At 43.5% G+C, this 288,358-nt stretch overlaps 1 protein-coding gene across 1 annotated transcript; it reads right to left on the minus strand.

Moving 5' to 3' along the window:
- Nucleotides 1–120,522: 120,522 nt before the first annotated feature.
- LOC143795583 (uncharacterized) lies at nt 120,523–220,820 on the minus strand. Its single transcript, XM_077281015.1, has 5 exons — nt 220,683–220,820; nt 122,314–122,385; nt 122,001–122,214; nt 121,748–121,907; nt 120,523–121,636 (listed from the first exon to the last, which is right to left on the minus strand). Exons 1-5 carry the CDS (start codon nt 220,818–220,820, stop codon nt 120,619–120,621), a joined length of 1,602 nt encoding a protein of 533 aa, XP_077137130.1. The 3' UTR covers nt 120,523–120,618.
- Nucleotides 220,821–288,358: the final 67,538 nt, after the last annotated feature.

A 288,358-nucleotide genomic window follows, 5' to 3' on the forward strand; every position in this document is an offset into this window, starting at 1 on the left:
TCTTTGCATTATTTTGCTTTTGTAATTTGAGTCAAAATAAAAGAACAAAACAGAAGCATTCTTAAATCTAAATGCCAAATGAAATGAATTAATAGGCTGCCAGAACTGTAATATCAATTTTGTGATACCACAGAGGCTAGATTGAGCTGCTTGATAGAGATATAAACATACAAACAAACACAGATTTCTCTGAAATACAACTTAAATTTATTTTAGAATTATCATGCTCATCTGTAATTTATCACATCCAGAAATTGTACCCCAAGCTACAATACATCATTATTAATATGTTCATAACCAGCAATGAACGAGCAGCATCAGGGGGATGGTAGTGCCATGGATGTGCCTCATATTATATGGTTTAAATTACTGTTGATTGAAGCTGCAAATTAAAATGTTGATGATGAATAGAGAAGCATAGATTTGCAAGATAGAGATTAAGCCAAGTAATAACTTTTGGATACAGGTCCATATTTTCCACTACTGAATGTTACATCTAACTTTGATCTTAACATTGCTCAGTGTGAGATATTACATTCATTTTTTATACCAGGGAAGATATAAGCCAAAGCTCTAGGGCAAAAGTCTTATGAGAAAAAACTCTGAAAAAGCAACCTATTTACAATGCAACAGGGGAGACTGAGCATTTTGCATGAATTTATTGCACACAGCTTTCAAGTATCTGTTAAAGGCTGACTGCTGTGATCCTGACTGTCTCTTCTTGTTCATAATAGGTGATACTATGAAATTTATGCCTGCGTGAGGAAGGTGTAAAACCAAAAATGGTCATCACCTCAATGTCTCATTTCAAAATCAGTCCAAGAAATCTCATGAGAAAAACAGCAATTCAATAGGAAGTTATGGGTGTGTATGCTCTGGGGTAACTACCTGTGATTGTTCTTTGAAAGAAAGATCTTGATCCCGAAACACAGTGTCTGCAAAATGAGATTCTGGTTGGGCTTTTATCCCAAGTCATGTGACAAGGCTCGTTAAAGGGTCAACATTGATTGTTAGGATTGCTACTTACAATAGGTGGTAGTAGAGTTCTAGTTCTCATCCTCTCTGAAGAGACAATTTGCATATTTCCCAGAGGAGCATTGCAGCTTTAAGTCTCCTCACCTCGACATGCTTAACATGTCACTCTCCACAAGGAGAAAAGATCCCGGTCAGACGCCTCTGACTCAGCCAAACAAAATCTCCACTTTGCACTGACGAGGGGCAGTAATTTAAGGTGTGTCAAATAAAATGGTTTTTATAGTTTTTTTCTTAACAGAGATCATTGTGCAGTAAAAATTACCTGTCAATATGTAGGTCAGTTAAATATGTAAGTCAGTACAATTATGGTGATACCAAATTTGCATGTTTTTTTACATTCTCATTGTTGAAAAAAAGCTTTGTAGTGTTTACGTACAGGTTGATTAATTTGGAAGTAAGTGATTCAAACTGCTATGTTTTTTCATTTTCTAGTATTTTTTTTTTTTTTTTTACCTTTTTTATTTTCCCGATGGGATATGCAATCATTTGATCAGTTGTTCTGCATGCTGGTACACAGAGAAAAGAAAGAGAGGTTGAGGCACTTTCTAATGTGATTCTGAATATGTAACAAGGTAAACTGATGAAGTCATAGTTGCCCTCTCACTAGGGTGAGTACAACACCATAAAAAGTTTATAAAATGGATCCTCACTGTCCATCTGTCCCTCGAAATAAATAAATCCAGGTCCACAAAGGAGAAAAACAAGGATAAAGTTATCTAACACTGCAAACTTCTCAATGGGTGCCATGTGGAAAGGATCATAAGAAGGATTAAGTCATCATCATTCAGGTAGGTACGAAAAAAAACTTTATTGTAGGTATTGCAATGTGCTTTGATTCCAACATCAGGAACTTTCTTCAGACCTATGTACATTGTTTCATGTTCTAAAGTATAAACACAGTACGCACAAAATTAACAGAAGTAAAAGGGTTTGAACTTTTAAAACAGTTCTTTCCTACTAAGTAATTTTTATTTATCATTTTATAGCGCCATTATTTCCACTGAAATCATAATGGCTGTCCTCACTGGAGTTCACAATCTAAATTCAGTTTGTATTTGCAGTGTGGGAGGAGTCTGGAGTACCCGGAGAAAACCCACACAAACAGGGGGAGAATATACAAACTCCTTGCAGATGTTGTACTTGTTGGGGTTCAAACCCACGATCCAAGAGCTGCAAAGCTATAGTGCTAACCACTGAGCCACAGTGCTGGCAATCATTAACAGTCATGGTACAGAGTTTACTTGGGATAATATTTTTCATGTTATGGGTACTGTAACTTTTAAACAGAAATGTTTTAGGTATTTTTACGCCTTCAATATTCATTTCCCTTGAAGCAAAGTGATGTAATTTCCTTGTTTTAAAATATAGTTCAGGCTCCTTTAGTTCCAGTAGTTATGTACCTATTTATGTATTTATTAAATATAGTTGAAAAAAGGGATTTAGACATCAAACCCCTATAAGAATAAAAAACAGTAGTGTCATGATCCAGATCAGGTTTTGAGACCTGCTTTCCCCTTTTCCCGGTCTGATCATGTCAGGGTTTAACTTTTCTCAGCCTCAGTCTGGTCTCAGATTTGCTATTTATCCTTGCTGTGTCCTGCAGACCATGTCAGTTATAGTTTTTGCCTAGTACTGCTGTAGCTAACTCTGATTGCTTTGATTTGTCCAGCTGCATTGCTGCCTGAACCCGTGTCTCTGTTTTCCCCTATTCCTGTCTTGACTCTGCATTTCCCATTAGTGTGATGACTCCCCGGTTTGACTTGGCTGGTATCCCGACCAGCTTTTGCCTTCTATCTTTTGGCTTATCTGCTCCTGACCGTTACAGACTCTCTGGGATGACTCTGCGTTTAGATGTCAGTTCAGGAAGGGATTGACAGATCACCTGAAGGATGCTCTGGCTCTCCATCCACCACCCAGCTCATTGGAGGAGGCTATAACTCATGCTATCCGTATGGATCGGAGGCTGCAGGAGAGAGTTGTTACACATCAAGAGGTTCCATTGCTCCCTGCTAATCCTGTTGTTTTCCTACCATCTGAACCTATAGTTTTTGCCTAGTGCTGCTGTAGCTGACTCTGATTGCTCTAATTTGTCCAGCTGCGTTGCTCTGTGAACCTGTGTCTCTGTTTTCCCCTATTCCTGTCTTGACTCCGTGTTTCCCATTAGTGTGCTGACTCCCTTTTTTTGACTTGGCTTGTATCCCGACCAGCTTCTGTCTTCTGTCTTTTGGCTTATCCGCTCCTGACCATTATTGACTCTCTGGCTTGTCTCTGACCATGAGTTTGCTTATTCCTTTGGTACTGTGTTACAGTCTAGGTTTTGATCCAGCTTGTTTCACTTTCTGCTGCCACCTGTAGTAGCTTCACTGCTGCACTGCAGGCCTGCCCTGTATAGGTGCAGTACTGCTTCCACTCTACTGCCATCTAGTGGAACCTGCATTGTAGCAGCGTGCCAAGTTGGGGACTAAAAACTGGGGTCCACTTTTAAACAAATTCCATCTCATATTTTATTACTGCATGTAAAGCTGGATGTTCATCAAAAGGTTATTTTTGCCCATGTCAATTAACATTTTAATTTCAATGTATTGTAAAAGCTTATTTTGATATTGAATTGACCCTTATTTCTTCAAGCCTCACTATACACCTCCATGCTATCCTTAGTTATCTCTATAGCTATATGAATTTGTTTGAAATATAATAATCTGAAAAGTAAGTAAAACACTAGACATAGAGGGCACCATCTAACTAATATTTAAAGATGCTCAACCCGCAACATGTCAATACAATACAGTAAACCAAAAAGAAAGAGACATGCAAAACTGCAGGGATCATCCAAAAGTAATAAATTTTATTATAGTCCTTAAACCACACCACTCACAGTTAAAAACATTTAAAAATACATAAAACGCAACAAAAGTCTACCCAAGAGGATAATGGGAAGACAGATCTATAAACACAGGTGCGGACCCTTTTATAAATGTACCTCCATACTTGTAATATAGCAAATTAATCTCCCTGAAGCATATATAATAAGACTAGATTGGTACCCAATATATGAGCATAGAAAATTCACTAGCTGAAATAGTGTATACAAAATATCATGTCTCTAGCCACTCAAACTACCAGTAAAATGCTCATACCATGAGAGTGGTCAGGGAGGCTGAAATGAAGAGAACAGGGACCGGATCCTGCGTGGTCAACCCAACGCGTGTCGTCACCACTGTGACTTCATCAGGGGTAAGAATAGACTATTCTTACCCCTGATGAAGTCACAGTGGTGACGACACCACTCTCATGGTATGAGCATGTCCACTAGGAATTCATGTTTATTTTCTACCAGAAGTAGTATTCGCTAGTAGATCTTTAATATTGCCTTCACAGCCAGTTTACCATAACTTTTCATGATTTTCTTTATATTTAGCTATGGCATTTTACTGGTAGTTTGAGTGGCTAGAGACATGATATTTTGTATACACTATTTCAGCTAGTGAATTTTCTATGCTCATATATTGGGTACCAATCTAGTCTTATTATATATGCTTCAGGGAGATTAATTTGCTATATTACAAGTATGGAGGTACATTTATAAAAGGGTCCGCACCTGTGTTTATAGATCTGTCTTCCCATTATCCTCTTGGGTAGACTTTTGTTGCGTTTTATGTATTTTTAAATGTTTTTAACTGTGAGTGGTGTGGTTTAAGGACTATAATAAAATTTATTACTTTTGGATGATCCCTGCAGTTTTGCATGTCTCTTTCTTTTTGGTTTACTGAAAAGTAAGTAAACAACATAGGATAAATATCAGTAGATGAACAGAACCGTTGTCTATGGCATATTCAAATGAATACTTGTTTTGCATCTTCAGTAATTAATCCACATGGAATTTACCGACTAGATTGTCTGGAACAAGAGAGGAGAACTAGAAGTAATATGAGCCAAGCTGCACACATTGGACTTGGGATTCTAATTGAAATTCAAATGAATTCTTGCGCTGACCTTTGCTGTCTCATATTTTTTTTATCGACAGTTTACAAGGCCTTTCTGCCAAGCGGGTCATGTTTAAGTTTAAACAAAATACTCTTGTAGGTGTTAGATGTGAGTTAATGATTACACTGAAAACATTCTAATTAGGTTCTGTTCTTACATTTTGCCCATTGGGGGCTTTGACTGTTGTCACAGAAAGTATTTTTCAAAAAAATAATTGCTCTCAGATCCTTTTATTGATCTTTTCCACATATGATCATCAGGAAAACACTGCATAACACCACACTGCATTTAGAACTCATAGTGTTCACACACTTAAAATAACCAACCCCTAATAAGATTATTCTACTTGGTATTTTATTTTTTATTTCAGTCTTTGATTTGCCCCAACACAATAACCGTAAGGTATCGTTTGGTGACAATTGTGTTATATATGCATATTAAGTGCTAAAAGAAGCCTTGAAGATGTTTGACGTGCAAAATCAAAATGTTAATCTCTATCAGAGTCCGAATAATCTTTTCCTGTTTATCTTATATAAGCAGATTCGAAACAGAAATGTGCATGATATATGGGAACATCTCATCCAGAGCTTTCATGGTTATTAGAGTGACCTTTTGATGAGCATGAGATTTATCCTGTCTCCATCTTCACTATAGCTGATATTCTGATGTAAATCCCAATTCAGTTGGTAGAGGTTAAAGCACAAAAAAAATCTTTGGGTGAGAAGTTTTCACCTATTCTATTCTATAATAGTTCATGTGAGTCCTATTTGAACCCAAATTGCTAATTTATAACTATGTAATAATTCACGGTTAATTTATCGATTTTACTTTCTGAACAACTCTCTAAATCTGTTGGCCCTCACTGAAACCTGGATCCAGGACTCTGACACTGTCTCCCCGCTGTCATTTCTCATGGTGGCTTACAATTCTCCCATTCCCCGAGACCCACAAACAGACCTGGTGGTGGAGTCGGCATACTCCTGTCCCCACAATGCACGTTCCAGGTCATCCCCCCAGTTCCATCACTCTCATTCCCTTCTTTTGAGGTCCACACCATCAGGCTCTTTCGTCCCCTCTCCCTCAGAGTAGTGGTCATATACCGGCCCCCAGGCTCACCCACCCACTTCCTGCACTTCTCAGCCTGGCTGCCGCACTTCATGTCCTCAGAACTTCCAACCCTTATCCTGGGAGACTTCAACATCCCCATTAACAGCCCCACTTCCACATCTGCATCCCAGCTTCTATCATTAACCACTTCTCTAGGCCTCTCACAGCTCTCAACCTCTGAAACACACAAAGACGGTAATACTCTGGACCTGGTCTTTGTTCAGCTCTGTCCAATCTCCTACCTAGATAACTCACTGCTTCCCCTCTCTGACCACAACATTCTATCCTTCACACTCACAATTCCTCCCCCACCCCAGCACTCTCCTACCTACAACAAATTCAGAAATCTACATGCCATTAACTGTTGTGAATTTGCTTTTTGCTCCCTCTAGTGGTTACTAGTTTTTTTGACTCTGGTTTTTCTGTCATTCCTTTTATCCGCACCTGGGTCGTTAGTTAGGGGTGTTGCTATATAAGCTCCCTGGACCTTCAGTTCAATGCCTGGCAACGTAGTTATCAGAGCTAGTCTGCTGTGCTCTTGTCTACTGATCCTGGTTCCAGTTATATCAGCTAAGTCTGCCTTTTGCTTTTTGCTATTTGTTTTGGTTTTGTATTTTTGTCCAGCTTGTTCCAAATCTGTATCCTGACCTTTGCTGTAAGCTCTAGGGGGCTGGTGTTCTCCCCCCGGACCGTTAGACGGTTCGGGGGTTCTTGAATTTCCAGTGTGGATTTTGATAGGGTTTTTGTTGACCATATAAGTTACCTTTCTTTATTCTGCTATCAGTAAGCGGGCCTCTCTGTGCTAAACCTGGTTCATTTCTGTGTTTGTCATTTCCTCTTACCTCACCGTCATTATTTGTGGGGGGCTTCTATCCAGCTTTGGGGTCCCCTTCTCTGGAGGCAAGAAAGGTCTTTGTTTTCCTCTACTAGGGGTAGCTAGATTCTCCGGCTGGCGCGTGTCATCTAGAATCAACGTAGGAATGATCCCCGGCTACTTCTAGTGTTGGCGTTAGGAGTAGATATATGGTCAACCCAGTTACCACTGCCCTATGAGCTGGATTTTTGTATTCTGCAGACTTCCACGTTCCTCTGAGACCCTCGCCATTGGGGTCATAACAATTAACCCTCATACACTTTCAGACTCCCTACACTCATCATTGTCCCCAATCTCTTCTTTTTCATGTCCTGATCTGGCTGTACATCACTACAACGACACTCTTAGAAGCACCCTTGAACAAGTAGCTCCCCTCACCCTCAAAACCTCCAAACACAGAGTGAAACAGTCCTGGCTCACATCGCAAACCCGATTTCTCTAGCGATGCTCTAGGAGTGCTGAACGCTTATGGAGGAAAACACGCACACCAGAAGACTTCACACACTTCAAATTTATGTTAAGAACCTATAACTCCGCCCTTCACCTCGCCAAACAGACCTACTACACCACCCTGATCTCCTCACTATCCAGCAACCCCAAGAAACTTTTTAACACCTTTCACTCCCTCCTCAGGCCAAAAGCACAAGATCCTATCACATACATTTGTGCTGATGACCTGGCCTCTCACTTTATAAAGAAAATAGACAATATCCGTCAGGAAATCCTCTCCCAGACACCAAGTGCAATGACTCCCATTACTCCCTGCATCTCCCCTGGCTCAGTCTCCACATTCGATCCCATCACAGAAGAAGAAGTCTCCAAGCTCCTCTCCTCTTCTCATCCAACTACATGCACTACCGACCCCATTCCCTCACACCTCCTCCAGTCTCTCTCTCCAGTTGTCAAAACTCACCTAACCACAATCTTTAATCTCTCCCTCTCCTCTGGCATTTTCCCCGCCTCCTTCAAACACTCTATCATTACTCCATTACTAAAAAAAACCACCCTCGACCCATCCTGCACAAACAACTACAGACTGGTCTCCAATCTCCCCTTCATCTCTAAACTCTTGGAGCGCCTGATCTACTCCCACCTTACCCATTACCTCTCCACTCATTCCCTCCTAGACCCTTCACAGTCTGGTTTCCACCCCCTACATTCGACAGAAACTGCACTCATCAAGGTGACCAATGACATTCTGACAGCAAAATGTAATGGTGACCACTCTCTGCTCATTCTTCTTGACCTTTCTGCAGCTTTTGACACTGTTGACCACCCTCTCCTACTCTCTAGGCTCCAGTCACTAGGCATTAAGGACACTGCTCTCTCCTGGTTCTCCTCCTATCTTTCTGACCGCTCCTTCAGTGTTCTGTTCTCTGGTTCCACTTCATCTCCTCTTCCTCTCACTGTCGGGGTATCCCAGGGCTCAGTCCTTGGCCCCCTTCTCTTCTCCCTCTACACAGCCCCAATTGGACAGACCATCAGCAGATTTGGCTTTCAGTACCATCTTTATGCTGATGACACACAACTATACACGTCATCCCCTGACCTTACCCCCGCTGTACTACAGAACGCCACTGATTGTCTGTCCGCAGTCTCCAACATCATGTCCGCTCTCTATCTGAAACTCAACCTCTCCAAAACTGAACTTCTTCTGCTCCCGCCTTCTACTAACCTCCCCAAATCTGACATTTCCCTCTCCGTGGGTGGCACCATAATAACACCCCGGCAGCAGGCACACTGTCTGGGTGTTTTGTTTGACTCCGATCTCTCCTTCGCATCCCATATACAATCTCTTGCCCGCTCGTGCCGCTTACACCTAAAGAACATCTCTAGAATCCGCCCTTTTCTTACCATTGAGACAACAAAAACCCTCACTGTCGCCCTGATCCACTCCCGCCTGGACTACTGCAATGCTCTATTAAATGGCCTCCCCCTTAATCGACTTTCCCCTCTCCAGTCCATCCTTAATGCAGCAGCCAGGGTTGTCCATCTGGCTAATCGTTACTCAGATGCATTCGCTCTTCGCCAGTCATTACACTGGCTGCCCATTCATTACAGGATACAATTCAAAGTTCTTGTTCTCACCCACAAAGCTCTCCACAGTGCGGCACCCCCATACATCTCCACCCTCATTTCGGTCTATCGGCCTAACCGACCTCTGCCCTCTGCAAATGGCTTTCGACTAACCTCGGCATTAATCCGTACCTCCCACTCCCGACTCCAAGACTTCTCCCGTGCTGCGCCAATCCTCTGGAATGCTCTACCACAAGATATCAGGACGATCCACAACTTGCATAGTTTTAGGCGCTCCTCAAAACACATTTGTTCAGAGCTGCCTACCACATTAACTAATCAAGGTCATTTTATGTTTGTGTGTGTGTGTGTGTAGCCCTTTCACTATCTCCATCTATCCCCCACCCCCTGAAGATGGCTGGACCATCATTGTAAATACATCATTGTAAATACACACCTGTACTTTGTATCTCCCCCACCTCATTGTAGATTGTAAGCTCTCACGAGCAGGGTCGTCTTGTTTTGCTTTATTATTGTATTGCTAACATTGTTACCTATGATTGTTGTTTGAAACTGTTAAACTGTAAAGCGCTGCGGAATATGTTGCCGCTATATAAATAAAAATTATTATTATTATTATTATTACATTCAATCCCAAAGGTTATCACACATTTACTGTATAGACTTCCTCTTGCTGATTTGTACAATGAGCTCTTTTTATGTTAATTTGTACATTTAAGTCATGCAGAAGTATTAAATTAAATGTAACCAAATTGTAAGTTGGTTTTAGGTTGCGGCCGCAAGATAATTAATGTTGTTTATTCCAGTATTAATTTAGTTTGGAGGTTCATAGACCCATTTATTACAAAACTGCATTATTTCTACATTTTTTCAATAGCCAAAATGCTCATTATGCAAGTAAGCAAAATATATATAAAGATAGACTACAGAAGTTGGAAAAAATTTTCATTTTTGGTGGTATGTTGACAAACAAAGCATCATCAGTTAAGGTCTATAGCATGTTGACAGCTGCAGGAAAGCCAAAGGGGAATTTACATTCTTCCTCGCTTTTTTTCTCCAGTCTCTGACAGCTCCTTACATCTGGAACAATTTGGCTGGTACCAGTTCAATAAAGTAAGAAATTGTAGATAATGCATTATAATAATGCAATTTTATAACGTTTTAACCCAATATTGCCTGAATAGACTGTTCCTGTGTGCCTTAGCAGCTTTGTAAGTACAACCACAACCCACATATGGATAAAAGCAAGGTGAGACACCAGACAGGATTTGTATATAAAAACGCCTTTATTAATTACAATCGGCAAACACATGTATATTTAAAACACATATAAAAAATACACAGATGGACCGAAATAATTTATACAAAAATATAATATATAGAAAAAATGGCTGACCTCACCCGTAATGCCTATCAAATAGAGGGTGTGACTCCCACCCCATATATAAATCTAAAAGCCATATTATATATAAAAACCGATGCAAAAAGAATAAGACTGCGTGAGAAAAGAAAAATAAAGTATATGAGCACCCCTTTTATAATAGTGCTTCTAGTGATTCACTAATGTGCATACCACGCCACATGGACCAGAAGGTGCAAAATACAAAAGATGTATAGTAAAATTAAAAATAACATCAATATATCGTGCAAACACTAATATACACTCCACGTTTGAAAATTCATGTGTAACAAAATATTTAAAGTATAAAATCCATTTACAAAGCAATCCAAAAAGTAAAAAAGTATGTAAAACCACAGATTCCTCATATAAGAAGGTGCAAGAAGTGCAATATTGCCACAAGGAGAACCTAAATTGCACGGTATAATGCTATATATAATTTATATGGCAAAAAACTGTATGAAAAAAATTATTATTGACCCTATATTGGGTCAAAAGCTTACTAGAAGGTCACTCAGGATCGCATGAGGCAACAAATTACCACCGCGGTCCGAGCAATCACCTTGTAATAGCGGTGGAGGGAGCACACTATACCTCAAATAATGAATCAAATCAGCAAGGTCAGCCCGGTCCTCATGTGAACGCGCCCCGACGCGCGTTTCGGATATTGATCCTTCGTCAGGGGGGTGGCTATTGGGGCGCAGAAGCGCTCAATATATAGTGTCCCTTTGACTGGCGCCTCGGCCCGGGTGTAGGCGGCGCATGCGCGGTCCCTTCGTTCCGGCACTTCCGCCGTCCACGTCATGCCGCCGGACGTACGGGGGCGGAGTACCCGACGTCACCATAGCAGCAGAGACGCAGAACGGCCAAGTCCCAGCCCGCCGACCGCGCATGCGCACCACCAGGGGCCGTGTCCAGATCAATAGAGTATCCAGCCGGATAAGCAGGCATTGAAGGTGACCATCGCTAGATAGCATAATAATACCTGCTACACAATTTGTCCCAACCCAGAAAGATAAAATTGGAACGTCTATCTATTTAAGGGTAAATCGACTGGATGCTTATAGTATAATATATAATTACAAAAACCATCTCTATGTATAAGAAAATATTTTACAAAAAACCTAATTTCATATAAACAGATCAGGACAAGAGGAACAGAAGAATAAACATTCTAATAGTAATTATCCCTGATTAACATTAAATATGCCAGATGTGCTGCCAGAAATACAATATATACAATCAATACATTAAATGTGCTTGCCAGAGTACCAAATGGCTATAAATAAGCAACTACAATGATGCATAACATTACATATATCACTGTCTAATTAGATCAAATAAATTTTTGTCTCCGTAGCTCCATCCAGCAATCCAAACTCCGGACCATCTCCATAGGGCAACGAACACCGCACAGAACAGCGCTCCCCAACAGCAAAAAGCAAAGGTAAATATGTAATCAGGAGCATAAATCACTATAGAAAAATAAAAAGTATACATAGTTAAAACACAAAATAAAAAATATATCAAAATAAAAACATAGTACATGTTAAAAGGACACCAAGTACAACAGTTATTATTATGATTCAAATTGTATGCATATATACATAATAATTATATACACATACACACTACAACTATTATATGCATATACTTATGTATAAAAAAACAATAGCCAATAATAAAATAAGCTAAAAATATAAAATATACATAAAATCTGATGGTATTACTTAAAGGTACGGGACAAAACTCAGGTTTTCATTCAATCCCTTTGGTGTGACCGTATCCAGCAACCAGATCCACCTGGTCTCAAGTTTTGCAAGTGGTATACCAACTTCCCCACCACGTTCGTTCAATGTGATGGTGTCTATTCCCATAAATTTTAAGCCAGAGGGATCACTATTATGATGGATTTTAAAATGCTTTGGCAGAGTCTTCAGCTCTGATATATCCTCAGCCTTCTCAGCAGCCATTATACCCCGTACATGTTCGCGGATACGTACCTTAAATTGCCTCGTGGTCATCCCCACATAAATTAATGAACATGGACAGACCGCATAGTAAATTACCGCTTTAGTGGCACATGTAATAGCATGTTTAATTTTAAAAGTACACGTTCCACTGGAATTGGTAAATGTTTCCGCCCGTACTACATTTGGACAGGCCACGCACTTGCCACATGCCTTACAACCATTTCTCCGTACACCCCTGTCCAGAAACGTTGGGACACTTGGATTAGAGTCATAATGACTCTTCACCAAATGATCACCCAAGTTCCTGGACCTACGATATGTGAGGTTTGGACCCTCCCCCACATATTGAGACACAATAGGGTCAGATTGTAATATGCTCCAAGACTTTGAGAGTATTGATCTCATCATTGCAGATTGGCCGTTGTATTGGGTGATAAATCTCACCTTCTGATTATGTTTTTGTGGCCGATTCCCATATAGGGCCTGATGACGTGTCGTGTTCTTGGCTCTATTATAGCCCCTCTTAATGGAGCGTCGACTATAGCCACGCTCCATAAATCTTTCCTTTAATATTACAGATTGTTCCTCAAAGTCAGCATCGTTGGAACATATTCTCCGCAGTCGCAGGAATTGGCCTATTGGAATAGCATTGACCATTGGGGGGGGGTGAGATGAAGTGGCATGTAGCACAGAGTTGACCGCTGTACTTTTGCGGAAAATGTTTGTAGAGAGACAGTTGTCCGTGTCCCTTTTCACTTGTACATCCAAGAATTCCATCTCGTCAGCATGGACCTTATACGTCAGATGTAAATTACGTGAGTTGCAGTTCAGCCGTCCCATAAATTCATGTAATGTATCAGCCGGACCCTGCCATATGAAAAATATATCATCGATGAACCGCACCCACAAAGGGATGCGGTCCACCGAAGGTACTAGTCCTGACATAAAAATGTCCCTCTCCCACAGCCCCAGGAATAAATTTGCATACGAAGGTGCAAATGAGGCACCCATTGCGGTACCCTGGAGCTGTAGGTAGAGGGACCCCTTGAACAGGAAAAAATTATGGGACAACGAAAATTCGAGCAGCCGAACCACAAACTCCCTCATTGACTCAGGTAAGGCCGAAGACTCCATATAATATCTAACTGCCTGAACCCCCTCAGCATGGCGAATATTGGTGTAGAGACTCTCCACGTCGCAAGACACCAGGAGAGTCCCCACACCAATATGTAGTCCATCAATCTTTTTAAGAAAGTCATTAGTATCCTTTATGTGAGAGGGAAGTTCAGTCACCACCGGCTGTAGTTTGGAGTCTATAAATCTATTGATTTTCTCCAGATAGTTCCCACAGCCGGAAATTATCGGCCTCCCGGGTGGTTTGGACTGATTCTTGTGTACCTTCGGTAATAGATATAAAGTAGGTATTGTTGGTTCAGGTACACGCAGGGCTCCAAATAATTCCTTAGTAATAATATTGGATTCAAGTGCTGTCTTAAGGATTAATCCAAGTTGATCTTGGAACTTGGTAAGTGGATTAAAAGTCATTTTTTTATAGCACACATTATCACCCAACTGTCGGAAAGCCTCACTCTCGTATAGTATTTTTGGCCATATCACGACATTCCCCCCCTTGTCGGCGGGTTTGAACACTACATCACTCAAATTTTGTAAACCACGGAGGGCAACAACCTCCTCATTACTCAAATTTTCATCATTAGGAAAACGTGGTATGCGATCAAATTCTTTACTCACCGTTTTCACAAACACATCAATAGTTGGACATGCCGACAGGGGGGGAAACTTGCTCCCTCCACCGCTATTACAAGGTGATTGCTCGGACCGCGGTGGTAATTTGTTGCCTCATGCGATCCTGAGTGACCTTCTAGTAAGCTTTTGACCCAATATAGGGTCAATAATAATTTTTTTCATACAGTTTTTTGCCATATAAATTATATATAGCATTATACCGTGCAATTTAGGTTCTCCTTGTGGCAATATTGCACTTCTTGCACCTTCTTATATGAGGAATCTGTGGTTTTACATACTTTTTTACTTTTTGGATTGCTTTGTAAATGGATTTTATACTTTAAATATTTTGTTACACATGAATTTTCAAACGTGGAGTGTATATTAGTGTTTGCACGATATATTGATGTTATTTTTAATTTTACTATACATCTTTTGTATTTTGCACCTTCTGGTCCATGTGGCGTGGTATGCACATTAGTGAATCACTAGAAGCACTATTATAAAAGGGGTGCTCATATACTTTATTTTTCTTTTCTCACGCAGTCTTATTCTTTTTGCATCGGTTTTTATATATAATATGGCTTTTAGATTTATATATGGGGTGGGAGTCACACCCTCTATTTGATAGGCATTACGGGTGAGGTCAGCCATTTTTTCTATATATTATATTTTTGTATAAATTATTTCGGTCCATCTGTGTATTTTTTATATGTGTTTTAAATATACATGTGTTTGCCGATTGTAATTAATAAAGGCGTTTTTATATACAAATCCTGTCTGGTGTCTCACCTTGCTTTTATCCATATGTGGGTTGTGGTTGTACTTACTCGTTCACCAGTGGGTCTCCACTAATTCTCCACAGCGCACTGACTGTTCCTATAGTGAAATGTATGCTTGATATGAAATATTGTCATATTTACTGTATATATAGATGAATGTCATTTTGCTCTGTGGATCTGCCTAAACTTAGCAGCTTTGTGTAGACTGCCCTAAAAGCATGTTTCTGTGTGTGATACCAGCGTTGTGTAGAGTGCCCTAACAGCCTGTTGCTCTGTGTCATAAAAGCATCATGGTCTAAGGTAAAAAAAAAACTATTGTTCTGTGCCCAGAATTTGAATGGGGGCCCGAACATGCCTTGTTTCATCTGTGTGACAGTGCGGGAAATACTGGCTCTGATCGGTGGTAAGTTTGTTACCGCCAATCAGAGTGCTGCAGTTCCCATGCTGTCGCACAGATGACAGCATGTGAGCTAGCAGCTGTAACTGGTGGTAAAAAGATTACTATTCTCATCATGGAATGTCTGGTCTCGCTGATAGCAGTGAGAGCAGGCGTGCAATGATGAGAGTATTCACCAGCCAGCACCTGTGCAATAAATAAATAGAAGAAAAAACAGCATGGGACCTCTCTATTTTTGCTAACCAGCACAGGTAAAGCTGCAGCCCCCAGCTGCCAGCTTTATATTGACTGGCTAACAAAAATAGGGGCTTCCCACTACATTTTTTTTAAATTATTTAAATAAATAATTTTAAAAAGCAGTGTGCGGTCCCCTCCATGTTTGACAACTATCCAAGCTAAATGAGACAGCTGGGGCTGATATTCTCAGACTGGGAAAAGGGCATGGATTTTGGCTCTTCCCAGCCTAATAATAGCAACCCACAGCTGCCCCAGAAAAGACACATCTATTAGATGCGTCAATTCTGGCACTTTGCCTAGCTCTTCCCACTTGCCCTGATGGGGAGGAAAGTGGGGTAATATTTGTGGGGTTGATGTCAGCTTTGTAATATCAGCTGACATCAAGCCCACAGGCTTCTGTAAGACATCCCCATTACTAAACCCATAGTCTAAATGTAATAAATACATACACAAGTGCTTTAATTGAATTAAAAACACAGACTCCTTTATTTTAAAGAAACACTCCACACCCCCTTTCACCTATTTATTATTGTAAAATTAAAAATAATAAAACAGCAAATTCCTAACCAGTCCAATGGTAATCCATTTATTATTAGATGGAGTGGCCGGGAGTGGTGTGTGGATTATGGGAAAGGGAAGGGGTGAAAATTAATTTTCCATTTACAGTGGGTACGGAAAGCATTCAGACCCCTTTAAAGTTTTCACTCTTTGTTTCATTGCAGCAATTTGGCAAATTCAAAAAAGTTCATTTTTTATTATTAATGTACACTCTGCACCCCATCTTGAATAAAAAAACAGAAATGTAATAATTTTTGCAAATTTATTAAAAAAGAAAAACTGAAACTGCCCAAGTCCTATTTCAGGATACTATTAGTATACTACACACAAATCACCTGACAGATTCTCTTTAAGTCAATACGTGGGCTTAGTGGTTCTTCCCGAGCATATGGCATGAGCTGCTCGGGCCACCAAAATCAGTTGTTGACTGCAGTACTGTTGACATGATGTCAGTGCTGCAGAAAATAACAGACACCGGGATGAATGGAAAATACTCAACATTGGACCCAAGAAGAGTGAGTAAAGACTTGTTAGTTGGTATGTTTTAAAACAAACTTCTCCTGTGGTCAGAGGTTTTCCAAAATCGGGAAACCCTTTTAAAGGGCAGAAGGGTCTTCAGGCTTGTACAAACTTCAAGACCTTGGTTGCAACTGATACCACTGCACATGTATAACTATGCCCCTATTAATCCTGAACAAGTGAAGGGTTTTTCTATTAATTTACTACAACTATGACCAGTGACCACTAATACATGATACGGATTTCTGTGTGAATCCATGTCATCCTATACTTCCAAAATTATATAGCTTATATACATGTTTAGAAATACTTCTGTCAGATAAATCATGTTTGTTATTTCCCTGAGAATCACAGTTTCTGCGTTCATGTCTAGCTTACAGGGATGCATTTTATAAATGCCAGAACTGTTTTACCTCATTTATGCTTTTTACAAATAGAAACAATATGGCAGAGACAGTTCTGGCAACTTGCTAATGCATTATATTAGGAGTGCTACTGCCTTAAGTCAAGTATGCTTTTCTGCCTCATGGGGATCAGAGATCCATCAGATTTCATTTCATTTCCTAAAAAGACAGTATTTTACCAATCATACACCGCAAGTATTACCTCTATGACAACATGCAAAATATATTTGTCAAGGGCAAATTATCTTTTTCTATATAGAATAAACAATAGCAATTCCATATATAATAGTTACAGAGAAATAATATACATATAAAGAAATACCCGGGAGTTGTCAGCTTACATTTATTTAGACTATTTATTGATAAAATTTGCCCACAACATTTAAGGTGAACTGGATCTATTTAAAGGGGTTCTCCAAGAATGTAATAAAATGGCCCCTGTCACAAAATTCACATGGCAGTCAGTTCTAGTCATGTGTCAAGATAGACAGCAGTCTGAAGAAACACTGTTCTTATGCCTCAACTAACAGAGGATCTATACACCATGTTCCAAATTATTATGCAAATGACATTTTTCCTAAATGGTCGGTGCAAATGACAGTCAGTCTAATAAAAGTCATCACCCGTTAGAGTATACATTGAATTTTATTGAAGAAACCTCACAATGATAACAGTATAATCTCAAAAATGAATAAAACCTCAAAATGCACTGTTCCAAATTATTGGGCACTGTAGAATTTCTAAACATTTGATATGTTTTAAAGAACTGAAAATTCTCATTTGTGGAATTTACAGCATTAGAAGGTCACATTCACTGAACAAAAAAGCTGTTTAACTCCAAAACATCCTAACAGGTCAAGTTACATGTTAACAGGAACCCTTCTTTGATACCACCTTCACAATTCTTGCATCCATTGAACTTGTGAGTTTTTGGAGAGTTTCTGCTTGTATTTCTTTGCATGAAGTCAGAGTAGCCTCCCAGAGCTGCTGTTTGATATGAACGGCCTCCCACCCTCATAGATCTCTTGCTTGATGATACTCCAAAGGTTCTCAATAGGGTTGAGGTCAGGGGAAGATGGTGGCCACACCATGTGTTTATCTCCTTTTATGCCCATAGCAGCCAATGACTCAGAGGTATTCTTTGCAGCATGAGATGGTGGCTTGTCATGCATGAAGATGATTTTGCTCCTGAAGGCACATTTCTGCTTTTTATACCATGGAAGAAAGTTGTCAGTCAGAAACTCTATATACTTTGCAGAGGTTATTTTCACACCTTCAGGAACCCAGGGCCACCATCAGGGCATTACTACCCTTACTTGTGTAAGGGGCCCGTGAGCAGAGGCAAGGAGAGAGGGCCCGGACTGACTGAGACACACTGGCAGCATGTTTGACACACTTCGGGCCCCACCTCTTTTCCTCCTGATAACCGGGCCCCAGGGGTGGCACTATCTATATGATCCTTGTACATGTAATAATGTATCTTTAGTATATGTTGTATGTAATGTATAGTGTACAGTATATATATGATCCTTGTATCTGTAGTACAGTTATATGAAAAAGTTTGGGCACCCCTATTAATCTTAAGCTTAATGTTTTATAAAAATTGTTTTTTTTGCAACAGCTATTTCAGTTTCATATATCTAATAACTGTTGGACACAGTAATGTTTCTACCTTGAAATGAGGTTTATTGTACTAACAGAAAATGTGCAATCTGCATTCAAACAAAATTTGACAGGTGCATAAGTATATATAACTGTATATAGTGTATGCAATGTATAGTGTAAATTATGGGTATGTGCACACGTTGCAGATTTGACTGTGGAATTTTCTGTGCAGATTCTGCATTTCTTGGAAGAAAACGCAGATCAGAATCTGCGCATTTTTTGTGCGGATTTGCTGCGGATTTTATGTGTTTTTACCCCTGCGGATTTCTATTATGGAATGGGTGCAGAAATGCAGCAGATCTGCACAAAGAACTGACATGGTCCTTTTTTGAATCTGCTGCATTTTCCGTGCGGAATTTTCTGCACCATTAGCACAGCATTTTTTTCCCCATTGATTTACGTTGTACTGTAAATCACTTGCGGATCTGCAGCGTTTCTGCTGCAGAAAAAAAGCACTGCTCTGCAGGAAATCTGCAACGTGTGCACATAGCCTATATGTATTTTCCTGATGATAAATAAGTGTGTGAGCCTATACTGCCTATGGTTCTAGTGTATGTATGATCCAGCCTGAAGTCACATTTAACCCTTCCTGGCAGATCCCCATTGGACCCCTGGTGTAATAGACCCCCCTGATAAAGGATCCCCTGCAGGGTGCTGGTATACAGGTCCGTCTCAAAAAATTAGCATATAGTGTTAAATTTCATTATTTACCATAATGTAATGATTACAATTAAACTTTCATATATTATAGATTCATTATCCACCAACTGAAATTTGTCAGGTCTTTTATTGTTTTAATACTGATGATTTTGGCCAACAACTCCTGATAACTAGTGTTGAGCATTCCGATACCGCAAGTATCGGGTATCGGCCGATACTTGCGGGTATCGGAATTCCGATACCGAGATCCGATACTTTTGTGGTATCGGGTATCGGTATCGAAACAACATTAATGTAAAAATGTGTAAAAGAGAGAATTAAAATAAAAAATATTGCTATACTCACCTCTCCGACGCAGCCTGCACCTTACCGAGGGAAGCGGCAGCGTTCTTTGTTTAAAATTCACGCTTTTCTTTCCTTACGTGAAGTCCCGGCTTGTGATTGGTCGCATGCCGCCCATGTGGCGGCGACGCAACCAATCACAGCAAGCCGTGACGTAATTTCAGGTCATTCAGTATTTTAAAATTACGCTCCGGCTTTGTGATTGGTTGCGTCGCAGTCACATGGGCGACGCAACCAATCACAGCAAGCCGTGACGTAATTTCAGGTCCTTAAGGATTTTAAACTTATGTCCCGGCTTTGTGATTGGTTGCGTCGCAGTCACATGGGCGCCGCAACCAATCACAAGCCGGGACTTTTTAAAATTTTTAAAATGCGCGCGTGTCCAGCCTCCCGGCTTGTGATTGGTTGACCGCGCCGCAACCAATCACAAGCCGGGACGTCACGGGAGGCTGGACACGCGCCCATTTTAAAATGCGCGCGTGTCCAGCCTCCCGGCTTGTGATTGGTTGACCGCGCCGCAACCAATCACAAGCCGGGACGTCACGGGAGGCTGGACACGCGCCCATTTTAAAATGCGCGCGTGTCCAGCCTCCCGTGACGTCACGGCTTGTGATTGGTTGCGGCGCCCATGTGACTGCGACGCAACCAATCACAAAGCCGGGACGTAATTTTAAAATCCTTAAGGACCTGAAATTACGTCACGGCTTGCTGTGATTGGTTGCGTCGCCCATGTGACTGCGACGCAACCAATCACAAAGCCGGAGCGTAATTTTAAAATACTGAATGACCTGAAATTACGTCACGGCTTGCTGTGATTGGTTGCGTCGCCGCCACATGGGCGGCATGCGACCAATCACAAGCCGGGACTTCACGTAAGGAAAGAAAAGCGCGAATTTTAAACAAAGAACGCTGCCGCTTCCCTCGGTAAGGTGCAGGCTGCGTCGGAGAGGTGAGTATAGCAATATTTTTTATTTTAATTCTTTCTTTTACACATTAATATGGATCCCAGGGCCTGAAGGAGAGTTTCCTCTCCTTCAGACCCTGGGAACCATCAGGAATACCGTCCGATACTTGAGTCCCATTGACTTGTATCGGTATCGGATTGGATCCGATACTTTGCCGGTATCGGCCGATACTTTCCGATACCGATACTTTCAAGTATCGGACGGTATCGCTCAACACTACGGTGATAACCCAAAAAACCTGTCTCAATAAATTAGCATATTTCAACCGTCCAATCAAATAAAAGTGTTTTTTAATAACAAACAAAAAAACCATCAAATAATAATGTTCAGTTATGCACTCAATACTTGGTCGGGAATCCTTTGGCAGAAATGACTGCTTCAATGTGGCGTGGCATGGAGGCAATCAGCCTGTGACACTGCTGAGATGTTATGGAGGCCCAGGATGCTTCAATAGCGGCCTTAAGCTCATCCAGAGTGTTGGGTCTTGCGTCTCTCAACTTTCTCTTCACAATATCCCACAGATTCTCTATGGGGTTCAGGTCAGGAGAGTTGGCAGGCCAATTGAGCACAGTAATACCATGGTCAGTAAACCATTTACCAGTGGTTTTGGCACTGTGAGCAGGTGCCAGGAAGCATGAAGTGCTCCAAAATCTCCTGATAGCTAGCTGCATTGACCCTGCCCTTGATGAAACACAGTGGACCAACACCAGCAGCTGACATGGCACCCCACACCATCACTGACTGGGTACTTGACACTGGACTTCAGGCATTTTGGCATTTCCTTCTCCCCAGTCTTCCTCCAGACTCTGGCACCTTGATTTCCGAATGACATGCAAAATTTGCTTTCATCAGAAAAAAGTACTTGGGACCACTTAGCAACAGTCCAGTGCTGCTTCTCTGTAGCCCAGGTCAGGTGCTTCTGCCGCTGTTTATGGTTCAAAAGTGGCTTTACCTGGGGAATGCGGCACCTATAGCCCATTTCCTGCACACGCCTGTGCACGGTGGCTCTGGATGTTTCCACACCAGACTCAGTCCACTGCTTCCTCAGGTTCCCCAAGGTCTGGAATCGGTCCTTCTCCACAATCTTCCTCAGGGTCCGGTCACCTCTTCTCGTTGTACAGCGTTTTCTGCCACATTGTTTCCTTCCAACAGACTTACCATTGAGGTGCCTTGATACAGCACTCTGGGAACAGCCTATTTGTTGAGAAATTTCTTTCTGGGTCTTACCCTCTTGCTTGAGGGTGTCAATGATGGCCTTCTTGACATCTGTCAGGTCGCTAGTCTTACCCATGATGGGGGTTTTGAGTAATGAACCAGGCAGGGAGTTTTTAAAAGCCTCAGGTATCTTTTGCATGTGTTTAGAGTTAATTAGTTGATTCAGAAGATTAGGGTAATAGGTCGTTTAGAGAACCTTTTCTTGATATGCTAATTTATTGAGACAGGTTTTTTGGGTTATCAGGAGTTGTAGGCCAAAATCATCAGTACTAAAACAATAAAAGACCTGACAAATTTCAGTTGGTGGATAATGAATCTATAATATATGAAAGTTTAATTGTAATCATTACATTATGGTAAATAATGAAATTTAACACTATATGCTAATTTTTTGAGAAGGACCTGTATGTGGTGCTATCAGTGTAGAGCGACTGTAGAGCGGCCATCTGCAGATGAGCGCTGCGCTCTGTACCCTAATGCCAGCACACAACGTGTGTATGTTCATGAATTATCGAACTCAAAGGCCGGCGTCACACTCAGCGTATGAAAAGACGATCCGTTTTTTACGGCCGTAATAGGCAGAAATGTTCCCAAAATAGTGATCCGTATGTCATCCGTAGGCAGGGTGTGGCAGCGTATTTTGCGCATGGCATCCTCCGTATGTAATCCGTATGGCATCCGTACTGCGATATTTTCTCGCAGGCTTGCAAAACCGACATCTAATGGATTTATGTGCTCAAATGTTTGTTAAAACATATATACAGTATATATATATATATATATATATATATATATATATATATATATATATATGTCATTGAGACACACATATATATATCGCGGTGGGAAAAATTCCCACGCTCGAGTTCATATGAGGACATCCAGCAGGGGGCGCATCACCGCAACTCAAGGTAACTACAGGACATTCCCCTGCTTTCCATTCATTCCCCGGGGTTTTACAGACAGGAGCGACTGCATTAGCACAGCTCCTGGCTGTAAAATGATTTAACCCCTTCAGATGGATTTACATCGTGGGACTGACAGAATGACGGAAGGTATAGGATATTGTTGATTTTTTATGTTACCTTTTTTACAGGATGAGGATCTTCAGGTGGATTACCAGTATAATAAAATATTACAACACCCTGTGTCTTTATTTCATTAAAGTACTTTGTAATAATGTGTGTGTGTTTTATTAACCATTTCATACTACTGGATTAATAATGGACAGGTGTCATAATTGACGCCTCTCCATTATTAATCTGGCTTAATGTCACCTTACAATAGCAAGGTGACATTAACCCTTCATTACCCCATATCCCACCGCTACACGGGAGTGGGAAGAGAGTGGCCAAGTGCCAGAATAGGCGCATCTTACAGATGTGCCTTTTCTGGGGTGGCTGGGGGCAGATGTTTGTAGCCAGGGGGGGCCAATAAGCATGGACCCTCTCTACGCTATTAATATCTGCCCTCAGTCACCGGCTTTACCACTCTGGCGGAGAAAATTGCGCGGGAGCCGACGCCAATTTTTTCCGCGATTTAATCCTTTATTTTACAAGCTACAGCGCCCAAATTTTGCACATACACACTACTAACATTAGTAGTGTGGAATATGCAAAAAAAAAAGGATATGAGATGGTTTACTGTATGTAAACCATGTCTCATATCATGTCGGGTTTGTGAAGGAGAAAGAAAAAGCCGGCAATTGAATTACCAGCTTTTCTATAGAACACCGCTGCGTATTTCTCGCAGGTCACACTGCTGGTCCATGTGTAATCCGTATTTTTCTCGCCCCCATAGACTTTCATTGGCGATTTTTTTGCGCAATACGGTGACAAACGCAGCATGCTGCGATTTTCTACGGCCGTACAAGACCGTATAATACGGATCAGTAAAATACGGCAGATAGGAGCTGGGACATAGAGAATCATTGTACCGTATGCAATCCGTATTTTCTGCACCTCTCATACGTCCATAAAACTCGCTAGTGTGACGCCGTCCAAACAGTCTCATCTTTAACCCCTTAACCCCTGGAGCTTTTTTCGTTTTTTCGCTCCACTTGTTTCCAGAGCCATACATTTTTTATTTTTCCATCAATATGGCCATGTGAGGGCTTATTTTTTGTTAGACGAGTTGTACATTTGAACGATACCATTGATTTTACCATGTCATGTAACAGAAAACAGGAAAAAAATTCCAAGTGCGATGAAATTGCAAAAAAAAGTGCAATCCCACACTTCTTTTTTGTTTGGCTTTTTTACTACGTTCACTAAATGCTAAAACTGACCTACCATTATGATTTCCCAGGTCATTACAAGTTCATAGACACCGAACATGTCTAGGTTCTTTTGATCGCCTGATATTACATTTTAATCAATGTCGCACAAACCAAAAAAACGTAATTCTGGCGGTTTGATTTTTTTTCTCGCTACGCCGTTTGGCGATCAAGTTAATCCTTTTTTTATTGATAGATCGGGCAATTCTGAACACGCCGATACCAAATGTGTGTAGGTTTAATTTTTTTCATTGTTTTATTTTGATTGGGGCAAAAGGGGGGTGATTTAAACTTTTATATTTTTTTTATTTTTTTTGTATTTTTAAACACTTTTTTTTTATTTTGGCATACTTCAATAGTCTCCATGGGAGGCTAGAAGCATCCACTACTCCATCGCCTCAGCTACATAGAGGTGATGCACAGATCACCTCTATGTAGCTGAATTACAGAATTGCTATGAGCGCCGACCACAGGGTGACACTCATAGCAATCCGCCATCAACAACCATAGAGGTCTTCAGAAGACCTCTGGTTGTTATGGCAACGCACCGATGACCCCCGATCACGTAACGGGGGTCAGCGGTGCGCGTATTTCCGGCAGCGCTTGTTAAATGTCGCAGTCAGAGTTTGACAGTGGCATTTAACTAGTTAATGGGTGCGGGCAGATCATGATTCTGCTCGCGCCCATTGTAGGCACATGCCAGCTGTTGAAAACAGCTGACATGTCACGGCTTTGAGGCGGGCTTAGCACCGGAGCCCACCTCAAAGTGGCGGATACTGCCAGCTGACATACTATTCCGTCAGCTGGCAGAAAGGGGTTAATAACACACCTCATCTATAATGCGTGAGTAGACGTCATATACCGGTACACTGTATGTATATAAGTGAGCATTTTACAGTAGTTGCAGAATATTTTTCTCTTGCGTTGTGCGTTCTTTTAAAAAATTGCAGCGTGTCAATTCTTCCAGGGTTTTTGCTGCATTTCTTTTACCTTTTTAGATGAATGCATCAAAAATGCACATAATGTGCACAGCATTTTTCCTGCCATCACTGCATTTTTCTTAGCAGAAAACTGGCATCCAAAAAAGCAGTGTGTGAACAAGTTCAGAGCACAGGCGGGATCCAGTGTTTCTGCATTCTCATGTTTATCATTATGGTCATTATATAATGGATGGAATAGTCCACGCAGTAAAACCGCGGTTATGTCACTATATGTAGGTGTAGAGATGAGTGCGGTCAGGGTCCGCAGAGATTATCATGTCAGTTTTATATGGTTGCTGAGGTCTCTTTTTATCTTTTCACAAACTATTACATGTCTGACCCAACACCACACGAGAGCCCTGGGGAGAGCGAGTGCCGACACCATGGGAATGACGCCACACAGTAGGTGAGTATAGTCTTTATTATTTTAGTGGGGCAGAACATTAACATCAAGAATGGGTTGTCCTAGTAGTGGACACTTTAATATATAATGCCTGTGGACCCTTTGTTGTGCACTTCCTCTGTTGTTACTCCTGGAAATGTGCGTATAGCACCTGGCCTAAGCAGACACAACTACCTGATCTTACCTATAGGGTTACAGCTGCTGTACAAAGCAATTTACTGTGTGCCATGCAATTCTTAGAACTGCAGCTTTCACTCGATGGGTTAAATTAATCAGTCGCATTGCAAAATTTGTATCCCAGGCCTAACTGACAACTAGGGATCAACTAGGGATATATTTAGTGAAGACTGCAGAAAGGTCCTTATTACCTCTCCCAAGAACAGGCTGATCAGTGCTGTAGACTCTTGTAAAGTCCTGAGCGTAAAAATCCTCTGCTGACTGCCTGCACAGAGCTGCTATCTGAGCACCATATAGCCACTTTATGGGGGTAGAATTGGTTATATTAGTGTATACATATCTCTGGCTAAAGTACAGGTGAATGTCTTTATATCTTGACCATGTAATTAGAAAGTTCCCTGTCCCATCAGGGATATTTATGGCATATTGATGGGATATATAATCTATGTTACATACATAAATGTCCCACCAGGGTCATTCAGAAATTTTCGCAGTTCCTATAGAAATGAATGGAGATAGTGGCACATGATTTGTCATCTTCCTTTTCTGGAAGCCACCGCTGGGTCTCAATTTTTTACGTTCAACGGTAGAACATTAATCTGACATACACTATGTGGTAGATCCTTTTAGTTCGTCATTATTATCTGTTCACTATATGGTGGTAATATTTTGTCTGATCATGGTGTGGTGGTGTTTGTCCCTTGTATGTGGTATTATTTGTTCACTATGTGATGGTAATATGTGGTCCGGCCATGGTGTGGTGGTACTTGTTCCTTGTGCATGGTATTATTCAGTCACTACATGGTGGTGAGATGATGTCCGGCCATAGTGTGGTGGTATTTGTTCCTTGTATGTGGTATTATTTGTTCACTATGTGATGGTAATTGGAGATAGGCGAATTTGCTCGGGTTCCCTCTTATTCAGCAAGCTGCAAAAGAGAACCTTTTATAGTGTAAAAAAAATATTCAGATGTGTAAAAAAAAAAAATTCCTAACTAAAGAAAAAAAAAATATTGTTCCCATAAATAAATGTCTTTATCTAAATAAAAAAACACAATAAAAGTACACATATTTAGTATCGCCGCGTCCGTAATGACCCGACCTTTAAAACTGTCCTACTTGTTAACCCCTTCAGTGAACACCATAAAAAAAAAAAGAGGCAAAAAAACGCTTTTATTATCATACCACCAAACAAAAAGTGGAAAAAGTGGAATAACACCCAATCAAAAATACAGAAATAAATAACCATGGTACCACTGAAAATGTCATCTTGTCCCTCAAAAAACGAGCCGCCATACAGCATCATCAAAGAAAAAATAAAGTTATAGTCCTCAGAATAAAGCGATGCAAAAATAATTATTTTTTATATAAAATAGTTTTTATCATATAAAAGCGCCAAAACATAAAAAAGATGTAAATGAGGTATCGCTGTAATCGTACTGTTCTGAAGAATAAAACTGCTTTATCAATTTTACGATACGCAGAACGGTATAAACCCCCCCCCCCCAAAGAAATTCATGAATAGCTGGTTTTTGGTCATTCTGCCTCACAAAAATAGGAATAAAAAGCGATCAAAAAATGTCACATGCCCAAAAATGGTACCAATAAAAACGTCAACTCGTCTCACAAAAAACAAGACCTCAAAAGACTCTGTGGACCAAAGTATGGAAAAATTATAGCTCTCAAAATGTGGAGACTCAAAAACTATTTTTTGCAATAAAAAGCGTCTTTAAGTGTGTGAAAGCTGCCTATCATAAAAATCCACTAAAAAACCCACTATAAAAGTAACTCAAACCCCCCTACATCACCCCCTTAGTTAGGGAAATTTCCATTTTTTCACAAATAAAAACAGGTAATATCAAAGAAATTTTGCTACTATCATGAAGTACAATATGTCATGAGAAAACAATGTCAGAATCATCAGGATCAGTTGAAGTGTTCCAGAGTTATAACCTCATAAAGGGACAGTGGTCAGAATTGTAAAAATTGGCCCATCATTAACGTGCAAACCACCCTTGGGGGTAAAGGGGTTAAAGGGCCCCTACCAGCTGTTTCCCCATGATCCCAGCCCAAAACATGACTCCTCCACCTCCTTGCTGACGTCGCAGCCTTGTTGGGACATGGTGGCCATCCACCAACCTTTCACTACTCCATCCATCTGGACCATCCAGGGTTGCTCGACACGACTGTTTGAAAATTAGTCTTCATGTATGTCTGGGCCCACTGCAACCGTTCCTGCTTGTGAACACTGTTTAGGGGTGGATCATTCTCAAGGGGACCAGATCCTCAATTCCAGTCCCATATTGTAAATGTATCTTCACAAATACTATACATTATCATACAATGTTCATTCTAGAATTACCATTCCATAAATCTTGCTACACAAAGCGCTTCCAACGCGCTTCTTCTTTCAGGCAGGAAAAAAAAGCTTCACAAACACAGCAAAATATTGATGTTTATAAAATGCTATTAAAAAAATTATATAAATTAACCTGTGGTGTGTTCCTCGAACAGTATTTTCACTGTAAGAGAAAAATTACAGTGAAAGTATAATACAGTGAACAGTTTACTTACAGTGATCAATAAATGGCTAAAAACATGGCATGATTTTTTTCTGCATTAAACCCCAAAAAATGTTAATAGAAATGTAATACTTACATATGTTTTGGCCAAATGACACTTAATGAAAAATTAAAGCTTGACTCTCAAAAATACGAGACATTATATAGTGACGCTTACATAAAAAAAAGTTGTGGCTTTTACAACTATGAATAAATTAACAAAAAAGTCACAGGAAAAGAGCAGAGTAAGCAGAATAATAGCTCTGTTACTGGAACGTTGCTACAGTGTTGAGACAATAAATCCTAAACATTTACTGTTTACGAAAACGGTATAATCTATTGTAAGCCTTATCAGGAATACACTCAGTAAGTATTATGGTAATTCCTTCAAAGTTACAATCTTATGATAAAGCAGCATGACAAGGGACTATGTTTTTGTATATCTTTGCATGTATAACTGATGAATCTGAAATTAAGGAAAGAGAGCGCACATAGGGCAATAAAAGTGATAATTTGGATGACAATATGCGGTAGGTGCACTCACCTTTAACGGTTGTGAAAGGTCAGAACCCCTTGTAGGATATGAGAGGAAACAGTGGTCGCTGCAGACTCCCGTGGATACCAATGTCACAAAGAAGGAAGAAGAAGACAGGGTTTCTCAATGTATCCACGCTGACCACACAACAATGGAAATGTTCTTAAAAGCTTTATTGTTCTGACGCGTTTTGTGGCAATCTGCCACTTCCTCAGGGCCAAACATTTACAGTATCTATTTATAACAGTGGTTTTATACAAAACCTCCATGGCATCACAATTACAAACAAACAGACATCACTTCCTGTGAAAACGCTCCCTCCAATGTCAGAATGTCGTACAACAGTTACAATTACTTTATTTGAAAATCTAAACTCTAGTGAAACACACTATCCACCTAAACAATCAGTCTTTAATTCAAAAGGAATATATATATATATATATATATATCTACTATATAATTGTCTAAGGGTCACTTCCGTCTGTCTGTCTGTCCTGTCTGTCTGTCTGTCACGGATATTCATTGGTCGCGGCCTCTGTCTGTCATGAAAATCCAAGTCGCTGATTGGTCGTGGCAAAACGGCCATGACCAATCAGCGACGGGCACAGTCCGGCAGCAAAATGGCCGCTCCTTCCTTCCTGCAGTCAGTGCCCGCTCCATACTTCCCTCCGCTCAGCGCTCACACAGGGTTAATGGCACCGCGTCATGCCGCAGGTAACGCACTCACTTACCGCTGCTATTAACCCTGTGTGACCAACTTTTTACTATTGATGCTGCCTATGCGGCATCAATAGTAAAAAGATCTAATGTTAAAAATAATTTAAAAAAATAAAAAATAGTTATATACTCACCGTCCGTTGGCCCCTCGGATCAGGAACCGGCCTTTCCCGCTCCTCGCGACACCCCAGTGACCACTCCATGCATTGCGTTCTCGCGAGATGATGACGTAGCAGTCTCGCGAGACCGCTACGTCATCATGTCGCGAGACCGCAATGCACTCTTGGGACCGGAGCGCGCGAGGAGCATCGGTAAACGCTTCGCCTGGCTCCGGGGCCAGGTGAGTATATAACTATTTTTTATATTAATTCTTTTTTTTAACAGGGATATGATGCCCACATTGCTATATACTGCGTGGGCTGTGCAATGTACTACGTGGGCTGTGCAATGTACTACGTGGGCTGTGCAATATACTGCGTGGGCTGTGCTATATACTACATGGGCTGTGCAATATACTACGTGGGCTGTGTTATACACTACGTGGCCTGTGTTATAGACTACGTGGGCTGTGTTATACACTATGTGGGCTGTGTTATATACTGCGTGCGCAGGCTGTTATATACTACGTGAACTGTGTTATGCTACGTGGGCTGTTATAAACTGTGTGGCTGAGTTATATGCTACGTGGGCTGTTATACACTCCGTGGGCTGTGCTATATACTACGTGGCTGTGCTATATACTCCATGGGCTGTTATATACTATGTGGCTGTGCTATATACTCCGTGGGCTGTGCTATATACTCCGTGGGCTGTGCTATATACTACGTGGCTGTGCTATATACTATGTACGTGGCTGTGCTATATACTACGTGGCTGTGCTATATACTATGTGGCTGTGCAATATACTACGTGGCTGTGCAATATACTACGCGATTGTGCAATATACTACGTGGCTGTGCTATTTACTACGTGACTGTGCAATATAATACGTGGCTGTGCTATTTACTACGTGGGCTGTTATATACTACATGGCCGGCCGCTAACAGTCAGCGACAGGCGCAGTCCGGCCGCGAATTGGCTCAGGATTTGAACCATGCGTCGCTAATTGGTCACGGCCGGCCGAATCCTGTGTATTCATTGTATTATTCTAAAATATTCATAAATAAACAACATACATATTCTAGAATACCCGATGCGTTAGAATCGGGCTACCATCTACTATGTATATATATATATATATATATATATATATATAACAATGATCACTATATATTAAAACGTTTTTTGAAAACATAGAGTTAGCTAGAATCAAACTCACAAGTTTTAGGTGAGCCAGAACCCTCTCCACTTGTTGGGAATAGTTGGGGTTTTATACAAAACCTTAATGACTTCACAAGCAAAACAAACATCACTTCCTGCAAAAACACCCCTTCCAATGTCAAGATGTCACACAACAGTCACAATATCTTTATATCAAAATATAACCTATGATAAAACACATTAAACCTCTAAACAGTCCATCTTTAATTCAATGTATAAAGCCTATAATCAATATATATTTAGATTTTATGAAACTAAAATGGCTGGACTTGAACCCATAGGTTTTAGGCAAGACAGAATACCAAAGACTTCCCATTACCATTATACTGAATCTCCATTTCTGGGGAATGGATGTGTGATTGGGAAATCCGTCGGGCCACTAGGGGCAAGAAACCATGAAGAATGGCTTATCAAAAAAGATCTACCAACTCATTAAGACCTTTTGGATGAATGGTATCTAGTTTGTATATCCAAAACACTTCTCTCTTATTTAGACACTGTATTCTATTTGGGGTATCCGCTGGTACATGATCTATCGGTGTAACTCGTATTGGGGCTTTGTTCCCGTGTTTTTCAAAGCCATATCGAGACAAGCCATGTTTCAGATACACCTTCGAGATATTGTGTCTATGTGAGTTCATCGTTAGATGTAGAGGCTGTGTAGTGCTCCCCACATATTGCTTCCCACAGCAACAATCAATTAGGTAAATCACAAAGCTGGATTGGCATGTTAACTTAAAAGTAATGTCATATACTCTATCACTATCACTATTTGAGTAAAAAGTATTCACATTATCACTAATCCAAAGGCAACATAAGCATTTTTTGTTTTTACATTTGAAGGAACCTATTAGAGGCTTCTGTGAGGTGCTGATTCCTGCATAAGGGGCTTTTTTTTTATCTCCCCCATCCCTAATTCTACTGGGGGTTAAAATATTTTTTAGGGATGGCACCCTCCTAAAGGTAACCACTGGTCTAGTTGGTAATACTTTCTGACAGGCCGGGTCATTTAGTAGAATCTTCCAATGCTTCGGTATTGTGTTCCTAATAGTGCTATTTTGGGAAGAAATGGTTGTGATTGAATTAGTGGTATAAAATTCATCTGTAGATTTTTAATTTACTGTCCCATGTATTAAACTACTTTGTGAAATTCTCTTTGCCTCTGAGTATGCTTTTTTTATTAGTTTTTTGGGGTATTCACACTCTAAAAATCTCTCTCTTAGACATTTGCTTTGTTCCTTATAATTTTTTAATAAGGTAAAATGTTTTCTTATTCGTTGATACTGATTTTTTGGTACATTTGTCATCCATTTGTTGTAATGGTTACTTTTGTAGTGTACATAGCTGTTGACATCAACTTTTTTGAAAAAATTCTTTGGCATTATTTTACCTTAACCATCATGTTTTATCGTTAGATCCAAAAAGTTGATCTCCATCTTACTAATCTCAGGTGTTAGTTCAATTCCCCAATTGTTGCACATGATGAATTCCAGGAACTCAGATACTGTGCTCCTATGGTTATTATAAATTGTAAAAATATTGTCTATAAAACGCTTATAGACAATAATCTCATCCCTGAATGTATTATTGAAAACATGCCAGGACTCGAAGGTGGCCATGAATAAATTTGCATACGTAGGTGCCACCCTCGAGCCCATGGCCATGCCCCGTTTCTGATGGTAAACCTTCCCCTCAAACGTAAAGTAATTGTTATTCAAAATGAAGGACATGCCTCTCATGATGAAATCCTTTTGAATTTCCGGGATCCTATCGTCAGCAGGTAATTCCTACAAAGTTACAATCTTATGATAAAGCAGCATGACAAGGAACAATGTTTGTGTATATCCTTGCATGTATAACTGATGCTTATTAGAAGCTGCAAAGTCCTCTGTATGGACTGCAAGCCACATGGCATTTTAACAAATAGACAACAAAGTTTGAGTCACACTGTAAAACAGTGAAATGTTGAACATTTCACCAATAACATTACTTTGAAGTTGGCACATTTGTGCTCAAACAACACTTGCACCAAGGTGTATTACAACAAATTATTCCAATCAATTTGGGTAAGCTTAATATAATATTGCTGGGCGCTAAATTCCGTCTCTCCTGAAGATAATATTTGGCTGTATTAGAAGGTGGTGTTTAAGATGAGGATCATCAGTTAAAATGTACCATCTTTAGCCAGGATGTTTTTGATCAATAATAATATTTTTTTTTATAGCGTCAATATATTTTGTGCTACTTTACAATTCAAAGAGTACATGTACAGACAATATCAGGCCTTACAGATCAATCAATAAGAATTGTTAGGTGGTGTTAAAATTATTTACGGTACATTGCGATGTTTGGTCACCCAGTAGAGTTTGTTCTTTTAGTTGAATATAGTCATTTTGAGCGAATTTGTGCACTCTGTGGATTAATAATTTAATTAGAGCAGAAAGGTACCTCTTTTCCTTGAACTTCTGTTTCAGAGACCTGCATTGTGAGAAGAAGTTAATTTTGGTAGTTCATTTTTTGCACAACCTTCAAAATTGCTCGAAGGGCATGTTATCTACTATGTAATACCATCACGGAGGCATCTGATTGTCTCCAAACTTATACTGCAGGAGGATAACATACCTAAATAAATGCCAAAAGTCATTAAAAACTGTCTTTGGTGAAAAGAAGAGCAAGAAGTCCTAGAAGTGATGATATAGCCCCCATAGATCAAAGATCTCAACATCTTCTAGTCTATCTGGGATTACATGAAGAGACCAAAGGAATTTCCCTAGCCTACATCCATGAAAGATCTGTGATTAGTTGTCCAACATGTTTGAAACCACCTCCTTGCTGATTGTGTGCAAGTGAACTTAGAAAAAATTGATGCCTTGATACGGTTTTGTAGGCAAAGGGTGGTCAGAGAAAATAGCGGTTTAATTTAGATTTCATTTTTGTACCGTATTTTCTGGTGTATAAGACGACTGGGCGTATAAGACAACCCCCAACTTTTCCATATAAAATATGGAATTTGGGATATGCCCGCTGTATAAGACGGGGGTCATCTTATACGCCCAGTCATCTTATACGGCGTGTGGTTCCCAGGGTCTGAAGGAGAGGAGACTCTCCTTCAGGCCCTGGGATCCATATTCATGTTAAAAATAAAGAATACAAATAAAAAATATGTATATACTCACCCCTCCGAGAAGCCTGGCTGTCACCGCTGCAAGCGTCTGCCTCCGTTCCTAAGAATTGCAGAGCATGAAGGACCCTCGATGACGTCGCAGTCCTGTGATTGGTCCGTGACCGCTCATGTGACCGGTCACCTGACCGTGACGTCATCGAAGGTCCTTCACGCTCTGCAATTCTTAGGAACGGAGGCAGACGCTTGCAGCGGTGACAGCCAGGCTTCTCGGAGGGGTGAGTATATCCATATTTTTTATTTTTATTCTTTATTTTTTACATGAATATGGATCCCAGGGCCTGAAGGAGAGTTTCCTCTCCTTCAGACCCTGGGAACATCCAGGATCGCTCCCTGCACATGCCGTACCTGGCGTATAAGACGACCCCCGACTTTTGGGACAATTTTTAGGGGTTAAAAAGTCGTCTTATACACTGGAAAATACGGTACATTCACTACAAAAACTTATCAAAATAAACTATTAACACTTCTATTTTTTAAAGGATTCTTACAGTACTTTGCACTTTTTTTCCACATCTTACTAAAACTTTGTACAGTAATGTATATATCTTTTATATGTAAGAATTTTATCAAACTAGTAATGTTGTGATTGAATAAAAATGCTCTCAAAATCTCCAATGAATAACTACATGAAGTTGGGTTTAAATCGTGTACCTATTGCAGTGCCGCATTTCTGTAAGTAAAGTTGAGATTTGAACTCAAAGAGCTTATGAGTTACAAAGAATCCCATGGAAGACAAATAGTTTTTTTGCTTTTTTGCCATATCGGTATCTCAATCACAATTTTTTTAATAAATTCATTGCAGAGATATAAAAAACAAACCTCACTTTACTCACAGTCTCAGTGGTCCAACAGTGAGTCTGCACTGCTACTCATGATGTCTAGTCTTGACGGCAGAGATGATGACACCTAACCAGAGTGGCAGCCAATCATTGAGCTCATTTGCTCTGAGCAAGGCACACCATCTATACGGGTAGACATATTGAGATCAACAATTGACTTCTGCGCTGTCGAAATGAAGTCAGCCAATATTAGATACTGAGAGCAGTGGCAGAAACCCAATGGTGGACCTGGGAATGGGGTGCAAGGCATGTTTTTTTTAAAAACTAACTGCATCTGGGGACAAGGATATTTCAAAAGAGGACAAACCCTTTAAGATAGGATCTGAGAGCACTAACATATTTTTGTAACAGATTATAAATATATTAGAAAAAGGTGCTGGTCTGAGAATTCTTAAATGAAGTTTACATACATATGTATACATTTTGGAGAATTGGTAGTATAAAGGCAATTAAGGATTTTTTTTCTGGTCTGGAATTTTCTCTCTTTTTTTAGAAAATACTTTGTCCATATATGCTGTTTGGATTAAAGAGGGATATTCTGCTTCAAATGTCATTTAGGGATCATGATCTAATTGACATAAATAGGTCTTGTCAGATAAAATTTGGAAGGATTGGGCAAAATAGGCATCTCTGTCATGTATAACAACCTCTCCTCTTCTGACAGCTCTCTTAATAATACTTGTTTTTCTCCAATTTTTTTAAAAGCGTCTCTCTCACTTTTGGTAAGATTGAAATTCAAGCCAGTGTGATCTATGTATGATGCTTTACATTAGTATGTGCTGCCAAGTCACAAATTGCTTTGTCCTGTTTACTTTTACCCCTATTGCATTCTGAAAAAGTTGGTTAACCCCTTCATGACCGGAGGTATTTTCTTTTTTGTGTTTTCATTTTTTTGCTCCCCCTCTTCCCAGAGCCATAACTTTTTCATTTTTAGGTCAATATGGCCATGTGAGGGCTTGTTTTTTGCAGGATGAGTTGTACTTTTGAACAACACCATTGGTTTTAAAATATCATGTACTGCAAAACAGGAAAACAATTCCAAGTGCGGTGAAATTGCAAAAAAAAAAGTACAATTCAACAATTGTTTTTTGTTTTTCCCTTTATACTATGTTCACTAAATGCTAAAACTGACCTGCCATTATGATTCTCCAGGTCATTAAGACTTCATAGACACCAAACATGTCTAAGTTATTTTTTATCTTAGGCTAAGATCACATTTGCGTTGGGCAGAGCTGCGGAGGGCTGCATACTTCCTCCGTTAAGCCCCACCCACTGCCGCACCTCTTCCTTTCAGCTCCGCCTATGTCTGCATGCGTCCTGCATACCTATCTTTAACATTGGGTACACAGGCCATGCGGATGTATGCGGATGCATCTGCATGCGTTGTTTTGACGTGGCGCCGAACTGCATTGAACGCAACATGTCCTGCCCGGTCCCCTGACTAATTTAACAGTATAAATTGGGATTTCTGCATTCTGATTTTTTTGCCCCTTTGAAGAGTGCAGTTTAATCCTGCAGCATTGCATATGCAAATAAGGCAGGCCTATTCTTGTAGGGCATCGCTTCCTCCAGATTAGTCCTGTATGGGATCTTAAAATCAATCCTCCCTGGGCATAATTTGAACAGTCCTGCTAGTGTTTTTGGATTGTATTCCTTAAGCAATAGTACATCTGATCTCATCCATAATTTCGTCAAAGAATTAATAATTAAACTATTTTCTACATATTCTCACAAGGTTACATATATTGAATGCTCGTAAACTTTCTTGACTGCAGTAAACTGCTGTCATACTGAAGGACAAAGAGTTGATGCTCAATTAGGTTAAAAAAAAGCTCTTCTCTGTAAACCTCAATTACCTGTGATGCCTTATGACATTCAGTATTTACAAAGTATAATTACACAATAGTGTCTGACATTTAACGTCTATGGATAATTTAAAAGACTTTTACTTCAATGGGGCTGCTCATGAGCAACAGTAATCACTTCAATTAGCTTGGCACCATTACAATGTAACAAGACCATTTGTCTGCCTATTAGAGCTAGCCAAGCTCTTCAAGTGTGTTAATTTAGCAGTCATTGCTAATTTCTGGGCTTAGGAGAATTTGTATAGGAAAAATATATCCTTGTTAACCAGAATGGGAGTTTCATTTCTGTAGGTACTAACTATTCTTAGTACATTTTGAGCAGAAATATATTCAAAATAAATCAATCTGCGCACTTAATCCTATATTTCTTTCAATTAAAGGTCTAGGTAGTAAATAATTAGACTATTTCAAAAGGAGATTTGTTAGTTGTTCATTGAAAAAAATGCCTTTCCACATTAAATAATATCTAAAAATTGCTACATCTGTAAATGATCATGCCAAGTGAAATTTACCAATTACAGGGATTCTCTCATTAGAAACAACGCATTATAACATGTGCCCAATCCTCTGTGATTGGCTCATTCCCAGTACACACAGCCAACAGACGACTTTTCCATGGGTAGCCTCAGTCAACTAGCATTTGGCCTGATGAAAAAATGTAGTATTGCATAGTGTACCCACTTCTAGTATTACAAGTGAGTAGAGATAAGCGAATATTTCAATGCTGGGTTTGGATTACGATTGCTGATTTTGCAATATTTGAATATTTATTAGTAGAATATTCGCTAAACATAACCGAACTCCTTTCAAGTCAACGGGAGGCAAAAACAAAGGCATACGCAACACCTTCTAAAGGGGCGAAATGCTGCCAAAACACATAAAATTAAGAGCAGACACCAGGAAAGTGGCCTCAATTCACCCACAGTAAAAATTGTAGCATTTAAACCGGTCACAGAAGAAGTAATCAGGCTCCTTGCATCTTCTCGTCCTACCACTTGCACCAGTAAATCCATTCTGTCATATCTCCTCCAGTCCCTTTCCCTTGCTGTCACCTCTCACCTAACAAAAATATGCAACCTCTCTCTCTTTTCCGTTATTTTTCCCTCATTTAAGCATGCCATCATACATCCATTACTCAAAAAACCATCCTTCGACTAAAACTGTGCCGCTAACTATAGACCAGTCTCTAATCTTCCCTTCATCTCTAAACTCCTGGAATGCCTGGTTCACTCCCATTTTATCCACTATCTCTCAGATAACTCTCTTCTTGACCTCTACAATCCAGTTTCTGCTCTTTACACTCTACTGAAACTGCCCTCACTAAAGTCTCTAATGATCTGCTAACAGCTAAATCTAATGGTCACTATTCCATGCTAATTCTTTTGGATCTCTCTTGCAGCATTTGACACTGTGGATCATCAGCTCCTCCTCACTATGCCCCACTCCAATGGCCTCAAGGACACAGTTCTCTCCTGGTTCTCCTCCTATCTCTCTGACCCCTCGTTCACTGTATCTTTTACTGGCTCCTGCTCATCTCATCTTCCCCTTACTGTTGGGGTTCCTCAAGGATCAGTTCTAGGCCCCCTCTTCTTCTCTTTGTATACTGTCCCCATTGGACAAACAATCAGTAGATTTGATTTCCAGTACCATCTCTATGCTGATGGCACCCAATTATACACTTTTCCTGATATCATGCCCGCCTTTTTAGAAAACACCATTGTCTTACCGCTGTCTCTAACATCATGTCCTCCCTCTATCTGAAACTGAACCTGTCAAAAACTGAACTCCTTGTGTTTCCTCCCTCTACTAACCTATCTTTGCCCGACATTGCCATTTCCATGTGTGGTTCCACCATTACTCCCCAGCAAGATGCCCACTATCTTGGGGTCATACTTGATTCCGAGCTTTCATTCACCCCCCACATCCGATCACTGGCTCGCTCTTTTTATCTGCACCTCAAAAACATTTCTAGAATTTGACCCTTTCTTAGTTTCAACTCTGCAAAAATTCTCACTGCTTCTCTTATTCATTCTCATCTGGACTATTGTAACTCTCTTCTAATCGGTCTCCCTCTCACCAAATTCTCCCCTCTCCAATCTGTCTTGAATGCTGCCGCCAGGATCATATTCCTCACCAGTCGTTATACCGATGACTCTACTTTGTGCCAGTCATTACACTGGTTACCCATCCACTCCAGAGTCTAGTACAAACTTATTACCCTCACCCACAAAGCACTCCATGGATCAGAACCACCCTACATCTCCTCCCTTGTCTGAGCCTACCACCCTACCCGTGCCCTCCATTCTGCTAATGACCTGAGGTTAACTGTTGTGAATTCCGTTCTCGGGCTCCCTCCTGTGGCCGTGAATGGTACTTTGGTGAGTTCTGTCCTTGGACACCCTCTGGTGGCTTTGAGTGGAACTGCTGATCTTTGAGGTTGGCTTTCTCAGCTGCCCTCGTTTATTGCTTCTGCTCGCTTCCCTATTTAACTCTGCCCAGGTCGTTAGTCCATGCCAGCTGTCAATGTCTCAGTACTGGTTCAGATCTCTCTTGGAGTTCTCAGATGACCTGACTACTCCAGCAGAAGCTAAGTCCTTGCTAATCATTTGCTGTTCATTGGTTTTTTGAATATATTTTTCAGTACATGTTATGCTTCAGTCCAGCCTGCTATTATGATATTTCCTTGCTAGCTGGAAGCTCTGGGGGTGCAGAGCTGCACCTCCACACCGTGAGTCGGTGTGGAGGTCTTTTTGCACACTCTGCGTGGTTTTTGTAGTTTTTTATACTGACCGCATAGTTCCCTTTCCTATCCTCTGTCTTTCTAGAGAAGATTCGGCCTCCTTTGCTAAAATCTGTTTCATTCCTGTGTTTGTCACTTCCCTCTTAACTCACAGTTAATATTTGTGGGGGGCTACCTTGCTTTGGGGAATTTCTCTGAGGCAAGGTTGGCTATTATTTCTATCTTTAGGGGTAGTTAGCTCTAAGAGGCATCTAGGGAGAGTTAGGTAGGCTCCACGGCTATTTCTAGTGTGTGTGATAGGATTAGGGATTGCGGTCAGTAGAGTTACCACTCCCTCAGAGCTTGTCCCAGGTTTTCTGTTTTAACCATCAGGTCACTTCGGGTGCTCCTAACCACCAGGTCATAACAGTACAGCTGGCCACAAAGTGTTAATGCATCTCAAAAAAGGGATAAGAGAAGTTCTGAGTCAATTTTTTTTTCTTTGCAGCCTGTTTTGTCTTTCTTTTCCCCTTAACCTCTGGGTGGTTCAGGACTCAGGTGTAGATATGGATATTCAAGGTTTGTCCTCTTGTGTGGATCAACTCACTGCTAGGGTACAGAGTATTCAAGATTATGTAGTTCAGAATCCGATGTTAGAGACTAGAATTCCAATTCCTGATTTGTTTTCTGGGGATAGATCTAAATTTTTGAATTTCAAAAATAATTGCAGACTGTTTCTTGCTCTGAAACCCCGCTCCTCTGGTGATCCCATTCAGCAAGTAAAGATTATTATTTCTTTGTTGCGTGGTGACCCGCAAGACTGGGCATGCTCCCTTGAGCCAGGAAATCCTGCATTGCTTAATGTGGATGCATTTTTTCTAGCGCTTGGATTGCTTTATGACGAACCTATTTCTGTGGATCAGGCAGAAAAGATCTTGCTGACTCTATGTCAGGGTCAGGATGAGGCAGAAGTATATTGCCAGAAGTTTAGAAAGTGGTCTGTGCTTACTCAATGGATTGAGTGTGCCCTGGCAGCAATTTTCAGAAAGGGTCTTTCTGAAGCCCTTAAGGATGTTATGGTGGGGTTCGCCACGCCTGCTGGTCTGAATGAGTCAATGTCTTTGGCCATTCAGGTTGATTGGCGTTTGCGCGAGCACAAAGTTGTGCACCATTTGGCAGTGTCCTCTGAGCGGAGGCCTGAGCCTATGCAATGTGATAGGACTTTGACCAGAGCTGAACGGCAAGAACACAGACGTCAGAATGGGCTGTGTTTTTACTGTGGTGACTCCTCTCATGCTATCTCTGATACGCACTAAGAGGTTCGCTAGGTCTGTCACCATTAGTACTTTGCAGCCTAAATTTCTCTTACCTGTTACCCTGATTTGCTCACTGTCATCCTACTCTGTTATGGCATTTGTGGATTCAGGCGCTGCCCTGAACTTGATGGACTTGGAGTTTGCCAGGCGCTGTGGTTTTTCCTTGGAGCCTTTGCAGAGGCCTATTCCCTTAAGGGCGATTGATGCTACGCCATTGGCCAAGAATAAACCTCAGTACTGGACTCAGCTGACCATGTACATGGCTTCCACACATCAGGAAAATATCCGCTTTTTGGTGTTGCATAATTTGCATGATGTTGTCGTGTTGGGTTTGCCATGGTTACAGGTTCATAATCCAGTATTGGATTGGAAATAAATGTCTGTGTCTAGTTGGGGTTGTCAAGGGATACATGGTGATGTTCCTTTGATGTCAATTTCTTCTTCCACTCCTTCTGAAGTCCCTGAGTTTTTGTCGGATTACCAGGATGTATTTGATGAGCCCAAGTCCAGTGCCCTACCTCCTCATAGGGACTGTGATTGCGCTATTAATTTGATTCCTGGTAGTAAGTTCCCTAAGGGCCGACTGTTCAATTTATCTGTGCCAGAACATGCCGCTATGCGGAGTTATGTAAAGGAGTCCTTGGAGAAAGGGCATATTCGCCCGTCTTCATCGCCGTTGGGAGCAGGGTTCTTTTTTGTGGCCAAGAAGGATGGCTCCTTGATGAAGCCATGTGCTTTCTTTTCTAGAAAGTTTTCGCCTGCCGAGCGTAATTATGATGTCGGCAATCGGGAGTTGTTGGCTATGAAGTGGGCATTTGAGGAGTGGCGACATTGGCTTGAGGGAGCCAAACATCGCGTGGTGGTCCTGACTGATCACAAGAATCTGACTTACCTCGAGTCCGCCAAGCGGTTGAACCCTAGACAGGCTCGATGGTCACTGTTTTTCTCCCGTTTCGATTTTGTGGTCTCATACCTTCCGGGATCTAAGAATGTGAAGGCTGATGCCCTTTCTAGGAGTTTTTTACCTGATTCTCCGGGAGTCCCTGAGCCGGCTGGTATTCTTAAAGAGGGGGTGATTCTGTCTGCCATCTCCCCTGATTTGCGGCGGGTGCTGCAGGAGTTTCAGGCTGATAGACCTGACCGCTGCCCAGTGGAGAAACTGTTTGTCCCTGATAGATGGACTAGTAGGGTTATTTCTGAGGTTCATTGTTCAGTGTTGGCTGGTCATCCTGGGATTTTTGGTACCAGAGATTTGGTTGCCAGGTCCTTTTGGTGGCCTTCCTTGTCACGGGATGTGCGTTCTTTTGTGCAGTCCTGTGGGACTTGTGCTCGGGCCAAACCTTGCTGTTCTCGTGCCAGTGGGTTGCTTTTGCCTTTGCCTGTCCCGAAGAGGCCCTGGACACATATTTCCATGGATTTTATTTCTGATCTTCCTGTCTCTCAAAGGATGTCTGTCATCTGGGTGGTTTGTGATCGGTTTTCTAAGATGGTCCATTTGGTACCCTTGCCTAAATTGCCTTCCTCCTCTGATTTGGTTCCGTTATTTTTTCAGCATGTGGTTCGTTTGCATGGCATTCCGGAGAACATTGTGTCGGACAGAGGTTCCCAATTTGTTTCTAGGTTTTGGCGGTCCTTTTGTGCTAAGATGGGCATTGATTTGTCTTTTTCTTCAGCGTTCCATCCTCAGACAAATGGCCAAACCGAACGAACCAATCAGACCTTGGAAACCTATCTGAGATGCTTTGTTTCTGCTGATCAGGATGATTGGGTGACCTTCTTGCCATTGGCCGAGTTCGCCCTTAATAATCGGGCTAGTTCTGCTAGTTTGGTTTCGCCTTTTTTTTGTAATTCTGGTTTTCATCCTCGTTTTTCTTCAGGGCAGGTTGAGTCTTCTGACTGTCCTGGTGTGGATTCTGTGGTGGACAGGTTGCAACAAATTTGGACTCAAGTGGTGGACAATTTGACGTTGTCTCAGGAGAAGGCACAACGTTTTGCTAACCGCTGTCGCTGTGTTGGTCCCCGACTTCGTGTTGGGGATTTGGTTTGGTTGTCTTCTCGTTATGTTCCTATGAAGGTTTCTTCTCCTAAGTTCAAGCCTCGTTTCATTGGTCCTTATAAGATTTCTGAAATTATCAATCCTGTGTCGTTTCGTTTGTCCCTTCCAACTTCTTTTGCCATCCATAATGTGTTCCATAGGTCGTTGTTGCGGAGATATGTGGCGCCTATGGTTCCTTCCGTTGATCCTCCTGCTCCGGTGTTGGTTGAGAGGGAGTTGGAGTATGTGGTGAAGATTTTAGATTCTCGTATTTCGAGATGGAAGCTGCAGAACCTGGTTAAATGGAAGGGCTATGGTCAGGAGGATAATTCCTGGGTTGTTGCCTCCGATGTCCATGCTGCCGATTTGGTTCATGCCTTTCATTTGGCTCGTCCTGATCGGCCTGAGGGCTCTGGTGAGGGTTCGGTGACCCCTCCTCAAGGGGGGGTACTGTTGTGAATTCCGTTCTCGGGCTCCCTCCTGTGGCCGTGAATGGTACTTTGGTGAGTTCTGTCCTTGGACACCCTCTGGTGGCTTTGAGTGGAACTGCTGATCTTTGAGGTTGGCTTTCTCAGCTGCCCTCGTTTATTGCTTCTGCTCGCTTCCCTATTTAACTCTGCCCAGGTCGTTAGTCCATGCCAGCTGTCAATGTCTCAGTACTGGTTCAGATCTCTCTTGGAGTTCTCAGATGACCTGACTACTCCAGCAGAAGCTAAATCCTTGCTAATCATTTGCTGTTCATTGGTTTTTTGAATATATTTTTCAGTACATGTTATGCTTCAGTCCAGCCTGCTATTATGATATTTCCTTGCTAGCTGGAAGCTCTGGGGGTGCAGAGCTGCACCTCCACACCGTGAGTCGGTGTGGAGGTCTTTTTGCACACTCTGCGTGGTTTTTGTAGTTTTTTATACTGACCGCATAGTTCCCTTTCCTATCCTCTGTCTTTCTAGAGAAGATTCGGCCTCCTTTGCTAAAATCTGTTTCATTCCTGTGTTTGTCACTTCCCTCTTAACTCACAGTTAATATTTGTGGGGGGCTACCTTGCTTTGGGGAATTTCTCTGAGGCAAGGTTGGCTATTATTTCTATCTTTAGGGGTAGTTAGCTCTTAGGCTGTGAAGAGGCGTCTAGGGAGAGTTAGGTACGCTCCACGGCTATTTCTAGCGTGTGTGATAGGATTAGGGATTGCGGTCAGTAGAGTTACCACTCCCTCAGAGCTTGTCCCAGGTTTTCTGTTTTAACCATCAGGTCACTTCGGGTGCTCCTAACCACCAGGTCATAACAGTTAACATCCTCAATAATCAGAACCTCCCACTCCCATCTCCAAGACTTTTCGCGTGCTGCCCCAATTCTTTGGAATGCACTACCCAGGTTAATATGATTAATCCCCAATCCCCACAGTTCTAAGAGTGCCCTAAAACACATTTGTTCAGACTGGCCTACCACCTCAACGCATTAACCTAACTATCTCTGTGTTGCTCATTCAAAATTGTTACCATAACCAGGCTCCTGGTATCTTGTTCTCACATGCTTTATGCATTTAATAGCACTCTGTGTCTGTACTGTAACATACTGTACTTAGGCTGATAATCGGTTCATGCAGCATTACATGAACACCTGGTTCTTACACTATGGCTGGTCCGAACAACGAAAGCAATTGTTACCATCCACCTTTCTTGTCTCCCGTTTTTCCTCATAGATTGTAAGCTTGCGAGCAGGGCCCTCATTCCTCTTGGTATCTGTTTTGATCTATGTGTTTATTGTTATGCGCAAGTGCCACGGCCATGAGCAGGCAGGGGGCCCACTCGCTGTTGGGGATGCTGGTGCGCTATAGTGCCGGCCCCCGCGAGTGGACCCCCCGCCTGCTCCAGTCCCCAGCACTTGCGATACTTACCTCTCCCAGTTCCAGTGCTGCAGCGTCTTCCATCCTCTGACTGTGATGTTCAGGTCAGAGGGCGTGATGACGTCACCAGTGCCCTCTGCCTGAGCAGTCGCATCACAGAGAGCAGGAAGACGCAGACGAGGAGTCCAGAGCAGAGCAGCGTCAAGCAACGAGAGGTGAGTATTTCATTTCTTTTTTTATATTTGGAGCAATATATGGGGACCATCAGAAGGGGCCCATATATGGAGCATTATATGGTGCTAATTCTATATGGAGTATCTTATGGGGCCAATAATATAGGGAGCATCTTATGAAGCCAATTCTATGGGGAGCATTATATGGGGCCAATTTAATATGGAGCCAATTTAATATGGAGCATCTTATGGGGCCAATTCAATATGGAGCAGTATATGGGGACAATTACATATGGAGCAGTATATGGGGCCAATAATATATGAAGCATATTGTGGGACTAATTATATATGGAGCATTTTATATGGCCAATTATATATGGAGCATTATATGGGGCCCATTATACAAGGAGCATCTTATGGGGCAAATTATTTTTGGAGCATTATATGGGGCCCATTCTGTATGGAGCAATATATTGGATTCAGTATACTGTATAGGGCCAATCATATACCGTATGGAGCATTATATGAGGCCCATTATATATGGAGCAATAGATGGGGCCCATCATATACTGTATGGAGAATTATATGTGTCTCACTATACTGTATGGAGCCTTATATGGGGTCAATTCCGTATGGAACAATATATGCTGCTCATTCTGTATGGAGCACTCTGTGGTGACCATTATACTGTATGGAGCATTATATGAGGCTCATTATTCTGTATGGAGCATAATATTGGGCTCATTATTGTGTTTGGTGCAATATATGGGGCTCATTATTCTGTATAGAGGACTATGTGGTGCCAATTATACTGTATGGAGCACTATATGGGGCCATTATACTGTATAGGGCAATATATGGGGCTCATTATTCTGTTTGGAGCAATATATGGGGCTCATTATTCTGTATAGAGGACTATACTGTCCGGTTTCTGAGCCAATGTAGAATGTACAATAGATATCACTCATGTAATTTAAGTAGTAAGTGAAATCTTTGGCATTGTACTATACCTATATTTCTCTGCCGTATCGGTGCATTATGAATTGTGGTATGTGTTAAAGGGGCCCACCAGGACTCTATCGCCCAGGGCCCATGAAAACCTGGAGCCGGCCCTGGTTATGCTGTAATGTCTATTGTCTGTACAAGTCCCCTCTAAATTGTAAAGTGCTGCGGAATATGTTGGCTCTATAGAAATAAAATTATTGTTATTATATTATAGCATTGCACAGCAGCAATCAGCCGTGCATGAGGTATCGGGTTCTGAGCAAGCATTTACAGCTTTGAATTGAACTTCAAAGTAAGAAGAGGTGGTTTAGGGATCGGTGTAGTACTACTGTTCTGGGAGCCCTGATACCACATGCAACAGCTCAACTTGCTTTCATGCTCAGCCATTCTCAGGTGGCACAAACATCATTTTTGTAGACTACTATTGTCAGAAAAATCTAAGGATATTAACATGACTAGTTGACTCAAAGGAAGTGGAGGCCTGACGGTCTCAAAGACCTACTGCTACAGGAAACACACATGAAGGAGACCCAACCAGGAGTCTACAAATTTACAAAAAGTAGTGGCAGACACCAACAAAGTGGCATCAATTTCACCACAGTAGAAATAATAATAGGGACCGACACCTCTTACACTACAGCCGACCGAGCACGTGGACACTGTAAGGGTATGTGTCCACGTTCAGGATTGCATCAGGATTTGGTCAGGATTTTTCATCAGTATTTGTAAGCCAAAACCAGGACTGGAACAATTAGAGGAAAAGTATAACAGAAACATATGCACCACTTTTGCATTTATCACCCACTCCTGGTTTTGGCTTACAAATACTGATGAAAAATCCTGACCAAATCCTGATGCAATCCTGAACGTGGACACATACCCTAATGGTTAATGTGGTGGGACCAGTGTGCCGTATTCCTCGGAAAGCCTGGAGGCTCATAACTAGGTGGCCTACCAAATCGCAACCCGGTTAAGTGGCAGCAGTTGAAAGGAGGGACAATAAGGTGGCATCAGGTGCTACTCCAGGGCTGACCTAAAGAAAAACAGAAAACTGAGCTGGAGTATGACTTGAAAACATGCATGATGTAAGCACATGTTCACACTGGCCATGGAAACAAACAAAACCAAAGAAAAAAACAATATGTGCATATACCCTCATGAAAATATATAAGTAAAAAAGCAAGTGCATTAAATTAATAGAGAGTACTTAGTAAACACTGTTTTTGATCAAAAAAAGCATAAAGCTGTCCCACCATGGCAAAAATTTTCCATGATAAGGGTTGGCAATTCCGAGGACATGAAGTGTGGCAGCAAGGCAGAAAAGTGGTCAAGGAAGTGAGTGGGTAAGCCTGGGGGATGGTATATGGCTGCTAATCGGAGGGAGAAGGGATGGAAGACCCTGATGGTGTGAACCTCCAAAGAAGAAAGGCATAAAATGGGTATATATTTTCAACTTATTTAAAAAACAGGATTGTTGGTGGCAGCAAGGAGCATGGGTTTATCGTGGAGTTAGCAATGATCGTACGGCGGGACATACACATATTCCATGCTCACTATTATTTTTCAGATAACTAATTATTGTGAATAGCCTGTGGCCTCCTCGGATGATTCGTCGCTCAATCCTGTCATTGTCTGGATGATAGGGGCCAGCTGAGAGCTATTCGCTACAAAGATCACAGTGCTTGTTTCTGTATGACTCACGGCCTGTGATCTCTGTGATTATTGCATGGGCATCCCAATTTGTTGGCCACAGCAATGCAGCCTTTCCGCCTTATGGATACAGATGGTTTCCAAAAGCTGAAGACCATCGCAGTCCCCCCCAGTACCAGTTGCCCAGTCACCATTACTTCTTTAAGAAAGATATGCCTGCGCTACAACAACAAGTCGCAGACAACATCACCCGTTCCCTGAAAAATTCTGTCTGCTGGGGTACATTTCAACAATGACACTTGGATGAGCAAGCATGGACAGGGGAGTTACATCTTGCTGACTGGGCACTGGGTAAATGGAGGCTCTGGGGGCAGTCGAGAAAGGGGCAGCTCCACAAGTCTTGCAATCCCCAGGCTTGCAGAGCCTTTGGGGATGGAGAACTAAACCACTACACACCATAAGATGGATATACATATTAGTCCTTACCACGAACCTAAATACCTATAGGTCACACTCCGTACATACCATTTCAACACAGAACCAATTAAGGAACAAGGAGCGTATATATAAAAAAATCACTGAAATTTATTCAAAAATTTAAAATATTGAACAAGTATATTCTGGATGCCTCAAGCCAAGCTAGAAGATCAGCACAAGCTAATACACAAAAAATCCTAAACTATTCAACAATCTTCATATGGAAAAGAAACCAGACAACCAAAATGTATAATGGATTTACTCCTATCTCATATATAGTGCTAGTCCTATACTAGTTGTTCTGCCCATATCAAGAGTGCACCTAATTAGACTCTAAAGTGCATAGTGCTTTTTCTATTGCCTACAAGTGCATATCTTAGTGAATACCTGGATGGCGTGTCAGCTCAGCTGTATCTTACCCCGACATGCGTTTCACCTATTCTTCTTCCAGGGGCGTGTGATATAAGATAAATAACTAAACTACTAGACAACAGGGGTTGGAGAACTAAACTACTAAACAGCTACGATTTACAAAACAAAAAGCACTTGGAGTGAATAGTCCATGAGAAAATGTACTTAAAATATATTTAACTTTATTAAATTACAAAAAAGGCACAAAGTAGACAAAATTGTATCATGACTAAAGCGTTTTTACAAAGAGGGATCAAATAACAAAAATGTGGGTCTTACAGAAAAAAATATATGTACAGAGGAGGGTACAGCATTCATTGCAACATTACATATATAAAAGTGCTAGTGCTGCAGTAAACAGGTGCGCTATCTAACTGACCTGGTTTAGTAATAATATTCAAGTCCAGATTAAACAGGATGAAAAAAGTGCCATGTGCTAATATAGTGCCATGCTTCTATCTTTTTCAAACATGTAATGATGCTTTTACCCATTAGTCCCTCCTTAAGACACGCCATATGGCCCCCGAAGAAGCCATCGCGAAACGCGTGTTGGGGCTACATGTGGCATGTCTTAAGGAGGGACTATATTAGCACATGGCACTTTTTTCATCCTGTTTAATCTGGAGTTGAATATTATTACTAAACCATGTCAGTTAGATAGAGTACCTGTTTACTGCAGCACTTTTATATATGTAACTAGATAGTGGCCCGATTCTAACGCATCGGGTATTCTAGAATATGCATGCCCACGTAGTATATTGCCCAGTGATGTAGTATATTGCCCAGAGACATAGTATATTGCCCAGTGACGTAGTATATTGCCCAATGACGTAGTATATTGCCCAATGATGTAGTATATTGCGCAGCCACATAGTATATTGCCCAGTGACGTAGTGTATTGCCCAGTGATGTAGTATATTGCCCATTTACGTAGTATATTGCCCAGCCACGTAGTATACAGCACAGAGCTACGTAGTATATTGCACAGCGACGTAGTATACAGCACAGAGCCATGTAGTATATTGCCCAGCCACGTAGTATATTGCGCAGCCACGTATGTCACAGGTTAAAAAATAAAAAATAAACATATACTCACCTTCCGAGGGGCCCCTTGTAGTTCTGTCACCTGTGTTCAGTTCAGGCGGCAGCTTCCGGTCCGAGGGTGTGACGACGTCGCGGTCACATAATCGTGACTTCACGGCAGGTCCTTCTCGCGCAAGGCTGCGGAAGGTGAGTATATAATGATTTGTTATTTTTTTAAATTATTTTTAAGATTAGATGTTTTTACTATTGAGGCTGCATAGGCAGCCTCAATAGTAAAAACTTGGTCACACAGGGTTAATAGCGGCGGTAACGGAGTGAGTTACCCGCGGCATAACGCGGTCCGTTACTGATGGCATTAACCCTGTGTGAGCCGTGACTGCGGGGAGTATGGAGCGGGCGCCGGGCACTGACTGCAGGTGGAGTAGGGAGGGACTAATCGGACTGTGCCCGTTGCTGATTGGTCGCGGCAGCCATGACAGGCAGCTGACGAGACCAATCAGCGAATGAATATCCGTGACGGAAGTTGCCGACAGAAAGACGGAAGTACCCCTTAGACAATTATATATACAGTATAGATGTTGCAATGAATGCTGTACCCATCTCTGTACACATATATTTTTTTTTTCTGTAAGACACACATTTTTGTTATTTGATCCTTCTTTGTAAAAACACTTTTGTCATATTACAATTTTATCTACTTTGTGCCTTTTTTGTAATTTAATAAAGTTAAATACTTTTTAAGTGCATTTTCTCTTGGACTATTCACTCCAGGTGCTTTTTGTTTTGTATATCGAATAGGAGTGTCCACATGGGAATTACCCAAGTTCCAGTAACTCAGGCAAGGGACTATAGTTTGGATGTTACAGTGATGCATTCTGCTCTGATTTTTCTGTTTCCTAAACAGCTACGATTGGAGAACTAAACTACTACACACCATCAGATGGATAAGTACACTAATAGACAGCAGGGGTTGAAGAACAAAACTACTAAACAGCTATGATTGTAGAATGAAACAAATACACACCAGAACATGGAGAACTAAACTAATAGACAGCAGAGGTTAGAGAACTAAACTACTAAACAGCTTGGGTTGGAGAACTAAACTAGTACACACCAGGGGATGGAGAACTAAAGCACTAGACACCAAGGTGTCATTAGACACCAAGTCTTGGAATCCCCAGGGCTTGCAGAACAAAGCTCTGTATCTAACAATTCATCCAGTGCTTCTGCCTCCTCCACTTCCTCTAGGGCCTCCACCTGCACCCTCAACCTCTGCCTTAATGAAACACATATTCCAACACTGCAGAGAGAATTTCCCCCACCTCCGTACTGCGCAGTCAGGGCTCACCGCAATCAGGCAATGTTTAAATTGATATGCCTTGGAGGTTGCAATCATATAGATCAAAAGTTATGGACAAGTATCCATGCCAAGTTTGAGCACAGGCTATCTACACTCAAACTGGAGCCAGGGAAGGCCGTGTGCGATAACAGTGCAAACCTGGTGGTCGCCCTACACCAGGCCAACCTCACATGCATTGCATGGCTCGCATCCTCAAACTGATGGCAACTAAGATGGTTAGCGCTGATGGTGCAGTAACCAGTATCACCATTACTGTCATCTACGTGATGGAACCACACTTTAAAAAGTCTGGGTGAGGAGGTGGTGGTTGTTTTGGGAGAAGAGGAGGAAACAGGAGGATGCCTTAAGGGTTAATAATATCTATAAGTTCTGGTCTGTTTTCTCACAGGCAGTTGCAATGGGAGGAACAAATGGAGAATGACTAGGAAAAGGACGTGAAGGAAGAGGTGATGGACGCGCAACAGTTAGGAGATGAAGACGATAATGATGGAGGAAGAAATCTTCAGTGTTATCCCGCCACCAACACATTGTAGACCTGGACCTCATGAAAAAGACCGACCCATGACCGTCTTCTTGCAGCACTACCTGCAACATAATTGTTAAGGGAAGTTATGATTCGAAATAGTGCTGACTACTGGGTTGCCAGTCTGTTTGATCCACAATAAAAAAGTAAATTTTGCCAGTTGCTTCTCGCCCTGGAAAGGGACACACCCATGCTGCAGTATCAAAACATGCTTGAAGACAATCGTGACAGTGGTTTTCCCCAAGACAGCAGTGAGGCACACAGTGTGCATCGCAGTGATAGGCTTCCTACAATAGGAACATTGAGTGGTCCACACAAAAACATTAGCAGTCTTGCAATCACTGGAGTCCTGTGTAACAACCCCACCAAGGACAGCATCTGCAAATTGTTATATGTTTTCCCCGTGTTTGGTACTTATTTTTCTACCCACACTCCAAAGACATACAAATGCTAAATTTAGATTGTGAGTCCCAATTATGACAGTGCCAGTACCAACCAGAAGTGTTCACATGTCCAAAAATTAGTGGCAGAGAACAACAAGTCACCACAGTAGAAATAGTATAAGGCTATGTTCACACAGCAGTATTTTGGTCAGAATTTTACATCAGTCTTTGTAAGGCAAAACCAGGCATGGGTGATGAATACAGAAGTAGTGGAATGTTTCTATTATACTTTTCCTCTGATTGTTCCTTTCCTGATTTTGACTTACAAATACTGATGTAAAATACTGACTAAATTTTGAACATGTGAATGTGGCCCAATAGAGACCGACACGTCTTCCACTACAGCCAATCCAGCAGATGGACACCCAAGCAGGACTGGTCACATTTCCACAAATTACTGTTAACATCTACAGCAGCAGCAGCATGCACAGAAGCCCCACTAAAGATAGCACAGACTGCAAATATGCGAGAACAAAACTAAAAACTACAACATTCAGTAACAGAAGTTGTCAAGTGTCTTTGGATAGGATGTGATGTTGTGCACTAGTGCTTTCACAAACATTACCACCTTCCCCACATACCCCTTGAACACTGAGCCTAACTCCCCTTCCACCACAACCTCAATTTGTATCAATCATGTTGCTCAGATAGTGTGCTAGGAGCACAGTATTAGCAACTAAAATTTAGATTTTTTACTCTGCACCACCTCTGCACACAGTTGAATTTCAGCACCACTAAATGAGAAGGTGAAATAATGCATGCTGAATTGCATTAGTCACAGATTAAAGAATTGCTTCATTGTGGATGCGGCCTGTATAACATAGACCAAATGCTTCAAACAATTTCAAAATGAGATCTCCACTACTCTATGACGTTAGTAACAGAAGAAATTATTTTTTTGTGTGGATGAGGCCTGTGTAACATAGACTAGATGCTGCAAACAATTTCAAACTGAGATCTCCCCTACTGTATGACAGTAACAAGATATTTTGTGTGTGTGTATTGATGAGGCCTGTATAACATAAACTTGATGCTCCATGTGAAACAAAGTGAGATCTCCACTATTGTATGACATTAGTAACAGAAGAAAAAATTGCTCCATTGTGGATGAGGGCTTCATGACAAAGAAGATATTCTTTAAACAATTTAAAAATTAAAGCTTCCCTATTGGTTGACGTTAGTAACAGAAGAAATTATTTTTTTGTGTGTGGATGAGGCCTGTATAACATTAGATTATATGATCCAAGCAATTTCAAACTGAGATCTCCCATACTGTATGATGTTAGTAACAGAAGAAAGAATTGTTTCAGTGTTAATCAGGGCTGTATGACAAAAAAGATATGCTCCAAACAATTTCAAAATGAGATCTCCCCAACTGTATCATGTTAGTAACAGAAAAAAATATGGTTTTAGTGTGATGAGGCCTGTATAATCTATGATAGGCTCAGAACAATTTCAAAGTCGGATCTCAGCTGCATTGTAATGTAATGTGCAACAGAACAACTTCAAAGCCACTAAATGACAAGGTGGGATATGGTGGGCTGTATCACGTTTAGCAACAGAAAAATGTATTATTTTAATGTGCATGATCTCTGCAGACAGCTTTATTTCACTGCCACAAATTACAATGTGTGATACATAGGGCTGTATCATGTTTTGCAACAGAAAAACCTTTTTTTCATCTGCATGAGCTCTGCAGACAGGTTCATTTCACAGCAACAAAATTGCAACGTGGGATATGGCAGGTTGTATCACGTTTAGCAACAAATTTTATATTTTTCATGTGCATTCGGTCTCCAGACAGCTTAATAGCACCGCCACAAAATTACATTGTGGGATATGGCAGGCTGTATCACGTTTTGCAACAGAAAAACAATTTTTTAATGTGCGTGAGGTCTGCAGACAGCTTCATATCACCGTCACAAATATACAACACAGGCGGGCTGTACCACATTTTGCAACATAATTTTTTTTTCTATGTCCAGGACCAGGAGCTATGCACACAGTGGAATTTCACTAATACTAAATAACAAGGTGAGATATGGTATGGTGAATCACGGTAGCAACTGCTGAAAAAACAAAAAAACAAGTTTTCATGCACAGCAGCTCAAATCACAGAACAATGTCACCCAGGGCCGGACTGGGACTAAAATTCAGCTCTGGCATTTGAAGTTACACAGGCCTACTTGTCACATGGTGACTGTGTAATATCTTTGTACACTTGTAGGTTACAAGAAGTAAGGGGAGTGTAACACGACTTTATCACATATAATCACAGCTGTATCCAGCATTACAGCTCAGTCCTATTTATTGCTTTTAGTTGCAGTAGCAAGAAAAGCTGCTACTTTACCTACATAACTGGATCTCGTAGATAATGAAGGGATTGAGACGACCAAAGGCTATGGAACCTCATTCTGATGCTCCATAAACTTTGCCTACAGCCACTTTTGGTTCCGCTGCGCAGCACAAGACCTGGTGACTCTGAAGAGCGGTCTTGCACTGAGTTCGGCGACTGTGAAGAGCGGTATTGTTACTACCGTCACCGCTCTTCAGAGTCGCTGGATCTCGCCAGGTCTGGGCTAGTAGTGGGGGTGTCTGATAGACACCTCTCCATTACTTACACCAGGGATTGATAGCAGCTGACATTACACAGCTGACATCAACCCTAAAAATCATTACACATACTAGAATTAAATGCTCTGGCGGCTTGGAAAAGCAGTAGAGTTAGCGCTATTCCCAGGCGCCGGGCGCTAACTACAACTGTCATCATCCTTGCCTTGTCTCCCTGCAAATCATTTCTGCTGTATTTACATGCACTGATCTCAGGCCACTAAGCAAGTGTGATCGACAATACTGAAGTCGTTCACTTGTTTCCCAGCCTCTTTACACCAACTTAGAAAGAATGAAGGGAACAGAACAATCACAATTAGATCAATCTGTCCCCATACAGTATCATGTTATCAGCAGCACATCTACAGTTTACATCGGCGATGTGCTGCTGAGAACAAGGATTTCTGTTCCCACATAAACAATCCACTCGATGAATAGGCAGCATTTTGCTTGTTTAGTATAATACACCCCATAGTCCTTCATATATTATAATGTGCACCTCAGTCCTCCATATAGTATAATACACTCCTCAGTCCTCCATATAGTATAATACACTCCTCAGTCCTTCATATAGTATAATACACTCCTCAGTCCTCCATATAGTATAATACACTCCTCATAGTCCTTCATATAGTATAACACACTCCTCAGTCCTCCATATGGTATAATACACTCCACAGTCCTCCATATAGTGGAATACACTCCTCAGTCTTCCATGTAGTATAATACAGTCCTCAGTCCTCCATAAAGAAATACACTCCTCAGTCCTCCATATAGTAGAATATACTCCTCCATATAGTATAATACACTCCTCATAGTCCTTCATGTAGTATAATACACTCCTCAGTCCTCCATATAATATAATACACTACTCAGTCCTCCATATAGTATAATACACTCCTCAGTCCTCCATATAGTATATTACACTCCTCATAGTCCTCCATATATTAAAATACACTGCAATTCCTCCATATAGTATAATACACTCCTCAATCCTCCATATAGTATAATGTACTGCCAAAGTCCTCCATATAGTATAATACACTCCTCAGTCCTCCAAATAGTATAATACATTCCTCATAGTGCTCCATATAGTATAATGCCCCGCCATTGTTATCCATGTAGTACAATTCACTGCCCATAGTATAATGCACCCCATAGTTCTTCATATAGTACAATGTATTCCCCATAGTCCTCGATACAGTATAATGCAGCCCACATCTAGTATAATGATGCCACCCCAGAGTATAATGCAGCCACCCCATAGAATATATTGTAGCCCCCAGAGTATAATGTAACTCCCAGAGAATATAATGCAGCCCCCTCATATAGTATAATGCAGCCCCTTCATAGAATATAATACAGCACCCCATAGAATGTAATACAGCCCACCTCCCCAGAGAATATAATACAGCCCCCATAGAATACAATGCAGCCCCCATAGAATGTAATACAGCCCCTCATAGAATGTAATACAGCCCCTTATAGAATGTAATACAGCCCCCCATAGAATGTAATACAGCCCTCCCCATAGAATGTAATAAAAAAAACCATAGAATGTAATGCAGCCAGCCCCCATAGAATGTAATGCAGCCAGCCCCCATAGAATGTAATGCAGCCAGCCCCCCATAGAATGTAATGCAGCCATCCACCCATAGAATGTAATGCAGCCAGCCCCACATAGAATGTAATGCAGACAGCCCCCCATAGAATGTAATGCAGCCAGCCCCAATAGAATGTAATGCAGCCAGCCCCATAGAATGTAATGCAGCCAGCCCCCATAGAATGTAATACAGCACAGCCCCCATAGAATGTAATACAGCACAGCCCCCATAGAATGTAATACAGCACAGCCCCCATAGAATACAATGCAGCCAGCCCCAAAGAATGTAATGCAGCCAGCCCCCATAGAATGTAATGCAGCCAGCCCCCCACAGAATGTAATGCAGCCAGCCCCCACAGAATGTAATGCAGTCAGCCCCAATAGAATGTAATAAATCCCCCCCATAGAATGTAATACAGCACAGCCCCCATAGAATGTAATACAGCCCCCCCAATAGCCCCACAATCCAGTTATCACTCATTGATATATTTAAATAAAAACCACTCTCCTCACCTCTCCTCATGCCCTGCGCTGCTCCCGGCTCCGGTCTCAGCAGCTGCAGTCTGCCTGCCCAACACACAGCAGGTACGCGATGATATGATGTCATCACGCACCCACAGTGTCAGAGGCAGAGCGGAGAATGATGGGAGAGGGAGCAAAAACATACGCTCTCTCCTCCATCATTGCAATCAACTGTACCGGTGTCATAGATGCCGGTAGAGATGAATACGGCGGTGCTGGCGGGGGGTGAGTCGACGCTGGGGGTAGTCGACGCTGGCGAGCGGCCCACTACTGCCACCGGCCCTTCTGGAATTTGCCAGAAGTGCCCGATGGCCAGTCCGGTCCTGATGTCACCACAACATGAAGTGACAAGGTGGGATATGAAATGCTCTTTCACATTTAGCTAGTGAAAAAAATAATATTTAGAACACTATACTCGTGCATGGAGCACAATAGAAGCAGAGCACAACACACTTGTTGAAATGTGCCCTGCTAGCTTTGTCTGTGGACCTCAGTAATGACACAAAAAAATAAAAGCTGCTGGATGGTCAAGTTCACAGCCACACAGGACACTAGCTGGCTAAACTATCTGACTAATAAACTAGCTAACTACCTAAAATCTAGCAGCTAACAGTGCCAACATCAGGAGTAGCCTCTCTGCGCTGTTACAATGTCAAAATGGCATTAAAACAAGATAGCTCTTTATATGGAGAGGAACATGTGATTTCAGGGGCCAACAACACAAGCCGTTGTGTCGGGACATTGTGGATGTTTCCCGCACCCTGAATGACTAGCCGCAATGTGCACACATAAAGTTAGAGGAAAATAATAATGTTTACAAGCACGCCGTTCCTCTGAGCTCTGCAAACCCCCTACCCTCATCAAACAAGTGCCCCAAGCTCATCATACAGCACGATTGTGGTGGCCAAAGTGTTGAAAATACTTTAGTGGCAATGAAAATACTTTCCTGCACTTTTTACCAAATGTGTCGGATTTTTTCCAATTTTATAAAATTTTGCTCATCAATGGAGAAATTAACTACATACCCCAGAAAATGTCTGCCACAAATTATGATCCCCAGAGTGCTTGCCAAGGATACCCAGAGAGTATGGGCATTAGCCTGGACTGTGCATTGGATATCCAGCTCTGGAAACAGGGCAGGAAAAGCTGGTGCTCTATTTGCCCTGTGGATTAAGAGGTATACAATGTTAGGCTATGTTCACATGTCCAGTAATCATCGGTTAGAACTGATCCGGCAGCAATCTATTGCCAAAAAAGTTGTGCAGACACAACTTTTTTGTCATTATACTAAAAAAACTCTTTCAACTGGATCCATTCTTTTTAACATTGAAGTCTATGGGAAATGGATTTGTTAAATAGTCATCTATTTTCTTTCATTGGAAACTGATCCGGTAAGCAAAAAAACAGATCCTTTTCAAATGAAAGAAAAACGGATGATTATTTATCGGATCTATTTTCCATAGGCGTCAATGTTACAAAAACGCATCCAGTTTAAATATTTTTTTTTGTCAGGACAAAACAGTTGAGTCTACACATCTCATTTACCAATGGATTGCTGCTGGATCCATTGTAATGGATGATTAATGGACATGTGAGCATAGCCTAAGAGGGGAATAAGCAATTGCATAGCTACATGTGGTGTAATAAACTATTATAAGACAGATAACATTTTTACTTGGTGTTACCCCTTCTGCACTACGTATGCTTATGATAGTACCATATCCTCAGACTTCATGCATGTATTGGGTCATCCTGGAGATCAAGACTGTTTAGTAGAGGAAGTGATTTTAACAAATTATAATTAAAACTCACACTATATATAAAGAGGCTATGTGGGGGCTCATATTCTATATAGGGGGGCTATGTGGGTACTCATACTGTATATAGTATTGCATCATTGCTTTACTCACTGCTATTCTGACAGGCATGTAATAGTTTACCAGGATTAATCTTTTTATATACCCTTTGGTTTTGGACACAGTCCTAAACAATTTGTCATCACACTATCATTTCATCCTTTTGTTATGACAATATTTCTAATTTTTACTATTTTATGTATACTGACTGTTCAATAAACGTTTGCTATTATTATAATATAAGTTGTAGGGTTCTGTTTATTGTCAGTTTTTCTGTCTTTATGGACCCTTGGAATATATGAGGACCTTTTTTGTATTGTGCTGTGCTTTTTCACAGATTACGCGCCCACTATGGACTTCCGGGAAAGGGATTCTACCTGCCTTTCTCATATTGATCAAGTTTTTAAAGGGGAGTCATGGAAAACAAAGATAGTGATGATGATTTTAATAATTTAGTTTACATTTTTGATAAAGGAAATATTAAAGATCTGGTGGAATAAACCATGACTAGAGAATTATGTAGGCTAAAAGCATGATACCTTGACGCTTGAGAAATAAGTTGTTACCGACCTTTCACATTGAAGACAGAACTTTTTGGGCTAAATGGGAAAAAGTGTTCAATGTTTTGTTCATGGTCCATGATTAAGATTCTGGTTGGACTTAACAAAAGCAACTTGGACACCCTTGCAGGTGAGATAAACAACACACAGAAAAAATTAATAAAACACTGACCCCTAATCAGCTTGAAGTATTCAAAGAGGATATGGAACAACAATTTAAGTCTCGGGAAAATGATATACAGGATATGAAATCAAAACCATTTAAGAGAGATTTACTTAACTACTAGACACCAAGAGACTATAGATGTCATATGCATCAAAAGAAAGTACAGAATTTGTCAGGGACTACCTCTATTGTCTTCAGTTTCCTCTGATGAAGGATCTATTGATACCACATCAGGGCCACATTCGTGGGCCATTATCCATATAATCAAAAGGGTGGAAAACAAAGGCTCTAAGGCTTTGATGAAAATACCATCAGACTACAAGTAATCAATTTATTTGATATTTCCGTTTCCACAGCACAAGTTGAGGTCCTAAGCCTTGGACTTACTTTTTCTCCATCTACTGGATTTGATCTCTTTACAGCTTTGATTTTTCCTATTGGTTCATTTTGGTCACTGTGATAGACCCTATCACAGTGATCAAAATAAAAAAAAATGTAAATAAATCCCCCTTTATCACCCCCTTAGTTAAGGAAAAATAATAAAATAAAGAAAATGTATTTAATTCCATTTTCCAATAAGGGTTACAGTTGGGCTAAAGTTAGTTGGGATAAAGTTAAGTTAGGGTAAGGGTTAGGGATAAAGTTAGGTTAGGGTTGGGGCTAAAGTTAGGGTTAGGGTTGGGGCTAAAGATAGGGTTAGAGTTGGAATTAGGGTTGGGATAAGGGTTTGGATTAGGGTTAGGGTTGAGATTAGGATTAGGCTTGGGATTAGGGTTAGGTTTGGGATTAGGGTTACGGTTAGGGTTGGAATTAGGGTTAGGTTTGTAGCTAGGGTTGGGATTAGGGTTAGGGGTGTGTTGGGGTTAGGGTTTTGATTAGAGTTATGGTTAGGGTTGGGATCAAGGTTAGGGGTGTGTTGGGGTGAGGGTTGTGATTAGGGTTATGGCTTGGGTTGGGATTAGGGTTAGGGGTGTGTTGGGGTTAGGGTTGTGATTAAGGTCATGGTTAGGGTTAGGGGTGTGTTGGGGTTAGGGTTGTGATTAGGATTATGGTTAGGGTTGGGATTAGGGTTAGGGTTGTGCTGGGATTAGAGTTGGAGATAGAATTGGGGGGTTTCCACTGTTTAGGTACATCAGGAGGTCTCCAAGCGTAACATAGCTCCACCATTGACTCCAGACAATTTTGCGTTCAAAAAGTCAAATGGTGCTCCCTCCCTTCTGAGCTCTGCCATGCACCCAAACAGTTGTTTACTTCCACATATGGGGCATCAGCGTACTCAGTACAAATTGGACAACAACTTTTCGGGTGCAATTTCTCCGGTTACCCTTGGTAAAATAAAAAATTGGGGGCTAAAAAATCATTTTGTGAAAAAAAAATATTTTTTATTTTCATGGCTCTGTATTATGAAATTCTGTGAAGCACTTGGGTGTTCAAAGTGCTCATCACACATCTAGATAAGCTCCTTTTGGGGTCTAGTTTCCAAAATGGGGTTTCTACTGTTTAGGCACATCAAGGGCTCTGCAAACGCAATATGATACCCGCCGACCATTCCATCAAAGTCTGCATTACAAAACATCACTACTTCCCTTCCGAGCCCGGACGTGTGCCCAAACAGTGGCACCCCCCATATATGGTACATCAGCATACTCAGGACCAATTGGACAACAACTTTTGAGGGCCAATTTCTCCTGTTATTCTTCATAAAATAAAAAATTGTGGGCTGAAAAATAATTTTTGGAGGAAAAAAATATTTTTCATTTTCATGGCTCTGCGTTATTCTGTGAAGCACTTGGGGGTTCAAAGGGCTCACCAGCCATCTAGATAAGCTCCTTTGGGGGTCTAGTTTCCAATATGGGTTCACTTGTGGGAGATTTCTACTGTTTAGGCACATCAAGGGCTCTGCAAGCATAACATGATGCCAGCAGACAATTCCATCAAAGTCTGCATTCCAAAACATCACTACTTCCCTTCCGAACCCCAACGTGTGCCCAAACAGTAGTTTTCTCCCACATATGGGGCATCAATATACTCAGGACAAATTGGACAACAACTTTTGGGGTCCAATTTCTCCTGTTACCCTTGGAAAAATAAAAAATAGGGGGCTAAAAAATGATTTTTGTGGAAAAAAAATGATTTTTTATTTTCATGGCTCCTCATTATAAACTTCTGTGAAGCACTTGGGCATTCAAAGTGCTCACCACACATCTAGATAAGATCCTTGGAGGGTCTGGTTTCCAAAATGGGGTCACTTGTTCGGGGTTTCTACTGTTTAGGCACATCAGGGGCTCTCCAAAGGCAACATTGCATCTGATCTCAATTCCAGCTAATTCTGCATTGAAAAAGTCAAATGGCGTGCCTTCCATTCCGAGCTCTGCCGTGCGCCCAAACAGCGGTTTACCGCCACATGTGGGGCATCGGGGTACTCAGGACAAATTGTACAACATCATCTATGGTCTAATTTCCTCTGTTACCCTTATGAAAATAAAAATGTGGGGGCAAAAATATCATTTTTATGGAAAAAATAAGATTTTTTTTATTTTCACGGCTCTACATTATAAACTTCTGTGAAGCACTTGGGAGTTAAAAGTGCTCACCACACATCTAGATAAGTTCCTTAAAGGGTCTAGTTTCCAAAATGGTGTTACTTGTGGTGGGTTTCTACTGTTTAGGCACACCAGGGGCTCTCCAAATGGAACATGGCGTCCAATCTCAATTCCAGCCAATTCTGCATTGAAATAGTCAAACGGCGCTCCTTCACTTCCAAGCTCTGCCGCGCGCCCAAACAATGGTTTACCCCCACATATGGGGTATCAGCATTTTCAGAAGAAATTGCACAGCAAATTTTGTGGTTAATTTTCTCTTTATACACTTGTGAAAATTAAAAAAAAATGGTTCTGAAGTAAAATGTTTGTAAAAAAAAGTTAAATGTTACTTTTTTCCTTCCACATTGCTTCAGTTCCTATTAAGCACATAAAGGTTTAAAAAACTTCTTGAATGTGGTTTTGAGCACCTTGAGGGGTGTAGTTTTTAGAATGTTGTCACTTTTAGGTATTTTCTGTCATGTACACCACTCAAAGTGACTTTAAATGTGAGATGGTCCCTTAAAAAATGGTTTTGTAAATTTTGTTGTAAAAATGAGAAATCTCTGGTCAACTTTTAACCCTTATAACGTCCTAACAAAAAGAAAAAATTGTTTCCAAAATTGTGCTGATGTAAAGTAGACATGTGGGAAATGTTATTTATTAACTATTTTGTGTGACATATCTCTCTCTGGGCATAAAAATTCAAAGTTTGAAAATTGCAAAATTTTACAAATTTTCATCATATTTTCGTTTTTTTCATAAATAAACACAAGTAATAGCAAATAAATTTACCACTAACATGAAGTACAATATGCCACAAAAAAAAAACAGTCTCAGAATCAGCGGGATCCGTTAAAGCATTCCAGTTATACCCTCATAAAGTGACAGTGGTCAGAATTGTAAAAATTGGCCTGGTCATTAAGCTGCAAATTGGCTCCGTCACTAAGGGGTTAACTTTGAGAAACATTGTTTCCTTACTGCTGTTCTAAGAGACATGTAATCATTTGCATAAATAAAGTGTCCCAGATGTAAGAATCGGAGATTCTGGCCATTCCCTGGTTCCAGCCATGCTCTCTCCTTCCATGTGTCTTTTGGTTTCCTTTGGGATAGCTTTACTTTGATTGCCAGCAGGTAGTTTCACTGGTTGCGTAGGCTATTTATCTCAATGGCTGCTCCTTTGTCCCCCTAGCTACATTGCAACTTACTCTGCGATTTTTTCATCTGGGATACTTTATTTCTGATATTAATAATTAGATTTATATACAATTTTTGTCTCTTCTGTACTCCTTTTTTTCTTTTGTGGCATTTTCGTATAATATGTCCATCATTCAGTTTGCCATTTTTTGGGAGCTGTCGTGATCTACCATCTCGGGTATAGAGTTTGCGACAGTATGATTACTAAACCCAGTGAAGGACTTTATTACTAATGTATTGGATACATTTTTTTCATATGTCTGCACACTGGTGGTTATCCAAACATGGTTTACAGTTTTTTGCAATCTGGGGGCAATATATTTGATTCTACAGTTTTGTTCTGACTTCTGGGTTATGTACAGACCAGTCCTGGTTGTTATATTATTGCAGATTGTATGCATATCATATTGTCATGAGCAAATTTGGTTGGACCTCATATGGTTTTTAATTGTTTTTATATGTATGTCTTTTGTGGTTAAAATAAACATTTTGTATGATTTTACTGCATATACCTTCTTCTAATTGTAATCCCTGACAATTTGTCACCACACTATCTTTTCATCCTTTTGCTATGACATTGTTTCCCATTTTTACTATTTTATGTATGTTGATTGTTCAATAAAGTTTTGCTATTAATATATGTTGTAGACCCTTGGAATATATGAGGGCTTTTTTATTTATTGCATATAGAGGGCTTTGTGGGGGGCTCATACTATATCTAGAGAGGCTATGAAGGTGATCACACTGTATATAGAGGTGCTTTGTGTGGACTCATACTATATATATAGGGGCTATGTGGGAGCTCATACTGTATGTAGAGGGCTGTATGTGGGCTCATGAAATATTGGGGAGCTGTGTATAGGCTCATACAGTATATGGTGGAGCTGTGTGTGGGCTCATACAGTATATAGGGGGATGTAAATATTTTAAATTTTGCTCAAAATTAAGTAAAAAAAATAATACTAATAAATAATAATAATGAATTGTAACATTTTTATAGCAGTCACTGTCTCTCATGTGGCCCCTTGGGAAAATGAATTGCCAACTCCTAGTTTAAAGAGCCAACCTTATCACGTGAGCCCTTAAAAACACTTTTAGGACTCACTAGTAAAACCCCTATCCACATATCACTGCCAAGGAAAATCTTTCATTATCTTTTATAGAGAGATATTTTCAGTCCATGAAAAATTATCTATTAAAAATTCTAAACTAGAAAATATGATTTATTATTTTATTAGATCAGATGTATTAAATCAAATAACATACTTCCTTTAAAGGAAAAAGGAAAAATACATTTGTAAGCTTGATTTTTCATCGAGATCATTGTCCATTTACTCATATGGTATATAAGCAAGTTAATTTACAACAGTAATGATCATTTCTGGATATTGTAATCCAATACTTAATGATATTTTGAACTATTCACAGTATCAAATTCATACATAAATGTAGAGGCGTAAGACACTTTGTAATTATAGACTATTGTATAGACTGTTGTAAATCAGTAAATAGGCAGCGTGCATCCATTTTGCAAGGTAATGTAATTTAATCATGAAAGTTGTCGTCAAGCCATTAAAAGAGTACTAAAAGACCACAAATGCACCTTTTACAAAATATAATATTTCATTTTTATGAGAATCAAACCAAATTCAATTCCTTTGACTCTAACATAATCTATGAACTATATACTCTTTTTATATCAAGTGAAGAAAATTGAGTTTGGAATCTTTCCCATTATCAGTGAAACAAGTTTTCCATGTAAAGACTTACAGGACACTGAACGCCTTAGATTATTCCATAGACTCGGTTCATTTTAAAGAACTGTTAAGTCTTCTGACTTTTGTTACATTATATATCATATTTTTGGGGGTTATAAGATGCACTCTTTTCCCCAAAATTTGGGAGGGAAATGGGGGGTGTCCTATAATAGAGCAGAGTCCCAACAGGCAGGGTCACTGCTGCAGGAAGCTGTTGGCGGCGGCAGTGGGATGATGCTGCTGGACCTGGGCTGGGAGGAGGGGGTGTTCAGCGGTACTAGGTTGCAGTGGACTCCAGGCTTGCAGAAAATGTGGCGGAGTCCCTGAACTTCCCATCATTTTCACCTTGGTGGACTTCGGGAAAATGGCGTTCGGGGGCGGCGCATAAGCTCGACTACCGAGAACTTAAGTGCCGAGATCTCAATCTAAGCATGAGTCTCATCTGGCGACCATTTTCCTGAAGTCCACCACAATTAAAATGTCCCTCTCCTACCACCGCCAGCTTCCTGAAGCAACCCTGCCTTCTGGGACCCTGCTTCACCGCAGCTGCCCACCCAGGTAAGTTACAGTACAGGTGGACTATAAGACGATCCTTCATTTCATTAAAAAAAAAATTCTATTTTCTTCCCCAAAATTTGGAGTTCGTTTTATGGTCCGGTGCGTCTAATAGTCAGCAAAATACAGTAATTCCCTATAAGAAAAAAAATAGCCTAAAACATCTTTTTAAAAACTTTTCATTGTGTTGTTCTTCTTTTAGTCATCCTGGAAATATATGAATAAATTAGATCTTTCTCTGGTTAATAAAGTATTTCAAGACACAATTTGAAACATTCAGCAATTAGTGGAGAATATTAAATTGTTTACAGACACATCCTATTGATAAAAAGAAATGGTAAAACCTAGTTATCACAATGCAGTCTTATTTTTGCGCACACCTAATGATGTTGATGATTACATACCAGCACTCCTAATGTGAACACTTGCACGTTGCAAAACTGCATCATATAGATCAAAAAGAACACAGAAGCACATGTGCATGAATCTAGGCCATGTGAAAATACAGACAAATATTCAATATGGATTATACTTCTCAAAAATATTCTTTCGCAAATTTTTTTAAAAATTTTTTTTTTCATAAAACTTACAGTAATAGATGAAATGAAGATTCTTAGCGCATAAATTGGCCAGTTCATGTGTGCCAATGAACCATGGCAAGGTGATCTCCCTCTGATGGGTCCTACTCTACCGTACATGCCACTTTTGGGCCACCAGCCTACAACTATGGACAAAACATGTCACTCTAGGGCTAAGCCTACAATTTATAGGCAGGTAGAGCTGATTACGGCCACCTGCAAGGTCAATGGGAGGAGTGCAAGATCAGCCTGGAGGCAGCCAGCATCCAGTGACTAAATAGAGAGAAAAAACAACCAGCACTCCTAATGTGAACACGTGCACGCTGCAAAACTGCATCATTTAGATAAAAAAGAGCACAGCAGCAGCACATACTAGTGATGAGCGAATATACTCGTTATTCGAGATTTCCCGAGCACGCTCGGGTGTCCTCCGAGTATTTTTTGGTGCTCGGAAATTTAGTTTTTATTGCCGCAGCTGAATGATTTACATCTGTTAGCCAGCATAAGTACATGTGGGGATTCCCTAGCAACCAGGCAACCCCCACATGTACTTATGCTAGCTAAGAGATGTAAATCATTCAGCTGTGGAAATAAAAACTAAATCTCCGATCACTAAAAAATACTCGAAGGACACCCGAGCATGCTCGGGAAATCTCAAGTAACGAGTATATTCGCTCATCACTATTACATACAGATTATGCTACTTTAATATTCTAGACAAGTAATGTTGATATCCTATATTAATACATGTTATGGTAGATGATGCTGTTAAAGGAAAAATCATCTGCAGGATATTGGTCCTATATTGCTTTATCCACCACAGATCTCCTGATGAACCTTGACCAAGAGGGAAACGTGTCGAGTTGAGATAAGAAACCCATGGGAAGCATTATCATCTAAAGATGAGCAATATGGCTATATTCAAATAGAGAATGAAGACAACGCCTCATACGTTGGTGAAAAATCGCAGTTCCTTTATTCTGCCCTCTGGAGGATCATCATGGTAATGAAAATGCTGAAGATCGATTGGTGGAGCGGTACCAGCCTCCTTATGTGACATGTATGTGTTTTGAGCATAAAGATTAATTTACAGGAGTCTGATGAACGATCTGGGTGGCCGTCTGTGGTACTATACTGATGCTCTCAAGATCCCTGATGAGTTGGGATGTTTTTAAGTGTATTAAGTATATTGTTGACATGTTATTGTTATTACTTGTTGGTGATTGGTTATGGAGTGGTTTTGGAGACTATTTAAATGGGGTTATTGTGATATGTGCTGTGCTTGAAAAAGATCATGTAGATCGAAACGACGCCGCAGAGGGCAGAATAAAGAAACTGCGATTTTTCACCAACGTATGAGGTGCTGTCTTCATTCTCTATTTGATGTTTGGATATTTTCCGGGAAGGACTCTCTGGAATTGACGTGCAACTCTCTTGTGGGTAATAGTTCCCTTTATTTGCTGTGATGTGCTGTGAATTGTTTATTCTTTGAGTAATATGGCTATGTCTCTTTGTTATATATACTGGTTTCTAACCATCAACTATCATATATGAGATCATATCAGTATTTTTTGCATGATTATATGTACAAAAGTGATTGATTAGCCTTACTCATATTGCTCCTGTGTGAGCAAGTTATGGGATGCAGGGAGGCACAAGAGGCAGAGCAAGGGTTTAAAGACTTTAGTTGAACGGCGGGATACTCCATGCAGGGATATAAACAGTTTAAATGGGGAAATAGGTGATTATATGCAGGGTTAAAGAACAGTGAATATAACAACAGCAGTTCTCTTGGTTAACTTATCGTGCGGATTGGTCCTCAGGTCATGGAGGTTGCCGGGCCAAAGATGGTGCCCACAATGGCGGGCACGATGCTGGTCTGTTGAGGTCCTATGGGTAACGAGGATCCATCTTCTGGCAGCAGCAGTTGGTCTCCGATATCTTCCACTGAGCCCCTAGTCCATATACTGATGCAGTCAAGAATGTATGGACCTCAACACTGTCTGGGTCCAACATAGACCGATGGACATACACGGGGGAATCAGGGCGCAGCTTACGGTCCCACACGGAGTCTCTCTTAGGCAGAACGTGGGCGGTACTCATGGGCCTGGTTTGTGGTGACCAACGGGCGTACTGCACATCTATCCACCCAGACTCGTCTAGTGGCAGCAAGGATGCTCGGGCACAGGCGTGCTTTGCATCAGTGCTCGAGGGGCAGAGCACTCACTTCTCCCTACTGCACGCTGTCTACTCCTGCCAAGACTGACTGCTACCGCTCGTGCTGTGGCTGCAGCCACTTAGCCACACCTCCTGCTTTCAGATGCAAAGGTTTGTCTGGTCTCTTAAGTTTTCCCCTGAACAACAGAGGAGACAGCCCCGACAGTTTCAGGCCCAGCACAATACAGGTCCCCATGGCCCAGTCCTTCTTCTTACACTCCCCCTCTCCTTTTGCTCACCATTCCATGGGCGATAGTGTTGTGAATTCTGCTCTTGGGCTCCCTCCAGTGGTTGTAAGTGGTAGCGCTGCTGTCTCTGAATCGCAGCATTTATCAGGTGTGTTCACTTTTTGCAATTTTGACTGGGCAATTTAGTCTTGCTTCACCCTTTAGTCAGTGCCAGTTGTCCATTGTTCCTGGAGGATTCACATCCCTGCCTGGTCTCTTCTGCTTTGCAGTTCATTTCAACAAAGATAAGTTCTGGCCTTGATTTTTGCTGTCCACATGCTGTGGCCTTATTGTTCAATTCTTTTCCATGTTTTTGTCTTGTCCAGCTTGGTCTGTATAAGGATTTGTTTAGCCAAGCTGGTATCTCTGGAGATGCAGATATACCCTCCATATCTTTAGTTAGCTGTGGAGATTTTGTATTTTCTGTGGTGGATATTTTCTAGTGTTTTAATACTGACCGCATAGTACTCTGTCCTATCCTTTCTATTTAGCTAGAAATGGCCTCCTTTGCTAAATTCTCATTTCAGTCTGTGTATGTTTTTTCCCTCTCCTCTCACAGTCAATATTTGTAGGGGGCTGTCTATCCTTTGTTGATTTTCTCTGAGGCAAGATAGTTTTCCCTTTTCTATCTCTAGGGGTAATTAGTCCTCCAGCTGTGTCGAGATGTCTAGGGAGCGCTAGGTACATTCCACGGCTACTTCTAGTTGTGGTGTTAAGTTCAGGGTCTGCGGTCAGTACAGGTACCACCTTCTCCACAGTACGTCTCATGCTGCTCTTAGGCCACCAGATCATAACAGTACAACTGGCCAACAATGAGTTAACCGCATCTCAGAAGAAGGGAAGGAAAGTGCTGAGCCATTTTTTTTCTGTAGTCTGTTGTGTTTTTTTTTTTCTTCCCTCTTTGCCTCTTGCTGGCTCAGGAGTTCGGCGCTGGTATGGATGTTCAGGGATTGGCTTCTCGTGTGGATCAACTTGTGCTAGAGTACAGGGTATTTCCAATTATATAGTTCAGACTCCGGTTTTAGAGCCTAGAATTCCAACTCCTGATTTGTTTTTTGGGGATAGGTCCAAATTTCTGAGCTTTAAAAATAACTGTAAACTGTTTTTTGCTCTGAAACCCCGTTCCTCTGGTGATCCCATCCAGCAGGTTAAAATTGTTATATCTCTGCTGCGTGGTGACCCCCAGGATTGGGCATTTGCCCTGGAACCTGGGAATCTGGCGTTGTTTAATGTAGACACCTTTTTTCAGGCGCTTGGGTTATTGTATGACGAACCTAATTCAGTGGATCATGCTGAGAAGACCTTGTTGGCCCTGTCTCAGGGTCAAGAAGCGGCAGAATCATATTGCCAGAAGTTTAGAAAATGGTCTGTACTGACTAAATGGAATGAGGATGCCTTGGTGGCAATCTTCAGAAAGGGTCTTTCTGAATCCGTTAAAGATGTTATGGTGGGGTTCCCCACGCCTGCTGGTCTGAGTGATTCTATGTCTCTGGCCATTCAGATTGATCGGCGCTTGCGCGAGCGCAGAGTTGTGCACACTATGGCATTGTCTTCCGAGCGGAGTCCTGAGCCTATGCAGTGTGATAGGATTGTGTCTAGAGCTGAACGACAAGGATTCAGACGTCAGAATAGGTTGTGTTTTTACTGCGGCGATTCTGCTCATGTTATTTCTGATTGTCCTAAGCATACCAAGAGAATCGCTAGTTCTGTTACCATCAGTACTGTACAACCTAAATTTCTGTTATCTGTGACCCTGATCTGCTCATTATCGTCATTTTCTGTCATGGCATTTGTGGATTCAGGCGCCGCTCTAAACTTAATGGACTTAGAAGTTGCCAGACGTTGTGGTTTCCCCTTGCAGCCTTTGCAGAGTCCTATTCCTTTGAGGGGCATTGATGCTACACTGTTGGCTAAAAATAAACCTCAGTTTTGGACACAGCTGACCATGTGCATGGCGCCAGCCCATCAGGAAGATTGTCGTTTTCTGGTGTTGCATAATTTGCATGATGCTATTGTGCTGGGTTTCCCATGGTTACAGGTGCATAATCCGGTGTTAGATTGGAAATCTATGTCTGTGACTAGTTGGGGTTGTCAGGGGGTTCATGGTGACGTTCCTTTGATGTCAATTGCCTCCTCCCCCTCTTCTGAAATTCCTGAGTTTTTGTCAGATTTCCAGGATGTATTCAATGAGCCCAAGTCCAGTTCCCTTCCACCGCATAGGGACTGTGATTGTGCTATTGACTTGATTCCAGGCTGTAGGTTCCCTAAGGGCCGACTTTTCAACCTGTCTGTGCCAGAACATACCGCCATGCGGAGCTATGTTAAGGAGTCCTTGGAGAAGGGGCATATTCGGCCATCTTCTTCACCATTGGGAGCAGGGTTTTTTTTTGTTGCCAAAAAAGATGGCTCCTTGAGACCCTGTATTGATTATCGCCTCTTGAATAAGATCACGGTCAAATTCCAATACCCTTTGCCTTTGCTTTCTGATCTGTTTGCTAGGATTAAGGGGGCTAGTTGGTTTACTAAGATTGACCTTCGAGGGGCATATAATCTTGTTCGTATTAAGCAGGGTGACGAATGGAAAACTGCGTTTAATATGCCCGAAGGTCATTTTGAATACCTTGTGATGCCATTCAGACTCTCTAATGCTCCATCTGTGTTTCAGTCCTTCATGCATGATATATTTCGGAATTATCTTGATAAATTCATGATTGTATATTTGGATGATATTTTGATTTTTTCAGATGATTGGGAGTCTCATGTGAAACAAGTCAGGATGGTATTTCAGATCCTTCGTGATAATGCCTTGTTTGTGAAGGGGTCTAAGTGCCTCTTTGGAATACAGAAGATTTCTTTTTTGGGCTTCATTTTTTCTCCCTCATCTATAGAAATGGATCCGGTTAAGGTTCAGGCCATTCATGATTGGATCCAGCCCACATCCGTGAAGAGCCTTCAGAAATTTTTGGGCTTTGCTAATTTTTATCGCCGTTTCATTGCCAAGTTCTCCAGTGTGGTTAAACCCCTGACCGATTTGACGAAGAAAGGCGCTGATGTGACGAATTGGCCCTCTGCGTCTGTTTCTGCCTTTCAGGAGCTTAAACGCCGATTTACTTCTGCCCCTGTGTTGCATCAGCCAGATGTTTCTCTTCCTTTTCAGGTTGAGGTTGACGCTTCTGAGATTGGGGCAGGGGCCGTTTTGTCTCAGAGGAATTCTGATGGTTCCTTGATGAAACCGTGTGCCTTCTTTTCTCGAAAGTTTTCGCCTGCGGAACGCAATTATGATGTCGGCAATCGTGAGTTGTTGGCTATGAAGTGGGCATTTGAGGAGTGGCGACATTGGCTTGAGGGGGCCAAGCACCGTATTGTGGTCTTGACCGATCATAAGAATCTGATTTACCTCGAGTCTGCCAAACGGCTGAATCCTAGACAGGCCCGATGGTCCCTGTTTTTCTCCCGTTTTGATTTTGTGGGCTCGTATCTTCCGGGTTCTAAGAATGTTAAGGCTGATGCCCTCTCTAGGAGCTTTTTGCCTGATTCTCCTGGGGTCCTTGAGCCGGTCGGCATTCTGAAGGAAGGGGTGATTCTTTCTGCCATCTCCCCTGATTTACGACGGGTTCTTCAGGAATTTCAGGATGATAAACCTGACCGCTGTCCAGTGGGGAAACTGTTTGTTCCTGACAGATGGACTAGTAAAGTGATTTCGGAGGTCCATTGTTCTGTGTTGGCTGGTCATCCTGGGATTTTTTGGAACAGAGATTTGGTTGTTAGGTCCTTTTGGTGGCCTTCTTTGTCACGGGATGTGCGTTCTTTTGTGCAGTCCTGTGGGACTTGTGCGCGGGCCAAGCCTTGCTGTTCCCGCGCTAGTGGGTTGCTTTTGCCTTTGCCGGTCCCTGAGAGGCCTTAGACGCATATTTCTATGGATTTTATTTCGGATCTTCCGGTTTCCCAGAGGATGTTGGTTATCTGGGTGGTTTGTGACCGGTTTTCTAAGATGGTTCATTTGGTACCTTTGCCTAAGTTGCCTTCCTCTTCTGATTTGGTTCCATTGTTTTTTCAGCATGTGGTTCGTTTGCATGGCATTCCAGAGAATATTGTTTGCCCTTAATAATCGGGCTAGTTCGGCTACTTTGGTTTCGCCTTTTTTTTGTAATTTTGGTTTTCATCCTCGTTTTTCTTCTGGGCAGGTTGAGCCTTCTGACTGTCCTGGTGTGGATTCTGTGGTTGACAGGTTGCAGCAGATTTGGGCTCATGTGGTGGACAATTTGGTGTTGTCTCAGGAGGAGGCTCAACGTTTTGCTAACCGTCGTCGGTAGGGTTGAGCGAAACGGGTCGATCATTTTCAAAAGTCGCCGACTTTTGGCTAAGTCGGCGTCTCATGAAACCCGATCCGACCCCTGTGCTTGTCGGCCATGCGGTACGCGACTTTCGCGCCAAAGTCGCGTTTCAATGACGCGAAAAGCGCCATTTCTCAGCCAATGAAGGTGAACGCAGAGTGTGGGCAGCGTGATGACATAGATCCTGGTCCCCACCATCTTAGAGAAGGGCATTGCAGTGATTGGCTTGCTGTCTGCGGCGTCACAGGGGCTATAAAGGGGCGTTCCCGCCGACCGCCATCTTACTGCTGCTGATCTGAGCTTAGGGACAGGTTGCTGCCGCTTCGTCAGAAGCAGGGAGAGCGTTAGGCAGGGTCCACTAACCACCAAACCGCTTGTGCTGCAGCGATTTCCACTGTCCAACACCACCTTCGGTGTGCAGGGACTGTGGAAGCTATTTTTTTTTTTTTTTCCCCTCAGCGCTGTAGCTCATTGGGCTGCCCTAGAAGGCTCCGTGATAGCTGTATTGCTGTGTGTACGCCACTGTGGAAACCAACTGCTTTTTTCAAAGCACATATCCTCTTGTTCCTTCCTTTCTGCACAGCTATCTTTTTTGTTTGTCCACACTTTTTATTTAATTTGTGCATCAGTCCACTCCTATTGCTGCCTGCCATACCTGGCTTACATTACTGCAGGGAGATAGTAATTGTAGGACAGTTTTTTTTTTTGTTTTGTTTTTTTTTGTGGGAGATTAAGATTGGCATTTCTGCTACAGTGCCATCCCTGTGTGTGCCATCTCTCACTGAGTGGGCCATAGAAAGCCTATTTATTTTTTCCGTGATTTGTGTTCTAAAATCTACCTCAACACAAAAACACTACATCAATCAGTGGGAGAAAAATATTGGCCTCAGTCAGGGCTTGTGTGCCACTGCTGTGTGTGCTATCTCTCATTCAGTGGGCTATAGCAAGCCTATTTTTTTTTTTTTTTTTTTAATATTATTTGGTTTCTAAAGTCTCCCTGAAAAAAAAAAAAAAACCTAAAAAAACAGTGGGAGAGTAATATTGCCCTTTCAGCTTGTGTGCCAGTCTTGACTCCTGGGTGTGCCACCTCTCTCCCTCTCATTCAGTGGGCCATAGAAAGCCTATTTATTTTTTTTAAAATATTATTGGGTTTCTAAAGTCTCCCTTAAAAAACAAAAAATACATAAAAAAACAGTGGGAGAGTAATATTGCCCTTTCAGCTTGTGTGCCAGTCTTGACTCCTGGGTGTGCCACCTCTCTCCCTTTCATTCAGTGGGCCATAGAAAGCCTATTTATTTTTTCCGTGATTTGTGTTCTAAATTCTACCTCAACACAAAAACACTACATCAATCAGTGGGAGAAAAATATTGGCCTCAGTCAGGGCTTGTGTGCCACTGCTGTGTGTGCTATCTCTCATTCAGTGGGCTATAGCAAGCCTATTTTTTTTTTTTTTTTTTTAATATTATTTGGTTTCTAAAGTCTCCCTGAAAAAAAAAAAAAAACCTAAAAAAAACAGTGGGAGAGTAATATTGCCCTTTCAGCTTGTGTGCCAGTCTTGACTCCTGGGTGTGCCACCTCTCTCCCTCTCATTCAGTGGGCCATAGAAAGCCTATTTATTTATTTTTTTAAATATTATTGGGTTTCTAAAGTCTCCCTTAAAAAACAAAAAATACATAAAAAAACAGTGGGAGAGTAATATTGCCCTTTCAGCTTGTGTGCCAGTCTTGACTCCTGGGTGTGCCACCTCTCTCCCTTTCATTCAGTGGGCCATAGAAAGCCTATTTATTTTTTCCGTGATTTGTGTTCTAAATTCTACCTCAACACAAAAACACTACATCAATCAGTGGGAGAAAAATATTGGCCTCAGTCAGGGCTTGTGTGCCACTGCTGTGTGTGCTATCTCTCATTCAGTGGGCTATAGCAAGCCTATTTTTTTTTTTTTTTTTTTAATATTATTTGGTTTCTAAAGTCTCCCTGAAAAAAAAAAAAAAACCTAAAAAAACAGTGGGAGAGTAATATTGCCCTTTCAGCTTGTGTGCCAGTCTTGACTCCTGGGTGTGCCACCTCTCTCCCTCTCATTCAGTGGGCCATAGAAAGCCTATTTATTTTTTTTTTTAAATATTATTGGGTTTCTAAAGTCTCCCTTAAAAAACAAAAAATACATAAAAAAACAGTGGGAGAGTAATATTGCCCTTTCAGCTTGTGTGCCAGTCTTGACTCCTGGGTGTGCCACCTCTCTCCCTTTCATTCAGTGGGCCATAGAAAGCCTATTTATTTATTTTTTTAAATATTATTGGGTTTCTAAAGTCTCCCTTAAAAAACAAAAAATACATAAAAAAACAGTGGGAGAGTAATATTGCCCTTTCAGCTTGTGTGCCAGTCTTGACTCCTGGGTGTGCCACCTCTCTCTCTCATTCAGTGGGCCATAGAAAGGCTATTTTTTTTTTTGGTTTTTTTAATATTATTTGGTTTCTAAAGTCTCCCTGAAAAAAAAAAAAAAAAACATAAAAAAACAGTGGGAGAGTAATATTGCCCTTTCAGCTTGTGTGCCAGTCTTGACTCCTGGGTGTGCCACCTCTCTCCCTCTCATTCAGTGGGCCATAGAAAGCCTATTTTTTTTTTTTTTTTAAATATTATTGGGTTTCTAAAGTCTCCCTTAAAAAACAAAAAATACATAAAAAAACAGTGGGAGAGTAATATTGCCCTTTCAGCTTGTGTGCCAGTCTTGACTCCTGGGTGTGCCACCTCTCTCTCTCATTTAGTGGGCCATAGAAAGGCTATTTTTTTTTTTGGTTTTTTTAATATTATTTGGTTTCTAAAGTCTCCCTGAAAAAAAAAAAAAAAACATAAAAAAACAGTGGGAGAGTAATATTGCCCTTTCAGCTTGTGTGCCAGTCTTGACTCCTGGGTGTGCCACCTCTCTCTCTCATTCAGTGGGCTATAGAAAGCCTATTTTTTTTTTTTTTTTTTTTAATATTATTTGGTTTCTAAAGTCTCCCTGAAATAAAAAAAAAACTTAAAAAAACAGTGGGAGAGTAATATTGCCCTTTCAGCTTGTGCGCCAGTCTTGACTCCTGGGTGTGACACCTCTCTCTCTCTAATTGTGGGCCATAGAAAGCCTTTTTTTTTTTTTTTTTTTTTATATTATTTGGTTTCTAAAGTCTCCCTGAGAAAAAAAAAAAAAAAAATTAGGTGGGAGATTAATATTGACATTAGTGCTTGAGTGACAGTCCTGCGTGTGTGTCATCTCTGTGATTTTGTGCCACAGAAAACAGAGTGTGTAACATTGTGCCTGATTTTCCTTGTGGTCTCACCAACCTGTTAAGGGATATTGAAATCATACTGAAGTTATAGCTCACCGTGTAAGTTGTTTGACAGCAACAAATAAAGTTACTTTGGTTAAGATTTTAAAACAATGAGGAAGTCTGGTGCAAGAGGTCGTCGTGGGCGTTCATTGTCAGCTGGTAATGATGGTAGTGGTAGTGGAGCATCAGGTGGTCGTGGGGATAAAAATATTCCACCTAAGTCTGGAGCTGTGGAGCCAGTTTCATCGTCAGGCTACACAAGGCCTCGAACGCTCTCTTTTCTGGGAGTAGGAAAACCGCTTTTAAAGGCGGAGCAGCAACAGCAAGTTTTGGCTTACATTGCAGACTCAGCCTCTAGCTCTTTTGCCTCCTCTTCCGAAACTGGTAAATGTAAAAGCAGCGCGTCGCTTGTGGATGTTCACGGTCAGGGACAAGTCGCTTCCTTGTCCTCCTCAGCAAAAACTACAACAAGAGAGAAGGATGCAGCAGGCGACACAACGGGTCACTCCATGGAGCTCTTTACACATACCGTCCCTGGCTTAGAAAGTGAAACATTTAACAGGCCATGCCCATTACAAGTATATTCTGACATGGAGTGCACTGATGCACAGCCACAGCCAGAGTACTATGCTGCTCCTTTGACTCAGACCACCACATTGCCCTCTCAGGGTACAGATCCACAATCAGACCCTGATGAGACTATGTTGCCCCGCCACGAACGCTATACCACCGACCGACACAGTGACACAGACGAAGTTGCACACGAGCTCGAAGAGGAGGTAATAGATGACTCAGTTATTGACCCCGATTGGCAGCCATTGGGGGAACAGGGTGCAGGCGGCAGTAGTTCAGAAGCGGAGGTGGAGGAGGGGCCGCAGCAGGCATCAACATCGCAACAGGTTCCATCTGCCGGGCCCGTATCTGGCCCAAAACGCGTGTCAAAGCCAAAACCTGTTGGAGCACAGCGTTGCCATCCGGTTAAAGCTCAGTCTGCAATCCCTGAAAAGGGATCCGAGTCTAGGAAGAGTGCAGTCTGGCATTTTTTTAAACAACATCCAACTGATCAGCGCAAAGTCATCTGTCAAAAATGTTCAACTAGCTTAAGCAGAGGTCAGAATCTGAAAAGTCTAAATACTAGTTGCATGCATAGACACTTAACCACCATGCATTTTCAAGCCTGGACTAACTACCAAACGTCCCTCAAGGTTGTAGCACCCTCGGCCAATGAAGCTAGTCAGCAACGCAACATCCCTTCCGTCACTGTAAGGCCACCATTTTCCGCACCACCGGCAGTATCTGTGTAGGTTTCTTTGCCAGCCAAAAGCAGTCAGGGTCAGGGAATCACCAGTTTTGTAGGAGGAAATATTGCATCTAGGGCACCGGCGGAAACAATACCGTCTCCAACCGTCTCACAGTCTGCCATGTACACCGGCACACCCGAAAGTTCCACGATCTCCAGCTCTCCAGTCCAGCTCACCCTACATGAGACTCTGGTTAGAAAAAGGAAGTACTTATCCTCGCATCCGCGTACACAGGGTTTTAACGCCCACATAGCTAGACTAATCTCGTTAGAGATGATGCCCTACCGGTTAGTTGAAAGCGAAGCTTTCAAAGCCCTGATGGAGTACGCTGAACCACGATACGAGCTACCCAGTCGACACTTTTTTTCCAGAAAAGCCATCCCAGCCCTGCACCAGCATGTTAAACAGCGCATCGTCCATGCACTCAGGCAATCTGTGAGTACAAAGGTGCACCTGACTACAGATGCATGGACCAGTAGGCATGGCCAGGGACGTTATGTGTCCATCACGGCACACTGGGTGAATGTGGTGGATGCAGGGTCCACAGGCGACATCAATTTAGGGACAGTTGTGCCTAGCCCACGGTCTAGGAAACAGTTGGCTGTAGGCGTTCGCACCCCCTCCTCCTCCTCCTCCTCGTCCTCCTGCAGAAGCTACAGCTCTTCCACAGAACGCAGTCTGCCAACCACTCCATCGGCAGATGACACTGTTGCACACCAGTTGTCCCATTATGGGCCAGCTACTGCCAAGCGTCAGCAGGCTGTATTGGCTATGAAGTGCTTGGGCGACAACAGACACACCGCGGAAGTTCTGTCCGAGTTCTTGCAACAAGAAACACAGTCGTGGCTGGGCACAGTAGATCTTGAGGCAGGCAAGGTAGTGAGTGATAACGGAAGGAATTTCATGGCTGCCATCTCCCTTTCCCAACTGAAACACATTCCTTGCCTGGCTCACACCTTAAACCTGGTGGTGCAGTGCTTATTGAAAACTTATCCTGGGTTCTCCGACCTGCTCCTCAAAGTGCGTGCACTTTGCTCACATATCCGACGTTCGCCTGTACACGCCAGCCGTATGCAGACCTATCAGCGGTCTTTGAACCTTCCCCAGCATCGCCTAATCATAGATGTTGCAACAAGGTGGAACTCAACACTGCACATGCTTCAGAGACTGTGCGAACAGAGGCGTGCTGTTATTTATTTGTGGGAGGATACACGGGCAGGCAGTAGGATGGCAGACATGGAGTTGTCAGGTGTGCAGTGGTCTAAGATACAAGACATGTGTCAAGTCCTTCAGTGTTTTGAGGAATGCACACGGCTGGTTAGTGCAGACAACGCCGTAATAAGCATGAGCATCCCCCTAATGCGTCTGCTGATGCAAAGTTTGACGCACATAAAGGAGCAGGCGTCTGCACCAGAGGAAGAGGAAAGCCTTGATGACAGTCAGCCATTGTCTGGTCAGGGCAGTGTACAGGACGAGGTAGCGGGCGAAGAGGAGGTGGAGGACGAGGAGGATGATGGGGATGAGTATATTTTTAATGCCGAACCTTTCCCGGGGGCACAGGAAATTGGTTGCGTGTCACGGCCGGGTTCTGGTTTTTTGAGGGACACAAGTGACGTAGATTTGCCTGCAACTGCCCCTCAACCAATCACAACCGGAGATTTGACAACTGGAACTTTGGCCCACATGGCGGATTATGCCTTACGTATCCTAAAAAGGGACACACGCATTACGAAAATGATGAACGATGACGATTACTGGTTGGCCTGCCTCCTTGATCCACGCTATAAAGGCAAATTGCAAAATATTATGCCACATGAGAACTTGGAACTAATATTAGCAACCAAACAATCAACTCTTGTTGACCGTTTGCTTCAGGCATTCCCAGCACACAGCGCACGTGATCGTTCTCACACGAGCTCCAGGGGGCAGCAGACTAGGAGTGTTAGGGGTGCACACATCAGAAGTGGCGTTGGACAGAGGGGTTTTCTGACCAGGTTGTGGAGTGATTTTGCTATGACCGCAGACAGGACAGGTACTGCTGCATCAATTGAAAGTGACAGGAGACAACATTTGTCAAGTATGGTTACTAACTATTTTTCATCCCTTATCGATGTTCTCCCTCAACCGTCATTCCCATTTGATTACTGGGCCTCCAAATTAGACACCTGGCCAGAATTGGCAGAATATGCATTGCAGGAGCTTGCTTGCCCGGCAGCAAGTGTCCTATCAGAAAGAGTATTCAGTGCTGCAGGTTCAATATTAACCGAAAAAAGGACTCGTCTGGCTACCCAAAATGTTGACGATCTAACATTCATTAAAATGAACCACAACTGGATTTCGAAATCTTTTGCCCCACCTTGCCCGGCCGACACCTAGCTTTCCTATGAAAAGCTCTTGCCTGTGAATTACTTTTCTAATGTCTAATTTGCTGCAGCTGATTGTACAGCATATGACATGTTTACACCTCCCTAAATGGCAAAACTCCCCACACGGGGCCGTGGTATCGCGACTTGGCGCAAGCACCCGTGAGACTGCTGTTTGTCTGAAGAGGTGGGTGTGCTCGCTTTTGGTTGACGGCATTGCTACTGGGTCCCTCATAGTACAATGTAGTGTCTCTGGCGGTGGTGGTGCGCACCCAACGTCAGACACACCGTTGTAACATGAGGGGCCCTGGGGCGGTCCCGCCGGCCTCAAGAGAGTTCCCCCCTACCCCAGCTCAAAATGTGCTCTACCACGTCCAAAATTATGTCGCACAGCTCCACCAATCTTTAGTCTATTCGCTGACATCATTCAATGTCTGGCACTGACAATACAAATTTGTAGACATCTATGATGCAACTTAAAGTAGTCTGTGTCTGTGTCCTATATTGGCACCATTAAATAGTTACTGCCAAATTACTATGTCAGAAACTCAGTAGATGAGCCCACCCCTGTACCTAAGTATGCCACCTTTTTTTTTGTTGTGGTTGTTTTGCGAGACATTAACATCTATTTATAATTTGGGAGTACTGGGACAGACACTCCTTGCACTACTCCTCCACTCACCACCAAGCTGCCTGTGTATCCATGTAACCGCTGTAAAGCTGCCATGAGCCTATTGTTTGTTATTTTAGGCCTTTGAAGCCTGTCTGCGGTCCCTCCTTCCACTAGTCCTCCACTGACCAGACCACTGCTGCCCGTGTACCCCTGGAACCAATTATAAAGTGCCTACAGCCAGCCCATTTTCTTATGTTAGGCCTTTGAAGCCTGTCTGCGGTCCCTACTTTAAATACTCCTCCACTGACCACCAAGCTGCCTGCCCGTGTATCCATGTAACCGCTGTAAAACTGCCATGAGCCTATTGTTTGTTATGTTAGGCCTTTGATAGCCTGTCTGCGGTCCCTACTTTAAATACTCCTCCACTCACCACCAAGCTGCCTGCCCGTGTATCCATGTAACCGCTGTAAAACTGCCATAAGCCTATTGTTTGTTATTTTAGGCCTTTGATAGCCTGTCTGCGGTCCCTACTTTAAATACTCCTCCACTGACCAGACCACTGCTGCCCGTGTACCCCTGGAACCAATTATAAAGTGCCTACAGCCAGCCCATTTTCTTATGTTAGGCCTTTGAAGCCTGTCTGCGGTCCCTACTTTAAATACTCCTCCACTGACCACCAAGCTGCCTGCCCGTGTATCCATGTAACCGCTGTAAAACTGCCATGAGCCTATTGTTTGTTATTTTAGGCCTTTGAAGCCTGTCTGCGGTCCCTCCTTCCACTAGTCCTCCACTGACCAGACCACTGCTGCCCGTGTACCCCTGGAACCAATTATTAAGTGCCTACAGCCAGCCCATTTTCTTATGTTAGGCCTTTGAAGCCTGTCTGCGGTCCCTACTTTAAATACTCCTCCACTGACCACCAAGCTGCCTGCCCGTGTATCCATGTAACCGCTGTAAAACTGCCATGAGCCTATTGTTTGTTATGTTAGGCCTTTGATAGCCTGTCTGCGGTCCCTACTTTAAATACTCCTCCACTGACCACCAAGCTGCCTGCCCGTGTATCCATGTAACCGCTGTAAAACTGCCATGAGCCTATTGTTTGTTATTTTAGGCCTTTGATAGCCTGTCTGCGGTCCCTACTTTAAATACTCCTCCACTCACCACCACCAAGTTGCCTGCCCGTGTATCCATGTAACCGCTGTGAAACTGCCATGAGCCTATTGTTTGTTATGTTAGGCCTTTGATAGCCTGTCTGCGGTCCCTACTTTAAATACTCCTCCACTCACCACCACCAAGTTGCCTGCCCGTGTATCCATGTAACCGCTGTAAAGCTGCCATGAGCCTATTGTTTGTTATTTTAGGCCTTTGATAGCCTGTCTGCGGTCCCTACTTTAAATACTCCTCCACTGACCAGACCACTGCTGCCCGTGTACCCCTGGAACCAATTATAAAGTGCCTACAGCCAGCCCATTTTCTTATGTTAGGCCTTTGAAGCCTGTCTGCGGTCCCTACTTTAAATACTCCTCCACTCACCACCAAGCTGCCTGCCCGTCTATCCATGTAACCGCTGTAAAACTGCAATGAGCCTATTGTTTGTTATTTTAGGCCTTTGATAGCCTGTCTGCGGCCCCTACTTTAAATACTCCTCCACTGACCAGACCACTGCTGCCCGTGTACCCCTGGAACCAATTATAAAGTGCCTACAGCCAGCCCATTTTCTTATGTTAGGCCTTTGAAGCCTGTCTGCGGTCCCTACTTTAAATACTCCTCCACTCACCACCAAGCTGCCTGCCCGTCTATCCATGTAACCGCTGTAAAACTGCAATGAGCCTATTGTTTGTTATTTTAGGCCTTTGATAGCCTGTCTGCGGCCCCTACTTTAAATACTCCTCCACTGACCAGACCACTGCTGCCCGTGTACCCCTGGAACCAATTATAAAGTGCCTACAGCCAGCCCATTTTCTTATGTTAGGCCTTTGAAGCCTGTCTGCGGTCCCTACTTTAAATACTCCTCCACTCACCACCAAGCTGCCTGCCCGTCTATCCATGTAACCGCTGTAAAACTGCAATGAGCCTATTGTTTGTTATTTTAGGCCTTTGAAGCCTGTCTGCAGCCCCTACTTGCAATACTCCTCCACTGACCACACCAATGCTGCCCGTGTACCCCTGGAACCTATTTAAAAGTTCATAGAGCCTAGTTATATATTTTATTTACTATTAATAAGGCCATGATGGACTACGCTGTACCACGCTACAAGCTAACCAGTCGACACTTCTTTTGCGAGAAAAGCCATCCCAACCCTCCACCAGCATGTAGAAGACCGCATTGTCCATGCACTCTGGCAATCTGTGAGTACAAAGGTGCACCTGACAACAGACGCATGGACCTGTAGGCATGGCCACGGAAGATTACGTGTCCATTACGGCGCAATGGGTTAATGTGGTGGATGCATGGTCCACAGGGGACAGCCTACTAAGTCTGTCTGCAGTCCCTAATTCAAATTGTCCTCCACTGTCTAAATCGGAGCTTCCACCTTCTGGCTTTCGGCCTATAGTATCAGAAATTAAACTGCATTTGGCCTTCAACTTTGGTTAGGGCCTACTAACGGCTTCTGCCCCTCCCTGGTGTTGTCCTCAACTAAATAAAGCTGAGCTTCAACCTTCTGCTCCAAATTACCATTTTAAAAAATGCAATAGGCTTTTCCGGCCTACTAAAGGTGTCTGTCTGTGTGCCCCTGCCTGGTGTTGTCCTCAACTAAATAAAGCTGAGCTTCAACCTTCCGGCTCTCATTAAGTGGTTTTAAAAAAAAAAATGGTGGTTAGGGCCTACTAACGGCTTCTGCCCCTCCCTGGTGTTGTCCTCAACTAAATAAAGCTGAGCTTCAACCTTCCGGCTCTCATTAAGTGGTTTTAAAAAAAAAAAATGGTGGTTAGGGCCTACTAACGGCTTCTGCCCCTCCCTGGTGTTGCCCTCAACTAAATAAAGCTGAGCTTCAACCTTCTGCTCCAAATTACCATTTTGAAAAATGCAATAGGCTTTTCCGGCCTACTAAAGGTGTCTGTCTGTGTGCCCCTGCCTGGTGTTGTCCTCAACTAAATAAAGCTGAGCTTCAACCTTCTGCTCCAAATTACCATTTTAAAAAATGCAATAGGCTTTTCCGGCCTACTAAAGGTGTCTGTCTGTGTGCCCCTGCCTGGTGTTGCCCTCAACTAAATAAAGCTGAGCTTCAACCTTCTGCTCCAAATTACCATTTTGAAAAATGCAATAGGCTTTTCCGGCCTACTAAAGGTGTCTGTCTGTGTGCCCCTGCCTGGTGTTGTCCTCAACTAAATAAAGCTGAGCTTCAACCTTCTGCTCCAAATTACCATTTTAAAAAATGCAATAGGCTTTTCCGGCCTACTAAAGGTGTCTGTCTGTGTGCCCCTGCCTGGTGTTGCCCTCAACTAAATAAAGCTGAGCTTCAACCTTCTGCTCCAAATTACCATTTTGAAAAATGCAATAGGCTTTTCCGGCCTACTAAAGGTGTCTGTCTGTGTGCCCCTGCCTGGTGTTGTCCTCAACTAAATAAAGCTGAGCTTCAACCTTCCGGCTCTCATTAAGTGGTTTTAAAAAAAAAAATGGTGGTTAGGGCCTACTAACGGCTTCTGCCCCTCCCTGGTGTTGCCCTCAACTAAATAAAGCTGAGCTTCAACCTTCTGCTCCAAATTACCATTTTAAAAAATGCAATAGGCTTTTCCGGCCTACTAAAGGTGTCTGCCCCTCCCTGGTGTTGTCCTCAACTGAACAAAGCTGAGCTTCCACATTCTGGCTTTCGCCCTATACTATCAGATATTAAACTGCATTTGGCCTACTAGTGTGGTTAGGCCCTTGAAACAGTGTCTGCTGCTCTTGGGTTTGCTACTCCACTGAACAAAGCAATGCCGCCTGTTTAGTCCTGTTATCCTGTTACCAATTTTGAACTGCATGTAGCCTACTTTATTCTTTGGCCCTATATCTGTTTCCTCCTCATCCTGCCCATTGCCCAGCCACTGCTAAATGAGTCTGCTGGTACATTGACCTAGACCACTACATTCCCCTTGTACTCTACACAGCCAGAATCTGTCCCTGCTGAAAGTAAGGTTCCCCTTCCCGCATGTTATACCACCTTACACAGGGACAAAGAGGAAGGTGCAGATGAAAGTGCAGGTTCCTTCATCAGGTGGGGGGGCATACTCGTTGGCGACGTCACTGGCACAGGGCCCCTCAGAGTACGCAAAAGTGTCGCTGCTGGTGGGAGGCGCCCCCGCCATGCAAACACACCGCCGTACTTTGAGGGGCCCTGTGCCAGTGGCAATGCGAACGAGTGGCCCCCCCCTGCTTGCTCAGGATCACAGCACTTGCAACTTTTAAATACTTACCTTTCCCTGCAACACCGCCGTGACGTAGTCCGCATTTCCTGGGCCCACGAAAAACTTGAGCCAGCCCTACTCCCCCCACAACTTTCCCCCAATTCCCTATGCCCAACTATTATTATACAGTTAATTAAGATTGGCAAGCTTCAGAAACAAGAATGGATGTTTTTGGCATTAAAATGGGCACTGTAGGTGTTTTCCTGGCCTCCACTCACTGCCGACTATGCTTCCCCATTGACTTGCATTGGGTTTCGTGTTTCGGTCGATCCCCGACTTTTAGCGATAATCGGCCGACTGCACTCGACTCGACTCTGGACAAAATCGGGTTTCCCAAAACCCTACTCGATCTTAAAAAAATGAAAGTCGCTCAACCCTAGTCGTCGGTGTGTTGGTTCCCGGCTTCGGGTTGGGGATTTGGTCTGGTTGTCTTCCTGTCATGTTCCTATGAAGGTTTCTTCCCCTAAGTTTAAGCCTCGGTTTATTGGCCCTTATAGGATTTCTGAGATTATCAATCCAGTGTCTTTTCGTTTGGCCCTTCCAGCCTCTTTTTCCATCCATAATGTTTTTCATAGATCTTTGTTGCGGAAATATGTGGTGCCCGTTGTTCCCTCTGTTGATCCTCCTGCCCTGGTGTTGATTGATGGGGAGTTGGAGTATGTGGTTGAGAAGATTTTGGATTCTCGTTTTTCGAGGCGGAAGCTTCAGTATCTTGTCAAATGGAAGGGTTATGGCCAGGAGGATAATTCTTGGGTTGTTGCCTCCGATGTTCATGCTGAGGATTTGGTTCGTGCCTTTCATTTGGCTCGTCCGGATCGGCCTGGGGGCTCTGGTGAGGGTTCGGTGACCCCTCCTCAAGGGGGGGGTACTGTTGTGAATTCTGCTCTTGGGCTCACTCCGGTGGTTATAAGTGGTAGTGCTGCTGTCTCTGGATCGCAGCATTCATCTGGTGTGTCAAGTTTTTGCAATCCTGACTGGGCTATTTAGCCTTGCTTGACCCTTTAGTCAGTGCCAGTTGTCTATTGTTCCTGGAGGATTAACATCCTTGCCTGCTCTCTCCTGCTTTGCTGTTCCTTTCAACAAAGATAAGTTCTGGCCTTGATTTTTGCTGTCCACATGCTGTGGCCTTATTGTTCAGTTCTTTTCCATGTTTTTGTCTTGTCCAGCTTGGTCTGAATAAGGATTTGTTTAGCCAAGCTGGTATCTCTGGAGATGCAGATATACCCTCCATATCTTTAGTTAGCTGTGGAGATTTTTGTATTTTCTGTGGTGGATATTTTCTAGTGTTTTAATACTGACCGCACAGTACTCTGTCCTATCCTTTCTATTTAGCTAGAAGTGGCCTCCTTTGCTAAATTCTGATTTCAGTCTGTGTATGTTTTTTCCCTCTCCTCTCACAGTCAATATTTGTGGGGGGCTGGCTATCCTTTGGGAATTTTCTCTGAGGCAAGATAGTTTTCCCTTTTCTATCTCTAGGGGTAATTAGTCCTCCGGCTGTGTCAAGATGTCTAGAGAGTGATAGGTACATTCCACGGCTACTTCTAGTTGCGGTGTTAAGTTCAGGGTCTGCGGTCAGTACAGGTACCACCTTCTCCAGAGTACGTCTCATGCTGCTCTTAGGCCACCAGATCATAACAGAAACCCCCCACAAGTGACACGATTTTGGAAAGTAGATCCCCTAAGGAACTCATCTAGATGTGTTGTGAGAGCTTTGAACCCCCAAGTGTTTCACTACAGTTTATAACGCAGAGCCGTGAAAATAAAAATAAAAAATTTCCCACAAAAATTATTTTTTAGCCATTTTTAACCCAGTTTTGTATTTTCCCAAGGGTAACAGGAGAAATTGGACCCCAAAAGTTGTTGTCCAATTTGTCCTGAGTTCACTGATACCCCATATGTGGGGGAATTTACCGTTTGGGTGCATGGGAAAGCTCGGAAGGGGGAGGCACGCCATTTGGAATGCAGACTTAGATGCAATGGTCTGCAGGTGTCACATTGCGCTTGCAGAGCCCCTAATGTACCTAAACAGTAGAAACCCCCCACAAGTGACCCCATATTGGAAACTAGACCCCTCAAGGAAATTATCTAGATGTGTTGTGAGAACTTTGAACCCCCAAGTGTTTCACTACCGTTTATAAGGCAGAGCCGTGAAAATAAAAAATCCTTTTTTTCCACAAAAATTATTTTTTAGCCCCCAGTTTTGTATTTTCCCAAGGGTAACAGGGGAAATTGGACCCCAAAAGTTGTTGTACAATTTGTCCTGAGTATGCTGATACCCCATATGTTGGGGTAAACCCCTATTTGGGCTCACGGGAGAGCTCAGAAGGGAAGGAGCACTGTTTTACTTTTTCAACGCAGAATTGGCTGGAATTGAGATCGGACGCCATGTCGCGTTTGGAGAGCCCCTGATGTGCCTAAACAGTGGAAACCCCCCGATTATAACTGATACCCTAATCCAAACACACCCCTAACCCTAATCTCAACGGTAAACCTAACCACACCCCTAACCCTGATACACCCCTAACGCTTATTCCAAACCCTATTCCCAACCGTAAATGTAATCAAAACCCTATCCCTAACTTTAGCCCCAACGCTAACCCTATCTTTAGCCCCAACCCTAACCCTAACTTTAGCCCCAACCCTAGCCCTAGCCCTAACCCTAGCCCTAACCCTGGCCTTAAGCCTAACCCTAACCCTAGCCCTAACCCTAACCCTAGCCCTAACCCTAGCCCTAACCCTAACCCTAGCCCTAACCCTAATGGGAAAGTGGAAATAAATACATTTTTTTAATTTTTTAATTTTTCCCTACTATGATCCACAGAGTCATGTGAGGTCTTGTTTTTTGTGGGACGAGTTGACGTTTTTATTGGTAACATTTTCGGGCATGTGACATTTTTTGATCACTTTTTATTCTGATTTGTGTGAGGCAGAATGACCAAAAACCAGCTATTCATGAATTTCTTTTGGGGGGGCGTTTATACCGTTCCGCGTTTGGTAAAATGGATGAAGCAGTTTTATTCTTTGGGTCAGTACGATTACAGCGATACCTCATTTATATTTTTTTATGTTTTGGCGCTTTTATACAATAAAAACTATTTTATAGAAAAAATAATTATTTTTGCATTGCTTTATTCTGAGGACTATAACTTTTTTATTTTTTTGCTGATGATGCTGTATGGCAGCTCATTTTTTGCGGGACAAGATGACATTTTCAGCGGTACCATGGTCATTTATATCCGTCTTTTTGATCGCGTGTTATTCCACTTTTTGTTCGGCGGTATGATAATAAAGCATTGTTTCTTGCCCTTTTTTTTTTACGGTGTTCACTGAAGGGGTTAACTAGAGGGACAGTTTTATAGGTCGGGTCGTTACAGGCGCGGCGATACTAAATATGTGTACTTTTGTTGTTTTTTTATTTAGATAAAGGAATGTATTTATTGGAACAATATTTTTTTATTATTATTATTTATTTAGGAATTTTTTTTTTTTTTTTTTACACATGTACATTTTTTTTTTTTTTTACTTTGCCCCGGGGGGGATATCACAGTAAAGTGACAGATCGCTGATCTGACACTTTGCTGTGCACTGTGTCAGACCAGTGATCTGACATGCACAGCAGGGAGGCTTCCCGGCGCCTGCTCTAAGCAGGCGCTTGGAAGCCACCTCCCTGCAGGACCCGGATGCAGCCCCGTGGCCATTTTGGATCCGGGCCTGCAGGGAGGAGGAGGTAAGAGACCCTCGGAGCAACGCAATCACATGTAATTTGACAGCGTGGGAACCGTGGCTGTCTAACTGGCAAGAATGATTTTACTGCCAATCAGAGGAAGTGTTTGCCACGCTGTCATGTACAAGACAAACCCGAACAGTAACACGGACTTCCTGGTGAAGTCCGTTTTCGGAGTCCATGCCCGAACAGTAGATGTTCGGTACAGACCCCGAACTTTACTGTCCGGGTTTGCCCATCACTATAAATGAGGTTTTGCAGTAAGCATACTGACCCAAAGAATAAAGCTGCCTTATCAATTTTACCACATGCAGAATTGCATTATAAAAAGTAACAATAATAATTCCTGAATTGCTGGTTTTTGTGCATTCTGCCTCCCAAAAATCGGAATAGATAGCGATCAAAAAATGTCATGTGCCCAAAAATGGTACAAATAAAAATGTCATCTCCTCTATTAAGAAACAAACCCTCACATGACCATGTCAGCCAAAGTATGGAAAAATTATAGCTATCAAAATTTGGCGATATGGCAATAAAAAGCGTCTTTTAGTGTGTGACAGCAGCCAAACATAAAAAAATATACTTTGCACTGTGCCTCAAAAGTAGTTTTCAGCCACATATTGTGTACTCAGGAGAAATTGCACAGCAAATTTTGGGGTCCATTTTCCCCCTGTCAACCTTGTGAAAATAAAAAAAATTGGGGCTAAAGGAACATTTTTGTGGGAAAAATTTAGATTTTTTTTATTTTCATGGCTCAACATTATTAACTTCTTTGTAGCACTTGGGGGTTCTAGGTACTCACCACACATGTAGATAAATTCCTTGAGGGGTCTAGTTTCAAAAATGAGGTCATTTGTGGGTGGTTTCCACTAGTTAGGCACATAAGGGGCTCTCCAAATGCAACATGACAACTGCAGAATATTACATCAAAATCTGCGTTCCAAAACGTAACTCCATAATTTCTGAGCCCTGCTCTGCACCCTGTCACGCTCACGCCCTGACTGATGGGCATGAGCTCGGGGGGTTTGTGGCCCCACTGTGCCACAAACCAGACTACCCTGGAAGGGGCATGACTATGACAGCTGCCTGGGTTTTCACTGGAGCCTCTGATGGTGAGGTCAGGCTTGTGCAGCAGGCAGCTGCCAGGTGCTACTCCAGGGTGGTGTCTGGCTGTGGCTGCTGATCCCACTTGGGAGACAGGAACACCAGGATTGGTGCGGGCATCAGGCAGGACTGGCAGAAGAGCACGGCTGAAACTCAGATGAGTAGGCTGGCACGGCTGAGACACAGGGCTGGCAGAGACACGGCAGAGAACACAGGGCTGGCAGGAACACAGGACTGGCAGGGACGGCAGGAAACACAGGACTGGCTAGGATGGCAGGAACACAGGACTGGCAGGAACACTGGATTGGAAGGCACGGCAGAGAATACAGGACTGGTTGATGTGGTGTATGAAGGAACAGGTAGAGACCTGTTCACACTGGAGGTGCAGGTACGGATATGTAGTTTGGAGGAACAGGTAGGGACCTTTTCACACTGGAGGTGCAGGAACGGATATGAAATATGAAGGAACAGGTAGGGACCTGTTCACACAGGAGGTGCAGGAAAGGAAACAAGCAGAAAGGAATGAGGTATGAAGGAACAGGTTGGGACCTGTTCACACAGGAGATGCAGGTACGGAAACAAGCCAGAAGGAAAGGAGAATGAAGGAACAGGTTGGGACCTGTTCACACAGGAAGAGAACCGCAAGGCTGCAGATAGGAATGGTAGAGCAGCAAGAGATAGTGTAGCAACAGAAGCTAAGCAGAGCGGAACCGCAAGGAATGCGGAGAGGAGCTGCAGCAAGAGATTTCTGCAGAAGCTAAGCAGAGCGGAGCCACAAGGAATGTGGAGAGGAGCTGCCGCAAGGGATAACTGCAGCAGCAAAAGCTAAGCAGAGCGGAGCCACAAGGAATGTGGAGAGGAGCTGCAGCAAGGGATAACTGCAGCAGCAGAGCAGAGCAGAACCGCAAGGAATGCGGAGAGGAGCTGCAGCAAGAGATTACGGCAGCTGCAGAAGCTAAGCAGAGTAGAAAGGAGCAGAACCGCAGGAGTGCAGAGCAGAGGTAAAGCCACAAAGGTACAGAGCAGGCAGAGCCGCAAGAGTGCGGAGTGTAAGCAGACTGAGAACACGAGGAAAGACACAGCAGGGAAGGAAGCCACAGACAATGAGACTGAGATAAGACTAAGCTCAGACAAGGAAATGGAACAAGACAAGAAACAAGGACAAAGACACAGGGACCAGGAAATTCTGCCTCCTGGAGGGCGGACAACAAGACCAAGGCAATAGCACAGAGAAAAGCCTCCAGAGAGGGAGTAACACAGAGCAAGGCCTGGCAAACTCAGAAGCTAAACACTAACTGAGCTAACACATTGCACAGGCCCAGTCCACTGGGTGGAACTGCACTAAATACTGGAGGCCTCCTGGCAATTGGTCAGGAACAGATTAGACAGATGCACCTGATTCCTATAAGATCCAGAGAGTTCAGGCGCCGACCCCGTATGCACACAGCCAGGAAGCATGCAGAGAGCAGAGACACAGAATATGCAGCTGGCATGAAACAGAAACCACATCATGGCCTGGAGCAGTGGGTAAGATAGTGTGAGAGATGAGAGGCCATACCATGATGCCAGCAGTGTTGTTACAGTACCCCCCCTTTACGGCCCCTCTTCTTCAAGCCCGCCAGAATAACTTGTAGAAGAAGGATAGGAGCACACATAGAGCCATCACAACATTCCTCTGGTAGAATGAGGTAGATGAGACATTAGAGATCTCAGGTTGCCCAGTCTCTTTGAGTCCAGTAAGATCAGCTTCCCACACAGAAGATGCAAGGGACAGGACGTGTTTCACCTGGTTAACTGAAAGCAGGGACTTGGAAGCTTCTGATTTGACCACTACATAATCTGATTCTTTGGACACTGAAGACACCTTCACTGGATCCAACTTAAGCCCATCATCACAAGAAAATTGAACCTCCTCCTTTAGACTGGTGGAAAGCAGAGATGAGAACACTTCAGTCTTGGGATCTTCACCCAATAGCCAGATGGAAACTGGAGGCATACATATAGGAAACATCTTCAGCCTGGTACCCTGAAAAAACTGGGCCGCCTCTTCTAGATTAGAGGATGAGTAAGTCTCTGTCTTAGTATTATCAGCAAGTAGCCACTTGGAAGCAGAAGACATACATTTAGCAAGCCCCATCAGCCAGTTACTCTGACAAAACTGGACCATTTCTTCCTCCGGATTGGTGAAGAACAGAGATGCAAGAGCTTCAGGTTCAACTTCTTCATCCACCTGCCACATGGAATCCAAAGGCATCATTACAAGAAGCATCTTCTTCCCAAAGTTCAGAGAAAATTTTTTAAGTGACAGGGATGTTCCTGGGAACTGGTCACTGGTATTGTCACTGAAGGTGTGCGGAGAGGACGCCACTGCTTTCTTTACTTCAGTGAGGTCAGCACACCGTGACTCAATAGCCAGCTTATTAGGTGGCGAAGATATCAACACTGGAGATTGACCTTGCAGTTTAGGAACAAGAAACTTCTGGAGACTTGATAGTTCCAAACGCAGAACCACGCTGGGTCTTCGGACCGGAACAGGCAGCAGAGTATCCAGTTCAGAACGACCAACAGGCAGACTGGTCAACAAGTGGAAAACAAATTTATTTGCATATTATGCTCCGATTTGGAGCTGTTGTTGTCCCTTCGACACTAGACTGTTCATAAGTAGGACTCGGCCATCACCAAACACCTTCACAGGATTCAGGAGCAGTGGAACAGGAACCACACTTAGACTCCATCTGGTTTGCAGCTTGAACACATCTGCAGGACCAAAGCTCCCACAAGGCACTGGAACAGACACAGACTTTAGCGGAAGGGAGTTATTCTCACTAATGGCAGTCTCTCCTACTGGCCCGAGGTTTTGGAGCTTTAGATCCCCTGGACAGAGGCTATCCAGGTGTTCCTCACAACAGCAGCGACATAGTAAGCCCTTCTTACGACTGATCTTAGACTGGTGCTTTGCCAGTCCACTCTTGACAGTCTTTTTGGGTTCTATTTGAGTAGCTGCTTTAACGGGTAGAGGAACTGGAGGGTCACAGACGGTAATGGCTTGACGTGGAGGTTTCTTCACGGGTTTCACCCGTCTGGAGTGCCTCTCGGATCTAGATGGGGAAGACTTCACAGGAGCAGCAGGACGAGGCTTGTCAAAGACTTTACGGAAGGCCACCAGGAAGGCCCCAAGACTCATGACGATAGGATCCCCTGCTTCCCAGAGGGGACAAATCCATAATAAAGCATCTCCTGCTAGGTAGGACATGATGTAGCCCACCTTAATCTGGTCAGAGGGAAAACAAGCTGCATTCTGCAGGATGTAGTGCAAGCACTGTTCCAGGAAGCTTTGGCATTCTTCTGGATTCCCATAGAACCTAGGCGGGTCTGCTGGGTTGTGCTCTTCCTCATAGGCCAGAAGTTGATTGTAGAGAGCGTTTGAAATTATGATTGGGCCTGAGGTCTCCTCAATTGGAACAACACAGGGCGGAACAAATTCTTCAGCTTGCTCATACGGGTAGAGAGAAAGTTCATCATGCTCTGCGAGCGGTAGGACATGGGATACAGCGAAGGCCATCGCCTGTGAAAACTGTCACGCTCACGCCCTGACTGATGGGCGTGAGCTCGGGGGGTTTGTGGCCCCACTGGGCCACAAACCAGACTACCCTGGAAGGGGTGTGACTATGACAGCTGCCTGGGTTTTCACTGGAGCCTCTGATGGTGAGGTCAGGCTTGTGCAGCAGGCAGCTGCCAGGTGCTACTCCAAGGTGGTGTCTGGCTGTGGCTGCTGATCCCACTTGGGAGACAGGAACACCAGGATTGGTGCGGGCATCAGGCAGGACTGGCAGAAGAGCACGGCTGAAACTCAGACGAGTAGGCTGGCACGGCTGAGACACAGGGCTGGCAGAGACACGGCAGAGAACACAGGGCTGGCAGAGACAGAGCAGAGAACACAGGGCTGGCAGAGACACAGCAGAGAACACAGGGCTGGCAGGGATGGCAGGAAACACAGGACTGGCTAGGACGGCAGGAACACAGGACTGGAAGGCACAACAGGAATGGCAGGACTGGCAGGAACACTGGATTGGAAGGCATGGCAGAGAATACAGGACTGGTTGATGTGGTGTATGAAGGAACAGGTAGGGACCTGTTCACACTGGAGGTGCAGGAACGGATATGAAATATGAAGGAACAGGTAGGGACCTGTTCACACAGGAGGTGCAGGAAAGGAAACAAGCAGAAAGGAATGAGGTATGAAGGAACAGGTTGGGACCTGTTCACACAGGAGATGCAGGTACAGAAACAAGCCAGAAGGAAAGGAGAATGAAGGAACAGGTTGGGACCTGTTCACACAGGAAGAGAACCGCAAGGCTGCGGATAGGAATGGTAGAGCAGCAAGAGATAGTGTAGCAACAGAAGCTAAGCAGAGCGGAACCGCAAGGAATGCAGAGAGGAGCTGTAGCAAGAGATTTCTGCAGAAGCTAAGCAGAGCGGAGCCACAAGGAATGTGGAGAGGAGCTGCCGCAAGGGATAACTGCAGCAGCAGAAGCTAAGCAGAGCTAAGCCACAAGGAATGTGGAGAGAAGCTGCAGCAAGGGATAACTGCAGCAGCAGAGCAGAGCAGAACCGCAAGGAATGCGGAGAGGAGCTGCAGCAAGAGATTACGGCAGCTGCAGAAGCTAAGCAGAGTAGAAAGGAGCAGAACCGCAGGAGTGTGGAGCAGAGGTAAAGCCACAAAGGTACAGAGCAGGCAGAGCCGCAAGAGTGCGGAGTGTAAGCAGACTGAGAACACGAGGAAAGACACAGCAGGGAAGGAAGCCACAGACAAGGAGACTGAGATAAGACTAAGTTCAGACAAGGAAATGGAACAAGACAAGAAACAAAGACAAAGACACAGGGACCAGGATATTCTGCCTCCTGGAGGGCGGACAACAAGACCAAGGCAATAGCACAGAGAAAAGCCTCCAGAGAGGGAGTAACACAGAGCAAGGCCTGGCAAACTCAGAAGCTAAACACTAACTGAGCTAACACCTTGCACAGGCCCAGTCCACTGGGTGGAACTGCACTAAATACTGGAGGCCTCCTGGCAATTGGTTAGGAACAGATTAGACAGATGCACCTGATTCCTATAAGATCCAGAGAGTTCAGGCGCCGACCCCCTATGCACACAGCCAGGAAGCATGCAGAGAGCAGAGACACAGAATATGCAGCTGGCATGAAACAGAAACCACATCATGACCTGGAGCAGTGGGTAAGATAGTGTGAGAGATGAGAGGCCATGCTGTGATGCCAGCAGTGTTGTTACACACCCAAACAGTAGTTTCTCCTCACATAAGGATTATCTGCGCTACTCAGGAGAAAGTGCACTACAAATGTTGGGTACCTTTTTTCCTGTTACCCTTTTTAAAATAAAACATTTGGAGCAAAAAAATATTTTTGTGGGGAAAATGTGGGCAAAATGTGATTTTTTTTATTTTCACTGCTCAAAGTTATACATTTTATTTTGCTTTTTCTTCAGTTACCCTGGGGCTGAAACCCATCTTTGTGAGAAAAAATTTGATTTTTTATTTTTATTTTCACAGCTCATCATAATAAACTTCTGTGAAGTTCATGGGGATTCAAGGTGCTCACCACACATCTAGATAAGTTCCCTAAATAGTCTAGTTTCCAAAATGGGGTCACTTGTGGAGGATTTTCATGGCTTAGGCACATCGGGGGCTCTTCAAATGTGACATTGCGTCCGCTAGTGATTCCAGCAAATTTTGCATTCTAAAAGTCAAATGGCGCTCCTTCTTTTCTGAGCCCTGCCGTGTGCCCAAACAGTGGTTTTCCCCCACATAAAGGATATCGGTGTACTCAGGAAAAATGGACAATAAATTGTATGGTGCATTTTCTCATGTTACCCTTGTGAAAATGCAATATTTGGGGCTAATAAACATTTTTCTGTGAAAAATGTGATTTTATTAATTTTCACAGCTCAACATAATAAACTTCTGTGAAGCACCTGGGGTTCATGGTGCTCACCACACATCTAGATAAGTTCCCTGAGGGGTTTAATTTCCAAAATTGGGTAATTCGTGGGTGGTTTTCACTGTTTAGACATATCATGTATTCTCCAAATGCGACACGGCATCTACTAATTATTCCTGAAAATTTTAAATTCAAAAAGGGAAATGGCTCTCCTTCCATTTTGAGCCCTTCCATGCACCCAAACCATGGTATTCCCCCACATATCAGCATACTCAGGAGAAATTGCACAAAAAAATTTGGGGTCCATTTTTTCCTGTTATACTTGTGAAAACAAAGTAAAATTGGGTGTAAAGTATAATTTTTGAGGAAAAAGTTAAATATTAATGTTTTCTTTCCACATCCCATTGATTCCTGTGAAGCACCTGAAGGGTTAAAAAACTTCTTAAATGTGATTTTGAACACACTGAGGGGTGCAGTTTCTATAATGTCATTTAGGCACCTCAAAATCACTTCAAATGTGAATTGGTCCCAAATAAAAATAGTGTTGTAAATTTTGTTGAAAAAAAATGAGAAATCGCTTGGTCAACTTTTAACCCTTCTAAATTCCTACCAAAAATAAGTATGTTTCAAAAATTGAAGTAAAGTAGACATGTGGGAAATGTAATTTATGAACTATTTTGTGTGACATAGCTCTGACTTAAGGCCATAAAAATTAAAAGTTTGAAGAGTGCAACATTTTCAAAATGTTTAACCAAATTTCCAATATTTTCACATTTCAATGCAAGTCATACTGCAAAATTTTTACCACTATCATGAAGTACATTATGTCATAAGAAAACATTCTCAGACTCAGTGGATCCATTGAAGTTTTCCTGAGTTATAACCACATAAAATGACACTGGTCAGAATTGTAAAATTTGGCCTGGTCAGAAAGGATGAAAACAGAATTCAGGGCGAAGGGGTCAACCACGATTAATAATTAATTATATTAATTATTTTATTGATCTATTAGAATTATGTACTACAAAAAAATATGTAAGTGTGCTGACTACTGTAATGTAATATGTGATTGTAAACTGAGAGGAGTAATTCAGTAATATACTAAATTTAGGTAGAATGACGCATGATTACGTCAAGACTTTACTTATGCCAGGTTCCGGTAAGGCAGAAATAATTTCAGCTAAAATAACCATGGATGATATGATTTATTGAGAGGCTGAAATAATATTAAACCCTATAGACATCACTTGGACCTAAGATGGTCATATTAGCCTCTACAGAAGTAATCTGTGTGTGCAAAACTACTTTTAGCCCCTTATGTCTGCCACTGATATGAACATTATAGGGGTTATTTTAAAGGAATTGGCTCCCAAATGTTAGGTGTCGAGTTCCCATCACTGCACAGGGGGAATCTCTAACCATGTCCACTGCGGTCTCCCATTCTCCGCCAGCTGCAGTGGAACCTGCTCAGGAGAGACGTCAATCCCAGTGTCTGGCTCAAGCTGATACTTTGCGCTTGGGTACTGCTACCTTTCCAGGCTCTGCCTTTGTAGCCATCACTGTTCAACAGCGAGCAGGCATTTCAGGGACTAAGTATATATATATATATATATATATATATATATATATATATATATATAGTGATATTCCCACACTGAGCATGCCCACGGGATGACCTCCCATTGGAGGTCGGGGGTTCACATGCTCAGGTCCTGTTGCGGCTCCTATTGGATCATCACGAAGGTCCCACAGCGCTACTGCTTTAAAAGGTTTGCATGGCCGCTCGGCCATGCGCTAGTGTAAACTTATTAACTTGTGTATGTGTGGTGAATGCATGTCGATGGATGAAAGCTCCGAATCATTCCCATCCCTAGTGTTGTTGCCTGCTCGCGAATGGTAGAGCTACCTAGCGCCCGACAGTGCTATCCTGCACAATTGCACAAGTTGCTGAATCCAGTTAGCAGCGACCGCCAGAGCGGCGCCATGCACAGATAGTGCGCATTTCTGGCCCTAGTTAGGGTAGTTAGTGGCGTCCGTCAGAGTGGCGCTGCATGCACTCCCGTGCAGTAAATATTTACTTTAGTTGTTTCCCTGGCACTGCAGTAGCAGTGTCGAGCGCAAGAGATCTTACCCTGAGTCTTGGGGCAGAGTTCTGTGTCACCTTGCTTGCGCTCTCTGTGCGGTATCGCGGCCCTGTGATGCAACAGGGTTCGCTTCCTTCATACCGGGTGAAGCTAACCTGTGTGTGTACTCACATTATGCCACCATATAGTCCGTCATTACCAAGCAGCAGGTGTCTTAGGCCGGTTTCACATTTGCGGTTGTGTCTGCAGAGTTTCTTCCGCAAATATCCGCATGCGTTGTGTATTCCTATATTTAACATTAGGGACGCATGCGTCTGCGATCGGTTGCTTTTTGCTGCATTTGACGACGCATGCGTCGTTTCGTCATCTGCGGTTTGTCGCAGAAATGCTACATGTAGTAATTTTTAGAGGCGTCAATTTGCCGCCTAGAAACGTATGCGGTCGATAGCGTAAGGAATACGCCAAAAAAACGCATTGCTGTCTATGTGAACGCACATGCGTTTGCTTGCGTTCGTAAACGCATGCGTTGCACCAGAGAAAAACATGTCTAGACACTGATAAGCCACCCCCACATACAAGGTGATAAAGGGAGAGAGTGGACATTTGCAGGTCACTACTCAGCAGACAGCCAAGCAGAGCAGACAGACCACAGCACCTTGGAGCAAACAAGCCTCTGAACAATGTGAGTATATCCTAGCCAATGCCTTTATTTTCTATTTCTGTCTCTACATGTCCTAATTTCTGCCATTTCTTTCTTTCTGCATGCATCAGAATATCTTCTTCTCCTGATGAGGAGCAACGTACTGGGCCTTCTGAAGTAGAAGATGTCAGTGAAGTGAGTACTCACCTCCTCAGATTGGTAAGTATTCACTGTCACATCTACACATATGACAATTTTTGTTTTTCATTTTTTTAGAGCACTTCTTCTACTGCGGCAGAGACTGGGCAGGAGCAGCGGAGTCACGGTCGGTTGGCAAGGCGGCAGCGTGTACGTATAAAAGGCTGACTGTTTACTGTATCCTCACTGTAGTATTCTTGAATCTTCCTTTCTTTACATTCCTATTTCTTTACATTTTTCTTCTGGAATCCTTTTGTATCTTGACTTTCCTTATTCATGCCATTTCTCAGCCTCTGTTTTCTTTCTTTTCCTTATGTTAATGTATCCAACATTAGTATCTTTATTTAATTTTTAGGTTCCAGAACGGGATGAAGACCTCATAGAAAATGACCTCCTCATCTCCCTGGTCCAGGAGCGAGTCCCGTTGTGGGACACCCGGGTTCCACAGCACTCGGACAATGTGACGATCCGGCGCCTATGGAATGAGGTGGCCAAAGAGATGTGGGATGGCTGGGACAATGCCCCGACTCGGGTTCGAAATGCATTTGGTAATTATTGCAATGCAGTGTGAAGCAGCAGACACCTTGGCCGTGCTCACACAACTGTGTGTGATGAGATAAACTCTCAGGAGTTTCTCTCATCACACACAGTTGTGTGAACACGGCCAAAAGTCCATTGTCTGACCATTATGTTTTGTTTTTTCAACAGTGGCCAGAGTCAAAACACGTTGGCGTTCAATGAAGGACCGCTTCAACAAGGACCTGCGTCAAGAGAGCCATGTTCCCAGTGGTTCAGGAGCAAGGATCAGAAAGTACAAATACCATCGCGTTCTGGCATTTTTAAGACCGGTCCTTGCCCAGAAAACATAAGTATTTCTTCCGTGCATTAGGTTGTGTTGTATTGCCATAATCTGTATGTTTCTATTCCACAGGAGTTGGCGTCTGGTTAATTTTTGTTATTATTTTTTTTTTCCTTTTTTCACAGCACATGGAGCAGCACTGTTGGCCCAGGTTCTGGAGCGGTCCTTCATCAGACAGACACGGACCCGTCCCAGCCATCCAGCAGCGCTGCAGCAAGTGGGCCTGCCACACAAACTGGAGACCAGGAAGCTGGTGAATCAGGTCATCCCCTTTCCCAGTCCTCTGCCACTGCCCCTTTTTTTGGGGGCTCCTCCCCGCAGCGGCAGAGGGCATCGGACAGGTCCCTCATGCCCGAGTTTTTGCACTTGAGCTCGGTTTTTCATGAAGGACTCAAGGCTATAGGTGACCGAATGGATATTTCCCTTAGCCACATGAATACACATATCCAGGAGGTCACCAAAAGCCTTGACCAAGTAAAAGCCGACCTCCAGATGCCAGCACATCATTTTTTTAACGAAACTGAGCAGGGCATGTCGGAACACCTTTCTCCTGATCTCCAGCTTAGCGTCATGCAGGCCTGCTATGCTGCTTACGTCCAGGCTATGCAGCAGAGTCGGTATTTTCAGCAGACAGTGGCGGCATATCCACCTGTGCCTTCACTGTCACAATTAACCTCACTGCTGACCTCTGCTGCATACCACTGCACGGCCACCTCTATTCCTAGCACTGCCGGACACCAGTACAGCACCACCATCATGCCGAGTGCTGTTGGACAGCCCACCGCCACCACCATGACAACCGCTGCTCCTGCTTGGACCTCCTCCACTGACACCACGATGCAGCAGGACCCAGGCATGGCCTTCCGTACCGCCACCACCACGATGCAGCAGGACCCAGGCATGGCCTTCCGTACCGCCACCACCACGATGCAGCAGGACCCAGGCATGGCCTTCCATACCGCCACCACCACGATGCAGCAGGACCCAGGCATGGCCTTCCATACCGCCACCACCATAATGCAGCATGACCCAGGCATGGCCTTCCGTACCACCGCCACCACGATGCAGCAGGACCCTGGCATGGCCTTCCACTCTACAAGCGCTATGGACTCTGGCATGGCTGCATGCTCTACGAGCACAATGGACTCTGGCATGGCTGCACACTCTACGAGCACTATGGACTCTGGCATGGCTGCACGCTCTACGAGCACTATGGACTCTGACACAGTGCAGCCGGACCCTGACAGGCCATCCACCACGACCATGCCATGACTAGTGTTGAGCATTCCGACACCGCAAGTATCGGGTATCGGCCGATATTTGCGGTATCGGAATTCCGATACCGAGATCCGATACTTTTGTGATATCGGGAATCGGTATCGGGATCGATATTAATGTGTAAAATAAAGAATAAAAATAAAAAAATATTGATATACTCACCTCTCCGACGCAGCCTGGACCTTACCGATGTAACCGGCAGCTTCCGTTCCTAGGAATGATTTCTTGAAAGACCTTAGATGATGTCGCGGCCTGTGATTGGTCGCATGAGCGGTCACGTGACCGCCACGCAACCAATCACAAGCCGCGACGTCATCTAAGGTCTTTCAAGCGGTCTTTCAAGAGGTGAGTATATCAATATTTTTTTATTTTTATTCTTTATTTTACACATTAATATGGATCCCAGGGCCTGAAGGAGAGTTTCCTCTCCTTCAGACCCTGGGAACCATACAGGATACCTTCCGATACTTGGTGTCCCATTGACTTGTATTGGTATCGGGTATCGGTATCGGCGATATCCGATACTTTTCGGGTATCGGCCGATACTATCCGATACCGATACTTTCGAGTATCGGACGGTATCGCTCAACACTAGCCATGACATATGAGCCCACCGAGGCTTACCAGAACCCGGCAATCCCAGAAAGGAAAAAAACAAAACAGCGGACTCTTAGTATTCCTCCCTCTTCACCAGTGTGTCTGTAATGTCAGGTTTGTCTCACCCTTCCAGTGCGTCTCAAGCCTCTCATGTGTCGAGCCCTATCCCCGAACTACCAGACCCCACATGTTTCATTTCCCCTTCTCCTGCCACCTCTGCGTCGTCCACGGTTAGCCAGGCCTCACTGCTTCACACCCCCTGTTTACATCACTCTACCCCAAGCAGGCGCAGTAAATAAAAATTTTGTCTGTAACAAAATAAATAATATTGTTTTTTGCCCCCAATTATGTGTGGTTTACTTGTGTATTTCGCCGTCGTCAACACACACCATGCGCCGAACACTTAATTTTTTGGCCACATCATAGCTCCAGTAGTTAGCAAATAAAAGACTGCAGCTTTGTGTGTCTTTAGTATAGAGATATGAGGTGGGCCAAAATACTTATACTTGTATTATCTCCATAATCTCTTCCTTCTGCTTAGTCTGTCACTAGTGTTGCAGAGTGAAGAGAAAATGGCAGAAATAAAATGCAGAACTATACTCAACAGGTCAGGTGTCCACAAACTCATTAATTTTAGGACACCTGACCTGGTGAGTAGAGAACTGCCTTGTATAACCTCCATTTTCTCTTCTGTGTATGTAATCTATTTCACACAAAGTGAGGGGACAATGGTGGTCACACACGGCATATCTATGCTCACCTGTACATGTGTCAGAAATAGTGAATTCATGAGGCTATGTGCATCATGAATTCATTATTTCTGACACCTGACTTGATGAGTATAGATCTGTTTTGTATGACAGTCATTAGCTCTGCAGTCTGTGTCCAATGGATACTGCAGAACAGAATCTGGACGCAATGACATCAACAACCTTTAAAACAACATGGCTGTCGTCACATTAACAGTATGTGGTCAGTATTTTATATCAGTAAGTCAAAACAATGATTGGAACAATTAGAGGAAAATGTTAAGAGGAAAATTATAATAATAACATATCTAGCACCTCAGCTATTATCACCCACTCCTGGTTTTAGATTAAAAATACTGATAAGAAATACGGACCAAATACAGTTAGTGTGAGGACAGCCTTGGTTTGTAGAGGACATAGGAGACACGGTCAAGACACCAAAAAATAAAATTTATTAACGAGAAATATTAGTAACATTTTAGAAAATAACTGGTACAGATAAAATCGCAACAGGACATTTACACAACATTGTCCTGCCATGACACATGCCCAATATCCGAATCAAAAAAGGCATCAAATTGGTCCCGCATGTGGCCAACTTCAGCTGTTGACTGCAGCAGGTGATGTTGGTAATCGGGCAGTGGGTGTGCAACTGGTTCATCCAGTTCAATGTTAGGCTGCTCCTTAGCCATTATGTAATTGTGCAGAACCACACAGGCTTTGACCACCTCATCGACTGTCTCCATTTTTAGATTAATGGCTGATGCAAGAATGCGCCATTTTGAGACCAGAATCCCAAAGGTACACTCTACTGTTTTTCCTGCCATGGTCAGTCTGTAGTTAAAAATCCTTTTAGTGTGGTTCAAGTCACGACTGGAATATGACTTCAGTAGGTTTTCACACATCTGAAAGGCCTCATCACCAACCATAACAAATGGCATTGGTGGACCTTGAGTGTTGGGGAGAGGTCGTGGCCGTGGAAAATTAAAATTTTTGCCATACACATGGCGGCCCATATCAGAGTTCTTAAAGGGAACCTGTCACCACGTTTTTGGAAGATGGGATAAAAATAGCGTTAAATAGGGGCAGAGGTGGGCGTTACATTAGTGTGTTTGTTATGCGTTTATTACCCACCTAAGTTGCCGAAATACCTTTGCAAAGTCTCCGTTTTCGCCTGTCAATCAGGCTGGTCTGGTCAAAAGGGCGTGTTGTCTTCCCCCAGATTTTGCGTAGTTTTCCGTTGGTGGCGTAGTGGTGTGCGCATGCCCAAGGTCCCGAATCCTCTGCCAGGGGATTTAAAAGAGCGCGCTGTTCGTTTTCATTGGTGATCGGTGGGCGCGGCCATCTTCCTTTGGCCGCGCGTGCGCAGAAGCGGCGCTCTGCTGGCCGCGGCTTCAGGAAAATGGCCGCCGCGATATCCATCTGCGCACGCGCGGCATCCCGCGGCCATTTTCCTGAAGCCGCGGCCAGCAGAGCGCCGCTTCTGCGCACGCGCGGCCAAAGGAAGATGGCCGCGCCCACCGATCACCAATGAAAACGAACAGCGCGCTCTTTTAAATCCCCTGGCAGAGGATTCAGGACTTTGGGCATGCGCACACCACTACGCCACCAAAGGAAAACTACGCAAAATCTGGGGGAAGACAACGCCCTTTTGACCAGACCAGCCTGATTGACAGGCGAAAACGGAGACTTTGCAAAGGTATTTCGGCAACTTAGGTGGGTAATAAACGCATAACAAACACACTAATGTAACGCCCACCTCTGCCCCTATTTAACGCTATTTTTATCCCATCTTCCAAAAACGTGGTGACAGGTTCCCTTTAAAAGTCTGGGAATCGTTGCCACGGCCAAAAGCTCCAATGTCCACGGCGATGAAGTGACAGTCCGCATCGGCTATTGCCATGAGCACAACAGAAAAATATTTTTTGTAATTGAAGTACTCCGATCCTGTTCTGGCTGGTTTGATAATGCGGATGTGCTTTCCATTCACCGCTCCCAAACAGTTGGGGAAATCACACACACTCCAGAATTTTTCCACAATTTCAATCCACATGTCCAAGGTGGGTAGGGGAATAAACTCATCCCGGGGTATATTCCACAAAGCCCAGCAGGTGTCTGCAACTATTTCGGACAGGGTGGAAATTCCAAGCCGGTATTGGAAGTGGAGGGATGATAAACTCTCTCCGGTTGCCAGAAATCTGGAAGAAAAAAAAAAAACAATTACAATCAATTCTATTTATGGTGTTGTTATGCTAAAGACATAAAGCAAAATACCAAAAAAAAATGTCAGGACACCCAAAATTAGCACTGCCATTGGTTCAGATTTGTTACTTACCTTAATGTAACCAGCAGATGTTCCTCTGGTGGAATCGCTCTATGGAGCTGGGTGTCCTGTCTCCGTATGGCTCCTTGCACACGAGCAAGCAAATCCCGGAAAGAGTCTTGCGACATCCTTGTATATTCCGGGAATTTGTCTGGGTTGGCATTAAGCTCGCCATACAGCATGTGATAGGCTCCACAGCTCTCACGTAATTCAATAACGGGGTGTCTCCAAAAACGCCTACGACATCTCCTTCTCCATCTTTCGCGATTTCTGTCTTGCTCCCAAGCAAACGCACAGGCAAGAAACAGCTTGATGCTTAAATCCAGGTTGAAATAAAAGCTCTCCATGCGAAGATCCATCATGACACAGGATACAATAGCACACTGTTAAGATTTCAGCAGCCCTCGGGTCTATATATAGAGATCCCATAATACACGCCCTCTGTAGTCCCATTGGCGGTGTCTGGTTATCTAGATTTTTCTCCTGTAAAATTTGACACCATGCGCACCAAAAATGCAAACGCAGGAAAAAACGCATTGAGAAGCGTGCAAACGCGGCGTTTTTTTAACCGCATGCTTCTAAAAAAACGCTGTGTTTGGATGTGTTTCTATGCATTTTTTCCTGCGATTAAACGCTGCGGATTCTAACACAAATGTGAAACTAGCCTTAGCTGCACGGTGGACCCCAGACTGCGAACGCACCTTATATCATCTCTAATTATTATTTGGTGCGTTCCGCCAGTCCTAACACTGAAGGCTTGGATTTGCCAAAAATAACAAAATCTATGAACCAACCCTGCTGTCACCACCTGGAATCAGCTAGTAACAGATGTGACACCTTCACCATTCACAAGCAAAAGGACCACTGCGACCTGTAACTAGATGTAGCAGTCAGATTACTTGTGCAGCACTTCATCAGAAGAACACCTGACCACTAGTGATGAGCGAGTGTGCTCGTTACTAGAGTTTTTGGAGCATGCTCGAGTCTCAACTGAGTATTGCCGGTGACCGGATGCGAGGAGTGACTGCCATTTCAATTTTTGCCTCACACAGCAGAAAAGCTCAAATCGGTCTTGACTCTTTCCAATTCATTTCAAACTTTATCGCAAACACAGCGTTAGTAATGTCACAATGTCCTCACCATATATGATTATAATTATATGGATGGTAACCATTCTTCACTACAGTGCTGTCATACTATCTGTAATGTTTATTCAATGTAATAAAACATTGTAATATTTTGCTCCAGATCTCTAATGCTTCATTGTGAACTGTGTCATCTTCTCAGTATCCAGATTAACCACAAAATAGCTTCTGCATTCCTTCCTGGTTAGCTTTGCTATACCATGTGATGTGACAGTTACAAGGCATTATGCCTTTTTTCTGCAATATGTACAGCTATGGCTATTTGGAATTGGATTGCTAATTGTTCAATTTCATCAACTCAATGAATAACTAAACATTTGATATAAATTCAGTTCACATCAAATCCATTTGCTCATCTCTAATTAAAAGTATAATGCCATAAAGTGTTTGTCATTTGACAAACCATTTGAACAATTTACTGTTGTGTTTGCTTTATTGTTCATTGGATGGCATGCTTGCATTTAGCATTGACCAAATGTAAGAAATACAAAGGAAAGGATAAATGTGCTGCCTAAAATAGACAAATTTATTTCAGCTTGAATTTTTCCATTCCAGTCACAGCACAGAAAAACAATGAGCTATCCTGAATGGCAGCATGTGTTATTTGGGTGGATTAGGAGTTGTAAAAACAATTCAGCAGATGCAAAATTGGGTAAGAAAATAAATAGTTTTGCAGAAATCATTTGTATCCATTGAAGCCGGTGGATTCTTAGCAAGAGCATCTGTTCATTGAAGGACAAGATGAGAATTGCCATCTGTCCCGAGGTTTTATCAGTTCAGATGAATTTGGGTAAAATGTTCACGTGACAATATTTTATTATATGCTAGGTCAATGACTGTAAAGTGAAGTAAATATATATGTGGACTATAATAAATCCTTATTGTAGATTTTTTTAGTCTCCTTACTATATTTCATTACAAAGAAAAAAAAATTAAAGGAATAAATGAGGAGTAAAGAAATTTTAATTCACTAATATTGTAGGCAGCCAATGTGCTATAATTTTTTCAGTTGAAGTAAGACATAGATATGAGTTAAAAAGCACTATGCAATTAGTAATAGAGTGTAAGTCTCTGGATCCCAATTCCACATTTAATGTATAAATAAGTATTCCAAGAATAGCATTTCAAAATCTCAGATTAATCAAAGTTAACTATTTATATGTACACATTTTTTGTTATATAAATTATTAATTATGCATAATTACACTGTTTCATGCTTAATAACTTAATCTATGATGGCGATTTTACTATCAAACTCACTGGTAAAATTGAGTAGTCCTTGTCATGGAGCTATACTTTCAACAAACTTTGCATAAATCAATAGTACAACCAAATGCAAGGAACTTTGTAGAATAGCTTTTAAGAGAACTCTGCTTCTTTCTCCACTTCCAAGTCATATCTTCAATCCTCCCTGCTTCCCAAACTCACCATCCACACAAGATAGACTGCCAGCACTGTGATATGTCTGGTTACACTAGCTATTATACCCTAGTAATGGAGAAGTGAGACAAAGAGTGGGAAAACAAGCAATGCGAGACACAGAAGAATCATGCTTAACATTCTACATGGTCTTTTACCTCACTCCAGAGCTAGATTCACAGCTAAACTGATTGATACTGCTGTATATTGTCCATCATGCTACTACTGTATATAGTGCACAGGTAATACAGTGATCATCAGTGACATTATACACAGGGGCTCTGTATATAGTGTCAGTGTACAGGTAATACAGTGATCACCAGTGACATAATACACAGGAGTTCTGTATATAATATACAGTGTATAGTGTGCGTGTACATGTAATACACTAAGTCACCAGTGACATCTCTAGGTGAAGTCCTTCATCTTTGCTCTTCATCTTCATCCAGTTCAGACCGCCATCATTTCTTGCAGCCAGGACTCGTCTCTGCAGGAAATAACACAGTTATCTAGAGCGCTGCTTCTGTCTGTGTGCGAAGAAATGAACAGCAAGAACAGCAATCTGTGTGCTTTGTATGAGAGACATTTTTAGCAGCCAGCCTCATCCCACCTCCTCACAATCAATTACAAATTAAAAGTTAGAGCTTGCAGAGGGTAAAATTGCAAATCATGTTATTGCCCATAATAATACTATTCCTCATTTACACATACAACAGATTATCCTGAAAAGTTATTTGAAATTTCATTTTCCCTTTATATTCTCTTATATTCATGAAACTAAGTTGAATAATACTAATTGTTATAGACGTACTGTCGTCAGCCTCAAATTTTACATAACCAGGTCCAGGGTCAGACTGGCCCAGTGGAAAATCAAAGGATTCTCTGGTGGGCCCCTGGGTCCTTGGTGCGTCACTGAGCAGGACGTGGAGGCCTGCTAGTAACCACACTGGTTTCAACTGAATGTGCATCTTCGGACATAGTGGCCAAAGAAGAGGGAACATACGAGCCAAGGACAAAGAATATGGGGATCCAAGATGGAGGAGCATAGGGGCCTAGGATGGAGGAACATAGAGGCTCAGGATGGGAGAACATTGGGGCCAAGGATGGAGGAACATAGAGCAGAATAAGGGAACATAGGGGCCAGGACAGGTAACCTATAGTGCCCAGGACTGTGAAACTATAGTTACACAAAAACCTGAACTGTGCAGATAATATATGTACAAGTCTAAGTATGTAAGTCAGAAATTATATTTGTCATAAACTATACATATATCCCACCACACTCACTGACCAGGTTAAGCAGGTATTGTGCTCAACCATTTACAGAATTTTTGTGTATCTCGATGCTACAATCAATTCATTGGGATCTGCCATGTGCCTTTATCTATCACCTACAGTTTTTAACTGTTATTATACATCGAGATACTTTTACCGACACATGAACTGTATCCCCTGTGATACTTACACCTTACATTTGCTGACAGTGTAATAACTCTACTCTCTGATCCCAATTCAACTTGTAGTATTTACATATGTTCTCACTGAGATCCTACACCTTGTCTGTGATATGTATCATTGATACATCAAGGTCCTTCAGCCAGTAAAAGTATACTGAATCTTCTGAATATACTGTACATACTTTGTGCATATTTCTCAGGTTCTTGGTACTATAAAGCCTATTTTGCGATATTTTTAGCCATTTTCAATGTACATACCTGGTTAACACACTCAATACCGACATCATAATACTATATCATATTGCATGTATATTGATTGACCTTCTCCATGTATATAGGATAATTTTTCAGGAAGAAATATGCTTTGAACACATAAATCTACTTACCGTGTATATAAGTATATTGGTCCCTGTGCTATATTTCTTTTAGATTGCGTTTTTATCTCGTATTGTTGTCTATAAAAATATTGTGCAGTGTGTGCACGGTGCACCCATCTTTTCTGTGCCACCATAGTACCAACCATTTCTCTATTAAAGATTTTTTAGTTACCAAATGATTTCATATTTATTTACAATCACATACTTTGTAATTTTATCTAATTGGCTACCCGAAAAATATAGGCCCAGGATGAGGGACATAGATGAGAGAACATATTTTGCCAGAGTGGGGGACATTATTAAATAATGGGGCCAGGAATGGTGAACAGTATTAGATAAAGGGGCCCAGGATTAGGGACATTTTTACAGAAGGGGGGCCAGGATGGATAAAATAATTACTAAATGGAGGCCAGAATGAGGAATATAGAGTATTAGTTTATGGTTGCAAGTGGGGGACCTAATAACTGTAGGATCCAATTAGGGGACGTGATTACCTCTGTAATATATTTTACTTTTGAGGATACTGTTTTCCATACAGGGGACAAAAAGGAGGTTCTGTTACTGTGCAGGGCGGCACTATGTAGATTTTTTTCTTCATCTGGTGCAGGGTAGAAGTTGGGGGAAACGTAGGAAATGTGCTGTAGATGTCTATGTATTATTTTGTGCAGAGACGAGTCCTGAAGAAGTTATAGTGCTCTACGCACAATGAAGAAGAAAAGTGAACATGAATTACTTCAACTACAGATGCCACTGGTAAGTCACTATAATACCTGTGCACTTACACTATACAGTAAATACTATATGCAGAGCTCCTGTGTATAATGTCACTGGCAATTGGCGATCAATGTATTACTTGTACACTGATAGCATATACAGTATAGAGCTCCTGGGTATAAAGTAACTAGTTGTAATAGTTAGAGATGAGCGAACATTGTTGGAAAACATTCACCAATCTCTAATTCAGCACGAACAAAGCACAAACGAATTCATGTTCAGTTTCCCTAGAATTTTTCCTCAAGGCGTCAAAATTCAGTCACAGATCGTTAAATAATATCATTTACACTAAAGCTTTTGTTTTGACTTTGTCTAGGATAGTGGTGTTGTATGATGAGCTGGGGGTATGTGTTTTATGACGGGAGGAGGTGTGTATAGGTCAGAAGAGTGGCGGTGAGTGATTTTTTTTTTAATAACTTAATGGGTGTACATTCCAGCAGCCAATCAAGGCGCAGAAAACATCCACAACGTCATGACATAAGGGCTTCTGTAATTAGCTGCTGAAGTCACATGTCCCTCTCCATATAAGAAGCGAACATGTTGTTTTGTTGGTGTCATTTTCTCAGTGTAACAGCACAGAGAGGCTGCTCCTGCTGGAAGTGAAATTGTCATTTAGTTAGATAGGATCCTGTCCTGTGTGAAATCAATCTTCCAGCATTTAACTAGTTTGTGCTAATAGTGTTGTGCAGGCAGTAGTCCCTATTTACTAATCCAAATTGCTTGAGCTAAAACAGTGTTGTGGTCAGGAATCAGGAGGCCCCATATGCTAATCAAAATTAATAGGCCTAATAATGATGATCAGCCAAGAGGCTCCATTTGCTAATCCAAATCGTTTGGGCTAAAACTGTATTGCAGTCAGGAAGCCCCATTTGCTAATCCAAATCATTTGGGTTAAAATGGTGTTGCAGTCAGGAGCCCCATTTGCTAACCCAAATCGTTTGGGCTAAAACTGTGTTGCAGTCAGGAATCAGGAGGCCCCATTTGTTAATCAAAATCATTAGGCCTAATATTGGGGTTCAGCCAGGAGGCACCATTTGCTATTCCAATTATTTGAGCTAAAACTGTGCTGCAATCAGGAATCAGGAGGCCCCATTTGCTAATCAAAATCAATAGGGCTAATAGTGTTGTGCAGATCGTCCACATTTCCTGCTCAAAATAATTTGGGCTAATAATGTGTTGCAGTCATGACTCAGGAGGCCCCATTTGCTAATCACAATTGATATGCCTAATATTGGGGTTCAGCCAGGAGGCCCCATTTGCTAATCAAAATCAATAGGGCTAATAGTTTTGTTCAGGCACAATATATCAGAAAATAAATAGTGATAATTCATTTAGTGACAGGTGTGGGCCTAAGGTAGTGAAACAGCTGGTTAAAAGAGGGGAAGGGTACATAAAACATGAATGGCAAAAAGAGACGTCATGCTGGAAGGGGGAATAGCCTTGGTGTTCAACGTGTACGTGGGTTAGGTGCTAGTGTTACAGAAAGCTCTACTGAAAAAACGTTGTCTCCTCCTATCCAAAGATAACAGACAACATCTGTTACTGTACATGCTACTCGACTCCCTTCTTTGCAGCCGCACAGCGGTACGCCTTGTAGATGAAGATAAGAAAGCGCATGGCATGGCAAGCGCTGCATCAAGTGGCCTCTTCTACTCTTCCTCCACCTTAACATCACACATAGTAAAACCTTGTAGTGGATAATGGAGAAGGGATGTTAGTCCTATTACCGACACACCCGGTGGATTAATGACTTTATAACAGATTTGGCTTCTTAAATGTTTTTAATAATGTATGTGATTGTTTTGTTTAATAAAGTTACACTGTATTTTACGTGGTGATCCAAATTTATACAGCACACTTCTTTCCTCATCATACCTTATATACATTACATAAGATACCCTGGGACTGGAGCATATACATAACATATTATACAGTGAAGCATAAATATTTACATAGAAGACATTGGGGCTGCAGCATGTACATCACGCAGGATACAATGGGGCTGGAGCATGTACACCCAGAAAGAACGTCCACTGGCACTGGCCAGTATCAGGATGTAATTCTTCATTGCATGAGCCATAGCATTCAGTACTGAACACTGCATTAGCGTGCTGACAGTACAAGGAGGAATTAAATAGCTGGCAGCCCAAACAAGTCAGTCCCCGAGAATCTGCCAGAGGAAAGGACATCCCTGCAGTTCAGAGGTTCCCCATCCCTGTTCTCGATAAAATGTCCAAATAAAGTGTGAAGCTATCGCTATACATCTGCATTTTCAATTTTAATCATTCTCGAAATTCATTTGCTGTGCTCTAGCCTGTTTTACTTAAATATTCTCAAAATTTATATTGTATAATTGATAATAAGTGATAATGGATTTGTTAATTTTCCTACTATCTGACTATTTGCTATACTAAATGATAGTTTAAAAGTATTTTTTATGCGTTAAATGAGACAGGGACATTTTCCCACTGCTTTTTAAACCATCTTCTCTTAATTGTAGAATCATTTCACAGACCTGCCTTTTTTTTAGAACATAGTAATCTAAATATTCCCCTTCTGGAATAGACCTATACGTCATTTCTACTGTGCTCTGTCATGAAAACAATTTAATAATAGAAAACAGGAACAAATCCTGAATAAATAGTCTGGTTTCTTACATACTGAGCTCGAAGTTCATTGATAGCTCATCAATTCCACATTTAATTACCTCTTTGCACTATCTAAAAAAGAGTTATGGCTGAATGAGTGTAGATCCGTTCCACTTATAATAAGCAGTTCTACTGGAGTAAGAATGCATCCTAATTTAACAAGTTTGCCAGCCACCCTAATTAAGTTTGTGGCTCAGTAGCAGTACAGAATGCTTTAAAAACAAAAGCCGATACAACTACGGTACATTCTTTCATTCCAGTAGACGATTATTGTTTCTTTGCAAGTAAAAACTCCTAGTACAATTATTTTTTTATGGCGTTCCCTTTCCTCAAATTTATGAGTATATAATTTTCTTTTACAATTATTTTAAAGGAAAACTCCACTATAACATATTTTACAGTGAAAATTTTCATAAAAAGTTGAGAAACACTGTTTATAGTTTCTACTTATCTTGTTCCACTTTCATATGTGTGTGCCTTGTTACAGGTCACCTAACTGTGCGTGACTTCCTCAATCAAAGGATCTGATTCAAAAAGTGAAAACTATTTGGCCAAAAATTATGATGGGTACTTTTCTGGAAGGGTTTTTTGATGCATTTTTCATCTGAATTCTCCAGGGTGTAAAATCTACAGTATGTTAGTGTATCAGCAGCATTTATGAGATTTTATCTAATCTCATCTACACTTTGTGTAAGGGTACGTGCACACGATCAATAAACGCTGCGGTTTTGACGTTGTGAACTTGCGCAGCGGCCAACCTGCAGTGTCCTGATGTTACAGCATAGTGGATAGGATTTCAAGAAATCCCTTGCCCACTATGCATCCACAGACACCTGCGGCTCACCCGCAGAGATGGACATGCGGCGTGTCTTTCCAGACCGCAGCATGTCTATTTATCTCATGACTCGTTTCTCTGCTAGAAAAATGTCACCCGTACAATGTATTAGATGCGGTGAATCTACACGGTTTAGTGAATATTTGTGGATTCACCTGTGTTCAATAGCCGGCAGCATTTTAGACGCAGGGTCATGTGCTGCATCCAAAGCGCTGCCGGTTACTGAACGTGTGCACATACCCTGAAACATCCAACTAGAAATATGCATAAATGTATCTGCAGTGCTGATTTTATATGAGCATGTGTATTTATGCCAAGGTTTAGGGTTAAACCAGAGCAAATCTGAAATATGTCTTTTATGTTTATATGTGTGTTGAGTAATGTAGGAATTGCACAATTGGTGCATATTTTCTCATGATTTGCCCAATCCATATTCCGTTGACTATCTGATCTGCAAAATCTGACACAAATCCACCAGTGCTCTGCTTTGGGATGTGCCAACTCTTTCTGCTTTACCCCTTTTCTTTTCACAATGTTAGGCTACTTTCACACTAGCGTCGTTTGGAATACGTCGCAATGCGTTGTTTAGGAGAAAAAACGCATCCTGCAAAGTTGTCTGCAGGATGCGTTTTTTCCCCATAGCCATTACATTAGCGACGCATTGCGACGTATGGCCACACGTCGCATCCGTCGTGCGACGGATGCGTCGTGTTTTGGCGGACCGTCGGCACAAAAAAGTTCCATGTAACTTTTTTTGTGCGTCGAGTCCGCCATTTTCAACCGCGCATGCGCAGCCGAAACTCCGCCCCTTTCTCCCCGCTCATCACACTGGGCAGCGGATGCGTCGTAAGACTGCATCTGCTGCCCCCATTGTGCTACTTAACACACTGTCCGCCGGTACCGACGGACTAGTGTGAAAGTAGCCTTAGAGTACCGTCACACTCAGCGACGCTGCGGCGATATAGACAACGAGCCGACCTAAACTAGATCGCTGGAGCGTCGCTGTTTAGGTCGCTGTAGAGACGTCAAACACAGCAACTGCAGAACGATGCAGGAGCGATCCAGTGAATTAACGGCGACTCACTTATCGTTCTCGCTGGTTGTTAGCTCCATGCCAAACAGCCGGAGTGTACTGACTGGCTACAAGGAGACACTGCGACGCCCCCTATGCTTGTTGCTGGCGTCGTTGCTTTTGATGTCAAACATGACGATACACGCCAACCTGGCGAGGAAATAAAGTTCTGGACTTCTAGCTCCAACCAGCGATGGCACAGCGGGATCCAGATCGCTGCTGCGTGTCAAACACAACGAGATCGCTATCCAGGACGCTGCAACGTCACGGATTGTTGTCATTCTCTTTGCAAAGTTGCTGAGTGTGACGGTATCTTTAGAGATAGCAGCAGGGAGAGGGGGGAAATTACACAAAACAAATAAGAGAGGAGAGATATGAAAGCAAGTTGTTAGGAGGGGAGATAGTAAGGAACGCACATTACCTGCTACAAACTACAGCCAGGTAAATCAATAAAAAATGATCCTGTACTGATATATGAGAGCCTCCGAACTCACCGAAAATAAGCCCTAGAGTGATTTTACCGGATTTTTGTAGTATGCTTTGTGGAAGGTCGGTTCTCTTAGCTGCTCCTCAAGGTAGACACAGGCACACGAGTGGTTAAAGTCTCTGGGTGGTTCATTTCTTCATAATCCAAAAATCCTAACTTGTAACAGAAAAACAGCCTATCCGGCTCAAATGAAAATAAAAAGTTCATATGAAGTCCCACCCTGCACCTCTGGGACACACATATGACAGCTCTGGCAGGAGCTCAAGGTCTGAAAGCTTCCTCTCCTCCACATAACACAGACAGGAAAAAAAACACTGGCTGGACATTTAAACATCCCAGCCACACCCTTGAGGTGGAGATATGGTGAGTAGGCATCCCGCCCGTCTCTTACCTACTCACATGAATGCCAGGCCCTAGGAAAACTATCATGCTGGAGGAAAACTCATGGCTTTTACATCACGCAGGATAACCTTTGCGACACATATCTCCCCTCACATACGGGGCCATTTACCCTGTTACAGCTTACAATATAAACCCTTTTCCAAAAATAAGCCTTATTAAAGTCAGGATTGGCATTTGGGAGGAGTGGGGGGCAGTGTCATCAGAAGTCCTTAAACTGCAGAAGTCTAGAGGCACTGAAGAAAAGAGCGGCTGGTATAATGGGCCCAGTTTGGGAGAAGTAGGGAGGCTCCAAATCACTTAGGGGCCACCAGCATTTCTATTCTTATGTTAAGACTGCTTAAGGACCTTTGGTGACATCAGGGCATTTAACTGCACGAATCTAGAGGATCTGAAGAGGAGACAGGTTGGTATATACTGCATGTGCAGCGTATGTGCATGTGTGTGTGCGTATGTGCGGCGCCTGTTGTGAATTCTGCTTTTGGGCTCCCTCCGGTGGTTGTAGGTGGTAATGCAGTTGCCCCTGAGTTGCAGTCCTGGTCAGGTGTATCTGCTGATTGCAGTTCTGACTGGGGTATTTAGGCGTGCAGGATTCATTAGTCCTTGCCAGTTGTCCATGGTTGTTGGGAGGTTTTGGTGCTGGTTTGGTTCCTTCTGCCTTCTGCCAAATCAGCAAAGATAAGTGTCTGGTTTTGTTTCTGTGGCACACATGCTGTGTGCTTAATAATTCTGTGCTATTCAGTGTTTTTTGTCCAGCTTAGATTGTGTCAGTATTTTCTCAGTCTTGTTGGATTCTCTGGAGTGGCAGATATACATTCCATGTCTTTAGTTAGATTGTGGAACTTTTTGTATTATCTGCTGTGGATATTTTTGGAAGGGTTTTAATACTGACCACTTAGTATTCTGTCCTATCCTTCCCTATTTAGCTAGAGTGGCCTCTTTTGCTGAATCCTGTTTTCTGCCTGCGTGTGTCTTTCCTCTCCTACTCACAGTCAATATTCATGGGGGGCTGCCTATCCTTTGGGGTTCTGCTCTGAGGCAAGGTAGTATTCCTATTTCTATCTGTAGGGGTATTTAGTCCTCCGGCTGTGTCGAGGTGTCTAGGGTTTGTTAGGCACACCCCACGGCTACTTCTAGTTGCGGTGTTAGTTCAGGTTTTGCGGTCAGTACAGTTTCCACCTACTCCAGAGAAAGTTCATGCGGCTCCAAAGTCACCAGATCATAACAGGCGCCCCAGGGTCCTGGTCATCGCAGTGGTATTGCTTTCCTCTCGGGGAGAGTGATGCTATGTTTCGAGGCAAAAAAGGACAACTGCATCCAGGTATCACAAACATGCAGCACATTTCACACTCCAGACCACCAAGGGGATCTTCTGCTCCTATTTATTAGGTCACTCCCCATATATATATAACTGGAAGTCTATAGGGAAAGTTGAGAACATTCCAGACAGTAGTCTGAGGTGGACAGAGGGTCCAAAGAGCTGTGCATGCCCTCAGAGCTGCAGCTCCCAGAAAGAGACATTCAGAAGGCAGAATTGTATTGCAGCGAGCGTGTAAAGGAGAGGAAGCAAAGGAGAGGATACCAGAAGGGGACCAGCCCTGTACAGGCTGCCTCCTTCTGAGACGCAGGATCCCGGTAGCCAGAACACCGAGGGAGTAATGACCTTTATGCTTTTCTCCAGAGACCGGCAGAACAGCTAATTGCAAGTTACCTGTCCGCCCCTAAACCCAGGAGGCACGGTGGCACCCCTTAGAGGCTGGGGCATGCTAGAGTCCCTATAAACTGCCTCAAGCCACCAGTCATACGTGTTTGTCCTATCCTATCTGGGGGACAGAGAAAGACAGAACATCTACAACAGTTGTGAGGACCTTATGAGAAGCTTAGCAGTAAGGGACTACAACACCACGGCGCTAGAGGAAGGCTTTCATTTCCACCTGGACAAGGGGACTCTGGACTTGCCTCCAAACCGGCCAGACTCTGCCTGCCCTGAGATCTGGTGCTCTGGACTGTGGATGCTGAAGTCTTCAGTAAAGATAAAGAGACTGCAACCTTGTGTACTCGTTCTTCTCTGCGCCTCACACCATCCACCATCTACACACCGGGAAGCCCTGGGGACATACTTCACCTGTGGGAAGGTATACCATCTAACTGCCATAACATCACCCCAGCGGACCCCTTAAAGTAGCATAGGTCACCCTGACCGAATACCACATGTGGCATCACGAACACAAACTTTATCCCTTTAAAGACCTTTCCCTTTTACACGGACGTCCCAGGGTCACAGACTGGGTCAGCCACCGTGACATCCCCCTGTGAACCACAGGACCCGGTACCCCATGGCCCCATGGGGGCGATCTATATGTATGCATGTGTATGTGCATTGTGTGTGTGATGACATGGTTATATTTGAATAAATGTTTTTGTTCAAGAATAAATTTGGATTCTTGTTCATGGAAAACAAATAATACATTCCCTAAAGATAGGCTCTAACCCATCTTTAGGAGCAAAAAATAATATAAGACCGTGTCTTATTTTCGGAGAAAACATGGTAGAGAGCACAGCAGCACCCTGGTCACACAGACCTCACATCCAGCATGCATTACTAGTAGGGACACACCACAAATGTAAAATCTAAAACTAGGAGCAAGTTGTAAGCTGTATATCACAGGGTTGAAAAAAAAATGGGAAAAAAGCATGAAAATTCCACCCTGAAGGTTATTGCAATGTTTTAACTAGAGGTAACCACTAACATTAAAAAAAAAAAAACACGTTTTCTCCTTAGGCTAGTTTCACACTAGCGTTAACTGCATTACGTCGCAAATCCGTTTTTTGGCCGAAAAAACGGATGCGTCAAAAAAGTGAAAAACGGTGACAAACGTATGCCACGCATCCAGCATTTCGACGGATCCGTCGCAAATCCGCTAAACGTTTCCGTCGAAAATACTGGATGCGTTGCATACGTTGTATCCGTTTTACCATCCGTTGTATCCGTTTTTCCGACGGATCCGTTTTTAAAAGGGGAGGCTCCCAAAATTTGATTGGCTACTGGAAAATTTGAAAAACTATATAGTACTGTATTTACAGCCCATCTTTGTGGGTTTAGTTTTGTGGCAGCGATGGAAGGTGTTCTTGGGAGGATTGCTAGTTTGGTTACCGACGTTATCTTTGAGACAAATCGCCTGGATATCATAGTGCGGGAGAAGGAGGCGGCAGCGGAAAGGCGTAGGATGCTTCTGCAGCAACGGAGACGAAGACGAATGTGGATTCATCCTATTAATCAACTACGGATGACCCGGGGTGTCCAGTCCACTCTGTACCTGGAGTTGCGGCACAATCCACACAAATTCCACAACTATGTGCGGATGAGGATGGAACATTTCGATTTTTTGCTTGCAAAACTGGAGGATGTCATCCGAAGACAGGATACAAGGATGAGGCTTGCCATCACACCGGCGGAGCGGCTGATGGTGACCCTGCGGTAAGCCTCTTTTTTTTATTTCATTGCTGATATTGAATGTTATATTACATGCTGCAGATAATACTGCGCTGACATATTGCGCACTATTTTCTGCAGCATGTAGTTTGGGTTTTCTTGGCGGACATTCAACTGCTTTATTTAAATGTCATTGCTGCTATTGAATGTTAGATAACAGACTGCAGAAAATACTGCGCTGAAAAATTGCATTGCATGTTCTGCAGTTTTTTTTGTTTTTTTTTTGGGTTTTTTGGGTTTGATGACATGCAACTGCTTTTTTTCTGTCATTGGTCATTTTGAATGTTATATTACATGCTGCAGACAATACTGCGCTGACATATTGCGCACTATTTTCTGCAGCATGTAGTTTGGGTTTTCTTGGCGGACATTCAACTGCTTTATTTAAATGTCATTGCTGCTATTGAATGTTAGATAACAGACTGCAGAAAATACTGCGCTGAAAAATTGCGTTGCATGTTCTGCAGTTTTTTTTTTTTTTTTTTTGGGTTTTTTGGGTTTGATGACATGCAACTGCTTTTTTTCTGTCATTGGTCATTTTGAATGTTATATTACATGCTGCAGACAATACTGCGCTGACATATTGCGCACTATTTTCTGCAGCATGTAGTTTGGGTTTTCTTGGCGGACATTCAACTGCTTTATTTAAATGTCATTGCTGCTATTGAATGTTAGATAACAGACTGCAGAAAATACTGCGCTGAAATATTGCGTTGCATGTTCTGCAGTTTTTTTTTTTTTTTTTTTGGGTTTTTTGGGTTTGATGACATGCAACTGCTTTTTTTCTGTCATTGGTCATTTTGAATGTTATATTACATGCTGCAGACAATACTGCGCTGACATATTGCGCACTATTTTCTGCAGCATGTAGTTTGGGTTTTCTTGGCGGACATTCAACTGCTTTATTTAAATGTCATTGCTGCTATTGAATGTTAGATAACAGACTGCAGAAAATACTGCGCTGAAATATTGCGTTGCATGTTCTGCAGTTTTTTTTGGTTTTTTTTTGGGTTTTTTGGGTTTGATGACATGCAACTGCTTTTTTTCTGTCATTGGTCATTTTGAATGTTATATTACATGCTGCAGACAATACTGCGCTGACATATTGCGCACTATTTTCTGCAGCATGTAGTTTGGGTTTTCTTGGCGGACATTCCACTGTTTTTTAACACCGGTTTCATGCTGGTTTCATTGGGTGTCCTGTCCTTAAAAAAAAAATTAACAGTGCCATATTAAAAATTGTTTGTCTGTGCAATATTTTCTAACATTTTTAATTTTTTTTTTTATACAGTTTCCTAGCTACGGGTGAATCTATGACTTCGCTCCATTATCAGTTCAGGCTGGGCATTTCAACTATCTCTGGAATAGTGAAGGACACTTGTCGGGCTGTTTGGACCACTTTGCAACCAGAGTATATCCCCCAACCATCCATGGAAATCTGGTTGCGAAGTGCAGAAGAGTTTCAGCAAATTTGCAATTTCCCTAATTGTGTGGGTGCAGTTGACGGGAAACATATAAGGATTGCGAAACCGGCAGGAACAGGATCGGAGTATTATAATTATAAGAAGTATTTCTCCATCGTCCTTATGGCTATTGCAGACGCCAACTGCAGGTTCCTTGCCGTGGACATTGGAGCGTATGGACGGTCCAACGATTCGCAAGTGTTTAAAAACTCTCCGATGGGTCGTTGCCTTTATGGAGAGAGCTACGATTTTCCGCCAGCCAGACCACTGCCAGGAACAAATGACCCAGCCCTGGAATATGTCTTTGTAGGTGATGAAGCCTTTCAACTGTCGCTGCACCTACTGAAACCGTACAGTAGCCGGAACTTAAACCATACCAAGCGGGTCTTTAATTACCGGCTTACTAGAGCACGAAGAGTAGTGGAGTGTTCCTTTGGCATATTGACGGCGAAGTGGCGAGTTCTGCTGACGGCTATCAAGCTGAAAACAACAACTATAGACGAGGTAGTTAAAGCCTGTGTGGTGCTCCACAACTTTGTCCTGTCAAAGGAGCCCGTTTCTTTGGATGATGAAGAGTTGGAGACCACCTTGTGGGACTACCGCAGCAGCTCGTTTCGCTCTACAAGTTCAGTTACAAGGATGAGGGACCAGTTTGCCGATTATTTTGTCTCACCTGTCGGGCGGATCCCGTGGCAAGACATGATTGTGTAACCTGTTTCCCATGTGTAACCTGTTTCCCATGTGTTTTGGTTATGTAAAAAAAGTGTTTCTGCCCCCCCCCCAAAAAAAAAAGGCCCAAAAGCGTGGTTTTCTTGCTAGTAAAACCATTATGTTATACCTCTTACATGTCTGGTGTTTGTTTTTATTAAACCTTTTTTTATTATATAACCTTAATAAATCCACACACACACAAAGAGTAGAATTGTAATCCGAATTTTATTTTAACTATTTTTTTTTTTTTTTTTTGTTTTGCAAAAAAAATATATTTTTATTTTCCAACTTTTTTTTTGAAAAATGTGAACATTTTTTATAATATTATTTATATTAATAACAATTTACAAATTTTCAAATTGTTGGGTGGAGATATGAGAGGAGGATGGGCCGGAAGGTTGGACCACGTCGATAGGTGGGGAAACCCTACTTGTTTGTGGTGCAGTGGAAGGGGGGGTTAAACCAAGAGGCTGACCAGAGGGGGGTGGTGTTGGGGTAGGTGGAAGAGAAAAGTTCAGTAAGGAAAACATTGGGGAAGTAATTTGGTCTGGGGGCCGGGATTGTTGTGGGGACTGGGTCGGGTATTGTGACTGGGTAGGGTAGTGGGACTGGCGTGGGGTTTGGTAATGGTGCTGGTGTGGGGATTGGAGCTGGGTTTGGTAATGCTGCTGGTGTGGGTATTGGGGCTGGGTTTGGTAATGGGGGGTATGGTGTGGAAATGGGGCCTGGTGTGGAATTGGAGTGGAGGTGTGGTGAGGTGTGTGGGTCGATTCATTAATGGCCTGCAGTGCAGCATTATGGCAGGTATTCATTACCCGCATCTGTTGCTCAAAAGAAAGCTTCTCCATGCTCATGAGCATGGATTGGAAAAAAAGGTTGGCCGGATCGGGACTTACAGCTGAATGCAGCCTATCCAAGCGACTGCTGGTTTCCTGGCTTGTTTCACTGATGCGTGATTGCACCATGTTGAAACCAGCAGTCACTTGCTCTCCCAAAATTTTGAAAGAGCCTTGGAAGGATGCATTCAGGTGTAAGAACTCAGGAGCATAGCTCCTTTCCTGACCCCTCTGGCGCTGCCGCCACAAACCTAATGGTGGTGTCGAGGTGGCAGGATCAGAGGGGTGGGGTAAAGGGAACGCTAACTGTTCAGCATCAGATGCGAGCAATGAAGCCTGCAATAATGCTCCACTGCTTGGGGCGGATGAAGTGGAGGGGACAGAGGGGTCAGAGGAGAGGACAGAGGGGTCAGAGGAGGGGACAGAGGTGTGGGGCCTACCGACGTGGCCCTCAGTGGCGGACTCAGGAGGGATCGCTCCAGAGGGCGCAGAGGAAGATGCAGGCGCCCGGTGGCTGGAGAAGGTGCTGTGAAAGAAAAAACAAAAGAAATTAATACATTGGAATGAAAAAGCCCTGACTGAAAGCAAACTAAGTAGACAGGTTAACATGGTTATAATTGGGCTGTAGAATACTTACACTCTGCTTAGCATGGTTCGCCTCAGGAAGGAGAGGGCCTGGCCATATTTATATCTGCTCCTCTTCCTTCCTGCAGAGCCACTCGGGGCCTTCATCTCATCATTGAATTCCCTCTTAAAGCGATCCCTCAGTGACCGCCACCGCTTCCTAACCTTTCCAACTGTGAAGACAAGAATCAAAAGAAAAAACAAAAAATTGGTAAATGCAATACATTACAGTCAGCTCAAAACATCACTGGAAAGTGAATACTTACCTAGTTTGCTCTGCTGCTGAGGATGAAGGCTCTCCCGCCTTGGAAACAGGGTGCGACACACTTCGTCCCAGAGCCGACGGGTGACACCGGTATCTGCATGCCTGCGGTCAGCCATGTTCCACAGCGGCTCCCGCTCACGAACCTCCTCGATGAGACAGTCTACATCAATGTCATCATCATCATCCTCCTCTTCTGCGGGAGCACGCTGTGAAGCCTGTGTCAAAAAAAAAAAAAAAGGAAAACAAACAAATTAGTACACTGAAATACTAAAGTACCAATAGAATCCCCCTCCCCCAAAAAAAAAAAAACTCACTGATGGCCGACCGCGGCGACGAGTCCGCCGACTCTGGGACTGTCTGGGAGAGCCTTCAGCGGCAGCAGCAGCCTGAAATAAAGGAAACAAATTCTCAGTTAAGGTAGGCAGGTGTTTAGTAATCTGTTTTGTGTATGGTGCAGTGTGATGTGCAAAGCAACTGTTTCACCAATACTTACACTTGGTTCCTCCTCCACTTGCATCTCTCCACCCGTCTCGCCCCCTTCTGACAGCTCCTCATCTGATTCAGCTTCCTGTTGAAACATAATTTATGCATGTAGTTATCCATAAAAATGTAATTTAAAGAAATTTAAAAAAAAAAAAATGTTTTGTGTTAATTTACCGATAAACGCTGTTGCTGTGGAGGAGGGCTGTCAGAAGAGGACATTGTTGATGTACAAAGGCCGGTGGCTGTGGTCCTGGTGGGATAGCCGGTGGCTGTGGTCCTGGTGGGATAGCCGGTGGCTGTGGTCCTGGTGGGATAGCCGGTGGCTGTGGTCCTGGTGGCTCTAAGTTAAAAAGACACTTGCAATCTGCTCTACACATTGCAGTAGCAGATTTGGGGTCTTCAAAACTTACTTTTAAAGAATAGAAAATGTGGTCCTGGTGGATAGCCGGTGGCTGTGGTCCTGGTGGGATAGCCGGTGGCTGTGGTCCTGGTGGGATAGCCGGTGGCTGTGGTCCTGGTGGCTCTGTAAGTTAAAAAGACACTTGCAATCTGCTCTACACATTGCAGTAGCAGATTTGGGGTCTTCAAAACTTACTTTTAAAGAATAGAAAATGTGGTCCTGGTGGATAGCCGGTGGCTGTGGTCCTGGTGGGATAGCCGGTGGCTGTGGTCCTGGTGGGATAGCCGGTGGCTGTGGTCCTGGTGGGATAGCCGGTGGCTGTGGTCCTGGTGGCTCTGTAAGTTAAAAAGACACTTGCAATCTGCTCTACACATTGCAGTAGCAGATTTGGGGTCTTCAAAACTTACTTTTAAAGAATAGAAAATGTGGTCCTGGTGGATAGCCGGTGGCTGTGGTCCTGGTGGGATAGCCGGTGGCTGTGGTCCTGGTGGGATAGCCGGTGGCTGTGGTCCTGGTGGGATAGCCGGTGGCTGTGGTCCTGGTGGCTCTGTAAGTTAAAAGACACTTGCAATCTGCTCTACACATTGCAGTAGCAGATTTGGGGTCTTCAAAACTTACTTTTAAAGAATAGAAAATGTGGTCCTGGTGGGATAGCCGGTGGCTGTGGTCCTGGTGGGATAGCCGGTGGCTGTGGTCCTGGTGGCTCTGTAAGTTAAAAGACACTTGCAATCTGCTCTACACATTGAAGTAGCAGATTTGGGGTCTTCAAAACTTACTTCTAGCACTTTAGCTGTGTCCTGGTGGGCAGCGGCTGTGTCCTGGTGGGCAGCGGTCCTGGTTTATCTGTTAATATGTATAATGGATCTATAGTTAGACCACCCCCTGAACTAGGTAATGCTCAATGATAAACACCCTACTAAAATGATGTCAGAAATGTTCATACAGGTGAACACCAAAACCCCCCCAAAAAAAGTGGCACGATATACCATTAATTTCCATGTCCCATAAAATAAAAATTTTTAATGTTAACACCAAGAAAAAATATATTTGACACATTTTATGTAAAATAAATAACCTCCCCCCCCCCCCCCCCAAAAAAAAAAAAAAAAAAAAAAAAATACAGGTTAACCTTTATTAAAAAAATTAGCCCTCAACCAACCCTGTATTGCATGTGTAACCATTGGTACATACACCAGTTTTAAATTTACCTTTATGAAATAATACTACGGACATTTTTTTTAATAAACATTTTATTATAATTTTTTTTTTCACTCTTTTTTTTTTTAAATCACAATTAGGAGCTGACATGCTCTTTATTTTAAATACAAGTACTTCAACTGCAAAAGGTTATAACTGTAATTTAAAAAAAATCAACACTTTTATTAAATAGAAAAAACCCACACTCACACATTCAAACCACAAGCTGCAGACCGCTAGACTTTTTTAAAAAACACATCAGATTTTTAAAAAAAAAAAAAAAAAATAAAACCACATGCTGCACAGACCACTATACAGTCAATACATCAGAAAAAGGCAAATAACCTATTACAGCATGGACAAATGCACATGCAATCAACAAGACGCACACAAAAAACATGCATGGTATGTGTCCACATTCAGGATCGCCTCAGAATTTGGTCAGGATTTTCCATCAGTATTTGTAAAGCCAAAACCAGGAGTGTAAAAATTAGGTAAAGTATAATACGAAAAAAGGCATACTTTTGCTTTGATCACCCACTCCTAGTTTTGGCGTACAAATACTGATGGAAAATCCTGACCACATCCTGATGCAATCCTGCACATGGACACATACCCTCCCACATGAACAGGCATAAAATTGGCAAAGGCATAATATGGTGCAGGCACATGATACAAAAGCACACAGCCGTACAAAAATACACACATGCACGCACATAGCTTTAGGCAAATACACATATGTACAACAAAGGCAGAAAGGTGAACCCAATCAGAAGACGCATACACACACACACACATACAAAAGGCTGACAATCCTTTGGCTGAAGCAGCAGGTCTTCACAGTGGCTGGAATCAGGCTGCATCTGGACTCTAGCATGGCACTGGCTGGTGCAGGACGATGGCAGGCCTCAGGTTCTCTTCAGGTTTTAAGCTCTTTCTGTAGTCAGTACCTCATATACACACACAAATGCACAGGCACACAGATGCACACAAAAATTGCAATACTCACACTGGCTCTATGGTGGCTGGAGTCTTGTGGCTGGAGTCCCGTGGCTGGCTCCTTCCTGTGGCTGGCTCCTGTGTCAGGCTGTGGTCTTGTGGCTGGAGTCCTGTGGCTGGCTCCTTCCTGTGGCTGGCTCCTGTGTCACGCTGGGGTCTTGTGGCTGGCTAGCTCTTGCTGGAAGTCTTCTCATGGGTCTTGCAGGCATATGTGGGGTTGAAGGCCCAGGCCAGGTTTATATAGATTTGGGGGTGTCTGGCCAATTGGCAACAAAATCCAGCTTCTGAGCATGCTCAGTGTAAAAAAAACGTATTGCAGCGCTGCATTGCGTCGTACGACGTGTCCCGACGCATCCGTCGCTCATAGGCTTCCATTGCAGCCAACGACGTATGCCGCAGGATGCGTCGCGACACGTTTTTTAGGCGGAGACAAAAAACGCTACAATCTACGTTTTTTTGAGACGACGTGTCGCCAAATTTCGACGCATCCGTCGTAAAACGTACACGACGTATGCCAATCCGTCGCCATACGTCGCCAATACAAGTCTATGGGGAAAAAACGCATCCAGCAAAAAGTTTTGCTGGATGCGTTTTTTCTGAAAAAAGACGTTTTGAAACGTAATGCAGTTAACGCTAGTGTGAAAGTAGCCTTACCCATGCGATAGATGTCCATAGCTTTTAAAGCTCTGATGCAATAAAATCTTTTTCCCCAGGGTTCAAGTATTCAAGATAATTATCTGGAAAGTAGTGGCAAAAGCTCAATATCCTTGATATTGCAAAATTGATTTAATTACCCTAGAAGTAAGTAGAATATTGGTTGAAGCCAGATGCCATTGTGTTCTGATGCATCAGAACAAGACTCCTCTGACCTGCAGCTCTGGCAAAAATTAAGAGACCACCACATCAAAACCCTGTCATGGGCAGCCCAATCTAAAGACCTGAACCCCATTGAAAACCTCTGGAATGTAATCAAGAGGATGATGGATAGCCACAAGCCATCAAACATAGAAGAACTGCCTAAATTTTTGCGCCAGAAGCAGTGTGAAACACTGGTGGAAAGCATGCCAAGACGCATGAAAGCTGTGATTAAAAATCATGGTTATTCCACAAAACATTGATTTCTGAACTCTCCCTGAGTTATAACATTAGTATTGTTGTTTCTAAATGATTATGAACTTGTTTGTTTTCTTTGCATTATTTGAGGTCTGAAAGCACTGGTTTTTTTTAATTTTGATCATTTCTCCTTTTCAGAAAAAAAAAATGTATTGCTTGGAAATTTGGAGACATGTTGTCAGTGGTTTATACACTAAAAGAACAATTTACATTTTTCTCAAAAATATACCTAGAAAGAGAAAAATCAGAGAAACTGAAAATTTTGCAGTAGTCTCTTAATTTTTGCCAGAGCTGTTTATGCCATTTAGACTAATGCTATCCCAAAAATGTCTTATGGTTTGGTTTTTTAAGAACATGAGTCTAGAAGTGTGAGTAGTTACCATAAATCAAGTAAAATAATAATACTTATTCAATGTATATTATTCACCCAAGTAAATTATTCTGGCTCTATTTTCTCGTCCAAGCTCTGGTGATTTAGGACAATTGACTGCTCCTAGCATGTAGATAAGGTGCACACATCTTAATGTTAAAAAAAAAAAAAAAGAATGAAGACAGGAAATCCAGATCACAGTTTTATCAAATCAGTTTAACCTATTCTCTGGATCCCAAGATTCATGTACCACAACGTGGCAAGTCCATCTGGAAAAGGGAGTATTAATAAAGCCTGCATCCTGTCAGCTCACATCTCTGCATAGGAAAACAACAGCTGGGACAACAGCAGAGAAGACACTGCATGACAGCACTCTCTCCAGAGGCTGACACTATTACAGCCTGTACCTCTCCTATGTTAAATTAACTTGTTCTGACTATGTGACACTTCTGATGAGTAGTACATTGTGATGCTGAGAGCCCTGGTCACATGCTACTGTATGCAAGTACTGTCACTAAATATGCCACAAGAACCAGACAAATGTATGTCAGAGGAAATAAAAATTCTCCAGAGATACGACAATGACTCAACTCCTGGCAGATCATATGAGGGCTTTCTTTAGTTCAAGGACAGTAGGACATTGACAGGAGACATCACACAATGTAGGATATAGCATCGTGATCTTCATGAATCTAACCTGTCAAGAAAAATATAGAGAATTCTACCAGAGCCTCACTACTTAATTCTTAATAATACAATGCCTACAATGTACATAGATAGATAGATAGATAGATAGATAGATAGATAGATAGATAGATAGTGCACAGGCCTCCCCAGCAAATTATCTGTTACTTGCCAAAAATGTAGAAGTAAAAATAAGGAAGACAGCACTCCAATATTTACCAAAGGAGTAAAGTGGAATTTTTTTGGCCCACACAGCGTAGTGACGCTTCGGCTCACATGAGCCAAATAAAGCCATGTGAGCCAAATAATGTCCAGTTTACTCTTTGTTTGGATAAATAAATTATAATGCTTCTTGCATCCTTTACAATGTTAATCATGTGCTGTCTATGATTTTCACAGACCCATAGACTTTTATAGTTAATACCATATTCACCAATCCAAATGTTACGGTCTGTCTCCTGATCGAACGTGAAAGGCTCCTGGACATATATCAGGCTATCAACTTCAAGTCAGGATACTCGCATACAGTCCATGCACCGTGGCCCTTGCTTGGACCAAGACACATGGATGTATGGATATAGCATAATTTTGGTCCCTGACTCAGATCAAAAATAGACTTTTCTCTGTGGTGTTTTTTTTCCTGACACATTGCAAGAAACAGGGACACACAGATGGCGGCATAGAATTTAATGGGTGCATACTCTATCCATGAAAAGCAAACATTGAAATGAGACTTTAGATATAGGAAATGTATTAGCTATACGCAGCATGGAAAAAGCAGCACAGAGTGAAGCAGCACAGGCTTTGCAGATATGGTAGACAGATGTGGAAAACAAAGCCACTGAAGCTGCACAACAGTGCTCACAAGCCGTAACTTATTGTGGGGGCACATTTGCTGTACACTAATGGGACGGTCTTAATGAGGGGGCAGAGTGAAATCAGATGCTCCTGATTCATTAAGAGGCATGAGCTTTTTAATGGCTCAGGCACACCTGAAAAGCAGCATGCGCCATCATGTGCGTCTCACCACTAATCATACTCCAGTTGGGGACTGAAGTAAGATTTGAGGTGTAAAGATTGCAGCCTCTCTTCATGAATTTGACATGCAGGGGTTGCTGCACACTCATCGCAGCTCCACCTTCTTTGTCAGAACAGGCATGAGACTGCCAAAAGTCACATAATTTTATTCAAGCCTTGCGATGAGCCAAAATCGTGTGACATGTCAAGGTGCCAGAATTGGCTCATCTTAAAGATGCACCTTTTCTGGGGTGACTGAAAGCTGATGTTTTTAGCCTGCGGGGGGCAATATCCATGGCCCCTTCCAAGGCTATTAATTTCAGACCGCAGCTGTCTGCCTAGCCTTTGCTGGTTATTAATTATAGGGGGACCCTATGCCATTTTTTGGTGGGTCCCCCATTTTAATACCCAGTAGAGGCTAAGTATACAGCTGTGAGCTGATATTAATAGCTTGGGAAGCTCCATGGGTATTTCCCCCTTCCCAGGCTAGAAACATCTGCCCCCAGCCATCAGCTTTCCTGCTGAATTGCTGGCTTTTCAAAGGACATGGATGTGCCATCCGATTTTTTTATCACACCCATTGACTTGCATTGGCGAGTCTCGGCCGATATACGTTGCAAATCGTAGCATGCTGCAATTTTTTTCTCAGTCCGATTTCAGCTGAGAAAAAAAATCATATATGAGCTGTAACTCACAGATTAACATTGGTCAGAGTGCAATCCGATTTTTTAACGGACTGCGCTAGTCCATTTTTCTCACAGATGAGTATGAGCCCTTAAAATAATCATTGAGTTTTCATTTTTATTTGTACACAGCAGCTTGGGAAAAACTGGAATAATAATTGCTATGGACAACACATCCTACATTTCACCTAGAGTACATCAATTTCTACACGTGAGGGCTATACAAACTATAGTCTTTGCTGGACTTAGTTACACACTTAATCCATTACGCATCTTTCCTAAATGTAGTCTCCGATTGACTAAGGCCTCTTTCACATTTCCGTCGGCCCGACGTACCGATGGACGTTGTGCAAAATTGTGCACAACATGGGCAGCGGATGCAGTTTTACGACGCATCCGCTGCCCATTCTGAAGTCTGGGGAGGAGGGGGCGGAGTTCCAGCCTCGCATGCGCGGTCGGAAATGGCTGATCCGATGGACGAAAAAACGTTCCCTTGAATGTTTTTTCATCACGACGGTCAGCAAAAACACAACGCATCCATTGCACGACGCATACGACATGTGGCCATCCGTCGCAATCCGTCGTCAATAAAAGTCTATGGCAAAAAAACGCATCCTGTGGGCACATTTGCAGGATCCACTTTTATACCAAAACGACGGATTGCGACGGATGGCAAAAAACGGAAGTGTGAAAGAGGCCTTATGCAACTCAAAATAGGGCATACCGGTGTTTGAGAAAACATGTAGGTCAGTCATTTTTTCTTACAATAACCCTTTTCTTCTTCACTACAAAACATTTACTCCATATGAGTGTATCTTATAGATATGTAGGTCATAGGTTTGTAGAAACATAATGTCACCATGCAATCCATTATTCATGTTCAAGCCGAATAGTAATTTGATCATTAATGAACATAACAATTTTCTTTACTACCTTCTACTTGTGTTGCATTCTGATTTGCCTTTTTCCTAATACAGCAAAAATAAGTTTGAGATCTAATTATTTCTCATTCACAATCATCACTAAAAACAGGTTTTGTTTTGCTTTTTTTTCCCTTGTTCTATACAATAATCTTTGTCTGATTAAACAGTTATAATAATAATAATAATCTTTATTTTTATATAGTGCTAACATATTCCGCAGCGCATTACAGTTTGCACACATTATCATTGCTGTCCCCAATGGGGCTCACAATCTAAATTCCCTATCAGTATGTCTCTGGAATGTGGGAGGAAACTGGAGCACCCGGAGGAAACCCACGCAAACACGCAAACAGTTCTACATGTATCATGGTAATATTTCACATTTAAATCAGCTACTATTTGCATTTCTGATACTTCCATACTATTGTCATTTCTTGCCAATAACCCAACATGTGTATCTACATAGCTAATTCTTACTTTGGTATCAACCACTATTTACTTCCTACATTATGTATTGCACCTAGAGTTGGTTTTCAAAATTAAGAGAGGGAGAGAAATAAACTAAAGGCATGGGAGAAAGGAAATAAAAGAAAGAGAAAGAAAAGGGAAATATTACAGTATATATATCTTGTTCATTTATATGAGTTAATAAACTATCTTCAGCGCCACTCACATATATTAATAAACTGTCAATCGAATACTATTTACACACACCTAGTTCTCTCAACATAAACTTTAAAGCCATGTAATATTGTTGTCTTTGGCACAATTCACACTTACAATAAAGGAAATATATAATTATAGGGTAAACGTATAACAGCAGTAGAGATGCATTTATCTAATTCATTCATTGAACAATCTGACCAGTATGCATTCAATGCTATATACTCTTTTCTTTTGTTCCCATTTGTGGAGATCAGATTGAAGAATCCATTTTGTCTTCCTTTTCAGAGACGTCTGGCTTAATATGAGGAAGACTTGAGCAAAATAGACATTTCCTTTTATGGACGCATTCCTTTGTGATATTGTAACTTACATTCCAGAAGTGAACGTTATCAGTAGAATAGATACTCTTTGTTAGAGAATATGAGCGCTTGTACGCATGTCTGTAAATGCTTATCTCTTTGCTATATAAAAAGGAGGGGTGAGTCCCAGTGAGTCAGAGGCGAGCTCCTGGGCGATCCCTGCATATGAATACACATCTCTTGTGCTGTGTGTTATTACTTGGATCTCTCTACATCAGAAAGCCAGGGACGGATAAGGACTCAACATTTCTGGCGCCCGAACAGGGACCCGAGGTGAGAGTATTTACTCAAGATTTACCTGCGGATACGGACAACGGAGATCTGGGATAATGGACGGCAAATGAAAAAAACCTGGCCAGGTAAGAGACATTATTAGTTCTCTTTTATCTGCCCTGTATTATCCGAAAGATCTCTATGAGCCGTGTCATGCTGGGTTAGTCTAGTAGTGAGTAGATACCTATAGAACTCGGGTTACCATATTGTATAGATTTATGAGTCTAGTCCCTGGCAGTGTGTGAACAGTGTGTGAACAGTGTGTGAGCAGTGTGAAGGTTGTGACATGTTGTGAAAGAAGAATAGAAGTACGTAGAACAATAAGCCACGATTGTTAGAACAAGGTTATTGGTGAAGTCAGCCTAACTGGGTCATGTGGTTGCGTCCTTCTGGGAGACCTCCGCCCATGCTTGACTCTCCTATAGAACTTGTTTCTACATTCCCTGGATAAGGTGTGATAGAATGAGCCCAGGACGCGGTTTTCATGAGCCTGGGACAAGTATGCTAACTGACACAGAAAGTTTTGTGATCTGTATGGTGTTGCTGGGTCTGTGTGCATAATAGCACTTAAGTACGTCCTGCATATTAGAAGAAACAGAGCAGACAAGCCCTTCAATATTTTAGCTCCCTAGGAGAGAAGGCAACGAGACGCCACCAACAGAGGAAGTGGTTGTCCAAACGTCACCTGGGGTAGAAATAGCAAATATTGAAAGGATATTTTAGCTCCCTAGGAGAGAAGGCAACGAGACATCACCACAGTGATTGTCCAAACGTCACCTGGGGTAGAAATAGCTAAAATGAGAAATAAACAGACCAAAACCGTCTTAGGACAAGTGGAAGCAGCAGATATCATACAGGAAAGATGTGGAAAGGCAGTCAGAAGTCAGATTAGAAGAGTGAGAGGAAAATTGGGAATTTCAGAAGCACTTATGTTCAGTACAGAATGGGAAAGACTGAGTAAAGAACGAGGTGGAATTATCAAAGATAATGGGTGGGAAGAAATCATACATTGTATGATAGAGGTCTCAAAAACAGCTAAAGAGGAGAATTGGAAGTATGATCCAGACACTTCCAAATGGATCATGGGAAAGGGAAAAAGTTGTGACATAATCCCACCACCTTACCTAGATCCAAAAGCCCAATCATTTGTACCATCTGGAAGAGCAGAAGGAGGAAAACAATTTCCAGCCTTGTATCCCAATCTTGGTGGGGTAGGAGGATGGGAATGTTCACACTGTGGACAACAAAATCCAGATTGGAGAAATGATTGCCTAGCCTGTGGTACACCTAGATATGGCGCTGTACTTGCCCCTGTTAGGGTAGTACCTAGACCTTTTAGAGAAGCTGGCGCCAATGGAGTAATGGCAACCCACTACCATAACACACGGCAATACTTCCCTTGGTCCCCTGCCGAGGGTATGTCCCTCTTACATAACGCACCAGATCCTATCCAGTTTCCAGTTAGATTTGCACAGTATATACAACAAATCATGCAGACTCATGCTGGGGTCTGGGCGGACGGGGAAGAATTATGTAGAATGAAAATGTCCCCCGGACTTTTTCAGGAATTATTGACACACTTACAGCCCAATAGACCAGTGGCAGAAGGGGGTGCCTTACAGACAGAAGCATCAGGTACCCAGTTCACAGAGGCATTAATAATTTTCATGAGAGGAAAACAGAGGGAAAGGGGGTCTACAGGTGTGATTATGCAGAAATTTGGGCAAAATATTGAAGAATATAGTCAGGAACTAGAAAATAGCTTTAGGGATGAAGGATTGGATTTGACTGATGCTTCAGTAAGGAGACTTTTTTACAAAACAATTAATAGAGGGGCTAGATCCGAAAATCAGAGAAAAATTTAAATCCTCTACTCCAGATTGGAGAACAATTGAACAACCAAATATTGTGAAACAACGATGTTTAGGAATAGCCATGGATATGAGAGAGAATCGTAAGCCTGTTAGAATAGCACAAGCTAATACAGGAGGAAGAGTGAGACACAATTTTCCTTGCCACTACTGTAAAAAGCCAGGTCATTTCCAAAAAGAGTGCAGGAAGAAGTTGGCAGATATAAAGTCAGGCAAATTTGTTCCCAGAAATAACCCTCCCCAAACGGACAACCAGCAGAAATCTACTATCGTAGATGGTCCCATACCAGATTCAGATTGACTCGATGTGTTACAAACTTCCCTACCAGCTAGAATGTGGGGGGGAGAGAGATTCCATTTTTGATAGATACAGGTGCAACTTCCTCAATTTTGAATCAAGATTTTCTTCCGAATCCGGAAGATATTTCAGAACAAACAACTTTTGCTGAGGGTTATGATGGGGTAATTCGAACACTGCCATATACTGTGCCCCTAGAGGTCTCGTTAGGACCTAAATGTTTTGCATCCAGATTTTTGTATGCCAGAGGTGCCCCAACATGTCTGTTAGGAACTGATGTACTAAAGAAATTAGAAGCTAACATCAATTTTAGGGAAGATGGCACAGTTATGTTGACTATCCCTGATGATGCAGAATCATTAGAACAATATGTCAGAATTCAGGCTTTTGAGGATTATACTGAAGAAAAAGAGTACACCACAGATCTAGATCTCTCAATGGTCCCAGAAACACTGTGGGCACAGGGTGACACTGATGTGGGATTATTGCATATCTCTCCTGTAAAACTATCTGTGCAACCAGGAACTGTTCTCCCACAGCTCAGACAATACCCTGTGAGTGCCCAGCAGGAATTAGCGATTACAAAACAGATAGAGGGATATAGAGAAAAAGGAGTTTTGGTAGAGATACAATCACCTGCTAACACTCCTCTGTATCCAGTCAAAAAGAGAACTCTTGATAAGAGTTCTATGCCCAAATATCGTATGGTACATGATCTAAGAGAAATAAACAAAGTTCTAGATCCAATCACCCCAGTTGTACCCAATCCTCATACGTTACTATCACAGATACCAGCCAGTTCTCAAGTGTTTACTGTAATAGATCTTTCAAATGCATTTTTCTCGGTTCCTTTACACCAAGATAGTTGGCATTTATTTGCATTTACATTTAAGGGCAAACAGTTGGCGTGGACACGCCTTCCACAGGGAATGATACACTCCCCTACTCTTTATTCAAATGCCCTACAAACAGTCCTTCAGAGGTTTGAACCCGAACCACAGGTAGTAATTTTGCAGTATGTGGATGACCTACTACTTTGCTGCCCAGATCTAGAAACTGCAGAAAGGTCCACTGTAAGTTTACTATGTTTTCTAGAAAAAGAAGGGTGTAAAGTGAATAGACAAAAGCTACAAGTTTGTCAGACCAAAGTGGTCTTTCTAGGTCATTGCATTTCTCAAGGTAAAAAGCATCTTACACCTCAAAGAACTGAAGCAATAAGACAGATGAATGAGCCTAGAAATCATAAACAGCTACGAGCATTTTTAGGAATAGTGTCTCATTGTAGACAATGGATTATACATGCCAGTCAACTAATGCAACCACTGTATGACTGTGTAAAAAGTGAACCTTATTTGTTGACAAAAGAAGGTCAGATTTCGTTCCAACAATTAAAAGATGCCCTTGTTTCAGCTCCAGCGTTAGGGCTACCAGACTATCACATTTGCTAGGCTTCAGACTCTTAATTTAGCAACACTGCTACCTCTCGAGTCTGAAGGGGGGAATAAGGACACTGATCCACACGCAAATTTTTTCCCTACAGACACACATGATTGTACAGAGCTCATTTTACAAGAAACAGCAGGCTTACCCAATGTATCCGAAACACCACTTCAAAATCCAGATTTAGAGCTGTTTATAGATGGTAGTAGGTTTGCAGATGACACAGGTAACTTCCATACAGGGTATGCAGTTGTGTCAGAATCTGAAACTCTCAAAGCAGAACCTCTTCCACCGAAACAGTCTGCACAAGAAGCAGAACTAACAGCATTGATTGAAGCGCTAAAAATAGCTGAGAATCAGACAGCTAATATATACACTGATTCTAGGTATGCACATGGTATTGTGTTTGACTTTGGAGTAATCTGGAGAGCTAGAGGTTACATGACAGCGTCAGGATAACCTGTAAAACATGCTTCTCTGATCAAACAGATCTTAGAGGCTGCACAAGAAACAAAAGAAGTAGCAGTAATTAAGGTAGCTGCACATGTGAGACTCGACACTAGGGAATCTAGGGGAAATGATAGGGCTGACAAAGCAGCCAAAGCAGCAGCAGTCAAACCCTTACAGCAGGTTCATACTGTAAACCCCACAGAAAATACTGAAGATAGACTGAGACAAGCACAGGAAGATGCAGGAGAAGAGGAGAGGGACAGGTGGAAAAAGGAAGGGGCAGAAGAACAAGCAGGAATTTGGAAGAAAGATGGACTAATATGTCTACCTAGAGCCTGGTACCCGATTGTAGTTGGTGGACTGCACCACCCTACTCATGTGTCTGCAAATGCAATGACACTACTGGCAAAGCAAGTCTGGTTGGCTCCAGGTTTTGGCAACTATGCAAGAGACTATTGTGCTGCATGCGTTATATGCCTGGCACATAATCCCGGACAGACAACAAAGACCCCTATGAAGTATCACGTCCGACCTCTCTATCCGTTCCAGCGATTACAGATAGACTTTATCCAGCTGCCAAAAAGTAATGGGTATGAGTATGTGTTGGTGTGTGTGGACATGTTCTCAGGGTGGCCAGAGGCCTATCCAGTTCGGAAGGCTTCAGCTAAAAACACTGCTGTAAAGCTAGTTGCCGAACTGATACCCCGTTACGGTCTCCCTGAAGTGATCGAGTCAGATAGGGGTACTCATTTCACTGGAGAAATATTTCAAAATGTACTGAAAATGTTGGGTGTTGAAAGTCAGTTACACACTCCGTACCATCCTCAAAGTTCTGGTAAGGTGGAACGCATGAATGGAACTTTAAAATTAAAAATACAGAAAGCCATGGCTGAAACAGGAAAGCCTTGGACAGAATGCCTTCCACTGGCCCTTTACTCAATACGCAATACCCCAAGGGGTAAGACTAAACTGTCTCCATATGAAATTTTGTTTGGCAGGACTGCCAATTTAGGATGTTATTTTCCACAGCAACTTGTGTTAAATATTGAGTCATTGACTTCTTATGTGCAAAATCTTCAGACACAATTAACTAAGGTGCATGCACAAGTTTTTGCTTCCCTTCCAGATCCTGACAACACAGAAGGAAGTCACAAGTTGGAACCAGGTGATCAAGTCTATGTAAAAAGACACACCAGAAAGGCTCTTGAACCAAGATTTGACGGACCCTTCCAAGTCCTGTTGACAACACCTACATCAGTCAAGCTTGAAGGAAAGGCATCATGGATACATGCAAGCCATTGCAAAAGAGCAGTATAAAACTCATAACATTGATGTTAATAGTATTAACCTCAACGGAGGCATGGGATAAACTGAATTCTCTAACCCCTTTGAACAATAGATTCGTACAACATCATAGAAAATTAGTACATGACATTTAAATTAAAGGACGTACAACGACTCAGAGATCAGTATGACAAAGATAATGACCAGAATAAGGATAGCTGGTGGTCAGATACTTTCTCTTTTCTCAACCCAGCCAACTGATTCAGAGGAATCGGTGGGTGGGTTGCTGGGATTATGCAGAGCATAATACATATAGTTATGATTATTGTAGTCATATACGTACTATTCCAGATTGTGCTCAAGGGTATCTCAGTATGCACAGATAAATTTTGTGTAATAGATGCAAGAGTATAAATTTTCTTCTTTATTCTTATGTTATCCTCTAGTGATTCTAATTAATATTACTGTACTAATCTTTGTTTTTTTATATTTTAGTATACTTATTGCAAAACAAAGAAAAGGTTGTGAGAGTTAAACGGAAGAATTGATACTAGATTTGATTCTCTTATTAATGATATAAGCGTGTACATGTGTAATACCAAAAATAAAGGCTTTGTCTTTGGCCCTGTGGTAATCTAAAATATGGATATGTTAAAGGGGATTTGTGATAGATCATAAAAGGAATATGTCAAAGGGGGGAATTGTGGAGATCAGATTGAAGAATCCATTTTGTCTTCCTTTTCAGAGACGTCTGGCTTAATATGAGGAAGACTTGAGCAAAATAGACATTTCCTTTTATGGACGCATTCCTTTGTGATATTGTAACTTACATTCCAGAAGTGAACGTTATCAGTAGAATAGATACTCTTTGTTAGAGAATATGAGCGCTTGTACGCATGTCTGTAAATGCTTATCTCTTTGCTATATAAAAAGGAGGGGTGAGTCCCAGTGAGTCAGAGGCGAGCTCCTGGGCGATCCCTGCATATGAATACACATCTCTTGTGCTGTGTGTTATTACTTGGATCTCTCTACATCAGAAAGCCAGGGACGGATAAGGACTCAACACATTCATGGATAAACATGCTGCTGAACACCATCCACATTGATATTGTGTTTTTTTGTCTCTTGATTACTATTTGGACTATATCTGATATCACTGTGTTACAAAGGTTTTGTCCCTGAAACAATTTTGAGTGTTCCTGATAGATTTTTTCATGATGGTTTCAGAAATGACCAGATTTTTCCTATCACAATACGATACATTATAACTCTGACAGCGGGCATTTAAATGCACTTCCGGATGCCGGTCCGTCAATACGCGCAGCGACGACCCCGTCACGTGATCGGGGGTCATCGCTGCATTGCCATCACAACCAGAAGTCTCTTTGAGACCTCTATGGTTGTTGATGGCAGATTGCTATGAGCGCCGACCTGTGGTGGGCGCTCATAACAAGCCTGTAATTCTGCTGCATAAAGGTGATCTGAGCATCACCTCTATGGAGCAGAGGCGATCGCGCTATGGCAGCTTCTAGCCTCCCATGGAGGCTATTGAAGCATGGCAAAAGTAAAAAAAAAAGTGTTTAAAAATCAAAAAAAATAAAAAAACATAAAAGTTCAAATCACCCCCCTTTCACCCCAATCAAAATAAAACAATAAAAAAATTAAAACCTACACATATTTGGTATCACCGCTTTCAGAATCGCCTGATCTATCAATAAAAAAAAAAGAACCTAATCGCTAAACGGCGTAGCAATGAAAAAATCAAAACGCCAGAATTACATTTTTTTGGTCGCCGCGACACTGCATTAAAATGCAATAACGAGCAATCAAAGGAACATATCTGCACAAAAATGGTATAATTAAAAACATCAGCTCAGCATACAAAAAATAAGCCTGCACCCAACCCAAGATCATGAAAAATGGAGACGCTAAGGGTCTCAGAAAATTGCGCAATTTTTTTTTTAAAGCAAACTTTGGAATTTTTTTTCACCACTTAGATAAAAGAGAACCTAGACATGTTTGGTGTCTATGAACTCGTAATGACCTGAAGAATCATAATGGCAGGTCAGTTTTAGCATTTAGTGAACGTAGCAAAAAAAAAAAAAACAACAAGTTTCGGATTGCAATTTTTGCAATTCCACCGCACTTGGAATTTTTTTCCCGCTTTCGAGTACACGTCATGGTAAACCCAATGGTCTCATTCGATAGCACAACTCTCCCACAAAAAATAAGCCTTCACATGGCCATATTGGCGCAAAAGTTAAAAAGTTATGGCTCTGGAAAGAAGGGGAGCAAAAAACGAAAAATTGAAAAAAAGCTCTAGTCATGAAGGGGTTAAAAACTTTATGTGATACAGACTTTTGGAGCACATATTCATGTTCTGCATGTCAAAATCTATATGATACAATAAAATTTTCTCAGGGGGCAAGAACTCCCCTGAAATTTGTTGCACAGTGATTCTGTCGTGCCAAAGCATGTAGATATGGAGTATATGAAATATGAATAGCAATACTGCTCTGGATAATAGGAAAAAATTGAGACACTTAGCACATAATTTGGCCAATTTATGCATGCCCAGCAACCAGTGACAAGATGGTATCACGCTGCTTGGGACCCTATGTGTCTCGTGTGAATACCTCTCTTAGGCCGGGGCCACACTTGCGAGTGTGATGCGAGTCTCTCGCATCAATACCCGGAAAAACCTACTAACTAGATATATGAAATTAATAGTTGCTTCACTTTATAACAACGCTATCCTCTTGTACGCCACAAAGACCAATCTATTAACCCATATGCTTTTTCATCATATCTGATCATTAAAACAGCATTTTGGATGTGTATAATTAATTCTATAAAAGAGAACTTTTTTTATTAATTATATTCTATGATGCATAGCGTTTTCTATTCTATAGAATAAGCCTCTTCACTCTTCATCCACAATTGCAAATCAATATAACACATGATTGTGATTCAAACCATAATGCGTCTTGATTGTTCAATTATAGCTACATCTGTGAAAGTAGGAAATTCTAGAGGAAGATCGAGAGGTTTCTTAACCAATATTTGCGGTTAAGCGGTTGAAATGAATGAGTGGGTGGACAGGAAACCAAGCTGTAATGATGTTTGATTTATACAGAGTCCAGGTCTAATTGCCAATGTGAAATCCATTAAAGCTCCTTTTAAATCTGCTTTAATGTACTCCCTAGCACACAACTGAGTTCAAACATATCTGTTTACTTAGATTTTCATTACTGATTGAACAAGTTCTTTATTGCTAACACCTTCATAGGGAAAAAAAAATCAACACCAGGGATTTCATGTTCATGCAGGTTAAATATGTATTGCTTAAATGCAAAATACCCTTGGTGTGTAAATGAACCCCCTCATCACATCACATTTGGACCAAATATATGGCTAAAAAAAATCTTCATTTTTGGAAAATGTGCTGAACAAAAATCTCGTGAATGTCTTTATTTTTAATCATGTAGTTACAATTTCTGATGGTTTAATTTAGTAACATAGTAAGATACTTATTAGGGTTGAAGGAAGACTTTAAGTCCGTCTAGTTCAACCCGTAGCCTAACCTAACATGCCCTAACATGTTGATCCAGAGGAAGGCAAAAAAAAAAACATGTGACAAAGAGTAAGCTCCACATTGGGGAAAAAAATTCCTTCCCGACTCCACATATGGCAATCAGACTAGTTCCCTGGATCAATGCCCTATCAAGGAATCTAGTGTATATAACCTGTAACATTATACTTTTCAAGAAAGGCATCCATTGGCTGGAGTGGGGGGCGTGGCTTGCTGGGGATTAGGAGTAGACCTGGGATACAGGAGCTCCTAAAGAATCCCTCATTATTAGCAGCATACTGCATACTTTTTGGGAAGAAATACCTCCAAGCCTTGTTTAAAGAGATCAAGAACAGGACGCAAGATGAAAAAAACAGCTTTAAAGACAGCAAAAACAGCACCAAGACATGTAAGCTCCAGCTGCCGCCTTATTGCAGGCCTGCACACACATGAGGACAAAGGACTGCACTCAACAAAATTCTCAGGCTCCAGCCCAGATCCGGCTACAAGAAGACCCCCAGACAAGCTCTCATCCAAAGCAGCTCCCGCACTGAAATCCACAAGACCCTCCGTTGCTTCCACACAAACCAGAGCTACCTCTGTAAGTAGGCCCAAAGCCGCGGCCTCGCCTGAGTCGGCGAGGCCGGGAAGCAGGAGAAAAGCTGAAACCCCACCCACAACTCTGCCCACAGCATGCGGCGGCCCCGCTCCCAAAGAAATGTACCCCGACCCGGCTGCAAGAGGGGCCCCGGGTAAGCTCTTACCACAAGCGGCTCCCGCTCTGGGGTCCCCGGACCTCTCGGGCCGACGCAACCTCTGGGATTAGACTCAAAGCCGCAGCCCTGCATATGCTGGCGGGGCTGGGTAGCAGGAGAGAGGACAAAACCCCGCCCACAACTCCGCCCACTGCCCGTGGCGGCACCGCTGCTAAAGATGCGAGGAGACAGATTGCCATTCGTGCCTTAAGGTATGACGCCCCTGCGTTCATACCTCAGCTCAGACCTCAGGAGATGGAGAAGCATCGGGTCACAGGTCCTGGAGCAACGCCGGCTAAACCGGATGGAGCGTCACAGACAAATCGCTGCTTACAAGCTGCACCGCTACAGAGACCTAGCAGCTGTATCAGTCAGGGGGGGGGGACTCCACCACAGAAGTAACATGCCCCTTCCCCAGTACAAAAGGGGTGATAGCTGCTGAGAGACCCCCCACTGAGTTAGCTATAGACAATATGCTGAAGGGTTTTTGCGACATTATAAATAAGAAAATGGATGACTACTCCCTATTAATAGACAAATACTCGTTCCTTTCTTTCAATCTGCCAAGCACTGGACCATCTTGTACGAATACAGCATCTGAGTCTTACATAAAGGACACACTGACATCCATTGCGGAAAGCCTCGATTCCTCCTCGTCCTTATCTTCCTCAAGGTCCTCCCTCTGCGACTACTCTTTGTCAACACAGGACTCATACGCACCCTCTGTAAACTCTTCAGACAGCAGTATGGAAGATTTTCCCCCTGGGGATTTCGACCTTCCCCATTCGGATCTAACACCGACTCCTCCTATATCCACAACTTTGCTGGAAAGTCTGCAAAGAGACATAGATTCACTTAGGTGTAACTTGGCAAGTCTTGAAGACCATAGGCGGAGAAGCAACGTGAAAATCAGGGGAGTTCCAGAGTCTGATAAACCCCCCACTTGAAAAACTACATCCACAAAATGATCTCTCAACTTATTCCTGACATCAATGAACCTAATATCATAGAAAGCGTCTACCGAATTAAAAGACCCTTGTCTGTTATGACCCCAATGGCAGAGGGTTTCAGAAATAAATACCAAGTCTGCAAACACAAAAAACCAGCTCATAGGGCAGTGGTAACTGGGCTGACCATATATCTAATCCTAGCACCACAAATAGCAGCAGCCGGGGAACGTGCCTACGTTGGTTCTAGACGTCTCGCGCCAGCCGGAGAACTAACTAACCCTAGAAGGGAAAAGAAAGACCTTTCTTGCCTCCAGAGAAAAGACCCCAAAAGTTGGATACAAGCCCCCAACAAATAATAACGGTGAGGTAAGAAGAAAAGACAAACGTAAGAATGAGAGACGAGAATCCAAGATCTTCTCCACCACGTACTCCAACTCGCCCTCAACCAACACCGGAGCAGGAGGCTCAACAGAAGGAACCACAGGTACAACGTACCGTCGCAACAAAGACCTATGGAACACGTTGTGAATGGCAAACGACACCGGAAGATCCAAGCGAAAGGACACAGGATTAAGGATTTCCAATATCTTGTAAGGACCGATGAAGCGAGGCTTGAATTTAGGAGAGGAGACCTTCATAGGAACAAATCGAGAAGACAGCCATACCAAATCCCCAACACGAAGTCGGGGACCCACACCGCGGCGGCGGTTGGCAAAACGCTGAGCCTTCTCCTGTGACAACTTTAAGTTGTCCACCACATGATTCCAAATCTGCTGCAACCTATCCACCACAGAATCTACCCCAGGACAGTCAGAAGACTCCACATGTCCCGAGGAAAAACGAGGATGGAAACCAGAGTTGCAGAAAAATGGCGAAACCAAAGTAGCGGAACTAGCCCGATTATTAAGGGCAAACTCAGCCAACGGCAAGAAGGTCACCCAATCATCCTGATCTGCAGAAACAAAACACCTCAAATAAGCCTCCAGAGTCTGATTAGTTCGCTCCGTTTGTCCATTAGTCTGAGGATGAAAGGCAGATGAAAACGACAAATCAATGCCCAACTTAGCACAAAAGGATCGCCAGAACCTGGAAACAAACTGGGATCCTCTGTCAGACACGATATTCTCAGGAATGCCGTGTAAACGAACCACATTCTGAAAGAACAAAGGAACCAGGTCGGAAGAGGAAGGCAGCTTAGGCAAAGATACCAAATGGACCATCTTGGAAAAGCGATCACATACCACCCAGATGACAGACATTCCTTGAGACACCGGAAGATCTGAAATGAAATCCATGGAAATGTGTGTCCAAGGCCTCTTTGGGACAGGCAAGGGCAAGAGCAACCCGCTGGCACGAGAACAGCAAGGCTTAGCTCGAGCACAAGTCCCACAGGACTGCACAAATGACCGCACATCCCGTGACAAGGAAGGCCACCAAAAGGACCTAGCCACCAAATCTCTGGTGCCAAAAATTCCCGGATGCCCTGCCAACACCGAGGAATGAACCTTGGAAATGACTCTGCTGGTCCACTTATCAGGAACAAACAGTCTGTCAGGTGGACAAGAGTCAGGTCTACCAGCCTGAAATCTCTGCAACACACGTCGCAAATCTGGAGAAATGGCTGACAAGATTACTCCCTCTTTAAGAATACCAACTGGTTCTGCGACTCCAGGAGAATCAGGCACAAAGCTCCTTGAAAGAGCATCAGCCTTCACATTCTTTGAACCTGGTAAATACGAGACCACAAAGTCAAAACGGGAGAAAAACAATGACCAACGGGCCTGTCTAGGATTCAGGCGTTTAGCAGACTCGAGATACATCAGATTTTTGTGATCAGTCAAGACCACCACACGATGCTTAGCACCCTCGAGCCAATGACGCCACTCCTCAAATGCCCACTTCATGGCCAACAACTCCCGATTGCCAACATCATAATTCCGCTCAGCAGGCGAAAACTTCCTAGAGAAAAAGGCACATGGTCTCATTACAGAGCAACCAAGGCCTCTCTGCGACAAAACGGCCCCTGCCCCAATCTCAGAAGCATCCACTTCAACCTGAAAGGGAAGTGAGACATCAGGCTGGCACAAAACAGGCGCTGAAGTAAACCGGCGCTTCAAACTCATGGAAAGCTTCCACGGCTGCAGGAGCCCAGTTAGCAACATCAGAACCTTTCTTGGTCATATCCGTCAAAGGTTTAACAACGCTCGAAAAATTAGCGATAAAACGACGGTAGAAGTTAGCAAAACCCAAGAACTTCTGAAGACTCTTAATTGACGTGGGTTGAGTCCAATCATGAATAGCTCGGACCTTGACTGGGTCCATCTCCACCGCAGAAGGGGAAAAAATAAAACCCAAAAAGGGAACCTTCTGTACTCCAAAGAGACACTTTGAGCCCTTAACAAACAAAGCATTCTCACGCAAAACCTGAAACACCATCCTGACCTGCTCTACATGCGAGTCCCAATCATCAGAATAAACCAGAATATCATCCAGATAAACAATCATAAATTTATCCAGATACTTCCGGAAAATATCATGCATAAAGGACTGAAACACTGAAGGAGCATTAGAGAGCCCAAAAGGCATCACCAAGTACTCAAAATGACCTTCGGGCGTATTAAATGCAGTTTTCCATTCATCTCCTTGCTTAATGCGCACAAGGTTGTACGCACCACGAAGATCTATCTTGGTGAACCACTTGGCACCTTTAATCCGGGCAAACAAGTCCGACAACAGAGGCAAAGGATACTGAAATTTAACAGTGATTTTATTCAGAAGCCGATAGTCAATACAAGGTCTCAAAGATCCGTCCCTCTTGGCCACAAAAAAAATCCCGCACCAAGAGGGGAAGAGGATGGACGGATATGCCCCTTCTCCAGAGATTCCTTGATATACGAACGCATTGCGGTATGCTCAGGTACGGACAGATTAAATAGTCTTCCCTTAGGAAATTTACTACCTGGAATCAAATCTATAGCGCAGTCACAGTCCCTATGAGGAGGCAGCGCACTGGACCTGGACTCGCTGAATACATCCTGAAAATCAGACAAATACTCAGGAACTTCCGAAGGAGTAGAGGAAGCAATAGACACCGGTGGGGAATCACCATGAATTCCCTGACAGCCCCAACTTGACACAGACATTGCCTTCCAATCCAAGACTGGATTATGGGTCTGTAACCATGGCAGACCCAAAACGACCAAATCATGCATTTTATGCAGAACAAGAAAACGAATCACCTCCCGATGTTCAGGAGTCATGCACATGGTTACCTGTGTCCAAAACTGCGGTTTATTTTCCGCCAATGGCGTAGCATCAATACCTCTAAGAGGGATAGGATTTACCAATGGCTCAAGAACAAAACCACAGCGCTTGGCAAATGACAGATCCATAAGACTCAGGGCAGCACCTGAATCCACAAATGCCATAACAGGGTAGGAAGACAATGAGCAAATTAAAGTCACAGACAAAATAAATTTAGGTTGCAAATTACCAATGGCGACAGGGCTAACAACCCTTGTTAGGCGTTTAGAGCATGCTGATATAACATGTGTAGAATCACCACAGTAAAAACACAACCCATTCTGACGTCTATGATTTTTCCGTTCATTTCTAGTCTGAATTCTATCACATTGCATTAAATCAGGTGTTTGTTCAGACAACACCACCAGAGGATTAGCAGTTTTGCGCTCCCGCAAACGCCGGTCAATTTGAATAGCCAGCGCCATGGAATCATTCAGACTTGTAGGAATGGAGAAACCCACCATCACATTCTTAATGGCTTCAGAAAGGCCATTTCTGAAATTTGCGGCCAGAGCACACTCATTCCACCGAGTAAGCACGGACCATTCCCGAAATTTTTGGCAATACACTTCAGCTTCATCCTGGCCCTGAGAAATAGCCAGCAAGGCTTTTTCTGCCTGAATTTCAAGATTGGGTTCCTCGTAAAGCAATCCGAGCGCCAGAAAAAACGCATCAATATTCGCCAATGCCGGATCTCCTGGCGCTAGCGAGAAAGCCCAATCCTGAGGGTCGCCCTGCAAGAAAGAGATAACAATTTTAACTTGCTGAGCTGAGTCTCCAGACGAACGGGGTCTCAGAGATAGAAACAATTTACAATTATTCCTGAAATTCCTAAACTTAAATCGGTCTCCAGAGAACAGTTCAGGAATAGGTATTTTAGGTTCAGACATTGGATTACTGGTAACAAAATCTTGTATGCCCTGCACACGAGCAGCAAGCTGATCCACACTTGTAATCAAAGTCTGGACTGCAAAGTCAAAGTCTGCAGCAAGCTTAAGCCACTCAGAGGTAAAGGGGAGGAAGAAAGAGAGGAAAAAAAAAACTCAGAATTTCCTTTCTTATTATCCCACTTCTGCAATGCATTAAACATTCAACTTTGGCCTGGCATACTGTTATGACCCCAATGGCAGAGGGTCTCAGAAATAAATACCAAGTCTGCAAACACAAAAAACCAGCTCATAGGGCAGTGGTAACTGGGCTGACCATATATCTAATCCTAGCACCACAAATAGCAGCAGCCGGGGAACGTGCCTACGTTGGTTCTAGACGTCTCGCGCCAGCCGGAGAACTAACTAACCCTAGAAGGGAAAAGAAAGACCTTTCTTGCCTCCAGAGAAAAGACCCCAAAAGTTGGATACAAGCCCCCAACAAATAATAACGGTGAGGTAAGAAGAAAAGACAAACGTAAGAATGAACTAGGTATTTAGCAAAGAGAGGCCCACTGACTAATAGCAGAATATAGTAAGATGACTTATACGGTCAGCAAAAACCCTATCAAAATCTCCACGCTGGATATTCAAGAACCCCCGAACCGTCTAACGGCCCGGGGGGAGAATACCAGCCCCCTAGAGCTTCCAGCAAAATCAGGAATCACATTTAGTACAAGCTGGACAAAAAAAATAAGAGCAATGCAAATAACCAAAAAACAAGGAAGCAGGACTTAGCTTAATTTTGCAAGAACCAGGACCAGCAGACAGGAGCAAACAGAAAGGACCGATTACAACGATGCCAGGCACCAGACTGAGAATTCAGGAAGTTTATATAGCAACACCCCTGGACTAACGACCCAGGTGGGTGCCAAACAGAGGAAAGACAATCCCAGAGTAATATCACTAGTGACCACAAGAGGGAGCCAAAAAAGTCTAATTCACAACACTTGTCTCTCTCACCGGACGTGCCAAGAGACATCATTGTCTCCTTTTTCCCCGCCTGGGTTAGGGGTAAGCTATTCAGCCTCTCCTCCGAAAAAGACTTCCTGCTATCCCCATATAGACACCTAACATTCTTTAGAGACTTATCTAAAGACACTTTGAAAAAACTACGGGATTTCTCATCAGTTACCCGGGAGCTCCGGAGGTCTCACTTTGCCTATTCATGGTCTCCTTCCTCTACTCTTTTGGTAAAATTCATGTCCGGGATAGTTCATATTGCAACCCCTGAGGAAGGTTTGTCCTTCCTATAGCAACATGGACTGAAACCTTCTAGAGCCTCCAATGGTCCTACTTGACGTGTAGCCCTACCCTACACACATTAGCGTCCGTCTCTATTACGCCTCTTACAGGTTACAAATGTATTTCTTCCCAATATTTAGCTTTGATAATGAGCCAGATATTTTCGCCCACATGCCCTTGTTACACTTAGAGTGTCCCAAGGGGACGGGCTAACACTTAATTATATAGCTACTTAATGTTATTGCCATTGTCCTGCGTATATTTTCTCTTGCAGACTAAGCAACCTAACCCGTCATTCTCTTCCCCAATAGGGGTTGTTCTTACCATTGTACTAAGCTTCTGACCAGCAAGTTCAATTTGTTTAAAACTTACCATAATACTCATTGCCATCAGCATATGTTATGTTTTACTTGTTTTTGTGTGTATTATACCTTATGTTGCTATCTTACACTCCCCTCCTTTTCCCCCATCATATCCTTCCCCCCCTCCCTCCCTTCCCTCCCCACCCTTTAACTACCCTGTTTATTGGAAAACTTAATAAATCTTTGGAAAAGAAAGGCATCCAGTCCCCTCTTAAATTTAAGTAATGACTCACTCATTACAACATCATACGGCAGAGAATTCCATAGTCTCACTGCTCTTACAGTAAAGAATCCGCGTCTGTTATTATACTTAAACCTTCTTTCCTCCAGACATAGAGGATGCCCCCTTGTCCCTGTCTCAGGTCTATGATTAAAAAGATCATCAGAAAGGTCTTTGTACTGTCCCCTCATATACTTATACATTAAAATAAGATCACCCCTTAGCCTTCATTTTTCCAAACTAAAAAGCCCCAAGTGTAATAACCTATATTGGTATTGCAGACCCCCGAGTCCTCTAATAACCTTGGCCGCTCTTCTCTGCACCTGCTCTAGTTCAGCTATGTCTTTCTTATACACCAGAGACCAGAACTGTACACAGTATTCTAAGTGTGGTCGAACTAGTGACTTGTATAGAGGTAAAATTATATTCTCCTCATGAGCATCTATGCCTGTTTTAATGCATCCCATTATTTTATTTGCCTTCGTAGCAGCTGCCTGACACTGGCCACTAAATGTGAGTTTGTCATCCACCCATACACCCAGGTCTTTTTCATTGACAGTTTTGCCCAGAGTTTTAGAATTAAGCACATAGTTATTCATCTTATTGCTTCTACCCAAGTGCATGCCTGTTGTGAGTTCCGCTCTTGGGCTCCCTCCGGTGGTTATAAGTAGCATTTTTGTGAGTTCTGCTCTTGGGCTCCCTCCTGTGGTTTTGAGTGGTATGGCTGCTTCTTGGATTTAGCATCAGCAGCTGTTCTCACTGATCGTCTTTCTGGCTCGGCTATATTAGTCTGGCCTTATCCCTAATTCAATGCCAGTTGTCTATTGTTGAGCTTGGAGTCATGGCTCTCTGAGGATTTCCCTGCCACTCTGACCATTTCAGCAAAGCTAAGTCCTTGCTTGTCTTTTTGCAGTTCACTTGTTGTGGACTTTGTTGTTTGGCATTTTCTATGTTTTGCTCATTTGTCCAGCTTATCAGTATGGATCTATTTAGCTAAGCTGGAAGCTCTGGGCAGCAGAGTTTGCCCTCCACACCTTTAGTCAGGTGTGGAGATTTTTGCATTTCTCTGCGGTGGACTTTTTCTAGTTTTTATTACTGACCGCACAGTTTTCTGTTCTGTACTAATTCTGTCTAGCTAGTAGTGGCCTCCTTTGCTAAATCTTGTTTCATACTACGTATGTCATTTCCTTCTCCTCTCACAGTCATTATTTGTGGGGGGCTGTCCTATCCTTTGGGGATTTTCTCTGAGGCAAGATAGCTTTCCTGTTTCTACCTTTAGGGGTAGCTAGTTCTCCGGCTGTGACGAGGTGTCCAGGGAGTGACAGGAACATCCCACGGCTACTGCTAGTGTCTGTGTTAAGATTAGGAACTGCGGTCGGTATAGTTACCACCTGCTCAGAGCTAGTCGCATGTCGCTCCTTAATCACCAGACCATAACAGTACAACTGGCCAAAAATGAGCTGAATGCATCTCAAAAGAAGGAAAAGAAAAAGAGTTCTGAGCCATTTTTTTTTTCTTTAGTCTGTTTTGTCTTTTTCCTTCCTCTTAATCTCTGGGTGATTCAGGATTTGGCTGCGGGCATGGATGTTCAGGGGTTGTTTTCTCGTGTGGATCAGCTTGCTGCAAGAGTACAGAGTATTCAAGATTATGTTGTTCAGACTCCGGCCTTAGAGCCTAGAATTCCTACTCCGGATTTGTTTTTGCGGGGATAGAACTAAGTTTTTGAACTTTAAAAATAACTGCAAATTGTTTTTTGCTCTGAAACCCCGTTCCTCTGGTGATCCCATTCAGCAAGTAAAAATAGTTATTTCTCTGCTGCGTGGTGACCCTCAGGACTGGGCATTCTCCCTTGAGTCAGGGGATCCGGCATTGCTTAATGTAGATGCATTTTTTCAATCGCTCGGATTATTGTATGACAAACCTAACTCTGTAGAGCATGCTGAGAAAACACTGTTGGCCCTGTGTCAGGGTCAGGAAGCGGCAGAATTATACTGCCAGAAATTTAGAAAATGGTTTGTGCTCACTAAATCGAATGAGGATGCTCTGGCAGCAATTTTCAGAAAGGGTCTTTCTGAAGCCCTTAAGGATGTTATGGTGGGGTTCCCCACTCCTGTTGGTTTGAGCGAGTCTATGTCTCTGGCCATTCAGATTGATCGGCGCCTGCGCGAACGCAAAGTGGTGCACCATATGGCAGCGTCCTCTGAGCAGAGTCCTGAGCCTATGCAATGTGATAGGATTTTGACTAGAGCGGAACAGAGGGGATACAGACGTCAGAATGGGCTGTGTTTTTACTGTGGGGATTCTGCTCATGCTATTTCTGATTGCCCTAAGCGTATTAAGAGGGTCGCTAGATCTGTTACCATTAGTACTGTGCAGCCTAAGTTTCTCCTGTCTGTTACCCTGATTTGCTCATTGTCATCTTTTTCTGTCATGGCATTTGTGGATTCGGGCGCTGCTCTGAACTTAATGGACTTAGAATTCGCTAGGCGCTGTGGTTTTTCTTTGCAGCCTTTGCAGAGTCTCATACCCTTAAGGGGTATTGATGCTACACCGTTGGCCAAGAATAAACCCCAGTATTGGACTCAGCTGACTATGTGCATGGCTCCAGCACATCAGGAAGATTGTCGTTTTCTGGTGTTGCATAATTTACATGATGTTGTTGTTCTGGGTTTTCCATGGTTACAAGTACACAATCCAGTGCTGGGTTGGAAATCAATGTCTGTGACTAGTTGGGGTTGTCAAGGGGTACATAGTGACGTTCCTTTAATGTCAATTTCCTCTTCCCCCTATTCTGATGTTCCTGAATTTTTGTCAGATTTCCAGGATGTATTTGATGAGCCCAAGTCCAGTTCCCTTCCTCCACATAGGGACTGTGATTGTGCTATTGACTTGATTCCTGGCTGTAAGTTCCCTAAGGGCCAACTTTTCAATCTGTCTGTGCCAGAGCATGCAGCCATGTGGAGCTATGTAAAGGAGTCTTTAGAGAAGGGGCATATTCGGCCGTCTTCGTCACCATTGGGAGCGGGATTCTTTTTTGTTGCCAAGAAGGATGGCTCCTTGAGACCCTGTATTGATTATCGTCTTCTTAATAAGATCACGGTCAAATTCCAATACCCTTTACCTTTGCTCTCTGATTTGTTTGCTCGGATTAAGGGGGCTAGTTGGTTTACCAAGATTGACCTTCGAGGGGCATATAATCTTGTTCGTATTAAACAGGGTGACGAATGGAAAACTGCATTTAATATGCCCGAAGGCCATTTTGAATACCTGGTGATGCCTTTCGGGCTTTCTAATGCTCCTTCTGTATTTCAGTCCTTTATGCATGATATTTTCCGCAATTACTTGACAAATTCTTGATTGTGTATTTGGATGATATTTTGATTTTTTCCAATGATTGGGAGTCTCATGTGAAGCAGGTCAGGATAGTATTCCAGATCCTTCGTGATAATGCTCTATTTGTGAAGGGGTCTAAGTGCCTATTTGAAGTTCAGAAGGTCTCTTTTTTGGGGTTTATTTTTTCTCCTTCGTCTATAGAAATGGATCCTGTTAAGGTCCAAGCCATTCATGACTGGATTCAACCCACATCTGTGAAGAGCCTTCAGAAATTTTTGGGCTTTGCTAATTTTTATCGCCGTTTCATTGCCAACTTCTCTAGTGTGGTTAAACCCCTGACCGGTTTGACGAAGAAAGGCGCTGATGTGACTAATTGGTCCTCTGAGGCTGTTGAGGCCTTTCAGGAGCTTAAACGCCGATTTACTTCTGCCCCTGTCTTGCGTCAGCTGGATGTTTCTCTTCCTTTTCAGGTTGAGGTTGACGCTTCTGAGATTGGGGCAGGGGCCGTTTTGTCACAGAGGAATTCTGATGGTTCCTTGATGAAGCCATGTGCCTTCTTTTCCCGAAAGTTTTCGCCTGCGGAACGCAATTATGATGTCGGCAATCGGGAGTTGTTGGCTATGAAGTGGGCATTTGAGGAATGGCGACATTGGCTTGAGGGAGCCAAGCACCGCATTGTGGTCTTGACCGATCATAAGAATCTGATTTACCTCGAGTCGGCCAAGCGGCTGAACCCTAGACAGGCTCGGTGGTCCCTGTTTTTCTCCCGTTTTGATTTTGTGGTCTCATATCTTCCAGGATCTAAGAATGTTAAGGCGGATGCCCTCTCTAGGAGTTTTTTGCCTGATTCTCCTGGAGTCCTTGAGCCGGTTGGCATTCCTAGGGAAGGGGTGATTCTGTCTGCCATCTCCCCTGATTTGCGGCGGGCGCTTCAGGAATTTCAGGCTGATAAACCTGACCGCTGTCCTGTGGGGAAGCTGTTTGTTCCTGATAGATGGACAAGTAAGGTAATTTCTGAGGTCCATTGTTCTGTGTTGGCCGGTCATCCTGGGATTTTTGGTACCAGAGATTTGGTTGCTAGGTCCATTTGGTGGCCTTCCTTGTCGCGGGATGTGCGTTCTTTTGTGCAGTCCTGTGGGACTTCTGCCCGGGCTAAGCCTTGCTGTTCCCGCGCTAGTGGGTTGCTTTTGCCTTTGCCTGTCCCGGAGAGGCCTTGGACGCATATTTCCATGGATTTTATTTCGGATCTTCCTGTGTCCCAGAGGATGTCTGTTATCTGGGTGGTTTGTGACCGGTTCTCTAAAATGGTCCATTTGGTACCTATGCCTAAATTGCCTTCCTCCTCTGATTTGATTCCATTATTTTTTCAGCATGTGGTTCGTTTGCATGGCATTCCAGAGAATATTGTGTCTGACAGAGGTTCCCAGTTTGTTTCCAGGTTTTGGCAGGCCTTTTGTGCTAAGATGGGCATTAATTTGTCTTTTTCTTCGGCGTTCCATCCTCAGACAAATGGCCAAACTGAGCGAACTAATCAAACCTTGGAAACCTATTTGAGATGCTTTGTGTCTGCTGATCAGGATGATTGGGTGGCTTTCTTGCCGTTGGCCGAGTTTGCCCTTAATAATCGGGCCAGTTCGGCTACTTTGGTTTCGCCTTTCTTTTGTAATTTTGGTTTCCATCCTCGTTTTTCTTCAGGGCAGGTTGAGCCTTCTGATTGTCCTGGTGTGGATTCTGTGATGGACAGGTTGCAGCAGATTTGGACTCATGTGGTAGACAATTTGACATTGTCCCAGGAAAAGGCTCAGCGTTTTGCTAACCGCCATCGGTGTGTTGGTCCTCGGCTTCGTGTGGGGGATTTGGTCTGGTTATCCTCTCGTCATGTTCCTATGAAGGTTTCTTCCCCTAAGCTCAAGCCTCGGTTTATTGGTCCTTATAAGATTTCTGAGATTATCAATCCAGTGTCTTTTCGTTTGGCCCTTCCAGCCTCTTTTGCCATCCACAATGTTTTCCATAGATCTTTGTTGGTTGCGGAGATATGTGTTACCCGTTGTTCCATCTGTTGATCCTCCTGCCCCGGTGTTGGTTGAGGGGGAGTTGGAATATGTGGTTGAGAAAATTTTGGATTCTCGTTTTTCGAGGCGGAGACTTCAGTATCTTGTCAAGTGGAACGGTTATGGCCGGGAGGATAATTCTTGGGTGGTTGCCTCCGATGTCCATGCCACCGATTTGGTTCGTGCTTTCCATTTGGCCCGTCCTGATCGGCCTGGGGGCTCTGGTGAGGGTTCGGTGACCCCTCCTCAAGGGGGGGGTACTGTTGTGAGTTCCGCTCTTGGGCTCCCTCCGGTGGTTATAAGTAGCATTTTTGTGAGTTCTGCTCTTGGGCTCCCTCCTGTGGTTTTGAGTGGTATGGCTGCTTCTTGGATTTAGCATCAGCAGCTGTTCTCACTGATCGTCTTTCTGGCTCAGCTATATTAGTCTGGCCTTATCCCTAATTCAATGCCAGTTGTCAATTGTTGAGCTTGGAGTCATGGCTCTCTGATGATTTCCCTGCCACTCTGACCATTTCAGCAAAGCTAAGTCCTTGCTTGTCTTTTTGCAGTTCACTTGTTGTGGACTTTGTTGTTTGGCATTTTCTATGTTTTGCTCATTTGTCCAGCTTATCAGTATGGATCTATTTAGCTAAGCTGGAAGCTCTGGGCAGCAGAGTTTGCCCTCCACACCTTTAGTCAGGTGTGGAGATTTTTGCATTTCTCTGCGGTGGACTTTTTCTAGTTTTAATTACTGACCGCACAGTTTTCTGTTCTGTACTAATTCTGTCTAGCTAGTAGTGGCCTCCTTTGCTAAATCTTGTTTCATACTACGTATGTAATTTCCTTCTCCTCTCACTGTCATTATTTGTGGGGGGCTGTCCTATCCTTTGGGGATTTTCTCTGAGGCAAGATAGCTTTCCTGTTTCTACCTTTAGGGGTAGCTAGTTCTCCGGCTGTGACGAGGTGTCCAGGGAGTGACAGGAACATCCCACGGCTACTGCTAGTGTCTGTGTTAAGATTAGGAACTGCGGTCAGTATAGTTACCACCTGCTCAGAGCTAGTCGCATGTCGCTCCTTAATCACCAGACCATAACACATGCCCTTACATTTATCCCCATTAAAGCTCATTTGCCATTTATCAGCCCAAGCTTCTAGTTTACAGAAATCATCCTGTAATATAAAATTGTCCTCCTCTGTATTGATTACCCTGCTCAGTTTAGTATCATCTGCAAATATTGAAATTCTGCTCTGTATGCCCCCTACAAGGCCATTAATAAATATGTTAGAAAGAGGGCCCAATACTGATCCCTGTGGTACCCCACTGCTAACCACGACCCAGTCTGAGTGTGCTCCATTAATAACCACCCTTTGTTTCCTGAGCCAGCTCTTAACCCACTTACACATATTTTCCCCTATACCCATTGTTCTCATTTTATGTATCAACCTTTTGTGTGGCACTGTATCAAAAGCTTTTGAAAAGTCCATATACACTACGTCCACTGCGTGTCCTTGGTCCAGTCTGGAACTTACCTCTTCATAGAAATTGATCAGATTAGTCTGACAGGAATGGTCCCTAGTAAACCCATGCTGATACTTGGTCATGAGGTTATTCCTCTTCAGATACTCCAGCATAGCATCTCTTAGAATACCATCCAGGATTTTACCCACAGTAGAGATTAAGCTTACTGGCCTATAATTTCCGAGTTCAGTTTTTGTCCCCTTTTTGAATATTGGCACCACATTTGCTATACGCCAGTCCTGTGGTACAGACCCTGTTATTATGGAGTCTTTAAAGATTAAAATTATGGTTTATCAATGACTGTACTTAATTCCTGCAGTACTCGGGGGTGTATCCCATCCGGGCTCAGAGATTTCTCAATTTTAGTGCTTTTTAGACGCTGCCGTACTTCCTGCTGGGTTAAGCAGGTGACATTTAATGGGGAATTTTTGTTATCACTGATCATATTGTCCGTCATGGGATTTTCTTGTGTAAATACTGATGGAAAAAAAAGTCATTTAGCATGTTAAATGTTTGAGTTTTTGTTAATTATTTGTTTTACATGATTGCTATTGAAATGTATGCTATAGATTTGGCATTATCTGCCCGTTACAGCCCAATGACATATATGGTCTCATATCGTTCATGTCCAGATTGGCTTACCAGACCAATCTTTTGGCAAACATTTGCCCTGTAGAAACCTATTATGTATGAAATAAGTTGAGTTAAATGAATTTAGAACATTTGCTCAAGACAGAACAAGCTTGGATACCAGTATTTATCTCACTCCTTTTGTTAGACAATGTTCACACAGAGATTTTTTTCAGGAGTTCAAAAACAACCAGTTTTTAAACAAATGGCTTCAGGAAATTGTCCTGCGTTGGGGGGGTTTTGGAGGAATTCTTTTTCCTGAAGTGGTTTTAAAAGAGTACAATCTAGATAATGTTGTAACACCGTGCTCACTCCATAATAGGGGGAGAAAAAACTAAAAGCAGCCAGTGGAATCTTAAACCCAATTGATGGTGTATAGAGAGGACCACAGGTATGCAAATGCTGAACAAAAACCACTGCGATAAAAGGATTATGCTTGGCAACCCCAAAGGCTGTTCAAGTGGATGTTGAAAAACAAGTAACCAACATTTTAAAATTCTGAGAAAAATGAGGTAGTATTAAATCTTATGAAAAAAGAAAATGATCTCACTGTGCTGAAGCATTAATCAGCTGCGGGCGTTCATTCAGTTAGCTACCACTAGCAACGTACATTAAATAACATACACAGCACAAATGAAAGAAACCAGTCCATGCAAGAACTGCCACAAATATCGACAACTAAACCAACCAGGTTATCAAAAATGTATAAAATCACATAGTGATAATGTGTAGTGATGAGCGAATATACTCGTTACTCGAGATTTCCCGAGCACACTCGGGTGACCTCCGAATATTTTTTAGTGCTCGGAGATTTAGTTTTCCTCACCGCAGCTGAATGATTTACATCTCTTAGCCAGCATAAGTACATATAGGGGTTGCCTGGTTGCTAGCGAATCCCCACATGTACTTATGCTGGCTAACAGATGTAAATCATTCAGCTGCGGCTCTGAAAACTAAATTTCCGAGTACTTACAAATGCTCGGAGGACACCCGAGCGTGCTCGGGAAATCTCGAGTACTGAGTATATTCGCTCATCATAATGTGTTATAAAAACAAAACCTGTTTGGTATGTATGATAGCAATATCACGAGTGTGTGCCGATGCGCTGGTCACTGATTGTGCACACTAAACATAACTATTAATTTATCTATAAACACGATGGCAAGGAAATAGCAAAATTTCAGGCACAAGAGCAATGATCCAACTGTCCAGGATAAAACTCACTGCGTTGGTGTAGAGTCCTGCATCAGCTGTGTCAGGAACATTGGTCAAAGATGGGCGGTGAGGTATTCAGGGAGTCCCAGCCAGAGACTCACCTGCAATGAGGAGAAACCGCGTGTTGAAGCAGAAGGCGTGTGATGTCACACTATTTCTGAGGTACGCATGTATGCACAACAAGTCGGTTTTTTTCATTGAAATGTTCATTCTTTTGTGAGTCTGAAAGACGTTGAGTGCACAGGTGAATTCAAGACAAATCGAACTGGTCTCCAATTTAAAAAAAAAAAAAGGATTTCTCTTCACCTAAATTTATTGTGATTTGCTTTGTGCAAATTCAGTAACATGATAGCCATATGGCTGCCATTTTGCTAAACTGCAGAAAGCTGGAAAAAAATACTAATTTCACTACTCACCTATCCCACAACCACAGCTCACCATTTGGTGCTCCGAGGGTGCTGTTCAGTGATCTTCACGTGCTCTTCTTCGACTTTTCATGATGTATCCTCTTCAGTGATCTTCATTCAGCACTAGGGCTTAAAACACCATGAAGGCTTTAAGAGTCGGCACCTAAAGCACCCTAAGCACTTGCAAGGCCTCGGGGAGCGTTTATGATGACATGAATATGCTCGTCACCATAAGCTCTGGCCAAACGTCAGGTGACGAGTCGTGATGTCATGATGTCACAATGCATGTACCCCTAGGAAGTGTCTAATCCTTGTGATGTTTCATGCCTAGTAGGTGCCAGAAATCCCAGTTTTGACTGAATAGATCTCTGACAAGGATATGAGAACATTGTAGAATATCTGAAGATCACTGAAGAGGACTTGCAGAGCATTTGACAGTGGGCTCTGGCAGCGAGAGAGGTGGGTGGCATGGTAAGTTTTTTTATTTGTTTGATTTTTTACCCCATGTTTATCATGCTAAAGAGATCCCACTTCATAAGGAATATTTGATTTGCATCAAATAACTTCAATGAGAGCCAAATTTCCTAGGAAAATTAGAGAGAATTGCCAAATTTGAATTTTGGCAGATTCACGGACCGCTACTTCATACTGATCTAACCTCTTCTCCCATGGCAGAGCTAACTTTTTCTCCATAATTCAAGCTCCAAATTCTCATATTTAATTTTGTTTTATTCACCAAACTTTTTTTTAATTATTCTTTTGTGGTATTCAGCTAAAGCTTCAAGACTCACTCACTTATTGGAACCACAGGTGAAAGATTTAACAGAGCACAGAATTGGAATTTGAAGGTTTCATGCATAATATGTACGGTAGTTATTCCTCTTTTATGAGACCCACGTCTAGTACAATAAGTTACAAATTGTTCAAAAGCAACACGCTTTTCCCATTGACATTAGTTAAAAGCAATGTGACTATGATACAAAAACATGGTTTACATAAGACATTCTACGAAAAATTCATACAACTACATACCCAATAGCTGCAAATGTGCAAAAAATGAATGTATTCCACACGTGGTTTTGTCACCTCTTTAGCTGTTTTTGTGTTTTGGAGCCCAGCCGCTTACTAATGCAATTATACCCTAAAGGTATTTCAGACTATCAGATACCAATTGATGGAATGTTTTCTTTAAACTGGATGTAAACTTAAAGGGAATCTATCATTGGGTTTTTGGGAGCGTGTCTGAGAGCAAAATGATGTGGGTGCAGAGACTCTGATTCAAGCAATGTGCCACTTATTGAGCTTCTTGCTGTACGCTTAATCAAATTACTTTTTTATCTGCTACAGATCTAAGAGTCTACTGAATGCTTAGCGCTTTATAAGACGACCCACAACACTGATTGATAGCTTTCTGTGTACACTGTGCATAGGCAGAAAGCTTCCAATTAGTGGTTTGGAGAGGGTTAGTTATACAGAGCTCACGACTATGGAGGGCTTCATGGCAGGAGGTTTATTAATCCTCTGGTGATAATCTCCCACTGATAGGTATTTTATTAAAACAAGAGCAAGCAACACAGTAAGCGACACATTTCAGGAATCGGGGTCTCTGTGTCCACATTATGATGCTGTTCGATTAGGTGGCAAAAATCTGATGACAGATTACCTTTAAAAATGATATACAAAAAATGAGGAAACATTTATATTCTAATTTTATCATAAAAAAGTAGGACCGGTATGATCAAATATAGAAATACCCACTTGTATACAAGCTATAGAAACCCAGATACTGAAATGGCTTCATAGACCCATGTCGAAGTTTTAAGGCCATTTAAATTTAAATATTTAAGGATAGTTCTTGTAAAAGATGTTAGATATCAAGAAAAAGCTCAGACTGGGAATGAGCTGTTTACTTCCTCAACATGAATTCTCCATTCACAGTACATGCTCTTCTAAGCCACTAGTGCCAAGTCAATTTAGCGCATTTTTCTGTGTCAATTACTCTTACACACTGCTGATTTCACCTTGTGGCTTTGGCTTGGTGTCTAGGAGACTTTAGAGCTTTTTTTTTCTTTTTACATAATATAAGAGGCTTAATTTGTACTGTGTGTGGCAATATGGGTAAACAAATATTAAAATGTATTTATACCTCTAGCACAATGACTATCTTAGAATGCACTGCGTGTACAATTTACAGGATTACAGTATTTTGTGTGTTCGGAATAAAAATGAAATCATTACGTAAGAGTCTGTTTGACATTTGTGAGTCGTTTAGTCAAGAATTGAGGTTATTAAGGTATAGTTCATGCAATTAATCTAATATTCTTATGCAACCATCTTTCCTTCAGGAGATTTGCTTCCCTTACTGAGGAAAAACACAGCAAAATGATAGTAGCAATGTTAGTATAAGCATTTGTGCTGCAACAATATTATACATAACACTACAAACAAAAGGAGAAAAATAGTTGAATGAACATAAACCTAAATAAAAATGTTGAGATCTTGAGAACATTTGGGGACTTCAGTTTCTAACATGCTCTAAAAACATATAGCTTTTTTAGCAGGACTGGACTGGGCAGGTCCAGCAGTGGACTGCATTGTTCGTGACACTTTTTACAGTATCCCTGTTCTCAGGACACCTATACTGTTTAACAAGTTTAGCAGAACAGAGAGCTATTGACTCCCAACTCCACCACCCACACAAACAGGTACCAGCCTGTAATGGGGAGGAAGGCACCACGGCTCAGCTTGGGAGCATGGTTAGATATGCATAAGTGTATTAGGGCATTATTATTAACCCCTTGGGATTTTCCGCTTTTCCGTGTTCGTTTTTAGCTCCCCTCCTTCCCAGAGCCATAACTTTTTTATTTTTCCGTCAATATGGCCATGTGAGGGCTTATTTTTTGCGAAACAAGTTGTACTTTTGAACGACATCATTGGTTTTAGCATGTACTAGAAAACAGGAAAAAAATGCCAAGTGCGGTGAAATTGCAAAAAAAGTGCAGTCCCACACTTGTTTTTTGTTTGGCTTTTTTGCTAGATTTACTAAATGCTAAAACTGACCTGACGTTATGATTCTCCAGGTCAGTACGAGTTCATAGACACCTAACATGACTAGGTTAATTTTTACCTAAGTGGTGAAAAAAAATTCCAAACTTTGCTAAAAAAAAAAACAATTGCGCTATTTTCCAATACCCGTAGCGTCTCCATTTTTCATGATCTGGGGTCGGGTGAGGGCTTTTTTTTTGCGTGCCAAGCTGGCGTTTTTAATTATACCATTTCGGTGCAGACACGTTCTTTTGATCGCCCGTTATTGCATTGTAATGCAATGTCGCAGCGACCAAAAAAACTTAATTTTAGCTTTTCAAATTTTTTTCTCGCTACGCTGTTTAGCGATCAGGTTAAAGCCTTTTTTTATTGATAGATCGGGCGATTCTGAACTCGGCGATACCAAATATGCGTAGGTTTGATTTTTTTTTATTGATTTATTTTGAATAGGGCGAAAGGGGGGTGATTTAAACTTTTATATTTTTTTTATTTTTTTCACATTTTTTTTACTTTTTTTTTTTACTTTTGCCATGCTTCAATAGCCTGGCACAACTCGATCGCCTCTGCTATGCAGCAGAAATGCAGGTGTGCTATGAGCGCCGACCACAGGGTGGCGCTCACAGCTACCTGGGATCAGTAACCATAGCCGTCTCAAGGACCGCTATGGTTACTATACAGAAGCATCGCTGACCCCCGATCATGTGACGGGGGTCAGCGATGCGCTCATTTCCGGCCGCCCGGCCGGAAGCGCCGGTTAAATGCTGCTGTCAGTGCTTGACAGCGGCATTTAACTAGTTAATAGCGGCGGGTGAATCGCGATTTCACCCGCCGCTATTGCGGGCACATGTCAGCTGTTCAAAACAGCTGACATGTCCCAGCTTTGATGCGGGCTCACCGCCGAAGTCCGCATCAAAGCGGGGGTTCTGACCTTGGACGTACTATCCCGTCCGAGGTCAGAAAGGGGTTAATATTGAGAGTCACAATGGAGAGAATTTTATAAGGAGGCACAATGTGGGGCATTATAATAAGGAGGCACAATGTGGGGCATTATAATAAGGAGGCAAAATGTAGGGCATTATTATAAGGAAGCACAGTGGGGCATTACAATAAGGAGGCAAAGTGGGTGCATTATTATAAGAAAGCACAAATGGGTATTATTATAAGGCAGTACAAGGGGCATTATTATTATAAAAAGGCACAGGGGGACATTATTACCATATTGTGATTTACAACTAAGGAAGCACAGGGGAGTATTATTACTTTGAGGAGGGAGAGGGAGCAGTATTATTATGTGGAGGTACAGAGAAATTATCATTAACAGCATTATCCTGTAGGGCAAAGAGTGGGAACTGTTACTGTGAGGGGCACAGAAGGGGTATTTACAGTGCCTTGCGAAAGTATTCGGCCCCCTGGAACTTTTCAAGCCTTTTCCCACATATCATGCTTCAAACATAAAGATGCCAAATGTACATTTTTGGTGAAGAATCAACAACAAGTGGAACACAATTGTGAAGTTGAACGAAATGTATTTGTTATTTTAAATTTTTGTGGAAATTCAAAAACTGATAAGTGGGGTGCGCAATATTATTCAACCCCTTTAACTTGATACTTTGTTGCACCACCTTTTTGCTGCGATTACAGCTGCAAGTCACTTGGGGTATGTCTCTATCAGTTTTGTACATCGAGAGACTGAAATTCTTGTCCATTCTTCCTTGGCAAACATCTCGAGCTCAGTGAGGTTTGATGGAGATCGTTTGTGAACAGCAGTTTTCATCTCTTTCCACAGATTCTTGAATGGATTGAGGTCTGGACTTTGACTTGGCCAATCTAACACCTGGATACGTTTATTTGTGAACCATTCCATTGGAGATTTTGCTTTATGTTTAGGATCATTGTCTTGTTGGAAGACAAATCTCTGTCCCAGTCTCAGGTCTTTTGCAGACTCCAACAGGTTTTCTTCAAGAATGGTCCTGTATTCGGCTCCATCCATCATCCCATCAATTTTAACCATCTTCCCTGTCCCTGCTGAAGAAAAGCAGGCCCAAGCCATGATGCTGCCACCACCATGTTTGACAGTGGGGATGGTGTGTTAAGGGTAATGAGCTGTGTTGCCTTTACACCAAACATATCGTTTGGCATTATTGCCAAAAAGTTCGATTTTGGTTTAACCTGACCAGAGCACCTTCTTCCACATGTTTGGTGTGTCTTCCAGGTGGCATGTTGCAAACTTTAAACAACACCTTTTATGGATATCTTTGAGAAATGGCTTTCTTCTTGCCACTCTTCCATAAAGGCCAGATTTGTGCAGTGTACGACTGATTGTTGTCCTATGGACAGACTGTCTCACCTCAGCTGTAGATCTCTGCAGATCATACAGAGTGATCATGGGCCTCTTGGCTGCATCTCAGATCAGTCTTCTCCTTGTTTGAGATGAAAGTTTAGAGGGACGGACGGGTCTTGGTAGATTTGCAGTGGTATGAAACTCCTTCCGTTTCAATATGATCGCTTGCACAGTGCTCTTTGTGATGTTTAAAATTTTGGAAATCATTTTGTATCCAAATCCGGCTTTAAACTTCTCCACAACAGTATCACGGACCTGCCTGTTGTGTTCCTTGGTCTTCACGATACTCTCTGTGCTTCAAACAGAACAGGTGCATTTATACGGAGACTTAATTACACACAGGTGGATTATATTTAACATCATTAGGCATTTAGGACAACATTGGATCATTCAGAGATCCACAGTGAACTCCTGGAGTGAATTTGCTGCACTGAAAAGAGGCTGAATAATATTGCACGCCCCACTTTTCAGTTTTTGAATTTCCAAAAAAGTGTAAAATAACCAATAAATGTCGTTCAACTTCACAACTGTGTTCCACTTGTTGTTGATTCTTAACCACAAATTGACATTTGGCATCTTTATGTTTGAAGCATGATATGTGAGAAACGGTTGAAAAGTTCCAGGGGGCCAAATACTTTCGCAAGGCACTGTATGCTGACTAGACCACTGGATATAGTACTATATGGTTTGTGTACAGTGGGTGGAATGTGAGGAGGGAGCTGGAAAAGCTACAAGCCAAAGATATCTCTGTGTTACATTTCTCTCAATTCTGTTTTGTTAAAAGAAGCTAAACGTGTCGAGTCGTCACATGACCATAAAATGCTTGCAGCTACAACAAGTTCATCTTTTTACTAACTGTACCTACCTTTTTATTTTCTCAAACTTACTCTTTCAGCATGCTTGCATATGCTCTTACACTCATAGCTCCACTAATATTTAGTATCCTTTGCGATCTTCAAATCCTAGAACTCTTCAAATTATCTCACCTTCCCTTTTATCCTCCCACCTGACCTAATTTGCAGACCTGCTCCAAAACCTCAGCTCCCACCTTCTACAACTCAAAACAAGCCAGGCACCTTCCTTCACCCACTTTTTTGCTTCTTCTCCCATCCACAACTAATACCCTTCATTATTTCTCCTTCCATCTCTCCCCACCTACAAGAAATTACCACAACCTATCCAACATAATACTCATTTACCTGACCCCCACCCTACCGCTCCCTGTCTCTGATGCATTATGAAATGCCTTCTGTCTGCAATAAGCTTCATGTCATTCACAACCTCTTAACGTCTTAAAACCTGTTATTCCTGAGCCTCACCGAAACACACTTGACACCCCCCGAAACAGCCTCCCTAATCGACATGGTGGAGGAGTTGTTCTTCTGCTTTCTAACAACTGCACCTTCAATCCAATACCACCTCTCCTTCCCTTATCCTTCCTTCTTTTGAAGTGCACTCTGTCCATTTCTATTCCCTTCCCAACATCAAAGAGGCCATTAAATACCAACCCCCAGGCCTGGCCACTGTCTTTATTGACCACTTTTCCTCCTGGATACTATACTTTCTCTAAGCTAACATTCCCACAATCATCATGGGTGACTTCAACATCCTCACTGACACCAGCCAGTCGGCCGCCTCTAAACTCTTGTCGCTTGCTTCATTCTTTGGTCTTACGCAATGGTTCTCCACAGCCACTCACATTGCCAGACACATATTAGAGCTTATCTTCTCCCACCTCTGCTCCCTTTATAACATTATAAGCTCATTTTTCCCCTATGTGACCACCATCTACACTTACTTTTGATCCTTGTCCTCTTCACCTGCCCCCTATGTCCAGCAACTAGCACAACCCTCGCACACCTAGACACTCACACACTCTCTAACTCTATTCTACCTCTGTCCTCCATATCCTCACTTCATGACACAGACAGGGCCATCATTTTACAATGCCATACTCAGATCAGCAATTGACTCGGTCGCCCCACTCGTGCATAGCAGAGTGAGATCAATAGATCACCATGGCACATCAACTTTACTAAAATTCACCTTATTCAAACAAGCAACCTTCACATTCAAGATGGCCTTCACCTTCTGCTAAACAGGACTACTTTAAAACCCTCATATCATCTTTATCCCACAACCCCAAACAGTTACTCAACACTTTTAACTCTCTCCCACACCCACCACTGGACCCTCGTCTCTGCAGAAGACTTTACCGGACATTTTAAAAACAAGATCGACCAAATCAGGCAAGTCTTTACTAATCAACCACGCCAACCTCACCATATAACAGACCTATGTCCTTACTCTATAACCTTCCTCTCCAAAGAAAGCTTACTCATCTCCTCTCCAAATCACAACTCACCACTTGGGCACATAACCTGATCCCAACTTCACTACCACGCCTATCCTGGCCTTAATCCATCTCTTTACCTATCATTAACTTCTGGTACCTTCCCTTCTGCTACAAAACATACCACAATCACACTTATACCGAAGACGTTATCCCTTGACCCAACCTCTACATCCAGCTATCGTTCCATATTGCAGCTCCCATTCGCCTCCCAAACTACTCAAACAACACATCCATACATCAATGTGGACAAAACTGAACACATCATTTTTTTTCTCCATCTCACTTAATTCTCCTACCTATTACATCTATCACAATAAAAGATATCACTCTTACCCCTGTACCAGAAGTCGGCTACCTCAGAGTAGCCCTCGACTCTACCTTGCCTTTCAAACTGCACATCTAAACCTTAACAACCTCCTGTTGCTTCCAACTGAAAAATATTTCCATAACCGATCCTTTCCTCAACCCAGAATCTACTAAAATGTTTGTGCATGTCCTCATCATCTCCTACCTCGATTACTGTAATATCCTCCTCTGTAGCCTTCCTGCCAACAGTCTCACACCTCTCAAGTACATCCTCAACTCTGCTGCCCAACTAATCCACCTCTCTCCTCACTACTCCTCCACTTCTCTCCTCTGCAAATCCCTTCATTAGCTCTCAATTCCCTTACGTATCCAGTTCAAACTACTAACATTGACCTACAAAGCCATGCATAATCTGTCTCCTCCATTTATCTCCAAACTAATCTCCTGATTTCTTCTCACACATAATCTCTGGTCATACCAATATCTCCCTCTGTTCTCCACACTTGTATTTTCCTCACCTAATCACCTTCAAGAATTCTCCCGAGTCCCAAGTATCACCTATACTCTGGAATTCTGTGTCCCAACACGTACGATTATCCATCACACTTGGAACTTTCACAAGAAACTTGAAAACCCATCTCTTCATGAAAGCTTAAAGCCTGCGATGACCCCACTCCATCTCCCCATCACGAGAGCTGTCGAAGTTACCTAACCTACTATTTCCTTCCCCATTATTCTGTAAACTGTAAGCCCGCAAGAGCAGGACTTTCTCCTCTCTGTACCAGTCTGTCATTGTTAGTTTGTTCATTGTAATCTATATTCCCATTTTGTGTGTAACTCATTTTTACATGTACAGCACCTTGTAATCAATGGTGCTCTAAAAGAAATAATAATAATTTGCATACTTAAGTTCATATGGTCACAAGACCTGGAATTAAGCAAACGTTTGTTCCAAGCCTGGACAACCCCTTGGAGTTAAGGCATTTCTCCAACTGGCTGAAGTAACAGGTCAGGCAGTGGTCTGTAACTATTTACTGCTACAAGTCTTCAGATATTATGCACACTTTTACTCTGTTTACAACAAAGATTCAGTTTAAAGAAACAGACATACTTTTAACGTCTACATAAATGGAGGAAATTTTTTCACCCTCTTAACAAACTATCATATGTAAATTTAAAGGGGAACAGTGATGCTCTGTCACTTATGATTGATAAGCTGGAGCCTGATCTCTAAAGTTATTAACAGACTGTACAATAAAGGGTAATATCCTCAATATTGTTTACATAAGGCTTTTCTTGGTTCTAGCACTCATCACATTCCCTTGAATAGGTTTTAATGGGATTAAGAAGCAGAACCAGGTGAAGCAGCCCATACAGAGAAGGTGCTGTATGTGTATAGAGTGAAGAAGCATTGCAGCCCCATAATTTTGATGGTTAGCGGTTATAACCTCCAATATTAAAATCTCAAAGAACCCCTTTATTGAAGGGGTTGTCCCACAAACAAGGTACATTATATTCAATTGATCTTGGAAAACTAATAAGTTCCACAATTGGATGTGTTAAAAAAAGGTTCCAGTGTTTGAATAAACCTACAAATGTACAAATGCAGTACCATCTCTACGCTGATGACACGCAGATCTACCTATCCAGACCTGACCTCACCTCCTTACTTACCAAAATCCCGCACTGTCTGTCTGCTATTTTAGCCTTCTTTTCTGCTCGCTTTCTACAACTGAACATGGACAAAAGAGAATTCATCATCTTTCCCCCATCTCACTCTACCACTCCACCAGACCTATCCATCAATGTCAATGGCTGCTCACTTTCCCCAGTCCCACACGCCCGGTGCCTCGGGGTGATCCAAGACTCTGCCCTCTCTTTCAAGCCACATATCCAAGCCCTTGCCTCCTCCTTCTCAAACTCAAACTCAAAAATATTTCCCGGATCCGCGCATTCCTTGACCGCGACACCGCAAAAACGCTAGTCATCTCCTGCCTCAACTACTGCAATCTCCTACTCTCTGGACTCCCCTCTAGCACTCTGGCACCACTCCAATCAATCCTACACTCTGCTGCCCGACTAATAAACCTGTTTTCCTGCTATTCCCCAGCCTCTCCCCTATGTCAAGCCCTTCACTGGCTTCCTATCGCCCAGAGACTCCAGTTCAAAACCCTCACAATGACATACAAAGCCATCCACAACCTGTCTCCTCCATACATCTGTGACATGGTCTCCCGGTACCTACCTACACGCAATCTCTGATCCTCTCAAGACCTCCTTCTCTACTCCCCTCTCATCTCTTCTTCCTCCAACCGCATCCAAGACTTCTCCCGTGCTTCCCCAATACTCTGGAACTCTCTATCCCAACACATCAGTCTCTCGCCTACCATAGAAACCTTCAAAAAGAACCTGAAGACTCACCTCTTCCGACAAGCCTACAGCCTGCAGTGATCCTGAACTTACTGAACTGCAGCATAACCTGCCCTACCCTCTCCTAGTGTTTCATCACCCATCCCCTGCAGACTATGAGCCCTCGTGGGCAGGGTTCTCCCTCCTTATGTACCTGTGTGCCTTGTTTTTTGCTCATGTTTAATGTATTTGTCTATATTTGCCCTGTATTCACATGTAAAGTGCCATGGAATAAATGGCGCTATAAAAATGTATTATAATAATAATAATAATAATAAAATGTGTCTCTGCTACGTACTGTGTAATGACTATCTTCAACCATGCAGAGCTGCTCTAGTTCATGGTCAGCACACACCACTGCTGTTGGCAGGGGAGAATTGGGGAAGCCTAAGCCACTTATGATAAGTGACTATAGAAAATAAAAGAGCAGGGGCTTGCAACAGCAGCTTTCTGATGTAACACATTTCCTGGCTTGAGGTAACACATTTTCCTGCCTGGGGTAACACAGTCCTGAGTGAGCATTTCTGCCATAGCTCCAGCCTTCTGTGCTCATCATAAATCATGTCAGTGACCTAGGAGCTTCAGCAACCACTGAGCTGGACTCACTTATGTGACAAACAAGGAAAAGGTACTTTAGAAAGTAGCACCTGTGATCTACTGTTGTTTCATCTGTGTATTCATTTGTTATCAGTGACTTATGGTATCCCCCCTGGCTAGGGGCATGTGCCAACCATAAACTAAAGCAACTCTACATGGTCGTACACAGCCATTGCACAGTATATAGCAGAGGCACATTTATAAAATTATATCAGGACAGAAACATTTTTTTAACACATCCAATTGTGGAACTTATATATTATTTCAAGATCTATTAACTAAAATGTACTTTGTTCGTAGGAATTCCCTTTAATAAGGTAGATAATAATAAAGCAATTTATCTTTTGAATTTAAAAAATATACAGTAATTTTAATTCTAACCAGAGGCCATGCTGTTTCATCTGTATACTCATTTATAAAGGACTTAGACTTCCTCCTCTGTCCAGAAGCTGTGGTATGTGCCAACCATGAACTGCAGTAGCTCTGCATGCTTGGACACAGCTATTACACAGTACATGGCAGGGACATAATTATAAAATTATCTCGGGACAAAAATATATTTTTTTAATTGTGGAACATCAATTGTGGAACTTATCATTATTCCAAGATCTATTAATTAAAATGTACTTTGTTAATGGGGACACCCCTTCAATAAAGAAGATAATAAAGCAATTTAACTTTTGAATTAAAAACACTGTAATTCTAATTTTTGTAAAAGAAGCATATGCACATACAGTAAAATTGTCACTGTGATATTTCAAATCTGAGTATATCTATAGTGTAACTTTGCATTCTTGCCAAGTATGAATATGTAGGCTTCTTCCTACATATTGTTTTTACTATCCCAAATAATTTTAAATACAATTTGCATTCAAACATTACCTTGTCTTATATGGGTTAAACAGGCTTAGCACTAATTTAGAAATTAAATGCTTTTGTGGTGTTACATTACAGCCGGTAATTGGATTTCCACGCATCTGTGAGTTTAATTCATTTATTTTAGTACAATTAAAATATAAAAAATAATATTAAGCTCTTGTGAAACAGCATGCTAGTCAATTGGTATATGGTTGAATTGACTAATAGCTTGCTTTTCACTCTTAAAACTTAAACAGTTTAGTTCAAATGGAATTTACCTTTTACGCTCAGCTAAGCCAATTGATATTCCATGTGTGTCCACTTTCCAATAATAAAGAAAAATTAATCTTCAGACTTCAAAGGGATCAACCCTCAAAGATTTTAGAGACATATATCTGCACACTTGATTAATACTACTAGTTGAAAAGTCCCTATAAAGCTCAATCATTTGTAACACATGTGTGACATGAAGATATTACTTAATAATACAGTAATAATAATCCTCTGTAGGTAAACACCTCTGCTCCATCTATTGGAATCACATCAGGTTTCAGAAAAATGTATGAAAAATGTATAATGCATATCTGAGGATCTTTTCACAGTGGGGAACAACTTTTTTAGTCACACTTCAATATCCTCCCAGACCTTAAAGGGAACCTGTCATCAGTTTTGGCCAGAGAAGTACGCTTGCACAGGAGCGTGGTGCCAAGGAGACTGTGTGGATGCGCCATCCACACGAATCAAACAGGAGAACGGGGATCGTAAGAAGTTGGTAGGCGCTGGACCAAGAGCAGCAACACCACTCTGACCGGACCTCCCCACAGGTGAGTATAATAAAAGTTATTTTTCTTCTCTTGCAGGTCGGGTTGGGGGCTGATATACAGCATTATAGAATGCTGTGTCAGTCCTGAAAGGTGGTGGCCATAACTCGTATCGGCCAAAACTGCTGACTAGTGTTGAGCATTCCGATACCGCAAGTATCGGGTATCGGCCGATATTTGCTGTATCGGAATTCCGATACCGAGTTCCGATATTTTTGTGATATCGGAAATTGGAATCGGAAGTTCCCAGTGTATGGTTCCCAGGGTCTGGAGGAGAGGAGACTCTCCTTCAGGCCCTGGGATCCATATTCATGTAAAAAATAAAGAATAAAAATAAAAAATATGGATATACTCACCCCTCCGGCGGACCCTGGACCTTAGCGATGTAACCGGCAGCCTCCGTTCCTAAGAATGCAGTGAGTGTAGGACCTGCGATGACGTCGCAGCTTGTGATTGGTCGCGTGAGCGGTCACATGAGCGGTCACGCGACCAATCACAAGCCGCGACGTCATCGAAGGTCCTTCACTCTGCATTCTTAGGAACGGAGGCAGACGCTTGGACCGGTGAGAGCCAGGGGCCATCCGAGGGGTGAGTATATCAATGTTTTTTATTTTTATTCTTTATTTTATACATGAATATGGATCCCAGGGCCTGAAGGAGAGTTTCCTCTCTTTAAGACCCTGGGAACCATTCCGATATTTTGTGTCCCATTGATATGCATTGGTATCGGGTATCGGTATCGGCAATATCCGATATTTTTTGGGTATCGGCCGATCCAATCCGATACCGATACCTTTGCATATCGGAAGGTATCGCTCAACACTACTGCTGACAGGTTCACTTTAAATATATATTATGTGATGCAGTGACCCATGTTACAGGTAGGGGGCACCGCGTGGTCTCCCCAGAATACGCATGGAGGCGTATTGAGGCCATAGGAATGCATGGCAGTCGCAGGGATAACTATGGTGATGAGACAAAGTAAGGCATTATTGTGAATGGCCGGTATGTGTGTCACAGAGGAAGATACTCTGCTCTGTAAGCATGAAGTAAGTTTGTTCTGGGACCTGTAGTCCCACAAGTAATTGAGTTGCTTTAGAGGGAGGCTAGCAGGGCTAGTTTGAGAGCTGGGCAGGTTGAACTAGCCACACATACACACCACCCATCTATGGGAGTGGTTACAGCTTGATAATGTGACCAGAATGTGGGTCACATGGTTCCTGTGTATGGACCTGAATGATTCTGGGCTGGAAAGAGGAAAGGCCTGGGTGTTGGGAGGTCCAGAGTGTGGACTGGATCCCTGAAGAGCACCTGGTGAGGCCGCGATCCTGAGTGGCCTCTCTGTTGGGAGGTCCTGTGTGTGAACCAGATCCCTGAAGAGCACGAAGTGAGGCCATGGATCTGCAGAGCTGGTGATTGCTACTGTGTTAGGGAAGCTACTGTCCTTTGGTGGGTCTGGAACTGACTGACGTGTGCCGGCCAGGCAAGTTGGTGATCCCCGTAAGGCAGCTTCTCCAGAGGATAGAGAAAACTGACAAGGAGTGAGCGTGTGGAGCAGGAGCTCCCATAAGGTACCTCCATAGACTGTTGGTGCTTATTGTGTTCTATGAACTAATGAAATGTGCAGCATGCGGTCACCCATAGCAACTGGACAAAGTAAGGTCCAGGATGTTTAGTGTCTGCGAGATGAAACCGCATATGAAGTGACGTAATGAACTGTTTGTGGTACGGTTTATGACCTATAATAAATCGCATAGACTGTTATGTGCAAAAAGTGTTCCTGTGCACCTTGAATCCCCTTGCTAAGTGAGTATTCCCACAATAAATTGAATTTATTTCTATACATTAGAAATTTATGTAAGTTTTATTGCTTTGTTGGTAAGTAAATTACCAATAAAGATGTATTTTGTATATGCAAATTAATCTACATATAAATATGTAAATGCATATAATATACACAGAACTGTGCAAAAGTTTTAGGCAGGTGCAAATTGTCTTTTCAGAGAGGAAGAGAAGTAGAACTCTAGTGCCACCTATTGGAAGGTAGCAATCTTGACTTTGCACTGATGAGGGGCAGTACCCCGAAACACAGTGTCTGCAAATTGAGATTCTGGTTTGACTATTATCCTAAGTCATGTGACAAGGCTCGTTAAAAGGTCGACATTGACTTGTAGGATTGCTACCTTCCAATAGGTGGCACTAGAGTTCTAGTTCTCTTCCTCTCTGAAGAGAAGATTTGCATAATTAACATATTTCCCAGAGGAGCATTGTGGCTTTAAGTCTCCTCATCTCGGCATGCTTAGCATGTCAATCTCCGCAAGGAGAAATAATACTTCTTGTATATAGCAGGTGGAATAAATTTGTATCACTTAGCAAAATGTAAAGTGAATGAGTAAAAGAGAAATCTAAATCAAATCAATATTTGGGTGACCACTTTTTGACTTCAAAATAACATCAATTCTTCTAGGTACATGTGCACACAGTTTTTGAAGGGACTCTTCAGGGAGGTAGTTCCAACCATTTTTGTAAACTAACCACAGATCTTATGTGGATGTAGGCTTTTGCAAATCCTTTTCTCTTTTAATCTTGTAATGTAATCCCACACAGACTCAATGATATTCAGATTAGTGCTCTGTGGCAGCCATATAATCACTTACAGGACTATTGGTTCTCTTCACATTTACCCCTTTGCGAGATGTGGAGCGCCTGCCAGGACCGTGGGGCACTCGGTATCGGGTCCGGGGGTCGTCAAAGGGGTGGTCACGGTGGCAGTGACCCGGTCTGTGGCCCTGGACGTCCAAGTTAAAGGGAAGGTCTTTAAAGGGGTTATTGTGAACAGTCAAGTTTGTTTGTGGCGCCACCTGTGGTGTTTGTTCAGGGATGACCAACGCTGCTTAAAGGGGTCCACTGGGGTGATGGTACTGCAGCAGGGATGGTATGGGTTCCCAAGGTGAAGCTTAGGGCTCCTGGTGTAGTGGGTAAAGATGGTAGATGGCGAAGTGCAAAAAAGAATGAGAGGACACAAGGTTGCAGTCTTTTTACCTTTTACTGGTATGATGCAGCCACAGTCCAGGGTACGGATCACAGGTGCTGGTGTGGTCCAGCCAGCTTGGAGGCGATTCGGAAATCCCCCTAGCCAGGTGGGGTTGGAAGACTTCCTGTCTGCGCTGTGTTGTAGTCCCTTGCAGCCTTCGGCTTCACACAAGGTCCTCACTTTCTCTCTGTCCCTTTTAAGTAGGACACTACCGCATGGCAGGTAACTCGAGCCTTTTTACAGGTGTCTCTAGTTATGACTCCGGGCTCTATGTGCTCCTGTGCCTTCGGGTGTTAATGGTGGACAGGCAACTTGAAATCTCCTGCCCGTCGGTTTATGCTGTGGGGCATAGTTACCCCCACAACCTCAGAATTCCGGCCTCCAGTATTCTGCGCTCAAGCATGGAGGGAGCTCATTCACAGCTCCCCTCCAGCTCTTTCCTCTCCTTCGCTTCTTCTCCCCTATCAGTCTCCTACAGACTGCTCTGTTTCTCTCTCCTCTTTCCAGGAGCTGCAGGACCACTTGTCTGCACAGCCCCAGCTTGCCTCACAGACTCACTAACTCCTCCTCCAGCCAGAATATATGTAGGGAAGTTCCCCTGAATCTGGGTCTTGAGCTCCCCCTTCTAACCTGGAATCAGAACAGTGTTGTATGTGCTTGTTACCTGTTAAAGGGATCCTCGTCGCTTCCAAGCATGGCATCACCCTCCCCGTGAGGAAGGCAATAGCACTGCAACAACTGGTTACCTGGGGTGTTACACATGCACCGCACATATACTGCTCTGCGGGAGCTGAGTTCCCACAAAAAGAAGTATATGTACTGCATATTGATCGCGTGGCCTTACGCTGAGCGCTGTGAAGATCAGGTGCGATTGTCAGCTCTATGTGAGAGCTAACATCCTGCAGCAACGCTCACGACTGGTGCTAGCACCGATTGCAGGCGTTTAACTCTTCTGATACCGCTATCAATAGTAACGGCGACATCAAGGAGCATTGCGCAGGGAGTGAGCTCCTTGTGTGCTCCCATCAGAGCAATGTGACGAGATCACGTTATGCTGATGGCCTCCATGGAGATCCCCGGCCGCAAGATGGCAGCGTGGTCCTTTGGGGTCCTGCAGCGAAGGCGGCTTGTGAGCGCCTGCTAAGCTACAGAAAAACCTGGAATCAGAAGGTACAATTTTTTCAAAGAAAACTATAAGTAATGAAGTCAATCTCCATGGCCTGTATGCATGCTCACCACGTAAAACTCCATTGCTGAACGAAAAGCATGTTCAAGGGCATTTCAAGTTTGCTCAATAACATTTAGACATGCCTGTGTTACACTGGGAAAATATAGTCTGGTCAGATGAGACCAAAATTGAAATATTTGGATGCCGTAATACACGCTATGTATCAATAGTTTGATTTCTTAGCCTGTGTGGATTAGAGATGAGAATTTCATGTCAGTAGCACCTTTAGAAATATATTTACGTAGAAAATTGGTGACGTGTTCAATACTTATTTCACCCACTGTATATTGCAAAGTTGCTTATTTTCATGTGTACTATTTACTGTATTTATGATTTATTTCTAACATTTCCCTCTCCATGGGTGGCACCATAATAACACCCCGGCAGCAGGCGCACTGTCTGGGTGTTATGTTTGACTCTGATCTCTCCTTCACATGCCATGTACAATCTCTTGCTCGCTCTTGCCGCTTACACCTAAAGAACATCTCTAGAATCCACCCTTTTCTCACCATGGAAACAACAAAAACCCTCACTGTCGCCCTGATCCATTCCCGCCTGGACTACTGTAACGCTCTATTAATTGGCCACCCCCACACTCGACTTTCCCCTCTCCAGTCCATCCTTAATGCAGCAGCCAGTAGAGTTGAGCGACTTTCATTTTTTTAAGATCGAGTAGGGTTTTCGGAAACCCGATTTTGTCCAGAGTCGAGTCGAGTGCAGTCGGCCGATTGTCGCTAAAAGTCGGGGATCGACCGAAACATGAAACCCAATGCAAGTCAATGGGGAAGCATAGTTGGCAGTGAGTGGAGGCCAGGAAAACACCTACAGTGCCCATTTTAATGCCAAAAACATCCATTCTTGTTTCTGAAGCTTGTCAATCTTAATTAACTTTATAATAATAGTTGGGCATAGGAAATTGGGGGTCATTTGGCAAAAGTTGTGGGGGGAGTAGGGCTGGCTCAAGTTTTTCGTGGGCCCAGGAAATGCGGACTACGTCACGGCGGTGTTGCAGAGTGAGGTAAGTATTTCAACGTTGCAAGTGCTCTGATCCTGAGCAAGCAGGGGGGGCCCACTCGTTCGCATTGGCACTGGCACAGGGCCCCTCAAAGTACGGCGGTGTGTTTGCATGGTGGGGGCGCCTCCCACCAGCAGCGATACTTTTGCGTACTCTGAGTGGCCCTGTGCCAGTGACGTCGCCAACGAGTATGCCCCCTGCACCTGATGAAGGAACCTGCACTTTCATCTGCACCTTCCTCTTTGTCCCTGTGTAAGGTGGTATAACATGCAGGATGGGGAACCTTACTTTCAGCAGGGTCAGATTCTGGCTGTGTAGAGTACAAGGGGAATGTAGTGGTCTAGGTCAATGTACCAGCAGACTCATCTAGCAGTGGCTGGGCAATGGGCAGGATGAGGAGGAAACAGATATAGGGCCAAAGAATAAAGTAGGCTAAATGCAGATCAAAATTGGTAACAGGACTAAACAGGCGGCATTGCTTTGTTCAGTGGAGTAGCAAACCCAAGAGCAGCAGACACTGTTTCAAGGGCCTAACCACACTAGTAGGCCAAATGCAGTTTAATATCTGATAGTATAGGCCGAAAGCCAGAATGTGGAAGCTCAGCTTTGTTCAGTTGAGGACAACACCAGGGAGGGGCAGACACCTTTAGTAGGCCGGAACAGCCATTTTTAAAAAAAAACAGCAGTTAATAAGAGGCAGAAGGTAGAAGCTCAGCTTTATTCAGTTGAGGACAACACCAGGCAGGGGCAGACACCTTTAGTAGGCCGGAACAGCCAATTTTTTTAAAAAACAGCAGTTAATAAGAGGCAGAAGGTAGAAGCTCAGCTTTATTCAGTTGAGGACAACACCAGGCAGGGGCAGACACCTTTAGTAGGCCGGAACAGCCAATTTCATTTTTCAAAATCGTAATTTGGAACAGAAGGTTGAAGCACAGCTTTATTCAGTTGAGGACAACACCAGGCAGGGGCAGACACCTTTAGTAGGCCGGAACAGCCAATTTCATTTTTAAAAATCGTAATTTGGAACAGAAGGTTGAAGCACAGCTTTATTCAGTTGAGGACAACACCAGGCAGGGGCAGACACCTTTAGTAGGCCGGAACAGCCAATTTTTTTAAAAAACAGCAGTTAATAAGAGGCCGAAGGTAGAAGCTCAGCTTTATTCAGTTGAGGACAACACCAGGCAGGGGCAGACACCTTTAGTAGGCTGGAACAGCCAATTTCATTTTTAAAAATCGTAATTTGGAACAGAAGGTTGAAGCACAGCTTTATTCAGTTGAGGACAACACCAGGCAGGGGCAGACACCTTTAGTAGGCCGGAACAGCCAATTTTTTAAAAAAACAGCAGTTAATAAGAGGCCGAAGGTAGAAGCTCAGCTTTATTCAGTTGAGGACAACACCAGGCAGGGGCAGACACCTTTAGTAGGCCGGAACAGCCAATTTCATTTTTAAAAATCGTAATTTGGAACAGAAGGTTGAAGCACAGCTTTATTCAGTTGAGGACAACACCAGGCAGGGGCAGACACCTTTAGTAGGCCGGAACAGCCAATTTTTTTAAAAAACAGCAGTTAATAGGAGGCAGAAGGTAGAAGCTCAGCATTATTCAGTTGAGGACAACACCAGGCAGGGGCAGACACCTTTAGTAGGCCGGAACAGCCAATTTCATTTTTAAAAATCGTAATTTGGAACAGAAGGTTGAAGCACAGCTTTATTCAGTTGAGGACAACACCAGGCAGGGGCAGACACCTTTAGTAGGCCGGAACAGCCAATTTTTTAAAAAAACAGCAGTTAATAAGAGGCCGAAGGTAGAAGCTCAGCTTTATTCAGTTGAGGACAACACCAGGCAGGGGCAGACACCTTTAGTAGGCTGGAACAGCCAATTTCATTTTTAAAAATCGTAATTTGGAACAGAAGGTTGAAGCACAGCTTTATTCAGTTGAGGACAACACCAGGCAGGGGCAGACACCTTTAGTAGGCCGGAACAGCCAATTTTTAAAAAAAACAGCAGTTAATAAGAGGCCGAAGGTAGAAGCTCAGCTTTATTCAGTTGAGGACAACACCAGGCAGGGGCAGACACCTTTAGTAGGCCGGAACAGCCAATTTCATTTTTAAAAATCGTAATTTGGAACAGAAGGTTGAAGCACAGCTTTATTCAGTTGAGGACAACACCAGGCAGGGGCAGACACCTTTAGTAGGCCGGAACAGCCAATTTCATTTTTAAAAATCGTAATTTGGAACAGAAGGTTGAAGCACAGCTTTATTCAGTTGAGGACAACACCAGGCAGGGGCAGACACCTTTAGTAGGCCGGAACAGCCAATTTTTAAAAAAAACAGCAGTTAATAAGAGGCCGAAGGTAGAAGCTCAGCTTTATTCAGTTGAGGACAACACCAGGCAGGGGCAGACACCTTTAGTAGGCTGGAACAGCCAATTTCATTTTTAAAAATCGTAATTTGGAACAGAAGGTTGAAGCACAGCTTTATTCAGTTGAGGACAACACCAGGCAGGGGCAGACACCTTTAGTAGGCCGGAACAGCCAATTTTTTTAAAAAACAGCAGTTAATAAGAGGCCGAAGGTAGAAGCTCAGCTTTATTCAGTTGAGGACAACACCAGGCAGGGGCAGACACCTTTAGTAGGCTGGAACAGCCAATTTCATTTTTAAAAATCGTAATTTGGAACAGAAGGTTGAAGCACAGCTTTATTCAGTTGAGGACAACACCAGGCAGGGGCAGACACCTTTAGTAGGCCGGAACAGCCAATTTTTTAAAAAAACAGCAGTTAATAAGAGGCAGAAGGTAGAAGCTCAGCTTTATTCAGTTGAGGACAACACCAGGCAGGGGCAGACACCTTTAGTAGGCCGGAACAGCCAATTTCATTTTTAAAAATCGTAATTTGGAACAGAAGGTTGAAGCACAGCTTTATTCAGTTGAGGACAACACCAGGCAGGGGCAGACACCTTTAGTAGGCCGGAACAGCCAATTTTTTTAAAAAACAGCAGTTAATAGGAGGCAGAAGGTAGAAGCTCAGCTTTATTCAGTTGAGGACAACACCAGGCAGGGGCAGACACCTTTAGTAGGCCGGAACAGCCAATTTCATTTTTAAAAATCGTAATTTGGAACAGAAGGTTGAAGCACAGCTTTATTCAGTTGAGGACAACACCAGGCAGGGGCAGACACCTTTAGTAGGCCGGAACAGCCAATTTTTTAAAAAAACAGCAGTTAATAAGAGGCCGAAGGTAGAAGCTCAGCTTTATTCAGTTGAGGACAACACCAGGCAGGGGCAGACACCTTTAGTAGGCTGGAACAGCCAATTTCATTTTTAAAAATCGTAATTTGGAACAGAAGGTTGAAGCACAGCTTTATTCAGTTGAGGACAACACCAGGCAGGGGCAGACACCTTTAGTAGGCCGGAACAGCCAATTTTAAAAAAAAACAGCAGTTAATAAGAGGCCGAAGGTAGAAGCTCAGCTTTATTCAGTTGAGGACAACACCAGGCAGGGGCAGACACCTTTAGTAGGCCGGAACAGCCAATTTCATTTTTAAAAATCGTAATTTGGAACAGAAGGTTGAAGCACAGCTTTATTCAGTTGAGGACAACACCAGGCAGGGGCAGACACCTTTAGTAGGCCGGAACAGCCAATTTCATTTTTAAAAATCGTAATTTGGAACAGAAGGTTGAAGCACAGCTTTATTCAGTTGAGGACAACACCAGGCAGGGGCAGACACCTTTAGTAGGCCGGAACAGCCAATTTTTAAAAAAAACAGCAGTTAATAAGAGGCCGAAGGTAGAAGCTCAGCTTTATTCAGTTGAGGACAACACCAGGCAGGGGCAGACACCTTTAGTAGGCTGGAACAGCCAATTTCATTTTTAAAAATCGTAATTTGGAACAGAAGGTTGAAGCACAGCTTTATTCAGTTGAGGACAACACCAGGCAGGGGCAGACACCTTTAGTAGGCCGGAACAGCCAATTTTAAAAAAAAACAGCAGTTAATAAGAGGCCGAAGGTAGAAGCTCAGCTTTATTCAGTTGAGGACAACACCAGGCAGGGGCAGACACCTTTAGTAGGCCGGAACAGCCAATTTCATTTTTAAAAATCGTAATTTGGAACAGAAGGTTGAAGCACAGCTTTATTCAGTTGAGGACAACACCAGGCAGGGGCAGACACCTTTAGTAGGCCGGAACAGCCAATTTCATTTTTAAAAATCGTAATTTGGAACAGAAGGTTGAAGCACAGCTTTATTCAGTTGAGGACAACACCAGGCAGGGGCAGACACCTTTAGTAGGCCGGAACAGCCAATTTTTTAAAAAAACAGCAGTTAATAAGAGGCCGAAGGTAGAAGCTCAGCTTTATTCAGTTGAGGACAACACCAGGCAGGGGCAGACACCTTTAGTAGGCTGGAACAGCCAATTTCATTTTTAAAAATCGTAATTTGGAACAGAAGGTTGAAGCACAGCTTTATTCAGTTGAGGACAACACCAGGCAGGGGCAGACACCTTTAGTAGGCCGGAACAGCCAATTTTTTAAAAAAACAGCAGTTAATAAGAGGCCGAAGGTAGAAGCTCAGCTTTATTCAGTTGAGGACAACACCAGGCAGGGGCAGACACCTTTAGTAGGCCGGAACAGCCAATTTCATTTTTAAAAATCGTAATTTGGAACAGAAGGTTGAAGCACAGCTTTATTCAGTTGAGGACAACACCAGGCAGGGGCAGACACCTTTAGTAGGCCGGAACAGCCAATTTCATTTTTAAAAATCGTAATTTGGAACAGAAGGTTGAAGCACAGCTTTATTCAGTTGAGGACAACACCAGGCAGGGGCAGACACCTTTAGTAGGCCGGAACAGCCAATTTTTAAAAAAAACAGCAGTTAATAAGAGGCCGAAGGTAGAAGCTCAGCTTTATTCAGTTGAGGACAACACCAGGCAGGGGCAGACACCTTTAGTAGGCTGGAACAGCCAATTTCATTTTTAAAAATCGTAATTTGGAACAGAAGGTTGAAGCACAGCTTTATTCAGTTGAGGACAACACCAGGCAGGGGCAGACACCTTTAGTAGGCCGGAACAGCCAATTTTTTAAAAAAACAGCAGTTAATAAGAGGCCGAAGGTAGAAGCTCAGCTTTATTCAGTTGAGGACAACACCAGGCAGGGGCAGACACCTTTAGTAGGCCGGAACAGCCAATTTCATTTTTAAAAATCGTAATTTGGAACAGAAGTTTGAAGCACAGCTTTATTCAGTTGAGGACAACACCAGGCAGGGGCAGACACCTTTAGTAGGCCGGAACAGCCAATTTCATTTTTAAAAATCGTAATTTGGAACAGAAGGTTGAAGCACAGCTTTATTCAGTTGAGGACAACACCAGGCAGGGGCAGACACCTTTAGTAGGCCGGAACAGCCAATTTTTAAAAAAAACAGCAGTTAATAAGAGGCAGAAGGTAGAAGCTCAGCTTTATTCAGTTGAGGACAACACCAGGCAGGGGCAGACACCTTTAGTAGGCCGGAACAGCCAATTTCATTTTTAAAAATCGTAATTTGGAACAGAAGGTTGAAGCTCAGCTTTATTCAGTTGAGGACAACACCAGGCAGGGGCAGACACCTTTAGTAGGCCATAACAGCCAATTTTTTAGAAAAAAAGCAGTTAATAAGAGGCAGAAGGTAGAAGCTCAGCTTTATTCAGTTGCAGCTTCTTGGCAATAATATAAAGAAGACGCGACAGGACAACACTCGGTGGATGCCATATCTGTGTTTTCAATGGAAAAAAAACCTTTCAGTTAACTACTTGCAGGAGAAAGTTTTTGTAGCTGGTGGCCAATTTTTTTTAAAAAAAGCAGTTAATAAGAGGCAGAAGGTAGAAGCTCAGCTTTATTCAGTTGAGGACAACACCAGGCAGGGGCAGACACCTTTAGTAGGCCGGAACAGCCAATTTCATTTTTAAAAATCGTAATTTGGAACAGAAGGTTGAAGCACAGCTTTATTCAGTTGAGGACAACACCAGGCAGGGGCAGACACCTTTAGTAGGCCGGAACAGCCAATTTAAAAAAAAAACAGCAGTTAATAAGAGGCCGAAGGTAGAAGCTCAGCTTTATTCAGTTGAGGACAACACCAGGCAGGGGCAGACACCTTTAGTAGGCCGGAACAGCCAATTTCATTTTTAAAAATCGTAATTTGGAACAGAAGGTTGAAGCACAGCTTTATTCAGTTGAGGACAACACCAGGCAGGGGCAGACACCTTTAGTAGGCCGGAACAGCCAATTTTTTAGAAAAAAAGCAGTTAATAAGAGGCAGAAGGTAGAAGCTCAGCTTTATTCAGTTGCAGCTTCTTGGCAATAATATAAAGAAGACGCGACAGGACAACACTCGGTGGATGCCATATCTGTGTTTTCAATGGAAAAAAACCTTTCAGTTAACTACTTGCAGGAGAAAGTTTTTGTAGCTGGTGGCCAATTTTTGTACTGTACCAGTTTTTTGTTGTATGTGTTTTTGTTTTTAATGTTAAAATGTCTGCATTTGATATCTCTCCAGTATTTTCTTTTTTATAAGCAAAATACTGCAGTTTTACATCGGTTACATGGATACACAGGCAGCATTGTTGTCAGCGGGGGAGTATTTAAAGTAGGGACCGCAGACAGGCTATCAAAGGCCTAAAATAACAAACAATAGGCTCATGGCAGTTTTACATCGGTTACATGGATACACAGGCAGCTTGGTGGTCAGTGGAGGAGTATTTAAAGTAGGGACCGCAGACAGGCTATCAAAGGCCTAAAATAACAAACAATAGGCTCATGGCAGTTTTACATCGGTTACATGGATACACAGGCAGCTTGGTGGTCAGTGGAGGAGTATTTAAAGTAGGGACCGCAGACAGGCTATCAAAGGCCTAAAATAACAAACAATAGGCTCATGGCAGTTTTACATCGGTTACATGGATACACAGGCAGCTTGGTGGTCAGTGGAGGAGTATTTAAAGTAGGGACCGCAGACAGGCTATCAAAGGCCTAAAATAACAAACAATAGGCTCAAGGCAGTTTTACATCGGTTACATGGATACACAGGCAGCTTGGTGGTCAGTGGAGGAGTATTGCAAGGAGTGTCTGTCCCAGTACTCCCAAAATATAAATAGATGTTAATGTCTCGCAAAACAACCCAAAAAAAAAAAGGTGGCATACTTAGGTACAGGGGTGGGCTCATCTGCTGAGTTTCTGACATAGTAATTTGGCAGTAACTATTTAATGGTGCCAATATAGGACACAGACACGTCACAGACTACTTTAAGTGGCATCATAGATGTCTACAAATTTGTATTGTCAGTGCCAGACATTGAATGATGTCAGCGAATAGACTAAAGATTGGTGGAGCTGTGCGACATAATTTTGCACGTGGTAGAGCACAGTTTGAGCTGGGGGAGGGGGGAACTCTCTTGAGGCCGGCGGGACCGCCCCAGGGCCCCTCATGTTACAACGGTGTGTCTGACGTTGGGTGCGCACCACCACCGCCAGAGACACTACATTGTACTAGGAGGGACCCAGTGGAAGTGCCGTCGACCAAAAGTGGCCACACCCACCTCTTCAGACAAACAGCAGTCTCACGGGTGCTTGCGCCAAGTCGCGATACCACGGCCCCGTGTGGGGAGTTTGGCCATTTAGGGAGGTGTAAACATGTCGTAAGCTGGACAATCAGCTGCAGCAAATTATACATTAGAAAAGTAATTCACAGTAGTCCACAGGCAAGAGCTTTTCATAGGAAAGCTAGGTGTCGGCCGGGCAAGGTGGGGCAAAAGATTTCAAAATCCAGTTGTGGTTCATTTTAATGAATGTTAGATCGTCAACATTTTGGGTAGCCAGACGAGTCCTTTTTTCGGTTAATATTGAACCTGCAGCACTGAATACTTTTTCTGATAGGACACTTGCTGCCGGGCAAGCAAGCTCCTGCAATGCATATTCTGCCAATTCTGGCCAGGTGTCTAATTTTGATGCCCAGTAATCAAATGGGAATGACGGTTGAGGGAGAACATCGATAAGGGATGAAAAATAGTTAGTAACCATACTGGACAAATGTTGTCTCCTGTCACTTTCAATTGATGCAGCAGTACCTGTCCTGTCTGCGGTCATAGCAAAATCACTCCACAACCTGGTCAGAAAACCCCTCTGTCCAACGCCACTTCTGATGTGTGCACCCCTAACACTCCTAGTCTGCTGCCCCCTGGAGCTCGTGTGAGAACGATCACGTGCGCTGTGTGCTGGGAATGCCTGAAGCAAACGGTCAACAAGAGTTGATTGTTTGGTTGCTAATATTAGTTCCAAGTTCTCATGTGGCATAATATTTTGCAATTTGCCTTTATAGCGTGGATCAAGGAGGCAGGCCAACCAGTAATCGTCATCGTTCATCATTTTCGTAATGCGTGTGTCCCTTTTTAGGATACGTAAGGCATAATCCGCCATGTGGGCCAAAGTTCCAGTTGTCAAATCTCCGGTTGTGATTGGTTGAGGGGCAGTTTCAGGCAAATCTACGTCACTTGTGTCCCTCAAAAAAACAGAACCCGGCCTTGCCACGCAACCAATTTCCAGTGCCCCCGGGAAAACTTCCGCATTAAAAATATACTCATCCCCATCATCCTCCTCGTCCTCCACCTCCTCTTCGCCCGCTACCTCCTCCTGTACACTGCCCTGACCAGACAATGGCTGACTGTCATCAAGGCTTTCCTCTTCCTCTGGTGCAGACGCCTGCTCCTTTATGTGCGTCAAACTTTGCATCAGCAGACGCATTAGGGGGATGCTCATGCTTATTACGGCGTTGTCTGCACTAACCAGCCGTGTGCATTCCTCAAAACACTGAAGGACTTGACACATGTCTTGTATCTTGGACCACTGCACACCTGACAACTCCATGTCTGCCATCCTACTGCCTGCCCCCGTGTATGTGTATCCTCCCACAAAAACATAACAGCCCGCCTCTGTTGGCACAGTCTCTGAAGCATGTGCAGTGTTGAGTTCCACCTTGTTGCAACGTCTATGATTAGGCGATGCTGGGGAAGGTTCAAAGACCGCTGATAGGTCTGCATACGGCTGGCGTGTACAGGCGAACGTCGGATATGTGAGCAAAGTCCACGCACTTTGAGGAGCAGGTCGGAGAACCCAGGATAAGTTTTCAATAAGCACTGCACCACCAGGTTTAAGGTGTGAGCCAGGCAAGGAATGTGTTTCAGTTGGGAAAGGGAGATGGCAGCCATGAAATTCCTTCCGTTATCACTCACTACCTTGCCTGCCTCAAGATCTACTGTGCCCAGCCATGACTGCGTTTCTTGTTGCAAGAACTCGGACAGAACTTCCGCGGTGTGTCTGTTGTCGCCCAAACACTTCATAGCCAATACAGCCTGCTGACGCTTGCCAGTAGCTGGCCCATAATGGGACAACTGGTGTGCAACAGTGTCATCTGCCGATGGAGTGGTTGGCCGACTGCGGTCTGTGGAAGAGCTGTAACTTCTACAGGAGGACGAGGAGGAGGAGGAGGAGGGGGTGCGAACACCTACAGCCAACTGTTTCCTAGACCGTGGGCTAGGCACAACTGTCCCGAAATTGATGTCCCCTGTGGACCCTGCATCCACCACATTCACCCAGTGTGCCGTGATGGACACATAACGTCCCTGGCCATGCCTACTGGTCCATGCATCTGTAGTCAGGTGCACCTTTGTACTCACAGATTGCCTGAGTGCATGGACGATGCGCTGTTTAACATGCTGGTGCAGGGCTGGGATGGCTTTTCTTGAAAAAAAGTGTCGACTGGGTAGCTCGTATCGTGGTTCAGCGTACTCCATCAGGGCTTTGAAAGCTTCGCTTTCAACTAACCGGTGGGGCATCATCTCTAACGAGATTAGTCTAGCTATGTGGGCGTTAAAACCCTGTGTACGCGGATGCGAGGATAAGTACTTCCTTTTTCTAACCAGAGTCTCATGTAGTGTGAGCTGAACTGGAGAGATGGAGATCGTGGAACTTGCGGGTGTGCCGGTGGACATGGCAGACTGAGAGACGGTTGGAGACGGCATTGTTTCCACCGGTGCCCTAGATGCAATATTTCCTCCTACAAAACTGGTGATTCCCTGACCCTGACTGCTTTTGGCTGTCAAAGAAACCTGCACAGATACTGCCGGTGGTGCGGAAAATGGTGGCCTTACAGTGACGGAAGGGATGTTGCGTTGCTGACTAGCTTCATTGGCCGAGGGTGCTACAACCTTAAGGGACGTTTGGTAGTTAGTCCAGGCTTGAAAATGCATGGTGGTTAAGTGTCTATGCATGCAACTAGTATTGAGACTTTTCAGATTCTGACCTCTGCTTAAGCTAGTTGAACATTTTTGACAGATGACTTTGCGCTGATCAATTGGATGTTGTTTAAAAAAATGCCAGACTGCACTCTTCCTAGCATCGGATCCCTTTTCAGGGATTGCAGACTGAGCTTTAACCGGATGGCCACGCTGTCCTCCAACAGGTTTTGGCTTTGACACGTGTTTTGGGCCAGATACGGGCCCGGCAGATGGAACCTGTTGCGATGTTGATGCCTGCTGCGGCCCCTCCTCCACCTCCCCTTCTGAACTACTGCCGCCTGCACCCTGTTCCCCCAATGGCTGCCAATCGGGGTCAACAACTGGGTCATCTATTACCTCCTCTTCGAGCTCGTGTGCAACTTCGTCTGTGTCACTGTGTCGGTCGGTGTTATAGCGTTCGTGGCGGGGCAACATAGTCTCATCAGGGTCTGATTGCGGATCAGTACCCTGAGAGGGCAATGTTGTGGTCTCAGTCAAAGGAGCAGCATAGTACTCTGGCTGTGGCTGTGCATCAGTGCACTCCATGTCAGAATCTACTTGTAATGGGCATGGCCTGTTAAGTGTTTCACTTTCTAAGCCAGGGACGGTATGTGTAAAGAGCTCCATGGAGTAACCCGTTGTGTCGCCTGCTGCATCCTTTTCTCTTGTTGTTGTTTTTGCTGAGGAGGACAAGGAAGCGACTTGTCCCTGACCGTGAACATCCACAAGCGACGCGCTGCTTTTACATTTACCAGTTTCAGAAGAGGAGGCAAAAGAGCTAGAGGCTGAGTCTGCAATGTAAGCCAAAACTTGCTGTTGCTGCTCCGGCTTTAAAAGCGGTTTTCCTACTCCCAGAAAAGAAAGCTTTCGAGGCCTTGTGTAGCCAGACGACGAAACAGGCTCCACAGCTCCAGACTTAGGTGGAATATTTTTATCCCCACGACCACCTGATGCTCCACTACCACTACCATCATTACCAGCTGACAATGAACGCCCACGGCCACGACCTCTTGCACCAGACTTCCTCATTGTTTGAAAAACTTAACCAAATTAACTTTATTTGTTGCTGTCAAACAACTTACGCGGTGAGCTATAACTTCAGTATGATTTCAATATCCCTTAACAGGTTGGTGAGACCACAAGGAAAATCAGGCACAATGTTACACACTCTGTTTTCTGTGGCACCAAATCACAGAGATGACACACAGGCAGGACTGTCACTCAAGCACAAATGTCAATATTAATCTCCCACCTATTTTTTTTTTTTTTCTCAGGGAGACTTTAGAAACCAAATAAGATAAAATGTTTTTTTCAGGGACAATTTAGAAACCAAATAATAAAAAAATAAATAAAAAAAAAGGCTTTCTATGGCCCACTGAATGAGAGATGGCACACACAGGAGTGGCACACAAGCCCTGACTGAGGCCAATATTTTTCTCCCACTGATTGATGTAGTGTTTTTTTTTAAGGTAGATTTTCGAACCCAAATCAAGGAAAAAAATAAATAGGCTTTCTATGGCCCACAATTTGAGAGAGAGAGGTGGCACACCCAGGAGTCAAGACTGGCACACAAGCTGAAAGGGCAATATTAATCTCCCACTGATTTTTTTTTTATTTATTTTTTTTTCAGGGAGACTTTAGAAACCAAATAATAAAATAAAAAAATAAATAAATAGGCTTTCTATGGCCCAATGAATGAGAGATGGCACACACAGGAGTGGCACACAAGCCCTGACTGAGGCCAATATTTTTCTCCCACTGATTGATGTAGTGTTTTTTTTTAAGGTAGATTTTAGAACCCAAATCAAGCAAAAAAATAAATAGGCTTTCTATGGCCCACTGAGTGAGAGATGGCACACACAGGAGTGGCACACAAGCCCTGACTGAGGCCAATATTTTTCTCCCACTGATTGATGTAGTGTTTTTTTTTTAAGGTAGATTTTAGAACCCAAATCAAGCAAAAAAATTAATAGGCTTTCTATGGCCCACTGAGTGAGAGATGGCACACACAGGAGTGACACACAAGCCCTGACTGAGGCCAATATTTTTCTCCCACTGATTGATGTAGTGTTTTTTTTAAGGTACATTTTAGAACCCAAATCAAGCAAAAAAATAAATAGGCTTTCTATGGCCCACTGAGTGAGAGATGGCACACACAGGAGTGACACACAAGCCCTGACTGAGGCCAATATTTTTCTCCCACTGATTGATGGAGTTTTTTTTTTTAAGGTAGGTTTTCGAACCCAAATCAAGGAAAAAAATAAATAGGCTTTCTATGGCCCACAATTTGAGAGAGAGAGGTGGCACACCCAGGAGTCAAGACTGGCACACAAGCTGAAAGGGCAATATTAATCTCCCACTGTTTTTTTTTTATTTTTTATTTTTTCAGGGAGACTTTAGAAACCAAATAATAAAAAAAAAAAAAAAAGACTTTCTATGGCCCACTGAATGAGAGATGGCACACACAGGAGTGGCACACAAGCCCTGACTGAGGCCAATATTTTTCTCCCACTGATTGATGTAGTGTTTTTTTGTTAAGGTAGATTTTAAAACCCAAATCAAGGAAAAAAATAAATAGGCTTGCTATGGCCCACTCAGTGAGAGATGGCACACACAGGGATGGCACTCTAGCAGAAATGCCAATCTTAATCTCCCACATAATCTCAGCCAGGTATGGCAGGCAGCAATAGGAGTGGACTGATGCACAAATTAAATAAAAAGTGTGGACAAACAAAAAAGATAGCTGTGCAGAAAGGAAGGAACAAGAGGATATGTGCTTTGAAAAAAGCAGTTGGTTTCCACAGTGGCGTACACACAGCAATACAGCTATCAGGGAGCCTTCTAGGGCAGCCCAATGAGCTACAGCGCTGAGAAAAAAAAAAAAAAATGTAGCTTCCACTGTCCCTGCACACCGAAGGTGGTGTTGGACAGTGGAAATCGCTACAGCACAAGCGGTTTGGTGGTTTATGGACCCTGCCTAACGCTCTCCCTGCTTCTAATGAAGCGGCAGCAACCTCTCCCTAAGCTCAGATCAGCAGCAGTGAGATGGCGGTCGGCGGAAACGCCCCTTTATAGCCGCTGTGACGCCGCAGACAGCAAGCCAATCACTGCAATGCCCTTCTCTAAGATGGTGGGGACCAGGACCTATGTCATCACGCTGCCCACACTCTGCGTTCACCTTCATTGGCTGAGAAATGGCGCTTTTCGCGTCATTGAAACGCGACTTTGGCGCGAAAGTCGCGTACCGCATGGCCGATGCAATGCTGGGATCGGCTCGGTTTCATGAGACGTCGACTTTGCCAAAAGTCGGCGACTTTTGAAAATGAACGACCCGTTTCGCTCAACCCTAGCAGCCAGGGTTGTCAATCTGGCTAATCATTACTCGGACGCATCCGCTCTTCGCCAGTCGTTACACTGGCTGCCCATTCATTACAGGATACAATTCAAAGTACTTGTTCTCACCCACAAAGCTCTCCACAATGCGGCACCCCCTTACATCTCCTCCCTCATTTCTGTCTATCGGCCTAACCGACCGCTGCACTCTGCAAATGACTTTCGACTAACCTCTGTACTAATCCGTACCTGCCACTCCCAACTCCAAGACTTCTCCCACGCTGCGCCAATCCTCTGGAATGCTCTACATGCTCTACCCCAAGATATTAGGACCATCCACAATTTGCATAGTTTTAGCCGCTCGCTCAAAACACATTTGTTCAGAGCGGCCTACCACGTTCACTAATCAAAGTAATTTTATGTGTGTGTGCAGCCCATTCACTATCCCCATCCATCCCCCACCCCCTGAAGATGGCTGGACCAACATTGTAAATACATCATTGTAACTACACACCTGTACTTTGTATCTCCCCCACCTCATGGTAGATTGTAAGCTCTCATGAGCAGGGTCGTCTTATTGTGCTTTAATTATTGTATTGTTAACGATGTTACTTATGACTGTTGTGTTTGAAACTGTTAAATTGTAAAGCGCTGCGGATTATGTTGGCGCTATATAAATAAAGATTATTATTATTATTAATATATGATATAAAAATTAAAATGATAACTCTTTAAGATTATTATTATTATTATTATTATTATTATTATATTATTATTTATTTATATAGCACCATTAATTCCATGGTGCTGTACATGAGACGGGGTTACATCAAAATACAAATATCTCTTACAGTAAACAAAACTAACAATGACAGACTGATACAGAGGGAAGAGGACTCTGCCCTTGCGGGCTTACATTCTACAGATAGGTTTTAATTACATTGTCCATAAGGTTGTGGGTCGTTATCTGTTCTGGCACCCTTAATTTGTGTTTAAGAAAAGCGAGTTGACAGACAGCTAAACTCTTTCCTATCGATGCATTGAGGGCGAGTCATAAGGACCGTTTCTTGTGGACTCTGATTATATCTCTCCCCACCAAAAGGACCAACTTGGCTTGAGGATTGAGTATGGGAGTGAGATGCGCTATGCTTCTCAAGTGAGAATGATGTAGAGCTGCTTCTAGTGTGGGGATTTCTTCTCTAATGTTCAGGATAGAATTACACTCAATTAATGTAGGAAGGGTTAAGGATGTCTGCCCGTCTAGGGATTCGATTTGATAACCTGTGGCTCTTCTCCCAGATTCGTCACTCACTCCTGTTCATGTTTTAAGTGAGTAGGATGAGCTGAGTCTGTCGATTTTAAAGATGTCAAAGAAAGCTGAGCTGGCAAGCGATCTATTGCTTTGTTCGTCGATGATAGTATAGAGTTTTACCGCCTTTTCTCTGTGGCGTGTAGGGTAAACTGTAACAAGACATATCTTTGAGCAGGATTTGTTACTAAGACTTTCCCCGCAAATTTGAGTGCACTGGAGTGACACTTTGGGACATGAGCTGTCTTTCTCCTCCCTGCCGTGCTCTGTAGGTCAGTCTATGGGTGAGGGAGTCTATTGCGCTGGCCCTGGGTGTAGAGCTGTATTGTGCTCTTGGCTGTTACACTCTGAACAAGTAATACTAACTTTGCAATCTCTAGTAAGTGACATGTAGATGTACAACATCTGTAGCATATATTTTTCTCTTTGAGGAAGGTCCTGCGCTCTTTAAGGGATTTTTACTAAAACTTCTGCACTTTTGTAGTGGGTGAGGCCTTTTATGCAGGGGGCACTCCCTGTCTGGGTCTTTTATCAGTGACCCTTCGGTTTCTGCTGTACTATGAGTCTTGTGTGATGAATCTGTAGAAGATGCATTTGTTTTGTGTATGGTGATAGGTGTGCCTCTGGGCTTACGGACTGGAGCAGGCTTATCTGTTCTGGGGTTGACAGGATCTCTGGTGAAAAGGTCGAAGCTGGGATCATTCCTGATCTTGCCCTGCTAACACACAAAATCTACGAAGAAGCAGAATGGAGAGATCAGCACGTTGTGTTTCTGTTTGTAATCTGAAACCCGGTTGATCCATTTTTCTTGCAAACTGTAAGGTAATTTCTTCACTGTGGGTTTGATGCACCTAGCTGTGTCTAGGAACATTAGGCCTAGCAGGTCTCCTTCAGTCTTGGCGACTTGGAGTTCTACCAAGAGATTGCTCAATTCTCATAACATGTGAAAGTAGAGATTTTAGGAAAGTCCTCCAACCTTTTAAAGAGGGATTCTTCTATCATCACTGAGGAGCCATAGCTCTCATCGAGCCTCTCTCACAACATGTACAAGCCTCTGCTCGGGTGGTTGATATTAATATCTCTGATGCATTTTGCGTGTTCTGCTGATTCATTTCCTAGCCACTTAACCAGGGCCGGACTGGGACTAAAATTGAGCCCTGGCATTTGAAGTCACACAGGCCCACTTGTCACATGGTGACTGTATAATATCTTTGTACACTTGTAGGCTACAAGAAGTGAGGGGAGTGTAACACGACTATATAACATATAATTACAGCTGTATCCAGCATTACAGCTCAGCCCCCATAGAATGTAATACAGCCAGCCCCCATAGACTATAATACAGCACAGCCCCATAGAATGTAATGCTGCACAGCCCCCATAGAATGTAATGCAGCACAGCCCCCATAGAATGTAATGCAGCACAGCCCCATAGAATGTAATACAGCCAGCCCCCATAGAATGTAATACAGCCAGCCCCCATAGAATGCAATGCAGCACAGCCCCATAGAATGTAATGCAGCACAGCCCCCATAGAATGTAATGCAGCCAGCCCCCATAGAATGTAATACAGCCAGCCCCCATAGACTATAATACAGCACAGCCCCATAGAATGTAATGCTGCACAGCCCCCATAGAATGTAATACAGCACAGCCCCCATAGAATGTAATACAGCCAGCCCCCATAGACTATAATACAGCACAGCCCCATAGAATGTAATGCTGCACAGCCCCCATAGAATGTAATGCAGCACAGCCCCCATAGAATGTAATGCAGCACAGCCCCATAGAATGTAATACAGCCATCCCCCATAGAATGTAATACAGCCAGCCCCCATAGAATGTAATGCAGCACAGCCCCCATAGAATGTAATGCAGCCAGCCACCATAGAATGTAATGCAGCCAGCCACCATACAATATAATGCAGCACAGCCCCATAGAATGTAATGCAGCACAGCCCCCATACAATATAATGCAGCACAGCCCCATAGAATGTAATGCAGCACAGCCCCATAGAATGTAATGCAGCACAGCCCCCATACAATATAATGCAGCACAGGCCCATAGAATGGAATGCAGCACAGCCCCATAGAATATAATGCAGCACAGGCCCATAGAATATAATGCAGCACAGGCCCATAGAATATAATGCAGCACAGGCCCATAGAATGGAATGCAGCACAGCCCCATAGAATATAATGCAGCACAGCCCCATAGAATATAATGCAGCACAGGCCCATAGAATATAATGCAGCACAGGCCCATAGAATGGAATGCAGCACAGCCCCATAGAATGTAATGCAGCACAGCCCCATAGAATATAATGCAGCACAGGCCCATAGAATATAATGCAGCAGAGGCCCATAGAATGGAATGCAGCACAGCCCCATAGAATATAATGCAGCACAGGCCCATAGAATATAATGCAGCACAGGCCCATAGAATGGAATGCAGCACAGGCCCATAGAATGGAATGCAGCACAGGCCCATAGAATACAATGCAGCACAGGCCCATAGAATACAATGCAGCACAGGCCCATAGAATATAATGCAGCACAGGCCCATAGAATGGAATGCAGCACAGCCCCATAGAATATAATGCAGCACAGCCCCATAGAATATAATGCAGCACAGCCCCATAGAATATAATGCAGCACAGGCCCATAGAATATAATGCAGCACAGGCCCATAGAATATAATGCAGCACAGGCCCATAGAATATAATGCAGCACAGCCCCATAGAATATAATGCAGCACAGGCCCATAGAATATAATGCAGCACAGGCCCATAGAATATAATGCAGCACAGGCCCATAGAATATAATGCAGCAGAGGCCCATAGAATGGAATGCAGCCAGCCCATAGAATATAATGCAGCAGAGGCCCATAGAATGGAATGCAGCCAGCCCCATAGAATATAATGCAGCAGAGGCCCATAGAATGGAATGCCGCACAGCCCCATAGAATATAATGCAGCACAGCCCCATAGAATATAATGCAGCAGAGGCCCATAGAATGGAATGCCGCACAGCCCCATAGAATATAATGCAGCACAGGCCCATAGAATATAATGCAGCACAGGCCCATATAATGGAATGCAGCACAGCCCCATAGAATATAATGCAGCACAGGCCCATAGAATATAATGCAGCACAGGCCCATAGAATGGAATGCAGCACAGGCCCATAGAATGTAATGCAGCACAGCCCCATAGAATATAATGCAGCACAGCCCCATAGAATATAATGCAGCACAGGCCCATAGAATATAATGCAGCACAGGCCCATAGAATATAATGCAGCACAGGCCCATAGAATATAATGCAGCACAGCCCCATAGAATATAATGCAGCACAGCCCCATAGAATATAATGCAGCACAGGCCCATAGAATATAATGCAGCACAGGCCCATATAATGGAATGCAGCACAGCCCCATAGAATATAATGCAGCACAGGCCCATAGAATATAATGCAGCACAGGCCCATAGAATGGAATGCAGCACAGGCCCATAGAATGTAATGCAGCACAGCCCCATAGAATATAATGCAGCACAGCCCCATAGAATATAATGCAGCACAGGCCCATAGAATATAATGCAGCACAGGCACATAGAATGGAATGCAGCACAGCCCCATAGAATATAATGCAGCACAGGCCCATAGAATATAATGCAGCACATGCCCATAGAATGGAATGCAGCACAGGCCCATAGAATGGAATGCAGCACAGGCCCATAGAATACAATGCAGCACAGGCCCATAGAATATAATGCAGCACAGGCCCATAGAATGGAATGCAGCACAGGCCCATAGAATGGAATGCAGCACAGGCCCATAGAATACAATGCAGCACAGCCCCATAGAATATAATGCAGCACAGCCCCATAGAATATAATGCAGCACAGGCCCATAGAATATAATGCAGCACAGGCCCATAGAATATAATGCAGCACAGGCCCATAGAATATAATGCAGCACAGGCCCATAGAATGGAATGCAGCACAGCCCCATAGAATATAATGCAGCACAGCCCCATAGAATATAATGCAGCACAGCCCCATAGAATATAATGCAGCACAGGCCCATAGAATATAATGCAGCACAGGCCCATAGAATATAATGCAGCACAGGCCCATAGAATATAATGCAGCACAGCCCCATAGAATACAATGCAGCACAGGCCCATAGAATATAATGCAGCACAGGCCCATAGAATGGAATGCAGCACAGGCCCATAGAATGGAATGCAGCACAGGCCCATAGAATACAATGCAGCACAGCCCCATAGAATATAATGCAGCACAGCCCCATAGAATATAATGCAGCACAGCCCCCCCCCCCCCAAAAGCTCCACAATCCAGTCATCACTCATTGATAAAAAAAAACAAAAAACAGTCTACTCACCTTTCCTCCTGCCCCGCGCAGCTCTGGCTCTGGTCTCAGCAGTCGCAGTCTGCCCGCCCGGTCACACAGCAGGTGCGCGTTGATATGACGTCATCGCGCACCCGCAGTGTCAGCGGCAGGCAGAGCGGGGAATGATGGGAGAGGAAGCGTCAGCAGATGCTCTCTCCTCCATCATTGCATTCAACTGTACCGGCGTCTATGACGCCGGTATAGTTGAATGCGGGGCCGGGAGTGCGCCGACAGCGGGGAGAGTGTGCCGACAGCGGCACACTCGAGCGGCCCACTACTGCCACCGGCCCTTCTGGCATTTGCCAGAACTGCCCGATGGCCAGTCCGGCCCTGCACTTAACCAAGAGGTCAATCTCTTCAGTAGTTGAGAAACCTTTGGTGAGTAACTAGTGGCATGTGAAGAACTTGAGAAAAGCTGGCAGCTCTTGATCTCTGAGAGGGTGATCTGGGTGTGCGTCACTGTGGTGAGGTCTCAGTGAGCTATTGTTACCGTAAAATGCCCTACTGCTGTAACAGCTACCGCCAGAGTTCACTATGTAGTAGGAATCAAAAGACTTGGGTGCATGTCGTACTGATAGTGGTAGGTGGATGGAATTACCGTCTTGTTTGTCATGTAAGGATTGATGGATGAGGGTCGATGACTCAGCAGCAAAATTTTGATGCTGATGATCTGCAAAGTTTAGTCTCGCTCTTGGAGCTGAATGTAGGTAGTCATCTAATGGTGCTTGATTGGCCAGCAAACTCGTCTGACCTTAACCTTGTCAAGAGGAAGATGAGAGATACCAGACACAACAATGCAGATGAGCTGAAGGCTGCTATCAAAGCAACCTGGGCTTCCATAACACCTCAACAGTGCCACAGACTGATCACCTCCATGCCATGCCGCATTGATGCAGTAATTGATGCCAAAGGAGCCCCGACCAAGTATTGAGTGCATTTACTGAACATACATTTCAGTAGGCCAACATTTCATATTTTAAATTAATTTTTTCAAGCTGGTGTTATAAACTATACTAATTTACTGAGATAATGACTTTTGGGTTTTCATTGGCTATAAGCCATAATCATCAACATTAACAGAAATAAACACTTGAAATACATCACTCTGTTTGTAATGACTCTATCTAATATATGAGTTTCACTTTTTGCATTGAAGAACTGAAATAAATGAACTTTCTGTTGATATTCTAATTTTGTGAGATGCACCTGTATATCTTCTGGGCTCTTTTTATTTCTAGCGATTCATCTAACATTGAACTTGCAAAACTCAGCTCACTTAAGGCAACTTTTGGTGCTCACTGGGTCCTTTGTTAGTATGCTTAATCCCATATGGGAAATAACGAGCATTTGGATTTTTTATTTTCATTTTCTGCTTTAGGCCGGAGTCAGACACAACGTATAAAAAAAATCGGTCCGTTTTACACGGACGAGAATCGCACAAATGTTTCACAAACAGTGATCCGTGTGCAATACAAGGATGCGATTTCCTAGCATTAAAATATCCGTGTGACATCCGTGTGACATCCATATGGCATCCGTATTGCAAGATTTTCTCGCCGGCTTGCAAAATGGACATATAACGGTTTTTAAACCTGAAAGTAATTTAAATCATCATCAAGAACACTATTTATTGGCCCTAAAACAGGTGGCAGCCACCAATCTATGCAGTAGAGTCCATGCTTGTGTTGGTGTATTTCTTATTTCTGAGCAACATGTCAGACCTACTTACTTTTAACACAACAGAGCGTGTGCTTTACAACTGGGTTTTGTAACAATGTTTTGGGGAGCCATACCCAGTGATTGTGTATCCGAGGATGCGGACACGGATGTGGGTACATCCACTTTTGAAGCAACGGATCAATAAAGGCCATTTCAACCATCAGTATGCAGCTCTGAGGACACATCCGGACAAGTTCTTCCAATATTGTCGGATGAGGATTGAAACATTTTACATTTTGTTGGAGATTGTGTGCCCAGGGATCACCAAGACGGACACCAGGATGCGCAAATCTATTTCTGCAGAGGAGCGCCTTATCCTTACGTTATGGTATATATTCATCCTCTATGTTTAAAACAGCCTTGTTTCTTTCATGGCCTTATACATTTTTGTTTAAATACCCTTATTTTTTATGTTGATTAAACATCATTTGTGCTTTTATAATATATGGTTGTCTAAAAAACATGAAAGCCATCGCATGTACTTACATTTTTTTAAGACATGGCTTCTTAGTTATATAATCTTACTTTTTGCCAAGATTAAACTATGTGGTCCTATTTTAAATTTTTTTGTTTAATTATGTTTACTTTTAGATTCCTTTCCACTGGCCTTTCATATGCGGCACTGCATTTAGAATTTTTACTTGGCAAATCAACAGGCATTGTGCAGGCTACATGCTCGGAAATCTGGACAAGGCTACATCAAGAGGTCATGCCTGAGCCTAAAATGGCTGACTGGTTGTGTATAGCTCAAGGATTTCAGGACACATGCCAGTTTCCCCACTGTATTGGAGCTCTGGATGGGAAGCACATCCGTGTGCATAAGCCGCCAAACTCAGGGTCCCAATTCTATAATTATAAACAGTATTTTTCTGTAGTGCTGTTGGCCCTGGTCGACAGTCACTACAGGTTTATAATTGTAGATATTGGGGCCTATGGGAGAACTGGAGACTCAAGAGTCTTCCATTCTTCCATTATGGTTCGGCGGTTGCGCACTAATGAGTTGGATCCCCCACCCCCAAGTCACATACCAGGGGCTAATTTGGATGCGGTGCCTTACGTGAAGGTAGCAGATGTGGCATTTCAATTAACACGCAACCTCATGAGGCCCTATCCATGGAGAGACCTGGACTACCGGCGCTGAATTTTTAGTTTGCATCTTTCCCGCGCCTGCCGTCTGGTAGAGTATTCCTTCAGCATTCTCTGTGCCCAATGGCGGGTACTGCAGTCTGGTAAACATATGGGGTATCGGCGTACTCAGGACAAATTGTACAATGACTTTTGTGGTCCAATTTCTCCTGTTACCCTTGGTAAAATAAAACAAATTGGATCTGAAGTAAAAATTTTGTGAAAAAAAGTTAAATGTTCAATTTTTTTAAACATTCCAAAAATTCCTGTGAAGCACCTGAAGGGTTAATAAACTTTTTGAATGTGGTTTTGAGTACCTTGAAGGGTGCAGTTTTTAGAATAGTGTCACTTTGGGGCATTTTCTGTCATATAGACCCCTTAAAGTCACTTCAAGTGTGAGGTGGTCCCTAAAAAAAAAATGGTTTTGCAAATTTTGTTGTAAAAATGAGAAATCGCTGGTCAAATTTTAACCCTTATAACTCCCTAACAAAAAAAAAAATGTTTCCAAAATAGTGCTGATGTAAAGCAGACATGTGGGAAATGTTGTTTATTAACTATATTATGTGATATAACTCTCTAATTTAAATGCAGAAAAACTAAGTTTGAAAATTGCTAAATTTTTACAATTTTCTCCAAATTTCCGTTTTTTTTTCACAAAATAAATGAAAGTTATATCGAAGAAGTTTTACCACTATCATAAAGTACAATATGTCAAGAGAAAATAAACTCAGAATCACCAGGATCCATTGAAGCATTTCAGAGTTATGACTTCATAAAGTGACAGTGGTCAGAATTGTAAAAATTGGCCCTGTCACTTAGGTGAAAACAGGCTTCGGGGTGAAGGGGTTAAATTGCACAGTAACCAATGAAGCAGGAAATAAACAAGCTGTAAATGAGAGAACATTGTCAACAATGTATCACAATACACTACAATTCAGTACTACAAAGTATAGTGAAACTGATCATATGCATTTGTATAAAGGCATGACATTGTCCTGATGCAGAATATATTTTGAGCCAAGCAGATACCTCCCTGATGATATTACATGACAGCTAAGGCCCCTTTCACACATCAGTTTTTTGCCATCAGTTGCAATCCGTCAAATTTTGAAAAAAACGGATCTGGCGACTGATGCCGCCGGATCCGTTTTTTCTCATAGACTTGTATTAGCGACGGATTGTGACGGATAGCCTCACGTTTCATCCGTCGTTTGCCGGATCCGTTGAAAATTGTTTGTCCGGCGGCCGGAGACAATGGACAAAGTATTTTTGTGTATGTCGAAAAAACGGACAGTGACGGATAGTTTGCTAGAATGGAAACCTATGGTGCCGGATCCGTCAAATGATGGAATCCAGCAACGGATTCCGTTTTTTTAACTGAGCATGCTCCGATCCAATTAGCCAGATCCGCTAGTCGGATCCATCTAAAAAACGGATCGGTCGCATCAGTTTTCACAATCTGCGATCGATCCGTCAAGCCAACGGATTGTGACTGATGGCAAAAAGCTGATGTGTGAAAGGGGCCTAATTATTTCCCTGTATTTGTCAGCATTGTGGACACAATCAATTAATTCCTGACTAAATCCCTAACTATATTTGCTGAAGTGTAACCCCAACTTGTAAAGGTACCTTCACACGAAACGACTTTGTAACGATATCACTAGCGATCCGTGACGTTGCAGCGTCCTGGCTAGTGATATCGTTTAGTTTGACACGCAGCAGCGATCAGGATCCTGCTGTGATGTCACTAGTCGCTGAATAAAGTTCAGAACTTTATTTGGTCGTCCGATCGCCGTGTATCGTTGTGTTTGACAGCAAAAGCAACGATACCAGCGATATTTTACTCTGGTAACCAGGGTAAACATCGGGTTACTAAGCGCAGGGCCGCGCTTAGTAACCCGATGTTTACCCTGGTTACCAGCGTAAGCGTAAAAAAAAAAACCAGAACATACTCACCATCTGATGTCCGTCAGGTCCCTTGCCGTCTGCTTCCCACACTGACTGAGCGCCGCAAAGTGAAAGTGAAAGTACAGCACAGCGGTGACGTCACCGCTGTGCTCTGCTCTCACTGTACGGCGGCACTCAGTCAGAGCAGGAAGCAGACGGCAAGGGACCTGACGGACATCAGATGGTGAGTATGTTCTGTTTGTTTTTTTTAACTTTTACGATGGTAACCAGGGTAAACATCGGGTTACTAAGCGCGGCCCTGCGCTTAGTAACCCGATGTTTACCCTGGTTACCCGGGGACCTCGGCATCGGTGGTCGCTGGAGAGCGGTCTGTGTGACAGCTCTCCAGCGATCAAACAGCGATGCTGCAGCAATCGGCATCGTTGTCGCTATCGCTGCAGCGTCGTTTCATGTGAAGGTACCTTAAGAAACATCCAGCATGCAAAAATAGCAAAGGGTCAACAATCAACTCACCAATTTCCAGAATACCTGCAGCCAAGACTGGGTATCATCAGGAGGAAACGCCCGAGTCAAGGCTGCTCTGTAGGAAAGTAAGAGCAAATAGAAGATCCGTCATACCTATGCATTTTGGCATTTTGGCAAAGAGCCTTATCATTATCATTACAAAGGCTTTATCCCGAAACTTGTAGGTCTAATGTCCTACGTGGATTAGCATATTTTTTTAATTGAAACATGTTTTTCAACAAACTTTAATAAATGTGAAATTTTCACATTATTTTACCTCATTGCTGGATCTTCTATGTCCCCTAAACGTCCAGAATATTTTGCAGTTCACACTCATTATTGTACTCTGCTACAGCCCTTAGTAGAAAAAAACTGCCTTCTCTTACAGCCAAATATTTCACATTTCGAGTCATCAGTTAAGAGCATTTGCTGCAATTTTTCTGCACCCCGGTTCCTATTTTTTTGCATAATTGAGTCACTTGGCCTTGTTTCCATTTGTAAGGGATGGCTTTTTGGCTTTAATTCTTCCATGAAAATTACTTCTAGACAGACATCTCTGAACAGAAGATTGGTGAAACTAGGTCCCACTGCTTGCTGCTGGTTCTGAGCTGGAAGCACTGCTGGGCATCTTTTGATTTCAAAGAAAAGTAAGCATGACGTGTTATGTGTCTTTCAACTACTACCCTAAGTTTCCTTGGTAGACCACTTTGCAACCCCAGGGTGCGTGTCACACGGATGACAATTTGTGTTCTCCATGTGCACGTGTGCAGGACGTTTTGCCACCTGTGCAGACGGTAAAAAATTTGCAAGTCTATGTGTGGGGCACATGAACACACGGTCCGTGGAAACACACGGACATGAGCACAGACCCGTTCATTTGAATGGGTCTACGTGTGTTTCCGGTACGTGTGAAATCGGTCACCACATGTACCGGAGACACGGATGTGTGAAAAAGAGAGTTGAGTATTGAGTTAAAGAAACTTCAAATACAAATCTATACAGGTGCAATGTGAGATTCTGCTTGACAAGGGCATCCCTACAAAGTAACATGGAATCTTGTGGTACAATGTAAGCATATTATTAGATTCCTCAAATGCCATACTTTTCTTTATTATCCGCTAGGTTTGTCTTTCTTTTGACTGTAGTTTAAATTTACTTTTATCATTTTTATACCTAGTACGTAAAATGCTATTTCTATGTTGTGAGTATTCATGCGCTTTTATCTTCCTGATAACTGCATAAGGTTTTTGTGTTTTTAACATTGTTCCATAGTCTCAATCAGTCTTTCAAGGGCAGAGTCACCGTCAATTTAAGCTATATTCTTTGCAGAAAATAATAGGAATCTGCGTTTTGCCACACTTTAAGATTTTCCATATATCTCCTTTCAGAAATCAAACAATCTATATTTCAACTGATTTGTTTTATTTTTATCGCGTTTGCATATGCAGCACTTTGTTCCCCTTCGAGGTTCTTTCTGCTTTAATGAGCCATTATCACACTAGCTGAAACATGTCTGAAAAATCTCAATGTTTCTCCATTAAAATTGGTTTATAGAAGAAAACCTAAGGGGAACAGCAAACTGCATAAGATGAAAAAAAAAAGAAAAAGAAAATCTCTTATAATAAAAGAAAGATTGGTTCTCAGCATCTTCAATATTTTGTCTGTTATGCACATAGTCTAGGCAGGATGGAAGGATGGCTTAAAAAACCTACAGCGTAATGCTGGGAAATGAGTGTTAAATTGAGTTTCTTTTTAATTTGAAAGCAGAGTCTTCTTGGCATCTCACATATTATTCAACAAAGCAAAGAACAACTGGGAACGGGAAGGGGATAAATAGTACGGCAGATGAGTGAAATATACATGAGGTTCTTTCCATGTAACAAATTGAGGTTTAGAGCTGTGACCTAATTTCGTGTAACAAAAATTTGTGAAGCAGAGAGCATGTCATGATGTACTGCTAAGCAGGAGTTACTAGGATGAAGCAGAAAATACAACAAGGGTGGGCAACTTTGTAAAAATAGAAACCTAACTAGCTTGTATTACTGAAAAAAATGTAATTACCATGATGGAAATAAGACATCTATTTGAGATAGGCTGGAGACATTTCAGAATTTAGAGTAAATTGAATATTAAAGCGGTACAGCTTTCCAGACAGAAACATAGCTATGCTAGCACTTTTTTCTTTGCGAAAGTACTAAATATATGTGTACATTTTGAGTCTGATAAAAGCCATTTATTCTAAATGAGATCACTCTAAGGCCTCATGCAGACTGCTGTTTTTCACGTACATGTTCTATCTATGTTTTTTCACAGATAGGCTATAATGGGTATGTGGCATTTTGCATGTCCATGTTTTTTTGCATACCAAGCAGTCTACCAAAAAAATGGAGACATCTTTTATTGAACCAAGTCACAGATCAAAATTACCCATACAACCAGTATCGGACTGGGGTGCCAAGGGCCCACCAGTAACATTGACTTTGAGGGGCCCACTTTTCATCTGCATACAAATATTACACTACCCTTGTTCATAAATTTACCTCTATCTCTATATAATAATAAACTAGGTAGTTTGGTTAATGAATGATGAGATGTGGCTTTTATCTGTACAGTATCTGTACAGAAGGAATCAAGTGAAATATGCCAAGTACTGCCCATACAGTGAGGTTGGGGGCCCAGATCTGCACAGGGGCCCACCGGGGGATTCCCCTGTTACCCTGTGGGCTAGTCCGAGCTTGCATACAACTATGGGTCCGTAAAAAATCACTGGCAGGACATGTTGTCATCTTTGCGCAATCAGTGTCCATTTTTAACATTTTTTACAGACCAGAATCACTAATAAAACATCAAATCCAAAACACTGATGCAAATCAATGTTTTTGTGTATAATAAAAATTGCTGACATCTGAATGAAGCTCAATGGGGTTGTCCAGGACTTTAACATTGATGGCCTATCCTTCGGATAGGTCATAAATTGCTAATCGGTGGATTTACGACACCAGGCACTCCCGCCGATTAGCTGCTCCCAGATCTTCACAGCACTGTCAACTGCATAGTGGCCGCAGCTGGGGACTGCACATGTGCCCCATATGCAAATCAATTGGGGGTGAATGTGCAGTACCCAGCCATGGCCACTTCTCCTTCAACTGATCTATGCTGTGCCACTCCCTAACTGAGCAGTTTCATCCAACAACAGGAACCGCTGACTTATAGGCGTGCGAGAAGACTCTGCCAAACGATCAGACATTGATAACCTATATCAAGGTTAGGTCACCAATGTTAAAATCCCAGACAACCCCTTTAAGACGTATGATCCATCAGTGGTGGTGCAGCTTCTGGGATTTTGGGTGCTATATTTGTTATTTCATGAAACATGCTGTATGTTTACTTGATTGAAATGTTAAGTGTTTTTTTATCATATACATCTACATTCAAAGGTTTAATTAAAAACTTTTAGTGAGCTATAAATGCACAACAGCATATTGAACTTGGATTAAGAATTCAAAAAGGTGAAAACTGAACAACTATGCATAGTAGACTAGGTTGGTATGCTTGATTGTAAAGGCTCATTATATTGTACATGACATCAGATCCGCACACAGAGTCTGATTCGCTTTTACCTCCCATAAACAATGTTTATATTTATAGTTGTCTGCATGCTCGCTACTACATTTTTTTGTATGTACAAACATACTCTGATCTGCTGCTGAAAAATTGCTCTTCAGTTCTGCTGTTCACTGACTCTTTGCTATCTGCTGCCCAGCATGTGAAACATGATAGCGATAGAGCAAGGAAAGTTTGGTACCAGAGGAGAAACATGTCATGAATGTATGAAGGCACTTCAGCTAGACAGTACTTTAATGAGTGACTTACTGGTGTTAAACTGGTTGCATACAGTTTTTAAAGATTAAAATGTCAGATCAGTAATTACATGTCGTTTCCTATTTTTATGCATACACTTTTTATTAAGCAATCAGCACCAAGGACAGCAGTCAAGATAGTATAGGAGAGACAAACATATTCCACAATAAATTCATTGCTCCTTGGAACTCACTTTTTGTTAGTTCACATAATGATGATGACCATTAAATGTATTTTACATGTCCATTAAATGTATCCAATTATGTTGATGTTAATGTTTTGCAGTTTATTTCTTTCACTAAATTTTAGGAAATACCATAAATCTCTGGAAATGTGTAACCAAAAAATGACCCATGGTATAATAGCTATTTATATCTTGAAGAATATTTGGTGATTTTTCTTTTTCGTTTTCCTCCGCATAGGTTCCCAAGCATAGATATAAAATGTTCCTATAGAATCCACTGCATATTGCCAACTGCTGTTTCTTATAGTCCATGGTGCTACTGTACATTTTAGATCTATACGCTCCTAAAGGAAATCTGTCAGCAGATTTTTACAATTTAATCTGAGAGGATCAAAATGTAGAATCAGAGAGCCTGACTCCAGGGATGTGTCACTTGCTCGGCAGTGTTTTATCAGCAGGAGATTATCATTGCCAGATTAAGTCTCACATTCAGCCCAGTTCAGCTAATCCATGAAACCCCGCCCCTACCACTCATTGGCACCTTGCCGACCATTCACAATGTACACAGGAAGGTGCCCATCAGGGGTGTGGGCGGGGTTATATACAGTTAGCAATCTGAGCATTGCTACACATCTATAACAGAAAAGCCAAGGATTCTATTAAAACTGCACCAAGCAGTTCAGTAAGTGACACATCACTGAAATCACGCTCTCTGCCCCTACATCATGCAGGCCGCTCTCAGATTACATAGAAAAATCTTGCTGACAGATGCCTTTGCTCAGACACTCATATTTAAGTCACATGCCATCCATTTCCTTGTAATCCTCCTTGAGATTGTTCTACTCCTTCATTGGAGTTCAGCTGTGTTTAATTAAACTGATAGGACTTGTTTTTTTTATGGTTGGAAAACCTTTTAAAAATAATGTCTTCTTGTAATCACCACTAAAGGGAGATTACGAGTTTTCAGTATATATATGTACTGTACAGTGGGTACGGAAAGTATTCAGACCCCTTTAAATTTTTCTTTCTTTGTTTCATTGCAGCCATTTGGTAAATTCAAAAAAGTTCATTTTTTTTCTCATTAATATACACTCTGCAGCCCATCTTGACTGAAAAAAACAGAAATGCAGAAATTTTTGCAAATTTATGAAAAAAGAAAAACTGAAATATCACATGGTCATAAGTATTCAGACCCTTTGCTCAGTATTGAGTAGAAGCACCCTTTTGAGCTGGTACAGCCATGAGTTTTCTTGGGAATGATGCAACAAGTTTTTCACACCTGGATTTGGGGATCCTCCGCCATTCTTCCTTGCAGATCCTCTCCAGTTCTGTCAGGTTGGATGGTGAACATTGGTGGACAGCCATTTTCAGGTCTCTCCAGAGATGCTCAACTGGGTTTAGGTCAGAGCTGTCTGGGCCAGTCAAGAATGGTCACAGAGTTGTTCTGAAGCCACTCCTTTGTTATTTTAGCTGTGTGCTTATTGTCATTGTCTTGTTGGAAGATGATGAACCTTTTGACCAAGTCTGAGGTCCAGAGCACTCTGGAAGAGGTTTTCATCCAGGATATCTCTGTACTTGGCCGCATTCATGTTTCCTTCAATGGCAACCAGTCATCCTGTCCCTGCAACTGAAAAACACCCCCATAGCATGATGCTGCCACCACCATGTTTCATTCTTGGGATTGCATTAGGCAGGTGATGAGCAGTGCCTTGTTTTCTCCACACATACCACTTAGAATTATCACCAAAAAGATCTATCTTTGTCTCATTAGACCAGAAAATCTTATTTCTCATAGTCTTGGAGTCCTTCATGTGTTTTTAGCAAACTCTATGCGGGCTTTCATATGTCTTGCACTGAGGAGAGGCTTCCGTTGGGCTACTCTACCATAAAGGCCCAACTGATGGAGGGCTGCAGTGATAGTTGACTTTGTGTAACTTTCTCCCATCTCCCTACTGCATCTCTGGAGCTCAGCCACAGTGATCATGGGGTTCTTCTTTACCTCTCTCACCAATTCTCTTCTTCCACGATTGCTCAGTTTGGCTGGACGGCCAGGTCTAAGAAGACTTCTGGTGGTCTCAAACTTCTTCCATTTAAGGATTATGGAGGCCACTGTGCTCTTAAGTACCTTGAGTACTGCAGAAATTCTGTTGTAACCTTGGCCAGATCTGTACCTTGCCACAATTCTATTTTTGAGCTCCTTGGCCAGTTCCTTTGACCTCTTGAGTCTCATTTGGTCTGACATGCACTGTGAGCTGTGAGGTCTTAGGGTACCGTCACACAGTGCCATTTTCATCGCTACGATGGCACGATTCATGACGTTCTAGCGATATCGTTACGATATCGTTGTGTCTGACACGCTACTGCGATCCGGATCCCCGCTGAGAATCGTACGTCGTAGCAGATCGTTTGAAACTTTCTTTCGTCGTCTAGTGTCCCGCTGTGGCGGCATGATTGCATCGTGTGACACAGGTTGTATACGATGTGCGCACAGTAACCAACGGCTTCTACATCGCAAGTACGTCATGAAATTATCGCTCCAGCGCCGTGTATTGCAACGTGTGACCGCAGTCTACGACGCTGGAGCGATAATCATACGACGCTGCAACGTCACGAATCGTGCCGTCGTAGCGATGAAAATGGCACTGTGTGACGGTACCCTTATATAGACAGGTGTTTGCCTTTCCAAATCAAATCCTATCAGTTTAATTAAACAAAGCTGGAGTCCAATGAAGGAGTAGAACAATCTCAAGGAGGATCACAAGGAAATAGAAAGCATGTGACTTAAATATGAGTGTCTGAGCAAAGGGTCTCAATACTTATGACCATGTGATATTTCAGTTTTTCTTTTTATTAAAATTGCAAAAATGTCTACATTTCTTTTTTTCAGTCTCGATGGGGTGCAGAGTGTACATTAATGAGAAAAAAAAGAACTTTTTTGAATTTACCAAATGGCTGCAATGAAACAAAGAGTGAAAAATGTAAAGGGCTCTGAACAATTTCCATACCCACTGCATACACAAAGAATAGATAAATATAAAGATGTCAGTGACACATACAATTAGTACAGTGTGTGCGCAGCTTACTGTACATGTATTTAATTATTAAAAGATTATCTTTCTGAAAACAATGGCGTGGGCTGCCGGATAATTTTCTTAACCAGCAAAGTGAAAGCCAATGGCTGGGGGCAGATGTTTATAGCCTGAGAAGGGGGTAATACCCATGGAACTTCACAGGATATTAAGATCAGCCCGCCTTTACTGTTTAATAAAATGGGGGACCCCCCACAAAACTTACATAGGGTCCCCCTAAAATTAATAACCAGCAAAGGCTAGGCAGACAGCTGCAGGCTGATATTAATAGCCTAGGAAGGGGCCATGGATATTGGCCCCACAAGCTAAAAACATCAGCTCTCAGCCGCCCCAGAAAAGGCACACAGTCAATGAAGCAATTTTCTCCTATAAAGAATTAAAATAACAAACAATATTCCTCACTTACTATTTTTTTTCCAGTTTGATCCTGATCCAATCTGAGCTGGAAAAAAAACTGCAGATGAACACCCAATGATAGAATAACATTGGTCCAAATGCAATCCGATTTTTAATCGGATTGCATTCGTCTGATTTCATTGCAAGTGGGAATGAGACATCAGGAAGGAGATGGCTGTAATTTCTGTATGTACCTATTAGTAGCAACTGATGCTTTTATGGTTAAGCCCAAAATTAACAAGTGGCATCTATATATATTCTTGGCTTTTTAGTGTACATCTTAATCTCAGTATTTACTGATTATGTTGCATGCGCTGCTGTCTTTCACATTTGATGACGGTTTGTGCCGTGGTCATATTATTCTATCATGCTTCCACTCTTTGACCTAAAGGATCAGGATGATTATCCTGCTTCGTTCTCGCCATTACAGATTACCCTGCAGGCAGTGATGTCTATTTGTTGCAGGACGGTTTAGTTATTAGAATTGTTGTGGGTAATCTTCCATAACATTTTGTAATCAGACATTTCAGCGTGTACATTAGCTGCACATGAATAAAAACACCTGATACTCAAATAATGCAGGACAAACCTAACAATACCGGTAGACAGCTTCTTCAGAAGACATATCTTTCTATTACACTTCCTAGCAAGAAGCAAAAATGGGTGCATTTTGTTCCCCATTGAATACAATCAAAATTTTCTATCCCTCCATGTTTACATAAAGAGAGCTGTTTGTTTATACTTCTTGCCGTTAAGCCTGCAACTGATTATATATTCTCTTTTCATTTTTTTCTTTTTTTCCATATCCCAGAGAATTATGTATATTTTATGATAACCTAAAATGACTTGTACATAAAAAATACAGACTTTAAAGATAAAAAGGATTAGTAGCAGGTAATGCATTTTCCATGAGTGGCTATAGGGCTCTCTGTTCAAGGATGTACAGGCTGCATACAAATGAACTGATAAAAGTCTGAAGCTACGGATGGGCAGAAAGACTCATGCTTTGCTGAAGATGATTCTTAAAGTTACAATAAATCAGACAGACAGTGTCGGCCTTTGAGGATAAACCTGTGATGGCTTGTTGTGCCACTTCGAATCGCCTCTGAGGCCCAGGGACTAAAAAGTGCCTGGATGTCACATTAAATCTACCGGGAGGATGGAGCACTTCAAAGAAGAACGCAATCAGATCTGATAGAAAATACATTTTCTGAAAGCTACTGACGAAAAAGTAATCTTTGATGTGGATGTTGAATAACAATTGATATTGTCTTCCCTGACATTTTTCATTATTGCCGTCTTATACAGCCTACTTCATGTATTAAAGTAATATTAACTGTTTGACAGGGACAAATCCTCAAACTATCTCATAAGCAATTGTTTCTGAATAGTCTTAGCCCACTGTCGGTAAAACCTGTCCCAATAACTGCACTTAAATATGATGCCATACACTTGACCGGCCAGGCAATATCTGATTTCAGCATTATGCCAGAACTATCCTCCAAGGAATATTAACCACAGCTACAGTAAGTTATTACTAGCTGTCAGTAAATTGCAGGAGAGCAGAGTGGAACTATATATTTTTCTAAGATGATTCTAGCTCCTTAAGAAAAAAATTATTTTAGTTTATGTTACCACAAGCAAAATCGCTTTTTCCACTGATTTTATTTTTTGTTTTGCAGCTGTCCGCATTAAAATATGATTTTTCAAATTGCTCTGATTTTTGCATTTTTGCTGCTTATTTTTTGTTTTTGTTGCAGATTTGAAGCAACATTTTTTTAGGCTTTTTTTTTAGTGCAGAAATGCTGGAATTCTGTAATTGAGAATGCAACTGCTTTTTTATATGCATTTTTGTCAGTTTCCCCACAGAAGTCTATGGTGGTAAAAGGAACTAAAAAAACACAAAGTTCAACAAAATCTATAAACACACACTGAGCATAAGTTTTCATGAAATCTTATCCACTTTGGCTGATTTGACACAGCATCTTTTCTGCACAAAAAAATCAGCTTTAAAAAATCTAAAGTGGAAACATGTCCTTAAAGGGAAATTTGACAATTTATAGAATAGATGTTTTATTTCAAAGATTTCGTAAACAGGATAATGTAACTTGTTCTCACGTTTCCTGAGTGTTGGTTCCGATGACAGAACTTTTGCACAATTGTTCTGCTCTGCCAGGTGGATAAATAATAGCTGTGTCTGTGACAGCTTATCAAAAGGGACTGATGGAAAAAGCTAAAAAAAAAAAACCTACAAAGAGCAAAGGAAAAACATCAATAGTGTGAATTGAAACAACATGAAGCTCTCAATTGGCAAAAAAATGAGATAATATTTTAATAGTTTAAGATTGGTATTAGGCTGGTTTTACACATCCGTGAAACACGGACTGGTCTCGCATCGTCTCCAGACCTAAGCTAACTGCTTCATATATGTTTATGAAATAGGTTGAAAGACCCAACAATCAGGCCAGGACTTCCAATGGGAGAAAAGTCCACGTTTCATGAATGTGTTAATCCAGTCTTAGAGCTGGCATTAGAAAAGATGATAATAGAATGGAAGCAGTTACCAACTCCAGAAGACAGAATATTCTGGATCATCACTAGTTCATATGTTCTTTAGAAGTTACCATTTGCATATTTAACATCAATACTAGTAATAATGATAAGTATAAACCTATTTGTTAAGATGGGCATAGATATAGGTGGTGTAGAGTTAGAGTCACACCAAGGTTTGGCTATTTGAGCAAGTCTAAAGGTCAGATTAGACCAGTAGCATAAATGGAACATAGAAAGTAAAATTAAAAATATCTTCAAAATTCAGCTGTAATTTTGGTCCATATTTGTCCCAAACATAGTAATCTATGAGCCCAACGAGATCTTTTGGACATCTTTATGGTTGTGTAATATAATTGGAAAAGCAATAAATAAAGAAATGTTAATGTCACCTAATGGACAAAATCTTGAATTCTGTACATCGGCTACACTAGACATTCTACTGCACTAGTGTTCTCTTGTAATTTTTGTAGCTAAATTAATCTTACCCATTAATTGGTCTCACGAGCTGCCGTAGGTCGGATTCACACTCAGAGCTTTTGGAAAATACAACAAATGCAGTTTTTTAAACCAAAAGTGGATCCAGTCCTCAATTTTCTAAAATTTTATGTTCACTTTTGATCTTAGCAAGAAAAACTGACACAAAAACAAAATCCATTTACTGAAAAATAGAAGCCAACCTTAAGGAGGTTTTAATTTCCACTGAATCAAAGTACTTACAACTTGAGAAATCCACTGTGAAAGAGATCTAACCAAATATGTGAATTTATGTCCTTCAAATGATAAGCAGAAAGATTACAGCAAGTATAATGGTGCCTTTCTTAATACCGTATCCTTGAAAGAAAAGCTTCTCCACTGCCTCACTTTTTTTCACTCCAATGCCACTTTATCACATCCTCACTTTCAGTAATGACATGGAGCCGCGGTGTCACCATGAACCTTGTTCCCTGTCACTTTTCAGTTAGAACAAGAAACACTGTAGGGTACAGGGATCTCTCCAGCTTGGATTCAGAATAGTTAACGGGGCCTGACAATTGTATGGTATCCAATGGTTTGTGCCTAACTTCTCTGCATTCATTACATACACATTGTTTACTTATTATTATATACCTTTGAAAACTAATGTTATTTACAGCTCTTGCTGCTAAGAGTATTCTATGGAATATACAAAAATGGTCTACGTAAGTGAAGCTTATATTAAATTGATCTAGGAGAAATGTCAACAAATTTCAGAAAAAGGGGAATCTATGCGAGTAATTATTTCATTTCGCATCTGTTCTTACTTATAGCAATCAATCATGGATAAATTATTCTAAAACTTGCATTATTGTTTAGCAAGGAAAAAAACAGATATTGAAACTTTTTTCTTTTATTATATATTTTTTTATTAACAGAGGTAACTACCTGCTGATTCTACTCAGCGTTGGCTCTGGGTGCTTATTAACCGCTCCTGCCGGCGATTCGGCTGCTCCTCATTAACAGGGCAGCTCTTCTTCTTCCAGGCTGCTATGTCTATGAGGCGAGACTGCCAACGTCATTCTAAAGATATTAGCAGCACATCTTTGATAACAGGAAATTAGGACTCATTACTTTTTAACGTGTTGACATTTATATGAGCATTTGCTATTTAACTAATACATTAAACTTAAAAATAGGTGGAAACATATTTTATTGATATTTTTCAAAAAAGGTCACATACTGTAAAAGCTATTGTAACCTATCCACACCTAAAAAGAAATCTCCAACTTCTAGGTACATAATGAAATTTCGAGATGCCTAACCTGCACCTGGTACTTAAATTTGTACAAGACTTGTCCTCTGGTTGCTAAGCAACTGCGTAGCAACTGTACAGGTTTATAGTCATGTTTTACGGCTCTATATTTCATTGTAGAGCTTACACCATGTAAAAGATATGCAAATACAGGACAACACAGTCGAGCTGTGGAAATATTAAACTGCAAAAAAGTAGAATTATATTCATATAAAGTTAATGCTGACATAATAACTAGCAAGATTTACTCCTGATGCAAAATTAGTGAAGACAATAATAAAAATAATAATGTATGCAACCATCAGCAAAATATATTTATACAGTACCAACTTGATAAAAAATGAATTCTGTATTTAAATTAGTTATAATAATTTTATAATATATGCTTAGATTATACCTCAATCTGCCCATTTGTAATATGTGCATTATTACTTGCCAGGCAGAAAATTTAGGAGGATCGAACCTTACAGGAACAATACTCAAAAAACTGATGCACAGTGTTATGCTTAGTAAACTTAGGCTGCTTTCACACTAGCGTCCGTACGGGGCCTGTTGTGAATTCTGCTCTTGGGCTCCCTCCGGTGGTTGTAAGTGGTAGCGCTGCTGTCTCTGAATCGCAGCATTTATCAGGTGTGTTCACTTTTTGCAATTCTGACTTGGCTATTTAGTCTTGCTTGACCCTTTAGTCAGTGCCAGTTGTCCATTGTTCCTGGAGGATTCACATCCCTGCCTGGTCTCTCCTGCTTTGCTGTTCATTTCAACAAAGATAAGTTCTGGCCTTGATTTTTGCTGTCCACATGCTGTGGCCTTATTGTTCAGTTCTTTTCCATGTTTTTGTCTTGTCCAGCTTGGTCTGTATAAGGATTTATTTAGCCAAGCTGGTATCTCTGGAGATGCAGATATACCCTCCATATCTTTAGTTAGCTGTGGAGATTTTGTATTTTCTGTGGTGGATATTTTCTAGTGTTTTAATACTGACCGCATAGTACTCTGTCCTATCCTTTCTATTTAGCTAGAAGTGGCCTCCTTTGCTAAATTCTGATTTCAGTCTGTGTATGTTTTTTCCCTCTCCTCTCACAGTCAATATTTGTGGGGGGCTGTCTATCCTTTGGGGATTTTCTCTGAGGCAAGATAGTTTTCCCTTTTCTATCTCTAGGGGTAATTAGTCCTCCGGCTGTGTCGAGATGTCTAGGGAGTGATGGGTACATTCCACGGATACTTCTAGTTGCGGTGTTAAGTTCAGGGTCTGCGGTCAGTACAGGTACCACCTTCTCCAGAGTACGTCTCATGCTTCTCTTAGGCCACCAGATCATAACAGTACAACTGGCCTACAATGAGTTAACCGCATCTCAGAAGAAGGGAAGGAAAGTGCTGAGCCATTTTTTTTCTGTAGTCTGTTGTTTTTTTTTTCCTTCCCTCTTTACCTCTGGGTGGCTCAGGAGTTCGGCGCTGGTATGGATGTTCAGGGATTGGCTTCTCTTGTGGATCAACTTGCTGCTAGAGTACAGGGTATTTCCGATTATATCGTTCAAACTCCGGTTTTAGAGCCTAGAATTCCAACTCCTGATTTGTTTTTTGGGGACAGGTCCAAATTTTTGAGCTTTAAAAATAACTGTAAACTGTTTTTTGCTCTGAAACCCCGTTCCTCTGGTGATCCCATCCAGCAGGTTAAAATTGTTATATCTCTGCTGCGTGGTGACCCCCAGGACTGGGCATTTGCCCTGGAACCTGGGAATCCGGCATTGCTTAATGTAGACACCTTTTTTCAGGTGCTTGGGTTATTGTATGATGAACCTAATTCAGTGGATCATGCTGAGAAGACCTTGTTGGCCCTGTGTCAGGGTCAAGAAGCGGCAGAATCATATTGCCAGAAGTTTAGAAAATGGTCTGTACTGACTAAATGGAATGAGGATGCCTTGGCGGCAATTTTCAGAAAGGGTCTTTCTGAATCCGTTAAAGATGTTATGGTGGGGTTCCCCACGCCTGCTGGTCTGAGTGATTCTATGTCTCTGGCCATTCAGATTTATCGGCGCTTGCGCGAGTGCAGAGTTGTGCATACTATGGCATTGTCTTCCGAGCGGAGTCCTGAGCCTATGCAGTGTGATAGGATTGTGTCTAGAGCTGAACGACAAGGATTCAGACGTCAGAATAGGTTGTGTTTTTACTGCGGCGATTCTGCTCATGTTATTTTTGATTGCCCTAAGCGTACCATGAGAATCGCTAGTTTTGTTACCATCAGTACTGTACAACCTAAATTTCTGTTATCTGTGACCCTGATCTGCTCATTATCGTCATTTTCTGTCATGGCATTTGTGGATTCAGGCGCCGCTCTAAACTTAATGGACTTAGAATTTGCCAGACGTTGTGGTTTCCCCTTGCAGCCTTTGCAGACTCCTATTCCTTTGAGGGGCATTGATGCTACACCGTTGGCTAAAAATAAACCTCAGTTTTGGACACAGCTGACCATGTGCATGGCGCCAGCCCATCAGGAAGATTGTCGTTTTCTGGTGTTGCATAATTTGCATGATGCTATTGTGCTGGGTTTCCCATGGTTACAGGTGCATAATCCGGTATTAGATTGGAAATCTATGTCTGTGACTAGTTGGGGTTGTCAGGGGGTTCATGGTGACGTTCCTTTGATGTCAATTGCCTCCTCCCCCTCTTCTGAAATTCCTGAGTTTTTGTCAGATTTCCAGGATGTATTCAATGAGCCCAAGTCCAGTTCCCTTCCACCGCATAGGGACTGTGATTGTGCTATTGACTTGATTCCAGGCTGTAAGTTCCCTAAGGGCCGACTTTTCAACCTGTCTGTGCCAGAACATACCGCCATGCGGAGCTATGTTAAGGAGTCCTTGGAGAAGGGGCATATTCGGCCATCTTCTTCACCATTGGGAGCAGGTTTTTTTTTTGTTGCCAAAAAAGATGGCTCCTTGAGACCCTGTATTGATTATCGCCTCTTGAATAAGATCACAGTCAAATTCCAATACCCTTTGCCTTTGCTTTCTGATCTGTTTGCTAGGATTAAGGGGGCTAGTTGGTTTACTAAGATGGACCTTCGAGGGGCATATAATCTTGTTCGTATTAAGCAGGGTGACGAATGGAAAACTGCGTTTAATACGCCCGAAGGCCATTTTGAATACCTTGTGATGCCATTCGGACTCTCTAATGCTCCATCTGTGTTTCAGTCCTTCATGCATGATATATTTCGGAATTATCTTGATAAATTCATGATTGTATATTTGGATGATATTTTGATTTTTTCAGATGATTGGGAGTCTCATGTGAAACAAGTCAGGATGGTATTTCAGATCCTTCGTGATAATGCCTTGTTTGTGAAGGGGTCTAAGTGCCTCATTGGAGTACAGAAGATTTTTTTTTGGGCTTCATTTTTTCTCCCTCATCTATAGAAATGGATCCGGTTAAGGTTCAGGCCATTCATGATTGGATCCAGCCCACATCCGTGAAGAGCCTTCAGAAATTTTTGGGCTTTGCTAATTTTTATCGCCGTTTCATTGCCAACTTCTCCAGTGTGGTTAAACCCCTGACCGATTTGACGAAGAAAGGCGCTGATGTGACGAATTGGTCCTCTGCGGCTGTTTCTGCCTTTCAGGAGCTTAAGCGCCGATTTACTTCTGCCCCTGTGTTGCGTCAGCCAGATGTTTCTCTTCCTTTTCAGGTTGAGGTTGACGCTTCTGAGATTGGGGCAGGGGCCGTTTTGTCTCAGACGAATTCTGATGGTTCCTTGATGAAACCGTGTGCCTTCTTTTCTCAAAAGTTTTCGCCTGCGGAACGCAATTATGATGTCGGCAATCGTGAGTTTTTGGCTATGAAGTGGGCATTTGAGGAGTGGCGACATTGGCTTGAGGGGGCCAAGCACCGTATTGTGGTCTTGACCGATCATAAGAATCTGATTTATCTCGAGTCTGCCAAACGGCTGAATCCTAGACAGGCCCGATGGTCCCTGTTTTTCTCCCGTTTTGATTTTGTGGTCTCGTATCTTCCGGGTTCTAAGAATGTTAAGGCTGATGCCCTCTCTAGGAGCTTTTTGCCTGATTCCCCTGGGGTCCTTGAGCCAGTCGGCATTCTGAAGGAAGGGGTGATTCTTTCTGCCATCTCCCCTGATTTACGATGGGTTCTTCAGGAATTTCAGGCTGATAAACCTGACTGCTGTCCAGTGGGGAAATTGTTTGTTCCTGACAGATGGACTAGTAAAGTGATTTCGGAGGTTCATTGTTCTGTGTTGGCTGGTCCTTTTGGTGGCCTTCTTTGTCACGGGATGTGCGTTCTTTTGTGCAGTCCTGTGGGACTTGTGCGCGGGCCAAGCCTTGCTGTTCCCGCGCTAGTGGGTTGCTTTTGCCTTTGCCGGTCCCTGAGAGGCCTTGGACGCATATTTCTATGGATTTTATTTTGGATCTTCCGGTTTCCCAGAGGATGTCAGTTATCTGGGTGGTTTGTGACCAGTTTTCTAAGATGGTTCATTTGGTACCTTTGCCTAAGTTGCCTTCCTCTTCTGATTTGGTTCCGTTGTTTTTTCAGCATGTGGTTCGTTTGCATGGCATTCCGGAGAATATTGTGTCCGATAGAGGTTCCCAGTTTGTTTCTAGGATTTGGCGGGCCTTTTGTGCTAGACTGGGCATTGATTTGTCTTTTTCTTCCGCATTTCATCCTCAGACAAATGGCCAAACCGAGCGAACTAATCAGACTTTGGAAACTTATTTGAGATGCTTTGTGTCTGCTGACCAGGATGATTGGGTGGCTTTCTTGCCATTGGCCGAGTTTGCCCTTAATAATCGGGCTAGTTCTGCTACCTTGGTTTCACCCTTCTTTTGTAACTCTGGTTTTCATCCTCGTTTTTCTTCGGGGCAGGTTGAGCTTTCTGATTGTCCTCGGGTGGACTCTGTGGTTGACAGGTTGCAGCAAATTTGGGCTCATGTTGTTGACAATTTGGTGTTGTCTCAGGAGGGGGCTCAGCGTTTTGCTAACCGTCGTCGGTGTGTTGGTTCCCGGCTTCGGGTTGGGGATTTGGTCTGGTTGTCTTCCCGTCATGTTCCTATGAAGGTTTCTTCCCCTAAGTTTAAGCCTCGGTTTATTGGCCCTTATAGGATTTCTGAGATTATCAATCCAGTGTCTTTTCGTTTGGCCCTTCCAGCCTCTTTTTCCATCCATAATGTTTTTCATAGATCTTTGTTGTGGAAATATGTGGTGCCCGTTGTTCCCTCTGTTGATCCTCCTGCCCCAGTGTTGATTGATGGGGAGTTGGAGTATGTGGTTGAGAAGATTTTGGATTCTCGTTTTTCGAGGCGGAAGCTTCAGTATCTTGTCAAATGGAAGGGTTATGGCCAGGAGGATAATTCTTGGGTTGTTGCCTCCGATGTTCATGCTGAAGATTTGGTTCGTGCCTTTCATTTGGCTCGTCCGGATCGGCCTGGGGGCTCTGGTGAGGGTTCGGTGACCCCTCCTCAAGGGGGGGGTACTGTTGTGGATTCTGCTCTTGGGCTCCCTCCGGTGGTTGTAAGTGGTAGCGCTGCTGTCTCTGAATCGCAGCATTTATCAGGTGTGTTCACTTTTTGCAATTCTGACTGGGCTATTTAGTCTTGCTTGACCCTTTAGTTAGTGCCAGTTGTCCATTGTTCCTGGAGGATTCACATCCCTGCCTGGTCTCTCCTGCTTTGCTGTTCATTTCAACAAAGATAAGTTCTGGCTTTGATTTTTGCTGTCCACATGCTGTGGCCTTATTGTTCAGTTCTTTTCCATGTTTTTGTCTTGTCCAGCTTGGTCTGTATAAGGATTTGTTTAGCCAAGCTGGTATCTCTGGAGATGCAGATATACCCTCCATATCTTTAGTTAGCTGTGGAGATTTTGTATTTTCTGTGGTGGATATTTTCTAGTGTTTTAATACTGACCGCATAGTACTCTGTCCTATCCTTTCTATTTAGCTAGAAGTGGCCTCCTTTGCTAAATTCTGATTTCAGTCTGTGTTTGTTTTTTCCCTCTCCTCTCACAGTCAATATTTGTGGGGGGCTGTCTATCCTTTGGGGATTTTCTCTGAGACAAGATAGTTTTCCCTTTTCTATCTCTAGGGGTAATTAGTCCTCCGGCTGTGTCGAGATGTCTAGGGAGTGATAGGTACATTCCACGGCTTCTTCTAGTTGCGGTGTTAAGTTCAGGGTCTGCGGTCAGTACAGGTACCACCTTCTCCAGAGTACGTCTCATGCTGCTCTTAGGCCACCAGATTATAACAGGGGCCGTCACGCTGCGTCGGCCCGATGTACCGACGCCTGCTGTGAAAGAAATGCCCAACGTGGGCAGCGGAAGCAGTCTTACGACGCTTCCGCTGCCCCATTGCAAGGTCCGGGGAGGAGGGGGTGGAGTTTTGGCCGCGCATGTTTCGACATGTAACTTTTTTTGTGGCGGCGGTGCGCCAAAACACAATGCAACCGTCGCACGACAGTTGCGATGTGTGGCAATACGTCGCAATGCATCGGTAATGTAAGTCTATGGGGAAAAAACGCATCCTGCAGACAACTTTGCAGGATGCGTTTTTTCTCCTAAATGACGCATTGCGACGTGCAGCCAAAAACGCTAGTGTGAAAGTAGCCTTAGTGATACTAAATGTACATATGCCAGGAAAAGTGCTCAAAAAGAGAGAACTGTGGCAATACCTATGGAAACCAATCAAATATATGTTTTATTTATAAACAATATAAAGATGCAGAAGAGATTTGTTTAATTTAAGTCTATGGACTCTACTTTCGTAATATAGAGTAGAACGTATATATGTAACACTAGCTGTTTCCAGCCAGCTAACGCTCGGCATGCTCATTGCTATCTAATTAACGCTGCTAGTGATTAAACTAAATTAAATAATGACAACATTCAATAGCGCTTACGCAGGTGGTAAATTAACTTAAAATGAGGTTAATAACAATAATAATAATTAAAAATCAGAATAATACTAATACATTTTATTCACAGTGTAAAATCAAAAGCTAACTGGATTCGTATGGTAATGTGTGGGGACAGAGCCTCGTGTGGTAATGTGTGGGGATGCAGCCTCATGTGGTAAAGTGTGAGGAAGGAGCCTTGTGTGGTAATATGTGGGGATGGAGCCTCGTGTGGTAATGAGGAGGGACGGAGCCTCGTATGGTAATGTGTGGGGACAGAGCCTCGTGTGGTAATGTGTGGGGATGGAGCCTTGTATGGTAATGTGTGAGGACAGAGCCTCGTATGGTAATGTGTGGGGACAGAGCCTCGTGTGGTAATGTGTGAGGATGGAGCCTCGTGTGGTAATGTGTGGGTATGGAGCCTCGTGTGGTAATGTGGGGGGACAGAGCCTCGTGTGGTAATGTGTGGAGACAGAGCCTCGTGTGGTAATGTGTGGGGATGCAGCCTCATGTGGTAATGTGTGAGGAAGGAGCCTCGTGTGGTAATGTGTGGGGATGGAGCCTCGTGTGGTAATGTGGAGGGAGGGAGCCTCGTATGGTAATGTGTGGGGACAGAGCCTCGTGTGGTAATGTGTGGGTACGGAGCCTTGTATGGTAATGTTTGGGGACAGAGCCTCATGTGGTAATGTGTGAGGATGGAGCCTCATGTGGTAATGTGTGGGTACGGAGCCTCGTGTGGTAATGTGGGGGGACGGAGCCTCGTGTGGTAATGTGTGGGGACAGAGCCTCGTGTGGTAATGTGGGGGGGCAGGATTATGTGTGGGAATATGGTGGGGGCGGGATTATGTGTGGTAATGTGGTGGGGGGCGGGATTATGTGTGGTAATGTGGTGGGGGGCAGGATTATGTGTGGTAATGTGGTGGGGGGGTGGGATTATGTGTGGTAATGTGGTGGGGGGCGGGATTATGTGTGGTAATGTGGTGGGGGGCGGGATTATGTGTGGTAATGTGGTGGGGGGCGGGATTATGTGTGGTAATGTGGTGGGGGGTGGGATTATGTGTGGTGATGGAGTGGGGGCAGAGCTACTGTGCAGGGGGTGGGATTATCTGTGGTAATGTGGTGGGGGGCGGGATTATGTGTGTTAATGTGGTGGGGGGCGGGATTATGTGTGGTAATGTGGTGGGGGGCGGGATTGTGTGTAGTAATGTGGTGGGGGGCGGGATTATGTGTGGTGATGTGGTGGGGGGGCGAGATTGTGTGTGGTAATGTGGTGGGGGCTGGGATTGTGTGTGGTGATGTGGTGGGGGGCGGGATTGTGTGCGGTACTGCGGTGGGGGGATTGTGTGTGGTAATGTGGTGGGGGCGGGATTGTGTGTGGTAATGCGGTGGGGGGGCGTGATTGTGTGTGGTAATGTGGTGGGGGGCGGGATTGTGTGTGGTAATGCGGTGGGGGGGTGGGATATGTGTGTGGTAATGTGGTGGGGGGTGGGATTGTGTGTGGTAATGTGGTGGGGGGGCGGGATTGTGTGTGGTAATGCGGTGGGAGGCGGGATTGTGTGTGGTACTGTGGTGGGGGGTGGGATTTTGTGTGGTAATGTGGTGGGGGGCGGGATTGTGTGTAGTAATGTGGTGCGGGGCGGGATTGTGTGTGGTAATGTGGTGGGGGGCGGGATTGTGTGTGGTAATGTGGTGGGGGCGGGATTGTGTGTGGTAATGTGGTGGGGGGCGGGATTATGTGTGGTGATGTGGTGGGGGGGCGGAGGGTGGGATTGTGTGTGGTAATGTGGTGGGGGGCGGGATTGTGTGTGGTAATGTGGTGGGGGGCGGGATTATGTGTGGTGATGTGGTGGGGGCGGGATTGTGTGTGGTAATGTGGTGGGGGCTGGGATTGTGTGTGGTGATGTGGTGGGGGGCACGATTGTGTGTGGTACTGTGGTGGGGGGTGGGATTGTGTGTGGTAATGTGGTGGGGGCAGGATTGTATGTGGTAATGTGGTGGGGGGTGGGATTATGTGTGGTAATGTGGTGGGGGGCAGGATTATGGGTGGTAATGTGGTGGGGGGCGGGATTGTGTGTGGTAATGTGATGGGGGCGGGATTGTGTGTAATAATGGGGTGGGGGGTGGGATTATGTGTGGTTATGTGTGGGGGCAGAGCTACTGTGCAGGGGGCGGGATTTGCGAGTAATCACGATGTCTCTTATATATATAGATGGGCATAAACCCATCTGTCTATCAGGATCACCTCATTCATATAGTCCTTTTCCTCTCTGAAGAGACAATTTTCAGGATCACCTCATATAAGATAACTTTAAAAGTAAAAGAAAAACCACATTCAGGAAGCAAATTAATCATTTTAATTTACTGAGTTTTTGTAGTCTCCCCATCCCACAAAACTGCATTCAGCAGTATTCTGCTTCTCTGAGAGATCTCTTAAGAAGGTGGTGGCATATTCTATCTTCAGATCTTCAAACTGATGACTGACAGTTTGGACCAGCAGCATGGCTGAGCAACTAACCCAAGCAGTTCACTCTTCAATGCTATAAGCAGGTGGCAGCTTTTCCTCTGCAGCATTGGAAGCAGGGCCATATTTGCCACTAGGCACTTGAGGGCAAGTGCCTATGGCAGGACGATGCGGAGGGGCAGCACCTGAGCAAGTTTTTTTTCTGTTGTTTCTGTTGTGAGGGGGGTGAGATGAGCCATGCATACAGGATGGGAGGGGGGTGAGATGAGCCATGCATACAGGATGGGAGGGGGGAGATGAGCCATGCATACAAGAGGGAAGGGGGAAGATGAGCCATGCATACAAGATGGGAGGGGGCATTATACAGTATGGGGCATCATGTGTGGCCATTATACAGTATGCAGCATCATGTGTGCCCATTATACAGTATGGAGCATCATGTGTGGCCATTATACAGTATAGAGCACTGTGTGGCCATTATACAGTATGGAGCATCATGTGTGGCCATTATACAGTATGGAGCACTGTGTGGCCATTATACAGTATACAGTATAGAGCACTGTGTGGCCATTATACTGTACGCAGCATCATGTGGGGCCATTATACAGTATTGAGCATCATGTGGGGTCGTTATACAGTATGGAGCACTGTGTGGCCATATTTTTTTGTTTATAATTATTGTTTAGGAAACAGTGTGATCAGCAGTACTAAATGGGTGTGGTTGGGGCGTGGATATGGGTGTCACTAGTTCTGAAATGGGTGTGGTCAGAAGCATGGCCTAAAATTTGCCGCGGCACGCTACGCATGCTGCAATCATTGTCCCTATTTCCCTTCTTCAAAAGCTGGGAGGTATGATACCGCATTTGCCAGATCGCAGCAAGTGCCGCAAATGTCCGCAAATCCCATAGGGAATGAATGAGGCCGAATGCAGTGTTGCTGTAAGTGATCCGTTACGTGGCAGATGCGGAAAAACTGCCGGATCTGCTGCAAAAGGCTACTTTCACATGAGCGATTTTTGACAAAGTCACTGCCGATAGTGTCATGCTCACCAAAGGGGGAGGCAGTACTAAAAGTGCCTAGGGCAGCAGAAACTCTAAATATGGCCCTGATTGTAAGAGATAAGGGGTACTGAAGCTGGCCAGATACAGCATTTCGGGAAGTTGTCACTTCTTCTGTCTTCAGATCTTCAAACTATTGATTGACAGTTTGGACCAGCGGCCTGGCTTAACCACTAAACAAATCTGTTCATTCTCTCATTTTACAAGTGGGTGGTAGCTTTGCCTCTGCATCATTGGAAGAGAGCAGAGGCCATGAAGCTGGCCAAATCCAGTGATTCGGACAGCTGTCGTGTCTTCTCTCTTCAGATTTTCAAACTGATAATTGACAGTTTGGACCAGTGGCATTGGTCAGCCTCTGATCCAAATTATTCCCTCCGCATCATTAGGGAGCAAAGGCACTGAAGCTGGACAGATCCAGCATTTTGGGCAGCATAAAAACAGTGCGTTCAAGCCATATGGCAAATAGGTTGCAACTGCTGGGCTCCTTGCTCAGGAGATTGGCCACCTCGAACAAGCTGCAGAGGTGGCTGGTAACATAACCAATGAGCAGTAAGCTATACAATTTTAAATCCCTCCATTCCTGAGAAGACAAGAATATCTTCAATAAAAAGGCAAATTGCAAAGTTGCTTGTCTTTACTATCACTTCACAATTTTACCTGTTTAGGAAGGTGAGACAACCCTTTTAAGTGGTATGTTTGGCCAATCACAAATAAAAGGAAGGAATAGACTTGTCATTGTTAATTTTATAAAGTCACTAAATGACCTGAGTCCTCAATTGCTTATAATTTGTGTTTTCACAACAGCTCTTGATTCTGGCTCTTGAGTGGGGGACCCTCTCTAACACTTTTCTGTTACCTAACATAGCCGGTCCATTGAGAAATTAAAATATTTACACCGATTTCTAGATATCTATTGTACATTGCACATTTACTTTCTGTACTTTTGCATGACAGGCAAGTTAGAAATAAAATAAAATTTATACTTAGCAACTTGCTTCCCATCTGAGAATGCTGTTTCAGTATGGATGGCTGAGAATACAGCAATATACAGTGTTTACATGTGTGCTTGGGGCACTCTGTTGGTTGATGATTCAAGATGCAGCAAGTTAAGTTAAAAGTAACTTCTGGTCAATAAAAATGGCACAGCATTTTTTGGTTTCCTGGGCTACTGTGTAGGATCCGCTTTATACAAAAGCAGTGAAGTGAAAATAAAACAAGACAAAGAGAACAGAATGTGGGAGCTCTGCTGGAGGCACTTGGACTTCATCCAAAGGATGATTAAGAGGAAACAGCCTAGGATGAATCTCTCAGATAAAAAGAAGGATAAGAAGAGTCAAAGTTGGCATGCTCAGTTACAGGTACTACCGTAATCCAGGAATGAATTACTGTGAAATACTATCCGGCAATGACCTATACTGAGAGAATAAGGAACAAATACGGGAACCAATGATCTCATGAAACTTAAAATAACTTTTACGTTTCATATGTAATATTGACTGAAGAGTGAGTTCATTGTGTTTAAAAGCATTGTTAATGTATCTATTAAGTATCGATATTAAAGTAAAAAATAAATTATGACATTTCCAATTAATTTATGTGCATAAATAAGTTAATTTGTGAAACGTGTATACTAAAGGGATAGCATTTTGAGGACACAAGTTCATTTAATTCAAAAGGATCAACCTCATGATCAAAAAGGTAAAATGTCTATGCCTCAATCTCTTATATCAGTTTAGGTGAGCAGTTAATCCAGAGAGTTTATTTGCAGAAACAAGTGCGTAGAGTATTCAGGAGTGGGATGTAACTTTGAAGTCCACAAGCTTCCATAGAAGGATGTTGGGTTAATCATAGTATCTGATGAGTGTGCTGTTATGCAGGAAGACAGGTATACTACTCAACGTGCATCATTAAAGCAGAAAGGTTCTTTATTGGTGAGTATAAAATAAGTCACAAACAGGTTTTCAGCTATAGACCAGAGCCTCCATCAAGCTCCAGTCCTGAGACACAATGCAATTTAAATTATTTTTACACCTTTTGTCTGTAAGTGAAGAATTCTGCCATTTATTTGAGGGATTATCTGAAACAAAAAAATATTTTTCATTTTTCAATCAATTTTCATTGGAATCATATACAGTGGTGTGAAAAAGTGATTGCCCCTTCTAGATTTCCTATTCTTTAGCATGTTTGTCAGAATTACATGTTTCAGATCACCAAACAAATGTAAATATTAGACACAGATAATACAAGTATACATAAATTGCAGTTTAAAAGTGAATGTTTTTTCTTGTTATTATTACTGTTTTTGAAGGAAAACGAAATCCAAATTTACAGGGCCCTGTGTGAAAAAGTGATTACCCCCTAAACCTAATAACTGGTTGGGAAACCCCTAGCAGCAACAACTGCACTCAAGCATCTGCGGTAACTGTTGCCAATGAGCCTTTTACAATGCTCTGGGGGAATTTTGGCCAGTTCATCTTTGCAGAATTGTTGTAATTCAGCCACATTGGAGGATTTGCCACTCCAAAGCTTGAATTTTGTTTCCCTTAAGGCATTTAGAAGTGGACTTGTTGGTATTTTTTGGATCATTGTCCTGTTGCACAACTCAAGTGCACTTCAGCTTGAGGTCATGAACAGATGGCCAGACATTCTCCTTCAGAATTTTTTGGAAGACAGCAGAATTCATGCTTCCATTTATCACAGCAAGTGTTCCAGATCCTGATACAGCAGAACAGCCCCAGACCATCACACCACCACCATATTTTACTGTTGGTATGATGTTCCTTTTGTGAAATGGTGTATTACTTCTACGCCAGATTTAATGGGATATACAGCTTTCAAAGAGTTCAAATTTTATCTTGACAGTTTACAGAGTATTCTCCCAGATGTTTTCTGACAAAACTGAGACCAGCTTTTATGTTCTTATTGTTCAGCAGTGATTTTTGTCACGGAACATTGCCATGCAGGCCATTTTTACCCAGTCTCTTTCTCATGGTGGAGTCATCATGAACACTGATCTTAACTGAGACAAGTGTGGTGTGTAGTTCTTTGAATGCTGTTCTTTTGTGACCTCTTCAATGTGTGGTAGCTGCACTCTTGGGGTAAATGTGGTCGACTTTTCCTGGGAAGGTTCATTACCGTTCCATGTTTTCGCCATTTGTGAATAATGGCTCTCACTGTGGTTCACTTTAGTCCCAAAGCTTTAGGTCCTATTTAAGTGATTTCTTGGTTTAGAACAAGTGTGGCAGTAATCAGGCCTTGGTGTGGCTAGGGAACTTGAACTCTTCCTGAAGATGTGATAAATCACAGTTAATTTATGTTTTATAGTGGGAAGAATCACTTTTTCACACAGGGCACTGTAGGTCTAAATTTCTTTTTCCCTTAATAATAAACGACCTTAATTTAAAAACTGCATTTTGTGATTGTTTGTGTTATCTTTGTCTAATATTTAAATTTTTTTGGTGATTTGAAACATTTAGGTGTGACAAACACGCAAAAACAATAGGAAATCAGGGAGGGGGCAAGCTTTTTTTCACACCACTGTATATAACTTTGAACAATGAACAGAGAATTGCAATTCTGGCATTTTAATCTGTGGCTGCATACAGTTACACTAATATTATTTTTGTTTTACATTTTTTAAGTTTTGCTACTTTTACCAAATAAAACAGAAGAAAAACACATGTCAAGACCTATAACCTTGTTAATTTTTTCATAAACAGAGTTGTATACAAGTTTGTTCTTGGAAAATTAGCTGAGGTTTTCTTTATCACACTTGGTAAGTTTGACCATTTAATTCCATTTTTTGTGGGGTGTAGAATGAAAATAATCAATTCTAGCATTTTATTAAGTTGTCTTTTTATGGTGTTTACAGTATGGAATAAATAGGGTTTTAATTTTATTGTTTCTATACCAATGATAAAGTGCAGATTCTCAATTTTTTTCTTCTTTTCCATGAAGTAGTATTTTGTAAGGGAAAATATGAATTTTGTTCCAACAAAATTTACAAAAATGAAGTGACTTTAACATAGTAACATAGTTAGCAAGGCCGAAAAAAGTCATCTGTCCATCCAGTTCAGCCTATATTAGGTCAGAATAGATGCCCAGATCTACGTCCTTCTAAATAACCTAATAACTGTAAGATACAATATTGTTACGCTCCAGGAAGACATCCAGGCCTCTCTTGAACCCCTCGACTGAGTTTGCCATAACCACCTCCTTAGGCAAGGAATTCCAGATTCTCACTGCCCTAACAGTAAAGAATACTCTTCTATGTTGGTGGAAAAACCTTTTCTCCCCCAGACATAGAGAATGCCCCCTTGTGACCGTCACCTTCCTTGGTATAAACAGATCCTCAGAGAGATATTTCTGTTGTCCCCTTATATACTTATACATGATTATTAGATCGCCCCTCAGTGATCTTTTTTCTAGACTAAATAATACTAATTTTGCTAATTTCTTTGGGTATTGTAGTTCCCCCATCCCCTTTATTATTTTTGTTGCCATCCTTTGTACTCACTCTAGTTCCATTATATCCTTCCTGAGCACCGGTTCCCAAAACTGTAAACAGTACTACAGGTGCCGTCTAACCAGGGATTTGTACAGAGGCAGTATAATGCTCTCATCATGTGTATCCAGACCTCTTTTAATGCAACCCATGGTCCTGGTTGTCTTGGCAGCCGCTGCCTGGCACTGTCTGCTCCAGGTAACTAGGATCCCCAAGTCCTTCTCTATTCAGATTTACCCAGTGGTTTCCCGTTCAGTGTATAATGGTGATATTGATTCCTTCTTCCCATGTGTATAACCTTACATTTATCATTGTTAAACCGCATCTGCCACCTCTCGGCCCAAGTTTCCAACTTATCCAGATCCATCTGTAACAGAATACTATCTTCTGTTGTATTGACTGCTTTACATAGTTTTGTATCATCTGCAAATATCAATATTTTACTGTGTAAACCTTCTACCAGATCGTTAATAAATATTTTAAAGAGAATAGGTCCCAACACCGACCCCTGCTGTACCCCACTGGTCACAGCGACCCAGTTAGAGAATATACCATTTATAACCACCCTCTGCTTTCTATCACTAAGCCAATTACTTACCCATTTATACACATTTTACCCCAGATCCAGCATTTTCATTTTGTGTACCAACCTCTTGTGTGGCACGGTATCAAACGCTTTGGAAAAATCAAGATATACCACGTCCAATGACTCACTTTGGTCCAGTCTATAGCTTAAGGTACCTTCACACGAAGCGATGCTGCAGCGATAGCGACAACGATGCCGATTGCTGCAGCGTCGCTGTTTGATTGCTGGAGAGCTGTCACACAGACCGCTCTCCAGCGACCAACGATGCCGAGGTCCCCGGGTAACCAGGGTAAACATCGGGTTGCTAAGCGCAGGGCCGCATTTTAAAATGCGCGCTTGTCCTGCCTCCCGTGACGTCACGGCTTGTGATTGGTCGCGTCGCCCATGTGACTGCGACGCAACCAATCACAACGCCGGAACGTAATTTTAAAATCCTGAAGGACCTGAAATTACGTCACGGCTTGCTGTGATTGGTTGCGTCGCGGTCACATGGGCGGCGCGTGACCAATCACAAGCCGGGACTTCGCGTAAGGAAGTTAAAGCGCGAATTTTAAGCAAACAACGCTGCCGGTTCCCTCGGTAAGGTGCAGGCTGCGTCGGAGAGGTGAGTATAGCAATATTTTTTATTTTAATTCTTTATTTTACACATTAATATGGTTCCCAGGGCCTGAAGGAGAGTTTCCTCTCCTTCAGACCCTGGGAACCATCAGGGATACCGTCCGATACATGAGTCCCATTGACTTGTATTGGTATCGGGTATCGGTATCGGATTAGATCCGATACTTTGCCGGTATCGGCCGATACTTTCCGATACCGATACTTTCAAGTATCGGACGGTATCGCTCAACACTATTGGTGACCCTTAATATAGGGTTTTCTTTGTCTCTCAGCATTTCACCTAGCATTTTATTTTCCACTGTGCATACCGTGGAGAAGAAGATGTAATATATTAGCTTTGTTCCTTATCATCTATAACCATTCTTTCCTCACAATTGTTTCTACATTTTCACTTTTGATTCTTTTACTATTGATATAGTTGAAGAACAGTTTGGGATTAGTTTTACTCTCCTTAGCAATGTGCTTCTCTGTTTTCTTTTTGAAGAAAATACCCAAAAGTGACTAAAAACCTGAATCCCTCAAGGTGCTCAAAACCCCATTCAAGAAGTTTATTTAATCCTTCAGGTGCTTCATTTGGATTGTGGATAAAAATGAACATTTAACTTTTGTTTACAAAAATTTTAATTTAGATCCAAACTTCTTTATTTTCATAAGGGTAACAGGAAAAAATTGACCCAAAGTATGTTATACAATTTCTCACGAGCATGCCGATATTCTATATGTTGGGGAAAACCACTGTTTGGGTGCATGCTGGAGCTCAGAAGGGAATGGGTGCCATTTGACTTTTTGAATATAAAATTTGATGGAATAATTAGCGGACACCATGTCGCATTTGGACAGTCCCTGATGTGATTAAACAGTGGAAAAACCCCAAAAGTGACACCATTTTGGAAACTTATCTAAATGTGCTATGAGCACCTTGAACCCCGAGGTACTTCATAGAAGTTTATAATGTTGAGCTGTTGAAATAAAAAAATCACATTATTTCCCACAAAAATGTTTTTTAGCCCAAAATTTCCTTTTTCATAAGAATAACAGGAGAAATTGCAAAATCCAATTTGCTGTGAAATTTCTCCTGAGTATGCTGAGTGTGCACGTCAGATCGCCGATATGACACAGTGCACAGCAAAGTGTCAGATCAGCGATCTTACACTATAACATGATGCCCCTCCTGGGGCAAATGTTATAGTGTAAAAAAAAAAATATTCACATGTGTAAAAAAAATGTTAAAAAAATCCCAAAATTAAAAAAATATATATATTGTTCCTATAAATACATTTCTTTATCTAAATTAAAAAAAAACAATAAAAGTACACATATTTAGTATCGCTGTGTCCGTAACGACCCGACCTATAAAACTGTCGGTGACCAGAAAAATGCCCACAGGAAAATTGCCCACAGGAAAATTGCCCACATAAAAAATGCCCACAGGAAAATTGCCCACACGGAAAATTCCCCACACGGAAAATTCCCCACACGGAAAATTCCCCACATGGAAAATTCCCCACACGGAAAATTCCCCACATGGAAAATTCCCCACACGGAAAATTGGCAATTACAGCATCACAAAAGTTTCAGATCTATGATATTTGAGGTGAAAGGTGAGGATGTTTACATAATATGTGATCAACTTGTGATTTACAGTTGACCTAGTGCAAAACTGCAAAAATGATCATTTGTAGTTTGCAGCAGTCTGTCATTATCAGCAATAGATAGATCTAGTCTGCTCTCATCTCTCACTGATTCTGCCTTACTCCTCACACCAGCCCAGAGCAGCAGCACATGCAGAACCAGCAGCAATGTGATCCAGAGGAGCCATCACTGCTATCAGTGCTCACAAAAGTATCACTGCTGCTGGCAGAGATAGTTGGTCCTGGAAGCCCAGAAGGCACAGCAGAAAGGTGAGATTCTGTCACTTGTACCACTTTGTGTTCTTGCTGAGAATGTATGATATGCTTTTGCAGTGGAGTCTGATGGGCCCCAGTGCGAAATTTGGCCCTTCCCCCCTCCACACACACATTGGTCAGATGTAGTGTTGAGCATTCCGATACCGCAAGTATCGGGTATCGGCCGATACTTGCGGTATCGGAATTCCGATACCGGGATTCCGATACTTGCCGCGTATCGGATACCGGAATCGGAAGTTCCCAGATTCAAAATTCCGAAATTCAGCCAATGAGAATGATTCCAAGTGTGGGCACATCCTGTTTAGCATAGAGGGCATGAAACTACTGGCAAGGCTGTGATTGGCTGCTGAAATGATGTCATGATGCAGTTTAAAAGTCGCTGGCGCCATTTTCCGATCACTCTGCTGTGAATTCAGTTAGTGACAGGACGCTGTTTGCTGACTGAGGGACAGTTTAGAGATAGCGATTTGCTTCTTTGTGCTTTCCAAAGGCTAATTTAGCAACCGCTGTGTTCACCTACTATTCACCTTGCTTTTGCCTTGTAGCGCTGTTTTCACAGCGATCTGCAAGGTCTGTGTGTGTGTGTGTGTGTGAGTGCAGCCCACTCTCTAGTCTGAGTGCAGCCACATAGGCCATCCATAGCTGGTTGTATTCAGTTCAGGGAGGGTGGTTCATTGCCTCATACTGTTCTTTTTTTTTTTTTTTTTTCAAGTAGTGTAGTCTGCTGCTAATTTATTCAAAAAAATCCTATTAGTGTCTTTCCACCCGTCTCCAGCTAATTTGTGGAAAAACACTACATAGGATAAAGTAGAGGAGGGTTTTTGGGCCTTGCAGCGCCGTTTACGGCTGTCTGCACGGTCTCCGTGTGACTGCAGCTCGCCCTGTAGTCTGTGAGCAGCCGTAGCCTGGTTGTCTCCAGCTCAGGGTTATTCACTGCGTCATACCGCCAAATCAATTTTAATTTTTTTTCAAGTAGTGTAGTCTGCTGCTAATTAATTTAAAAAAATCCTATTAGTGTCTTTCCACCCGTCTCCAGCTAATTTGTGGAAAAACACTACATAGGATAAAGTAGAGGAGGGTTTTTGGGCCTTGCAGCGCCGTTTACGGCTGTCTGCACGGTCTCCGTGTGACTGCAGCTCGCCCTGTAGTCTGTGAGCAGCCGTAGCCTGGTTGTCTCCAGCTCAGGGTTGTTCACTGCGTCATACCGCCAAATCAATTTTAATTTTTTTTCAAGTAGTGTAGTCTGCTGCTAATTAATTTAAAAAAATCCTATTAGTGTCTTTCCACCCGTCTCCAGCTAATTTGTGGAAAAACACTACATAGGATAAAGTAGAGGAGGGTTTTTGGGCCTTGCAGCGCCGTTTACGGCTGTCTGCACGGTCTCCGTGTGACTGCAGCTCGCCCTGTAGTCTGTGAGCAGCCGTAGCCTGGTTGTCTCCAGCTCAGGGTTGTTCACTGCGTCATACCGCCAAATCAATTTTAATTTTTTTTCAAGTAGTGTAGTCTGCTGCTAATTAATTTAAAAAAATCCTATTAGTGTCTTTCCACCCGTCTCCAGCTAATTTGTGGAAAAACACTACATAGGATAAAGTAGAGGAGGGTTTTTGGGCCTTGCAGCGCCGTTTACGGCTGTCTGCACGGTCTCCGTGTGACTGCAGCTCGCCCTGTAGTCTGTGAGCAGCCGTAGCCTGGTTGTCTCCAGCTCAGGGTTGTTCACTGCGTCATACCGCCAAATCAATTTTAAATTTTTTTTCAAGTAGTGTAGTCTGCTGCTAATTAATTTAAAAAAATCCTATTAGTGTCTTTCCACCCGTCTCCAGCTAATTTGTGGAAAAACACTACATAGGATAAAGTAGAGGAGGGTTTTTGGGCCTTGCAGCGCCGTTTACGTCTGTCTGCACGGTCTCTGTGTGACTGCAGCTCTATCTGTTGTCAGTTCAGCCCCCAAAAAAGAAATAAATAATAAAGTTCACCAAACACACCAGTGACACCACTTTACATTTCTGTAGGCCACATTAGCTCATATTAAAGTCTAGTCCACACTTTAGAAAATTAGTGTTTCTTATACCTGTTAGGAGGAGTTGCTCAGGAATAAGCACACAAATCCGTTAGTACTTTTCTGCTTATCTTTATCAGTCAACCAAGATGAAGAAGGCAGTGAGTAAGGCACGTGGGCGTGGGCGCGGAGCAGGGAGGGGACGTGGGGATTCTGTGCCTGCTGCGGGCACCGGTGACTCATCAGCACCCACTTTCACCAGGCAACAGTCGTTCATGCGCAGCTTTGTGTCAGAGCGTCGTACACCGCTGCTGCGTCAAGACCAAATTGAAGCTGTTGTCGGATGGATGGCAGCTAATGCATCAACTTCCATTAGTGCCACATCCTCTCAGACACAGAGCACTGGAGAGCAGCCATCTGTCTCTTCACCACCTGCCAAATTGCCCAGGCAGACAGAGAGCCCAGGACAGGAGCCGTCTCTACTTCTGTTCTCTGAATCTCTTGGCTTGGAAACAGGGGGCCAGCCAAGCAGCATTGGAGAAATGGAAGAAGAGGCAGGGTGCAGTGATGCCCAACAGCTTTTTCTGTCTTCCTCTGAAGAGGCGGGTGGGCCAGTGGCCCCGGTCACCACATCGCAGGCCGCATCAGCTGATGATGACACTCAGGTGCCACTTACTGGTGCGTGCTCTGCTGCTGAGACTACCCAGGAGGAGCAGTTGGGGGCAGAGGGTAGTGTAGATGATGAGGTCCTCGACCCATCTTGGCGTGAGGGACAGGAAGGTGGTGGGAGCAGCTCTGAGGAAGAGATTCCCCGTACGGCCCAAAGAGGGAGAGGGAGGGGGAAGACCGCGGATCCTGCAGCCTCCGCTTTGGCACCCGTTAGGAGCATGTCTCTTCCAAAAGCCAAAAAGGGCGCTCCCAAGACTTGCAGTGCCTGGTCCTTTTTTGACACAGTTGCAGATGACATTTGCTATGTCAGATGCAACGTGTGTCATCAAAAAGTCAAAAGAGGGAAAAATGTCAGCAACCTCAATACCTCCAACATGTGGAAACATGTGCGCAACAGGCACCCGGCGGAGTTAGAAAAACACACTGAAGAGGTAGGCCAACCAACAGCGGCAGCTACCACCTCTTCAGCTCGTGTTGCCTCTTCCTCTAGCTCACACGCAGCTGGTTCGGCTTCCTCCCAGGATCGCCGTGGAAGAACCTCTGGCCCTGTTGTCCAGAGACCCGCTGTAATTCCACCCGCAGCACCACTTTCCCAGTCATCCACACACTCCCAGCCCAGTCTACAGCCATCGGTAGTACAGGCATGGGAGAAAAGGCGGCCTTTCTCGTCAAACCACCCACGAGCACAGGCTCTGACTGCAGGCATTGCCAAACTGCTGTCACTGGAAATGCTGTCATTCAGGCTGGTGGAGACTGACAGCTTCCGTGACTTGATGTCATTGGCAGTCCCACAGTACAATGTGCCCAGCCGCTTTTACTTCAGCAGGCAAGCCGTCCCTGCCCTGCACAAGCATGTGGAGGGACACATAAAACACGCGCTTCTGAACGCCGTCAGTAGCAAGGTCCACCTCACCACCGATGCGTGGACCAGTCAACATGGACAGGGGCGATACCTTTCCCTCACTGCCCATTGGGTTAATGTCGTTGAGCCAGGTACAGACCGTGCGAGTGGCGCAGGACGTGTCCTGCCCACTCCAAGGATTGCAGGAATCCATTCTGTACGCATTGACTCCTCCTCTTACACCAGTTCCTCAGAATCATCGCTGCAGGAGCCGTCACAGTCCACCTCCACATGGACCCGTGATGAACGTGTACCTGTTACGACCGACATGAGCACAGCCGTGGCCAAACGTCAACAGGCCGTGTTGAAATTAATTTTTTTGGGGAATCGTAGCCACACAGCGCAGGAGCTCTGGAATGCCATCAAGCAGGAGAGCGATGTGTGGTTTGTGCCAGCGAATCTCCAGCCAGGCATGGTAGTGTGTGATAATGGCCGAAATCTGGTGGCAGCTCTGGGCCTCGGCAACCTCACTCACATCCCATGTCTGGCACATGTGCTCAATTTGGTCGTGCAGAGCTTTTTGAGGGACTATCTGGATCTTGATGCACTGCTGCACAAGGTCCGCCTAGAGTGTGCTCACTTGCGGCGTTCCAGCACGGCAAAAGCGCGCATTGCGGCTCTGCAGCGCCGACACCGCCTGCCGGAACATCGCATCATATGTGACCTACCTACCAGGTGGAATTCCACGTTACATATGTTGGAGCGGTTGTGTGAGCAGCAGCAAGCTGTAATGGAGTACCAGCTGCTTCAGGCGCAAAAAAGTCGCAGTCAGCGCCGTACAGACTTCACAACCACAGAGTGGGCCACTATGAATGACGTCTGCCAGGTTTTGCGTCCCTTTGATTATTCCACGCGGATGGCGAGTGCAGATGATGCACTAGTCAGCATGACTGTCCCCCTTATCTGCCTGCTTGAAAAATCACTGCAAGCGCTAAGGGATGATGTTGTGGAAGAGGTGGAGGATGAGGATTCACCATTTCCATCATCTTCTGGACAGTCAGCGCCACGTGGTTCCTCACAAACGCGTAGGCAGGGGACAGTTTGTGAGGAGGATGAGGAGGAGTCAATGGAGGAGGAAGACGTCCGTCCAGAGGAGGGAGTTACCGAATTGTCCAGTACTCAGTGTGTACAGCGAGGGTGGGGTGATGACGAGCAGGCAGAGATCACGCCTCCAGCAGGGGACAGCGTTTCTTGGGCAGTTGGCAGTCTGCAGCACATGGTGGATTACATGCTGCAGTGCCTGAGAAACGACCGCCGCATCGCCCACATTCTCAACATGTCTGATTATTGGGTGTTCACCCTCCTCGATCCTCGCTACCGGGACAACGTAGAAAGCCTCATCACACCGTTGAACCGGGAGCGAAAAATGCGGGAGTACCAAGACACACTGGTCAATTCCATCATCTTCTCCATTCCAACTGAGAGAAGTGCTGCTAGTGCATTACAAAGCAGCTCAGTGCGTCCAGGCAGTGGAGGAGGCTCTGCACAAAGAGGGAGCAGAAGCAGTGCCTCTGCCCAAGGCAAGACCAGTATGGCCCAACTGTGGCACAGTTTTCTGTGCCCCCCACAAAAGTCTACACCATCACAGACGGCTCCAGTCAGCAGGAGGCAACGGTTCCGTCAGATGTGACAGACTACATGTCTTGCCCTCTTGCTGTACTCCCAGACGGCTCTTCCCCTTTCAAGTTTTGGGTCTCAAAGCTGGATACATGGCCAGAGCTAAGCCAGTATGCATTGGAGGTGCTGTCTTGCCCTGCGGCCAGTGTATTATCGGAACGTGTCTTTAGTGCTGCAGGTGGTGTACTAACTGACCGTCGCATGCGACTATCCTCCGATAACGTTGACCGGCTTACTTTCCTGAAAATGAACAAGGCCTGGATCTCGCAGGAATTTGCCACTCCTCCTCCTGATTAAATAATTAGGTCACTGTATACGTTATCCAGGTCTCCTGTTGTGTTCATCTTTCTACCACCTGAACTTAAATTCCTGTGCTCCAACACCGCCAGTTGAGGCTCAGAAGTGCCGTCTGCACAGTCAAAACATACGACCCAGTGTTATTGGGTTTCAGTAACGTCAGCTGATCCCCAGCTGTGTAGCCGGCAATGTGTCATGCGACCGCCACGCTGACACAACAACTGAAATGTAAGGGAATCTGTCCCCCCCCCCCCAAGGCGTTTGTTACTGAAAGAGCCACCTTGTGCAACAGTAATGCTGCACAAGGAAAAGGTAGCTATTTTTGTTTAGCTCCTTGCACACGCAGAACTTAACACTTATAAAATGTGTCCACTGATACCGTAAAACCGTCCCGGAGGTGGGACTTTCCTTCGTAATGTGACGCAGCACAGCCGTCATTCCTACCCCCACGGCGCCGCGCACCGGCTCCTCAGCGTTGTTTTATTCCGTCCCGGAGCCTGCGCTGTTATGTTATCCCGTGGCCAGGCACACTTAGCGCTGCCCGTCTTCTGGCATCATTTGGTGTCAGGATGGCTGCGCCTGTGCGGCCGCGCTGGCAGAGAGCCCGCCTCGCAGTGTCTTCTGATTTAATCCCACTGGGGGCCTGGGATCCATGGACATGCGCAGTGCATATCTGAACCTCCACCTCTCACTCATTTCCCTATGGCTTCTTCAGACTGTTCGGTGTCAGCTGGTCCCTAATAGCATGCCACGGCCGTGACACCGCACAGTCTTAAGAAGCCGTAGGGAGGGGAGTGAGAGGCGAGGATATGCACTGCGCATGTCCATGGATCCCAGGCCCCCAGTGGGATTAAATCAGAAGACACTGCGAGGCGGGCTCTCTGCCAGCGCGGCCGCACAGGCGCAGCCATCCTGACACCAAATGATGCCAGAAGACGGGCAGCGCTAAGTGTGCCTGGCCACGGGATAACATAACAGCGCAGGCTCCGGGACGGAATAAACCAACGCTGAGGAGCCGGTGCGCGGCGCCGGGGGGGTAGGAATGACGGCTGTGCTGCGTCACATTACGAAGGAAAGTCCCACCTCCGGGACGGTTTTACGGTTGCAGGGGACACATTTTATAAGTGTTTAGTTCTGTGTTTGCAAGGAGCATGATGAAAAGAGCCACCTTTTCCTTTTGCATCTTTTGTGCTGCACAAGCTGGCTCTTTCAGCTACAAACGCCTTGGGGGGGGTTAAAGGTTCCCTTTCGACTTTCTCAGGCTTCGGCCTACATTGTGTTCCTCTGCTTTTCCACCTGTCCCTGGGCTCCAACACCGCCAGTTGCCGTCCAGAAGTGCTGTACGCACAGTCAACAGTCCCTCCTCTGTTATTGGGGTTCAGTAACGTCAGCTGTTCCCCTGCTGTGTGTGTGGCAATCCCTCCTACCTCCTCCAACCTCCTCCAACCTCCTCCTCCTCCACCTGTCCCTGGGCTCCAACACCGCCAGTTGCCGTCCAGAAGTGCTGTACGCACAGTCAACAGTCCCTCCTCTGTTATTGGGGTTCAGTAACGTCAGCTGTTCCCCTGCTGTGTGTGTGGCAATCCCTCCTACCTCCTCCAACCTCCTCCAACCTCCTCCTCCTCCACCTGTCCCTGGGCTCCAACACCGCCAGTTGCCGTCCCGAAGTGCTGTACGCACAGTCAACAGTCCCTCCTCTGTTATTGGGGTTCAGTAACGTCAGCTGTTCCCCTGCTGTGTGTGTGGCAATCCCTCCTACCTCCTCCAACCTCCTCCAACCTCCTCCTCCTCCACCTGTCCCTGGGCTCCAACACCGCCAGTTGCCGTCCAGAAGTGCTGTACGCACAGTCAACAGTCCCTCCTCTGTTATTGGGGTTCAGTAACGTCAGCTGTTCCCCTGCTGTGTGTGTGGCAATCCCTCCTCCAACCTCCTCCAACCTCCTCCTCCTCCACCTGTCCCTGGGCTCCAACACCGCCAGTTGCCATCCAGAAGTGCTGTACGCACAGTCAACAGTCCCTCCTCTGTTATTGGGGTTCAGTAACGTCAGCTGTTCCCCTGCTGTGTGTGTGGCAATCCCTCCTCCAACCTCCTCCAACCTCCTCCTCCTCCACCTGTCCCTGGGCTCCAACACCGCCAGTTGCCGTCCAGAAGTGCTGTACGCACAGTCAACAGTCCCTCCTCTGTTATTGGGGTTCAGTAACGTCAGCTGTTCCCCTGCTGTGTGTGTGGCAATCCCTCCTACCTCCTCCAACCTCCTCCAACCTCCTCCTCCTCCACCTGTCCCTGGGCTCCAACACCGCCAGTTGCCGTCCAGAAGTGCTGTACGCACAGTCAACAGTCCCTCCTCTGTTATTGGGGTTCAGTAACGTCAGCTGTTCCCCTGCTGTGTGTGTGGCAATCCCTCCTACCTCCTCCAACCTCCTCCAACCTCCTCCTCCTCCACCTGTCCCTGGGCTCCAACACCGCCAGTTGCCGTCCAGAAGTGCTGTACGCACAGTCAACAGTCCCTCCTCTGTTATTGGGGTTCAGTAACGTCAGCTGTTCCCCTGCTGTGTGTGTGGCAATCCCTCCTACCTCCTCCAACCTCCTCCAACCTCCTCCTCCTCCACCTGTCCCTGGGCTCCAACACCGCCAGTTGCCGTCCAGAAGTGCTGTACGCACAGTCAACAGTCCCTCCTCTGTTATTGGGGTTCAGTAACGTCAGCTGTTCCCCTGCTGTGTGTGTGGCAATCCCTCCTCCAACCTCCTCCAACCTCCTCCACCTGTCCCTGGGCTCCAACACCGCCAGTTGCCGTCCAGAAGTGCTGTACGCACAGTCAACAGTCCCTCCTCTGTTATTGGGGTTCAGTAACGTCAGCTGTTCCCCTGCTGTGTGTGTGGCAATCCCTCCTACCTCCTCCAACCTCCTCCTCCTCCACCTGCCCCTGGGCTCCAACACCGCCAGTTGCCGTCCAGAAGTGCTGTACGCACAGAGCCAAACACCTCGCCAATGTGTTAGTGGGGTTCAGCACCGCCAGCTGTTCCCCTGCTGTGTATACGGCAACGTGTACTGCGACCGCCACGCAGGCACAACAAGTTAAATTTAAGGGAACCTGTCCCCCCCCCCCCCCAGGCGTTTGTTACTGAAGGAGCCACCTTGTGCAGCAGTAATGATGCAAAGGGAAAAAGTGCCTCTTTTCGTGGTGCTCCTTGCAGATGCTGAACCTAACACTTATGAAATGTGTCCCCTCACAGCGTTCAACCGTCCGGTAGGTGGAACTTTCCTTTGTCATGTGACGCAGCACAGCCGTCATTTTTACCCCCTTGTCGCCGTGCGCCGCCTCCTCAGCGTTGTTTGAATCTGTCCCGGAGCCTGCGCTGTTAGGTTACCCCTTGGCCATGCACACATTTTGCGCTGCCCGTCTTCTGACATCATTTGCTGTCAGGCTGGCTGCGCCTGTGCGGGTGCGCTGTCCGAGATTCAGCCTCGCGGTGTCGTCTAATGTAATCCCACCGCGGGCCTGGGATCCGTGTCCATGCGCAGTGCATATCCTCGCCTCTCACTCCCCTCCCTACGGCTTCTTCAGACTGTTCGGTGTCAGCTGATCCCTAATAGCATGCCACGGCCGTGACACCGCACAGTCTTAAGAAGCCGTTGGGAGGGGTGTGAGAGGCGAGGATATGCACTGCGCATGGACACGGATCCCAGGCCCGCGGTGGGATTACATTAGACGACACCGCGAGGCTGAATCTCGGACAGCGCACCCGCACAGGCGCAGCCAGCCTGACAGCAAATGATGTCAGAAGACGGGCAGCGCAAAATGTGTGCATGGCCAAGGGGTAACCTAACAGCGCAGGCTCCGGGACAGATTCAAACAACGCTGAGGAGGCGGCGCACGGCGACAAGGGGGTAAAAATGACGGCTGTGCTGCGTCACATGACAAAGGAAAGTTCCACCTACCGGACGGTTGAACGCTGTGAGGGGACACATTTCATAAGTGTTAGGTTCAGCATCTGCAAGGACCATAATTAAAAGAGCTAAGTTTACCTTTTCCAGCATTAGTGCTGTACACGATGGCTCTTCCAGCTACAAACGCCTGGGGGGGGGGTTAAAGGTTTCCTTTCAACTTGCTCCAGTGCAGGCTTCGGCCTACACTCTGCTCCCCCTGCAGAGCCCGGGCTCCAACACCGCCAGTTGGGGCCCGGTACTGCTAGCTGCACAGAGAAAAACACCTCGCCAATGTGTCAGTGGGGTTCAGCACCGCCAGCTGTTCCCCTGCTGTGCAGCCGGCAACGTGTCCTGCAACTGCCACGCAGGCACAACAGACCCAAAAGCTGCCGCCAGTGCAGGCTTCGGCCTACACTCTGCTCCATCTCCTCCTCCTGCTGACCCCGGGCTCCAACACCACCAGTTGGGGCCCGGTACTGCTAGCTGCACAGAGAAAAACACCAGCCAATGTGTCAGTGGGGTTCAGCACCGCCAGCTGTTCCCCTGCTGTGCAGCCGGCATCGTGTCCTGCAAAAGCCACGCAGACACAAGAACTGAAATTGAAGGGAACCTGTCCCCCCTCCCCCAGGCGTTTGTACGTTTTTAAGGCCACCTTGTACAGCGGTAATGCTGCATGTGTGCAAGGTGGCTCATAAACGTATTCTCCTCGCACATGTGGAACGGAAAACACGTCTAAAATGTGTCCTCTGTGTGACCATTTAACCGTCCCGGTGGTGTGACTTTCCTTTGTAATGACACGCTGCAACCCCCTTGGTAGCGCTGCCCGTCTTCTGGCATCATTGTTTGGCTGCCTGCGCCTCTGCGGCCGCCCTGACCCACACAACGCCCCTCGGTGTCTTATTTCTTGGGACTGCGAGGGTGTGTTTGATGGGCATGAGCAGTGCATCAGTTCGCCTGTCCCTCATCTCCTTCCGCCTTCTTCAGACTGTGCGGCTTCATGGCCGTGGCATGCGATAAGGGATCAGATGACGCCGCACAGTCTGAAGCGGGTGTAAGGACCCGAGTGTGAGAGGCGAACATATGTGCTGCGCCAGGCCCTGCATCCCAGCCCCGCAGTGTTTTAACAATGTTAAGACACTGCGGGGCTGGGATTCATGGTCATCGCGAACCGCACCGGCCGACATTAAATGATGCCAGAACATGGGCAGCGCTAACAGCGCTAGGCCAGGGGATAACACGACAGCGCAGACTCCTGTACAGCAAATAACAACGCTCAGGAGGCTGCACCCAGCACCAAGGTGGGATTCTTGACATCTGTGCTGCGTCTCATTACAAAGGGAACTCGCGCCTCCAACACAGTTTGACTGTTTAAAGGGCTAAATGTTATACGTGTTTCATTCAGCGTGTGCAAGGAGCGAAATTAAAAGAGCAACCTTTGACTTGTGCAGCACTACTGCTGCATAAGCTGTGGCTCTTCTACTTTGTAACCCCTGAGGGGGGGTTAAAGGTTACCTTTGAAATTGGTTCGATTAGGCTTCGGCCTACACTCTGCTCCCCCTGCAGAGCCCGGGCTCCAACACCGCCAGTTGGGGCCCGGTACTGCTAGCTGCACAGAGAAAAACACCAGCCAATGTGTCAGTGGGGTTCAGCACCGCCAGCTGTTCCCCTGCTGTGCAGCCGGCAACGTGTCCTGCAACTGCCACGCAGGCACAACAGACCCAAAAGCTGCCGCCAGTGCAGGCTTCGGCCTACACTCTGCTCCATCTCCTCCTCCTGCTGACCCCGGGCTCCAACACCACCAGTTGGGGCCCGGTACTGCTAGCTGCACAGAGAAAAACACCAGCCAATGTGTCAGTGGGGTTCAGCACCGCCAGCTGTTCCCCTGCTGTGCAGCTGGCATCGTGTCCTGCAAAAGCCACGCAGACACAAGAACTGAAATTGAAGGGAACCTGTCCCCCCTCCCCCAGGCGTTTGTACGTTTTTAAGGCCACCTTGTACAGCGGTAATGCTGCATGTGTGCAAGGTGGCTCATAAACGTATTCTCCTCGCACATGTGGAACGGAAAACACGTCTAAAATGTGTCCTCTGTGTGACCATTTAACCGTCCCGGTGGTGTGACTTTCCTTTGTAATGACACGCTGCAACCCCCTTGGTAGCGCTGCCCGTCTTCTGGCATCATTGTTTGGCTGCCTGCGCCTCTGCGGCCGCCCTGACCCACACAACGCCCCTCGGTGTCTTATTTCTTGGGACTGCGAGGGTGTGTTTGATGGGCATGAGCAGTGCATCAGTTCGCCTGTCCCTCATCTCCTTCCGCCTTCTTCAGACTGTGCGGCTTCATGGCCGTGGCATGCGATAAGGGATCAGATGACGCCGCACAGTCTGAAGCGGGTGTAAGGACCCGAGTGTGAGAGGCGAACATATGTGCTGCGCCAGGCCCTGCATCCCAGCCCCGCAGTGTTTTAACAATGTTAAGACACTGCGGGGCTGGGATTCATGGTCATCGCGAACCGCACCGGCCGACATTAAATGATGCCAGAACATGGGCAGCGCTAACAGCGCTAGGCCAGGGGATAACACGACAGCGCAGACTCCTGTACAGCAAATAACAACGCTCAGGAGGCTGCACCCAGCACCAAGGTGGGATTCTTGACATCTGTGCTGCGTCTCATTACAAAGGGAACTCGCGCCTCCAACACAGTTTGACTGTTTAAAGGGCTAAATGTTATACGTGTTTCATTCAGCGTGTGCAAGGAGCGAAATTAAAAGAGCAACCTTTGACTTGTGCAGCACTACTGCTGCATAAGCTGTGGCTCTTCTACTTTGTAACCCCTGAGGGGGGGTTAAAGGTTACCTTTGAAATTGGTTCGATTAGGCTTCGGCCTACACTCTGCTCCCCCTGCAGAGCCCTGGGCTCCAACACCGCCAGTTGGGGCCCGGTACTGCTAGCTGCACAGAGAAAAACACCAGCCAATGTGTCAGTGGGGTTCAGCACCGCCAGCTGTTCCCCTGCTGTGCAGCCGGCAACGTGTCCTGCAACTGCCACGCAGGCACAACAGACCCAAAAGCTGCCGCCAGTGCAGGCTTCGGCCTACACTCTGCTCCATCTCCTCCTCCTGCTGACCCCGGGCTCCAACACCGCCAGTTGGGGCCCGGTACTGCTAGCTGCACAGAGAAAAACACCAGCCAATGTGTCAGTGGGGTTCAGCACCGCCAGCTGTTCCCCTGCTGTGCAGCCGGCATCGTGTCCTGCAAAAGCCACGCAGACACAAGAACTGAAATTGAAGGGAACCTGTCCCCCCTCCCCCAGGCGTTTGTACGTTTTTAAGGCCACCTTGTACAGCGGTAATGCTGCATGTGTGCAAGGTGGCTCATAAACGTATTCTCCTCGCACATGTGGAACGGAAAACACGTCTAAAATGTGTCCTCTGTGTGACCATTTAACCGTCCCGGTGGTGTGACTTTCCTTTGTAATGACACGCTGCAACCCCCTTGGTAGCGCTGCCCGTCTTCTGGCATCATTGTTTGGCTGCCTGCGCCTCTGCGGCCGCCCTGACCCACACAACGCCCCTCGGTGTCTTATTTCTTGGGACTGCGAGGGTGTGTTTGATGGGCATGAGCAGTGCATCAGTTCGCCTGTCCCTCATCTCCTTCCGCCTTCTTCAGACTGTGCGGCTTCATGGCCGTGGCATGCGATAAGGGATCAGATGACGCCGCACAGTCTGAAGCGGGTGTAAGGACCCGAGTGTGAGAGGCGAACATATGTGCTGCGCCAGGCCCTGCATCCCAGCCCCGCAGTGTTTTAACAATGTTAAGACACTGCGGGGCTGGGATTCATGGTCATCGCGAACCGCACCGGCCGACATTAAATGATGCCAGAACATGGGCAGCGCTAACAGCGCTAGGCCAGGGGATAACACGACAGCGCAGACTCCTGTACAGCAAATAACAACGCTCAGGAGGCTGCACCCAGCACCAAGGTGGGATTCTTGACATCTGTGCTGCGTCTCATTACAAAGGGAACTCGCGCCTCCAACACAGTTTGACTGTTTAAAGGGCTAAATGTTATACGTGTTTCATTCAGCGTGTGCAAGGAGCGAAATTAAAAGAGCAACCTTTGACTTGTGCAGCACTACTGCTGCATAAGCTGTGGCTCTTCTACTTTGTAACCCCTGAGGGGGGGTTAAAGGTTACCTTTGAAATTGGTTCGATTAGGCTTCGGCCTACACTCTGCTCCCCCTGCAGAGCCCTGGGCTCCAACACCGCCAGTTGGGGCCCGGTACTGCTAGCTGCACAGAGAAAAACACCAGCCAATGTGTCAGTGGGGTTCAGCACCGCCAGCTGTTCCCCTGCTGTGCAGCCGGCAACGTGTCCTGCAACAGCCACGCAGGCACAACAGACCCAAAGCTGCCGCCAGTGCAGGCTTCGGCCTACACTCTGCTCCATCTCCTCCTCCTGCTGACCCCGGGCTCCAACACCGCCAGTTGGGGCCCGGTACTGCTAGCTGCACAGAGAAAAACACCAGCCAATGTGTCAGTGGGGTTCAGCACCGCCAGCTGTTCCCCTGCTGTGCAGCCGGCATCGTGTCCTGCAAAAGCCACGCAGACACTTGCTCTTGTACCTTCTGCTCCCCATCCTGGTTCCAGTACCGTCAGCTGGTTCCGGGCAGAGCCTTTGGCTTAGGTGCCTCCCTCTGGGTATCCGAGTTCCACCAACGTCAGGTGGTCCTTGGTAGTGCTTTCAGGCACGGGTACCTCCTGCTTAGTAACCGGGTTCCAGTAACGTCAGCTGGTCCTCGGTAGTTCCATTGGCTCTTGGACCTTCGGCTACCCATCCGGGTTCCAGCACCGTCAGCTGGTTCTCGGCAGTGTCTTTTGCTCTTGTACCTTCTGCTCCCCATCCTGGTTCCAGTACCGTCAGCTGGTTCCGGGCAGAGCCTTTGGCTTAGGTGCCTCCCTCTGGGTATCCGAGTTCCACCAACGTCAGGTGGTCCTTGGTAGTGCTTTCAGGCACGGGTACCTCCTGCTTAGTAACTGGGTTCCAGTAACGTCAGCTGGTCCTCGGTAGTTCCATTGGCTCTTGGACCTTCGGGTAGCCATCCGAGTTCCAGTTCCATCAGCTGGTTCTCGGCATTTTCTCAGCCTTCTTGTACCTTCTGCTACATTTCCAAGTTCAAGAGACTAAACACGATGACCCGGAAGACCACCCCTAAGATGACGACGACACCAGAGACGACAACCACCGTGATGACGACGACCCTGGAGACGATGACCCCGAAGACCACCCCGATGACGACGACCCCGGAGACGACGACCCTGAAGACCACCCCGATGACGACGACCCCGGAGACGACGACCCTGGAGACGACGACGACCTGGAAGACCGAGAAGCAGAAGAACAAGAGGCTGCAGAACAAAGAGCAGAAGAACATTAAGCATAACACTAAATATCAGAGCAAAAAATATTATCTAAATTATAAGCAGAAGAAGACTAAGCAGTGTATGGGGGTGAGTCCGTTCCTCCTCGTGGTGCCCCTGGATAAAGCCTGATGCTGCAGGCCAAACTGAACGCGGACAAATGTAACTCTTTTGTGACAGGCAAAACGGAAGGTGTAATCTTCAAACTTTTATAGATAACAACTACGGGAATGCCTGTCACAAATAAGAATATGATGAAGAAGTAGAATATGATGAAGATAATAGTAAAAAAAAAAGAATATGAACAATGTAACCAAAAAAATAATAGGTAGAAGATGAAGAAGAAGATGAATAAGGTGAAGAAGTTGATGTCAAAGAAGCTGATGATGAGGATAATGAAGAAGAAAGTGTGGGAGAAGTAAAAAAGAAGGTGAAGGGCGTGGAAGTAGTGAAACATCAATATCTGACAAAATAAAAAAAAAAATTAACATAGTCAAAATCTTTCTACCGCCGAACGTCATAAAAAACCCCCAAAATCCTGCTATTCTATTACATTGGGCTAAACCTCTGTGCCTTTAATGTCTCCGCCACGTCCCCCAATACATCCTACATTATTCTTAGTTGTTTTCCTTCATGTAGAATGAACCTACAAGTTTATAAAGGGTTTATTTTAATTCCGATATTTTCGTCCCATTGACTTGCATTGGGATCGGGTATCGGTATCGGATTGGATCCGATATTTTGACGGTATCGGCCGATACTTTCCGATACCGATACTTTCCGATATCGGAAAGTATCGCTCAACACTAGTCAGATGTATGGGCCCCTGTAGTGTTCTAAATTCTATAAAGACGTATGAATTGCCCCTCTCCCCCTTCATTATGTAGTAATGTCCCCCATACTGGTATATATGCCCATCATCCTGGTGAATATGTCTGCATCCTGGTATATATGTCCTAATGCTGGTATATATGGTCCCTATCCTAGTATGTATGGTCCACATGATCTCCATCCTGGTATTTATGCCCCCTTTCTGGTATATATGTCCCTATCCTGGTTTACATGGTCCCCAATCCTAGGCTATGTGCACACGTAGGAAATGTGGTGCAGAATTTTCTGCACTAAATCTGCATCTCCTGGCAGAATCCGCAAGTGCGTTTTTAGTGCGTTTTTTGTGCAGATTTTACCGCTGCAGATTTCTATTAATGGAGGGGTGCAGAAACGCTGCAGAAACGCACAAAAGAAGTGACATGCACTTTGAAATCTGCAGCGTTTCTGCGCAGATTTTTCTGCACCATGTGCACAGCTTTTATTTTTTCACATTGATTTACATTGTACTGTAAATCACAGTGCAGTTCTGCAGCAGAAAAATGAAACAACCACTTTCAGACTATTATCTCTTATCTTTTTGTGCATTAATACCAAACTGCCAACACTGGATTGAAAGTGGTTGTTTCATCAGTATTTTTTGCACCTGTGTGTTTGCCATCATTAATCGGGTCCACTGCACCCTACTAGTGCATTTGGTTGGAAGCTTTACATATGGACTCTATCAATGAATTGTTATTTTTAAGCTGTGATTATTGATTATATCACCTTCTGCACTTGCACTTTACTTACCTCTGTATAAACCAATCTATACTTGATAAATATGGCTAGTCACTTTGTGCTTACTGTTATGCACCTTAAACCATTATGACTTTGCTATACTAGCCCTGTTGGTTCTCCTTCTAGGAGAATTGTCCATACCCTTCCTGGGCGTGTGTTCCTTTTTTTATATTCTTTTAATGTTTTTTATTGTTTTTTATTGTTCCAACATTGCTCTGTTACCCCCTTATCACCTGGTTCTAACAAAGCACTTCTTTATTCACCATTGTTGCACTGGGACTTTCTGGTAGTTTTTTTTCCTCTCCTTCTTCTCATACTTTGATGGATTGGTCTGCTGGTGTCATGTCTTTTTTGGAGAGCCCTTAATGTGCCTAAACAGTGGAAACCCCCCACAAGTGACCCCATTTTTGAAACTAGGAATGTATCTAGATGTGTGGTGATCTTGAGCCCCCAGGTGCTTCACAGAAGTTTATAACATAGAGCCATGAAAATAAAAAAGAATCCCTTTTCCTACAGAAAAACATTTAACAGGTACATTTTTAAAGTAACAGGAGAAAATAGACCCCAAAATTTGTTGTGCAATTTCTCCTGAGTACGTCAATACCCAATATGTGGTCAAAAACTACTTTTGAGGCACAGTGCAAAGTTCAGGAGAGAAGCGGCGTATTGGAGTTCAGTTTTGCTGCACTGGTTTGAGGGAGCCATGTCACATTGGCAGAGCCCCTGATGTGCCAGAACAGTAGAACCCTCCATAAGTGACACCATTTTACAAAATAAACCTCTCAATGAATTCACCAAGGGGTGCAGTGATCATATTGGGCAGTGAATAACTACTGCTTAGCCACATGGCGAGACTCGGGAGGAACAAAGAGCTACATGCCTCCTGGATCACAGATTTTACTAGAATAGATTGCGGACTCCATATACAGAGCCGTTAAGTGCTAGAAGAGCAGAATCCCATCCCCTCAAGTGACCTCATTTTGGAAATTATACTCCTTTGGGAATTTATCTACAGGTGTAGTGATGATTTTGACTCCATTAGTTTTTTCTAGAAACAAGCAGTAGCAGATGTTAGTAATGGAGAGGTGTCTACCAGAAATAAAACACATTTGACACATTTGAATAAGACTCCCCCACACTATCCCTCGTTCACCACTTTACAACAAATTGGCAAACGAGGAACAGCGGAGGAGTCTTTATTAACCCCTTCTCGACATGCGGTGTACATGTACTGCTCTGTGGGAGCTGAGTTCCCTCAAACAGCAGTACATGTATGTACAGCGCACGATTGTGTGGCCTCACGCTAAGCGCCGTGGTGATCGGGTGCGGGTATTAACTCTGTGGGAGAGCAGACACCCTGCAGTAATGTCCAATGCTAGCACCGATCGTGGGCATTTAACCCCTCTGATGCCGCTGTTAGTAGTGACAGCAACATAGAGGAGCATTGCGCAGGGAATGGGCTCCCTGCGCACTTTGATCAGGACAACGTGATGCGATCGCATTGTCCTGATGGTCTCCATGGAGTCCCCCAGCCACAAGATGGCTATGGGATCCTTCAGGGAAGGTGGCTTTGTAACGACCGGTACGCCAGTCATTATTTGAGAATGGGATACAGCGCTGCTATGAATGACTATGACCCCTTCTCCTTAAAACTTTCTGAAAAAGATAACAGAATTTTACTTTTCAACAAAATATGGGCCCCAACAGCCACAAAACACAAAAAACAAATTATGCAGCCTGAGAAATCCCAAGTGCCAGTTTCACGGACAGGAGCAGGACTACCCCAAGGCTTTGTAACTCCCTCCCTTATCGTGTACAGGGCCTATCCAGGGTTCTACCGTGACCGTGGTCCTCTAAGGTATATAATCTTACACCCACCTCCCGCCTTATTTACAATAGATTCCGGGTACCCTGATTTCCCCTTGATATATGTATATATATTTATTTCTCTGATAAAGGTGCAGGTGAAGATTCAGATCAGTCCCAATAGTACTTCACAGAGCTCATCTATGGCATTCATGTTTTTAACAGAATCTCGATATACAGGAGTTCACACAATCTTTATCAGTCCATTTGCAATCTCAGTAACAGGAATGTTCTTGAGGATGCTGCGACTTCTATCTAAAGGTACCTTCACACGAAGCGACGCTGCAGCGATAGCGACAACGATGCCGATCGCTGCAGCGTCGCTGTTTGATCGCTGGAGAGCTGTCACACAGACCGCTCTCCAGCGACCAACGATGCCGAGGTCCCCGGGTAACCAGGGTAAACATCGGGTTGCTAAGCGCAGGGCCGCGCTTAGTAACCCGATGTTTACCCTGGTTACCAGCGTAAAAGTAAAAAAACAAACAGTACATACTCACCTGCGCGTCCCCCAGCGTCTGCTTCCTGACACTGACTGAGCTCTGGCCCTAACAGCACATTGGTGACGTCACCGCTGTGCTTTCACTTTCACTTTAGGGCCGGCGCTCAGTAAGTGTCAGGAAGCAGACGCTGGAGGACGCGCAGGTGAGCATGTACTGTTTGTTTTTTTACTTTTACGCTGGTAACCAGGGTAAACATCGGGTTACTAAGCGCGGCCCTGCGCTAGGTAACCTGATGTTTACCCTGGTTACCAGCGTAAAACATCGCTGGTATCGTTGCCTTTGCTTTCAAACACAACGATACACAGCGATCGGACGACCAAATAAAGTTCTGGACTTTATTCAGCGACCAGCGACATCACAGCAGGATCCTGATCGCTGCTGCGTGTCAAACGAAACGATATCGCTAGCCAGGACGCTGCAACGTCACGGATCGCTAGCGATGTCGTTTCGTGTGAAGGTACCTTAACTCTTCCTAACTAACTAAACAGTCGGTGACCGGTCACACATCTCAGTTTACTCATGGAGCAGCTCCCTCTGGATCACACCGTCCAATTTGGATTGCTTCAGGCTCTCGATCCTTCTGCATCTCCTCAGGCAGGACTTCTCCTCACAATTTACCTCACGAGACTCAGACACCAAACACTTCCTGTTTTCCAGAGCCTTCTTTTCTGGTTCAAAAGTGATCTCTAGTGGCCAAACTAAGTTATTGCAGCATCATTCTTATAACAGAAAACATTAACATGCTATAGCTTCACAGTGTTTGCAGAGAGCAGGACCTCCGACGCTTCCTACCCAGCCTGTCAGATGCTGGTCTGATGCACTGCAGTGCATAAGCATTGCAGCACATCAGATCAGCAATTTCATGATATACAGTAATGTCCCAACCTGGGACAATGTAAAAAAGTTAAATAAAATAATAAAAAGTGTAAAAATATATTTTAAAAAAAAATCTTCAAATAAAGACAAAAAAGAAACAAATACTTTTCCAAAAAATACATTTGTTTATGTAAGTAAAAAATAAACAATAAAAGTACACATATTTGGTACTTAGATTCAGATAAAGGGAGGGAGGGCATGATGTTAGAGATAGCAGACAGGCAAGCACTGGTATTTTGCATTAATGTGGTGGTGATTTAATGCCAAGGTAACATATGATCTTCAAAACATTCTCTTTATTACTTAATTTAAAAATTGCAATCATAATATCATAATAAATATGGCCTGGCAACATTTAAGCCACAAAATAGCCTTTCTCAAGCCAAAAACAAAAGACAAAAGAATCATCAAATTCAAGAGTAATATACAAACAACAGATACAGAAGTATTTATTCATTTGGGCATCAAGACCACTTCTCTTCTTTTTTGTTTTGGTCACACACCTGTTGTCATGGTAATTAAGAAACACATAATAACGCTATGTTAAAATTACTTCAATATATAATCTAAATTCTTTAAAATTATCTAAAAACATATCTAAATTCATAGGAAAGCTTGTGCTTAGATCTAGGTCTAATTTGGCTTGTTAAACAATTGAAGAACTGACTTAAGACCAGAGAAGGCAATAATATGCAAACATACAAAAACAAACTTTCAGGCCAGCTCGGACCATAAAACCTTGAGGTGAATAAGATAATGTGACATAATGAGTTGAGGAGAGGGAAGCAAATAAATATGAATAATGGGGGGGCATGTATTTATAATGAATTTGGGGTGCTAGAGGAGCACAGTGGTGGGGCATTAAGGGTGCAGAAGAGTGGCTAGTAATGAATTAGGGAAAGAGAACAGGGACTAATTTATTTATATATTTATTTGGTGGTGAAAAGTGGCTAATCTTAATAAATGGGGGCACAGTGGGGGATTAGCAATTTACTGTAATGACACATGGTGTGTGTCACCTGAGGAGCCTAGGGGGTGCTAGCAGGGGACCCGAAACAGAGCGCAGGGAGTGAGAGAGCTAAAGCACGCAGTGTGCACAGGACCTGACACTAAACAGTCACGTGATCGCAGGGGAACGGAGCTACCACGCATGAGGATGGGGAAGCAGCTGAGAGTGCGGAATACGGGGCACAAAACGTAAACGTAGTCAAATGGAAAACCAAGGGTCAAAGCCAAACGAGAGTGAGGTACCTAGGGATAAGACAGTTAGAGAACCGAGACGAGCCAAGGAGTCAGAGAACCAAGAAGGACAGGGCAGTACAGAGCAGAACACAGAGGCAGAAGTCAGGGGACAAACCGGGTCATACACAGAAAAGCTTACACACACAGAGGCACAATGATACAGATGAGTAACCTGGGTCAGCAATCCCTAGCCATGTAAACGGAAGTATCACCGACACTGGACCCAGGAACTACAAGCATTAAATAGCCGCCCCAGAACCAAAGAGAGGCAAACTATCTTAACCTTAACCTGACCAGGACAGAGCCAGAACCACCCCATCCTGAGTCATGACATTTACATTTGTAATGGTGGGTTGCATAATAGTCAATTATATATTATTAGTCAGTGCACACCTGTATACAGCGGCACAGTGCGGGGGGATTTGTTATTCAGGAAACAAATGCGTACATACATGGGATCTTTTTTATTTTTAGAGGCATTGTCATCAGTGTAAAAAACACTGCAGTGACTGGCATTAAGACGTCGACATGAAAGTTAGACAAGACTGAAGGCTATAATGAGACGAGATGTCAGCCCCTTTCCACTGCTATATCTTCTCAGTGCACACTGACAATGTGCTCTCTACCATTGCACAACACAGCGTAAGTAAAGAAAAAGCAAGCAGAGACCAGCGCCATCCCCACAAGTGACATCAATTGCGAGGGAGAGGCTGGTCTCTGTTTGCTCGTTTTCTTCTTACATTGTTCACCTACCGTGCCCTGTGTCGCTGGCTCATCACTTTTTATCAGAGCAGGTAAGAAAGTGAATTGTCATGGTGCATTGAGAACGCAAGTGCAAAGTGACAGGAATCTGCTGAGCAATCATTGGAATGAGTAGGGACTAGCCCAGTGTCTGGAAGGAAGGTCACTGATGATGCTTATTTTCAGGGAGGGGGCAGAGGATGAGACAGTGACTGCCTTTGTCACCTGATGACACTTTGAGTATCCCGGCGTGCATTGAGATTCTCAAACAAAGCATCATCAAAGAGGAAGTGGTGAAAAAATACAACAGTTAGATAGTGTAGTTGTACTGTATGACAAATATGTTCAGACAGATTACATTATGTTGCAGATTTAATGAGCAAAAACAGGAAAAAGGATTGGTACTTGAGTAAAATTTCCGCTTATTTAATCCATTAAAAATAGGGATATCCATGATTAAGAAAAACACAGAGTGATTCTTAGGTGTTTCTTAGTCATAGATAGAGCAATGGGGAACCCAAACATGGACACTGTTTCTGCTGAAGTCTGGTGCAACGTTCAGGGTAAGTCTGTAGAGTGGGAGTGAGAGAGAGAAAGGGATTAGAGAGAATTTTTTTTTTCTTTCTTAGCAGTTCGGGTATCCATTAATTATTTTCAATGGGGTTCAGGTTCTGGGGGAATTTTGGGTACTGTTCTGGTACCCAAACCGAACTTCCTAAAAATTTCAGGTCAGGTACCAGAACACAAATTTCCACCTGTCTGCCCATCCCTAGTCATAGAATATCAAATGAAACGCATAAGAATCACGCTTTATGTTTTTAATCATGGAAATCCCTGTTTTTAACAGATGAAATAAATGGACGTTTGGGTCATTCCATGTCAAGTGGACCAGTGGTCCCCACTCGACCTTCTCCGATTTTGCTGAAAATTTATAAGGAAAAACGTGTCGCATAAAATTTATGCCAAACTTTGCCCATATATAACTCAAGACCAAAAACCAATAGTAACTGGTGCTTTGCCCTGTACACCAAACATCTACATAACTTTGCATTGCTGCAATATCACGGTCAAAGCATATGTATTTGTGGAAATATTCACACCCACATATGATGAAAAACTTAAAAAAACCTAATTTTACCTATTTTTAGGTCAAATTTCTCAAAAAGGGTACCCCTAAAATATATTAATTCTGATATCATTAGAAAGAGCACATTTTTCTCTACAAGGATCATTGTTTGTTTTTTTGGAGTCTCTCAGTTTAAGAAATGAAAAATGCCACTGAACATGGTGTTATTTATTAATACGCAGTGAATGGTAACTGTACTATTCAAACCCTTGCGTTGGTCCATGGTGGTTATACCACAACCAATTCCCTAAGAAATGGTATTATAATCCTATTAAGAATTGTAATAATGCTGTCTTTCGAGAATTGGCAGCCCCATCGCCTAGGAGCCATGGCCGATAGCCGTGCAAGGCGAGCCTCGGGCGGTCTCTTTATCGCAGGTTCCGAAGCCTGAGGGTGGGTGTCTTTGCCTAGGATCCCAAGCCTAATATTGGGTATCTTTTGTTGGTTCCCAAGCCATAATGTTCAGTCTAAGTGATCTGGAATTGTTGCTGAATTTGCAACATAATCGGTTCAGAGAAGCTGTATTGTCGGCCCATTGCTGTTGCAGCTGGTGCTGGAATTATTGCAATGATTGACTGCTCGGGAATCCAGCATGTATCATTTCTCACAGGCCAGTGAAAGAAGCTAGCTGGTCCATGAGGATGCATAAAATTTATTAATGCATCATGCTCGTCGACTGAAATTTCAGAAATATTTCCAATCCACCAGTTCCTATCGTAAATGCAGGCAATGTATTGCCCTGGCTGGAGGTTTGCAATTGGCACAAAAGGCATTTCTGATCTGACAGATCTATCTACATGGGCAATGAAAGATGATTGGTCATTTGACACCCTTGAAATGCGAATCTTTTTGTCATCAATTGGCACAAACTGGTGATTTTCTCTTGTTCCAGCAATTGTATGTCCATCTTTGAACCTTTCCTCTTGAACTACCCGTATTTCGTAAATTTTTTCTTTTGGAACAAAAAAAAAAACTTGATTCCATGCAGTTGCTCGCTGCAAAAGTTGAATAAATCCACCGGGGTCAGTATTTGGTTTTCAGTTGGGCGTTGAAGACTGGCACGAGCTGCCAACCTCTTTGCTGTCCCTCCAATCCCATCACAGGGCGACTTTCCATGACTGGTACCAAAAAAATTCCATTCAGCGCTGATATTGAAATCAGCATTGTGGTGGCACAAGTTGAGAACATTTTTGAAATTTTTGTACTGGGCTGCAGATCCATCGCTGAAGTAGTGGATATGATGAATCCCATAGATGAGAGTCTTGAGATACTCCACAATTACTGTTAAGAAAGTGTGGACTGCAACTGTGTCATGTCGTGAGCAATCACTGATTATGCACAAGCTGATGTTCTGCGCAGCTTCACCATTTAACTCCTTGAAGTAAATTACAAATGGGTGTACTGTAGCTTGACTATTTTCCCAGTGGAAACCTTGAATGACATCTTGAACAATAAATGAGTAATTTTCAGCAAAGTCCGTAAGGATCACAAGCTCTCCAGGTCTCAGATTTTCCTTCAACGATTTCAGATAGCAACTTTGATGCTTGGCGATGTAGTGATGGCTACAAAGTTTAGAAATTTTCAAAACCAATTCTTCAATGAAATCTTCTATAGTCAGTTGTTTGGTATCAAGCGTGTCTTGATCAGTGTGAATCCATTGTTTGAACTCAATAATATCTTCAGGGTCACTGTTGACAAACACATTGACTAGAAATTCTTTTAAAACTTCAGGACCCGGGCATTTATCACACGGCCAAGCATACAGTCCTTGGATTCAATTCCACAGACCATTTTGCATATGAGCTCTTTGTAGTCATCATTGATTGGGCATGCAGCAAGCATTAGCTTGACATTTTGGTGAATGGTACACACACAAACGGAATGTGTTCTAGCAGATCCAACGGTTACGCACCACTTTGGCCGAAGCTCACAAAACTTGGAAAATCCAATTTCAGGGCCATTCCGATAGGCAACAAACATTTCCCTCATATTGCTCAGTAATAGTCGCTTTTGCATTTGCTTTTTTTCTCCTGCTATTCGCACTGATACATAGTCTTTTTTACCAGGGCACATTCGACTGAATTCATCATCATCAAAAAATGCCTGCACCTTTTTCTTCACTTCCTCAAAAACTTTCTTGCCACACTTGATTCTAGGTAAGGCTAAGATCCCATGTTCACATTTAAGCTTTCGAGCTTGTTTGACCATTCGTTCAGAGACACCGAATTCGTCTGATATAGCCTTAATGGACCAACTTTTAGGTGCCAATGTCAAGATTTGGACCTTTCAAAACAGCAATGGGCCGACAATACAGCTTCTCTGAATCGATTATGTTGCAAATTCAGCAACAATTCCAGGTCACTGAGACTGAACATTATGGCTTGGGAACCAACAAAAGATACCCAATATTAGGCTTGGGATCCTAGGCAAATACACCCACCATCAGGCTTCGGAACCTGCGATAAAGAGACTGCCCGAGGCTCGCCTTGCATGGCTATCGGCCATGGCTCCTAGGCGATGGGGCTGCCAATTCTCGAAAGACAGCATTATTACAATTCTTAATAGGATTATAATACCATTTCTTAGGGAATTGGTTGTGGTATAACCACCATGGACCAACGCAAGGTGTCATGATCTCTGCAGGCAGAGATCATAGCAAGCCTATAGAGGGACAAGCTCTCGGAAGATGGAACTATACTGACCATGAACTAAGCCTGCCGCGCAACTAGAAATAGCCAGGTAGCATTTCCTATTTATCGCTAGATGCCCAGCTCTGGCCTAAGACCTAAATAGCTAGCAGAGGGAAATATAAGACCTGGCTCACCTCTAGAGAAATATTCCAAAGAAGACAGTAGCCCCCCACATATAATGACGGTGAGTTCAGATGAAACAACAAACGCAGCAGGAAAATAGTCTTAGCAAATTTGAGGTCCGCTTACTAGATAGCAGAAGACAGATAGTATACTTTCATGGTCAGCAGAAAAACACTAACAAAACACCATCCAGAGATTACCTTAAACTCTGGCATTAACTCATAACGCCAGAGTAGCAATCCCTGATCAACGAGAGCTTTCCAGACACAGTAACAAAACTTCAGCTGTGAACTGGAACAAATAGGCAAAACAAAACATGGACAAAAGTCCAACTTATCTAGTAGTAGTCTAGAAGCAGGAACAAGCACTGAGAGGCATCAGATAACATTGTTGACCGGCAAGAAACCACCAGAGAAATGAGCTTAAATAGCGACACCCACTACTGATGGAACCAGGTGAAACAGGAAAGAGGATGACAAGTCCAATTCCACAAGCGGCCACCGGGGGAGCCCAGAATCCAAATTCACAACAGTACCCCCCCCTCAAGGAGGGGGCACCGAACCCTCACCAGATCCACCAGGGCGACCAGGATGAGCCCTATGGAAGGCACGAACAAGATCAGAAGCATGAACATCAGATGCATTGACCCACGAATTATCCTCCTGGCCGTAACCCTTCCAATTGACCAGATACTGGAGTCTCCGTCTGGAAACACGAGAGTCCAAAATTTTCTCCACAACGTACTCCAACTCACCCTCAACCAACACCGGAGCAGGAGGCTCAACTGAAGGTACCACAGGTACCTCATACCTGCGCAATAACGACCGATGAAAAACGTTATGAATGGAAAAGGACGCAGGGAGGTCCAAACGGAAAGAAACAGGATTAAGAATCTCCAATATTCTATAAGGGCCGATGAACCGAGGTTTAAACTTAGGAGAAGAGACCCTCATAGGGACAAAACGAGAAGACAACCACACCAAATCTCCAACACAAAGCCGAGAACCAACACGACGATGACGGTTGGCAAAACGCTGAGTCTTCTCCTGGGACAACTTCAAATTGTCCATAACCTGCCCCCAGATGTGATGCAATCTCTCCACCACCGCATCCACTCCAGGACAATCCGAGGATTCCACCTGACCGGAGGAAAATCGAGGGTGAAACCCCGAATTACAGAAAAACGGGGACACCAAGGTGGAAGAGCTGGCCCGATTATTGAGGGCGAACTCTGCCAATGGCAAAAAAGCAACCCAATCATCCTGGTCAGCAGAGACAAAACACCTCAGATATGTCTCCAGGGTCTGATTAGTCCGCTCGGTCTGGCCATTAGTCTGAGGGTGAAAAGCAGATGAAAAAGACAAATCTATGCCCATCCTAGCACAGAATGCCCGCCAAAATCTAGACACAAATTGGGTACCTCTGTCAGAAACAATATTCTCAGGAATACCGTGCAATCGGACAACATTCTGAAAAAACAGAGGAACCAACTCAGAAGAAGAAGGCAACTTGGGCAGAGGAACCAAATGGACCATTTTAGAGAAACGGTCACAGACCACCCAGATGACAGACATCTTCTGGGAAGCAGGCAGATCTGAAATAAAATCCATCGAGATGTGTGTCCAAGGCCTCTTAGGAATAGGCAAGGGCAACAGCAGTCCGCTAGCCCGAGAACTACAAGACTTGGCCCGAGCACAAACGTCACATGACTGCACAAAGACTCGCACATCTCGTGACAGGGAAGGCCACCAGAAGGATCTTGCCACCAAATCCCTGGTACCAAAAATTCCGGGATGACCTGCCAATGCAGAAGAATGTACCTCAGAGATGACTCTGCTGGTCCAATCATCCGGAACAAACAGTCTATCAGGCGGACAACGATCCGGTCTATCCGCCTGAAACTCTTGCAAGGACCGCCGCAGATCAGGAGAAACGGCCGACAAAATTACTCCCTCCCTAAGGATACCTGTGGGTTCAGAATTACCAGGAGAGTCCGGGTCAAAACTCCTAGAAAGGGCATCTGCCTTAACATTCTTAGAACCCGGTAGGTACGACACCACAAAATCAAAGCGAGAAAAAAATAAAGACCAGCGCGCCTGTCTAGGATTCAGGCGTCTGGCAGTCTCAAGATAAATCAAATTTTTGTGGTCAGTCAATACCACCACCTGATGCCTAGCCCCCTCGAGCCAATGGCGCCACTCCTCAAACGCCCACTTCATGGCCAAAAGCTCCCGATTCCCAACATCATAATTCCGCTCTGCAGGCGAAAATTTGCGAGAAAAGAAGGCACAAGGCCTAATGACGGAGCAGTCGGAACCTTTCTGCGACAACACTGCCCCAGCTCCGATCTCCGAAGCGTCAACCTCAACCTGAAAAGGCAGATTCACATCAGGCTGACGCAACACAGGGGCAGAGGCAAAACGGCGCTTAAGCTCCTGAAAGGCCTCTACAGCATGAGGGGACCAATTAGCAACATCAGCGCCTTGTCTGGTCAAATCAGTCAGTGGTTTAACGACATCCGAAAAACCAGCAATAAATCGGCGGTAAAAGTTGGCAAAGCCCAAAAATCTCTGAAGACCCTTAAGAGAGGAGGGCTGAGTCCAGTCACAAATAGCTTGCACCTTGACGGGATCCATCTCAATGGAAGAGGGAGAAAAAATATACCCCAAAAAGGAAATTTTCTGGACCCCAAAAACGCACTTAGACCCCTTCACACATAAAGAATTGGACCGCAGAACCTGAAAAACTCTCCTGACCTGCTGGACATGAGAGTCCCAGTCATCAGAAAAAATCAGAATATCATCCAGATATATTATCATAAATTTATCCAGAAAATCGCGGAAAATATCATGCATAAAAGACTGGAAAACTGAAGGGGCATTAGAAAGACCAAAAGGCATGACCAAATACTCAAAGTGGCCCTCGGGCGTATTAAATGCGGTCTTCCACTCATCCCCCTGCCTGATCCGCACCAAATTATACGCCCCACGAAGATCAATTTTAGAGAACCACTTAGCACCCTCTATACGAGCAAACAAATCAGTAAGCAATGGCAATGGGTATTGATACTTAACAGTGATCTTATTCAGAAGCCGATAATCAATACATGGTCTCAAAGAGCCGTCTTTTTTTGAGACAAAGAAAAACCCAGCTCCCAAGGGAGAAGAAGATGGACGAATATGTCCCTTTTCCAAAGACTCCTTTATATATTCCCGCATAGCAGCATGTTCCGGCACAGACAGATTAAACAAACGACCCTTGGGATATTTACAACCCGGTATCAAATCTATGGCACAATCGCACTCACGGTGCGGAGGTAACGACCCAAGCTTGGGTTCGTCAAAGACGTCTTGATAATCAGAGAGGAACTCAGGGACTTCAGAGGGAATGGACGACGAAATAGAAACCAAAGGTAAGTCCCCATGAATACCCTTACATCCCCAGCTCAACACAGACATTGCTCTCCAGTCCAAGACTGGGTTGTGAGACTGCAACCATGGCAATCCCAGTACCAAATCGTCATGTAAATTATACAGCACCAGGAAACGAATAATCTCCTGGTGATCCGGATTGATACGCATGGTTACTTGTGTCCAGTATTGTGGTTTATTATTAGCCAATGGGGTGGAGTCAATCCCCTTCAGAGGAATAAGAGTCTCCAAAGGCTCTAAATCAAAACCACAACGATTGGCAAAGGACCAATCCATAAGACTCAGAGCGGCGCCAGAGTCAACATAGGCGTCCGTGGCAATGGATGACAAAGAGCAAATCAGGGTTACAGACAAAATAAACTTAGACTGAATGGTGCCAATGGAAACAGACTTATCAAGCTTCTTTGTACGCCTAGAGCATGCTGATATAACATGAGTAGAATCCCCACAATAGAAACACAATCCATTCTTCCGTCTAAAATTCTGTCGCTCGCTCCTGGACAGAATTCTATCACACTGCATACTTTCTGGCGTCTTTTCCATAGACACCGCCAGATGGTGCACCGGTTTGCGCTCCCGCAGACGCCTATCAATCTGAATAGCCATTGTCATGGACTCATTCAGACCTGCAGGCACAGGGAACCCCACCATAACATCCTTAACGGCATCAGAGAGACCTTCTCTGAAAGTTGCCGCCAAGGCGCACTCATTCCACTGAGTAAGCACAGACCATTTACGGAATTTTTGGCAGAAAACTTCAGCTTCGTCTTGCCCCTGAGATAGTGCCATCAAAGTTTTTTCTGCCTGAAGTTCCAAATGAGGTTCCTCATAAAGCAAGCCCAAGGCCAGAAAAAACGCATCCACATCGCGTAACGCAGGATCCCCTGCTGGCAATGAGAAGGCCCAATCTTGAGGGTCACCCCTGAGCAAGGAAATCACAATCCTAACCTGCTGAGCAGGGTCTCCAGCTGAACGAGACTTCAGGGACAAATAAAGCTTACAATTATTTCGGAAATTCTGGAAGCTAGCTCTATTCCCTGTGAAGAACTCCGGCAAAGGAATTCTCGGCTCAGATACCGGAGCATGTACCACAAAATCTTGTAAATTTTGTACTTTCGTGATGAGATTATTCAAACCCGCAGTTACACTCTGGAGATCCATTATTGTCAGGTGCACACAGAGCCATACAGAGATTAGGAGGAGAGAGAGAAAAAAGACTGCAGCAAGGCAGACTGGAGGAAAAAAAAAAAAAAAAAAATTCCAGCAGACTTCTTATAACTCTCCTTTCTCAACCTGGGTCTTTAACACTTTAGTGGCCGGTCAAACTGTCATGATCTCTGCAGGCAGAGATCATAGCAAGCCTATAGAGGGACAAGCTCTCGGAAGATGGAACTATACTGACCATGAACTAAGCCTGCCGCGCAACTAGAAATAGCCAGGTAGCATTTCCTATTTATCGCTAGATGCCCAGCTCTGGCCTAAGACCTAAATAGCTAGCAGAGGGAAATATAAGACCTGGCTCACCTCTAGAGAAATATTCCAAAGAAGACAGTAGCCCCCCACATATAATGACGGTGAGTTCAGATGAAACAACAAACGCAGCAGGAAAATAGTCTTAGCAAATTTGAGGTCCGCTTACTAGATAGCAGAAGACAGATAGTATACTTTCATGGTCAGCAGAAAAACACTAACAAAACACCATCCAGAGATTACCTTAAACTCTGGCATTAACTCATAACGCCAGAGTAGCAATCCCTGATCAACGAGAGCTTTCCAGACACAGTAACAAAACTTCAGCTGTGAACTGGAACAAATAGGCAAAACAAAACATGGACAAAAGTCCAACTTATCTAGTAGTAGTCTAGAAGCAGGAACAAGCACTGAGAGGCATCAGATAACATTGTTGACCGGCAAGAAACCACCAGAGAAATGAGCTTAAATAGCGACACCCACTACTGATGGAACCAGGTGAAACAGGAAAGAGGATGACAAGTCCAATTCCACAAGCGGCCACCGGGGGAGCCCAGAATCCAAATTCACAACAGCAAGGGTTTGAATAGTACAGTTACCATTCATTGCGTATTAATAAATAACACCATGTTCAGTGGCATTTTTCATTTCTTAAACTGAGTGACTCCAAAAAACAAACAATGATCCTTGTAGAGAAAAATGTGCTCTTTCTAATGATATCAGAATTAATATATTTTAGGGGTACCCTTTTTGAGAAATTTGACCTAAAAATAGGTAAAATTCGTTTTTTTTAAGTTTTTCATCATATGTGGGTGTGAATATTTCCACAAATACATATGCTTTGACCGTGATATTGCAGCAATGCAAAGTCATGTAGATGTTTGGTGTACAGGGCAAAGCACCAGTTACTATTGGTTTTTGGTCTTGAGTTATATATGGGCAAAGTTTGGCATAAATTTTACGCAACGCGTTTTTCAAGCTACTTTGACACAAAATTGCGGCTGAAATATTGTTTTGTCATAGCCGGTAATAATTTTATCATGTTTAGCGGCAAAAGTTGAGCTAGTATGCCAAATTTCAGCATCATAGCCAGTATAGAACTCTAATGGCTATGTGCCAAAGTTTGCAAAATCCTCTTAGCTTAAGCTGCAGGCTTGGTGGAACCTCCAGTGAAAGGTCAACAGTGCCCAATGTATTTGAGATCTGGCCCTAAAAATTTACAGAACCTCTTTTCAAACATACATGTACATCCTTATAAATTTTCAGCAAAATCGGAGAAGGTCGAGTGCGGACGATTTTTAAAACTGGTCCACTTGATGTGGAATGACCCGTTTTACTCAAATACCGATCCTTTTTCCCCTTTTCACTCATTGCACACTGCTGGTCGGCAATATGGATAGAGGTACTTACTAGTGATGAGCGAGTATACTTGTTGCTCGGGTGGTCTCCAAGTATCTGTGACTGCTCGGAGATTTAGTTTTCTTTGCCTCAGCTGCATTATTTACAGCTGATAGACAGGCTGAATACATGTGGGGTTTCCCTAGCAACCAGACAACCCCCACATGTACTCAGGCTGGCTAGCAGCCGTAAATCATGCAGCTGCGTCAACAAAAACTAAATCTCCGAGCACTTACAAATACTCGGAGACCACCCGAGCGTGCTCGGGAAAACCCGAGCAACGAGTACACTCGCACATCACTAATACTTACTACTGATGTAGCGACAAGGCACTGTGAGGCTTTTCATGTTTTTGCACAATTTTCCTATATCACAGATTTAGCTACTCATATTACAAAAAAATGGCATGTTAATTTTATTCTACGCATCCTTTTAATTATGCTGATACAAAATTATATAGAGTGGTTTCATCTTTTACTAGTTTAAAAAATGTTGAACTTTTTATATTCAATTATGGAGCAAGTCTTCACAGAGAACAATGAAGGCAGACACAGGGGCCTTCATTAAGCCCCTATTGCCATGACACTCCCCCAGCTCCCATCTGAAATGACAACCCACAATGACAGCCCTCTATCTAACACCCATCTTTAAAAATTTAGATTCTACAGTTGATATTGGCTTCTAAGGAATTAGTGTCCAGATCTGAGCTATCTCCAAAAACTTTAAACTTTAGTGGCAGATTATCATATATCATGTTAATTTTACAGGTTTGTCAATCAACCTGCTTTGTTCATATAACTTGGTCTGAAAATAGGCAAAAATCCTATTGCAAAATTAACGGTTGTGATCTTTTCTTAATTTACACATATATTTTTACCAGTGCATTTATATAAGATTATACTGATAATTATTCATTTTCAAAATAGCATTTCTGTTGATTTCATAAAACCATATATACATATATTTGCTCCTAATAACACCCCAATAACAGCTAGATTTCTGAAATACAATCGAGGCATGCTTAAGCTCCATTAAAATCATGTGCACTATCAGCTTGCTAAATGGCACTTCAATTGATGATTAATACACTCTTTTTACCTGCACGCTAATGAAAAAAAAACTATCATTTTAACCTGAGGGTAGAAATAGAGAAAAGTATTTTTCTCAGCATTACACCTTGCAGATATTATAAGCTACAGTAATGTGATTGAAATAATTATGCTTCTTTCTGACTACAAATGTTGAATTCTCAAAAATGGCCATTACTGGACCATCACATTACTATTTTAGCCAGGAAAAGTTTTAACAGACACCATATACTGGCAAGACATGATATTTAACATTTTATGACTAGATAAAGTTATTCTTTCAGGGAAGGATCATTACATCAATTTCTTTTAAACCTAATGCATGTAAAAATTGAAGGCCTAAGAGGTAACGTTTCTCCTTGTGGAGAGTGACATACCAGCTCTAGCAAGCCAATATAAGGAGGCTTATTTGCTGCGCAATGCTTCTCTGGGAAATTTAACCCCTTAACCCCGGAGGTATTTTTGCTTTCGCGTTTTCATTTTTCATTCCCCTTCTTCCCAGAGCCATAACTTTTTTATTTTTCTGTCACTATGGCCATGTGAGGGCTTGTTTTTTGCGGACAGAGTTGTACTTTTGAAAGACTCCATTGGTTTTACCATGTCGTGCACTAGAAAACGGAAAAAAAATTCCAAGTGCGACGAAATTGCAAAAAAAGTGCAAACCCACAGTTGTTTTTTGTTTTTTACTAGGTTCAATAAATGCTAAAATAGACCTGCCAGGATACTTCTGGTTCTCATGCCAATGAACTGGTGACCCGCGATCACGTGACGGGGTCACCGATGGGCGGGTTTCCGGCCCTATGGCCGGAAGCGCTTGTTAAATGCCGCTGTCAGCATTTGACAGCGGCATTTAACGGGTTAATAGCGGCGGGTGGATCACGATTCCACCCATGGCTCTTCCAGGCACATGTCAGCTGTTCAAAACAACGACATGTGCTGGGAAAGATGTAGGCTCACCACCGGAGCCCACATCAAAGGGAGGGAGTCCGACTTCAGCGTAAATACAGGTCCTTCTCAAAAAATTAGCATATAGTGTTACATTTCATTATTTACCATAATGTAATGATTACAATTAAACTTTCATATATTATAGATTCATTATCCACCAACTGAAATTTGTCAGGTCTTTTATTGTTTTAATACTGATGATTTTGGCATACAACTCCTGATAACCCAAAAAACCTGTCTCAATAAATTAGCATATTTCACCCGTCCAATCAAATAAAAGTGTTTTTTAATAACAAACAAAAAAAACATCAAATAATAATGTTCAGTTATGCACTCAATACTTGGTCGGGAATCCTTTGGCAGAAATGACTGCTTCAATGCGGCGTGGTATGGAGGCAATCAGCCTGTGACACTGCTGAGATGTTATGGAGGCCCAGGATGCTTCAATAGCGGCCTTAAGCTCATCCAGAGTGTTGGGTCTTGCGTCTCTCAACTTTCTCTTCACAATATCCCACAGATTCTCTAGGGGGTTCAGGTCAGGAGAGTTGGCAGGCCAATTGAGCACAGTAATACCATGGTCAGTAAACCATTTACCAGTGGTTTTGGCACTGTGAGCAGGTGCCAGGTCGTGCTGAAAAATGAAATCTTCATCTCCATAAAGCATTTCAGCCGATGGAAGCATGAAGTGCTCCAAAATCTCCTGATAGCTAGCTGCATTGACCCTGCCCTTGATGAAACACAGTGGACCAACACCAGCAGCTGACATGGCACCCCACACCATCACTGACTGTGGGTACTTGACACTGGACTTCAGGCATTTTGGCATTTCCTTCTCCCCAGTCTTCCTCCAGACTCTGGCACCTTGATTTCCGAATGACATGCAAAATGTGCTTTCATCAGAAAAAAGTACTTGGGACCACTTAGCAACAGTCCAGTGCTGCTTCTCTGTAGCCCAGGTCAGGCGCTTCTGCCGCTGTTTATGGTTCAAAAGTGGCTTTACCTGGGGAATGCGGCACCTGTAGCCACACCAGACTCAGTCCACTGCTTCCTCAGGTTCCCCAAGGTCTGGAATCGGTCCTTCTCCACAATCTTCCTCAGGGTCCTGTCACCTCTTCTCGTTGTACAGCGTTTTCTGCCACATTGTTTCCTTCCAACAGACTTACCATTGAGGTGCCTTGATACAGCACTCTGGGAACAGCCTATTTGTTGAGAAATTTCTTTCTGGGTCTTACCCTCTTGCTTGAGGGTGTCAATGATGGCCTTCTTGACATCTGTCAGGTCCCTAGTCTTACCCATGATGGGGGTTTTGAGTAATGAACCAGGCAGGGAGTTTTTAAAAGCCTCAGGTATCTTTTGCATGTGTTTAGAGTTAATTAGTTGATTCAGAAGATTAGGGTAATAGGTCGTTTAGAGAACCTTTTCTTGATATGCTAATTTATTGAGACAGGTTTTTTGGGTTATCAGGAGTTGTATGCCAAAATCATCAGTATTAAAACAATAAAAGACCTGACAAATTTCAGTTGGTGGATAATGAATCTATAATATATGAAAGTTTAATTGTAATCATTACATTATGGTAAATAATGAAATTTAACACTATATGCTAATTTTTTGAGAAGGACCTGTATATGCCCAATATTGGAAAGGGGTTAATATGCAAATTGCTTCTTCAGAGAGAAAGTTAACTTGAACTCTTTAGCGCCATGTGTTGGAAGTAGCAATCATATAAGTGACAATCAACCCTTTAACGAGTCTTGCAATATGACTTAGGTTAAAAGCCAAATCAGAATCTCAATTTGCAAGGGTATGAGAACTGATTTGGCTAGGTGAGAGGCTCTGGACTGGAATCTAAGGGGTTAGGTCTGTCCTTGTGGAGAGTGACATACCAGATCTGGCACGTCAAGGTAAGGAGGCTTATTCGCAGTGCAGTTCAAGTCCTCTTTCTCTCTGAAGAGGCAATATGCATATTAAATTTCCCAGTGGAGCATCGCACGGCGAATAAGCCTCCTTACCATGACATGACTTTGTCTTTAAGGCTGCAGACACACTAGCGATATAAAAATCGGTCCAATTTTGATGCAGGAGAGTCAGATGAGTGCAATGTATTTTTTGTGTGAGTACAAAAGCCAGCTTCATGTCACCTTACAATACAATGGTGATATTGACCCCCTATTGCCCCATATGCCACCGCTACAGGGCAGTGGGAAGAGAGAGGCTAAGTGCCAGAATTGGCACGTCTTACAAATGTGCCATTTCTCGGACAGCTGTGAGCTGGTGTTTGTAGCCAGGGGGGCAATCACCATGGTCCCTTCCTAGGCTATGAATATCAGCCCACAGCTGTCTGCATAGCCTTTTCTGGCTGTTAATTATAGGGGACCCTACATCATTTTTGGGGGGTCTCCCTATTTTATCAGCCAGTAAAGGCTAAATATACAGCTGCGGGCTGAGATTCATAGCCTGGGAAGATCCATGGGTATTATCCCCTTCCTAAGCTATAAACATCGGCCCCCAGTCACTGGCTTTCCCTCTCTGGCGCAGAAAATTGCGCAGAGCCCATGCCATTTTTTCCCCCGAAAAGATTATTTTATTAAATACATAGATGTCCCTTAATTTGCACACACACTATACTATTTATATTGGTCACTGACATCTATATATCTAACTATTCTGCATGGATTTACTGTATGTAATCCATGTCTTCTATCCTGTCGGCTTCTGCATAGATTTTACAGAAGCCGACAAATGAATTAACGGCTATTCTTCTATCTGTGTATGAAAGATATATATATATACAGTATATATATATATATATATATATATATATATATATGTGTGTCACCGACACATATATATATATATATATATATATATATATATATATATATATATACACTCACTGGCCACTTTATTAGGTACACCTGTCCAACTTCTTGTTAACACTTAATTTCTAATCAGCCAATCACATGGCGGCAACTCAGTGCATTTAGGCATGTAGACATGGTCAAGACAATCTCCTGCAGTTCAAACCGAGCATCAGTATGGGGAAGAAAGGTGATTTGAGTGCCTTTGAACGTGGCATGGTTGTTGGTGCCAGAAGGGCTGGTCTGAGTATTTCAGAAACTGCTGATCTACTGGGATTTTCACGCACAACCATCTCTAGGGTTTACAGAGAATGGTCCGAAAAAGAAAAAAATCCAGTGAGCGGCAGTTCTGTGGCCGGAAATGCCTTGTTGATGCCAGAGGTCAGAGGAGAATGGGCAGACTGGTTCGAGCTGATAGAAAGGCAACAGTGACTCAAATCGCCACCCGTTACAACCAAGGTAGGCCTAAGAGCATCTCTGAACGCACAGTGCGTCGAACTTTGAGGCAGATGGGCTACAGCAGCAGAAGACCACACCGGGTACCACTCCTTTCAGCTAAGAACAGGAAACTGAGGCTACAATTTGCACAAGCTCATCGAAATTGGACAGTAGAAGATTGGAAAAACGTTGCTTGGTCTGATGAGTCTCGATTTCTGCTGCGACATTCGGATGGTAGGGTCAGAATTTGGCGTAAACAACATGAAATCTTTGGGATGTGGTGGAACGGGAGATTCGCATCAGGGATGTGCAGCCGACAAATCTGCGGCAACTGTGTGATGCCATCATGTCAATATGGACCAAAATCTCTGAGGAATGCTTCCAGCACCTTGTTGAATCTATGCCACGAAGAATTGAAGCAGTTCTGAAGGCAAAAGGGGTCCAACCCGTTACTAGCATGGTGTACCTAATAAAGTGGCCAGTGAGTGTATATATATATATATATATATATATATATATATATATATATACTGTGTATATATACACAACCCCTGGCAAAAATTATGGAATCACCGGCCTTGGAGGATGTTCATTCAGTTGTTTAATTTTGTAGAAAAAAGCAGATCACAGACATGGCACAAAACTAAAGTCATTTCAAATGGCAACTTTCTGGCTTTAAGAAACAGTAAAAGAAATCAAGAACAAAAAATGTGGTAGTCAGTAATGGTTACTTTTTTTAACCAAGGATAGGGGAAAAACTATGGAATCACTCAATTCTGAGGAAACAATTATGGAATCATGAAAAACAAACAAAAAAACACTCCAAAACATCACTAGTATTTTGTTGCACCACCTCTGGCTTTTATAACAGCTTGCAGTCTCTGAGGCATGGACTTAATGAATGTCAAACAGTACTCTTCATCAATCTAGCTCCAACTTTCTCTGATTGCTGTTGCCAGATCAGCTTTGCAGGTTGAAGCCTTGTCATGGACCATTTTCTTCAACTTCAACCAATGATTTTCAATTGGATTGAGATCTGGACTATGTGCAGGCCATGACTTTGACCTTGTGTGTCTTTTTCCAAGGAATGTTTTCACAGTTTTTGCTCTATGGCAGGATGCATTATCATCTTGAAAAATGATTTCATCATCCCCAAACATCCTTTCAATTGATGAGATAAGAAAAGTGTCCAAATATCAACATATACTTGTGCATTTATTGAAGATGTAATGACAGCCATCTCCCCTGTGCCTTTACCTGACATGCAGCCCCATATCATCAATGACTGTGGAAATTTGCATGTTCTCTTCAGGCAGTCATCTTTATAAATCTCATTGGAACAGCACCAAACAAAAGTTCTAGCATCATCACCTTGCCCAATGCAGATTCGTGTTTCATCACTGAATATGACTTTCATCCAGTCATCCACAGTCCACGATTACTTTTCCTTAGCCCATTGTAACCTTGTTTTTTTTCTGTTTAGGTGTTAATGATGGCTTTCATTTAGCTTTTCTGTATGTAAATCCCATTTCCTTTAGCTGATTTCTTACAGTTCGGTCACAGAAATTGACTTCAGTTTGCACCCATTCGTTCCTGATTTGTTTTGTTGTGCATTTCCTGTTTTAGAGACATATTGCTTGAAGTTTCCAGTCTTGACGCTTTGATGTCTTCCTTGGTCTACCAATATGTTTGCCTTTAACAACCTTCCCATGTTGTTTGTATTTAGTCCAGATTATAGACAACCAACATCTTTTGCAACATCGCGTGATGATTCACCCTCTTTTAAGAGTTTGATAATCCTCTCCTATATTTCAACTGACATCTCTCGTGTTGGAGCCATGATTCATGTCAGTCCACTTGGTGCAACAGCTCTCCAAGGTGTGATCACTCCTTTTTAGATGCAGACTAACGAGCAGATCTAATTTGATGCAGGTGTTATTTCTGGGTGTGAAAATTTACAGGTTGATTCCATAATTTTTTCCTCAGAATTGAGTGATTCCATAATTTTTTCCCTATGCTTGGTTAAAAAAAGTAACCATTACTGACTACCACATTTTTCGTTCTTGATTTCTTTTAGTGTTTCTTAAAGCCAGAAAGTTGCCATTTGAATTGACTTTAGTTTTGTACCATGTCTGTGATCTGCTTTTTTCCTACAAAATTAAACAACTGAATGAACATCCTCCAAGGCTGGTGATTCCATAATTTTTGCCAGGGGTGGTATATATATACCTATTCTATGTGTATATATACTGTATGTAATGTAATGTTTCTATTCTAACATGTGAATGTGTTTTTACATTAGCCACATTTGAATTGCCAGCTTTTCAAAGGACACCGGTGCGTAAAAATCGCACAGCACTCGCATGGTGTCAGGACTCTGAACATTTTGATTACCTTTTGTGCATTACTGCCCTTTTCCAAGATGGCGTCTTTGGTCTCATGTGCACTGTGTCTTCCTGCTATATAACTCCACCCCAGCCTTTAGTCTGTGCTAGAGTATTCTGCCTTGCATCCAGCTCCTGACGACTCCCTGGCTTTGCACCTGCACCTGCACCTGCTCCTGTGAACCTGTGTGGAGATCCTGCTGCTCAGCTCTGAGTTTCTGCTGCATACATCGGTTTCCAGTAATCCTCCATCTTGCTGCTTGTGTTTTTTTCCATCTGCATTTGATGGACATGTAAGCTGTTACTGCTCTGCTTAAACCTGAGACTTTTACCCAGGCCTCCCTGGTTGTGCTAAGATATTATTTGAACTGCCTTATAAGCATATATATCTGTGTTTGGACTACCAATTACTAGTGTTGAGCATTCCGATACCGCAAGTATCGGGTATCGGCCGATACTTGCGGGTATCGGAATTCCGATACCGAGATCCGATACTTTTGTGGTATCGGGTATCGGTATCGAAACAACATTAATGTAATAATGTGTAAAAGAAAGAATTAAAATAAAAAATATTGCTATACTCACCTCTCCGACGCAGCCTGGACCTCACGGAGGGAACCGGGAGCGTTCTTTGCTTAAAATTCGCGTGTTTTCTTCCTTCTGTGAAGTCCCGGCTTGTGATTGGTCGCGTGCCGCCCATGTGGCCGCGACGCGACCAATCACAGCAAGCCGTGACGTAATTTTAGGTCCTTCAGTGATTTTAAAATTACGTTCTGCCTTGTGATTGGTCGCGTTGCGGCCACATGGGCGACGCGACCAATCACAAGCCGTGACGTCATGGGAGGCAGGACACGCGCGCATTTTAAAATGAGCGCATGTCCTGCCTCCCGTGACGTCACGGCTTGTGATTGGTCGCGTCGCCCATGTGGCCGCAACGCGACCAATCACAAGGCAGAACGTAATTTTAAAATCACAGAAGGACCTAAAATTACGTCACGGCTTGCTGTGATTGGTCGCGTCGCGGCCACATGGGCGGCACGCGACCAATCACAAGCCGGGACTTCACGGAAGGAAGAAAACGCGCAAATTTTAAGCAAAGAACGCTCCCGGTTCCCTCCGTGAGGTCCAGGCTGCGTCGGAGAGGTGAGTATAGCAATATTTTTTATTTTAATTCTTTCTTTTACACATTTATATGGATCCCAGGGCCTGAAGGAGAGTTTCCTCTCCTTCAGACCCTGGGAACCATCAGGGATACCGTCCGATACTTGAGTCCCATTGACTTGTATTGGTATCGGGTATCGGTATCGGATTGGATCCGATACTTTGCCGGTATCGGCCGATACTTTCCGATACCGATACTTTCAAGTATCGGACGGTATCGCTCAACACTACCAATTACTTATTCGTGCCAAGTATCCTCAAGAATAATTGTGCTTCATAGACTTTCTGCGTGATTGCATTTTTCTCTGAAGTTTCCTATAGACTGTTAAGCTGTGTTTAATATTTACACCAAGTGTTGTGGACTTGAGTTTCTCTCTGCACCTGTTTGAATCGCCGTGTGATAATATAGACTTTACCACTTATAAAACTATGTCCTGTAGTTGTCTTGTTCCATGTAAAGAGTCTCCTGAGTTATCCCTTATAATCTTTACACATGGTGCGAGTGCTGTGCGATTTTTTTTCTCTCACCCATTGACTTCTATTGTGGGGTGCGATCTGTTTTCTGATTACAATTCCAGCATGCTGCGATTTTTTTCCAGCCCGATCGTGATCCGATCTGAGCTGGAAAAGAAAAATGCAGATGAGCACACCATCATAGATTAACATTGGTCTGAATTCAATCCGATTTTTTATCGAATTGAATTCATTCGATTTCATCGCAAGTGGGCATGAGCTCTAACAGTTGAAATCCCACCCTCAGAAAATCCTCTGGGTGCATGAAAACAGTCATGATACACAGTTAGGGAAGTTGGTATAAAGTAAACATAATTTCAGTTCTTTTCTGTACAGCTCTTAGGCAAACTAAAGTTTATCCATAGAAACAAACTGCAAACTGATTCAGTGTACTCTAATACTGTCATACATTCAATCATCCTTCTTGCTAACATACTAGCCCCATTCTTACTATTGGTTGGTATTCCATTTTTAAATGTTGTTTGGAAACATTATTTGCTATTATTTGGAAGCTTCCATGAATGTTATTTGTATCACAAGTAGGGCCTGCGTTAGAGGCTCCTCCTGGGGCCCCGAGCCAGTGGCATGCCACTAATAGCGGCACACCACGCAGCCGCTATGGGACCTATGAGTCAAGGGGGCCCATCCGGTGCCAGCACCGACCACCCACCTGTGAGCCTCATTCAACTGTATCGGCATCATAGATGCCGATATAGTTGAAAGCAATTATGGAGGATCATGTCAGATGACTCTCCCATCATTCCCCTCTGCCTCGCCCTGGCACTGTAGTGTGGATGCGCGATGACATCACTTCATCATGCACTGATTTTGTCCCGGGCAGTGCAGCTGCTGATACCGCAGCAGAGCCTGGAGCAGCGCAGGAAATGAGGAGGAGAGGTGAATATTCTGTTTTTTGTTTTAAATCTATCAGTGAGTGAGTACTGAACTGTGTGGCTGGATTATATTCTATGGAGGGAGGCTGGGAGGCTACATTATATTCTTTGGGTATGGGCTGTATTATATTCTATGAGAGGGCTACATTATATTCTATGGGGGATGCAGTATTCTATATAAAGGGGCTACATTATATTGCATGGAGGGCTGCATTATATTCTATGAGGGGGCTACATAATATTTTATTGGGTAGGTGCATTATACCCTATGAGGGGGCTACATTATATTCTATGGGGGTTGCATTATATTCTATGAGAGGGCTACATCATATTCTATGGAATGGCTGCATTATGCTCTGGGGTGGCTGCATTATTCTCAATGGGGAGGCTGCATTATGCTGTATCAGGGGGCACCCAATTGTGTGCACATTCTTTCCCTCTTCTAGAAAAGGGATGTGGCTTACTGAAGAATTGTGAAGGCCATTTTTTTGTAATGATGGGCAGCACGGTGGACCAGTGGTTAGCAGTGCAGCATTGCAGTGATGGAGTTCTGGGTTCAAATCCCACCAAGGACAACATCGATGTATGTTCTCCCCGTTTTTGCGTAGGTTTCTTCCGGGTTCTCCAGTTTCCTCCCACATTCCAAAGACATACTGATAGGGAATTTAGATTGTGAGCCCCATCAGGGACAGCGATGATAATGTGTGCAAACTGTAAAGTGCTGTGGAATATGCTAGCGCTATATAAAAATAAAGATTATTATTATAACGATTTCTATTATTTTGGTGCAAAAAATTGCTTTTTAAGTTAGCCAACCAAGCTCTGCATAAGACAATTAAAATATCCTTAGTATATCAAGAAAGGCGCACCAAATGTATCAAACAGCATGCATGACTGTGGTAGTTTGGTGCCGCTCCAGCTTGTGTGGTCTCGTTTGCTGTCTAAATTTAGGACCGTAATTATGCAAATTGCCTCTTCTGAGAAAAAGAGGACTTAAACTCTACAGCGCCACCTATTGGAAGTAGCGATTCTACAAGTCACAATCAACCCTTTAACGAGTCGTGCAATATGACTTAGGATAAAAGCCAAATCAGTATCTCAATTCGCAGACACGGTGTTTCGGGCTGTTGGCCCTCGTCAGTGCGAAGCATGAGAACTGATTTGGCTAGGTGAGAGGCTCTGGACATGGGGTCTAAGGGGTATCTTTTCTCCTTATGGAGAGTGACATACCATCTCTTGCTTGTCAAGGTAAGGAGGCTTATTTGCCGTACAATGCTCCTCTGGGAATTTAAATATGCAAATTGCCTCTTCTGAGAAAAAGAGGACTTAAACTCTACAGCGCCACCTATTGGAAGTAGCGATCCTACAAGTTACAATCAACCCTTTAACGAGTCGTGCAATATGACTTAGGATAAAAGCCAAATCAGTATCTCAATTCGCAGACACGATGTTTCGGGCTGTTGGCCCTCGTCAGTGCGAAGCATGAGAACTGATTTGGCTAGGTGAGAGGCTCTGGACATGGGGTCTAAGGGGTATCGTTTCTCCTTATGGAGAGTGACCTTGACAAGCCAGAGATGGTATGTCACTCTCCATAAGGAGAAACGATACCCCTTAGACCCCATGTCCAGAGCCTCTCACCTAGCCAAATCAGTTCTCATGCTTCGCACTGACGAGGGTCAACAGCCCGAAACACCGTGTCTGCGAATTGAGATACTGATTTGGCTTTTATCCTAAGTCATATTGCACGACTCGTTAAAGGGTTGATTGTGACTTGTAGGATCGCTACTTCCAATAGGTGGCGCTGTAGAGTTTAAGTCCTCTTTTTCTCAGAAGAGGCAATTTGCATATTTAAATTCCCAGAGGAGCATTGTACGGCAAATAAATCTCCTTACCTTGACAAGCCAGAGATGGTATGTCACTCTCCATAAGGAGAAACGATACCCCTTAGACCCCAGGACCGTAATTGTAATTTGTCCAGAAGCCTTCCTGCCTGATGAGTCCATAAAATATAATTCAGCACTTCTAAACTACAATACCAGTTGAACAGTCTCTGCTCCATAAACAATGTTCTTTTTCTAGATTCCGAGGAGGCTTTTGAGGCTAGACCAGTAATTACAGAAACCCCACTAGTGCATATTACAAGGATTAACCCCTAACCTTTAAACATTGGAACGGAGAGTAAATCCACAGGATACCCAATGACAATTTAACAAAACAGATGAAAAAAAGCAACTGAGATAAGTTCTCGGTGATAAGTTACTGTATTATGGAGCGCTTTATGCGGACTTAGGTTAGAGACATTATTGGATTGTGTCTCCATTGCTAGAGATTACATGGCATACTGCACAGTCTGCATTTTTGTGAACAGTCTATTGCTAATAAATAAAATGCCCTTGCTCAGTCTACTCTCCTGCAAAGTTGCAATTAATTACATCCGGAGCTTCACCCCCGACAGTTAACCTCATCACTTCGAAGAACAACTCAAGATCTTTTTGTACCTGACACTTGTTCTTAGACACTAGATCATAGACTACATCGCGGCAATCAGCAACTGTTGAACTACAGCCCACATTCGGTACTTCTCACGCCGCCAGTAATGACTTGTTGGGTTCACAAAAAATATTATCAGGATTGCAGCTTTTCTATCACGTAAATAAATCCATTCCGTGAGTTCGAAAACTATTTGCAGTATATAACTTTATTCCTTTCTTATTGCGGTATGATATATATGTAAACACACTCGCTGTTAGGAAAATTAATTATTCAGCCAAAGATTTTTGTCACATTAATTAACACATTCAAAATCTTTCTGTAAAATGTATTAGTTTTGTTTGCAGCTCGAGGGTATATGAGAAAACATAGCCTCTGCAAAAGAGCTGATTAAATTTCCCTTTCAGAATCCGCAGCTTAGTAAACATGGATACAAGTGAGATTGTGGGAAACGCTATTAGTAATGTGCAGAAAGCGCCAGGAACCAGAAGGATGACTGCCCTGCATTGCCGAACTGGACATCCCCATATATATTTATTGGAAAGTGGCGGCCCATCTCTGCAGCATTTTTATAATTCTATTAGGAAACTGCATTATCAGCAATTCCTCAATATAATATTTTTATAAGTATTGCTCCCTTCACAACCCTCAGCCACAGCAATCCAATAATAAGCCTGCGGGCAGATGGGGAATCATGTCCTGTCGTCAGCAGAATACGGCCCCATTTATAAGTAGGCTATTTTTTCTTGAAGGATCGCTTAGAGTGGCCGTCCTGATGTATTAACAGTAATAGGCTCACTTAAAGGGAACCTTCAGGACATTCAGTGTCAAAACAAACTGAATACAAGGCCATGTAGGACAGAGAAATACAAGTTTATTGATACCTGGGTAGACCCCAAAGCAGCGTGCCAGTGCAGCTAGTTTATGCAAATGAATCTGCAGGTGCATAGGGGCAGGCTCATGCCTTCTGTATCCAGATCAGCCCACCTCTAATGCACTTCCAGGCTCATTTGCATAAACATTGTAACTGGGACTGGGCTTACTCCTCACTGGCACAACATGTACTCTGTTTCACCATTTGCTAATGTCGGCTTTGTAACTGTGGGAGGCGAGACATGACATATGCATATTAGCTCAAATTTTAACTTCTCTGCTGTAATACGGCCTAAAATAAAATGTTGTCCACCAAATTAAATAAAGTGAGCCGCCACCATAGTATATACTGTGGTAACTAGGGTTGAGCGACTTTCATTTTTTTAAGATCGAGTAGGGTTTTGGGAAACCCGATTTTGTCCAGAGTCGAGTCGAGTGCAGTCGGCCGATTATCGCTAAAAGTCGGGGATCGACCGAAACACGAAACCCAATGCAAGTCAATGGGGAAGCATAGTCGGCAGTGAGTGGAGGCCAGGAAAACACCTACAGTGCCCATTTTAATGCCAAAAACATCCATTCTTGTTTCTGAAGCTTGCCAATCTTAATTAACTGTATAATAATAGTTGGGCATAGGGAATTGGGGGAAAGTTGTGGGGGGAGTAGGGCTGGCTCAAGTTTTTCGTGGGCCCAGGAAATGCGGACTACGTCACGGCGGTGTTGTAGGGAAAGGTAAGTATTTAAAAGTTGCAAGTGCTGTGATCCTGAGCAAGCAGGGGGGGGGCCCACTCGTTCGCATTGCCACTGGCACAGGGCCCCTCAAAGTACGGCGGTGTGTTTGCATGGCGGGGGCGCCTCCCACCAGCAGCGACACTTTTGCGTACTCTGAGGGGCCCTGTGCCAGTGACGTCGCCAACGAGTATGCCCCCCCACCTGATGAAGGAACCTGCACTTTCATCTGCACCTTCCTCTTTGTCCCTGTGTAAGGTGGTATAACATGCGGGAAGGGGAACCTTACTTTCAGCAGGGACAGATTCTGGCTGTGTAGAGTACAAGGGGAATGTAGTGGTCTAGGTCAATGTACCAGCAGACTCATTTAGCAGTGGCTGGGCAATGGGCAGGATGAGGAGGAAACAGATATAGGGCCAAAGAATAAAGTAGGCTACATGCAGTTCAAAATTGGTAACAGGACTAAACAGGCGGCATTGCTTTGTTCAGTGGAGTAGCAAACCCAAGAGCAGCAGACACTGTTTCAAGGGCCTAACCACACTAGTAGGCCAAATGCAGTTTAATATCTGATAGTATAGGGCGAAAGCCAGAATGTGGAAGCTCAGCTTTGTTCAGTTGAGGACAACACCAGGGAGGGGCAGACACCTTTAGTAGGCCGGAAAAGCCTATTGCATTTTTTAAAATGGTAATTTGGAGCAGAAGGTTGAAGCTCAGCTTTATTTAGTTGAGGGCAACACCAGGCAGGGGCACACAGACAGACACCTTTAGTAGGCCGGAAAAGCCTATTGCATTTTTCAAAATGGTAATTTGGAGCAGAAGGTTGAAGCTCAGCTTTATTTAGTTGAGGGCAACACCAGGGAGGGGCAGAAGCCGTTAGTAGGCCCTAACCACCATTTTTTTTTTAAAACCACTTAATGAGAGCCGGAAGGTTGAAGCTCAGCTTTATTTAGTTGAGGACAACACCAGGGAGGGGCAGAAGCCGTTAGTAGGCCCTAACCACCATTTTTTTTTTTTAAAACCACTTAATGAGAGCCGGAAGGTTGAAGCTCAGCTTTATTTAGTTGAGGACAACACCAGGGAGGGGCAGAAGCCGTTAGTAGGCCCTAACCACCATTTTTTTTTTTAAAACCACATAATGAGAGCCGGAAGGTTGAAGCTCAGCTTTATTTAGTTGAGGACAACACCAGGGAGGGGCACACAGACAGACACCTTTAGTAGGCCTGAAAAGCCTATTGCATTTTTCAAAATGGTAATTTGGAGCAGAAGGTTGAAGCTCAGCTTTATTTAGTTGAGGGCAACACCAGGGAGGGGCAGAAGCCGTTAGTAGGCCCTAACCACCATTTTTTTTTTTAAAACCACATAATGAGAGCCGGAAGGTTGAAGCTCAGCTTTATTTAGTTGAGGACAACACCAGGGAGGGGCACACAGACAGACACCTTTAGTAGGCCTGAAAAGCCTATTGCATTTTTCAAAATGGTAATTTGGAGCAGAAGGTTGAAGCTCAGCTTTATTTAGTTGAGGGCAACACCAGGGAGGGGCAGAAGCCGTTAGTAGGCCCTAACCACCATTTTTTTTTTTAAAACCACATAATGAGAGCCGGAAGGTTGAAGCTCAGCTTTATTTAGTTGAGGACAACACCAGGGAGGGGCAGAAGCCGTTAGTAGGCCCTAACCACCATTTTTTTTTTTAAAACCACATAATGAGAGCCGGAAGGTTGAAGCTCAGCTTTATTTAGTTGAGGACAACACCAGGGAGGGGCACACAGACAGACACCTTTAGTAGGCCTGAAAAGCCTATTGCATTTTTCAAAATGGTAATTTGGAGCAGAAGGTTGAAGCTCAGCTTTATTTAGTTGAGGGCAACACCAGGGAGGGGCAGAAGCCGTTAGTAGGCCCTAACCACCATTTTTTTTTTTAAAACCACATAATGAGAGCCGGAAGGTTGAAGCTCAGCTTTATTTAGTTGAGGACAACACCAGGGAGGGGCAGAAGCCGTTAGTAGGCCCTAACCACCATTTTTTTTTTTTAAAACCACTTAATGAGAGCCGGAAGGTTGAAGCTCAGCTTTATTTAGTTGAGGACAACACCAGGGAGGGGCAGAAGCCGTTAGTAGGCCCTAACCACCATTTTTTTTTTTAAAACCACATAATGAGAGCCGGAAGGTTGAAGCTCAGCTTTATTTAGTTGAGGACAACACCAGGGAGGGGCACACAGACAGACACCTTTAGTAGGCCTGAAAAGCCTATTGCATTTTTCAAAATGGTAATTTGGAGCAGAAGGTTGAAGCTCAGCTTTATTTAGTTGAGGGCAACACCAGGGAGGGGCAGAAGCCGTTAGTAGGCCCTAACCACCATTTTTTTTTTTAAAACCACATAATGAGAGCCGGAAGGTTGAAGCTCAGCTTTATTTAGTTGAGGACAACACCAGGGAGGGGCAGAAGCCGTTAGTAGGCCCTAACCACCATTTTTTTTTTTTAAAACCACTTAATGAGAGCCGGAAGGTTGAAGCTCAGCTTTATTTAGTTGAGGACAACACCAGGGAGGGGCAGAAGCCGTTAGTAGGCCCTAACCACCATTTTTTTTTTTAAAACCACATAATGAGAGCCGGAAGGTTGAAGCTCAGCTTTATTTAGTTGAGGACAACACCAGGGAGGGGCACACAGACAGACACCTTTAGTAGGCCGGAAAAGCCTATTGCATTTTTCAAAATGGTAATTTGGAGCAGAAGGTTGAAGCTCAGCTTTATTTAGTTGAGGGCAACACCAGGGAGGGGCAGAAGCCGTTAGTAGGCCCTAACCACCATTTTTTTTTTTTAAAACCACTTAATGAGAGCCGGAAGGTTGAAGCTCAGCTTTATTTAGTTGAGGACAACACCAGGCAGGGGCACACAGACAAACACCTTTAGTAGGCCTGAAAAGCCTATTGCATTTTTCAAAATGGTAATTTGGAGCAGAAGGTTGAAGCTCAGCTTTATTTAGTTGAGGGCAACACCAGGGAGGGGCAGAAGCCGTTAGTAGGCCCTAACCACCATTTTTTTTTTTAAAACCACATAATGAGAGCCGGAAGGTTGAAGCTCAGCTTTATTTAGTTGAGGACAACACCAGGGAGGGGCACACAGACAGACACCTTTAGTAGGCCTGAAAAGCCTATTGCATTTTTCAAAATGGTAATTTGGAGCAGAAGGTTGAAGCTCAGCTTTATTTAGTTGAGGGCAACACCAGGGAGGGGCAGAAGCCGTTAGTAGGCCCTAACCACCATTTTTTTTTTTAAAACCACATAATGAGAGCCGGAAGGTTGAAGCTCAGCTTTATTTAGTTGAGGACAACACCAGGGAGGGGCACACAGACAGACACCTTTAGTAGGCCTGAAAAGCCTATTGCATTTTTCAAAATGGTAATTTGGAGCAGAAGGTTGAAGCTCAGCTTTATTTAGTTGAGGGCAACACCAGGGAGGGGCAGAAGCCGTTAGTAGGCCCTAACCACCATTTTTTTTTTTAAAACCACATAATGAGAGCCGGAAGGTTGAAGCTCAGCTTTATTTAGTTGAGGACAACACCAGGGAGGGGCAGAAGCCGTTAGTAGGCCCTAACCACCATTTTTTTTTTTAAAACCACATAATGAGAGCCGGAAGGTTGAAGCTCAGCTTTATTTAGTTGAGGACAACACCAGGGAGGGGCACACAGACAGACACCTTTAGTAGGCCTGAAAAGCCTATTGCATTTTTCAAAATGGTAATTTGGAGCAGAAGGTTGAAGCTCAGCTTTATTTAGTTGAGGGCAACACCAGGGAGGGGCAGAAGCCGTTAGTAGGCCCTAACCACCATTTTTTTTTTAAAACCACATAATGAGAGCCGGAAGGTTGAAGCTCAGCTTTATTTAGTTGAGGACAACACCAGGGAGGGGCAGAAGCCGTTAGTAGGCCCTAACCACCATTTTTTTTTTTAAAACCACTTAATGAGAGCCGGAAGGTTGAAGCTCAGCTTTATTTAGTTGAGGACAACACCAGGCAGGGGCACACAGACAGACACCTTTAGTAGGCCTGAAAAGCCTATTGCATTTTTCAAAATGGTAATTTGGAGCAGAAGGTTGAAGCTCAGCTTTATTTAGTTGAGGGCAACACCAGGGAGGGGCAGAAGCCGTTAGTAGGCCCTAACCACCATTTTTTTTTTTAAAACCACATAATGAGAGCCGGAAGGTTGAAGCTCAGCTTTATTTAGTTGAGGACAACACCAGGGAGGGGCAGAAGCCGTTAGTAGGCCCTAACCACCATTTTTTTTTTTAAAACCACATAATGAGAGCCGGAAGGTTGAAGCTCAGCTTTATTTAGTTGAGGACAACACCAGGGAGGGGCAGAAGCCGTTAGTAGGCCCTAACCACCATTTTTTTTTTTAAAACCACATAATGAGAGCCGGAAGGTTGAAGCTCAGCTTTATTTAGTTGAGGACAACACCAGGGAGGGGCACACAGACAGACACCTTTAGTAGGCCTGAAAAGCCTATTGCATTTTTCAAAATGGTAATTTGGAGCAGAAGGTTGAAGCTCAGCTTTATTTAGTTGAGGGCAACACCAGGGAGGGGCAGAAGCCGTTAGTAGGCCCTAACCACCATTTTTTTTTTTAAAACCACATAATGAGAGCCGGAAGGTTGAAGCTCAGCTTTATTTAGTTGAGGACAACACCAGGGAGGGGCAGAAGCCGTTAGTAGGCCCTAACCACCATTTTTTTTTTTTAAAACCACTTAATGAGAGCCGGAAGGTTGAAGCTCAGCTTTATTTAGTTGAGGACAACACCAGGGAGGGGCAGAAGCCGTTAGTAGGCCCTAACCACCATTTTTTTTTTTAAAACCACATAATGAGAGCCGGAAGGTTGAAGCTCAGCTTTATTTAGTTGAGGACAACACCAGGGAGGGGCACACAGACAGACACCTTTAGTAGGCCGGAAAAGCCTATTGCATTTTTCAAAATGGTAATTTGGAGCAGAAGGTTGAAGCTCAGCTTTATTTAGTTGAGGGCAACACCAGGGAGGGGCAGAAGCCGTTAGTAGGCCCTAACCACCATTTTTTTTTTTTAAAACCACTTAATGAGAGCCGGAAGGTTGAAGCTCAGCTTTATTTAGTTGAGGACAACACCAGGCAGGGGCACACAGACAGACACCTTTAGTAGGCCTGAAAAGCCTATTGCATTTTTCAAAATGGTAATTTGGAGCAGAAGGTTGAAGCTCAGCTTTATTTAGTTGAGGGCAACACCAGGGAGGGGCAGAAGCCGTTAGTAGGCCCTAACCACCATTTTTTTTTTTAAAACCACATAATGAGAGCCGGAAGGTTGAAGCTCAGCTTTATTTAGTTGAGGACAACACCAGGGAGGGGCACACAGACAGACACCTTTAGTAGGCCTGAAAAGCCTATTGCATTTTTCAAAATGGTAATTTGGAGCAGAAGGTTGAAGCTCAGCTTTATTTAGTTGAGGGCAACACCAGGGAGGGGCAGAAGCCGTTAGTAGGCCCTAACCAAAGTTGAAGGCCAAATGCAGTTTAATTTCTGATACTATAGGCCGAAAGCCAGAAGGTGGAAGTTCCGATTTAGACAGTGGAGGACAATTTGAATTAGGGACTGCAGACAGACTTAGTAGGCTGTCCCCTGTGGACCATGCATCCACCACATTAACCCATTGCGCCGTAATGGACACGTAATCTTCCGTGGCCATGCCTACAGGTCCATGCGTCTGTTGTCAGGTGCACCTTTGTACTCACAGATTGCCAGAGTGCATGGACAATGCGGTCTTCTACATGCTGGTGGAGGGTTGGGATGGCTTTTCTCGCAAAAGAAGTGTCGACTGGTTAGCTTGTAGCGTGGTACAGCGTAGTCCATCATGGCCTTATTAATAGTAAATAAAATATATAACTAGGCTCTATGAACTTTTAAATAGGTTCCAGGGGTACACGGGCAGCATTGGTGTGGTCAGTGGAGGAGTATTGCAAGTAGGGGCTGCAGACAGGCTATCAAAGGCCTAAAATAACAAACAGTAGGCAGTCATGGCAGTTTTACATCGGTTACATGGATACACAGGCAGGCACTCCAGGCAGCATTGTGGTCAGTGGAGGAGTATTGCAAGTAGGGGCCGCAGACAGGCTATCAAAGGCCTAAAATAACAAACAATAGGCTCATGGCAGTTTTACAGCGGTTACATGGATACACGGGCAGGCAGCTTGGTGGTCAGTGGAGGAGTATTTAAAGTAGGGACCGCAGACAGGCTATCAAAGGCCTAAAATAACAAACAATAGGCTCATGGCAGTTTTACAGCGGTTACATGGATACACGGGCAGGCAGCTTGGTGGTCAGTGGAGGAGTATTTAAAGTAGGGACCGCAGACAGGCTTCAAAGGCCTAACATAAGAAAATGGGCTGGCTGTAGGCACTTTATAATTGGTTCCAGGGGTACACGGGCAGCAGTGGTCTGGTCAGTGGAGGAGTATTTAAAGTAGGGACCGCAGACAGGCTTCAAAGGCCTAACATAAGAAAATGGGCTGGCTGTAGGCACTTTATAATTGGTTCCAGGGGTACACGGGCAGCAGTGGTCTGGTCAGTGGAGGAGTATTTAAAGTAGGGACCGCAGACAGGCTATCAAAGGCCTAACATAACAAACAATAGGCTCATGGCAGTTTCACAGCGGTTACATGGATACACGGGCAGGCAGCTTGGTGGTCAGTGGAGGAGTATTTAAAGTAGGGACCGCAGACAGGCTATCAAAGGCCTAAAATAACAAACAATAGGCTCATGGCAGTTTTACAGCGGTTACATGGATACACAGGCAGCTTGGTGGTGAGTGGAGGAGTAGTGCAAGGAGTGTCTGTCCCAGTACTCCCAAAATATAAATAGATGTTAATGTCTCGCAAAACAACCAAAACAAAAAAAAAAGGTGGCATACTTAGGTACAGGGGTGGGCTCATCTACTGAGTTTCTGACATAGTAATTTGGCAGTAACTATTTAATGGTGCCAATATAGGACACAGACACAGACTACTTTAAGTTGCATCATAGATGTCTACAAATTTGTATTGTCAGTGCCAGACATTGAATAATGTCAGCGAATAGACTAAAGATTGGTGGAGCTGTGCGACATAATTTTGCACGTGGTAGAGCACATTTTGAGCTGGGGTAGGGGGGAACTCTCTTGAGGCCGGCGGGACCGCCCCAGGGCCCCTCATGTTACAACGGTGTGTCTGACGTTGGGTGCGCACCACCACCGCCAGAGACACTACATTGTACTATGAGGGACCCAGTAGCAATGCCGTCAACCAAAAGCGAGCACACCCACCTCTTCAGACAAACAGCAGTCTCACGGGTGCTTGCGCCAAGTCGCGATACCACGGCCCCGTGTGGGGAGTTTTGCCATTTAGGGAGGTGTAAACATGTCGTATGCTGTACAATCAGCTGCAGCAAATTAGACATTAGAAAAGTAATTCACAGGCAAGAGCTTTTCATAGGAAAGCTAGGTGTCGGCCGGGCAAGGTGGGGCAAAAGATTTCGAAATCCAGTTGTGGTTCATTTTAATGAATGTTAGATCGTCAACATTTTGGGTAGCCAGACGAGTCCTTTTTTCGGTTAATATTGAACCTGCAGCACTGAATACTCTTTCTGATAGGACACTTGCTGCCGGGCAAGCAAGCTCCTGCAATGCATATTCTGCCAATTCTGGCCAGGTGTCTAATTTGGAGGCCCAGTAATCAAATGGGAATGACGGTTGAGGGAGAACATCGATAAGGGATGAAAAATAGTTAGTAACCATACTGGACAAATGTTGTCTCCTGTCACTTTCAATTGATGCAGCAGTACCTGTCCTGTCTGCGGTCATAGCAAAATCACTCCACAACCTGGTCAGAAAACCCCTCTGTCCAACGCCACTTCTGATGTGTGCACCCCTAACACTCCTAGTCTGCTGCCCCCTGGAGCTCGTGTGAGAACGATCACGTGCGCTGTGTGCTGGGAATGCCTGAAGCAAACGGTCAACAAGAGTTGATTGTTTGGTTGCTAATATTAGTTCCAAGTTCTCATGTGGCATAATATTTTGCAATTTGCCTTTATAGCGTGGATCAAGGAGGCAGGCCAACCAGTAATCGTCATCGTTCATCATTTTCGTAATGCGTGTGTCCCTTTTTAGGATACGTAAGGCATAATCCGCCATGTGGGCCAAAGTTCCAGTTGTCAAATCTCCGGTTGTGATTGGTTGAGGGGCAGTTGCAGGCAAATCTACGTCACTTGTGTCCCTCAAAAAACCAGAACCCGGCCGTGACACGCAACCAAATTCCTGTGCCCCCGGGAAAGGTTCGGCATTAAAAATATACTCATCCCCATCATCCTCCTCGTCCTCCACCTCCTCTTCGCCCGCTACCTCGTCCTGTACACTGCCCTGACCAGACAATGGCTGACTGTCATCAAGGCTTTCCTCTTCCTCTGGTGCAGACGCCTGCTCCTTTATGTGCGTCAAACTTTGCATCAGCAGACGCATTAGGGGGATGCTCATGCTTATTACGGCGTTGTCTGCACTAACCAGCCGTGTGCATTCCTCAAAGCACTGAAGGACTTGACACATGTCTTGTATCTTAGACCACTGCACACCTGACAACTCCATGTCTGCCATCCTACTGCCTGCCCGTGTATCCTCCCACAAATAAATAACAGCACGCCTCTGTTCGCACAGTCTCTGAAGCATGTGCAGTGTTGAGTTCCACCTTGTTGCAACGTCTATGATTAGGCGATGCTGGGGAAGGTTCAAAGACCGCTGATAGGTCTGCATACGGCTGGCGTGTACAGGCGAACGTCGGATATGTGAGCAAAGTGCACGCACTTTGAGGAGCAGGTCGGAGAACCCAGGATAAGTTTTCAATAAGCACTGCACCACCAGGTTTAAGGTGTGAGCCAGGCAAGGAATGTGTTTCAGTTGGGAAAGGGAGATGGCAGCCATGAAATTCCTTCCGTTATCACTCACTACCTTGCCTGCCTCAAGATCTACTGTGCCCAGCCACGACTGCGTTTCTTGTTGCAAGAACTCGGACAGAACTTCCGCGGTGTGTCTATTGTCGCCCAAGCACTTCATAGCCAATACAGCCTGCTGACGCTTGGCAGTAGCTGGCCCATAATGGGACAACTGGTGTGCAACAGTGTCATCTGCCGATGGAGTGGTTGGCAGACTGCGTTCTGTGGAAGAGCTGTAGCTTCTGCAGGAGGACGAGGAGGAGGAGGAGGAGGGGGTGCGAACGCCTACAGCCAACTGTTTCCTAGACCGTGGGCTAGGCACAACTGTCCCTAAATTGATGTCACCTGTGGACCCTGCATCCACCACATTCACCCAGTGTGCCGTGATGGACACATAACGTCCCTGGCCATGCCTACTGGTCCATGCATCTGTAGTCAGGTGCACCTTTGTACTCACAGATTGCCTGAGTGCATGGACGATGCGCTGTTTAACATGCTGGTGCAGGGCTGGGATGGCTTTTCTGGAAAAAAAGTGTCGACTGGGTAGCTCGTATCGTGGTTCAGCGTACTCCATCAGGGCTTTGAAAGCTTCGCTTTCAACTAACCGGTAGGGCATCATCTCTAACGAGATTAGTCTAGCTATGTGGGCGTTAAAACCCTGTGTACGCGGATGCGAGGATAAGTACTTCCTTTTTCTAACCAGAGTCTCATGTAGGGTGAGCTGGACTGGAGAGCTGGAGATCGTGGAACTTTCGGGTGTGCCGGTGTACATGGCAGACTGAGAGACGGTTGGAGACGGTATTGTTTCCGCCGGTGCCCTAGATGCAATATTTCCTCCTACAAAACTGGTGATTCCCTGACCCTGACTGCTTTTGGCTGGCAAAGAAACCTGCACAGATACTGCCGGTGGTGCGGAAAATGGTGACCTTACAGTGACGGAAGGGATGTTGCGTTGCTGACTAGCTTCATTGGCCGAGGGTGCTACAACCTTGAGGGACGTTTGGTAGTTAGTCCAGGCTTGAAAATGCATGGTGGTTAAGTGTCTATGCATGCAACTAGTATTTAGACTTTTCAGATTCTGACCTCTGCTTAAGCTAGTTGAACATTTTTGACAGATGACTTTGCGCTGATCAGTTGGATGTTGTTTAAAAAAATGCCAGACTGCACTCTTCCTAGACTCGGATCCCTTTTCAGGGATTGCAGACTGAGCTTTAACCGGATGGCAACGCTGTGCTCCAACAGGTTTTGGCTTTGACACGCGTTTTGGTCCAGATACGGGCCCGGCAGATGGAACCTGTTGCGATGTTGATGCCTGCTGCGGCCCCTCCTCCACCTCCGCTTCTGAACTACTGCCGCCTGCACCCTGTTCCCCCAATGGCTGCCAATCGGGGTCAATAACTGGGTCATCTATTACCTCCTCTTCGAGCTCGTGTGCAACTTCGTCTGTGTCACTGTGTCGGTCGGTGGTATAGCGTTCGTGGCGGGGCAACATAGTCTCATCAGGGTCTGATTGTGGATCTGTACCCTGAGAGGGCAATGTGGTGGTCTGAGTCAAAGGAGCAGCATAGTACTCTGGCTGTGGCTGTGCATCAGTGCACTCCATGTCAGAATATACTTGTAATGGGCATGGCCTGTTAAATGTTTCACTTTCTAAGCCAGGGACGGTATGTGTAAAGAGCTCCATGGAGTGACCCGTTGTGTCGCCTGCTGCATCCTTCTCTCTTGTTGTAGTTTTTGCTGAGGAGGACAAGGAAGCGACTTGTCCCTGACCGTGAACATCCACAAGCGACGCGCTGCTTTTACATTTACCAGTTTCGGAAGAGGAGGCAAAAGAGCTAGAGGCTGAGTCTGCAATGTAAGCCAAAACTTGCTGTTGCTGCTCCGCCTTTAAAAGCGGTTTTCCTACTCCCAGAAAAGAGAGCGTTCGAGGCCTTGTGTAGCCTGACGACGAAACTGGCTCCACAGCTCCAGACTTAGGTGGAATATTTTTATCCCCACGACCACCTGATGCTCCACTACCACTACCATCATTACCAGCTGACAATGAACGCCCACGACGACCTCTTGCACCAGACTTCCTCATTGTTTTAAAATCTTAACCAAAGTAACTTTATTTGTTGCTGTCAAACAACTTACACGGTGAGCTATAACTTCAGTATGATTTCAATATCCCTTAACAGGTTGGTGAGACCACAAGGAAAATCAGGCACAATGTTACACACTCTGTTTTCTGTGGCACAAAATCACAGAGATGACACACACGCAGGACTGTCACTCAAGCACTAATGTCAATATTAATCTCCCACCTAATTTATTTTTTTTTTTTTCTCAGGGAGACTTTAGAAACCAAATAATATTAAAAAAAAAAAAAAAAAAAAAGGCTTTCTATGGCCCACAATTAGAGAGAGAGAGGTGGCACAACCAGGAGTCAAGACTGGCGCACAAGCTGAAAGGGCAATATTACTCTCCCACTGTTTTTTATGTTTTTTTTGTTTTTTTCAGGGAGACTTTAGAAACCAAATAATATTAAAAAAACCAAAAAAAAAAAAGGCTTTCTATGGCCCACTGAATGAGAGGGAGAGAGGTGGCACACCCAGGAGTCAAGACTGGCACACAAGCTGAAAGGGCAATATTACTCTCCCACTGTTTTTTTAGGTTTTTTTTTTTTTTTCAGGGAGACTTTAGAAACCAAATAATATTAAAAAAAAAAAAAAAAAAAAAAAAATAGGCTTGCTATAGCCCACTGAATGAGAGATAGCACACACAGCAGTGGCACACAAGCCCTGACTGAGGCCAATATTTTTCTCCCACTGATTGATGTAGTGTTTTTGTGTTGAGGTAGAATTTAGAACACAAATCACGGAAAAAATAAATAGGCTTTCTATGGCCCACTGAATGAAAGGGAGAGAGGTGGCACACCCAGGAGTCAAGACTGGCACACAAGCTGAAAGGGCAATATTACTCTCCCACTGTTTTTTTATGTATTTTTTGTTTTTTCAGGGAGACTTTAGAAACCCAATAATATTTAAAAAAAAAAATAAATAGGCTTTCTATGGCCCACTGAATGAGAGGGAGAGAGGTGGCACACCCAGGAGTCAAGACTGGCACACAAGCTGAAAGGGCAATATTATTCTCCCACTGTTTTTTTAGTTTTTTTTTTTTTTTTTCAGGGAGAATTAGAAACCAAATAATATTAAAAAAAAAAAATAAATAGGCTTTCTATGGCCCACTGAATGAGAGGGAGAGAGGTGGCACACCCAGGAGTCAAGACTGGCACACAAGCTGAAAGGGCAATATTACTCTCCCACTGTTTTTTTAGGTTTTTTTTTTTTTTTCAGGGAGACTTTAGAAACCAAATAATATTAAAAAAAAAAAAAAAAAAAAAAAAAATAGGCTTGCTATAGCCCACTGAATGAGAGATAGCACACACAGCAGTGGCACACAAGCCCTGACTGAGGCCAATATTTTTCTCCCACTGATTGATGTAGTGTTTTTGTGTTGAGGTAGAATTTAGAACACAAATCACGGAAAAAATAAATAGGCTTTCTATGGCCCACTGAATGAAAGGGAGAGAGGTGGCACACCCAGGAGTCAAGACTGGCACACAAGCTGAAAGGGCAATATTACTCTCCCACTGTTTTTTTATGTATTTTTTGTTTTTTCAGGGAGAC

The sequence above is a fragment of the Ranitomeya variabilis genome, chromosome 1 (genome assembly GCF_051348905.1).
Source record: "Ranitomeya variabilis isolate aRanVar5 chromosome 1, aRanVar5.hap1, whole genome shotgun sequence".
In the NCBI taxonomy this organism is placed as follows: Eukaryota; Metazoa; Chordata; class Amphibia; order Anura; family Dendrobatidae; genus Ranitomeya; species Ranitomeya variabilis.

Bases quoted from the DNA above. Each gene is read 5' to 3' on its own strand.
- LOC143795583 (XM_077281015.1), bottom strand. From the start codon at position 220,820: ATGCTGCTGGTCCAAACTGTCAGTCATCAGTTTGAAGATCTGAAGATA. The intron at 122,386-220,682 runs GTAAATTAAAAT...CCTTTATTTCAG, and splicing joins GGGGAGACTACAAAAACTCA to GCTGCTGCTGCCGCTGAAGG. The intron at 121,908-122,000 runs GTAAGTATTCAC...TTGTCTTCACAG, and splicing joins TCAGCAGCAGAGCAAACTAG to TTGGAAAGGTTAGGAAGCGG.